General features: G+C 36.7%; 3 protein-coding genes across 3 annotated transcripts; 1 reads left to right on the forward strand and 2 right to left on the reverse strand.

Annotated features, from left to right (window-relative positions):
• Positions 1-2,099: 2,099 nt before the first annotated feature.
• Positions 2,100-39,715, reverse strand: LOC140136118 (centrosomal protein of 192 kDa-like). The gene is made up of 22 exons (XM_072157824.1): positions 39,498-39,715; positions 37,717-37,889; positions 36,929-37,156; positions 34,814-34,945; positions 34,338-34,658; positions 33,233-33,444; positions 30,966-31,139; positions 29,503-29,587; positions 28,627-28,779; positions 28,098-28,275; positions 27,643-27,847; positions 26,630-26,736; positions 23,819-23,981; positions 19,671-19,919; positions 18,077-18,248; positions 14,868-15,072; positions 13,195-13,361; positions 10,813-10,872; positions 9,293-9,381; positions 6,442-6,604; positions 5,825-6,013; positions 2,100-4,225 (listed from the first exon to the last, which is right to left on the reverse strand). Exons 1-22 carry the CDS (start codon positions 39,640-39,642, stop codon positions 4,193-4,195), a joined length of 3,603 nt encoding a protein of 1,200 aa, XP_072013925.1. The 5' UTR covers positions 39,643-39,715; the 3' UTR covers positions 2,100-4,192.
• Positions 39,716-42,037: 2,322 nt separating this feature from the next.
• On the reverse strand, positions 42,038-61,526 carry LOC140136418 (uncharacterized). Its single transcript, XM_072158142.1, has 14 exons — positions 61,504-61,526; positions 60,487-60,699; positions 59,317-59,612; positions 56,695-57,819; positions 55,806-56,099; positions 54,940-55,022; positions 53,909-54,265; positions 53,369-53,491; positions 50,510-50,821; positions 49,144-49,405; positions 45,927-46,181; positions 45,430-45,494; positions 43,671-43,844; positions 42,038-42,493 (listed from the first exon to the last, which is right to left on the reverse strand). Exons 1-14 carry the CDS (start codon positions 61,524-61,526, stop codon positions 42,038-42,040), a joined length of 4,038 nt encoding a protein of 1,345 aa, XP_072014243.1.
• A 27,555-nt stretch (positions 61,527-89,081) lies between these two features.
• Positions 89,082-195,028, forward strand: LOC140136419 (phospholipid-transporting ATPase ABCA3-like). Its single transcript, XM_072158143.1, is given in 45 exon segments — positions 89,082-89,100; positions 91,842-91,917; positions 106,346-106,419; positions 109,681-109,712; positions 111,490-111,618; positions 112,563-112,682; positions 113,788-113,791; positions 121,740-121,895; positions 123,622-123,775; positions 124,718-124,828; positions 125,906-126,049; positions 127,792-127,988; positions 129,588-129,788; positions 130,731-130,851; positions 132,386-132,436; positions 141,443-141,535; positions 143,052-143,333; positions 146,845-146,963; positions 148,092-148,238; positions 149,434-149,523; positions 150,465-150,649; positions 151,272-151,493; positions 152,949-153,019; positions 153,022-153,228; positions 156,080-156,253; positions 157,768-157,856; positions 158,523-158,727; positions 160,180-160,302; positions 165,867-165,983; positions 166,517-166,690; positions 171,646-171,756; positions 172,534-172,700; positions 173,671-173,809; positions 174,672-174,734; positions 175,060-175,149; positions 177,530-177,617; positions 179,389-179,492; positions 180,685-180,714; positions 180,870-181,027; positions 182,162-182,228; positions 182,886-182,989; positions 183,351-183,443; positions 185,098-185,212; positions 187,007-187,132; positions 188,444-195,028. Coding segments are annotated over 44 exon segments (5,433 nt in total). The 5' UTR covers positions 89,082-89,100; positions 91,842-91,860; the 3' UTR covers positions 188,573-195,028.
• Positions 195,029-234,521: the final 39,493 nt, after the last annotated feature.

Consider the following 234,521-nt stretch of genomic DNA (forward strand, 5'->3'; position numbering starts at 1 on the left):
AACGATTCTTTGCACCAATCAGGCCCATTTAACATTTGTTCTCATCATATCAAGAATTCAATGCACCAAGTTGAAGCCCAATCGGAGCCATTTTAACATTTGACCTCGGGTGACCCGAGATTGACCTTTTCATGTTCCCGTCATATTATATTCAAGGCTACTTTGCACCAAGTTTAAGCCCAATCAGAACCATTTTAACATTTGACCTAGGGTGAACTGCGGTTGACATTTTAACATTCCCCTCATATCAAGAATTCTTTGCGCCAAGATTCAGCCCAATCGGACCCATTTTAACATTTGACCTTGGGTGAACTGCGGTTGACATTTTAACATTCCCCTCATATCAAGAATTCTTTGCGCCAAGATTCAGCCCAATCGGACCCATTTTAACATTTGACCTAAGGTGAACTGCGGTTGACATTTTAACATTCCCCTCATATCAAGAATTCTTTGCGCCAAGTTTAAGCCCAATCGGGCCCATTTTAACATTTGACCTCGGGTTGTCTTTTCACATTCTCCTCATATCAAGAATACTTTGTACCAAGGTTAAGCCTAATCGGACTCATTTCAACATTTCACCTCGGTGTCCCGAGGTTGACTTTTTCATGTTCCCCTCGTCGAGAATACTTTGCACCAAGTTTAAGCCCAATCGTACCCATTTTAACATTTGACCTTGGATGACCTCAGGTTGACTTTTTCATGTTCCCCTCATATCAAGGATGATATGCACCATCTTACATTTCCCCTCTGGTGAAGTTTCAGCCTAATTATGCCCATTTTAACATTTGACCTTGGGTGACCTGAGATCGACTTTTTCATGTTTCCCCTCATATCCAGATTATTTTGCACCAAGTTTCAGCCCAAGTGTGCCCATTTTGACATTTGACCCTTGACCTCAGGTTGCCCTTTTCATGTTCCCCTCATATCAAGGATTCTTTGCAACATGTTGTAGCCAATTCAGGCCCATTTTAACATTTGACCTCAGGTGGCCTGACTTTACAGTGGTCTATTAAACCTCGTAACAAAATACACTGTACAAATGCATTTGCTTTAAACATTTTTCAAATCTTTTATTTTTCAATTTCATTATTTTATTTTATTTCATATATGCTTTTCTTAATAAATAAATAAATAATAAATGATCTCTTTTATACAAAATAAACGAAAGTATTTATCAAAATAACTACATACTGAACAGGTACAATACATGTGAGTTTGGCGTGGTGGGTGGGTATTATCATTATTTTATATGAACACATAGAATCTCTTGATGTAAAGAGTGTCAAAATGAAACACCTCTATCCCTGTCGAAGTGATGATGTAACAGTATTAATTACCATAGCAATAGAGGAATACAATTTTTGATCGCCCTGCACTACAACGTTCATGCGGTACCTATGCATTGAACCATAGATGTCAAAGAAACGCTAATCACTCGCACCAGTCTCTTTGAAAAGAGACATACACAGGAGGTCAGCGTAATCTGCTTGTAGTAATCTATTCAAAATTGTATTCCTCTACAGTCAGTACACGGTCACGCTCAGCACGTGATTTGACCTTCATTTGTTTTCCATGGAGGCAGGTTTTGAATTAGATCGAAAAGGGGCTACACATAATTGCATTATATCGTTTGCCAAAATACCAAATAGGTTGAAATTTAAACTTATATTTCGGTAGATTAAGGACCACTGCATCCATATATCATATTGTTATTCTCAAAATTATAGCATTTAATGGCGAGTTTTGACTTCCAAAAGTGACAACATGGAGAAATAGCCAATCTGCCGGATGTGATTTTTTACAATTTGGGTTTGTTCTTGAATTTGTGATGTTATTAATGTTAATGATATCTTGTATTTTTGAGACATTTTTCAAGGTACTTCCTATTCTCAACATTGTCAATGATATTTTTAAAGGCCATTATCTCAATTTCCAATTTTAAAATACCATAACTTACAAAATCAATATCTTCGCTTAGGAATGTCCAATTTCATCGGGGGAAAAACGTCATTGTGGAGCAAAATATCTCTTTATTTAAGATATGTAAAAACCTCAAAATTGATAACCTGCCCAAAAGTGGCTCCTTTTGACATGACACGTCACATATAACTGTATGTTTATTTCAACCAGTCTAATATTAGGAGAACAAAAAATACAATTTCTTTGGAAGCGCCTTTTTAGCCAACTTCAAAAACCCTGTGATTGCATGGACAACAATTTAGAGCAGTTGTGCATGACCCGAGTATTGACGTCTATTGCTATGGTAGTTAATCCGATTATTACATAACTTTGACAGCATATAAAATGTCACATATCTCAAGAACCACAATACATTAAGCAATTTTTGAAAGTGCATGTACCCATTTAAATCTTCAAGGTGTAACTTTCTTTAATCCCCAAATCCAGACAATGAAAATTGATTTTTTTTTTTGAGTTGAACAACCATGACTACACAACTTTTTTATCATCATAATGAATTTCTGGAGCTTTAAAATCAATATATGTGATACGATCTGGTCCATGGGGGCCAGAGGCATTTTTGAAAATTGAGTTGCTGTAATTATTACATTACACATACAGTTGGCTATCATTTACTGAAAACAACAAAGGTCTAGCATACTTAGTTTTTATGTTCTTATGTAATTTATTGTTTTTTACTCCATATTTTTACCTTTATCTCAGTTTCAAATTTGCCGCCTTTGGCCCCCATGGACCAGATCGTGTCACATATAATACTTGAAAATGGAAAAAGAACAAAGTATTGACCAACTCCAGAAAACGATGCGGGCGGGAACGAGAATCCAAAAACAAATATTATTATCGCCTTATATCACTCGTACATAAATATTTAGACAGTTCATTGGATGATTGCCAGTCAATATTTTACTATCGATTACACCCTTGAAAATATTACCATCAAGCAAGCGTTTGATAAGTTTTACCATCCCAACTGCGCTCATGACCCTTTTAAAAATTAGCCTTTTAGCGTATTGTACATAGCATTGACTAATAAAGATATAGAGAGGGAAAGAAACAAACCATTCTCACAGTCAACCTGACACACGACTTGTGAAATATTTCCACTTAAACCTGACAGATTCATAAACTTACACATATATTTGAAGAGTTCAGATGCAATTTTTCTTGATATATAGATAGGCAAATATAACTCGTCAATCCTACAAAACCAGACATAAGTCACTAATTTTGAAAATTGAGTTTTTGATGTCATCATTTAGTATAGGTCTTTAGCTTTCATTTGATACCAAAATTATGTTTCTGGGACATGTGGTCCTCATTCTACGGTCTTTCAACAGGAAGGGTGTAAGCGACACATAAAAAAACGGCAAATGCAAGAAATTGGCTTTAAAGTTGTAAAATGACATGTTAAGGATTTGTTTTGGCTCAGAAAATGCTACATTTGGGTGCTTTAGACGAAAAAGAATATTTTGTTTTCAATGGTAGGTCACATATAAAGGACATAATGAGAAAATGTTGCTGTTTTTGATCATAGTTTCTGAAATTTCTATTGTATTTTTACAGTAGGATATCAGTTAAAAGCTAGCATTACAGGGCAGATGTTGGTGTCCTTAACACAGAAAGTTTGAAAATGACTATGATAATATCGCCTTTTGATCTGGAATCTTCATTTATTTTGCACTCAGATTCAACTTGAATTAACACAAAAAAAAACCAACAAAAAGAAAAGTTTGTTCCTTTACATTGAAAAAGTAGTGAGAGCTGGAGGGAAATGCAGTGTATTTCTGCTGTTTTGGTTAGTCTGAGCACCCCAGTGAAATGCCCTTAGATTATTAAACTCCAGATGGGAAAGTCCCATCTGAGGATTTTGAGAATTCAGCTGACGCCGGTCAAGTGTTTGAACCTGGAGAACTCGATCATTTGAGCATACACGGACCTTGTTAGTGTTTACGCACAAGCTCCCTTTTGTGTATGCTTGCGCTATTTTTGCTATTAATTTGAGTTCGCTAACGCACCACCATTTATTGTCAACCCCCATGGGCGAAGGCCCTGCCTTCTGCGGTATGGAAGCACCAATATTATCTATAGGGTACCAGCTGATCCATCCTTCAGCTTTCCTTTTGCATAAGGTATGGATCCTTCCTCTTCTGTCTTCTTGCATAGTCAAGATGATGTTGATTGCTCTACCATCTAATATCTTATTTATCTTAAATCAAATTTTAACTTCTCTAATATCTTCATTTGCCTGCAATTTAAAAATGAGAAAGAAACAAATATATTAATGACAAAGTTTATATTCCACAAATTTGGATAGTAAAGGAAAAGGCAGGAGTGCCCATCTCTCTTTCGAAGCGACTTGGGCCAAACTCCTCCATAAAATGTTGATGCGGAGGAATTGCCACACCTCCTCCACATTGAGTCTGTTACCTTCTCAGCATTGAATCAAGCCAGTACCCATTTGTTGTACACCTGGGTGGGGAGAGGCAAAGGGAGCCTGCCAAACACAACAGGTTGACACAGGGGTTCAAAACCCACAACACAATGGGCCTATAAAAGACATGATCTTAATCTTCCACAGGGAGTGCAAATTTCAAATGGAGTTACCTGAATGGATGACTCCCGGCATGACTCCATTTGAAATCTACACCCCTTGTGTAGAAGATTAAGGGCATGTCATCCATAAGGGGTACATGATTTCAACTGGAATAGTCAATTTTATGAGTTGACAAACATGTCATATCATATCAAGTTTCAAATGAAGTACACATATTGTAAACAAGTAAGTTGCATTCACAATACTTGTGCATTTCATTGTGTTATTCAATATGGTTCATAATAATGGATAGCGGTTAGGTTCAGATGGCCATGAGTATCTTCGTTAGGTAGGCTTGATACATGGTTTGGTGTGGGTATGGGCCTTGAAATTAAGACATCCCATCATAGGATAGCGGTTAGGTTCAAATGGCCATGAGTATCTTCATTCGGTAGGCTTGATACATGGTTTTGAAATAAGACACATCCCATCATGCCAATTTGCAAAGTGACAATTACAGACATAATATTTCTTGTTTTATCGTGTCAATGTGGTTCATAAAAACAGAAGATCAGTTTGATTCAAGTTCTTCCTATACTGTACATCAAAGACCATGGACAAGGCAAAATATTGCAAACATTATTATCAAAAGTGTTTTGTTGTTCAGACACACATGTAATGTACATCCAGTGTGGAGCCTGGGGCACATGAATTATGCCAACCAAGCTTCAAAACCCTACCCCACTTCTAAGGGGAACTTTTACTCAAAAACTGACCAATTTTGCTCATTGGGGGTGCTTTTTTCTCAAAACATGGACTCATGTCAAAGGATTTTCACATGAGACCAAATTTTAACCCAAAGTGGACTACCATCCCTTTGTATAGCTGCAATAGACTACAGATAATGTCAAGATGCAAAAGTTGGGGAGTACTATGTCCAGGGTATGCCTTGGTCAACTTGCATGGTAAAAGGATGCAACATGTAGAGACAATAAGAGGAACATACATTCTTTTATATATGCCATAACCATCATGATCAAATTTAAAAAATAATTTATATGAAAAACACTACAACAACCGATCGTTTTCAAAATATTTTTGACAAACATTAAAATAATATATTTTGTCAATGTTAGAATGTTTTGCAGGAAGTTTTCAAAAATGTTTTCTGAATGTTAGTAAACATTTTATACCCTTTAAATAACTTTCTGTAAAACAGTGTGTGTTTGCTGGGTCACCCCTACTTTAACACCTACAAAGAGGAGCAGCTGGTGACTAGATAGCCACTGCTAACCTGGCTTAATTGCTTACCTTTTCCTGGCATTCCCCACACAGTTTTGCTTCACGGCGATGTCCAACACACTCTATGACAAAAGTTCCCTCGTATTTCCCTGGCTGGCTTGGTTTGAAGGTTATTGGCAAGCTGGTGAAATGACGAGCCTTTAAACTGTGTTTGGAATGTTTTATATGAAAGGGCGGGTTCGGAGCACGGAAATGCACCTAATTTAAGGGAAAAAAAGATAATTAAAAATAATTCATTCAGTTTCCAACATACTGATCTAAATGTCCAAAAAAACAGTCAAATACTGGAGGAAAAAACCCAGGAAAAAGTGTGTAAAACCTGTTAAAAAATAAGTAATTGGATTTGGGCAACAAAATAACAGGTATTCCTGTTTAAACAGGAAAATTGTCATGCTTGAAAAGCTTTTGCGTCATGTAAAAGTAATAAAGTTCAAAAGTTTAGCTCTTTCAGAAAGAGGATAAATAATACTTTCACAATTATTGTACAAATCACCGAACTTGGGAACAATTTTTCTGTAACATCTCACCCATCATTTTCAATGGTTGACCATAAACTATATATAAACAAGTATCGTAATTTGCCATCAAAAACACCATTATTTTCTGACTTAATCTGTGTCTCTTACCTCTTGAGTATGTAGGCTGCTATTACTAATCACCAGCTTCTGCACCTGTGACGTGCAAGGTTCAATTATATCAAACTCCAACACATCCTTCTTCAGCGAGATGGGATTCATCTGAAAGTCTGGGGTATTCTTCTTTTTTGGAATGAGTGAAATTTCCTCTAAACTGTAAAAGTAAATAAAAAATCCCAAATGCATAAAAAGTGATACTTATTTCCTTCAACAATCAATAGTCTCTAACATATCTTGCTTGTGAAAACGACGTGTTTAAGAAGCACGCCTATGGCTTGGGAGTGATAAGTCCAAACTGGTAAACATTGTTTTCTTATTTACCTTTATTTTTCTATATCAAATAAACACAAATAAAAACAACTGCTTAGCATCCCATACATTTCACCTGCATGTCATGTTTTTCAAGATGGAAAAAATACAACACTAGATGGACCGCGGTTCTCGGATGTCGCGGTTTTTGACGCAAAGCGTCGACCGTGATGCCTCCACCAAAGGGAGTGATGTGGCACGTACTCACAAGTTGATACAAAGCTGGGTGACCCGGATGACCCCAAAATGACCTTCCAAATATTTGGCTCTAAATGTTGACTGTACCCACCAAGTTTCATGTACGTATGAAAAATACAAAAAAATCCACAAAGCCTACATGGTTATCCTACACCAATGACACACCAATCTCTGAGAAACAGACCAAAAGTGTCAAACCCACCATTCCCAATTCTTGAATATATTTAAGTTACCAATTACATTTTCAAACTACGAGATGACTTATTAACAATTCTTGGAATGTGTTCATTTACTGAGTATTGGTTTAAAAATAATACAATGCAAATGTAAGATAATTATGTATGTAACTTATGATATATTCATCATCATCATCATCAGTCGGCTGCGGAGCAGGCAACTACAGTTTGTCCACTTTGAAGTACAAAGTAAAGTACGCAGGTAATTACAGTTTCGGCGTGCCGTAATGTCAAAAGGAATTAACACGCTGCTAAGCGCACACAAATGCATCAGCGTCTTAATAATGTGATGCACAATACGCTTACGCAAAATGTGCGTACCTTACTTTGCACTTCAAAGTGGACACACTTTACAAGATTTCTTCAACTATTGCTGGACATACTGTAAGTACAGCGTGCTCGGCCGTCCTGGTTCCTCTTCCCATGTGATGGAATATAAAGGGCATATTCTTTCACAGGCTCGTCGTCTTCAAGACGCAGTATATGGCAGAGAAATGTGTGTTGATGAGTCTTGACTCTGGCAACGAGTGGAGTGGTGTTGGTCAGATTGTAGATGGTTTCATTTGGAATCCGATCCACAAGCTTGATGTTTAACATGACTCTGTAGCAAGATGTTGCATTGATCTTGTTTTCCATGTCCTTGGTGATTACCCATGACTCGCACCCGTACAGAATGACAGTAACACAAGTTGTCTTAAACAGCTTGATTTTTGTTTCGATTGGCAGGGATGGGCTTCTCCAAAGGCGTTCCAGTTTCCAGAAAGTTGCCCAGGCTAGTGATTTCTTCTCTTTAGGTCTCCAACACTAGAGCCCATCTTAGAACCCAAGTACTTGAAATCTGTGACATGATTGATGGTACTACCATACACTTAAAGTGCTGGCTGGGCGTTACAGTTTGCAGTAATATATTCTGTCTTAGGTGCGCTGATGACAAGGCCTAGATCTGCTGCTGCAGTTGCAGTTCTAGTAAGCTGTGACTGGGCCTGGTACATGGAAGATTCCAACAGGGCAATATCATCAGCACAATCCAGGTCATTATACCTGCTTGACCGACGTGGGTAGGTAACAATTCCAGCATCAATTCCAGAAGTTGATTTCTTCAGAAGGATAATGAATAGGAATGGTGCTAACACATCACCCTGAAGCACTCCAGCTGTTACTTGAAAAGGCTCTGAGATACTTCCATCTACCATAACGGCACTATTGGCGTCCTTGTAGAGCACCTGGATGGCATTGACCACAACCTTTGGTATTCCATAATACCGCAGCACTGAAAACAACTAAAAATGCTTGTGTGTTGAAGACTGTACTGAGCTTTGGTGTCAAACTATGTCACATGGAAACTACCCAAGTACAATTATTACTTTTAAGAAAATGTAGGCCATAATTTATTCAAAATAAAAGTTGGATCAGAAACTTTTTTGTTTCACAGAAATGCTGTTAACACTTGTGCCATATTCATTTATGCCTACAAAAATATTGCACAAAAATTTGATCACTTCAGGTTAGTCGAAGCAGTGTATGAGATATAGCACTGTTTGTGCTCAAATATTAAGAAAAATAAAGCCAACTATATACAATACATATGGAAATATAAATGTGACCAGTGGCTTCCTTGACTCATTTCCTATAAGATCAAAAATAAACTATATTATATAAGCAAAATTACCATAACTGGAAAAATATGGCCTGAAGGCTTCAACTCACCTTAAAAGGGCATTTAAGTGATCCACAGCCTCATCCCCCACTTTTCTCAAAAAAAAGTTGAGATTTTTATATCACTGGAAACCTCTGGCTACATAATGTTTATGTACAAAATATTTCTTGCAGATTAATTCGTTTAGCAAAGATATCGTGAAATTTGAATTTCGTTCTGGTGCACCAGAACGAAATTACAACGCATTGTCTATGGAGCAGTGTAATACACATAATCATGCATAACTCGTGAAGCATAAAATCGGAATCAACTGAAATTTTGGGAATAGGTTTTTTCGTGGATATCTAATGAAAAATGACATAAATAGAGGATGCTAGGATCACGAAATACTCCTTTAATTGAAGAAAAAACTGATTCTGGGAAAAACAAATATCTGACCTACCTAGGAGGGTTTTTGTACGCTTCCCCCAAAAGTTCGATCCTGGTTCCATGAATAGATGGATTCAAGCTGGATTGCGAAAGACCATGGCTCTGTAAGTTGAAAGACAAGATTAATTAAGTATATTACTAAGGTATTCATGAGATCAGTAACATACTTCATAAGTGAACAAGACTGTTATTTCCTAAAGTATGTCCCGATTCCTTATTTGTTATGTGCCCCAAAAATATTCCATAATATTTATCAAAAGTTATATAGTTTGTCATCAGACATAAGTTTTCACTTGTTCTGATATTTATCTTCATTTGTTTGTACATAGAATATTCTACAAATTCAATGGAAAATGCAAATCAATAAAGTGAACAAGAAATTCAAATTCAGTTATATGTAGTAATTTCAGAAAGATTAAGAAGTGGCGCTATTACAGTAACCATCTATATTAATTATTCTGATTGGCTTGTAGTGATGTACTGAGCATTTAGGAATGATGTAATGTGCTGTTATATATAAGGCCTGGAGAATAATTAAACAACAGCAGCAGATTAGAGTTATAACAAGAAACTTGTGGTGGTACAAAAGTTACCGTAATTGTGTGAAGTCTTCAAACTTCGGTTCATGGTTGTTGCGTGTTGGAAAGAAGAATATACGCCAAAGGCGGTAGTGAAAGCCAATAGTGCTCAATTGTCTCGTCGACTGTGGTATATTGCTGGACTAACATAGTGTGTTATGTGATTGCCAAGTGGAGCAGATAGCTTGCTCAAGAGATCTCCGACAGAGGAGCTTACAATCAACATAGAAGACCATTTGGAAAACACTAGCATAGCAGGTAGGATAGTGAAAACATAGTCGTCAGGACTTGGACTGAGACTGTGGTAGACTAAGGTTTCCCTTGGGTAAACAGGATCTTGGACAATAGGTGACCCCACTTGAAATCTACAATCCCTGTGTGGGAGATTAATATTATATCTTCCATAGAGGGTGTATGGATTTCAACTGGAACAGCCCATTAGTTTCATTCATAGGACTTTGTTAAACTTTAGGTTTGTTCCCTAACACCCCCTGTCTGTCTGTTACGCTTAAATTACCCTGTCTAAAAAGGATATTTGGAAAGACAAATAAGTGAACAATGGACTCACATCACATTTAACGTTCCAACAGGAGCTCTCTCCCACCCTTTTTGGAACAGCGCTGTTTGGGAACCCCTACCTATGAATAAGCAACTCAGTGATCCCATCCACATCAGTGGGCTAATAATAAGTGGTTTGCTGTGAACCATCCACTGACTGGCCCTTGTGGTTGTCTTTTATAGTGCCTAGATGCCTACATGTATATAAGTTCTTGACTTGTGTCACTCCTTATGGGCTATTGTTCACTCTAGCATTTTATTAAAAAAACATCAAATTTGTTCTGTTCTGTTCATAGTACTTTTCAACACTTTATACAAAGCCAAGCAAGCAGGAAAGTGTTTGTGTGCTGTGCCTTAGTTGAGTTGATGATTAATTAATCAATTTCATGCAACTTACCTCCAGGTCCCAAAACTGTGAGTAGCTTCCCTCATCTCTTGGAATGAAGGTAAGAATAACCTGTGACAAAGAGAAATAAAAAATATTGAAAACCTAAGACTTGCTTGATTAAATGTAACATATCTTTTTCTGTGCCCTAAAATGTTATATGACTAAGGCGCACAGGCAAATAAAGAATTGTTTGGTTGTCCTAGACTGACTTAAAGACCCTACTTCTTGAGCCGACCAAAAACATTTTTATTTTGCATTTTTTTTACCCTTACTTACCATTATATTGCCGTATAAATTGCCACCTAATTATGAGGTGCTTATGTGACCCTGAACATGTGTTTTATTAATCAGTCTTGCAGTAACCACATTGAGAGATATTTTGAAGTGTAGAATTTTAAAAATTAATAAATAATAATTATTTACTGTCTTTCTCACTTGAATTCTGCTTATTTTAGAAAAACACCAAATGATAGTTGTTACATATGACAGCATCCCTTGCTGTCAGACCTATAGCTTTATGAGGAATTCTTATTAAGTTTCATCGGCAGTTACATTTTTAGACGTAAAAAAAAATCAAAAATTTTAACAAATCTGATCGACCAACCCGGTCTTCCACAGGGTACTTGAGGACAACCAAACAATTTTGTGGGGGGGGGGGGCCTAATTGTAGTTGCATCTACTGACAATAGTAGCAACTTCCAACTATGACCTCACCAAATACATGTGAGTAAGAACCAGTCTGTACATATGTGACCCATTCTGACAAAACCAGGAACATGTCGCATTTTTGATATTTCGTGATTTGAATATAAATGTAAGCACTCAACAATAAGCTTCAAAATGATACCAAAATTATATACATAGCATAAATACTTTTCAAGATATGGAGTATTTTGTAAATGATACCTTGATATTTTTGCCGAACTGCTATTCTGATTAATGGGCCAATTTGTTTCCTGCCTTACACAGGATTGAACAGGGATCATCATAGTTCAACTGTCAATAGAGTGTATGCAATACATCAACCGGAACGGTATAACAATTGAAATGGCAGCCATGTTGGAGGACAGTTCTAAGATAGCTTAAGATGACAGAGGGACAGGTCTCTAGATCGATTCCACAACCATTCATACCTATCATCTGTTTTATTGTAGTATCATGCGAATTGCCCTGCAGGTACCTTATGGAGGACAAAATTTTATTTAAATGAGGATGACTCAGTCATGAGTGACATCATATTGCATACCCTCTATTATTGAGTAAATTAACCTCTTTTTAATAAATACTTTCAAGAATTTGAAAGTCCACTCAGTCCCAAGGTCAAATACCATGAGATTAAGAATTCCAAAATTTGACTTTTTTTAATGGTAATGTCACCTTTAAAGGCCTATAAATAAAAAAACATGCCTGGCGAATTGTTCTGGCTTTTGTTGGGAGCTGGTCACATATGGTGTGCATACTCCCTACAACCCCTAGATATTATAGTCTATGCTAAATGGGAAAGACATTCACAATTTGTCATTTTCTTTTGTTTAGGCCTGAAAAAAAAGTTTGCATTGCCCTTTTAGCTCCAAAGTCAGAGTTGGTAATTTCTTTTTTGTCCTAATATTTTGCCACATACAATATCAGTTGAAAACAAAATACATTTTTGTATGATGGTAAACAATGGTTTATTATGCTTGTTTTTAATATATCAGAGTTATGTGGTATGAATTACAAACAGGCAAAACAATTTGCAAATTTTATTATATGAAAAAAAAGCAACCCTATTTGTTCAGATTTTAGGGTCGGTTAAAAAGTGCGATAGAAATTTTTTTAGGCCTTGTGAACAAGATGTATTCCAATCAACTTAAAATAACTCTCTAACTCTTAAATGCAACTAATGGGCAATATTTGACAATCCTTGACCCCCCCCCCCCCAACCTAAAATAGCTATTTTGGATCTAAAAAGTGGTTGTGTGTCTAGAACTTCTTTTCAACTGTCCTTTGGGTGACATCCAATACCAAATATAAATCTACAAAATTCAATTCTTCACACTACTCAAAGAATTTATACGAGGCACAGTGGCTATTCAGAACATACGTAGGCTTACAGGAGGTTCCCCTTCCTAAAAGAAAGTACCATCACCTTTGACATTCTACTTCTCCCCTTCATCGTTTAGGATATGTGTTAATTATCCCACACACATTATGTTGGATCACCAATAAGCTATATTCAAGTTGAAATCCATACACCCCCTAAGAAAGACATGACCTTAATCTTTCACACAGTGGTGTAGATTTCAAATTGAATCGCCCATTCAGGTAAGTGCATTTAAAATGCACACCCCGCTGTGTGGCAGGCCATGTCTTCCATATAGGGGGAATAACCCCTTTCCAAACTAATCATACCTTGATCTTTTGCTCTGGGCCCAAGCTTCCTGATTGTCTTGCAAAACGAAATACTGAGTAGGTAGTCCTGAACACCTCCTCGTCTTGCTTGACGTAGGCAGGTGCAAAGGAAGACAAGCACCATTTCATCTCTTCATTGGTTGTATTCTGGAATTCCAATGATGCCTCTGTAAAGGAAATTAAAATTTACATTTGACACTGAGATAAAACACAGTAGGCTTGTTCAGACGATCGCTTGTAAAGTCGCTTGTAACTACATTCAAATGTAAACTTGTATGTAGTGCCCGTCTAAACGCACTCGCATACTGTAGCTACATGCAAGTTACAAGTGACAATTTTACATGTAAGATATCTTACATGTAGCGAGTAACATTCAAATGTAAGGCCAGTGTGAACAAGACTTGCATGTTAGCTCGCTTGTAAGCATGACCTTGATGACCCAATCCTATTCTGATTGTGCATAATCATGGCATAATTTACCAGTGAAGGTCACTCTTACAAGTGAGTTCGCTTACAAGTAAGTCCCGTGTGGACACACACTCGCTTGTAGCATAATTTAATTGCTGGCTCGCTTGTAAATAACATTCAAATGTAGGCTACCGTCTAAACACACCTAGTAACACTCAATAAAGTTTTATATTTCCTGGAAAAGGTTCAGTTGGGTTTTTTTTTATTAACTTTCTTAGCTGTAAAAACCTTGGCTGTGTTTGTGATTGTTTCTATCAAAAATAATAAACAAAGACACAAAGTGGCTCAGTCCTTTTTAAGATGTCAGAAATATACATGGTGTTATGTTGGTGAAAAAATGTATTCCCTATCTTAAAATAGTATTTTTGAGCAATAGAATTTATGTATGAGTGATATAAAACAAATATTAACTGTCTTAAATTCGTGTAATGGTCGAAATATAATCACTCGGTGAAAGATGTATGTATAATCCATCTTTCTTTCACCTTGTGAATTCAGGGGTAGCGCTAGAACTAAACACTCGAGTGTCCGCAGGGACCCCCGAACTTGCAAAAAATTAAAAAGTAGGGGGTCCGGAGTAGAGTTTGGTGAGTCCCAGTTGCACAAATGCAACATAAATAGTATATCTGCAATATAGCGCTAGATTGAAAAACTGGGGGTCTGCAGGGACCCCTGAACTTGCAGAAAATTTAAAAACAGGGGGTCCCAACTCTATTTTGGTGGGTCCGGGACCCCAAAAAGCAACTTAGCGCTACCACAAATGCAGCATAAATAGTATATCTGCAATATAGCGCTAGATTGAAAAACTGGGGGTCTGCAGGGACCCCTGAACTTGCAGAAAATTTAAAAACAGGGGGTCCCAACTCTATTTTGGTGGGTCCGGGACCCCAAAAAGCAACTTAGCGCTACCCTTGCTTGTGATTATATTTTGACCATCACACTCATAGACAATTAATATTTGTATACTACATACCACATCCAACAATACCCAAATTTGTCAGATTTTTCATGGAATATTCCAGTTGAAATACATACACCCCATGGAAGACATGACCTTAATCTCCCATATAGAGGGTGTAAATTACAGGTAACTCCATTTGAAATTCACACTCCCTGTGTGGAAGATTAAGGTAATGTCTTCCACAGGGAGTGTATGTTTTTTAGCTGGAATAGCCCATGTGCTTTTCATCTCATACATTCCTTACCTGAGGTAGTCTCTACTTTTGTTCTAGGGAATTTGATGTGTTTAGATTTGACCCGTACTGCTCCTCCCTGACTCGGCTCTTTCACTTCCTTGGTCACATAAGGCGTTACTGAATCCAACTGCTGCTGTAATGCCTGTGGGCTTCTAGCTGCTGGATGGATAGAGGTGTCAAGGACAACATCCTGGCGAATTTGCACGCCAACTTCCTGCAATAACAATTAATAATGATGTCACTCATATTCAATCCCTGTATAAAAATTTAAGTCACTTCACGGCAGTTTGATTGACAGTTGCTATTAGTGTGGTACACCTAGTAACTCTTACTAGTCGTTTAGCCTAAAATTTACGTACATGTGCACGACAACGTTGTGCGTACTCCGGCAAAAATACAGCTTATTTAGCCAAAGTTGACATAGGGGCATCGGTTATAATATTTTCCTTGCATATTAAGCTAACTCCTCAGCTACTTGATTTTTCACAATATGATAGGAATGGAAAGAAACGACCCATTGTTTTTTGTTTTTCGCCATTTAATTTTTTTGAAACGATGACATAAACATGCATCACCTCTTCCACAGGTGAACCTCACATGCATGAAGGCACATTAAAGTGTGTGACTGACTTCATTTGCGCAAATGTGTGGCTTATCCTATAGTCTATTATTACTTGAGAATCCTTGGTTAACACCATTGGTCAATGGTCATCTGTGACTGCAGGTATTTTACACTAGCTTCCAGAGAAGTATGGCACCTTCTTGTTCTGATTATATGCGCGTGCCCTGTAATTGAGCGACATACACCGGGCTTGATAAGTGCTGCGCATGCTCTGCACTGATTGCTTCTTTGACACATATTCGGCCAATCATATTACCGTCTGCTGTTATGATTATCAGACGATTGAATTAGCCAATCAGAACCCCTCTTCCGTGTTTACGCTGTGTACACTCTCAAAATGTAAACAAATACCGTTTCTTTCTGCTGACAAGAGTATAGCAATTGCCAATAAATAATCTTGGAGCTTTAGGAAAATGTTAGGTTAGACTATGCCATAGTCGAATTTTATTAAAAATATGTTATTATTAGTCATGATGAACCCATTTCGTTGAACTCAAAATTATACTGATGTTTATTAAAATTAAAGTATTCAATAGTAAAATGGTCATAAAGAGTTAAACATATCAGGCGATTAGTGACAATAAAAGTAATTGAATGCAACATTATCTTGCATAATTATAATGGCTCACTTTAATACTGAACAATTCTGATTTTGGAATCTACCAGTTTATTGATAGCGAACCCGAAAACTCGACTATGAACTTTGAATTGTAAGCAGAACTTTACACCCTGGACTTTGCTCTCTAAAAACACACTGTCAAGCATACTTGTTTATCAGTCCATTAACCACAAGTACTAAGCATGGACGCGCTAGATGTTTGATTAGAGATTAACTTTCGGCGTCAACACAAAAGCGCCGCAAATACCACAGACAGTTGTTTACGGTGTAGTTAATGGTAATGGCGCGGGCCCAGGCGATTTAAACCATAGCGAGGTATGGGCGACCAATCACAAGGCAGATCCATTTAAAGATGCATTACATCATGGACAATTTTAGTTAGGCCAGAAATTGGCCTAACTCTCCATAGAGTCCCGTGTTAAAAATCTTAACCTCAAGGCAATGTCAGTAGTCCACTTGGGAAGCTAACAAACAGAGGGAGTAGGGTGACTGATCAGATGTGAAAATCTATCAATTGTGCACACATTAATTAAATCTTTTAAGCTTAAATACAATATCCAGAGTATGCACAATGGGCAAGTGGACGGGGTAGTCTAATGTTAGGTGGGCATTAGACCTCGGCTAATGACTGAAATAGGAATGAAAATAACATACTATTATTGATCTTGTCAAAGCCATACACGTACACAAATAATTTTTGCAAAGTGTATCCACTCAATCGATAACTTGAATTTTGCAGTTCTTTTTTTTTTTTTTTTTTTTGCCTCCACCTTGATGCGCATCATTTTACCCAGTGCAATTTCACTTGACCCCAAAATGACCTTCACATTATTTGCTTCGCTACGGTGGTCGTTCCCACCAAATCTCAAGAACCTGCAGCAGTCTATGGCGATTAAATAATAATAATAATAATAATATTTTATTCTTATAAAGTGCATTATATTAAAATCTCAAGGCGCTGAACAAGTTACAAGCATAAAATACATGAACACAATAAAAGATATTTTGAATATACAATAATAAAAATATGTTCTAGCATTTAAATTGACCCCAAAATGACCTTGACATTTTTGTCTTGTTTCAGGGGTCGTTCCCACAAAATTTCATGGACCTTGCGACAATCTATGGCGATTTGATCCCGTATTACCCCTAAATGACCTTGACATTTTTGTCTCCCTACGATGGTCGCTCCCATCAAATTTCATGAACTTGCAACAATATATGGTGATTTGACCCAGGAAGACCCCACAATGACCTTGCGATTATGCATATTTTGCACTGAAAATCTCAGGCTGTGCTACTCCCACCAAGTCACATCACTGTAACCCATACGGATCTCCAGATAATCTGTGCACAATGTTATAAGCTTGATATGCATAAATTATTCAAATTAGGTATTTAATTATCATATTTTGCGCCAAAAACCTACTGAAATTTGGAGACCGCCAATTGCCACCCCTCCACCAAATGGCATCACTATACACCTTACCAGTTCCGAGTAATAGCACTCGCAACCTCAGACGGACGGTCGGTCGGTCCACCAGGAAACATAATACCTCCAGTGGAGGAATAATAACACCTCAACAACCAAAAAGTTACTTCATTTTGGGGTAAAGCAATTTAATATTAAGCCAAATACAAATAGGTTAGTATCAAGGGAAAATTGAAAAAAAGGCAAAAGCATTTTTTTTACAAAAGAATTTTTTTTTTAATTATATTTCTGGGCCACTTTTTTTTCTAAAATGTTTTCTCTATGTCAAAACAAAATGGAAAAATCAATCATTTAACATAAAAATATTTTGCACCATGTCTCCTGAGGAAAACATTTGTTGGCCATGGCTAAATTAAATATTGGGCAACTCAACTTATTTGAGGCAGGGACACATTTTTTAAACAGAGTAATGTTTTTGGCATCTTTGAATACTACAATACTATATACTGATGATGAATAATCATCAGTGGGTTACAGTAACTTGCCTTTTGTTTCCCATCACATCTGACTTGCAGATGTCCACTCCATGGAAGCTCTAACCCTTTAGAAAGAATGGAACGTCTCGGACTGACAAGCACTTGTATGTTGCTCTTGGGTTCTATCACTCCATACTGAGGGGAGACAGATAGAACACCACCCGGCCAAGTAATTTCAAATCTGAAAAAGGAAAAAATCAAAAACAATCAATCAATGAAGACTATATGTGACACGATCAAGGGAAATGAGTCGGATGTCGCTAATATTGATTTTGAGATACTAGCAAAGAAAGTGTTAAAATTCTTTTGATTTATATTGTTTTAATTTCACAAAGAAAAGTCATATCAACATGGGGTTTACAGTTTCTGAAAGCTCTAAATGTCCTCTTTAGAAACATGTGTAAAACTCATTTTCGACCAGGGCCGACATGTGACTCATTCCCCTTGATCATGTCACATATATATTTGAACTTTGGAATATGATGACACCAACATCATTTACCAATAGTACCAATCAATTATCAATCTGGTTTATCAATAGATAACTTAACCCCCAACTCGAAGAGGGGGAGGGGCAATTTGGCTGTTAAAAAATGAGGTCTACAGAAATCAAGTGAAAATTGCACAAGATATTGAAGAAGACAAAAAACTTATTATTATCCATATTTGAACACTTCTCATCAAATAACGTTAAGCGGCCAGATCAATCTCTCAGCCGGCTATGTTGACCAGATTGAGTGCAATCAGGGACTGTGTGTGAAGGGACTGGAAACGGCTTCCACCCATTGTACCATGCGAGCGAGTTGCTGGTTTACAAATTATCCTCAGTTGAGCAAGCATGCATAATACGTTGATCGATAGACCCTAGTACGAACCCAAGCAGTTACAACACAGCGCATGGCTTGTCTTGTACATTGCAAAATGAGCCTACATGTTTGCCTACAATGATAGACTCTAGAAATGCCAACATAAATCATCAAAGAATGTTATTTTAAGATTTATTTCAGTATCAACAGAAAACGTACGGTGTACACATTCCAGAAAAATGTAAATTTGTTTGTTCTAGCATTCTGTATCTCCACAAAATTATCACATTTTGTTTCCAAAATCCTATGTAAATGATTCTCAATGCTACACAGAAATCATGTTCTACAAAGGATAGACATTTTACACAATTTGATATAACTTTGATATAATATTTGAATATTCTGATGTGTGTTTGGTATTTTGTAGGGCAACATGAGTAAATAATAAGAAATCAAACATCACGCCCTCGGCGCAACTTTCGCATGTAATCGAAGGTCATAAAAGATAATCTGATAACAATAGCTTGACAATAGCTATCAAAATCCGTTTCCAGTCCCTTCATACACGGTCCCTGGTGCAATGTACCTTTTCTATGCCTTTTTTATGTATTTACATGAATCTACGTTTAATAATCTTGGTTTGTGGGTGTTTTGAAGTGTGTGTTTGGGGTGTGTGTGGGTGGTGTTGGGGTGTCGGTATGTGGGGGGTGTATGTGGGTAGGGGGGTATGTGAGTGGGTGGGGGTGTGGGTGTATCAATGCATTAAAAGTAGTAATTGCATGACAGCTCTCACATACCTTAATTTCCTGTTGGTATAGTTAATGATAAGAACAGGTGGTTTGCTATCACTTCTACTTCCATTGGCAACATGCGGTGCTTCTAATATCAGCCTCTCTGGTACAATGTTCCACGTCTGTGAGCCATCTGGTTCCATCTCTACTGCTGCTCTTAGTGGTGATGGAGCACCAATAGGGTGAATACTCAAAGGAGTTGGGTGTTGTGGGTTATCTCTGACAGGTGGGGTGTATGGAACACTCTGGCCTTTGCTGTGAAGAATAATAAAGAGAATTTATATTAAAGGTGGATTTCGTGATCCACAGCCTGATCCACCCACTTTTATGCCAGCTGTATCACATACTGACGCATGTGAGTAAATCAGGTCAATTCATTAGGGACGGATATTGAGATTTCACAAAAAATATATATTCTAATCCAGTTTCAGTCTTCAGTCTCCTGATTGCTAAGGGGAATATCAGAGTGTTGTTAAGTCTCATTCTGAACTTGTGTACATTGCTATAAGTGTGTTTTAATGCCTTATATTCACAAATTAAAAAGAACACGCAAACATTACTTATGTCCGACAAACCGGGGTGGAGGCATAAATCTGAATTTGGAGTTAGGTTATTTTTGCATCAGTCAATTTAAATAGAGCTACGTTAATATGGAAACATTCACTTGTACATTTGTAGTTATGTTTGCAAGCCTAAATATCAAATTATTTGCATAAACTATTACTTACCATCACTACAGCATTGGAATGCTATTGCCTGCCAGGCATTTCCTTTTTCTGGGCATCTTTATAGTACCTTACTTTTCCATGTCATATAAAAATGGGTACGCTTGTACCGCACTAATAACATTTTCTTTCAGTTCGTTATCAGCCATTTTGGAACTATCCAGGCGTATTTGACAACTGGGCAGGTTAATTTTCATTGGGGATTTTTGAAATCATTGTTCGTTGAACAATATTCAGGTGACCTCGAGCCTTATACATACATACATACATACATGTACACTGGGCTTTTATATTGCGCCATTTCATTTAGACCACAGCGCATAATAATACAACAACAACATAATATTTACAAGCAAAAACAATTATCAACAATCTGAGTGAAAAAATTACTATTGAAAGAGATGTGTTTTGAGACCTTTTTTAAAACTGTGTAATGAGCAGTGTTTGATTTACCTGGAATAGCGTAGCATTTGCGTAGCAAAATGCTACTCACAATTTTGGAATTGCTACTCAAATCTGAAAGTTAGTAGCAGTTTTTGCTACACAAAAAAAATATACGAAAATTGATCATTTGTCTACAAACTTGCAAGAGAGAAAAAGATGATAGATACATTTATGGCAGGAATTCCCCTGAAAGTAGGAATGTTTTGGCGATGGTATTTAAGGTATACAAAAAATCCACAAAATATGGTGAAAACAATTGCTACTCACAATTTTGGAATTGCTATTCAAATCTGAAAGTGAGTAGCAGCTTTTGCTACACAAAAAAATAGATGAAAATCGAACACTGGTAATGAGCTGGAAGTTCGGTTACTGATGGGTAATTTATTCCATAAAAACCTGGTGCTGCGAACGAAAAACATTTATCAGCGGCGGAGTTGAGAGATTTGTGAGAAAATGTGGGCTCTGTGAGACGTGTGATATCTGATGATGAGCGAAGTCCAGGGCGAGATTGACTGTACAATGTGAGACAAGATGATAAATAATCGGTGCCAGTCCATTCAAGCTTTTGAAAACATAGAGCAATATTTTGAAAATGATACGGTCCTTTACGGAAGCCAGTGAAGTTTTTGCAAATATGGTGTGGCATGATCATGTTTTCTAGCACAAAAAATTAATTTGGCAGCCCAATTTTGAAGTCTTTGTATTCTGTTAATCTGAGAGATGTTTATTCCAAGCAAAAGAGCCTTTCATATAAATCAATAGTATCTCGCTATCAGGTGCGCGATATTTAATCTGATTCAACTTGGCGTGTCATCATATCTTATTTGTTGCCGTACATGTATATATATTGACGTCACAAAAAGTATTCGGCAACGAATATTCACCTTCGAATATACATACTGAACCGAGTGTCACTGTGCATCCATACCTATAGCATCACAACCCATTGCAATATTGCACAGGTAAATCAGAAACATGTGTTTGTGGACTTAAGGCAGCTGTGTACTCTAGACATTGTTTCTTTCGCAATATTGATGAGTTTTTTGATATGTTTGTACTTTGTTATGTTTTTTATAAATACAAGGAATGAAAATCCAAATTTGTAAACTCCAACTGCAATAAAGGATTTTATTTCACTATTCCACTCGTGTTTGAAATTGAAAAGGAAAGAAAATCTTTGTTGAACCAGCAGGGTACACGCGCGCAACAACGCATTGCGTTGCGTATCGCACAATTTGTTAACGCACAAATACGCTACACATACGCGACGCTTATCTTATTCACGTAATATAAGGTACAAAAACGAAAACTGCCGCATTCTCCTGTGAGATTCGATGAAAGTGCAAAATGTGACCACTTTAAACTTCAACGGCCATTATTTCAATGTTCATTTTCTCGGTAAAATGACGATTTAAGTACACGATAACTCAATAAATACAGCATCTATAGGTAAGCAAATATGATCATCGTAAAAAGCATGATCGACTCAAGAAATGGTTTTCTGATTTTTTTATATTTTGGTCTATTTCGATTTTAGGCATCATTTTGTGCAAATAGGCATTTATGAATTTAAAAAAGTTCAATTTGATGCCTTATATGGTCAATATCTAAAAAAATAAGGCCAATATCAAAAAAAAAAAAAAAACGTTTTTGGAATGGAGCCTAAAGATTGAGCTAAAAACAAAATAAAATATTTTGGAAAGAGTGTTTTTTGTTATGATGTACCTAACAAATATTGCCAAAACTCACTTTTTGTGATTTTCTTCATGATTGTTGTTTTTACCCCAAATCTGTATTTATATTAAGATTTATTGATGTCTTTCCTTCATAAAAATGTATACTTTTATATGTCTTGCACGAATAATTACAAAGTTATTGCACTTTTACTACATGCATGTCTGAGAGTACACAGCCTCCTTAACATGGTTTGGAAACAAGCTCTTCATATAGGGAAAAAACTTGAAAGTAAGAAGAAAATTGATGTAATTTATGCGTGAAATCAATCAAAGAGTGTTTTGACGCCATGAACTTTAACGGTTAGTGTGAGCTGAGTAATTTCAAATTGACCGGGCTTGTGCATAGTGCTAATCCCCTTAGCAACAGGAAGACTGGTTTCCCAGCAAAAAAAAGAATAAAACTGAAACCACATATCACTCCCTAATTATCCCCTGCTGATCCATAGAACTGTCAAGATGATGTGAAAACTGTAACAACAGGTTCCATAATAACAATGTTATATTAACATATTTCTATCTATTGGTTTATCCACTGTTGTTTATCATTGGGGTGGGCTTGGCTGGCTGTGGGGATTGAAATTACCCATTATTGGTTTTACATATCCTTTTCATAGCAAAATCCCAACTATAGAGGCCTTGCATGTGACGTATCATCCCGTAAATATGGCGGACTGCTCAAATGCATTCAACAAAAGCATGATTGCAATCTACTGTGACAGTTTGTCCCACACACATAACCCTGCACTACGATCAAATAGGTTGATGATAACGTTTGATTGAATGGACTGCACTCCGCCATAACTACGGTGAAGGACACCGGTACAAATCCTTTGTTTGGAGCCAATCGATAGTTTGATGCAGGGCCTCTATACACTAACTTTGGCAATCTAATACATGGTGTGAGACGTATGATTTTAAAACATTTAAAAAAAAACCTTTCAAATGTCTATTTTTAATAGACACATGAATTGCTACACATTGATGGCAGGCTATATAATCTATGTCAAAAACAATTCACCTACGCAACGTCTTCACGATGCTCACTTCCTTTATCAATTTGTGAATGATTCCACCCGATTTTTCACTTCCGTAGAATAGCTTTTCTATTTAAAAAATCTACCATTATTAGGCCAATTATCTTTGGCTTACTCAGCCTATAAATAATCTTATATTATTTACATTTTCAACAACAACAACAAAAGACAATTTCCAACAACAACAACAGACAATTTTTGATCAACATTCTAACCTCATTTTTCCTGTCGTTGCCATGGGGGTTGTTATGTCTGTTAGTGTTAGATCTGCCAGAGTCTCTGATCCGCCGAGTGGACTGCCCACCAGAGTGACCATCATACGAGACATGCAAGAGTAGAAGAGCTGTTGGTCATTTGGTCTCAACGGAAGATCACACTCTGAAGTAGAAGACATAATAAAAACTCTTGATTTGATATGGATGGAAAATTACAAGGGAATCTTTTATCATTTGGTACATCTATACACGCAAGCACTTTGAGGTCTACATGCTGCTTGAAGGTTAATAAAAATCCAAACCAAACAAGAGTACATCGTAAGTCACTTGATTACTTGTACAAGAGGGTTTTTTTTTACTTTTTAAACACTTTCAATGCACAGTAGTGACCAACTTGTATATATTCCATTGACTTTTTGTGTAAACATAATAATAATAATAATAATAAGTCTTTATTTTCCACATCATCTACATTAACAACAACATTAAACAACAAGCAAGAATATATAAAAAACACGAAAAGACAAAAAAAAAAAAAGACGAGTAAAATGACATGGAGGAGATGATCAAAAGGCCATGAAGGCCAGAAGTGATCATCCCCTAAGACATAATATAAACAAACATGATTTAAATAATGTTTATGTCACCACAATGAATATAACATCATTGTAATGACATAAGCATTAATGTATAAATATAGAATTAGCATACAAAATTTGTAGATAAATTAAGACATTAATCGCTCTAAAGAAGCATGTACATGAAATTACAACCAAGTTTGATTCAATAAATATTTCTTAAATTGATTTCTGAAAGTTTTAACATTCATAGTATTTTTTAATTCGAGAGGAAGGTCATTCCAAAGGGAAGGCCCTGATGTCCTGACACCTTTACTCGCAAAGTTTGTTTTTCTTTTCTGAATATCATAATCATCGTTTTTCCTAGTTTTGTGGCTATGAATTTCATGTCTTTTACAAAAGTATTCCTTAAATATGTTTGGCAAGTCATCATTAATATGTTTGTACATAAGTACACCAAGTTCCAATTGATAAGATTCATATACATTCAATATATTAAGATCAATGAATAATGGTCTGCTATGGTGCCTAAAACTAGTTTTACATATGAAGAGCTTTGTTGCAAAACCCCTTACATCCACTTTTGACTTTTTGAGAAAAACAGCTTTTTTTAATTGTGCAAGTATTACTGGTTCGATTTGATTCAATTTGGGTTTGGATAAAGTGTTGATGAATAGAAACTAAAAGAATAAGTTTGGTACAATTTTGAAGCCTTCCTATTTATTTTATTATATCTTTTATATCGTGCCTTTTGTGGATGTAAGGGCTTTTGCAACAAAACAAATTTACCCCTTTTCTAGAAACCACCTTTGCAATCATATTTGAGCCCATTTGTTTGCACTACTTTATGTAACTTGACTAATGCTTTCAAAATCAAAAAGAAAAATCGAAATATCTCATTTACTTTTTTAATTATGAATTTTAATTAAATTAGGAAAATGGCATTTTTGAGTATTTCGAAGCTACACCTTTTGTTAATTAAAATGATTTTTTCAAAAATAGTGACCCAAAAACAGTTCCCTTTGGTTTTAATAGGTAAAGAACATTCCATGCTACTAGTATACATCAACAAATTAAAACAAAACAATTCTATATTCATTTTATGTTCAGATTTCGGAAATTCCTAAGATTTCCCAAACGGAAATATACCATATCTCCAGAAGGGAAAGTGGTATGAAGGTCAAACAACCACCAAAATGTGTATTTTTACCCACACTATAATGTCATGTCAATAACTCAATTTCAGCCGAAAGTGGATGTAAGGGGTTTTGAAACAAAGCTCTTCATATATTCCTAACAGCACGTTTTTGAAGTTTAAAAATTCGATCCAAAAACGTGCTGTTAGGAAAACGTACAGATAATGTTACAAATACATGTAAAGTTTGTTGGAATTTCAATATTATTACCACTCTACATTGTTAAGGGGGTACTACACCCCTGTCCAATTTTGTGCCTATTTTTGCATTTTTCTCAAAAATTATAGCGCATTGGTGACAAGTAAGATATGTATATTATAGGGGCAAGGACTACAACTACTGCACTGGAAATTTTATTTCGGCACAGACAGCAGTTGTGGAGTTGCAGTCAAAAATTAGGGAAAACCAGTATTTGATCAATAAATCAATAACTACTTGCCTTGAGTTGCTGAATTTTCAGAGCAATAGTTGTAGTCCTTGCCCCTCAATATGCATATCTTAATTGTCACCAATGCGCTATAATTTTTGAGAAAAATGCAAAAATAGGCACAGAATTGGCCAGGGGTGTAGTACCCCCTTAAAGATCTTAGATGAATATCTAATAGGAATACACCCCAAATGATATTTTCCTCAAACACAATAAGCCAATCAGGCTACAAACCATCATACCCATTACCCAAGATCAATTAATTTGTTACAATAATAGTGTACGGTGAGCATGGTGGCTTATATAGGTTCAGTGATCGCATCCATAATCATAGGGTCGCTGGTTCCATACATATCGCAGCCACCGTGTTTAGGCAAGGCACTTAATCCTGTTTGCCCCCAAGTTGCTTCAAAAGAGAGATGTGCACACCAACCAGTAAACACAGGCATGAAGTTACTTTAATAGTGTACATTTCACCTTTAACCACCTGGTCTTCTATGAGGAATACACCTCAAATGGTATTTTCTTGAAACACAATACCCTATTCAGCTTACAAACCATCGTACCCAGAACCAATTGATTTGTTTAACAGCAGAAATGAACATCTTACCTTCCGCAACCTGGTTTTCTCCCAGGAATACATCCTCAAATGAAACTCCTCTGAGTGGATCATCTGATGGTAACGGCACCTTGATGCTGTCATTCTTCTGTAGAGACCTACAGGAAAGAATACTAGAATGAAATGATCTCAGAGAAGATATTTGACACTTCCCAAAATACATTTTTAGTTTCAGTTTGTGCTTGTAGGATATCCGGTTCAACCTTGGTTTTTACAGAGTATGTTCTGATGTCGCAAATTATGCTACTTTATTGACTATAACCACTTCTATAAGCCAGTCAATCAAACATGAAACAGGCATTTTTTACAGGGAGCCTGTGCAAAGAAATGTGTCATTTGATTACATGTTACAAAGGATCCTGGGAAGGGTAATATATCTTCTCTGATATGATCTATGAAGCACCAAAACTAAAATTTAAATCCACAGGGCCTTGGTAAACTTATAAAAAAAATAGTTCAGCAGCATAAATTTTGTGTGATTTTAGTTCTGAACAGTTTGGTGGTATTACAGTTTTGTCACTGATCACCATATACGGCCAAAATCAATCCATGATGCATCAAGTAACAATTAAGGGTGCATCTTTAAAGTGACAAAGACAAGAATATCAAAGTATACATTATTGGAAAGGTAATGATAAAAGCAATTCCTCTATATAGTCAAAATTTTGAAAAAATATTTTTGAATAAAAGTCCAAAAAGTAGATTTTTCCCCATCAACATTTTTGAACTATCATAATTAGTGACGGTTACACTTCTAAATGATCAAAAGTACACATTATCATTCTAAATTCTAAGATCTATTTATTTATTTCTCCAATTGTGGAATGTAAGTGCGCATGTTCCTCATAACCAAGCGCTGTTGATTCAAACATAACAAACCACACGGCTGGTTGCAAAAGAGCCAATCACCCAACAAATTTCCTTCATGCATGTGACATACATAATATGCCTAAAATAAGCAGGCCTCTCTCAAACCCCTTTTACAAACATGGTTGCAAACATACTTCTTGTAGTGTTGACGAAATATCTCATCACCATAGAAGAAACCAACAACAGCAATAACGCTGGATCGATCCATGCAAGCAGCCGCGTTGCGGTCCGACATGAGGTAGCGGAGAGTCAGCTTGCAACTCTGTTTGGAATTGAGTACAAACTTGCTTGGTTCCACACTCAATCGACTGATGGGAAGTTTAAACCGAGCCCGTAGATCTGGAATAAAGGATTCAAGCAAATAGATCATATTAACACTAAATAGAAAGAAATTCTAAACATCTGTGCTACAAAATCTTGTACAATCACCAAAGCACTTTCACCAGCTCAAATGGATCTGCAGCAGATGTTATTACTCTGAAATTCTTTTGTTGCTAGTGATGTTCTTGAAATACCAGAACCATCTTCTTGTATAACGTCATCAATACCTGTGACGTCATGATTAGAGAACATATATGTTATAACTTACCCTTTAAGCCCAAGACCTTGACAAAAGCTGCTCGAGGGCCTGAATTTCGGACTTTCAGTGTGTAGATAAATTCTCTACCAGCAGTGACTGGGCCTGCACTAATTGTGTAAGTATCACCGATGCTATCAACATCTTCAGCCAGGAGTTTACTGACACCACCATAGCCACTGAGAGGAACCTGTTTGTGGTATGAAAAACCAACATGTATCCAAGATAACTTTAGTCTTTGTGGATAATTTTAGATTATTTCACTTCTATTGAAGCAAAAATAAGTCAAAGGTACACATTATTATCATTGCAAAAAGCAAGTTTTGCACAACAGAAAGTGTGCGTGGTTGGAAGTGCATGCTTACTTTTCTTCTTTGGAACATGAGAAAGTGCACGATTCTTTACACTGTATTTGTGGTAGTAAAAAATCCCCTCATATCACTGGTTTCAAAAGATGCTTCCCAATTCTGTATTTTGTCCGGGTTTCGATAAGCTGACCATTACATCTATGATGGTCAAGTTAAGCATAAAAAAACCTTACCGAATATTTGATACCAGTTCCAGACTGCTTGATAGTCAGTGTGGCTTGGCATGTTGAGACTTGTGTTGGAGCAAACAGCAGGTGCACTGGAAGGTCTGTAGATGGGTTGAGAATGATTGGGCTGTTCTCACCACTGCTAAAATGGCTCTGAAGCTGAAACACAAAACATAATATAATAATTACAAGGATCGGACAGTGAAAATTCTCTGTGAAATCCCCAATGTTAGTACAGCAATCTGCACATATTTAAGCTGACATGCCGTGGCGCCAGTGTTTACTCTCTCTCAAAATTGGGTGCGCCAAATGGACCCTTTTATTCCAAATTGGCCCTCAAATTGACGAACTGTAATAAAGAATCCTTGTACACCAAATCTAATTTTCAGTGGGCCAAAAACGAGACATATTATGGCCTCTATTGTAAACATTGTGGTGCACATATTGCAAACTTGGCATAGCATGAGTGTAGCATGTTAATAAGCCTACCAGCATAAATGTGCAATACTTGTAATAACAAATTTACTTTTGATCATAGTTTCACAAATTTACCTTGAACCCACTTTAATCACAATAAATAATCAAAAGCAGGCGTGAATTCAAACACTGTGTGTCAGTATTCAATACTATGGTATTTCTGCCCTTACAAGTAAAAATGTGCTATTCCAGTTGCAATCCGTACAACACCTATAGAAGCCATGACCAAAATCATCCATACAGGGAGTGTGAATTCTAAATGGAGTTACCTGAATGGGTGACTCCATTTGAAATTTACACCCCCTGTGTGGAAAATTATGGTAATGTCTTCCATAGGGGGTGATGTGTATTTCAACTGGAATAGCCCATTTTCAACTTATGAACACAGAGTTTCTTTCTACCAACCTGAAATTCCTCATCACCTCGGATGGAGACCCGCAGCTTCAAAGGGTGCTCTTTGGAACTGTTTCGCAACACTACTTTTTGTTGTCTGAAACAAACAACAAATGCTTTAACATGAGTTCACTCTAATCCATGTGTTAATTTGCATGTGGAAGTATATCAAAAGGGGTGTAAAATATGCTTTTTCGCTTTTTTATAATTTGCTCAAAAACTGCGCATTCTACATAAATCTAAATACACCTTTATGATATTACAGTGAATTATAAACAGCCAAGATATTGCTCAATACTGGATAGTAAAACATGTATTATAATACACAAGACATGTGATATAGTTCTTTATAGCGTGGCGTTATCATGCTCTAAGGCGATCGTCGGATAAATAAGAACAGAGCTGCAAACGTTGAGATCAGGGAGATTTTTTCATTTAATGTTGAATATACTTTTAGCACGCATGGTGAGCACCTTGGCGCAAATCCTTAACAGGTGGGGTTCAAGGGCCCGCCTAGATCTTTTGGAAGATGAATAAGTTTAGGAGGGATAAGTGCCCAAAGTAGCTAATTTTGTACACATTTATTACGGTATCTCAAATAAATATCTGTGTAAATCATCAAAAAAGTATGTACACTTTGACCATATGTATTGACCATACATGGTCCTTTGCTGTGATAATCATCCTTGTACTTCTGCAAGTATTTTGGCTTTTTTTTTCTCAGGTGGTCTGGTCAATGATGTCCGTATGTGTTGCCCGCTACTGCCCCACTGAAGGGCAAGGTACCCAGACAGTAGTATTCTGTAGTACCCGGTGATGTTAGGGTTAATGTTATTGAAAAGGGCAGGAAAGCCACTATATATCCAAGATTTGAGGGACACCAAGGCCAAGACTTAAATGGCGGCAGATGCCAAGGCCTTCGTAGCCTCCCCGAATTCCGAGGCTTGCCAAATGGTGATCATAATCATCACAGTCTTAACTATTTGATGCCAACTAAACGACTACCCAAACAACTTTTGTGGTGCAAACTACTTCGTGAGCAGAGTGTAATACCATCATAAGTGCAGTAGCTGCCATTTGCAACATTTCAATAAATGTACTTACTTTTGATCAATAACACATGAAGAACCCCAACCACATGTAAAGGTGATATGGGTTAGCTATAAGGAAAGTAATACAGATCAACAATTTACAATGAGGTGATTGTGCTGCATGGCAGCTATAACATTCTACGGCACTATGCCCATGAATTGCAATCCACTGTCTTCCATTTTGCTTCCTCAAGAGTGATGTCAGTACTCTGTCCAAGTCAGTTTGTGTGTGTACAGATGTACCGCCTTTGATCGCAGGAGTAAACATGCCAGTTCTTTGAGTCAACACGCACAATTTATATACTACGCACACTGCAGCACGCACTCTCTTGAGGAAGTGGAATGCACTATAGTAAAGTAATTTTGTCCAGATCCCAAACTTACAACGCTCTCCCTAACGGCACACCACCCCATGCAATAAACTGCTTATTGCATAAAAGGATGGGCTGTTGTTCTTTCGCTGTCGCTGTAGCTGATTCTGCTCCCCTCGCTGTAGCCTCTCCTCGTAGCACCACCTCATATTTAGCCCCATCTGGTTTTATTTGCATTATTAGCATGCTGTGAAAAGATAAAACAAAATATTATTCAAGTTGAAATCTTTCGTATTGCATAAAGGTTTGGGTGACATATTTTACTACCACTATTGTTACGTTCTAAGGCTGTAGTGTATTTTGGGAAATATCATTGATTATCACAGTACTGGTACAGCGAGGTATATTTGTACGGTAAAACGACGGGAAGAACCGCGGTTCATTTTTATTTAGGGTTAGGTTTAGGGTTAGGGTTTAGGGTTAGGGTTAGGGTTAGGGTTAGGGTTAGGGTTAGGGTTAGGGTTGCAGGGAAGAACCACGGTTCATTTTTATTTAGGGTTAGGTTTAGGGTTAGGGTTTAGGGTTAGGGTTAGGGTTAGGGTTAGAAACAAGCTAGAATCTCCCGAGTGTAAGAGACGAGTTTCAGCCTCTTACACACTATTGCAATTTCGCTCCTATACCTTTGCATTGGGAAGAACCGCGGTTCTTCCATGCAAAATGGTCGTATTTTATAGTTCGTACAGCTGGTCCCTGTGTGAGTGGTCAAGCTTTTGTGCTCCTACAGCAAGTTTTTACATGATACATTACGTCGTTGGGCAGGAAAAACCTCATATGTAAATTCAAAGGTGAAATGCAAAACCTCATATGTAAAAAGTGGACCCCAGTACTAAAACCTCATATGTGACCATCCAGCACAACTGAGCCCGGATGTTGCCAGTGCCACTATTGAGATATGCTCCATTGAACTTAACAATAAACAGTAGGAAACAAAGGATTTATTGACTGTTTTATTGATTTTTCACTACTTAAATGTCAAGTACTATAGACATGATATACATCATTTTAAAGCTAATTTCAAGCAGAATATTTTGATTGAATATCTCAAAAATGATGATTGGCGACTTCAGAGCTCAGTTGTGCTGGATGGTCACATATGTGTATTTTTTGGTCACCTCAATTTCAAGCAGAAATCACAGCGAATCAAACAGTAGTCTATTTCAAAAAGATTTCGCCTCTGCATAACTAAAACTACAAAAAGACTGCTCTTTTTGCGTAATAAACTGAACTGTTTTTAACCTATTGCTCATATTTTGTGTCTATTGTAAATTTCAACATGAATTTGCTACATATGAGATTTTGTCATTGGCCCCTTTTTACTACATATGAGGTTTTGATTTTAGAGGTCAAATGCACATATGTGCACATCCACATCAAAACGATGCACTTGTCGGCTGCTACATGTGTCTCATTTTACAAAATAGCTAGGATTAAATACCATACTCATCTCAAGTGTAGGTCACCTCAAATCATACCAAAGTCACTTGATTTAGGAATACAGAGATCATATTCCTAAACCATGTGAACTGGGGATGATTTGAAGTGACCACCACTTAAGATGAAGCTGATATTTACTCCTAGCTATTATGTGAAATGAGACACATCGTTTTGATATGGATGTACACATATGAGGTTTTTCCTGCCCAGCGACATTTTTAGCTGAACATATTTTCAGTCAGGGCTATTTTAGTAAGCCGGGGGAAGCCGGAATCCTGAAAATACTTTTTGTTCATGCACTTAGATATAGTTTTACTTATTTTCTTTTTAGTCCAGATATGCAACCCCTGAAAAAGTGCCCCCTTGGGCTACCTTGAAGAGCTTGAAAGTGCTTGATTGCAAAAACTGAATCAACTACAAATCGGTAGTGACATAGGCATGCATTTTGTTGGTCACGGTATCGAATCACACAAGCTAGCTTATTTTTCTGCAGAGCGTATAGACACACGCACAACAGTGCTGAAGAATCTACCAAACTTGAAGTGAAATGAAGTGCAGCTGTAGTATATTTAAAGACAAAAAAATTAATGAGGAAATGTTAAATGCTGTGGGGGGAGGTGGAAAGAATAATTGAACTGGTCACATAATGAGGACATCTGTACTTATGCGAGACATGGTAGAAGGAAGAATGGAAGGGAAGTCCATCGGATAATGAAATAGGTCTGTAACTAAATATCTGAATAGAACAAATGACCAACTCCTCTGAAAAAATTTCAACTTTGAGGAAGGATGTGTTTCCCTAGTACTGGTTTCTGATAAAGATTTCAAAAAGAGAAAGAAAATTACCTTTCTACAACAGAGGGCGCTTCTTTGGGTGTATACTTCACTAATACATCACTCTCTTGACCAGGATCTAGTTGTAAATCTTCAGGTAGGATGGAAAACAACTCTGAAGCTCTAGTGACTTGCAGGCCAATGTCCAAGCGGATGGTTCCGGCATTCTTCAACGGAAGGTTGCGACTCACTGTGCGGCCAACGGTTGAAGAAAATGATACAGCCTAAAATCAAATTGATCATATAAATAAAAAATTATTAAATTGATCATATAAATGAATTATAGCAATAATCAGTAATAATCAGTAATTTATCCAACTTCAAATATCTGGGACCAATAATGACCTCTAGTGCCAGTGACCCAACCAGGCAGAAAGCACTTGCTTGGACCACTTTTTGGAAGTTGGGGCACTTTTGGAGAAGTGTTTTTACATTGGCTGTGAATTCTGCATTCGCCATCTACTTAGACAAGAAATTGTTTGTCAAAAGCAAGAAACAGATGGAAAATATGGAGTAATTTTAATTATATTACAGGGTACCTAACAATAATTTATTGTTTAAACCAATCATATAAATAGAACATTAAACTTTAATTTTCATATCTCACAGAAACATCAAAGATTATAATTATAATAAAGGAATCACCTTTAATTATCTTTCATTGATATTTCACTTAAAAATGTATCTATAAAGTTCAACCTTTCAAAGCATACCCATGCCCCCACACACCCTCACACAAAATCATCCCTACTTGTAAGGAAAAGGACATCAAATTTGAACCTGTAATGTACTGTCCAATCATGGCCGTTCATTCCTGAAGTCAATCGCCATACCAAGGACATACAACTTATACACATGAAATTGTGCTATTTGACCGAGACATGTCCTACACCCCTACATGAGGTCAGGTCTTAATAGCATTTTTACACTTTTTGCAACCTCTTGCACCAAACTGTGAACATCCTCGATTCTATGTGTGCCCATGGTTGCATTCAATATATCAATTTTGAGATGCTTACAAACACACCCCTACACACAAACACCCCTACACACCATGACTTCTATAGCACCCTGAACATAGCAATTCCACTTTGTCATGCTGTACACGTTAATATACCTGCATTGATGTAGGTGCATGTAATCTAGCAATTCCCGAAACTGCCTTAAGATCAAGTGAAGCAAGTGTCATAGTTTGACGACCTGGTACATCAAGTTCTGCTTCCAATTTGGCCGAGTACGAATCCGGCGGTGTTGACGTATCAGATAACTTTCGGCGCGTGTTGTCAGGTGGTACTTTGAAATGCACCCACACTGTAGTGCTTGGTGAGGTGTCACTGCCATCCCGCTTGCCTTCAAGCTTAATGTGAGTTGGGCGAGTTGAGGAGGCACCCCATTCCTCGGCTTCCGCAGTTAGAGAAAAGTAGTGCCTTGATGAGCTCTATCAAAGTGAAAAACAGAAAAGATTTTTATGATTAAAACTCTCATTTGAGAAGCAGATAATATGCTATTTTTATACAGATGTCAGTGACTTGCCAAAAAATTCTGAAAATAATACAGACAATTGCGAGCCGTAGGGAACTTTGAATAACTTACTGATCTTAGTAGCAATCTAACCGGTACTGTTGAGCGCCCTCTGTTGACAATGTGAATCCGCTTTGATCGTGATATTCCCGTTCCCATCTCTCCAAAGTCTAGCGTGGCAGATCCAGATAGCTCTGCATCAAACTGAAGACAAAAAAACATTCAGTTGAATTTTTATTTGGTATAAATTTATTTTACAATGAACTGCTGTTTTGTTAATGCAATTTGCAAACAATTTAATATGGAAATTGACAGAAAACTGCAGTTATATTTACAACAGTTAAAAGCTCTAATATTTTCAGAGTCAAGGGGTATGAACTAGGGTCAAATGGTGCAACAGAAACTGAAGAATACTTTCTGTCAAGCGGCTGTTCTGTACAAGATACACCACCAAATGACCAACAATTATATATAGGCCGATTTGATCACAAATTATATATCATGTCTAACGCATTAAACATGCAAATAACCTGCTCTGAAAGTGTTAATTGCCTGCCTCTGTGTCTACTGTTAGTACCATAATATGCTTACTTCAACAGCCTTGCTTGAGCAAAATTACGAACATACTTTTATCTTAATTTTGATGCCCAATTTTGTCTTTATCAGACTAAGACTGCTTTTGCATGCCATTTGTCTGCATCAGTAGCACATATATGTTTGAGCCAAAAATGCAGAAATTCTGAAATGTCAAGGATTTTAAGGCGTTCTGATTCAGCAATTCACTGATTATCCCTACCTCTAAATCAGGCGTGAAACCAAAACTAGCTGACGATATCAGCTGCCCAGTCTTACCTCCACGTTAGGCCAATCACGGATTATCCCTACCTCTAAATCAGGCGTGAAACCAAAACTAGCTGACGATCTCAGCTGCCCAGTCTTACCTCCACGTTAGGCCAATCACTGATTATCCCTACCTCTGAATCAGGCGTGAAACCAAAACTAGCTGACGATATCAGCTGCCCAGTCTTACCTCCACGGTAGGCAAATCACTGATTATCCCTACCTCTAAATCAGGCGTGAAACCAAAACTAGCTGACGATATCAGCTGCCCAGTCTTACCTCCACGGTAGGCAAATCACTGATTATCCCTACCTCTAAATCAGGCGTGAAACCAAAACTAGCTGACGATATCAGCTGCCCAGTCTTACCTCCACGTTAGGCCAATCACTGATTATCCCTACCTCTAAATCAGGCGTGAAACCAAAACTAGCTGACGATATCAGCTGCCCAGTCTTACCTCCACGGTAGGCAAATCACTGATTATCCCTACCCCTAAATCAGGCGTGAAACCAAAACTAGCTGACGATATCAGCTGCCCAGTCTTACCTCCACGTTAGGCAAATCACTGATTATCCCTACCTCTAAATCAGGCGTGAAACCAAAACTAGCTGACGATATCAGCTGCCCAGTCTTACCTCCACGTTAGGCAAATCACTGATTATCCCTACCTCTAAATCAGGCGTGAAACCAAAACTAGCTGACGATATCAGCTGCCCAGTCTTACCTCCACGTTAGGCAAATCACTGATTATCCCTACCTCTAAATCAGGCGTGAAACCAAAACTAGCTGACGATATCAGCTGCCCAGTCTTACCTCCACGTTAGGCCAATCACTGATTATCCCTACCTCTAAATCAGGCGTGAAACCAAAACTAGCTGACGATATCAGCTGCCCAGTCTTACCTCCACGTTAGGCCAATCACTGATTATCCCTACCCCTGAATCAGGCGTGAAACCAAAACTAGCTGACGATATCAGCTGCCCAGTCTTACCTCCACGGTAGGCAAATCACTGATTATCCCTACCCCTAAATCAGGTGTGAAACCAAAACTAGCTGACGATATCAGCTGCCCAGTCTTACCTCCACGTTAGGCAAATCACTGATTATCCCTACCTCTAAATCAGGCGTGAAACCAAAACTAGCTGACGATATCAGCTGCCCAGTCTTACCTCCACGGTAGGCAAATCACTGATTATCCCTACCCCTAAATCAGGCGTGAAACCAAAACTAGCTGACGATATCAGCTGCCCAGTCTTACCTCCACGTTAGGCAAATCACTGATTATCCCTACCTCTAAATCAGGCATGAAACCAAAACTAGCTGACTATATCAGCTGCCCAGTCTTACCTCCACGTTAGGTCTTTCGGCGAACGCTGTGAGTAGCACCATTTGGGGTGCTGCAAGTGGAATCATTCTGGCACCAGTTTCAGCAACCACTGGACTGCAACCCACTTGCAGGTGAGCTTGGTATAAACCAGGTTGATGAGGGGCAAATAAGATCTTCATTTCGTCAGCATTGTGAGGGCTTAGTATGGTGCGGTTCTTGATGATGAACACTGGTGGGTTGTTAGATATCTGTTGGAAATTACACAAGCAAAATTGTTTTTCAATGAGTGTACATTTACTGAACTCAGCTCTTCTCTTTTAGCTGTGATGGGGACAATTTCCAGAGTGTACTGTAACCACCTACTGACTGGGTTATGCAGTTGTTAGACTGACGCCACCATTTGTTAATGTTCTGTGTTGACGACTGAGAAACTTATGTTAAAAAGTGTCGGACTTAACACCAGAATTACTTATGTGTTAAAAAGTGTCGGACTTAACACCAGAATTACTTATGTGTTAAAAAGTGTCGGACTTAACACCAGAATTACTTATGTGTTAAAAAGTGTCGGACTTAACACCAGAATTACTTATGTGTTAAAAAGTGTCGGACTTATCACCAGAATTACTTATGTGTTAAATAGTGTCGGACTTAACACCAGAAACTTAATTATGTGTTAAAAAGTGTCGGACTTAACACCAGAAACTTCTGTGCAGGTAGCACAAATACACCATACCCACTTCTAAATGAGTATGATGTGTTAAAATCAAAATTCATTCAAACATGGCTAACCCCAGAATAGAAATCTCACCTCTTCCCCATTAGATGTGACGGACACAATCTCCAGAGTACACTGCAGCCATCTACTGCCAGAGTTATGTAGTGGTAGCAGGGATTGTGAAGCAATGCCTAAACAGCAGACATGTTTAAATCGCAGATGATCTGGTACCATTAGCACTGGATGATGACCTGGGACTGCTGCTCCTACATGGGTTTAATGTTAGAAACAAATTTCATATAAAGTTTATTGTCATCTTTGTTAGGTTATGGAGCCAAATATCACTGAAAACCTAAAGTGTCTATAATTCAGCAAAACGTCTAAATTGGTTTGGCAGTAACATTGATTAACTACTGTATACAGGGTGTACAACTTCTAAGTTCCCAAATTGTGGGATAGGCTTTTACGTGGCGCTCTCTATTTTCAAACAACCAATCACAGAGCCGCTAATCTGTACCACGTCCGCAATTAAGTGATATAAACGCTCATCGTGCACACAATCAATCAATTGGTCCATGAGTGGCCAAACGGTTCCTGGTAAGCCGTATACTTCTATTACAGTATATGCAGTCTACATGTTCTCTGTTGACAAGGGGCAGTCTTCATTGAACAGCTCTTCCTCAGAGCGAACAAACCTTTAATTCAGCAGAAATGCGAGGTCTGCTTGTTTTCTGTTGACAAGGGCAGTCTTCAGTGAACGGCTCTTTTCAGAGCCACCAAAACTTACAAAATCAGCAGATAGGCGAGATCTGCTTGTTTCTGTTGACAAGGGGCAGTCTTCAGCAAACGGCTCTTTTCAGAGCCACCAAAACTTACAAATTCAGCAGATAGGCGAGATCTGCTTGTTTCTGTAGACAAGGGGCAGTCTTCAGCAAAGCGGCTCTTTTCAGAGCCACCAAAACCTTTATATTAGCAGATAGGCGAGATCTGCTAGTTCTCTGTAGACAAGGGGCAGTCTTCATTGAACGGCTCTTTTCAGAGCCACCAAAACTTACAAAATCAGCAGATAGGCGAGATCTGCTAGTCTCTGTCGACACGGGGCAGTCTTCAGCAAACGGCTCTTTTCAGAGTCATCAGTAGACAAGGGGCGGTCTACATGTCTCATTCTTAGGTACTTTGTCCTGAAGAAGTCAGAGCTACTCCTGACGAAAGCTTGACAGTTCTAAACTTGTCCGACGGCGAACCCCCTAAAAATTCTAAGTTCCCCCTAAATACTCTTAAAAATAAATAAAAAAATATTTGACGAAATACAAACTTATAAACGACTTGTGTAGCCTTATTAGTTTTACACCTATGGCACAAATTATAGCATCACACGTCATTGTGTTCTGTCACAATGGTTCATTATGTAAAAAAGAGGCCATTTTAAACTGTTGTTAATCCGTGATGAATCCACACTTTGCCAGTAGCGTATACGTGAACGCAAGTTAATGGAAGTGCGTATACGCGCTAAAAAGCGTCAGAAATTTGCCATACCTGGAACTTGTGTGCGCTACATGTTGTTTTCAATATTTTGGAGGAAGCAGCTAAATATTGCCCTTTTATTCTGTAGTTCTTTTGCTGCTATCAACAGGAAAGCATCACTCTTCTCGTATGTTTAGTGGCAAACAGGTTATTCCTCATGAAATAATTGTGTGAATTAGACAATCTTTAGCTTGTTTTCGTTGTTGAAAGGGATTCAATCATGTTTCACCGTTGCTCATCATTGATCAACAACTAGCGTCTGGCACGTCTGCATGGTTTACTTCGCTACTCTCGCGAAGTGAACCACTCAGACGATGCGGACGCAAAATATTCCATCAAGTTCAACTCACCCAGTTGTAAATGAGACGGTGCCGGAATCATGCCTGTGGCAGCCAACCCTTGAGCAGCTGCAGATGGCTGTGGAAGAGATGGAATCATGCCTGTGGCAGCCAACCCTTGAGCAGCTGCAGATGGCTGTGGAAGAGTTTGAATCATGCCTGTGGCAGCCAATCCTTGAGAAGCTGCAGATGGCTGAGGAAGAGACTGAAAGCTTGGTAGAGATTGCACAAAATTAGGGCTCGGTAGGTAGGTTGAAGATGGTGGTGAACCATACTAGATGGTGCTGGTGGGATGAAATGAGCTGCTGAGGGAAGTTGGGGAGGCTGAGGTTGAATGTGTGGGTAGTTGTAATAAGGTGCTGCTGTACTGGACATAACACTAGCTGCTAGTGTATCAAACAAAGCGTGTGCGCCATGTGTAGCAGCAGCTGGGAGATGAATATGTCCTTCATGTCCTATATGAGAGGAAGCAGCTAATCCATGTGTACTTAGACTCGATGCCGGTCTAGAGTAGACTATTGGCCTGTCGTTGAGATATTGACTAACTTGCGACGTGGTCATCAGCGACTGGCTGGTTAGAAGCGCCGGTATGGTAGACGGTGGATTGACGGCAAAATGTGGACCGTTGGAGAAAGCTTGGAATGAAGATACTGGCGGTTGAGTTAATGAAGACAGTGGTTGGATTAAGTTTCTATTGATCCGTACTTGATCGGTATCCAGTTCTTTGTCATTTAAAGGTATGTCAGTTGCTTTCCTTGGTGTAGAGGTGCTTCGACCATGTGCAAGTGGTAAACCTTCTTCCTCAACACCAACAGCAAATGATGATTCTATGTTGCTCTTTGTGGGGGTCTTCTCTGTGGCACTGGTGTCAAACAAGAACTTATTACTAGTGGTTGGAGTGTCTTCCGGAGACGGTGTTGGAGACGAAACTGATGCATCTGATTCGGAAGATGATGTTGTCATCATCTCATCAATTGCTTGTTTGATAGCTTCCACATGTCTCACATATTTTGTGTTTGGATTCTCATCTTCTTCACCTTTTGGTATGCTCCTGCTTGGCAGCACACTCCCTTTATGAAGAGAACGAGTTCTATCATACTTGGTATTCAGATTCTCCTCTCCATTACTATATCTAGTATTCAGGGAGGACAATCTATCTTTAGCATGAGAATGATGAGTTCTGGAATATTTACTAATTTCATTTTGGTCTTCATCTTTTGATTTCCTACTTCTGCGTGACATGCTGTCTTTGGGACCATCTTTAGATCCACTATATTCTGAAGATAATGCATCTTTTGAAGCAGAAGGTCTAGTAAACTTTGCAATTTCATTGTCCACAGCATCTTTATTTCTGGTCTTATCTAATGACATGTCTTTATTAAGAGTAGTTCTTGAATATTTTTTGTTCATTCTTTTGTGTCCATCATTTCTGCTGTATCTAGTCTTCTCTGACACATTGTCTTCAGGTGGTAAATGATGAGACCCAACATATTTAGAATTTGGCATGTCCTCTCCTTCCGTATGTCTACTCTTTCCTACAGGCATACTCTCTTTCGACACAAAACTATGCCCTCGTTCATGATTAGATTTCCTATCCTTGTGTTTATCTTTATGTCTACTTTCCCCAGATGACACACTGTCTTTAGACACAGAATGATGATTTTGAGGATACCTAGAGTTTGGATGTTCCTGGCCATCTGTAGGTCTACTCTTCCCAGGTGAGAAGCTTCCTCTAGGAAGAGAAGGAAGCTTAATATTCATACTCTCCTGTGTATCTACAGGTCTATTTCTCCTGGGTGACAAGCTTTCTCTTGGAAGAGAATGAGCTTGTGACAATTTAGAGTTTATACTTTCCTCCCCATCTGTAGATCTGCTCTCCACAGGTGACAAGCTTTCTTTAGGAAGCGAAGGAAGTGTTCTTCTATGAGATTTCAATTCTGGTAGTACTCATCTCATTAGGATTATTGTAGGTTTCGCTCTCCATGTCAATTCTCTCATTTGATGATCCTGTTTTTTTACTGTTATCTCCAACATTTGTATAACCTGATTGTGGCACTCTATGCTGCAGTCCAGCACCATTGTCTGATGGCTTGGATGGAACAAGTGACAGATCAAGATCATATTCAGTTACATCTGCCTGTTTTGGAAACTTCTGTCCAGGATGCTTCCTTGGTACGTCCCCAATGGGTAACTTGCTTCTAGTTCCACTATGATTGTCATCATGATATTCTAGTTCATTTCTTTGCAATTTCTTTGTATTATTCACATCTGATTGGAGTCTCTCTCTGTGCATTCTTTCTCCATCACCTTCCTCATTGTTAGGTCTCCTTCCCTCCGTTCTCCCATCCACTTCCCACTTGTTCCGTCCAGTACTGGCGCTCGCTTGCGCTTCAGTTTCCACTCTTCCTTGTGGTATTCTTGATGCATTTTTCGCCTTCTTACTCAATTTATTCGAAAAACTCATTATCATTGTTGCAAGATCTTCTGCATTTGTTGTAGACGAGGCATCAGCTATTGCTGTTGCAATTGTACTGATTTGCAATGGTGGCGTTTTAGTGCCCGAGCCAGATCTGTTCGCCGGCATCGGCAACAAGATCAACTACTCGCTGGTGTACTAGTTTAGAGCGACCATGATGTAGGTTCACTTCCTGCTCTTCAAGGGTATTAGAATCACATGTCCTACTTGCTGTTTCACCCAAATATTGCTTTTCATTGTGCAACTGTCCAATTTGACCTTGAGAAACAACATCAGGCACAAAATCACTTTCTCGTCCAGAAATTTGTGGGCGAGGGCTTCTCTGATGATCCACCGATCCCTGGTAGTGTTTCGAATTGAAATTGGCTGAATCATCAATATGGTTGTCAACTGTGTATTCCCCCACACCGGAGTACCTCTCTGATGTCGATGGGGCACTGTTTGATGGCGGCGAATCAATCTCTGACTGGCTATATATAGCAACAGGAGGGTTATATGGTGGGCTGACAATCTCTCCTTCACCAAAGTTGGGCTGCAAGATAGACAAATATAGAAACAATAATGTGGTCAGATTGTGTGACTGTATTGAAAAAGCAGATTTCATGCACTGAATGGACAAAGAGAATCATCATAATATTCTCCTGAAAGAAAACAATTATTTAAGTATTTCATCAAGGATATCATCTCTATTTAATTTGTTCAAATCTTGGCAAATGTACACAGTATTGACTTCTTGAAGTATTAAAGTGGTTTGAAAAAAAAACCCATTTTTTCAAACTAGATTGTCAAATCTAGTCTAATTTGATTAGATATAGGTAAGGGGTGTGTAATAATTATGAACCCTGGGTGGGGGTAATTTTTATTATTTTTTTTATTATTATCTTTTGGGGAGGGGCAATAAATAGTTCTCTCACATATGAGGTGGGCTTATACCTGCATCTGGGTTTATACCCATGTGCAATACTGTAATCATATGAGGTGGGCTTATACCTGCATCTGGGTTTATACCCATGTGCAATACTGTAATTATATGAGGTGGGCTTATACCTGCATCTGGGTATATACCCATTTTATTACATACAGGGTGTCCCAAAAAAGATTACACAAACAAAATGAACTGCAATTTGCAATGGGGTACAAAAAGAAATGTATTTTTTCCAGGTATTATTAATTCACCCTTCCCGTAAGTGTCTGTAAAGTTTCAACTCCGTATCATAAATGCAAATTTACTTATAGGGGTGTCAAGAGTGACTAACAATTAAAATATTGCAAGTTGCATACAAATATTTTTCTCTAATACTTTTTATTTTTTTCTTACATGGTTGAACTCATTGCACAAAAGAAACGCATTGACAAATTGATCAATATTGCACATCTGAATTTAAACTCTCAAAATAAACTCAAGTTTTATTCTCTATTCATCAAAATAAAATATTGCATCCGCAATGCTATGACAGGGCCTACACCAATGCCCTGCCAAATGCCCAGTGGTAATGAACCTTGCGTTGCATTATGTCACATACACAGCTTGCTCAGGTATGTGTGGAATGCGGGCTAAGTTTTCAAGTTGCAAGCTTGCCATTCACAGGGGTACTAGAAGAGTGTACATAAAAAGGAAATCTATATTTGCTAGCATTAACTTACAATTATTTTCAATAGTTGTACATGTAATCCTTTTTTGTGACACCCTGTTTATCTAGACAACTCACCCTCTCATCTGTTCCTTCACCAGACAGGGACCCCAATGCCTCAGTTCTTCTGCTCATAAACGCTCCTAGTGATATTCTACTGAATGAATCATCTCCTGTACCATCTAGGTGATATGTGCTTGGCATAGACCAGGTGGAGAAATCAACATCTACAGGTGGCGACATGTTATCCTCCTGTGAAGGAAACAAGCAATGACTATCCATTTTATTGGCAGAAACTAGAAAAACACTTAATTCAAATATGAAACTTACACCTCATTGCAGTTTTCATTTTAGTCTAGCAACAAGACCAATCTTTAAACAGGTAACAAAATTTAATCAAAATTTAATCAAAATTATAAAAACACCAACAATTTTTTTTCCAGTTATAATGCTACCCATTCACCGGGTCTTCATCAGACTGTGTTGAGACTCAACTGGTAACATGATGGTAATTGGCAAATAAGATTTTTCATTGCTGGGTCTGAGGTGTGAGATAACAGGAAATGAAGTCCTTCTTACTTCTTGAGTGATGGTCATTCTCTTATTTCCCAGATGGCTTCTTTCACTCCCCTCCCCTCTTAAACCACCTTTCCTCTTTGTCAAGGATTGTCCTTGGGATTGAACTGGTGGCCTGAGAGTTTGGAGTGAATATTGGAGTCAGAGTCCTGGTTCTCATAGCAGCTTCCAATACGGTGTTGACTAAAGTGCACCATAATTGATTGTTTAGTTTTGCCTACATCAAGACTGAATTAGATTAATTCAGAGTATATAAGACTGTACACAAGGTTGCCCTGTGACCCAACTTTGAACAATATTCGTCGCCAATTACCATCCTGTGACAAAAACCTCAATGAGGTCTCTGCATAGTCTTAATGGGCCAGTGAACGAGTACCAACATAAATGAACATTGTTGGAGAGTCCAGAATTTGATTAAATTTACATAGTTAAATACTAGTGGATGACATTCATAATTGACCAATTTTTGTTAGCACTTAGCAGGCAAGTTAATTAAAACTTCAGAGTTCTATAATATAGTGACTATTTCTGCACATGACAGAGAAACATGTTTCATTCAACTTAGCTTAATATTACCTTGAAAATGTGTATGTCTAGAGACCTACACAATTATAGGCCTATGGTTTAAACCACACCCATTTAGAGCTGCTTCCTGCCTTGTATTGCCTTGATATCTTTATTTGATGTGCACAGTAAGAAATGTTTTTATAACAGGACCAGGATCTGCCACTGACTTTGGGCGGGCAGTGTTGGTTAAGCGCAGGGGGGGGTCAGATGTGACATTGCCATTTTTAACCTAGCCAGTAGATTAACACATAATCATGAAATCTTCACAAACAATTCTAAATGTGTTATGTGTTGCTAAAGCAAAATCATGTTATATTAAAACCGTTGGGGTTCGACAAAGTACCCCACTGTATGTTTTTCAATTTATAGCTGCTAACCGTCTATTTTGAACAGGCTATCAGCCTTGTATGTCATGTGTCGCGTGTCCTATACCACCTGGTTAAGTGCTTTGGTCCCAGCAACCCTCTCTCTCCAGCTGCATTGTTGTTGGCACCTCAGATCTTTACCAATTTTGGTTTTTAAATTTCAGGACACAAACACAATTAATACACAGACTGACGTTATGCACATGATCGTGTTTTCTACTGCACCATGCCATGTCCTGTTGTACACATACACCCTGCTAAGACATTCAGTCCTGGTCACCAACACCCAACAGAACTATTAACAATTATGATAGTGGTTTTAAAATTACCTTATCAAACTTGTGCTCCTCTTCAAACTGTTTTTCATCTTGATCCAATGCTGCTGTCCCAATATCTTTAAAAAAAAGAATAAAAATACATCCACAATTTAATACACGACATCAAAAGATTCAATCAGAGGTTAGGTTAAGTAACCCCCATCACACGGCAACTTTTTCGCTGGCTCACAGATTTGTCTCATTTTACATTAATGAACAAGCATTCTTTCCATTTATACCCTCCACCATGATATGTAAAATATAAAGGAAAAAGTGGAAAATGGGCCACCTGAGTAATTCAGAAAGACCTATACCTAAGGAGCTTCCCCTGGCCCCTGTTTGCTATTATCAACAATACAATTACCTTAAATAATTTCTTTTATAACTAATATAACTCTTGGTATTGTTATGCAAATATGACTGGCTATGTGTATTGCAGTCCAACATAGTATGAGGCAAATACAATTTTAAACAAATCTGTGTATTTCTTGTTAAACAATTTGCCTTACCGGCCGACATAAATTCCTCATCCCCAAAGTCCACATTTCCCATGAAATCTTCGTCAACAACCTGCTGTTGATCGCTGTTTGCATCAAACGGATTACTGAATCGATTTTGACTGCTGCTAACATCAAAAGGATTGCTGAATTTTTGCTGGTTGCTGCTTGCATCAAATGGATTGCTGAATCGTTGCTGGTTGCTGCTTAAATCAAAAGGATTACTGAATCCCTGTTGATTGCCGGCATCAAATGGATTCTGCAAATCTGTGGGTTGTTTTTTTCATAAATGGAAAGAAAATACAGATTAGAAACCATAAAATGAAGAACTTCCTGCTCCTGCTATTAAGGAATTTCATTACATCTCAATGCCGTTGTTAAAATCTTGATGTGTCTTACACCCTTTCCTGAAAATTACTACATCTATCCCAAGCATCACTATTATATGAACAAACATATGTATTTTGCTATATTGCTTACATGTGACTCGCTCTGACAAAACTAGGAACAAGTCGCATTTATGACATTTCATGATTTGAAAAAAAAATGACAGTAAGCTTTAAAATGATACCAAAATTATATCAATAACATCAATACTTTTCAAGATATGTATAATTTTTGTACAGTCCAACCTCTCTTATCCGGACCTCTTTTATATGGATCTCTCTGTTATCTGGATGTGAAATCTTCACATGGAAATATGTTTTTGATGATTTACCAAAGGTAATTTCATGCTCTGAATACTTAGAATGACATCTAAGTTGCAAAAAGCACTCTAAAGTCATCTTTAGTGTTATTACATCATGTTTAAACAATCTTTTGTTGTCACCATTTCAGTACTTGGGACAGTCAATGCAGAATTACATGTAATTCACTTATCCGGATTTTTCACTTATCCAGACAATGCTTGGTCCCATCATGGCCGGATAAGAGAGGTTGGACTGTAAATGATATCTTGATAGTTTTGCCAAATTGTTATTCTGAGTAATGGGCCAATTAGTTTTGTGCCTTACACAGGATTGAATATTTAGGGATTATCATAGTTCAACTGTTTATTATTGATTAAATAAACCTCTTTTTAATAAGTACTTTCAAGGTCCACTTAGTCCCGCAGTCAAATACCATGAAATTAAGACTTCCTAATTTTTTTTTATGGGAACGTCATCTTTAAAGGCCTAAAACTCAAAAACATGCCTGGGTTAGGGTTAGGATTCCAATCATGGAATTTAGTCTTGGGACATTTTAGGACCATGCACAAAAATTGATCCCCCTTCCCCCGTAACAATGTTGATCAGGGTCTTATCATCAGACTCTGTCTTGGACTCTGCAACATTGATTGGTGGGGGAAGGGGAGGGATATAGCTTACAAGTGGGTTGGAGCTACATGTTGAACATTATTTGAAAAACATCCATCAAAATTACTGTGGCTGGGGATGGAAACAAGTAAAATTGACCATGTGTGATGTGTCCCAACACAATATTTCGATGATTGTGGTCACATATGATCTCTCTCTTATAATTTCTACCCTCTCCAAAAAGGCTCTGTTAATCAGATTATTCATATTTTCTTTCCTCGTCATATATGTGCCATATTTTAAAGTAGATTTGTCCTAAATCACAAAATTGCCCAAACAAGTTAAAAAATTAAATATTTTAACAACATAATAAAAGATGTGAAGTGTAATATTCCAAGATACAGCTGTTCTTGAGGGAAGTTTTCAGAAATAAACATGCGATTCTCTATAGAGTGTATGCAATAAACCAACCGGAACAGTATAATAATAGAAATGGCAGCCATGTTGGAGGACAGTTCTAAGATAGCTAAAGATGACAGAGGGACAGGTCTCTATATCGATTCCACTATTCATACCTATCACCTGTTTTGGTCATGTTTTTTATGTTGGGCACCAGTTGCGATGCATGTGTATTTTTCAAACAAATCACATGCTTTTACAGGTTTGATACTATAACTTCAAAAGTTTACATTAGAACCTAATAAAAGTATATATATTCTGAGAGCATATACTCAGACGATTTCAGAAACGATACAATGGGAGTCATTATACAGGGTGACCCATATAATATACAGGGTGTAACAAGCAAAATAAGGATGAAAATATTAATTCAGTTAGGGGTGTCACCCCTCGACGTGCATTGATAATGTAAAGTTTTGACACATGTTTAATATAGTTCACTTAATTGCCCACCCAGGCATGTGGAACTTTTAGCGGTCAAGTACTTCAATTATGTAGATACAGGGTGGTCAAAAATCTATCAATATTTATATGAATTTCTTCAAAACACCCCTTATCTGGCAGTGGAGATGCAAATGTTCATGATTGAGGTATCTAACTAGATGTAAAATAAGCTCAACAATCCAGTTTTGAAAGTTAAAAGAGAATTCGACAAAGCGTTTTCGTAAAAATTGACTTTTTGGATCAAAATTGAGCATGAGGGCGCTCTTTCAGATTTGTCACAAACTTTCTATGTTTTACTAGTTTTTAGTTTACTGAAGTAAAGAGGATCACAACCAAGGTCTGCTTAAGAAATTTGAGCCATTTATCATGTTTCGTTTGTCCGTGGCACCCTTTTGAATGTTGCCTACATTAAATCCCTATTCAAATACATAAAGGTCAACGAACTTTATTAATGAAGAAACAAGTAATTGGTAATTTTTAATTGTCTAATTAACAAATACTGAGGCAATGAATACTAAACATGATATCACTTGGCTGAGATCAAGTACAGAAACAAGTAGAAATCCATTGTACAGCATTGTGATTCTCCGCCACATGATCACCATTGTACAGCATTGTGATCCTCCGCCACATGATCCTCCGCCACATGAGCCACCCCTGACTAATTAGACTTAATGAGTTACAGTAATTAGTACAAATGAAAATCATTAATTTTTGTTTCAGAAATTGAAAGACCAATGTCTAAGGAAAAAAATAGTACTAAACAAGCTCATAATAAATATCAAATAAACAAGCTACATGCATGTAAACATGTTTTGATAAGTAAGAATGCAACAAAGCCACCCTTTTTAGGTGCCCAGTATAAAAAACATGACCTTTTATTATAAGTATTATCATGCGAATTGCCCCATGGTACCTTATGGAGGACAGAATTTTATTTACACGAGGATGACTCTTGTCATGTGTGACTGCGTATTGAATACTCTCTATACAGTGAACCAGACTCGAGACTAAAATTTTGTCAAACTGACCTGTTCTGCTTTGCTGCTGTGAAGCGCCCTCTGTACTCTCCCTCTGCCCAGTATTGCCGTAGTACGCACCCAGCCCCTCTCTGTCGCTACTGAGTCTATCACTGCTGTGTTCACTACTAAACGATTCACGTACCAGCTCAGAGAACTCGCCCTCTCCAAAGGAGAGATTGTGGCTGAAGTTGAAGTCTTGATCATTCGGAGGATACTGATCGTCGGCTTCATTGCCGAATGATGAGGCTCGGGCAAAGTCAGGTGTAGGATTCTGTATGGGAGGAAATATGAAATATCAAGGAGACCACATTTACAGTTCTCTAAACTATAATATTTCTACCAGTTCACCTTAAAGATTTCATTTTGAAAATATATTGTGGTTGAATATATCAATACAGGAATAAGAATTCATGTAGATGATTTTTATTTTGTTTAGGTTTAACAACCTTGGATAACCCACAAAAGCCTCTTATGAAGGTTGGGACAGTCAGGGTTAACACCATACTCTTATCGAAGCTGACTGCATGCTACATATACAGGTATGGCTCTTCTATACATGGGACCGACAGCTTATCATCCACTCCAAAGGACAGAATTCTCAGAGATGCCCGTGACTTGATCACAAACATACAAATTTTGAAAATAATATAGACAATTGCGAGCCATATGGTCCAAGGACTCTCCAAATCCAAAAGAATTTATATGCAAGCAAGTTTCCATTGCCGGGAATTGAACCCAGGACCTCATGCCTCAGAAGCGAGAATTCTAAGCACTGAGCCACGTTCTCCTGAATAACATGCCCGTCTCATGAAATAAAATGGTTTAAATACCGAGTGACATACTAAATGATAATCGGATGTAAATGGCAAAAACACTGCATACTGTAATCAATTTCAGTTCCCAAAACTGTCTTCCCATATTAGCAATCTATGTAAAACTCTCAACTTACACATCCGTAACTTATGGCGCATACGATGTTTTCTCAGCCAGGATGCGTGTCATCATGCCGTCAGAGCACTTGAATTAATCTCTTGAACATAATAATCACTCTGCTCAGCGGCTCAAAAATGCCATTAAGAAAATAAACTGTCAGTATTTATCTGCTTCAGTAAAGCACAATGTCAGCTCACATGATCTCTTTTATTCAATTACATTGGGCTATTACAGTTGACATCTATTTATACATCCCCTATGGAAGACAAAACCATCATCTTCAACACAGGCAAAGTGAACTTCAAATGGGGTTACCTGAATGGATGACTCCATTTGAAAGCTACACCCGCTTGAGTAGGAGATTAAAGGTCATATCTTCCATCAGGGTGTATAGATTTCAACTGGAATAGCCAATTCAGCAATCAATCACAAAGATTCTTACCTTAGAGACCACACCCATCATGCCACTACTAGGTGTCAACGTCCTTTCCAATGATTCATTAGATCCACCCACCGCTCCTGGAGTTCTCGTCAAGTCTACTGTCCTATTGTTGCCATCGTCCATATCCTCCTGAAAACCACTGATTTGCGAGATGTGAAAACTGCTGGCATTGAGCATCCAGTTCTGCCCACCTGATGATGAGGCTGTGGCATTATGGGAAGAATTTGTGCCCCCTCTGTCTGCTCCATGGGAGCTGGGTGCCAGAAACTGACTCATGCTGGCGGGATCTGACGCTTGAGTTTCATTCAATGACTACCAAGAAATAATGAAATTGAAATATGCATGGTGACATGAATATTCATAAACATTGGCCTCTGTTATTATATTATGTGTTAAATCAACTTAAGGACAGGGTAAGGGGAGACCAACACATTCGTCCTGGCCCGAATTTGAGATTCTTGATATTTATAAACACTAACTGTACATAAATACATGCCTATCACTTGTTAAAAGAGACATTAAGAGAGAATTTTTCTAGTGCAATGACGTAATGGTTATTTGTGCTCAATTGTCGTCAGCCTTCATTGTATTACTGGAACAATTGTAGTGCCCGGGAAATTGGAATAGCACATGTTGAGGGACGGCTGTTTTTATTCATTTTTATGGCCAATATGAGTTTGTTTAAAAAAAAATCATGTGATTTGTGCTTGATAATTATTTTTCTAATATATAAGGCAAAATGTTGTGATTGCCGGAGACTTCCTTTAACTTATTTCACATGCAACAAAGAATTTTATATCAAACAAAATACTAAAAATGCCAGTATCCGATGCGGTATTTGACTATGTGCATTCAACAACTCTTCTATACCTTTGTACAGGAGCCAAGAGTTGTTAATCGGTGATGAATCCAAAGTCAAGAAGCATATACGCGAACGCATGGTTACGTGTACGTGTGAGCGGTTAAAATTCGTCATGCCTGGAACTTATGCGTAACCACTTTCTTATGTTGGAAGTAGTAGCTAATAAACATTACCGCCTCAGTTTTATTGCTGATATCAACAGAGAAATCACTGATCTTCTTGTAAGGTTGAGTGGCAATGACAACCAGACATTCCAAATGAAAGAATTATGTGATTAGACAAACTTTAGAGTGTTTTTGTTGTTGAAAGGGATTGATTGTTGAAAGGGATTGATTGGACAATGTCCGCGTGTTGGACCGCGAAAATGACTGGTACAGTAGGGGAGTGCGCGAAGCCATTCACATCAAGAGACGAGACTGCAACCTGAACAGGGACCAGGGCAGGCACATCATCCCTCTCAGCTATGACAACATCATCAAGTCATGTGACCCGAGAAACACCAGCGGTCATGTGACGACCACGGAATAAACCAGTGGCTCCGAAGGCTTGTGGATGCAAGCCGCAGGCTACCACAGCTCTGAACATTTAGTCGTGAGACGTAAGTTAAACTTTCTTATACTATGGATTGAATCATTTTTTACCGTTGTTCATCACCGATTAACAACTCGCATCCGCCGTGTCTGCATGGGAAATAAACCATGCAGACGACATAATAGCGCAGACACTGTGAAGTAGTATTAAAATACAACATGGTTAGATGGGAAATAGGGCAAATTATATACCTCATATATAGATTCCTGTCATCTGATTGGTTAAAAGTGCAGTCATTGAATTAGCTATGCCCTCCTTTTTAAGAATTACGTAAAAACTGAACTATTCCCCGGGCAATAGTCTTTTAAAAAGACTATTCCCCGGGAATAGTTATTTTCACATCATCGGCGCACGCGATGGCGTGTTCGCATTACGCGCGCGATGGGGTGTTCGCATTACGCACGCGGTGCTAACGTGATGCCTGCCAGTTGCGGTGACGCGATCGGTTCATAACAAAAAACTTTCTTTGTAAATTTTACCATGGCCTATGAACAATAAAATAGGCCTTTTAACCAATCAGATGACAAAAATCTATATTAATTGGTATATAAAACAAATATTGACTGCTTTATTCGGGACATGGTTAAGATTATAGGCCAGCGGTGATATCAAAACCATGCTATGACCCTCGGCTGCGTCTCGGGTCATAGCATGGTTTTGAGATCACCTTGGGCCTATAATATTAACAATGCCCCTCATAGCAGTCAATATTTGTATACTATTTTCCATGAGGTACTGGCTATGGGCCCAAACTATCACACTGTGTAATAGGTCGTGTCATTACTGTTTGACCAATAGAGTGCCATGATTTGCTCATGAATATTTATGTGCAATAATAAAAACTTCCACACCCCTACTACCACATAGTGTCGCTGTTCTTTTAGCCGGTGCAAGTTGCTACAGTGACCATTCTGAATAAAGCTGAAATAAAGTCGCCAATTTGGCAATAATTATTCCAAGTTTGTTGTTGGATTTTACCTTTCTAAATATAATGAAGCACTAAAGATGCAATGAGGGAGGCAAAGAAGATTAGAAATGACGTAATTGAAATGTATTTTTAAATTATACACCATTATTTTAAGCTTATACTACAATTTGTTTGAGTCTTAAATTTTGTCGCAATATGATCGATATTGTGGCAAACTTTACCGCAATATTTTGACATGAAAAACCCTGGCGATGCCCACCCTTACTTACAGGTCATTTCTACTTTGTTTTATGTTAAATTTAAGAGTCAGGGAGTGTCTGAGACTCTAACATGCGAGCGCCACTTGGGCGAAAATAGGTTTCACTCATCAAAATTATTTTGCCTTGCCACGGACGCACTTGCACGGTTTCTAAGGGCCAAACGGCGCCCAGCACCTGCTTAAAATCAACCTTGGTGGGCAGGTATCCAGTCATCTCACCTGGTCAAAATCTGAGCCAGACAGAGTACGTTGCCATGTCCGTTCTACACTTGCGAACCGTACTTGACGAGTGACAGGTTCACTGACGATGCCATCTCCTACCGGTTGGCTTCTTGACTGGCCCTGAGGGTGTACAAATAGAAATTGGACATTATTATTAGTTTAATTCTGTTCCTTGAAGAAAAATGAAGTCACCCTTTCTCTTCCTATATAGACCAGTGGAAGAATTATGGAATTTAGCGCTGGCAGATTTTAAATGTAATCGCCCAATATCAATATCACCAAAAATTTGAAATGCCTTGATTCAAAGTTCTCTCAATACAATCCAACAGAAATGTTGATATTTCCTGTGCAGTTTTCACATTTTCCTTGTCATCCTACACACTTTGCTCATTTTCTTGCTACAATCTACTACTTCCCGATGATATGCCTCCCCAAATACTAGAAAGCACGGATATGGAATGGCTAAATCGGTTGAATTTGGTTGGAATACCTGAAAGGGGGTGTTGTTTTCAAATGGAACACAAAGATCTCTCTCACCTCCACATCTCTTCCTTCATTAGCAGACACGCCCTGAACACTCATCACCATTCCCAAGCCTCGGTGGATATCGAATGACGGCACTGTTACCGTACTCCCGCTTTCACCATCACTCATACCATCTCCACCCCCACCTCCATCTCCGGGCACCGGAGACATGACTTCTCCTTCCGCTGACTGTCGTACGTTGAGGCCCTCTCTGTGCGATGGAAATGGGATGTCCTCATTTTCATCTGAGCTTCCTCCTTCTAGACCTGGGCGAGATAACCGCCCTCCCTCGCTGCTCTCACCACTGTCGCCCACACAGAGGCGCTCCACTGGTCGCAGAAGGTATGCTGGTGCTTGTTTAGCATTTTGCTATAAAGGTGATTAAAGATAAAGTATTTACTTTCTTTTAGATTAACATGACTGGATTTGATGCATGTCTTTACAATTATAATTGTTAAACATATATTTGTGTTAAAACATTCTAAAATGCATTGTACAGAACTATCTTTACAGTATCTGATGTTTGAGCACTGCCTGAACCATTGTAAGTGAAATCTCCCCCACAAAACCCCTTGCATCATTCCGCAACGCGATAAGGATTCATGGATTGCAATTAAGGATTTTTTTAAATTTACTATAAAATAAAAACGGTGAAGATTATTTCTTGATAGATGGTGATAGTTGTTATGTTACATCCTGTGTCTAACATCCAGTGCCAAATTTTACTTCCAAGAATTTTAGATTAGCAGAATGTTGATATATTGTTAATTTCAGAATGTGACCTTGCAACAAAAATTATCGGCTAAAACTTGACCTACCTTGACCTAATTTTTGAATAAATATTGATATTTATCAGCTTACATAATTAGCCAAGTATATAAAACACAATTTACTCAAATTTGATTTGAACTGTTCATATGAAAATTTTAATTGTAAATTGACCTCAAATTATCTAGATGACCATGAATACCACCCAAAAAAAGTAGCCTGAGTTTCTGACCATGGCCCACCTATCCTGAGAATATACCGTACTCTAGTTCTACCTTTCTCACAGCTGCAAGTTCATCCTCCGTGTCGATTTCACTGCTTTCAACAGAGTCTATTCCTGTTGCTTTGCCTCGTGCCTCTGAAAGTCAAATAACAAATATCTTGCATGACCAAGATTGGACAACTTTTTTGTGTGTATTCTCCATAAATAAGTTTTAACTACCTGTATTTACCCATTCACACTTTCCGTACCGTGAAAAGTCCAACGTATGCAAAATCTTAAAAACGTACGCCTTCTTTAATACATGTATATCAAGCATGAGAAAAAAAAAATCTGGAAAAGCATGTAAAATTGGACAAAAACGCCTGAAAATGGGCTTAGTTAAAAGAAATAAAATTGCGGTAATTTTGACTGGTTCTAGCTTTGACTGGAAATTCTCATGCCTGATATATTCAATGATTTGACAGAAAAATGTGATGTTTTCATCTGGTAGCAATTGACCATGAAAATATACCCTTCTTATTACAAGAATGAACCATAGAATTATGGCCGTAGCTAGTGGGACACAAGTCAGTGGTAATAGCATTTACTAGAGACAAATTTTGGTCTGAACCCCCATCCCCTTTTTTAGATACTAGAACATCCTGGCAAAAAAAAAATGTGGGTCAACAATTCAATACAATTGAAAGGCAGCAAAATGCTTAAAGAAAACCCTACTCTTCCCATATCTCTGTCTCGTCATATTCGGTTGGCATCCCTTTAATTTAGTAGACTATGAGCACTATTGGGTTTTGCCTGGCTTTGGCCAAATGTTAAACAAAGAATTGTGCAAAAAGCACTGGTTCTGATATCTATTTAACAGTGGGCTGTAATTTGATAAGTTGACATTTCAGTTCTTACAATGCACCTCTACTGACTTACCTGGTCTAAAATTTTGGTTTCTATCCTCCTCTGTACTATCCCCATCATCAAATTGGATCGACACGGCGCTAACTCGCGAGTGGAGCCTACTCGGGTCATCAGGACACTCCTCCCCCAGAATGCCCTCTTGTGAGCCCATCCAACTAAGCCTACTGGGGCTTGGTGGGACTGGGCTGCGTCCTGTAGGTGTGGGTGGGAACTCTTCACCGCCGTCCCCACTACCGGGTCGTTGAGTTTGATCACTATGATTGAAGAACATGGAGTCTAATTTGTCCATACTGCTTTGCAACGAACCTGTATATATAATAAATTAGGCATATCTAATTTGGTCCTGTAGCACTATCGGTGCCCCAATAGGTACCAATAGCTCTTTCTATTGTACCCTATTGTATAGTGCTTTAGTTTATTATTGAAATGAAAAATGGTAACACTATGCAAATGTTTGATTATTATGCTTGGTACAATTTATTACATCACCAGAGTGTGATAGAAAGAGTCGTCGTACCTAACCAGGCACTAAATCGGACCAAATTAGATGTGGTGCCTTTGAGGAAGAACAACAACTATTTTACTGTGTTTTTTTTGTATGTTTTCATGGGGACACCAATGAAGAAGAACCAAAGTAGTGTTGGTCATGGAGAGCCAAATAATGTAACTTTGATTCAAAGTGTGTTGTTTTTGCATTCTGCATATGTACCAAAAATGTGGTCCAAGTGCTGCATGCGCAACCCTTTGTAAAGCTCAAACTAATTTATTTTTTTAAAATTATATTGCCAGTTGATGCTTTCTAAAGGATTGGGATTTAGCTATGTTTCATTTTGCAAAACAGGATAAGACTTTTTTTTAATCCAAAAAATCTCAAACTTAATCCACCTTGTATCATACTCACTGGGGCCACTATCTGCCAACCGCTGATGCCTATATCCACCAGTAACATGACGTCGAGGCAAACTCTTGCGCTCATCCTCTCTGTTAGCAACCTCCTCGTCTGATGCATCATATCCATCAAATCCATCTTCAACCAACTTTCTCCTGCCTTCTGACATCTTCGACCCTTCAAAATGTTGAGGTCTTCCATTTGGTTTCCTGGTAGGCAATATAGGCTCAGCAACATCTTTTCTGGTCTGCCTCTGACTGACATAATCTTCATCGTTGCCGATGCCATTTGGTTCTCTGAATTTTGAGATTCTGTGGTCAGATGAGCGTCCACTTTTGGAGGCCCTTCCTTCCTGGTTATTCTGGACATGTCCATCACTGACAGGATCTCTGGACTTCGTATATCTGCGGTCAAGTGATCCTGCAGAATTTGAAGCTCTTTTGCTTTGATCATTTTTCATATCTTCATTGCCAATTATATCTCTTGATTTTCGATATCTACCATCAGAAAACTTTGCAGAACTTGAAAGCCTTTCTTGGTTATCCACGATATCTTCACCATTAATCAGATCTCTTGACCTTTGAACTCTGCGGTGTGATAAATTTGTAAAATTTGACAATCTTTTTCCTTGATCAGTTCTAACACTTTCATCGCCAATCGGATCTCTGGATCTTGAGCCAACGGAACTTGAAACATTCCTCTCCTTATCTTTTTCACAAAACGGGACTCTTGACTTAGAACTTGTGTGATGAAAAGATCCTGCGAAATTGAGCATACTGTCATTTCTGCTATCATCCTGAATATTTGGCTGCTCCATATGCACACCATTGCCAGGCTTCCTCTCTAAGACATCAACAATATCCTTTTGTCTTCTAATGTCCTGTCTGTTCCTGTCCTGTCTTTGTCTTGCTTTCTCCTGCACCTCTTCCTTGCCATTTCCATTCTTCACAAGTACTTCCATAGCCTTTCTGACTCCCACAGAGTCGTCTTCGTCTGTCTCACCCTCTGGGAAGTTGTCCTCAATATCCGATATGTCCCCCATTGTGGCATCCAGTTCTTTGTTGTTGTCCCCTGCATTTGGATTGTTGATGTCTCTGAGAAGGTTGCTGTCTACACGTATCAAACTTGATGACATATCTGTATCAAAGCACAGAACAACAAAATACTTTTAAAAGTTAAGTCGGATGTAACACTACAAATGGATTATTCCAGTTAAAGCCATACACCCATTATGGAAGATATGACCTTAATCTCCCACACAGGGGGTGTGAAATGAACCCAGTGGGGCCACTGGTCATTGACAGAGAGGTACGTATCATGTGTGATCAAAGATTCATGATCAGGCACTGTGTACATATGTATCATAAATAGGGTATCTAAAACAAGGAAGTTTAAGAAAGCGGGTATGCCTTGCACATAAATCACAGTGTTTAGGGTCCTTGGAGACAAATTGAGCATGGCATAAAGGTTTGAAGTTACACTTTCAAACTTGTGTTGTTTTCTCAGTTATTATGTAGGGTTTAGGGTCAATAAAATGACTGATTTAAAAATAATGTCAGTACTTGTTTTGGGCAGGAAATTGCACTTTCATGATATGGGAAACACAATTAAGGTCATGTCTTCCATAGGGGTGTACGGATTTCAGCTCACTGCTTTTAAGTACTTACATTTGTACCTTTAAAGCATCAAGAGATAGTGGTAATTCTGTTTTATGGATCACACCATCTTGCAAAATTCACACAGTTCAAATCATTCCCTTGCACACTTAAAGCTAAGACCATTGGACATTTCAAAAATGTTGCAATTTTACTTATAAAAAAGCATGTTTAAGGGGGTAACTACACCCCTCGATAAATTTGTGACTATTTTTTGCATTTTTCTCAAAAAATAATAACACACTGGTAACAAAAGTTATGTATATTATTGGGGCAAGGAATCCAATTACTACACTGAAATTTCTGTGACTCAAGACAAGCGGTTCAGTATATATGATAGGAAATGAGGTACATCCTAGCGGTACCTTATTTTTTATCATAAATAACGAAGCGCTTGTCTTGGGTCACTGATATTCCAGTGTAGTAATTGGATTCCTTGCCCCAATAATATACATAACTTTGTTACCACTGTGTTATTAGTTTTGAGAAAAATGCAAAAATAGACACAAATTTATCGAGGGTGTAGTACCCCTTAAGTCTGATCCAATATTTCAAGAAATTGTCAATACCCCTGGGTTTGTACATTGCAATACTCATAGTCAATGCAGTGTTTAAGTCTGTGGCTAACAAGACTGTTTTGAATGCTTCAAGTAGCCAATTTTATACCTTGTACAAATTAATAACCACTTTGTTTTGTTGTTAAAAACAACATCACTTTTCTGATCAATTTGAAAATTTTTCACACTAATTTCAGAGTTTTGGGATTTAACCATTTCACAAAATTTAGCAAAATTTTTCAAAATTCAGGTATTTCTATTGTTTGAAATTCCAATCAGACCTGGAATGACCATGACTCTTATTAGTTGTAATTCTACTTAATCTTTAATGGGATTGTGTATTTTCAATGGAATAGCCAATAATTGCCCATAAACCAAGCTTTAATTTGATACTGCTCAAAATAAACAAACGCCCTACTCACCCATATCATCATCTTGCAGTATACCCAATGATGATACCTCACTAATCTCCGTTCCTATGCTCATCAAACTATCTCTTGTATCCAGCGGTCTATCGCCATTTAACCCCATCCACTCTTGTGATCCAAGCATCCCACCTCCTATGGACAGTGAGGTTCTGCTGGGAACAGGATTCGGCAATGCCGCCGCCTTCTCATTGTTGGAAGATGAGCGATTTGTTGAGAGCTGACTGGTGGAGTAGTCGACCTTTTCAAGCATTTCTGACACGTTGTGTGCGCGTAGAAAGTCCTGTACATCACTGAAAATACATTCAAATGATAAAGGATGTTAATATTGATGAAAATAACTTCTAAAAGAAACATGTGAAAGCACATCAGATATCTAAAAGAAACTTCTAAAAATAAAAGAAACATGGAAGCACCATCGGATATAAATGACTGCCACAGTGATATCCAAATAAAAGCTAAACTAATTCAGCTATTGCTGAAAATAACTAGTCACTAGTAATAAAATTGCATTTGCAAAAACATGGAATGGGCAAAGAGAACATTATTTGAATGTTCCAATACAGCTGAAGCAACATTAATGCTCTGTATGTTAGCCATAGGCTTCAACATAAAAAGTTTTGAGATATTTTCTCAAAATATCAAGAGCTATCTTAAGGGCTCGGATAGCGACGTTTTCACATATTTTTTGTGGGACCTGAAAGCACATCAGATATCGATTTGCATTCTGAATACGAGGAATATCTTTCTGATATCAAATAAGAATGATTTTTTGAAATTCACAATATAATATAACAAATGATTAAAATTTGATATTTTTGATATTTAACCATATTCTATTACACCCATCAATTTCAGAGTTTTTTCCCGCAGAGTTCTGGAAGCTATACACATAAGAACTCAGAAACCGAGACTGAATCGTGACAAAGGACTCGAAATAGACCCAATTTGGGACAACCTACTGATGCCCAGGGGGCGCCGCTACATCAGTAACATCCTATGACGTCATTCTGTCAATCATATGACGTCATCAGTGAAGGTTATCCCGATCGTAGACAAGATACCATCACAGCATCACCATCTGCTGAAGACGCTAGTCGAACTAGTGAAAACGTTCCAGGTGAGCGAAAAATAGTGTAGTGTTGAAGTTAAACTCTTAAATCTTACCTTGTATTTTCACTGTCAAACTCAAAAGCAAATGTTCTTGTCCCTTTCTTCTTAGTTTCTGCCTCTTTCATTGGCTGCTGTGTGGAAGATGAAGGACTATGCACTGGACTCAGATTGAAGTGAGTCTTCTTGGATGGTTTCCTCTTTTCAGCTTGTTCAAAGGCATCTTGTGCGCCATACAAAGAACCACGTAATTCTGGATTATTAGTGATTCTAGAAAATAAAAAATTAACCAAAACCAGAGCAAGTCCTTGAAATATTCCAAAGACATTGGGATTCAGAAATATGTAATGACACAAAACTATACAGCACATCAGGCCACCATACTATCACAATCCAAGTTTGATATAAAATTGGACGGATCAAGTGTGATACTTGAATTTATCGGTCGACTTTGTCTCGCATGCTATTTGAAAACTCTAGCGAGATCAATAAATTCAGGTATCATGCGAAAGTATCCGTCCAATGACATGATTTTTTAGTAAAAAACATGATTTTTGGTCAAAACATGATTTTGCTTGAAAATGTGATTTCTTTTCAAAAATGTATTTGGTCAAATGTGTGATTTTTGGTCAAAAATGTGATTTTTGGTCAAAAATGTGTATTTGGTCAAAAATGTGATTTTTGGTCAAAAATGTGATTTTTGGTCAACCAATTTTTTAAAACATTGACCCTTTTGGAGATACTGAATCTTATGATGAGAGGAATACATTGGTGTATAACCAGCTTTGACAATTGACCACCTGCATAAATGCCAATTTTGGATACAAATTAGGCATCTTTCCCCTACAGGGATTTCTTACAACTTTTTTAGTATCAAGTTACAGACTAACAAGCAGGCATGATAATGGAAAATTTGAAAACTGCCTGAAAAAGTGTTTGAATTCAGCTTTATAAGGCTCAAAACAGGCTGGAAAAAAAATAAAATGTGTAAATTTGGACAACAAAACTGCCTGAATTCAGGCAACAGCCTGAAAATTCTCATGCCTGAAGGCCCATATCTTTCAATATTCTTACCTTTGGAAATCAGAGGCATACATTCGACAGGGGTTAAATAAGGTTTGGCAGGGATATCCCCTAAGCTCCTGGGTTTGCTTGCCAGACAGGTTCACTTTTGTCTCCTTTATTATTTGCGATAGTGAATCTAGTGATGTATTATTCTTACCTTTTGTTTTCTTCAGGATTCTTTGTAACTGGTCTCGCTACCGTAGATGCAGCTATCGGCGACCCTGGCGATGACCGGAATGTCAAGTTATCTAATGACGACGATTTCCAACCATTGTCCATACATGTAGCAAGGACTGATTCATCATTATGACTCATTTTGACATGTATCTGAAATGTAAAGATTGTATCATAGAGCAAAAACATTACAAATATAAACAGAGAATTAATCCAGAGGTACGCATGCTATTTTGCATTCCATGAGCGTACCTCTTTCATTTTAAAATGTCAACATTTGTGTGTCTACATCATTACACCAATCAAATCTATGGGTTGGGTGACTTAACTACCAGACACTTTCCTGCTATGAGCGTCGTAAGTTGCGGAAGCTAAACACAACGTTTCATCAAAGGGAAGTCAACGTCACTCTTCAAGTATGATTACCAGATAGCAATCCCTTTACTCAAGCATTCTACATTCTTCAATCCTCTTATACTACTATCCCATTCAAAAATACTTGAATATTGTTTTACCTGGTAAAAATTATCACATGTGTCCCAAAAAATTGCTCATTTCAGGCTTTCAGGACATGTTATTACGCAGGGTTTCTAATACTCATTAAGTTAATCTCGAGAAATTATGACAGGATTTGTCTAGAATCGGGATTAGATAAGATAAATATACAATACACATTAATTTTCTGTACCATTTTTAAAACGAATGGACTAGAAGACCTGTCAAGGTGTTGCTATAATTACAAGCTGTTTGTGCAACGCTACAAATCTTTGTCACCCAATGTAACTCGGTTAATTGCGAATTGGTCTGATGATGTCAGCTCATATCCGTGCCATAACAAACCTCATTGTCGTAGCCGAGAGAGCAAGCGTGAGAGCTGGACACTTTTCGTGTTCTGGATACTTTTTGTCATTAAATATATTGGCGATGTTATCGACGTCGCCAATTAGTCTCGACCCCACTTGTGCAACGTGGCTGTATCGCGAACACGACTTGACGACAGAAACCGGCTGTAAATGAGGTGGGTCATCTCGTGACTTGCATTGTTTCACCACCACCGATCACACTCGTCAGACGTAGGGGGATTGGCGATCTTTTCTTTTAGACCACCCGAGCTATATAAGGTTAAAATTACGAATTTATCAAATTAAACTTTCGCATCAAGGTTAAACATGTTCTTAGCTATACAAACATACCTTTTATTTGGTCGAACAAGCTTTATTTTGTTCCAAAATCCATGTTTTTATCGCAATTTTTGACGTAAAAGAGCTGAATGCAAAACCGGTGATGCAAACTCCAAAACTTTCGCGTAGCACAGGCGCTTGATGTACGCTCGTTTTGACGGTGATTTACGCTCGCGTATCAAGCGTTTTCAAGCGCGTTTGACAGTTTTTTACTGTGTGACGCAATTCTGCATTTATTCAAGATGGCGAATTTATCGAAAAACACAATGTATTTTTATTTACAAAATTACTTCATTTCTTTGCCACTATCCACTGATCTGATCATCTTTTTATGTGACGGAAGTGATGCTGATTTTATGAAGGTATGTTTCTTGCTTTTCCGATAATTTTTAAATTGTTTTTTGAGGCAAAACTTTCCTAGCAAAATGGCCGTTTTCACTTGTTTTCAAAAAGTTGTTTTAACCTTGTTTTTTACCCCATAATTTCCCTCATGCTCATTTATCGAAGCCCTGCCCTCCTTCCACTACATTAAACCTTGACTTCAAAGTGTTTGGCAACTGTTTAACCTTGATGCAAAAATAAACCTTGATGTAAAAGTAATAATTTAGTCCCTATATAGTGAGGGTGGTCTAAACTAAAGATCGCCGGGGGATTGACCTTTTCGGTAAATCCCATAACCCTTTGCGAGTACACCTAAGAACTCGTCATTTTGCGTCACGCCGCTCTGCGCTGATGCGCACATCGTTTATCGAACATCGTTACTGCGCATTGCAAGTCGGCGTGACGTAAAATGACGAGTTCTCAGGTGTACTCGCAATGGGTTATGGGATTTACCGAAAAGGTCAATTTATTTTTGGAAATTATTGGAAAAGTATCAGAAATTCCAAGTTTAATTTACTTGGATACATTGAATAAGATAACTATGATTTGGAGAGTACCAATTTCATATAAATTGACTGAATTAAAAAAAAAAATGTTGAAATGTTTGAGCTGAGCAAAACGTTAAGCATGGAGGTAGGCCTATATAAATAAATGGAGAATGATCGCCAGAATTCTAATCTCCTAAGTGGAGATTATCCCGTTACCTCTATTCAATGAGCCACCAAACTTGAATGACCAGCCACTTGAGCCAAGCTATTGATCTCCACGATGGTTATGCGACTCTGCCATGGCTCATTAATTGTCACTCCCAAAATTTCCTCATAGGAATTGACCCTACATTGACCTATACCGGAAGGCTTGTAAAAGAGACTGTATAATGACGTCAGCTAGTCAATTAGCTGTTCGAAGTCGCCAGTTTTGATAGCTTATAGTTTCAATGTATGATTGTGCGAAAACCCGATGAAATTTGGATGTTCTGTTCTCAAGTTACGAAACTGTTTTCTACACTAGTTGTGCCGTAACTTGACAAATATACTTAGTTTTCTTGTTCATATAATAACCCTTATTGAACTAAATCTCACTGAATCTCACTATGAAAATCGCTGCTCGTGCACGCATTGCACGTGACTTGATGACGCAATCAGCCTAAGCCATATATGCCCAGGGAATCGTTGGCGGGCCAACGTCACCTGTGTGGCTACACGCTGGGGATCTTCTGCGTGGCATGCGAGGGGTCCGAGGTTGAATCCCGGGGTGCAAAGTGACTTCTTTCTTCATCTTCTCTCCTTTTTCGTTTCTTCTTTCCCTTCCGATAAAAAAAATCCCTTGTGTTCAGTTAGGGTTATGTAGCGTGTTTTTCCTAGATATAGGCCAAAATAACCCTTACTGAACTAAATCTCACTGAATCTCACTATGAAAATCGCTGCTCGTGCACGCATTGCACGTGACTTGATGACGCAATCAGCCTAAGCCGTCTATGCCCAGGGAATCGTTTGGCCGCGCCAACGTCCCCTGTGTGGCTACACGCTGGGGATCTTCTGCGTGGCATGCGAGGGGTCCGAGGTTCGAATCCGGGGTGCAAAGTGACTTCTTTCTTCATCTTCTCTCCTTTTTCGTTTCTTCTTTCCCTTCCGATAGCAAAAATCCCTTGTGTTCAGTTAGGGTTATGCTTTTAAGGGGGTCTGAGGGAGTTCAAATATAGTGCAAATAAAAGCAAAACGTTTTTACCTTCCGATTGTGAAAAAATTATGTTGGGCCAATTTGGGCCATTTGAGTTACGAGCAGCGTTCGAATTAAGAAATTTTTTGAAGTTGTCCACCGGACATCCTCAACAAATGTTTTGGTTGTCCGAAAATATTTTTGGTTGTCCGAAACTTTAATCATAGACTCTTGAAGACATGCTTTTATGAACTTTTGAGCTTAAGTTGCAAGTTAACACAGTACACAGCTTAACAGTACACAGCCGCCAATATTAAGTATTCACACATTGCACACTCTCCGCAAACTCACCTTGTTGTAATAAAATATCAAATATATTTGTCCAAGCCAGCTATTTATGCAATGCATTTTATATGAAGCTTACTCGGTAACAGCGGTGCACATTTTTATGGTTGTCCTTCGGACAACTGCCAACAGTATTTTTGGTTGTCCGACATTCATTTTGGTTGTCCCGGACAACAGGACAACCACTTATTTCGAACACTGGTTACGAGCGAGCAAAATTTACCGGAAGTACTTCGGAATTCAGGTAAAAGTGACAATGAATCTTTTCATCATCATTAAACTTCTCATTTTATAATAAATAATTATCAGTATTTAGGCCTAAATGATTATTAATATTATTAGGGGCCATCATTTTCTTTGGAGAGGGGTTCCAAATAGGGGGGTCATAACTTTTTGGAAAGAAAAATAGGGGGTCATACAAAATGTAGCCTAATTTAATTTTTCACGAATCATGACCAAAATGTAGGGAGTCATAATATGACCACAGATAGGGCCTATATAGGCCTACAGATAGGGTGTAATTTTATTCAAAAAGACTGATTTCAATGCAATTTTTTGACGAAAATGACATTTTGATATCAAATTTTCTGAAACATGAGCACTTTCCAATAAACATTATATTAAGTAACTGCATTTAGCACCCCATTGAAATAAATGACCAGTGAAACAGACTAAAACAGTCAATGTAATCAGCTTAGCATGCATACAAATGCAATCAATATTCCCTGAAATTGCCTATTCAACAATAATTGGTCATAACCAACGTAGTACAAAAGATGCTTGGCTAGATCATTCTCCATTTATTTATATACCTCCATGCGTTAAGTGTGTAAATCCCATTGACACACAAAATGGCACAAGCCAGTCTCAGTGACAGCACTTGTATGTACAAACGGCGTACACGAGACTGGCAAGCCAGTCTAATTAAATGTGGATGGCAATGTTTACATTATTCTAACTTGACAGGCCCCTTAATACAAGGGAAATACTCTACAAACTACGCCTTTTCCAATTCTCAAGTGTCTCAAGAGCCTTACCTCTTCATTGATTTTCAAAATAACAACTGCTTTCGGTTGTTATTTCTCTAACTAATCACTGCTCACGTCACGTCGAATTGAAAATAACTCCCAAGTCGGTCGCCATGTTTTTGTATACCCGCCGATCGAAATCTCGACATTTCACGTTTCAAAATTAAGGGCGTAGACCACCAAATATTTTCTCCATTGAAAAGCACGTAAAAATGTTAGCATCTTTCATCGGGGCATCTTTCACTTAAAATCAGTAGGCCTACATGCCAACCTCACGAAGAACATGGCACAGTGTCAACAGCCAATGTTATAAATATAAACTTAATACTCCGTTGGTGAGCGACGGGCGATTGGTATTTCACCGAACGCAAGAAAAGGAGGCCTACCGCATCTGATTGGCTAGAAATCGATCACTTGGTCACTTGGTCACTCAGAGGTGTAGGCCTATTACAAACTCAATGGAGACATGTATTCAATTCGATTGAAATCGATATTCTATTATTGACGCAGATAAAGAAAGTCGATAATGTACATTGTATTATAGATACAGCACCTGGATTTTACACGGGTTCCTTTGTATAATTCATTTCTCAAATAGTTGTATATATCATAATTTTTACTTTGGATTTCAAAATCTTTACTTATAAAATGCAGTAAAAGATATCCACAGCAAACAGCAAGGCCCCGCTAATTAGTGTAGGCCTATTGCTTTTCGAGTTATTGTACGGTACTGGAAACAGGCCTAATAGTAACACCATATGTGGTAGGCCTACTGATCAGTGCGCAAATCGTAGAATAGAAACTAAGCGGCAGGCTCTATGGTATCTCATATCATGTAAATGGTATGCTTAGCCTGAGTCGCTCGGCCTATCTCGAACAAAATCGCCATGCGTATAGCTAGCTTTTGAAAAACGAGAGGATTCGCCGTACTATCACGGCAATTTTTGACACGAAGATAGGGATGATGACGCAGTGCATGGTCCCTAAAGACTCCACATTTGGTGTAATGCGCCCTTAATTAAAAAAAAGCTCTGCAATGGATTACCAACGAAAAATCACAAAAAAATCTTACACCAATTTTTTTGTGCAACTTAAAACTAGTGGCAAATGGTGGTCATAGACCACAAACCTAGCTGGGGCATGTTGGTGTTTTGGAGGTATCTGACCCCTGAAAGATGTTCCAAAAATGTTCCCCTGGTCATGAGGTTTGTTGTCACCGAGTTTGAGTCCCGTACTCCTTACAAATGTCCAGAAAATATTATAAGATTTGACTCCAGATAACCGTAGTCAGTAAGTTTGTTGTCACGGAGTTTGAGCCCCGTACCCCTAATGCTGGTTTCATACTACCCTGCCGCTTGTCGCTGAGCGGCGTGGCGCACGCGTATTGCAGACAAACGGACACAATCAAGGCTTGTCATTGGTTGAAACGCCCTGCCGCTTGCCGCAGCGGCAAGCGGCAGGAAAGTATGCTGGAGGCTTTAGGCTACAGATGTCCAGAAAATGCATTTCAAAAATTTGACCTCTGCATGACCATTGACCCGACCATTGCAAAATGTTCCCCTGGTCATGAGATTTGTTGTCACTGTGTTTGAGCCCCATACCCCTTACAGATATCCAGAAAATGAAATAATAAGATTTGACACCAGTTAACCTTTGACCTGACCCCTGCAAAGTGTTTCAAAATGTTCCTCTGATCACTAAGTTTGTTGTCACCAAGTTTGAGCCACGTACCTCCTTACAGTTGTCCAGGAAACGCATTTCTAAAATTTGACCTCTGAAATGTTCCCCAGATCATTAAGTTTGTTACCACCAAGTTTGAGCCCCGTAACCCTTACAGATGTCCAGGAAATGCATTTCTAAAATTTGACCTCTGCACGTAATTTTTAAAGTTTGTTGACAGAAGAAGAAAGAAAGAACTAATAGTGGCAAATGGTGGTCATAGAGCACAAACCTAGCTGGGGCGTGTTGGTGTTGTGGAGGTAGCTGACCCCTGCAAAATGTTCCAAAAATATTCCCCTGGTCATCAAGTTTGTTGTCACCGAGTTTGAGCCCCGTGCCCTTACAAATATCCAGAAAAACATTTCTAAGATTTGACCTCTGCATGACCTTTGATCTGACCCCTGCAAAATGTTCCCCTGGTCATTAGATTTGTTGTCACTGAGTTTGAGCCACATACTCCTTACAGATATCCAGAAAATTAAATTATAAGATTTGACCCAGATAACCTTTGACCTGACCCCAGCAAAGTGTTCCAAAATGTTCCCCAGATCATTAAGTTTGTTGTCACCAAGTTTGAGCCCAGTACCCCTTACAGATGTCCAGGAAAAACATTTCAAAAATTTGACCTCTGCATGACCTTTGACCTGACCCCTGCAAATTGTTCCTCAGGACATGAGATTTGTTGTCACCGAGTTTGAGCCCCATACCCCTTACAGATGTCCAGATAATGCAATTATAAGATTTTACCGCCTTAATGACCTTTGACCCCAATTCTGTATGCAAGTTTTAGGTGTGTGGTATATATAGCCAATGCATATATGCAAATTACATCATTGTACTATATAATATGTGGCAGAAGAAGCATTTTGAAGGTATTTGGTTAAAAACCGAAAATGCCCCCTTAATGACCTTTGACCCCAATTCTGTTTAGACCCTATGGGCACTGGATATAGCCGATACATATGTGCAAGTGACGTAATTGTAGGGTGTAACATGTAGGAGGAGAAGCAATTTGAAGTTATTGCCAGAAAGAAGAAGAACTAGTGGCAAATGGTGGTCATAGACCACAAACCTAGCTGGGGCGTGTTGGTGTTGTGGAGGTATCTGACCCCTGCAAAATGTTCCAAGAATGTCCCCCTGGTCATGAGCTTTACTGTCACCGAGTTTGAGTCCCGTATTCCTTACAGATGTCCAGAAAATGCAATTTTGATATTTTACCCCAGATGACCTTTGACCTGACCCCTGCAAAATGTTCCAAATATGCTCCCCTGGTCATCAAGTTTGTTGTCACAAAGTTTGAGCCCCATACCCCTTACAGATGTCCAGAAAATACATTTATAAGATTTGACCTCTGCATGACCTTTGACCTGACCACTGCAAAATGTTCCCCTGATTATGAGATATGTTGTCACAGAGTTTGGGCCCCATAACCCTTACAGATATCCAGAAAATGAAATTATAAAATTTGACCCCAGATAACCTTTGACCTGACTCCTGCAAAGTGTTCCAAAATGTCCCCCTGATCATTAAGTTTCTTGTCACCAAGTCTGAGCCCCGTACCCCTTACAGATGTCCAGGAAATTAATTTCTAAAATTTGACCTCTGCATGACCTTTGACCTGACCCGTGCAAATTGTTCCCCTGGTTATGAGATTTGTTGTCACCGAGTTTGAGCCCCATACCCCTTACAGATGTCCAGATAATGCAATTGTAAGATTTTGCCCTTTAATGACCTTTGACCCCAATTCTGTATGCAAGTTCTAGGCGTGGGGTATAGCCGATGCATATATGCAAATGACGTCATTGTACTATATAATATGTGGCAGAAGAAGCATTTTGAAGGTATTTGGTTAAATACAGGAAATGCCCCCTTAATGACCATTTACCCCAATTCTGTTTAGACCCTATGGGCGCTGGATATAGCCAATACATATGTGCAAGTTACGTAATTGTAGAGTGTAACATGTAGGAGGAGAAGCATTTTCAAATTTATTGCCAGAAAGAAGAAAGAACTAGTGGCAAATAGGGCCGGCGTCGGCACCGTTTTTTGATGTCGACATGTCGACATATTTCGTATCTTGACGTCGACAGTGTGTCGACAAACATTTGGGTTCCGAAAAAATACCAGGACTTTTTTTTTCATGATTTTAGGAATATTTTAAAAATTTTAACCTAAAAATATCTAGAAACACCAGCGGCAATTTCAGCAAAAAACAAGATGGCCGTTTTCATAGCGAGCACATAGCGATAAAGTGTACAATTTATACCGGAAAACAAGGCAAAATACTGTCAAAAGTATGACCCCTGAAGGCAAATAACAAGAAAAGTTGGCGAAATAGTAGGTAAAAGATAAGATTTGGCATTGCATTTTGTTGAAAATACATTGGAAATGGCCAATATTTTGAGTGAAAATGAGCTTGCCTGACGAAGTTTTACTGGGCCATTGCCTGAGCACTGTGTCGCCATGGACGAAGTTCTGTCGATATGTTGACATAATTCACTTTGTCGACAGGATTCCGACAGAGGACCTGTCGACGCCGGCCTTAGTGGCAAATGGTGGTCATAGACCACAAACCTAGCTGGGGTATGTTGGTGTTTTGGAGGTATCTGACCCCTGCAAAAAAATGTTCCAAAAATGTTCTCCTGGTTATGAGGTTTGTTGTCACTGAGTTTACAGATGTCCAGGAAATGCAATTTTAAGATTTGACCCCAGATGACCTTTGACCTGACCCCTGCAGAATGTTCAAAATATTTTCTTCTGGTCATCAAGTTTGTTGTCACCAAGTTTGAGCACTGTACCCCTTACAGATGTCCAGAATATACTTTTCTAAGATTTGACCTCTGCATGACCTTTGACCTGACCCCTCCAAAATGTTCCCCTGGTCATGAGATTTGTTGTCAATGAGATTGAACTCCATACCCCTTGCAGATATTCAGAAAATGAAATTATAAGATTTGACCCCAGGTAACCTTTGACCTGACCTCTGCAAAGTGTTCCAAAATGTTCCCCAGATCATTAAGTTTGTTGTCACCAAGTTTGAGCCCTGTACCCCTTACAGATGTCCAGGAAATGCATTTCTAAAATTTGACCTCTACATGACCTTTGACCCGACCCCTGCAAAATGTTCCCCTGGTCATGAGATTTGTTGTCACCGAGTTTGAGCACCATACCCCTTACAGATGTCCAGATAATGCAATTGTAAGATTTTACCCCCTCATGACCTTTGACCCCAATTCTGTATGCAAGTTATAGGCGTGTGGTATAGCCGATGCATATATGTAAATGACATCATTGTACTATATAATATGTGGCAGAAGAAGCATTTTGAAGATATTTGGTTAAATACCGGAAATGCCCCCTTAATGACCTTTGACCCCAATTCTGTTTAGACACTATGGGCACTGGATATAGCCAATACATATGTGCAAGTTACGTAATTGTAGGGTGTAACATGTAGGAGTAGAAGCATTTTGAAATTATTGCCAGAAAGAAGAAGAAGAAGAAAGAAAGATCCGATAGCAAAACAGTACCTAGCTCGGGGGTTGAAATCCCCCCAGCTAGGTAAGAAAGAAAGAAGAATCGGATAGAAAAACAGGACCTAGCTCGGGGGGTTGTAAACCCCTAGTACAAGGAACTTATACGATGTCCTCATTCACAAACTGATACTATCTGTCCATTGGCGAGCGGTCCGAATTTTGAGCCATAAGTTTACGTGGTGAACTAGTAAACCCCCCAGCTAGGTAAAGAGTGAGACGAAACAGATGGAGGCGAGAATAGTATAGTACGTCCCCTTTCGTTATGGTTTGGGAATGAGTGTCGGGAGCAGGATGAGAAAGTGACATACGGAAGTAGGATTTGTCAGAGGAAATCACACCTTTTGGGGTAAACTCCTGCTCTGTGATTGGTTGATTCAGACATTAGGGGTCAAATTTGGCGTGAAACGAAGGTATATAGAATATCTGAACTTACTCCCAGTTTGGGAATGGGAGTTTGGAATGTGCATTGTAATTAATGAATTTGTTTCATATGTTGAGATATTGCTGCAGGGTATACATATACTATATTGTAGGCCTACTTATTCATGGATAAGTATACCTTAAGGGTAGACGAGGTATTTGGTCGAAGCAACCTAAAAATCGATTTTCATTATCTATATCAATATATTATTGAAAATTAACGCCTTGATGTTTTGCAAAAGTTCATTCTACAAATCATATACTTGCAAACTTGCTTAATTTATTGTTGTTAATGAGTTATGTACGTTTTACAAAAGTGTTGTTGTTTCAGTCCTCTTTACAACGTACCTCAAGAACCGCAGCACCTATAAAAGTGTATCTGTGATATTTTAATTCTTCTACACGCTCGCTATGAATTGAGCAATGCAGTTTTTGCCAAAGCTCACTACCATTCGTAAGATGCTGTGAACTACCAAATCACAACATTTTAAAATAATTAATAACCTTAAGAAAGACCAGAGATAGACACTTGAGTGGTATGGTTTAAAGTTATAACGTTTTATTAAATTTTCATACGGTACATTTTATACATACATGCATTGAAGCAACATACAGTACATGCGTAAAGTAGGCTATACTCGATTTATTTACATTTTTTATAGAGTATATTTCATGCAGTATATACATTTTATACAAGTATTTACATGTTGGTAGGTTATAATACCAAACTAATGTGACATGCAGTTGAATAACATAATCATTACAAGTTATAAGTTGGTCAATGCGGTAACTAGATTTGTGCATATTTTCCACCATTGGAACTTGGAAGTTAGATAAATAAAGACAACTTCTTTGACCTAATTGAAGTTATGTGCCTGTTAGTGCGTCAGTCTGTAGTAACGTTCCAGGGTATGATAAGCCGAAGTGCTTTGTATCAGAAGGAGATCCTCAAGAGCTGGTCGATTCTATGATGATTGTACAAATCTTCATGATCAGTTCGATGGTGTGCTAGAAACGCTATCAGAAAGAATCAAGACACTTCAGCCTGAGTCAGATGAAAGGGATGATGGTATTAAAGCAATGAGAGCCTACCTAGAAAAGTTGAAAAGTGAACTTACAGCCTACATGAAGGAAATGCCTGTTCTAGGGTTCAACAGTGGTAACTCGTCGGCAGAGTGCTACACTATCGTAAGTGACATTTTTGGCCAAAATGAGATTTTTACGAATTATGGAAGGCCATATAAAAACACACATTTTAAACCAGGTTTTAAGTTTCAAAATTGCTTAATTATTTTTTAATTAATAAAATAAAATAAAATAGGCAAGACTATGTATGTGCCACTTACGATAGTCTTGCACGCTAATTTTGTTTTTCATTTGCTGCAAGACCATCGTATGTGCCAACAATCACAACAAATCACGGAATGCTACACCATCGTAAGTGCAAAACAGTCTCTAACACATCACTGGAAGTGACGCTGACGGCTGTATGCATTGTCATCATGCCGGCTAAGTTCATAGCTCCCATGAGATATCATTACGGCAAAATGTGTCTTGCTAATGTAAATATTATGTGCCAAAATAAATTAACATTTGTTTAGAAACATAAAATGATAAAATATTGGACATTTGAGCCGATATAACGCATATCCTAATTTAGCCATGAATGCTACACTATCGTATGTGGCACATACGATAGTGTTGCACTCTACACTTATTTTATTTTAGTGCAACACTATCGTATGTAGCACATACGATAGTGTTGCACTCTATACACATTTCTATTTGAGTGCAACACTATCGTTTGTGGCACTTACGATAGTGTTGCACTAAAATATCAGTAAATAATTCATCGATCTATTAATTTTAACACCATTTATATAGTTTATATTATTAAAATCAAATTGCTTTACATTCCGATGTCATTTTATGGCTACTTGGAAACAAGCGGCTACGCAAAACACAAATATGCTCCTCCTGTAAAACTGTCCAAACTGCACTTACGATAGTGTAGCACTCTGCCGACGAACTATGATGTCAACCTCATCAAGCCTTACCTCTTCAAGTTCTTAAAGGCGCACGAAGATGTGAAGTTTCAAGTCAAACGAAACAATACATACATGTGTATAAAAACGGAACACTTGCGTTTCATGGATATCAGCTGCAGGAACTTTTTAGCCCCAAATTTTTCTTATGATTCCTTATTATTCCTTTTTGAAGGCCTATGACTGCACCCTGATGAACGGGTTCTTCCCCTACGAATGGCTGGATGCTCTCAGCAATCTTGAAGTCACTTCACTGCCACCCTACCGTGCATTTTACAGCTCACTCAAGAATGATGATTACGAGTACTGTCAGAGTGTATGGGAAGACAACAGCATGACAACGATGCGAGACTTCCTTATTTGGTACAATAACAGAGATGTCGAGCCATTCATCGAGGCATTAGAAAAGATGACTAATTTCTACAGAGATTGTGGGATTGATGCTTTCAAGGATGGTCTTTCAGTTCCTGGACTTACAATGAAATACCTATTCAAAACTAGCCCTGAAGCAAAGTTTGCACTCTTCAATGAGAAGAACAAGGATCTACATCGGATATTCAAAGAGAACTTAGTAGGAGGACCATCAATAGTATTCCATCGCTATCATGAAGCTGGTAAGACAAAGATTCGCGGTGGAAAGCCTTGCAAGAAAGTGGTAGGTTACGATGCAAATGCACTGTACCTATCAGGCATTATGGAACCAATGCCAACAGGTGACTACACTCGCAGACTCGAAGATACCAACTTCAAAAAAGAGCGCAAGTCAACATCTAGAATAGCCTTAGAATGGTTAGAATGGGAATCTCATCGACATCGCATCACATCAGGCATAATGGAAACGGTATCGAGAAGAGGGCCGGGTTGGACCACGCAGATTGCCATAGATGGTTTTTGCAAAGAAACTAATCAGGTGTTTGAGTTTGCCGGATGTTGGTACCATGGGCATGATTGCTTCTTGACAAAGGGATGTAAAACCAATGAGATAAACGGAAAATCCATGACAGAGCTGTACCATGCAGGAGACTCTTGAAAAGCGACAATACATAGAGGAGCTTGGGTACTAAATACACAGGCATGTGGGAATGTGAATTTCATGCACAGAAACGTACAGATACAGCCACGAAGCAATTTCTTCAAGCTCGACAGTCTCCACTTGACAGCTTTTCACAGATCACTCCTCAGGCAATTCAAACAGTCCTTGATGGTGAACTTTTCGGTTGTGTCGAATGTGACATCAGGGTTCCACCGCACCTACATAATATCTTTTCAGAGATGACTCCCATCTTTAAGAACACCTCCATCTCCCGTCATGACATTGGTTCCACCATGCAACAATTTGCAGAGGAAAACAACTTCTTGGCAAAACATACGAGAAGTCTGATAGGTACGTAGCATGTTTGCTAACAAAATTCTGTTGAGTAGGCCCTACTCCACTCTTGAAATGGTACTTGGCCCATGGATTAGAGGTAACCCACATCTATCAAGTTCTTGAATATACACCCAAAGCGTGTTTTAAGACATTTGGGGAGGCCGTCTCGGATGCTCGTAGGGGTGGTGACAAGGATCCGAACAAAGCAATCATAGCCGATACCATGAAGCTAATGGGAAATTCTTCATATGGAAAGACAATCACAAACAAAGAACATCACACGAATGTCAGATTATGTAATGACACTGAAGCAACAAAGTACATCAACGAGTCACTGTTTCGTGATCTTGACGAAGTCAAAATATGAAGTCAAAATGGCCAAGAAGACCATCAAAGAGGACTTACCAGTACAAATTGGCTTTTTCGTTTATCAGTATGCTAAGCTACGAATTTCACGCCAAATTTGACCCCTAATGTCTGAATCAACCAATCACAGAGCAGAATTTTACCCCAAAAGGTGTGATTTCCTGTGACAAATCCTACTTCCGTAAGGCCACTTTCTCATCCTGCTCCCGACACTCATTCCCAAACCCTAACGAAAGGGAACGTACTATACTACTGGCGAGGGGATAACGGAGAAGAAGATGATTAAAATTAATTAAACAAAACGACTGATTAATCTTTCATAAATTAAGGATTTACCTCTAACTTTTTTCAAAGGACGGGTAAATCAGGATAAGCTGTCCCGACTCCGCTCCTGACGGGCACAAAAGTTGCCTTTTATCACGAGCTTTCCACAACTCGGCATGTTACTCCGAGGTCATAGGCGTAGATCCCGGGGATGGGGAGATTTATCCCCAATATTTTGCCAGACTTGTACCCGAGTCCAGCTTGTCCGAGTCCGAGCCGAGTCCATTTGAATCCGAGTCCGAGCCAAGTCCGAGTCCTTTGTGTCCGAGTCCGGACTCGAGTCCAAGTCCGGGGTGCTGAGTCCGAGCCAAGTCCGAGTCCAACAAAAATAAGACGCGAGTCCGGACTCGGTCAGCGTCCATGCCCGGAGGTGGGGGGGTCATTCAACTTTAATGTGACATGTATCTGCCTACTGGCATTGCTTAGTAGGAGCCACAGCAGCGAGGGGCGGGAAGCTGTGAGCTTACATAATAGTACAAGGTTGAAAACAGGTCGGCCATAGACACGCACACTATACAGCCCCATTCCCCAACTGGTGTAAGAGTTTAATGGGGTCACCAAACTTTCATTCACGCAACTCGGTGCAAGGTCAGTCAGACCAAGTATTTATGCAGACATGGCATGGGAATTTAAATTCATTATATACAGACATTAATAATTAGTCCAAAACAGAAATGTTTTGTAGACTCATAACCGGAGCGATCTTACCTTTCCGATGTTGATTAAGATACTTCTTGCATCGATCCCGAGATGCGGAAAAACCAATAGTCATTTTGTCCCACATAAATGAATAAATAACAAAAAACCCGATCCCCGGTGGACTCACCCATTTGGTGACGTCACACCAGATAATCATCCCTTATCCGACTTGGGATCCCCTACTCGGACCAAACTTGTAGGGGGTGGCCGGGGTCCGGGAATAATCAACATCGGAAAGGTAAGATCGCTCCGGTTATGAGTCTACAAAACATTTCTGTTTTGGACTAGACTCAGTACACCGGACGATCTTACCGTTTCCGATGTTGATTAAGATACTTCTTGCATCAACATCTGAAAGATCGATCTAGCAAGTAACCGACGGATGGAGGTACAAGATTGGTCAGTATCTGATCAGGGATCGGGAGCGGGTAACGATGGTTTTCGTGAGGTCAGAAATATTTTCCCCCAACGGTCGGGAAACAAAAAAGACCACGCGATCACAGACATAAACCTCCTTACTTATTAAGTTCGGTGGTTAAGAATAGAAGCACTGGTTCTTACCATGCTGAGTATTCTGTATAGTCTGAAAACCTGGTACCCGTACACCACCGTATTATGATCGCCCGAACAATGTCCTGGTAAACCTCCCGCCCCGTCTCTGATTACTAACGTAAACGGAAGTATATCGAAGAGAAGGGCAAAGGTGGCTTCCGGGACACCGCCTGCTAGATCTCCTCAAGGGACAACCGAACGGTATGCCCAAGATGATGAGATTGCTCGTGTCGAGTGGGCCGTGGGACGCGAAACCTTCGCGATCGCCCGGACTCCACCAACACCTGGACCAGCCATTGCGACAGCGGCTGGACCGAAAGGCTCAGTAAGGGTGATGAAATGCGGTCGTGAGTCCCTCGCAAGGCTTGTGTTCGGAAGAAATAGTGCTGCAGCACCTGGGGATGGAGAGGGACGAATGTCGGTATGCACCGCGCCCGTTCGTAGTCACGAGAACAGAGCGCCGAAACAGTGTCGCTCCAGTGTTTGTGGACACGGAAGCCAACTTCGAGACCGCGTGCAACTCAGCACCGCCGTCCCGAAGCCAACGCCAAACCGGAAAGCCATCTTGAGAGTTACGTATATAAGCGTCGCTTTTGACGGAGGCTCAAAAGGGTGACCCTTAAAGTAATCTAAGACTGTGTTGGGATCCCTTAGGAGGGTCACTTTCCTTTTCGGCGGACACTCGTTGAACATACCGTCGAGGCGTAGACTGAGGAAACCATCGGCTTTGATAGTCGACCCGTCTCGAAACCTCGGTGAATGGAGAGGATAGCTGACTTATAGCTGGCCCCAGTGGCCCGCTGAAGTCTTGCTTGAAACTTTTCCGTCAGAAACTCCGGAACTAGCAGCACAGGGGCTCTAGCGGGAGAGCTATTTATCTCATCGCACCAAGCGTAGTATGGAGCCAGACGATGGCTATACGTACGGAGGATAGACTTCCGTCTAGCCCCGGCTATGAGAAAAACAGCTTCTGATGAAAAGTATCCCTCCGCTGCGCGTCCCCTGGTAAGGGCCATGCAGCTAACTGCAGGTGCTCTAGTGATAGACTGGGTACCTCCCCTCCGGGCATCCGGAGTAGATCTGGTACCTCGGGGAGTGCCCGCGGCATTGCCGTTAACAGAATGACAATGCAGTCTTCCCACCCGATCTTGGCCACCACCCTCGTGAGTAGTGAGATCGGGGGGAGTGCATAAGCTGTCATCCCTCCCCAGTCTATGGACAGAGCGACCACGGTGAATGCTTGGGGGTCGGCGACCCTTGAGCAGTACACCGGCAGTGGATGATTGCGATGAGATGCGAACAGATCTATCGAGGGGTGGTACATCCCCTTGAAGATCGTCTGAGCGACCTGCGGAGCAAGGGACCATTCTGTTGGTCCCGACACCCTTCCTCGTGACAGATCGTGTGCGAGGATGCTGGTGACGCCCGCGATGTGTATCGCTCTCATCGTAATCTGCCTGAACTTGCACCACCCTCTCAGGTGCAGTGCGTGCAGGCACAATCGTGGTGGCCTGGAGTCCCCTTGTCTGTTGAGGTAGGCTACCACGGTTGTGTTGTCCGTCTGGACAACGATATGTGATCCCACGATCACCTCCTCGTTAGCGAAGGAGGTTGATGTGAAACTCTGTCTCTGTGGCCAACATAGGCCCGAGACGGAGTCTCCGTGGATGTGGATCCCCCCAGCCCCGTTTTGACGCTATGGTCGTCACTACGTGACATACCGGGGGTGCAGGAAAACCTGACACCCTGGGTCAAATTGGGCTGATGGGTCCACCACCAGAGTTCCTCTCGTGCGATCTCCGACAACGGAACCGCGAGGGATATTGGGTGACGACTGGGCCTGCAAGCAGGCTAGAAGGTGCAGTTGGGTAAGCCTAACGTAGAAACGAAACGGCAGTACGGTACGAGGTCTACCATACTGGCCATTAGGCCTACCACCTTCATCCATGCCACAGCGGGTATTGCCCGAAAACTCGGCCAAGAGTCGGGCACACCGCACCATGTTCGTCACCCACTCGGGTGAGGGCACCGCGATCCCCTCCGTGAGGGTGATCTGGGTCCCTACAAATAGTGGTGTCTGCGTCGGAACCATGCTGGACTTTTTGAGCTGATCAAAAAATCCAAGGTTCCGCACCCTACGGACTATCAACCCCACGAGACCCGTAGTCTCGAGTGGAGTGCGTCCGTATATAAGCCAATACGTCCCGGTATCAACTGATGTTGACACCCCTGCGCTTCAGGTACGCTGCCACCGCTCTGACCAAGAGTGTAAACACCCTGGGAGAGATGGACAGGCCGGATGGCCGGTATCAAAACTGTTAATTTTGATCCTGTACCTAGAAGCGCAGATACCTCCGATCTTGAGAGGCGATTGGCATATGCAGATATGCGTCCGAGAGATCTAGCGATGCTGTTCCCATACCCCTGATGGGGCAGGCTAGCACCGAGGCGAGAGTCCCCACCCTGAACCTCTTGGGCCTGAAGAGCTTGTTCAACAGCCTGCGGTTCCGGATGGGACTCCCCTCGCCGGTCTTCCTCGGAGCCAATGGCTCCAAGATCACCCGTAGAACGGGGGGTAGACCGGGACAATCGCCCGCTTCGTGAGAAGCTGTGTGATCCCTGTCAGTAGTGCCCAACGCTGGGGGCCGTCTGACGGCACTACTGTGGACCTCTGAAATGTGCAGACGAATGTGGGGAGACTGGGTTGCCAGTCTGTAACCCCCACTCACCACTGACCATACCCAGGCGCCCAAAGAGATGGTTTCCCATCTCTGGGCGAAAGCCATAAGCGGTCGTCCACTGGGAGATCCCCCTGTGGAAAAAATCCAATGCATGGACCGTCGACCGCCGTGCCCCCAGGAATGCTCCGCCTAGCTTCCCTTGGAAGAGCGCTTGCTCTTCTTCGGGGCTTGCCAGCTGTTCCTGTGCTACCCTTGCGCCTCCCAGAAATGGGCGCTGCAGAGGTAGTGGGCTCGGGTACTGTTGGTGGTGCACGGCCTGCTGAAGTCGGAGCTCCTACCCATGGTAAGGGCAGTCCCCGACTTCTTCAGAGTGCTCCGTTGGTAGCTTCTTTGCACGGTCCTCCACCGTAGCGCAAAAGCATCCAAAGAGAATAGGACCCTGCCTTTCCATCGCGTTGAGCGATTGGAGTGGCAGGCCCCCACCCCCCGGCGCTGATTGGACACCCTATGGGCTAGGCCCATGGAGCTCTCGTTGAGGCTAGCTGTTAGCTACCGCTAATAGGCTCACCTCGCTTGACAACATATGGGTCCCTCTCGGATCCCCTCAGGTAGGTCCCGTGGTCCTCCCGCGTTACACGCAGAGGAAGCGTGCAAGCACGCGGCGTCATAGCTCTACTGAGCTCAACAGCCCCACGATATCTACCCTTGAGGTTTGCCGGGAATGAGAGTGCAGGCATCCCCTGTGAGGAAGCAGCAGCTGAGCATCCTACTGAAAGGATCCCTGGTCCTCTTCCATGGACTCCCCTTAGGGGGTGTCCGGAGGAAGATCAGTGCTGTTGCTCCCCTCGCGGGGCAGCGGGGGAAGGAGATTGTAGTGATGTCGTCAGACTCACTACCGGACTCAGCTTCCGACTCCTTTCCCTCGCCCACAGTATCCGTATCATGCTCCGATGATGACGGTAACTGGGGACGGGCATCAGAAAGCGGGTAAGAAGGCATAACCACCGTCCCGCAAGACCCTGAGGTACCCGCCATGGCACCACTGGGTCTGCATGCTCTCGCAGCCGTCGTCCTGGCGCTAGCAGCACGGGGCCTACCCTGATCAAGATCTGGGTTAGCCCCACGCCGGCTGGCCTGGTCAACAGCTGATGGTACTGCTTGGCCATCGCTAGGCGACACTTGCCACGGTGCTAGACCGTGGAAGAAAACACCCTGCGGCGGGTACCACGGGGCATACCCAGCCGGCAGCTGACCCTTGAAAGGATCCGCCACCAGGGTAACCCCATGGTACTGCAGTACCAGCACCGCCTCCCCCCCCCCTTGTTGCCACACAGACTGTGGCGACTAAGGCGGGTGCTGCGGTACCGGTGCGGTATCAGCGTGGGTACCCGTGAGGGTTCCCGGCTGTGTACCGCTGTATGCGTGGTTCCAGCGTAGGTGCCCGTGAGGGCTCCCGGCTGTGTACCACTGTACCCATGTCTCACTGCGTTCCCCGCAAGGGGATCAAGCCGTGCGTATGGGTACCCCGCTATACCGGCTGTCCCTTGGCTAGAGGGAGCTTGCCTAGTACCACGGGTAGCTGAGCGTGCATACCCCCGATCAATCACCTCGCCACCTGAATAGGCAGCGTCAATCAATGGAGCCATGCTCTGTTGATTTGACAGTGATCGATCAAGAGAGGGTAATTGACCCATTGACGATAATGGATCACCCACGCTCCGCTGGCTCTCGAGGACATAAGTGGGTTGTTGATCAGCCAGGCTGTTCAAGCTACCTACCCTACCCTCTAGAGCTTCGCCCAAGGTCGCTGTGTGTGGCAGACCACTCACGGCAGCTATGGGCGGGTGCATAGCGGCTACCACTGAAGTCAAGCCGTAGCTCGTCTGTGTAGCTGCCACCGAATGCACCTGGGTCGCTGTCCCGTGAGAGACTGCGAGCCCAACCCCTGAATAATCGCCAGCCAGTCCCTGTGGACAGCCAGCAGCTATTCTAGGGCCCAGGGTATCACTCGGCGGTCCCGCCATGGAACGCTGCCGTGTGACAACCCCAGTTGGTTCTGCTAAGACTACACCCACAGCGTTAGCCGCGGTATCGTCTCTGCTGAACCCATGTACGCTCTCATTCGACCCTTGCGGGGAACGAAAGGTGTGCTGCGTGCTGTGGATCAACCCAGGCAAGCCCGGGGTTCCACCGTGGATCAACCCAGGCAAGCCCGGGGTTCCACTTGGCACGCTGCGTGCTATGGATCAACCCAGGCAAGCCCAGGGTTCCATTGGCACGCTGCATGCTAGGGTTCGACCCAGGCAAGCCCGGGGTACCCTTGCATGCCACCCGTCGCTGGCTACTACTGTGGCTGTTTGAGCCCGTAGATATGCCTGCAACAGACGGGTGTCCTTCTGTTAAAATCCGTGAGGATTTTTGCTAAAGGACTGGTATCCTCCTGCTACAAACCTGCTAAGGTTTTCGCTGGTGGTTACCGCTCTGCTGCCTGCTTTCGCTGGCTGCTGAGCCTTTGGACGCGCTAGCAGTTCCAAAAGAAACCGCCTGCTTGTCCGGGGACCGGAGCCCCCTTAAGCAGACCTGCCATGACCCATAGGGGCTGTCACAGCAGAATCTACCGTATCGACCTTACCAGTGCCCTTGGTAGATTTCTTCTTCGTCTTATGGCGATGACGGAGTCTATCCAAATCGTCAAGCTGGAACTCGGTAGAGTCCTAAGCAAAAGAAAGATATCTAGAAGATCGTGAGCACTCCCCGAGGGTGAAACAGAGCGGGTGTGGGTCCCATTCCGTCTCCAAGGAAGGGTAAGCCCGACAGGGCCGAGGCGTAGCGAGGAGAAAAGGGAGGGGGGATGCTACACCCCCCCCCAACACGCGACTCAAGCCCAGTAAGCAAACCTGAGCACGGAGGCTGGTCGCTAACGTTAGTGGTAAAGTAAGGACAGGCTAACTTTATTACTAAAATGTCAGACGGGTCCCTACCAAGCCCCACCGTATGAATATCTGATTAACTCGTCTTATCGGACGGTAATGAAGACATAACGATAGAGTAATCACCCTAACATAGCAACAATAACCTACCGTACATGAAATACAATGTGCATGTACAAACATCTATTGTAACTTACAGGCTGCAATGGTTGTTTTACGTGGGAAACAAAATGAATGGCGCCAACGAGCGGCCATTTTGAATTGCTCGTGTGTCCCGTATACAAACGGAGGCACGATATGTAGCTAAGTTTTGGATTGTTTTTTGTCACTTTTTCGCCAGAAAATGTCGTCAAAACTATCCTCAGCCGAACAATACCGGTTTGGTTTTACCTAAGGTGTGAAACTACAACCGTATATCTCGCCTTGGTCGAGAAATTGATACACAGTGCTATGAACAATCGATAGGCACGTCTGTGTCAGTCGGAGACCAAGGAGGATAAGGGATGATTATCTGGTGTGACGTCACCAAATGGGTGAGTCCACCTGGGGATCGGGGTTTTTTTGTTATTTATTCATTTATGTGGGACAAAATGACTATTGGTTTTTTCCGCATCTCGGGATCGATGCAAGAAGTATCTTAATCAACATCGGAAACGGTAAGATCGTCCGGTGTACTGAGTCTTGTTATTTTTATATGATACAATATTTCAGCTTTAATATATTCTGACAACACAATACATGGGAGTGAGAGTTAATTATTATTGTTTATGAAAGTTGAAAGTTAAAATGTCCCTGTGGTTGTCGTCACTCGTTCGATTGCTCGGACAGTCATGATCAGTATACTGACATGGCGACTACTACATATTAAGAAGTCAGCTTGCATAAATTACCTTTTACTCTGTCTGTCCTGAGCTTTTCTTCACTGATATTTGCTCATAATTAAATATTCCAATATTATTAGCTATTATTGACCATGCAACATCCCACTGTATCTGCCATGGCCCATGCATGTCTGCTGACCGGGGTCTGCTGAAGTAAACAATACCGTATGGACAGCCTCGCTTCGAACACTTGTCAATTGTCATGCAAGGCCTTCTGTCGAAGGTGAACATTTTACATCCATAGATTCACAACTTGGAAACATTTCCTGATGTCAGATCAAAGTATTTTTATCCTGAATTTCCTTAGTGTACAAAAATGTAGGCCATCACATCAGGTTTTATGATCATGATGATCGAAAGTGCAATATCTAAAAATAGCCTGACATCATCTTCCAAGCACTGTATACTTGTAGTCTCACTTGCGCACATGTGTGGATCCGTCTCTTACACAGATTATTTAGCGTCAGAAAGTTGGTTGGTTTTCAAAATTCTACCAAAAATGTTGAATTGTGAATGATTAAAAGAAGCGTTTGGGGATCTGAAAGGTCTAAACAAGTCATTGCCAGGTGCTACGTCATCTCATTAAAAAACATTTCTACCCGCGCCTGGTGGTATTTATAGGAATATAGTGCTTGATGATTTTATACAGTATTTCAATGGGCCTGGTTCCCGGCAGCATGCACTTATGTAAGCTTACGTAACTTCACAGCTTCACGCCCCTCGCTGCTGTGGTAGGAGCCTATTTGTATAAAAATGGGTCATTTGGTATTACAAAATGAAAAAGGGGTAATTAATTGGGTATAAAATTTTGAAAGAAGGGGGTCATTTGGTATAACATTTTGAAAAAATGGGTCATTATTTCGAAAAAAATGGAGTAAAATTTTATATTTTGTTTCTAATTTGAAAATTTACACTACAAATTTGCTGAAAACAAAGAAAATTTCAAAGTTTCTGCATAATTTTATGGCATTTTGATGATAAAATTGTAGAAAAAGAAGGTCATTGGTCAAAGGTCACTTACTACACCACACCACTCTACACATCCACCCTAAGCCCATCACCCACCCCACCTTACCCCACACACTGGGTGTGGACGAATGTGTCTCCCTTATTCTGGTAAAAATAAAGTGCACTATGTGTATAGACGAATCCAAATCCACGCATTCCTACACCTGACTAGCAGCCTTTAGTTGGGTAGCCGTCGGCTACAATGCACCCAAAATGTGAAATGATTCTGCCTTGGCGGAAATTTTAAACTGCATTCCATCACCCGTTTTACACCTTCCGCGAAAACACAGGTAGACCGTGAAAGGAATGATTAAAGTTTACAAGCTTCTACATGGTCTATTCGCTGTTGAAGTGACATAATAATCGGATTAACTACACGCGGCATCTATGCATTGATGTACTTGCGAACAAAAGGACTATGTATGAATAGATGCGACGGAATTACCTGCGGAATTATCATTATTAGCTATTATTCTATTAACCCTCCTCGTCCTTGCATCTTCTCTAGGTGTTAGGCGGTTTTATCATTGCACAATTGGACGCTCAAAACACCAGGTTGGTGCTAGCGGCTACCCAAAGATGTCCGACCAAATCCTGACCATGACTTGGCTCGTTGGATTCGTCTATATCACACCAACTAAAAATTCTGTGAACAGTGCAGCACAGCGTAAAAACAATGCATGTGCAATCACACGACTCTTCGTCATACATAAATTCTCCCAGCCACATTTCCCTAACATAATATGAAATTAAAAAAAAAAAGGAAAATTAGTTCGGCAGAGGTGGGCTCGAACCCACGCTGCACTGCACCGCTATCATGTATAGGCCTACAGTACCGACATATCACCAGCGTCTTAGACCGCTCGGCCACATGACTTGTTGGTGTCATCGTGAAAATTTTAACATAATCGCAACTTCATTACTTCAACATACCATGTGACAAGCAAAGACAGAAAATGTACCATATTTTGGACTTTTATCTGCTTAAAACTTTAAATGTGTATTATAATGGAGCTACCATTATTAATATTGTTGAATTCTCAAGCGCATACAGACAATTAATACGAGGGGCTTAAGATACATACACGGTACATAAATTGATTTTGATTTCGGCCACATGCTCTGCTCGGTTGCGAGGTATGGAGCCGGCCCAGTCAGCCTACCATTATTTTTTCTTGCATGTAAGACGGTCTGAATTTTAGCAATTTATAGGAAAAGTTTCTTTCAGATATTAAAAGATTAGATTCCCGCATAAAAACTATATATTTTTCTACTCTTTGTAATACCAACAACCTACTCGTGTTAATAATGGTACAGTCTGAACGGATGGTAAATGGTAGCAAGGTCGTTCGGTTAAGTTGCTGTTGAACCTGGTATATCATGGAAGGTCGCAGTTAACCCAAATTAATAGACGTTCGTGGGACAAAGGTCGCGCTTATGCGCCGCACAGTAGAAAGATTGATCTTTAGTCGGGACCTACGTAAAATTTACATAAAATTTTCACCATCAATTCAGTGTTAATTTTGACTAAATTCAGAAAATATTTTGGCGTAGGCCTATATAAAATTGCAATAAAATTCTCTGCCTCCTAAACCACATAAATTTTAGCACGATTGGGTCCCGGGGGGGGGGGGGCACTCAACTTAAATTTTGGTAGGGGTGTGCGGCGCGGAGCGCCGAACTTTGGGAACTGAGAACTGATTTTCGGGCAAAATAGGGGCTTGAAGAACTGAAATTTGGGCCAAATTATTGGCTGTTGAGCTAAAAATTTCCAAATTTTTTCCAAATTTGAGCTTAAAGAGCTGCAATTGTCAGAGTTTGAGGCTCAAAGAACTGGATTAGATTTAAATGTGGGGCTTAAGGAACTGCCGGAGAGCCTGAAAAAGGGACCCTTGACCGCCGCACATACCCGTACCACCTTAACATGTGAGTGCCCCCCCCCCGGATCACGAATCGTTATATATGATGTTCAGTTAATATTCATATATTCTTTTATACATAGGATGTTTTAACACAAAAATATTTCATTGAAAACCCTCCCACTTGGCGATTTCAAAAAGGTAACCACGCTTCCCTAGAATGTGCAATACATTAGCATTAAAAATGTTCTTATTTTAGCAGCATTCTAGAAACACTTGGCGTAAGGCGATCACTGCTGTACACACTGTCATGACTGTGCAATGTTGCTTGTGGGAAAAGAAGCATGTTGACACATGGACGTATAATAGAGCACGAAGTGCGATGGACTTGCAACTCCGTTCTTCGATGTGAGGTCAGCGATCGTCACGCTTGCAACATGTGGACGTAGAATAGATGGCAGCAGCATTTTTCTTTAATTAGCATATTCGTGACGTCATGTTAATGTAAGTCTCCACAGCACTACGCATATTTGTTTTAGTACTATCGTGGTGGCAGCAGCATTTTTCTTCACTTTTCTAAAATGGCGGCGCCCAGGGTTTAATTACAAATTCTTCAATTTATCAATATTTCATGAAAATTTACCAAACAAACGGATACAGTCATGACAGGTAATATTTAAAGTACATGTATAAATGGTCATAGTTATAAAAGAAAGAATATAAGAAACATAAACAAATGAATTGTAGCAATATTCAATATTAATGGCAGCGGCCGTTACTTATCAATGGCGCTGGCGGGTAATACACGGGGGAAGCCGACGGTGTCGCCACCTTTTTGCATTGCGCTGGTATACGAGTTGCAACGGCCTGGTTGACAGAAGAAAGAAGAAATCAGTCAAAAACAATCTATAGCCGGCGAACAAAAAATGACAGCGCCATCGCTCATTCATACTACATTTTTTATATAGAGGTCGCTGTGGCGATTGCCTGGGATTTATGGGCGCATTACACCAAATCACTGCGCGAAGGTTAAAAGTATATGGCTACCCTGGGGGGCACTCAGCTATATTGGTGTACACATGCGTGAACAACGGTTTTAAAAACACCCCCTAAACAGGTTCTACTGGTTTTGTTTTTTTGGGGGGGCTTTGGTGGTGCGAGCCACCGGGAAAAAAACAGGAGGCAGGCAAAACGAAGGGGCGGCGGAAGAAGTAGGGGAGGCGGAAAACGAAGGGGCGGCAAAAAGAAATAGTAAATTAAAAAGGGCAGAAAAATTTGGAAATAGTATAAAAAATTGTGAAAAAATTGTACTCTACATCAAAATGTGTTGCTGGCTTTTAGGGCGCTAGCGGCTACAATCCTTTTTTTTTTTTTTCAACCTTTTCGGGCAGTTGAGGAAGGGGCGGCAAAATTGAATTTTCTTCAGCCCCGGGGTAGGAGCGGCCATGGTACGCCACTGAATGTGGTGTCCTTATAGGGATCATGTTCTTCGTGAGGTTGGCATGTTCTGATTTAAATGAAAGATGCTAACCTATTAATGACTATTTTATAAAATAGATATGAAATAATACAAATCGATTTCACAAGAAAAGTAGGCCCTGTCCGAATTACAGCTAACGGAACAAGTTTGCTAATCAACTAGCGGCTACAATCCTTTTTTTTTTTGGTCAACCTTTTCGGGCAGTTGAGGAAGGGGCGGCAAAATTGAATTTTCTTCAGCCCCGGGGTAGGAGCGGCCATGGTACGCCACTGAATGTGGTGTCCTTATAGGGATCATGTTCTTCGTGAGGTTGGCATGTTCTGATTTAAATGAAAGATGCTAACCTATTAATGACTATTTTATAAAATAGATATGAAATAATACAAATCGATTTCACAAGAAAAGTAGGCCCTGTCCGAATTACAGCTAACGGAACAAGTTTGCTAGTTTTGGCGTTGAAATAGCGACATCGCTTTTCAACATTTTTTAATAAAAAACTGAATCTATAAAGTTCCCCAAAATAGGAGCTTAAATGAAATTTCAGTCCTGACGTTAAAAAGAGAAAATATTGTCACGCCTGGTAGAAAACGCCACTTTAATAAAAAAAGTTGATTTTTACGTGCTTTTCAATGGAGAAGTTATTTGGTGGTCTACGCCCTTATCAGGGCTGGATTACATAATCCATGTAATCGAGGGCGTAAACAAGGAAAAAAGGTCGTGCGACATTCCATTTTAATGCAGTGACAGTCAGTGACAGCACAACGGAAGCAATCCATGTGACTGTCACAGACTCACATGATAGCGTTGTAAAGGATGGTCAACAGGAGGATGAAGATGCCTTGGTGACCAATTTAATTTTCACGAAGACTGAGAGAAGGATATTATCCTGGATATCATCATACGGGATATCACTCAGTACACATCATTCATTGGTCTCTCAATGCTCTCTTGATTTGGATTCCTAATTTAGTAAGCTTAATTTTTGTTTGTACCGTAACAGTTTGAAAATAGTGTTGTATGTGCAGCCAGAGAAGATGAGAAGAAATTATCTTCTCTGGTGCAGCGCGGTAGGCTAATGAAATGAAATGATTAGTTTCCCGTCACATTTTTTTCAGTGAAATATAGAGGTCATGATTTCATTATTCATTATTTTTGGAAAATTTCATTAATTGTCAAAACTTTCATTTACATGATTTATATATGGCTATATTCAATATAATAAATATAAATTATAATTAGGTATGCCAGGTGAATTTAAATTTGCCATCAAACTGCATCATTTTATATAGAGTGTGAAAAATTAATATTTTTTAAATTTAGGGGGTCATTCACCCCCGATCGGGGGTTAACGCTATCCCTGCACCTGACCCAAATATATCTTGGATACAGCTAAGCTTCACTGCACAGTCGCATCAGAAATGCTAGCGTTGACCAGGGGTAAACCGATATCGATCACTCCACCGCTTTGCCCAAGCGGCAGCATCGCTAGGAGTTCGATTCAAGTCAACTCTGGAGTGGTGTCGCTCTGACGTATGAGATCATGATTCATGATACGATTTTTGGCGATGCTGAGTGACAACATTTGCTTTCATAGTCATGCAAGCGGCATGATGAAGCTTCATGCTGCTCAGCCGCAAGTTGGCTATCCACATTTAGCGGTTAGTGTTTTTTGATAGCCACATTTAGCGGTTAGTGGTTTTTTGGATAGCCACATTTAGCGGTTAGTGGTTTTTTTGCCCCGTAACCAGCCCCATACCTCATCCAGCTATTATACTTATCAAAATACGAGTTTCAATATTCTTTGGGGACAAATATTTATTACATTTGATAGTTGAACCCCATAGTTTATAGCTATGGTGCAAAAACCGCTGTAGGTTTGAAAATGGCCATGCGTCGTGAACTCGCCGACTTTGCATCACACCTTGATTTTTCTGTCATGATGCACCTTTTTGGTATAAATTGTCATATCTGGAAATCTATACACCCTATGATAGTAAAAGTATACATTTTGGAAAGCTATTGGTCCAAGGAATCTAAAAATGGAATCAGAATTAGTGTAGGGTATATGTGAAAAGAAGTAATGTAAAAAATGCAAGCCCATTTTATAATTTTGATGAAGCTTACTTGGGGTACTGGTTTTCATTCATGTGTACCCTACATCAATTCTTAATGCAGTTTTGAAAAGTTCAGACCATTAGCTTTCTGATGATATAGGGCTTTATGATAGTAAACCAATGTGTATTTCAGAAAATGGCCGGTGGAATTTTATACCGATTCAACCCATCAGTCTAGTACATTTTGAAAAATATTTTCTTAGGGTAACACCCTACACTAATTTCAAGTGCATTTTTGGATTCCTTGAGCCAAGAGCTTTCCAAAAATGTATACTTTTGCTATCCTAGGGGGTATACTTTTAAAAATACAGCGATGGTAATCTCTAGCAGTATATTGCGCTTGAAATTTGGGTTTACTGTGTAGAGAATAGGGATGAATTTGTATGTCATGTGACTTACCTGTGACTAACAGTCCTCTAGCTCATTTTCTTTTAAGAAAGTTAAGGTATTTAAATCTTTACATGGACAATTAAGCTATCTTTTGATACCAAATTTATAGTAATAAGGACACATTTGAAATGCATAATGAACAATTTTACAATAATATTGTGTGCACTTAAAATACAAACTACCCATAGAGTTTGTACATGAGTGCACCGCTGCCACATGCACCGCTGCCACCACCACCCCTGACTTGGTCAATTGGATTGGGTGCCATTCTGCCAATGTTCAAGATATCTTAATGAAACTGTCCATAGTTACTAATCAATATCTTAGCCTTCATTTGATACCAAATTTACTGTCATAGCTATATTTCTTCCAAAGATACACTCAAAAAACAAAATGATCACAGTGAAAAGTGTGACGCCACCACCCTTTTTGGGTGTTGAGGTCAAAACACATGGCCAAAGAGGTTGCTATTTTGTATTTATTCCAAATTATAACAATTGAATGTAAAATGAAATGAAGCTCTGACACACGTATACATGTACATGTGCTAGGCTTTGAAAGATTTGCATCATCAGGGCATATTGCGGACCAGATGCCTGAACGGTTTTGGTATTATTATTGAAAGGGTGATATTCGATCCCCTTACCCAAGTTATCGTGCCCCCAGGCTCTGGGTTCGGTAGATTTTGAAAGCAAAATTATGAATTTATCTTTTCTTATCTTGGCTCTTCTTTTATGTCCAAAACTCTTGTATTTGTTGTTTGATGTTGCCATTTTTGACAACTTCTAACTTTCGGTAATAAGCCCAAAATGAATCAATAAAATTGTGTATGAGATTGGTTAAACAAAGTTTACCAGTTTACTATACCGATCCTGATGAATCTGTTCAATCGTGTATGAGATATTTAGCCATGATGGCAACAATTTATAACATAATTGGCCACTTCTGAAGTGTGCATTTATGTCGATATTTTCCGAATTAAGTTAACTTGTGAAGATAGAGTGTGTTTTTAATATATATGTTTACTCTACGTACATGTATCAGTTTGCTTTTTTACTGGCAGATATAGTGCATGTACAATTTGAAAATCTTTCTGCAGTTTTGAGCATTTTAATAGTTTGCAGTGTACATTGTACATGTATAGTTATTTTATTTATTTTCAAAACTATATACCAGCATTTTCAAATCAATTGTTTTCTTTTACAGATCGAGTTAAGAAAATATAATGGGGTGGAGACTTAGACAGTTTAAGCTACTTCTGTGGAAGAATTTTGTTCTCCAGGTAAGTTTGGATGTAAACCATATTAATTTCGTATGGCCCACAGGTTTAACTTGAAAACACCATTTTTCCTGAGGACCGCTAATATGGTAGCCAGACGTGGTCTAATTCTGATATAATATTGGATGGCTGAGCGTGATACCATAACATATCGGATGAGTCATAAAAATATCGTACGAGCCAACGGCGAGTTCGATATTTGTATGACGAATTCTAATAACTCCTAATAACCCTGAAAGCATAATAATGCATAAAACCGGGCCATGTTATTTCTATAGATCTGCTGCGCATTCAAATTGCATTGTATTGCATCGTAATTTCATTTGTGTCCATGCTAATTATGTTTACACAACATAAACTCACATGTTTTCAAGCAAATTTGCCGATAATAGGTGATCAAAAGCGATCGGAATGTTACAAAAGTACAGATCGCATTCAGCTTACTTCATATGAGATGATCTTGGAAAAATACAGCATAATTTGTCATGGTGCTTGCCGAATGCCATGCAGTAAAATACTAAAATGTTGCGGCAATTCATGATTGACAACTAAAAATCGGCATGCAGTTCGTATCCTCCGCTGTCAATTTCTTAACCACTCACTAGTCCTCACAAAAGCATTGTGTTGAGGCAAATTGCAATAAGTACAATGAAATAATGAGTAGGGCGGGCTCCGGGGCAGGTTTCTTCTTCGTCTTACGTAACAATATTGTTCTCCAAAAAAAACCGGAAGCTTGTTGTCTGGCGCTCTAGCTGAAATACAGCAAGATAATGTAAGATAGTAAATGTAAACCTGTATTTTAGCTATCTCGAGCTAATGGTAGCCCTTGGAGGTACTATGTAATTATGTAACATTTTGTTTTAACTCAGTCCTTCCAAAGACGGTCCAACACATTAAGGCACCTCCGACAAAACCTCCCTTTATCATATTTTCAGGAATTTTTTTTTAAATCCCCGCAAGGTCCAAAACCCAGGCGGGTGGTGGACAAACAAATAATTAATTTTAAGTGGCCTTGCCCAGCATAACAATACATTGTACAACTGGAATAGCCAAATTTACCACTACATATGAATCTATATCAATGTTTTATTTATATATATTTAATTAATCATTACAAATATTATGCCAAAAATCACCACATGTATATCAAGTTAAAAAAAATAACAAAATTTATTTTAAAAGATCATTTATTAGGCTTCATTAAAAATAAAATATGTTTCTCATCCCCTACCTATTTCTTTTTTGAGGTCACTTCAATTTTATTTTTATAATCAGTTATAACTTTTGAAAAAAATATGTCTAGGAAATTTAGATGCTTTCTATAGCCTTGCTAATAAACAAGAAACACTTTTGGAAGGGTTTGGGATTATTAGAGGGGCCTACATTTTGTAGCTACCATGACAATAAAATTTAAAAAAAGGCCACCTCCTTTTTTCAGGCAGTATGTGTGTGCAAAATACAGGGCCAAATATTTTTTTTATAAAACCCAGACGAGAAACATATCTTTATTTGTATTCAGCTTTAGAGAAATTTATTTTAGCAAACATACACTATGCTTTACGTGTTGAATGAGGAAATGAATAATGAAAATAAATCTGTCCATATAATACCTTATGTACTATTCCTGGAACATGTGGACTTACTACCTGTACTTTCATAAGCACATCTATTGTGTGTGTTAAATCATGCATCGTTGTATCTGTGTGAATTTGACTTTGTGAGCTCAACTGAAATTGAATTATTGTTTTCATACAGTCCAGGTAGCTATCATGGAATTTTAAGTGTGTATATTGGCCAACTAAAATCATTACAAAAGAGATTTAGGATCCAAAATGGGGCATCTATTATGATAATGATCAAATTGGATGCATTACGCCCAATATTATTTGGTCTTCCTATGAATTTTTAATTGTTGGACTCGACTACGTCTCGTCCAATATTTTAAAACTAATAGCTCGACCAATAAATACGGGCTCAATCGATCCAATTTTATATCAAATTTTAATTTTGTTTATTTTTTATTTTTCATTCAAAATGTTGAAATAATATTACCGTATTCATTCCATTAACTGCCCAGGGCGCTTAACAAAGTCATTTTGGGTGGGCACTTATATTTTATATTGTTTACATAATATACAATGTAAAAAATGGCCCAGAATATGGACTTTGTGTGTAGAGCCCTGTGTTTGATACACAAGTAGTTGCATGCATGGATTCTGTGTAATAATGCTGGGTGGGTGTTTATAGGGGCATGGGCGATTAATGGAATGTATACGGTAGTAATAACTGCCGAGAAGTGTTCCTGTCCATTTTCAGCTGAAATAACAACAATGTAAACATGGTAGAGTGAAAGCACAAAATCCCACTGGTTATTTTGGCCATTTAACATGCAGTTCTATGGGAGGATTTAAAGTCATAAATTTCATGAATTTATGACTTTATGTCGAACTTTGCTCTGTTGACCTACAAAGATAACAAATTTGGCCGGTGTAAGTTGGGACATGTGTAAATATTACAAATATGCAAAAAAATCAGGTTTGAAAAAAATTAACCAATTTCATAATAAAAGATCATACATCATGGCTTTTAAAACAATCTGTTTCCAATAAAAGAGTTGTATGGCTCCAGCGGTTTTAATATGAAAAACATGTAAAGCAATATTACCCATAGTAAGTATATAGGTGATGGTTTACCACTTTTTCCTAGTTTTTGTTCACACCATTTTTAAAAATGAAACACATCTCGGGGGCTAAATTGTACAGTTGTAAAATGAGAAAAATATAAGCTTTCTTCTGACACCAAAATGTTAGTTTTTGGGCTCCACACATGTGGGGTTTACATTACATGTATGTTATCATCCAAATGGTTGCTTAGTTGTTTCTTTAGTTTGGCTGTCTGTCTGCCTGTTTGTTTCTTTGTTTAGCTGTCTGGGCAGAAGCAAATTCATTAATACACTGAGCAGCTCCAACACAATAAACGATCAACTTCATTATTATGTTTTCAGGGTTATTAGGAGTTAAGAAAACCTAATAATGATAATATTGGATGGCTTATTTCGCATGATACCATAACATATCGGATTCGTCATACAAATATCGAACTCGCCGTTGGCTCGTCCGATATTGCATCTTTTATTTGTATTTACAAACCTTTGTTATATACACACCTTTGTGTGGGGGCCACCTTAATAACGAACTGTGTAATTTGAAATGAGGAAAAATGGGGGATATATGTGACTGATGGGCTGTCGATCTGGTCAATTGATGTACATCTATTCTCTGTCGAAGTAATCGGATTAACTATACCATAGCAATAGGTTTAAACAATTTTTGAATATATTGCGCTGCACTATTCACGTGGTACCTCTGCATTGAACCATAGATGTCAAAGAGCAGGGATAAAGACCTGGATTGTAATTCTATAGAATATTCATATCATAGCATTGTATTCAATCTATGATTGCAGACATACACAGGTGATGAGTGCATTCAGTGCAACCTGCTTGTAGTGCAGGGCGATATATTCAAAAATTGTTTGAACCTATTGCTATAGTACCGGTAGTACATCTGATTATTGCATCACTTGTAGCGTGTTTCTATTGAGCATCCGGAATTTTTCCAGTGAAATTGTTAACCGGGTAATAGCGGAGAATGACGGCTAACGGTCAATTTCTATTGGGGACTGTTATCCGGAAAATGCAAGCAGCCGTGGCCCGATTGTCACACTTCGTGACTTTGCCGGAGAAAGGTCATCTCAGGTCATTGCAAGTCTTGTTGGTTGACGATGGCGATCGTAACTTGTTCACTTTTAATGGGAATTTTAACATGTTATTTCTACCTTCAAATGAATCTTGGAAGATAAATCCGCCTATGCTACACCGAAAAGATTAGCCTAGCCTACAAATTACAAAACATGTTGTATTATTGAAGTTGTATGCGGGAATGCCCGGGCTTAATATCGCCTACACACACTCTACACCGCGCTGCAATCACTGAACATGCTGAAATCTTCTCGGGCCCCTTAGGCCTATTCCTTCAGCTGTCCACACGAAAAGAGGATTTTCAGCCATGATTTCTGATATATTAATAATCTATACCTTAATTTATGCCTCTTTTAACAATGTTTAAAATATATTTTACTCTGCATGAAAGTTGCAAACACATACAGCTGATGAAATGGTAAACAAAACAGAACACACGTTGCGATCATGTGACCGTGTCGATTTTCGGTTTCTCTCCTGTAAGCGCAGTCTGTCGGAACGATGTCAGTTTACATTGGCGTTATCCAGATCATTTCTCCGCCATTATCCTACTAAAAGTAGGATAAATTCCCCGGAAAACTCTCGCCGCTATTATCCGGAGAATAGCGGAGAAGGTCAGTTTCTATTGGGCACAGTTAATCTCTTAACCGGTTTTTATCCGGATAATGGCCCCAATAGAAACACGCTATTGGAGAGTGAATACACAATTATTCAGTTTTATGCAAGTGAGGTAATGTATAAAGCACAGCTAGATTGCTCATAGAATCATTCAGATAGAAGGTGCACATTGATGATAAAATTGAGGTACATTTGAAATGACCAAAAAAATTAAACATTGCCACAAAAATTGTACCTCATTAAAATCAGAATCAGAATACTACAAGTTTATTATCATACATATTTGTGATTTGAAAGTTACTTTCCAATCCATTACTATTACTATCAGATATTGTGTGGTAGATATCAGGATTATCTGGTTTATTATATTTGTTTTCCAGCTTTTGTTATCTGTGTATTTACAATTGATACTGTTTACTCATCACTATACAGATAACTTTATCACAAGTTATTAAACAAGTATAAGGCACGCGTGGTTGTTGTAGTGGCTCTGATCGGAGTAGTGTAACGGGACCGAGCTTGCCCCTATACTTTTGTAAGCGACTGATGGAGAAGACTAGTCTTATAAACATACAAGTGGTAGCGTAGTATCAAAGACTAGAATTCTCCCCAAGATATGTTAAACCAGTGATGCAAGAAAGGAGTAGGCTAACAGGTAAAAATGAGACTTGACAATTCTGTTTTATATTTGCTTCTTTTGTTAAATCTTGTATTGTTATTTTGCTTTCATATTTGTCTTATCACATCACAATTCATAAAATACAAGTAAACACTGGTAAATACACAATCTCTGTTGTTGATCATGACGATATTTCCTTATTTATCTCTTTTACATCCAAATAAATTACTAATAAATGCTGCCGAAAAGTATATACTATCTGCTTGAATAATCGAGAAGCATAAAAATACAATTTAATCAACAGAATCTCTCATACACATGACATAGTCATAGGCTAGGCCAAGGCCTACTTCAGAGTAACCATGCCTATACACCAAATACGAGCTTGCCATGCCGTAATGCACAAAACACAGTGCCTTTTCATTGGACTTTGGGGATATTTCACGCCCAAGCTTGTGTCCAAGCTGCAATTGGACTTTGGGGATATTTCACCAAGCTTGTGTCCAAGCTGCAATTGGACTTTGGGGATATTTCACGCCCAAGCTTGTGTCCAAGCTGCATGCAGTGTTTTGAGCCTAGCCTAGATCAAAGTCCGGCTGTTGCATGGCCCTTGCATGCACGGGTGGGAAGGAGCCCACCCGACAAAATGAAATTTCTTGCGTCGTACATGGCCTTTTATACTCTCCTGAACGCGTTCATGGAACCTTTTGGCGGCTGCGTTCAAAGCGTAAGCTCCGTTACTATGGATATCGCGCAGTCACTCCGTGTCAGGCGCTCAATTTCGAACGCCGTTACAGAAATTTAATAACTAGAACAACTGTAAGTTTTTAAATCAGAAATTAAACTGATGACCCCATTTTTGACCATGTAAAACATAAAAATATTCAAAAATATCTTAAAATTCTACATCCTTAAACAATTACATCTTAAATAATCCAAAGTTTGATCAACAAAAGTCGTTTTTAAAGAAATTTACAATTTTTAGGAAAACTTGTTTACGTACATCAGACGACTGATGGCCGGGGAATTTCAAAATGACAAATCCAAAATTCTGTAAACACACAAGAAAAACCTGAATTTTGTCCTGAATATGTACTCTCAGACGGTATGTAATACCTTATTTTGTTCCTGGCAAAATTATTTACACAATATTATAAGATCTCTGTACAATATAAGCTAATATAGCGGAAATAGTGAAATTTGAGGCCAATTTCACACGCACGATACGGCACGATATGACAAATTTTCTCTGCCGTATTTTCAACACTCGACATCTCTCGGACGACCGGACTGGTCATCAAATACAAATATTTACAAAAATATACCTTGTGCAGAGCCCTGCAATCATTTTTAAATGTATAATAACTATCAAAAACTACCACGAACACGTGAGCATCGTGACTTTTCTCTAAATATGAATTTGACAAGAGCTAAATTTTCGTATTTCTGCAATAGACAAACACACAGGAGGTAAGCTTAAAAACAGGCCAAAAATCTGAAATCGCATTTTGGCTCTCCGTTTCAGTAGTAGGGTGAACAATGGTTGGAGCAAGTTTATTGAAGTTATGCCACCCTTGCTTTGGATGATTTAATTACTCTTGCTAAATAGCAGGAGTATCTAGGTATGAGTATTTATTTGGTCGGAGTAGCTGTAGCTGACTGTGTGAATGATGTTACCCTGGGCATAAATTGGGGAGGTTGCCCCTCTCCTTGACTCTGGGATGAAAGACTTGAAAATGGAGAAAAATAATGAAAAACAAACATTTTGTAATTTCCACTTTTCAAAATTCACACATTTTTAACAGAGATTAAATCAGCCAGCATCCTATAAATTTTTCGTAATATTTTTCAATTTTCTTTCAAATTAACTGTGAATGATCCTAGCACTTAAGAATAGGTCCAGTGGAGCGTGGCCGAGCGGTTAAGGCATTGGAATGTGATATCCAAGGGTCCCGAGTTCGAAATCTGAGTGGGTCCACTTGAGCTCGACTGGCTCTTTGTGTCCTTGAGCAAGCCACTTTAGTCTACTTGCTTAGTGCTTCGGATATCGGATCGTATCGGATATATCGGCCGATATTGCAACATCAATATCGGATATTGGATCGGTAGACAAATGCCATATCGGTTGAGCCCTAATTTTTATCCACATGAAAATACAAATTTGATTTTATTAAAGATGCCTATAAAGAATTTTTATGAAATGATGTTTATATAATATATCATAAATTTTGATATTGGCAAACAAAATTATACTGGTTTCTTTTCAGTTTGAAGGGCTTTTACTATGCAAATTAGCTCATTTACATGGTACCATTTTTAGAATTTTGCTATCTACTGCTGATAGCTATGACAAAATTACAGTTAACTAATTTTATGATTTGCCATTTCAATCTCTTTTAAAAATAAGAACAAGCAAGCATGAAGATAATAATAAGTATTAGCCCTACAATAATATGAAGGATAAAAAGAGGAAAAATAATAATCAAAACAAAGGCAACAAACGGATTCGAACCTGTGATTCCAATAGCCTATAGAACACAAGTCAGTGACTTTACCACTGAGCTAAGAAGTGAATGAATATGTATCCATTTCTAATGTATTAATGTTAATTTAAAATTGTGCAATGCATATTTCCTGTGATGTGGGGTGGGGGTACTCAATGTACTTAGAAATAGTTATATACCGGTAATGAAGAAAACACTTAAACATGTTAAATGTCAGGTTACATGTATATCAAGTTTATAAAACATTTTAATTCCATTCAGGAACATTTTTGAAAACCTGATGTAAAGCATTCTAACATAATATTATTAAGTGATTACAGAATATGTTGCTAAATGTTTCCCCAAATAGATTTGTGCACTAAAAACAGGTGATTTAATTGTCATTCAAACACAATCTACATGTATCTGCCATTTCTATTATTATGCCATTCTGGTTTGGTTGGTTTATTCGATAGGGGTCTATATATAATAGTGCAAATAATAGTGTACCAACCTAATATATCTATGTCCTAGCCTCATAGTAGCATTTAAGGTGGTACGAAAGGCAAAATCAAGTTCCTCTGATTGAGATTAAAATAGACTTGTTGCAGAGAGATATGCAAAATAATCTTAATTCTAAAATTTGAGCCATATCGGACAAACGGTTTTTGAGATATTGCTGTTGAAAGATTCTTTGTATTCTATTGTTTTTGCCAATATATTGATGAAGTTAATGAAGAAAATTGGCAAAATGTGCTCATTAATATTAATTTTGCCAATATTTTCCCAATATTTTATGAATAAACCTTCATACTACTTTTACCTTTAAAATTTTGACCTGAAACTTTGCCAATGTGTCTCTATGACCTAAACCTTTAATATGTGATTTTCCCGCAAAGCTAATTTGCATATTTGCATAATTAATTAGCCTTAAGTATAATGCTAATTAATTATGCAAATATGCAAATTAGATGGGCGGGAAAATCACATGGTAATGTTTTAGGCCATAGAAACACATTGGCAAAGTTTCATGTCAAAATCATATAAAATAAAAAGTAGTATGAAGGTTTATTCATAAGATATTGGTATAATATTGGCAAATATGAATATTCATGAGCACATTTTGCCAATTTTCCTCATTAACTTCATCAATATATTGGCAAAAACAATAGAATACAAAGAAACTAAAAACATGCATATCTTGACAACCGTATGTCCATTTCCTTCAAACAAAAACTATTTTGCTCAGTGTATTTAGCTTAACTTATTCAATCTATTCAAATGGTTCTAAATTCAGTTTCTGTTTTCCAGAAACATCGTTTCGAACCCCCTTAAACATCAGTTACCCAATACCCATTGCACAGATGGAGTTGAGGTTGATGGCCTAATGGTCAACACAAACAAGAAATTGATGTAATCTTTATTTAAATTTTGTCAATGAAACCGATGAAATTATGTTAGGTCTATTTGAGACATTTCAGGTCAATTTTCTACCACGCCACGGGTCATATGTGCATTAAATAAACATTACAAATGTTTAGAGTTCCGCATAGTTCATAGGTCATGAGTTCGAATCCTCTGTTGATCTATTTAAAAAAATATTATTTTTACTTTTCCTCTCCTCTCGTACGATATGTATCCCTCTTTACACAAAATGTCCAACAGAAATGATAGCAATATGTTCTGTTTGATTTCTTTGTTTTTTTAGGTAGCATAATAATGTACTGCACTAAAATAGCATGCTGAATATATTTAGTATTTTATCCTTTGTCCACGACCTTCAATAAGTTGTTGAAGACGACTTTTTGTGGATGCAATTACGACCATGTAAATGTAGTGGGGGACACAATTTAGGGTTTATTATGAACACAATGCACCGATGTAGCGGTGGACACAATTCAGGGTTTCTTATGAATAGTACATGTATATGAACATAGAGATAAGGTATTTTATACCCAAAGATTGATATAAAATACCATCTCATGTGAGGAAGAGACTCTATTCACCAGTCTGTTTAAGCCCCTCCCTAAACCCTTCTGACTGTACATACTTTTTAAAACAATACACGTGTACAGGGAATTGACTAAGTGCATTTAAATTGAACATCAAAAGAACATGTAACAATAAGAAGTAAAAAATACAGAAAATAAAACAATCATGAAATTGCTGAAATTGAAAATCAAAAGAACCTATGTACACTTTATACTCAAGTCCTTTATTGTGCTATCTTCAGTAGACAGCATGTAATAATCATATTTGGTGTTATTTGACATCTTAATAGTTAACAGTACACATAGGCTGTAGGGTGTAAATGATATGAAAAAAGCTATATTCAGTATAGAGTACATGAACAGGGTAAGAGTATGTGAAAATTTCATGTGAATCAGACATTCCGTTCTAAAGATATAACGAAAATGTAATTTCAGATGATTTTTTTTACATCTCATCCAGACAATTCTGGCGTACATTTGTTGCCACACCAGCAAGTGCTGGTGTTAAAATCAAATTGCCAACACTAAATATGTGACAGTGCCGCATTATCAGTGTATAATAGTTGCAAATGCATGCAGATTAAATTTACACTCTTCCCTTCCCCACCCCCCATTTTTCAATGTTGGGAGACTGAAATGTAGACATGATGACGATGATGTCCAAATCAACATTGCAATAGGGGAGCGGGGAAGGATGTTGGCCAATAATGCTCTGGTGTAGCAACATTTTTCGCCAGGATTGTAGTAAACCGCTGTGCAGTGTTTTGTAATTCTCATGACCCTGCAACCAGAGGGGTTGCAGATAGTATATGACTATATTATATCATAGATCGTCAAAAAACGAGCTGATTTTTATGCTGCAAATAGAAATTTATTTCCCATAATACATATAGGTCATCAATTGACCTAATTAATAATAATAAATCAATCAATCAATTAATTACAATTGTTATCCGTTTACTCATCACATCAAGAGATTTTTGGCAGACCATTTTGAGAATTCACCACCCCGGGAGGTACACATAATTATTGCACAGCCCTTAATTAACATCAATCCCTAAATCAATTCAACAGACATTTTTCTCAGAAACATTAAAAAGTCACACCACATCTTTAATCATGTTTATGGCTTTTAGATTAGGTTTAAATGTCATCTTGGGAGTGGTACCAATTATATCACAAGCATATCTTGTACACCCTTCAGATGTATGTACAGTGAGATATACATATGAATAAGGTCATTAGGGCATCATAACCATGGCAACCTATACATCATGATTGATTGAGATGCAACTGGTAACACTTAATTTAGAGTCTTTTCCCCCTTCCAGATTTTTTTCCTTGAAGCTTTATGCCAAAACCCAATTTATAGAAATTTGAAAAATTGAAATTTCTAGCAATATTTAGATACAGTGACAGATCAATGTAAAAATGCTATTAACAATAAATCCATGTACATATAAATCATGGTGTGTATCATAATGCTAGCCATGAACATTGGGTTTACATGGATGCTACACAACTTCTAAAATAATCAATTGTGCCATTGCCTAGCATAAAATGTGACACAAAAGATGTGATGTAAAATACAGCTAGTTTCATTTAAAGGAAGGTGACATGATATGGAAAATCAAATTCTGTAAAAATTATGTATATTAACATAAAATGTTGTCCCTTTCAAACATTCATGCAAAAAGAACACATAAATGTTCCTTGTAAATGTGACTAATTCCTTACGGAATTACTGACATTTATACAGTGTGATACTGGTAGTCTACACTATTTTTATTTAATTCATGTGATAAATTGATATAAAATGAGAGATCCTGTTTTTCTCATTTTAAACATATTGAAATTAGGAGTTCCAAATCAGTGTATGTTCCGAAGATATCATCAAAATAAAAAATTCCTTTAAAAAGGAAATGGGCGTACCAAAGAAAGTGCGCATGATGTAGGGTATTATAAATGTTTGACATAAGTATTGGAAATAATAGTAGGAATGAGTGAACTGGGATAAACAAGCAAGCACGTGTAGTATTTTATGATTTTTGAAAGGGTTTTTAAGTGTGATTAAAACACATTTTTTTGTATATTGCAAACACACCCCTGTTTGTAAGTACATGTATCTGCACATAAGGACCCCATTTTGCATAGGCCTACTATATGAAAATGGGGATACAAATTGATAAAGATACCTTGAATCATGGTAGACCTATCTTACCAACACCCAACAACATGCTATGCAATTGTGATTTGTATTGAACCCCAACGTGGAGTTGTAAATGTATACATTATTTGCGCTGTCTTTGTTTAAGCGTGGATGTCTACGGTTGCAGGTGTGTCTAAGTTTGCATAGGCTTAGGAACCGAGGAAGGGACTTGTGGGGGCTTAGCCCCCTCAATAATTTTGGTCTAGGGGCTCAGGGCTACAAAAAGAAGAAAAGTTATGTAAGAATCCATAGGCCTACATATTATAGGCCTGCCTATAATATACTGCAGATGATAAGTTTTAATTATGCATGTAATCATGACAATTATTGCATTTAATTACTGTACAACACATATTGTAAGTTTGATACATAAGACAACATTTTTACAATGTTGTGCACATAATATTTGACGGGTTTTTTTTTTTTTTTTTGCACGGTCCTTATCTGAGAGGCTGGGACAAAATTAGTGTCTGATACTGCTGATTATGTCGGATAACCTGTCTGCCGCCCTCAAACAGTGGTACTTTCATTGGGCGAAAACGTGGACAAAAATCTGGCAATTGCACTGCCCGTTGTCATGGTTGTACTGTGCAAATATTACGGCCATAATATTTCTCTGCAAGGTCCGGTATGGGTCAACAGTGATTCTAGTATTTCCAATAATTATTACTTCTATCAAAAGATCACTGTGAGGTACGTGTCTAGCTTGTATGTAATGGATCGTTAATGTTATAGTGAGTAATTAGTATACAAATACTCCATCGGAACTGCATCGCACAATATCACTTGCGTCGTTTCAGACTACAAAAATTGTGACGAAAGTTTCATCTCATACTAAACGCCATTAAAGACCAAAAGTGACAATATAATGAGTGCGTACTCGCTGTGGCGAGTACGCCCAAAAACTGCATGTTGAATTAGGTACATGTATATCACAGTTAAGACTAATTCGCCAGGCTTTTGATGATTTCTCCGGAAATATTCCGATTTGAAATGCCTAATTTCAATATGTTAATGAGAAAAATATGAGCTTTCACCTGATACCAAAATCTCTATTTTGATGGGGTAAAGTGGGGGATGAGGCTGTCAATAAGTTAATAAAAACACAGGGTTTTTTTAGGTTTGTCAAATTCGACAGTTATATCATGCATGTTTATGTCTGCACTGCATGTCTTCAGATCTCTTACTGTCAAATTACTGTAAAGAAAGTGGTAAAACATGTGATTTTCATGTTGCTTTGATTTTAATTGACTTCGCGCAACTGCATTTTTTATACTCGGCTAGCAAAAGTAGCCACTGATTCCTTATTATAATTTTTTGCAGAATTCCTTTTACAAATTTAAAACATTATACTGTAGACTAACCATCCAACATGTATTATTTTCCACAACACTTCCTTTTAAATTGCACACGCTTGACGATGCGCGCATCTACGCAATGGTTAAAGCTAAAAGGAGCCTTGCAACAGATTATAATAGTCATGTACACCATGGATGTTACAGTTATGGGAGGACAATATGTTGCATGCGATTCAGCTGTCAACTATAGCATTTTAACCAAATACTTAAAATCTTCATGTAGTTGCATTTTTCAAACTGTATACTTTATTTTGATACACCCTGTATATTGATGTGATGATGGAAGTATCTGTTATAATGTAGATTAGTGTACTTCCATGACGTGATTTGCTTTACATTAGAAAATTGGATACATCCTTATTGTTACCATAGAAACCATTGCTGACTTATACAATTTTGTACAAATTCAGACGTCAGGACATAATTTACATATATATACCGTACCTATGTATCAACTACGTAAACCAGATCATTACTTGTAACATTTTAAAGATTCAGGAAAAGCTCCCCCCCCCCATCAAGGACCCTATTAGAAATAAGTTTATTATTTATGACTTTCATGGGTGATCCTGTTTTAAAACTACATTTTGTTTGGAATTTTATTTTTAAATGCATTTTTTATAATGTACTATATTGAAAAAAAGATATGTATAAAATTTTGTGCAATATTGTTATCTTTTTAAATGTTGATAATTTGAACCCCCACAACCCCACATTTCACACCCCATACTAATAACGACCTTTAAACAAGGACCTATACTTTTTTGTATTTAAAACCTTGGACCTTGCTCATTCAAAGCTGAGTTCCAATCCATGGACCCACTTGAATTTTTACTATCCAACTGAGACCTGCACCCTTCCCCCGCCAAACGAGACTGCATTTTTATGTTGTTTGCAAAAATTACATTTTTGCACTATTTTACTTTTATAACTACCATACTACAAAACTGTGGATATTCCCCTATTCTGAGTGCATCCTCATTTGTGTCAGTGAAAAATCAAGTCCTCATTTGGAGGTGATTACCATAATCTATGGTGATTACCCACACACCCCTACACATTAAATTTATATGTGACACGATCAAGAGAAATGAGTCGGATGTCGCCAATATTGATTTTTAGATATTAGTTACAAGTTTACAACTTTAACGTCTTCAGTTGTGCGTACTGCAAGTGCAAACAAGTATTACGCACTAGTACAGGCACAACAGGCTGTATACGCGCACCTCTACAAGCATGTTGCACGTTACCAATACTAATTGTGATGATCTAGAGTCGTCTTTGGCATGCTAGATGAGTAGACGACGCCCAAAATTGTGCAATTGTCCAATTAGATTATGTGTTTATGAACTAGACCACTCCCACTAACTAAGAATTTTGTGGTTTTTTTCAGTTTCGACGCCCAATAGGGACAACATTTGAAGTTTTGCTTCCATTTTTTTGTGCTTGTCTTCTACTAGTAGCAAGGTAAGGAATTCATATTGTGTACAAATTTAAGGCACATCTGTTTGAGAGAGAACAAGTTAAAGAGAAAAAGAGATATGGAGCAGGGATGCAAGGGACACATGCATGGAGCTACAAATGTAGAGAGAGAGAGAGAAAGTGTGGGGGAGAGCAAGAAAGATTTATACTTTCATATCACATAATTAACTGCCCCAATACAATCTGATGGTATATCTCTAATTTGAATTAAATGAGCTACAATGTATAATTGGACAATTTGTTAGCCCATGTGTAACTAGTTTATAAAAGTGCAAGATGAATTTCTGTATTGTAAATATTGTCAATTTTATAGTCTGGGTATAAGCTTGCTTTTCGTACTTCCGATGTCCATATAAACCCATCGATATACCGAAAGTCAAAATTTTCGGCCAAATTTAACACAAATTTTCTTACCAATCTTAGTAATTTAAGTTTTCACAACTTTTCCCCAAAATTTGGGGTAAATTTCAAAAAAATTTGGTTAATACAGTGAGGCAAAATTGGGCTATTTTCAGGAAAAAAATTGAGAAAATGTTGATAAAAAAAGACCCATCCATATACCAAAATTGGTCTAAAAAAGTGGTAATTGATATACCGAAAGGCCGAAAATGCTACCCATGTTTGCGGTGCAGGGACTCCATGTATGGTCATTTGTTCTGAGTACCGTGACCCCCATGGCTTTTTATATGCTCCAGTTGTCGGACTGCTGCCCATATTCGTCAACTCTTTGGGTTGGCGACTAAGAATGCTACGTGGAAAAAATGTGACGGACTTTGCAACAGAATTCTTGTGGCATAGAGCATGTGCAGTTGTGTCCAAATTGACCCTTTGACCGAGTTTGTTGTTTTTAGAACTTCAAAGCGATCTTGTCACAACGACGAGTACAACGATGTCTGCTGGTCAGTCGCGCTATGGCGCACAACCAAAGTCGCAGCGAATATTTTCAGAAGTCCATCACGATATGAAACTGTAAGTTATTCAGTCGTCACTACGAAGCATAACACAAGTACATGTGCAGTGTAGACGATTGATGGAGTTAGTCTACATGTACTCCGGTTGGACAGTTGGAGGTGTTTGGGAAATATACAAATGTATGTGCCATAGACTTGTCTAAACATCGTTTATAGACTGATGTACAATAGGATACCTAAAGTAAACATTACGTGAGCAGACTATTTGATCAAGTACATAACTACAGTATAACATCTATTTATACCAATTCAATTGCTAGGGTTGCCAACAGATTTCAGCCCAAACCGAAATGTGGGTCAAATCATTGAAAGTCGCCCAATTTTTCTCCTAGCCATTAGTTTGTATGGGACATAAAACTAGCTAAAGTTGCAGGTGCCAATGCCAAAAATTCACCCAATTTTTTTTCTTAAAGCCATAATGTACAATTTCCATGACATTTTTATTTTGTCATTCTTTACTCAAAATGCTGAGTAACTGTCAGCAGGAAAAGTTGTCCAAAAATGTCCATTTTTATAAGCCAAACTAGATATAAACAAAGTATAAGTGAAAGAAACCGCACTGGCTATATTAAGTATTTTGACCGTTTAAGGTGGAGTTCTATATGGGGACTTTTAAATGTCCAAATAAACATAAGGTCAAAATTGCCCTGCTGACATGACAAACACAGCAAATTTGACTGATTCCATTCAGGTGTAAGTTGGAACATGTGTAAACAATACAAATATGCCAAAATATCAGATTTGAAAAACAAATTACCAACTTCATATTATAAGATCATACATTATGGCTTTAACTCTTGGTTTCTATGGGACAGGAAATTGTTGAAACTTCAAAAGTTGCCCAGTTGGGCTACCAAATTGCGGGTTTGGCAACCCTGCCCATAGCTGTGATCATAAAAGGCTGATATAGATCAATAGTCTATATATTGAAGGTGTGTGACATCATTACATTGTCAGTTTAATAATGGATTCATTTTAAAATCAATTATTTTAGTTATATCTGTGTTACGATCACAAGACATATGACACATATCTTTGAACTGTCAATTAGCGTGTTTCTATTGAGTCCCCTGCATTTTACCGGTAAAACTGTTCGCCGTCAAATAGCGGTGAAAGGCGGATAACGGTCAGTTTCCATTGCACGTTGTTTACCGGTAAACACTTTCGATGAACAGCGTCAATTGACACACCTTTAAAGTTTGCGGTGAAAGGTCGTGCACTGGGGTCAATCCCGGCCAATCGCAAAGCATTGTGGATTTTAATATTGTAGTATTTTCTTAATTGTTTGGCTAAAAATGAGGTAGCAAACATCATGAACATGAGAAAAGAAGACTGAAGAATAATGTTTTTTTATTAGCGTTTTCATTCGTTCTCGTACATCAAATTACGCCATTGGGAAATCCCCTCAGTGATATCGGCGTGAGTACTCAGTATTGTTGCTTGGCATAAAAAAATAGGTCTTGGAATTTCATCTTTCACAGTTTAATTTCAGTTAATTCTTTTTAGCGAATAGTAACATCGACAACATAATATTAAATTCATGAAATCTTTCTAATTTTCTGAAGCACACACCGTGGATCCGAGTTGATTTCTATTTTTTTTCGCATGCACAGCTGGATTCATCCGCTGATGTTGTTGTTGTTGTTTTATTTCATGGCTTTTACTAGGGTCATAAATCATAACTCATGTTAAATATTTAGCATAATATGTATAATGCAGGGATAATGCATTATGAATATTTCTTCCATTTACTTAATTTATAGCAAGTGAGTCAAATATTTGTATGTGATTAGGTCTAAGAATTGTTGCGAACGGACTGGTATAAGCTACGAGCTCATGATGAGGCAGAGGTCAATTTCGCGAATCAACTTCCGTTTTCTTCCCTGTATGCGCATTCAATCGGAGCGGAGTGAGTTTCTATTGAGCGTTTATCGGTAAGCGCCCCCGCTATTTTCCTTCCTCAAGAAGGAAAGCGTTACCGGTAAAAACTTCGCCCCTGTTTACCGGTAAATAGCGGGGAAGGTCAGTTTCTATTGAGCAGAAATAATCCCTTTACGGTCTTTTTACCGGTAAACGGTCCCAATAGAAACACGCCTAATGTGATCGATCCTGCAACGGAATTTTGGTGGATGCAATCAGTTGCCTGTCATATCTTATTGCCTTGGGTAGTTTTCCTGATTTGTTAAAAAAAATTGAAATATACTAAATAAATAAGCATGTAAGGCCTTCATATTATTTGTGTTCAATTATCATATTTTGTCACTTTTTCTTTCAGAGTTTTAATAGATGTCGATAATAAATGTTATAGTAAGTATTATCTTTAAAGTTGTTAGCCCGGTTGTTAGTGTTTAATTAGGTTTAAAGAAGGCCAGACAGGGATGAAATTTTCAAAAAAGTCTCCCAAATGTTTGGCTTAACCATTGTCCTGTAAGACAGGAAAAGACAACAACAGCCCTCGAATTAACCCACGGCACCCATGGCATTTTGCCGTGGGTGCCCACCCCCACTGCCGTAATGCCCTCAAAATATGCCCTTTACCCAAGGCAGTCACTTGCCATGCCCTCTAATGAAGTTGCCGTCGGTGCCCCAGCCCTGCCCCTTCATTATAAAATCATCTATCTATGTTTGTGTGTGTTTTCTTCACTTTTGAGAAATTGCCTTGGTGCCCTTCTCAAATTTTCAACAGTTGCCATGATGCCCTCTTGAAATATTACAAACTGCCGTGCTGCCTTGCCTTTTCGGTGAAAATCCAAGGCAATTTTCAACTTGCCCTAAAAAAGTTGCCGTACCCCTTCAGATCCTTAATTCGAGGGCTGGACAACAAATTCCTATGACGATCCAATTTCCTTGTAACTATTGGCTTTTATGGGAGCGGAAACAATCAAAAAATGAATTGGGCTACTCAATGTACAAATCTACACGTACATGTAGAGGTAGCAGTGGTAAAGGATTCTCAAGTAGCCCAATTTTCAAGCTTTCAAAACAGTGCTCAATACCGGATATTTGGGCGGATTTATCTGACAGAAAAGCAATTGACTGAAAAACTTACTTAGAAGTTACAGACCGATCAATAAGTGGTCACATAACCCATTGGAATGGCAATTTGGAGCTTGACTCAAACACTGTAAAAATTGCGTCAAAATATTGCCACAGCCTAACACTGGTAAAAGTAGCCCAATTTTAGGCAAGTAGCGGCATGCTTTTTTGAGGAGCCTCAAACCCTTAAAATATTTCAGTTTTTTGAGCAGTTGGGAAAGGCATTACAGCCTTGAAGCTATAATATATGATTTCCATCCAATTTTAATTTGATTATTCTTCAAATGTTCTTTACTGAAAATGCTGAAATAGTATCAGTAATAACTGTCAGGACGTGCAGGAAAAGGTTACTGTCCATTTTAAGCCGAAATAATTAGGCAAAGTGAAAAAAACACCCAACTATTTTCATGGAGTTCCAACGGTGGGGGAGTTTTAATGTGTGAATATGAAATTATGTCAAAATTGCTCTGTTGACCTGACAAACACAATAAATTTAGCTAAATCCATTTGGGTGTAAGGGGTGGTGCAATAATTATGTGTACCCGGGTGGTGAATTCTCAAAATGGTCTGCCAAAAATCGCCCCCCCCTTTGGCCGTGCCAAAAATCTTTGCCCCCCCTTCGATGTGCCAAAAAATCTTTGCCCCCCTTTGACGCGTGCCTTAAATTGTCTTATCATATAATGCGAGCGCATCGAGCAGGACATTTTGCATATTTGAACGTGTTTGTAACGTTTTCCTATGCCTTTTAGGGCGTAATATAGAAACGGTGCCCAAAATATCTGCCAAAATTGCTTGCCCCCCTTTCGACCTGCCAAAAATCGCTTAACCCCCCCCTTTCGACCTGCCAAAAATGCTTGCCCCACCTTTTGGCCTGCCAAAAATCTTTGCCCCTATAATTCACCACCCGGGGTACACATAATTATTGCACCACCCCTAAGTTGTCATATAATGTGTAAACATGTGTTTTGCCAAAAAATCAGATTTGAAAAAAGAAGAAAATTTTTACCAATTTCATATTATAACATACTTTACTCCTATACCTTTTCAGCAACGTTTACACCGGGATTTGTGGACGAGACTGCATCATTTGATGATTTTGACCCAGAAGTAATACAATCATGTATTGTCAATCAAACAGACTGTCCTGGCCTTACTTATTTCCCACAAAACAACTTCAGTAAGTATAATGATTTTTAGGTGTGTGGTCCAAATCTAACATGTGTGGTACGTTCTACGGAGCCCATCACCAACACATTCTAATTGCAAGTTTTGAAAGAAGCTGCTTCAACAGTTTTGTCAATTTTACTGTGAAATTTGCTTTAAAATGAGTACAAATGGCAGTTGCTATGGAAACTGCCTTTATCTTTGAATTCTTCTAAATACAATGTAGCTTAAAATTATAAAGAAGCCAAGTTTCCACGGTGACCTTTTTGTCAGACCTATGGTTAAGAGGTCATAGGTCAAAAAAGGTAGACATTTCAAATTGCCTCTATGGAGCTCAAACTTAGTGGGTGAGTGGACCTTGGACTAACAAACAAAAGTTTCTACTGTGACTTTTTTGTCAGACCTACGGTTAAGAGATCATAGGTCAAAAAACGAAACAATTTCAAATTGCTCATATAATGGAGCTCAAACTTTGTGGGTGGGTGTAACTTTGGCCAAGGAAGCTCAGGATTGCGTTTGTTAGGTCATCCATGGTCAAAGGTTAGGTCAAATTTCAAATTGAGGTCAAATTGCAAAAAGCTGCAATTGAGCTCAGCTGTGAAGAAAGTGATCCTAGCCAAAGGACACACCCTGATTTTGAGATCTGCAAAAGCCAATAACCATGTATCCGCCTAGTATCAATAATATGAAGTGTACACAAACTAGCTTTGTAACACACAAAGTTCCTATAAAATATGAAAAAGGGTAATTTTGGGGCAAAATGCCCCAAATCACTAAAACATGCAATTTATGCCCACTTGTGAATTTCAAGAGGTCAAAAACTATAGGTCACAGAAAAATGTTGTGGTTGACCTTTGTGAGCCATACATCGTTACATGGTGCATGATCACTGTAAACTCTATAACTGAAACAATTCCTGTAACATTGAATATTGAAAACGTCTCACTTTATTTTCAGCTCGAGCGCTTATACAGGTAGCAGCATCACAGATCCCTATTGGTGTATCAGACACTGTGTTTGCTTCAGAAGATGAAATGGCCAAGACGGCATCAGAAAACCAGAACGAATATTATGGAGGTAAAGATTATTAGTTATTAGGTTCAGTGTCGGTATGGTATGGGAAATTATTGTGTGCAAAGTGTCATAAGATTGGGAAGTGACTGCTCTATATAAAAGTAGGAAAGCTATGGAAGCTGCCATTGTGTAGGCCTGGAATGCTACTGCGATTTACCTGTGAATCACCCATGATGCTCACGCTTTCAAAGGCTGAAATTGTCATTTGCTCCATCCACTGTTAGACAGTTTTGAGCCTGCTATACGTGAATTTTTTCAAATATTGAAAAGATACTTTATTTGTGAATTTTTAATGTTTCTAGCGCATGTACAATCAACATGAACTTACCGGTAATTTGATTAAATACATAAAACTTACCAAGATCCATCCAAGAATATAAAGAAAATATTGTTTCATTGAAGAGAAATTGCTTAAAATTACAATCATAACATGTCCTGCTACGCAGAACTCATCGTCAAGCTCACGGTCATTGACACTGGGAACATGTTTTTGTACCCAATGATTATCGTGATCTCAGCACCCCAGCTACGTGATCTCAGTACCCCAGCACCCCAATGCCAGCTCCCATACATGCGTCAAATTTTCGCGACGGCTTCTTTTTCAGGCTCTGTAGCGTGTGCAAATTTGCTGGTGCGCTGTTTCACAGTTAGTGCCCTGGTCATACAGTGCAAGTTGTCCTTAGATTTAAGGTAAAAACATTCCAGAAGTCCTTATTTCATGCATACAAAAATTAATTAAAAATTAAGCGCAGTGATTTATTAATTTAGTACGCTACAAACAAGCATAATCCACAGGCCTCTGCACACTTTACATCAGTCAATAATGATATTAGAATTATGGACCTGTGCACAGTTTTGATCTGATTTTTGGTTTGTTTGGGCTCCTACCCCATCAGACTCCAAACAGGGACTGTCATTCTTCCAAGAAATGATGTCCTCTACATCAAAGAGTTAGAGATAAAGACCAGTTAAAAAGCACAAGCCTTCCAATATAAGATGATGTGGTGTACTCCTATTGAAAAAAAAATCCCCTCTGCCCTCTATTGGGTGGAATAAAATTTAAGAGTCCATGGTTTTGTGTAACCCATCTTATCTCTTTACTTTGTAGCAAGGTATGTTTCTGCCACTCAGGGGAGTTCAGACCAATTTTATGCCCATTTCGCACTAGCAATCCTGGTGTGTGACAAAATTGACCCCCACACACAGCCCTATTTCAGGGATGTGAGAGTTCCTTTGTTGAACATAGTTGGATACAGAATCGCTTGAAGCAGACCCTTTGGTTAAGAGCCTGTGGAAGTGTAGTAGTAGTAGTAATAAATCTTTATTTATTCAGGGTTACACAGTTCAGTAATACAATACTGGTCTCCCATGAGACCCTGATTAATTAAAATTATACAAACAAAAATTAAATATAAACATTTCATAATATTGGATAAAATTCAACACAGCAATAGCAAAAATCAAACAATTTAAATATAATTACTTGATTGCAGTTGATTTAAAAGTATTGACACTCATATTTGACAGGTTGCATCTAACATCAGTTGGAAGCTTATTCCAAAAGGTACAAGGTGTCCCATAAAAATGTTACATGTAGAAAATGAACCGCATTTTGTGATGGTAGAACAAAACAATGTCATTTTTTCAGATATTATTTCTTCATCCTTCTTGTAACTGTTTGCTAAGTTTCAATTCCATATCTTAAAAACAACTTAACTTATGAGCACAAGATGACATGGGTGTCAAAAGTGGCTAACCATCAAAATATCGCAAAAACAAAACAAAAACAAGCACACTTTCGCTTTCAGATTTTTTCTTTATTCCATTTTATGTTTCTCTTATTTTTCATTGTTGAACTTATTTCACAAAAGAAACATGTTGAAAAAATAAACATTGTACACTGAAGTTAAATCAGTTTTAGAGCTTCTTGACTCTTGGTGGTAACAAAGAAAGGAAGATGGTCATTAGAGAAGAACACATTTATGGTGATAGCAGTTCTGTACGCTGTATCTCCTGTCATCAACTTAGTGAAATGAATAACAATCTTTTGCATTTAGGCCTTGCTTGGATTTTGTTGACTTGAAATCGCTACTGTTTGTTTTACATTTTTGACTGAACGCTTGAAATAAAACTGAACAAGTTTTATTCTTTGTTTTATCAGAATAAAATACTGCATTTGCCATGCTATGGCTGGGCCTACTCAAATTCCCCGCCAAGTGCACAGTGGCTGTAACGGTGGTATAATGAACCTCGTGCTGCATTATGTTACGTAAAAAGCGTGGTCAGGAATGCTTGGAATGCGGGCTAAATACGTAGGTTATGAACTTGACATTTATAGGAGTACTAGTAGAGGGTACAAAGATTATGTCATGAAAAGGATATTTATATTTGTTAACATTAACTTAGATTATTTTCAAAAATCTACATGTAACCTTTTTTTGGGACACCCGGTACTACCTCTATAAAGAAACGTACGTTTCCCTTGTATGATTTGCCAGGCTGGAATTACATGTGAATTTGATGATTGGCTACGGGTATTTTTGGCATGAGTGAAGGAAGTGAAAATAAATTTAGATGACAAGTAAGATGGCGCATCATGTTTAAGACATTTAAAAAGAAGCTGATTTGTCCATCTTTTGTAAAGTTTATCCCAATTAAGTGGGAATGGCGATCGCTAGCAATAGTGGTAAATTTCCGCATTTTTAATCCAAGGTCAATCACATCCCTGCTACTTAAATCACATGAGGACATCTATACCCCTTGATTTTAAACCTCAAAACCAAGGACACACTTAATTGCCACACTGTGAACTTTTATACACCGGTTTGACATTTCATAAGAAACTAAAGACAGGGATTATACCCATCCATAACCGAGCCCTTTTTTAATGGTCTTAAATCCATATTGAAATTTGTCGCCCTATATTGAGTAGGGTATAAGCCATGGACATCCTTTGTTTGTGTCCGCTCTTACTGAGCTTTTATTCATGAATTTGTGAAAACAGAGGCACAGACACCCATACAAACTGTGATTGCTTCAGGAAACCAGATTGAATGTACTCCCATAATACCTCACCTCCTAACACTTATGAAGTTGCAGAAGTAGATTTTGCTTGAACTTGCATGGTCCTATCAGGACCCAAATGTTTTTCTGCATGGAATGACCATGTAAACAAACCGATTTACTGATAGGGCAGGTGTCACTTTGTCCATATGGAACACAGTGGTATTGTTAAGGTGGTATTGGAGGCATTATGGAAATGCACTAAGCATGTTTTAAACAGATTAATTGAGTAGAGCAAAGCACAACTATCAATAAGCCTTTTGTTTGAAGCAAATCGGACATATGGTTTTCAAAATATGTCAATTTATATTTTCTTTATATCTTATTGTTTTTATCAATAATCAATAAAGTTAATGAGCTAAAATGGCTGGAGAAGCTCATTAACATATAATTTTGCCAATATTTTGCTAAAATCCATGCATAAATGTTCAGGGTACTTTTATTTTGCATACTTTTGCCCTTAACCTTGGTCAATGTGTTTTTTATATGTTCTAATGTATTATATAGTGAAGAGGCCCCCTAATTTGCATATTTGCATAATTAATTAGCATTTATGCAAATTAGCTCATTAATTATGCAAATATGCAAATTAGGGGGCGGCTTCACTATATAATACATTAGAACCTATTAGAAACACTTTGACCAAGTTTCAGGGCAAAATTATGCAAAATAAAAGTACTATGAACATTTATGCATGGATTTTTAGCAAAATATTGGCAAAAATTACATATTAATGAGCCTTTACAGTCATTTTAGCTCATTAACTACATTGATTATTGATAAAAACAATAAGATACAAAGAAAATATAAATTGATGTATTATGAAAACCGTATGTCCGTTTTGCTTCAAACAAAAGGCATACCGATCAGTGTACTTTGCCCTACTCAAAAAATTTGTCTATTGAAAACATGCTCAGATCATTTCTTGATTTCCAGAAATATCATCCAAAACCACCTTAACCAGCTAGAAAATGCAGTTTTATACAACAAGTTAGTCATGCACAACTGAATCTGAATCCTAACTACTTACATAAGCTTCTTAGGGTTAAGGTGGTTATGGAGGCATTATAAAAGTGCTCTAAGCATGATTTAAACAGATTAATTGAGTAGAGCAAAGTACACTGATCAATATGCCTTTTGTTTGGAGTCAATCGGACATACGGTTTTCAAAATATATCAATTTATATTTTCTTTGTATCTTATTGTTTTTATCAATAATCAATAAAGTTAATGAGCTAAAATGACTCATTAAAATTAGCTCAATTAGCTCCAATTATGCAAATATGTAAATTAGAGGGCGGCTTCACTATATAATACATTAGAACATAATAGAAACACTTGACCAAGTTTCAGGGCAAAAGTATGCAAAATAAAAGTACCCTGAACATTTATGCATTGATTTTTAGCAAAATATTGGCAAAATTACATATTAATGAGCCTTTCCAGTCCTTTTAGCTCATTAACTATATTGATTATTGACAAAAACAATAGGATACAAAGAAATTATAAATTGAAGTATTATGGAAACCGTATACCCGATTTGCTCCAAACAAAAGGCATATTGATCAGTGTACTTTATCCTACTCAATTAATCTGTTTAAAACATGCTCAAAGCATTTTCTAATTTCTAGAAAATGCATCCAATACCACCTTAACTGCCAAAGTCTGCCATACTAAGCATAATTGTGCATCGGCCATTGGCTTGAGATTCACTGCACCAAATCAAATCAAAGTCGGTTTATTTCCAAATTCACAACATAAAATAACAAGTTACAATTTATTCGAGTGAATACGTGTTGGTTATTCAAACAGCAAAATACAACACAAAATTATTGAAAACTAACCTCAATATTTCGACGTGTGATACACGTCCTCATCAGGAGAACTCCAAAGATGTTGTGAAGGAGTTGACTTTACGGTTGACCTTAGATTACCTAAGGTCTGATCACTGAAGTGTACAGTGTCGAGATCTCGAGGCCCTGGTCACGGTTGAGTTGCAGCATGTGTCTTCTGATTTGTATGGCTTCCCTCACTAAGCGTGGGTACTCTCTGTTTTCTCTGTCAAGACATTGTCCCAATCTATGGAATGGTGTGAGTCTGTACAGTGTTCTATGACTGCCGAGGAGGTCCTGCTAGGGACAGTAGATTGTGTTCTTTTTTAAACCATTGCCCCAGTTGGCGGCCAGTTTGTCCAATATATGATTTTGGACTGTCAGTACAGCTGATTTGATACACACAACCAGCTTGTTTTTCCAGCGGGATTGGATCCTTTGGTGAAACATTTATTTTCATCAAAGTGTTGTGGGGTTTAAAGGATGTTGATACCATGTACGACTTTAAAATGCGTTGCAGTTTCTGCAACAGTCCATCAATGAAAGGAAGGGTGATGTAAGTTTTGCTCTTTTGGCTAGGAGGAGCAGGTTTGGAGACTTCTGTGCCAAGCTCCAGGGGGCCTTTTCTGACTGTTGGCCAAGTCAAACGCCTATTGGTGATAACCACAGTTGCCTAGAGCACCCTTAATGTGATCTATTACTTTAGTCGTTCCTTCTTGATCAGTTACAGTTTCTAAGCAAAAATATTTTCATCATCTTGCCTTGAAATTTGGTCAAAGTGTTTCTAATGTTTTCTAATTTATTATTTTGTTTACCCACCCTCTAATTTGCACAATCAGTAATCTCATTTGGCGTTTAATTAGCACTAATTTAGCACAAATTTGTGCTAATTTAGCGGTAACTTTACACTAATTTAGCTCTAATTTGGACTAAATTATTCAATTAATTATACAAATATGCAAATTAGAAGTGATATTAGAAACATTTTGACCAAATTTCAAGGCAAAATTCTGAACAAATAAAAGTAGTTGCTGTTTGAAAATGTGATTTTGAAGAAACTGCTCAGAACAGTTACAATTACAAAAAATTAATACTGCAAAAATATCTTTGTTATTGAGCAAAACAAAATGCAGTATTGTTGTGGTGAAGATATATAGAATCCAAAAAAGAAGCAGATTCATTAATTATTCTACACAATGGTTTTTATCCCATCCCATTTTTAAAGCGTCTACTTCTGGTGATTTACATTCCGTATTCACCATAAAAGTGATGATGTAATAGGATTAAATACCATAGCAATAGGTTAAACAATTTGTTAATATATCACACTAGTATCATATAGTACGTTCATGAATTTGAACCATATCATAGCATGGTGTGATCAATACCTCTTGAATTGTCTAATATTGCTAAATGTACAGACATTGGACCAGGTGAATTTTGCTATGCCCCACTAAATTCACTCTCAATTTAAAACAAAAGCCCTGAACAACACATACTTAGACAGTCAATATCATGCTACATACCACCTTTAAAAACACATTTTAGATATCACTTCTAGTCAAAAACAATTTATTTATAATTGTAACTTTTTTTTGTAAAAGGTAGATATAAATAAAAAAAATAATAAGGTTATCTTTTAGATAGCTACATTACAATATATTGAATATCAGATACTATATCATCTTTCTTTGTTATCGAGCCTGTAAGTCATTGTGTAGAAAATTTCCTCTTTGAGACAATCATGTTGCTATGGTAACCCTTCCAGCATTGCAGATGTCACAACAATTATTTTTTTTATTGAATAGAAAGTCGTCTGAACAATTTTTTTTCTCTCATGGACATGTGGAGATAATTTTTTGTCATGTTCTTATTGCAAACTATGGATTCTTCTAAGTAAAGACAGTTTAATCAAAATTTTGGACTCAATAACGATCATCAGGTCTTTATCAGACTGAATTTTGATTTTAACTTTTTTTTAAATACCTTTTAAAATACTACTGGATATCTCAGAACATAAATAATCTTGTTGTAAGAATTCTTCTGTTCCTATGTTTTGTAATTTTCTACCCCCATTCCCGAGTTATGTAGTTACTCTGATTTCGGAGTGTCTGTGCCCGGCGCAGAAACTTTCCGCTGCAGAATAAGAGTGTGCCCGCCGCAGAATCAGAGTTTCAGTTTCAGTTTATTTATTTACCATATAAACAACTCAATGAAAAGATAGATAATCCATAAGATACCACAGGGCAATTCGCATGATAATACAATAAAACAGGTGATACATGTAGGTATGAATGGTTGTGGAATCTCTCTGTCATCTTAAGGATGGGGTATGGACGTTTGGACAGTATTTTTTGTGGGACATGAGAGCACATCAGGCATATCGAATTGCATTATGAATACGAAGAATGTCCTTCTGATATCAAATCATTTTGATTTTATGAAATTCGCGATATAATACGCATTTTATGGCAAATGATTAAAAAATGATATTTTTGATATTTAACAGTCCTTGAAGTAAACTTTATAAATCTAGTGATATGTACTTAACGTGTATGTAGCTGGGAAGAAAAGCCGACGATCAATTGAAAATTTTGACCTCTCGTATTGAAGATATGGAATTTTTTCCCAAAAACACCCAAAAAAAATTAGGTCTTTTTGGGAAAAAATGTATATCAAGAATATGAAAGGTCAAAATTTTCAATTGATCGTCGGCTTTTCATCCCAGCTACATACACTTTCAGTACATATCATTAGGTTTATAAAGTTTACTTCGAGGACTGTTAAATATCCAAAATTTAAAAATATCAAAATTTAATAATTTGTCATAAACTTTGTATTATATCGCTAATTTCAAAAAATCAAAATTATTTGATATCAGTAGGACATTCCTCGTATTCAAATTGCAATTCGATAGGTCTGGTGTACTCTCAGCTCCAACAAAAAATATGTGAAAACGTCGCTAAACGTTAATATCCCATTCCTTAAGCTATCGTAGAAATGTCCTCCAACATGGTTGCCATTTCAATTGTTATACTGTTCTTTTTGGTGTATTGTATACACTCTATACCGGAGATCAGGAGTCCTGTAAAATTGTATTGCCTGTTGCCCAACACATTAACATGAACGGACACACACAAACTTTGTGGGAGGTGCATTTCCGACCAGATTTTACAGTTGTGCGTTCAATTGGACCTTAGCGCTTTTGAAGGCTAGCGGGAGCCCTGGTAGCTGTAACGTAACGTGCCGTATTATCTGTACTAAACGCTCCCCTCTATAATAACCCCCCTCCAATTTTTCAATGAAAAATTGACAAAAATGCAAACATTTCCATGCCATGGGTAAGCTTAAAACTTGCATCAGTCATGTCAGTGATGATCACTAAATTGCTCGGACAAAACCTATTATCACTTGAACTTCTATCTATTTTATTGCCTAATTATGGTAGAATCCCAAATTTCATCAGATTCTTGCTTGATGATGCACTTACAGGTGTAATATTGTTGTATTTACCACGAAAATGTCAGTTTCCATAGTCTTAAATCCCTTTCTACAGAAGCACCATCGGGAAATTGAACCTGATTTTTAATTTTTCTTCCACTGGAAATTCACTTAGTATATAGGCCTAAATGCCCTGTTTGGAAGAATGCAATGCCCCTGGCGTTTATTACAGACAATATGTGACCATCCAGCACAACTGAGCCCTGAAGTCGCCAATCATCATTTTTGAGATATTCAACCAAAATATTCTGCTTGAAATTAGCTTTAAAATGATGTATATCATGTCTATAGTACTTGACATTTAAGTAGTGAAAATCAATAAAACAGTCAATAAATCCTTTGTTTCCTATTGTTTATTGTTAAGTTCAATGGAGCATATCTCAATAGTGGCACTGGCGACATCCGGGCTCAGTTGTGGAGGATGGTCACATATGGTATTCTTATGCCATTTCAAATATAGAAACACCATCTGGAAATCCAAAGACGGCCATGGTTGTTGGGTGTCCACTGTTACGTTTGCAGCTATTTAATATCATTGATTTTAAATCTTATTCTCATCTGTTGCAGTTTAACTTGTCCCTTTTTTTGGGTGTATGTGTGTGGGTTGAGTGAAGCATGCTTACTTCAAATTCATTGTTCTCCTTACTTTATTTTCCCCTAACAGCGGTTGTGTTCCACCTACCAGAGGGTGTCAACTACTGAATCTTTCCCCTAACATTAGTTACTCAATACGCCTGCCTCATGACCTCTCGGAGCGGGACTCATGGGAAACAGCAAGGGTTTATCCAGAATTTCAGGCGCCTGGTCCAGAACTATATACGTAAGATATGAGAATGTTGTTGTAGTTGATGTTGTTGTTGTTGTTGTTGAGAATGTTGTTGTAGTTGTTGTTGTTGTTGTTGTTGTTGTTGTTGTTGTTGTTGTTGTTGTTGTTGTTGTTGTTGTTGTTGTGGTAAGATTACTCTTGTCTACAGAGCTACAATCAACATGTAAAACTGCTGGGATACTTGTAAACACAGTTCAATGACCCTCCCCACTCCCCTTATATCAAGGGCCACAATATTAAAATGCCCTACATGTTTGCTCCAACCATCGAGCTACTAATAGAAGGAGATTCCACAGAAAAATCCTAATCCACTCAATAGGGTTAAGCCGATTACGCTATTCAACGCGAGTCATCACTTGAATGGATTTAATCAGTGCAGTCCCTCAAACACGGCCTTTGATGTTTATGATCGTTATGCGACAATATCGATCATCTATTTTAAAATTTAATTTAAACTGACCCCCAGGTGACCCGTGCCGAAATGGATGGTATTAGTGCCCTTTTACATCGGTTGCGTGATCTTTGATTGCGTCATTTTGTTTACGAGTTCAAGCTGATTTACTAGCAAAACCCTGATCGAATTCCCTCATTTCCTTCCAAAGTTACGGTGAATTTATGTATTTTTTCTGATCGTGATTAGTAATACTGACGGGTGTCTGCGGGACTTTTAAACCAGTGGAAATGTTTTTGAAAGGTTTTCCAAGACTGGCAATGTTGTTTCTACGATCCGCCAAGCTTGGCCATAAGAAATGTTGGTGTTATAAAATTACCGGAAGTAAATTGTTTTCCTTTGTTTATGGTCACGGCCACAATGCTTTGTGGGTAAAAATGACGTCATTCTGCTTAGAAGTCGCGATAACGGTGGTTCATAACCGGCCAAGCTCAATAGATAAGAAGCTTAGCAAATTGATAGTGCACCATTCATTCCTGATTGCTCAGTATCGACTCATAACGATCATAGTACAAAGGGAACTGGGTTTGTGGATTCTCCTATTAATAGCTCGATGCTTCAACATTGCTTGGTGGGGGCAGGAGGGGGTACAAAATAGGTCGGAATCTATACAATTAAAATATCTTATGGTGAACTTCACATGGACTGTTTTATTTAGCCATGTACATAAAATATGTACAAGTGTGAGAGGGAATATTGCACTTGATTGTAGCCTGATCGAGATAGAGTTAATGAAAATTGATGTGTAACTGATCATTGAGGTAGAACCAAAGAGTACTGACTCCACCAAGCTGCTACTTCACAAGCAAAGTAAACCATGCAGAGTTGTTAAACGGTGGTGAACAATGATGAAACATGATTGAATCCATTTCAACAACGAAAACAAGGATTGTCTATAATTCACATGATTATTTCATAAGGAATGTCAGTTAGGCATTGCTAATTAACATTACAAGAAGATTGATGATTTCTCTGTTGATATCAACAATAAAACTAAAAAAATGGCAATGTTTAGTCACTTTCCTCAAAATAATGAATTCAACATAAGCGTGTTTATGCACATGTTCCAATTTTACACTATCATGCGTAATTTGTATGTGTGTTTTCGTTAACTTCCTGGCTCACATATAGGCTACTGTAAAATATGGATTCATCACCGATTAACAACTGTTGGCTCCTGTACAAAGGTATAGGAAGAGTTGTTGAATTATCATCTTTTAACCATATCTCACAAGTCTCTTGTTTTTTTTTATTTTGTGCACCTTTTAGTTTTTACAAAGCTCGTTTCTTAGGCATCCAGCATGCCGTTGATACCAGCATAGCCCTGATGCAGGTGGCAAAATCTATTGGATGGGACGACTGGGAAGATGTAGGCGAGAGTCCTGCAGCCTTACAGGCATTCAGTTTAGAAGTATCGTTACAGGTAGGACTGCAACTAAAAGCCATATTGTAACATATTTGCTGAAGAGGACACCCTCAATGTTTTTAAAAATTCTGATTTTACAATTGTAATGTAATGTAGTAAAGTAATATACTCTAAAAAATCAAGGCTGTAGCTGCTGTAGTTGTGAAAAAATCTGTGATTTAAAAAAAAACCAATGGAGTATGTTGTTTAATTATGAAAGTGTACAAGATGCCCATGATACTGTGCATGCATGGCGTGTGGGAAGGTAATAACATCAAAAGGACCAAACTCAGTCATGATCAATAGATTGACACACATTGGCGACATATGCACTGGTATTAAATTGTGATTTTCTTTTGTTTTGCCTAATTAAAAGGAGACATATCTGACTGTGAAAACTAACATTTTGTGGAAAAGAAATACAAATCTATTTATTATGGAAATGTTACAACATAGGTTTAATACAATCACAAAAAAGAAAGTTGCACTACTTTGAGGGTCAATAACTTTGAGCACAGTTAACTTAAGGGGGTACTACACCCCTGCCCAATTGTGCGCCTATTTTTGCATTTTTCTCAAAATTTATAGCGCATTGGTGACAAGTAAGATATGTATATTACAGGGGCAAGGACTACAATTACTGCACTGTAAATTTTATTTCAACACAGACAATAGTTGTGGAGAAATGAGGGAAAACCAATATTTGATCAATAAATCAATTACTAATTGCCTTGAGTTGCTGAATTTTCAGTGCAGTAGTTGTAGTCCTTGCCCCTATAATATACATATCTTACTTGTCACCAATGCGCTATAATTTTTGAGAAAATGCAAAAATAGGCACAAAATTGGCCAGGGGTGTAGTACCACCTTAATGCAATAAAATTGACATAAAAGTGTGGACAATTTTATTAGCTGTGGTAATCTGTCAATGTAAACATTTTTCTCCTCTCTTCCCAATAGCAACTTCCATTCCCAGCCTATACACTGGATATATTTCTGCTGACCCTCGATTTCCTGTTACCGTTTCTGCTGACTTTAGCTTTTATCTACACAGCCGGCACCATTACCAGGGTAAGTTACATACACAAAAATGAGTTTTCTAATAGGAGTGATATATACAAGTTATACAAGTTTATTTCAGCAATATGAAGCACATTATGGGCTCTTCTAGTTGAAATCCATACACCCCTGTGAAGACATGGCCTTAATCTCCCACACAGGAGTGTGAATTTCAAATGGAGTTACCTGAATGGGTGACTCCATTTGAAATTTACACCCCCTGTGTAGAATAGTAAGAGCTTGTCTTCCATAGGGGGTGTATGGATTTCAAATGGAATAGCCCAATGTTACAAGCAATACATGATGGGTGCTAGAGGCTGTGCAGCTTATTAGAGCCATGGACCCTTTACAATGAGAACAAATCAGTTACAACATGGCATTATAGACGAATCCAAATTCACGCATTCCTATACCTTAATGGCTGCCAAAGTTGGGTCCCCGTCGGCTCAATCTCACATAAAATGTGAAATAATGCGCCTTGGAGGGTATTTTAAACTGCATTCTATCACCTGTGTTACACGTAGACAAAAGAATAATGACAGAATACAACACAAAGGAATCTAACATCGAATAATTTTAAGCGGCTTTAATCCACCCAATTGGGCAGTCACTACACCAGTGTGGTGCATGCGGGGACCCGTCATGGCCGACCAAATCCTGACCATGACTTGGCTCGTTGGATTCGTCTTTATACTATATACAAATTTATGCAAAAGAATGTACAATTGAAAACCATGCAAAGACAACACAGAGACAAGACAAGGCAAGTCAGCATAGCTGGTGCAAAACAAAAAAGGATATTACTGAACATGTTCATCAGGACTGTTATTGAAAATAGTAAGTGCTGTTTTATTGGACTAGAACTATGAAATTTGTCTCAAAAGAAGGATATGTGAGCAAAACTTGTAATCAGAGATCAGAGAGTGAGGCTAGAAGAAGTAAATGTGAAAGAAGAATGAGAGAAAGGAATGAAAAGGAAACTGCAGAAGTTTAAAGAAGAAACAACTTAAGATGAGAGCTACCGTTTTCCTGAAAAGCTGAAAAAGGTCCAATAATTTAATGAATATGACTTTATCACTTCCTTTTCAGGAGTTGTGTTTGGAGAAAGAGCTACGTCTCAAGGAGAGTATGAAGATGATGGGTTTATCCAATTGGGTACATTGGTTAGCCTGGTTTGTCAAGAACTTCCTATTTCTTTGCATTACCACAATACTAATTGTCATACTGTGTAAGGTAAGTAGATATTTGGTGTATTATGTGCTTAGTTAACGCCATATTGTAACATTTGCCAAAGAGGACGCCCTCAAGTTTTGTCTACATTTTGATTTTTTACACAATTGTAATGTACTTTGGTACACTAACATACCCTGCAAAAATCAAGGCTTTAGATGTTGTAGTTGTGACAAAATCCGAAATTTTGAATAAAACAACTGAATATGTTAATTATTACGATCGAAATTTTAGTCAAATGAGTATGCGATTCCATATAACACTGTACTTAAACTGAGAGCGGGAAGGTTATAATGCATCAAGGAAGGACCAAACTCGGTCACAATAGACAGAATGATGCCCTTTGGAGACACATGCACCAATATTAAATAGGCTTTTCTTCTGTTGGGGTCAAAATTGAAAAAGGACATATCTAACAATGAAAACTAACATGTTGTGGAAAAAGAAATGCAAATCTATTTTTATGGAAATATTACAACATGGCTTTAACTGTCAAAATGTTGAAAAGTTTCGACTACAAAGACCATCCATATCAAATATTCTTTGGGGATTATTTATAGTTACCCCTTTGAAATGCCTTACCCGTGATGCTGTAATGGGCTATACAAAGCAATCAACACACTGCCGCCTGTCCAAAGCTGGGGGAAGTTGCATTGGACTGAGTGAACTGACAACAGAATGTAGGGCTAACATCTTCAAGACTTAAAAATGCTGATGTAGATGAAGCCACAACCCAGGAAATTAATAGTTGGCACACCTGCACTAAACAATGGACATGCGTGCCCTATTAAAATTGGGGAGGCGAGGGAAACATGCATGCAATATATGTGAAGTACAGACTCCCCCCTATATCTCACCCTTCCCCACTCCCCATCATTCAATGTTGGAGGGTCTCACGGACCTGTTGACAACATGGCTTGGTCCAACATTGAATTGGGGGAGCGGGGGCAGAGATATACCAAAAGACAGGCAAACTGTGCCAACCTTTTTTTCCTGGATTGCAGGTAGAGGCCACACCTGGCCATGGTTTTCAATCTCATGTACAAGTGATATAAAACAAATATTCATAACCTCATTAATATACGCGAAGCCTGTAATCCAATCAAAAGAAATTGATTGCCTGACCGCGCACTAATTGCGAGGTCATTAATAACTCACAATGACTCCGGACGCGCAACAATGACTTCTGCGCGCACGTGCGTGTATAAGCCACGCGTTATGGCAACGCACATGCCTACACGATGCCATCGCGCTTCTGTGATTGGTAGCTCTTGTTGTCGGCGCGAATGTTATATTCGCCTGGTTGATTTTTTTGTAGGGTAGGTTACAACAATGATTAAAACTGGTTATATTTAACAGCGTTTTATGGCATAAAATAACATAAAATGCTATTTTGATTTGTTCAAAATATTAGATACGACGGTATCTAATATGGACGGTATTTTTCCTCGGGAGCTACCGCTCCCTCGGAAAAATACCTCAGCCCAAAACAAAACCCTCCGATTTCACACAATGACCTCAAAATAGATGGTGCGCAGTTATTATTGTCTAATTAACCATCTTAAATTTGTGTAATGGTGAATATAATCACTTGATGAAACACTCAGTAAAAGATGTAGTGTTCCATTCCACTCACCAGAATCCATCTTTTACCAACTGTTACACCAGATACAGTTAATATTGTAGACTTTAACCATGTTTATGAGATAAAGGCATGACTCCTCATTTCTTTGTCATCCATACAGGTTGGAAGAATCTTTCAGTATACTGATGGCTTTCTGCTCTTCATCTTCTTCATGCTATGGATGATCTCAACCATTGCGTGGTGTTTTGCCGTCAGTGTGTTCTTCTCAAGAGCCAGGCTGGGCTTCATATTTGGCTTGACATTGTGGTATCTCAACTACTTGCCAGTACAGTTCTTACCCTATAGTGAAACAAGCAGGTAAGACTGTTGATATTAAAAAAAGCTTAGGAAAGACTTTTGAATAACCATGCCTGGGAAGAATGTGGAATCCGGGAGGATCCTCCTAGGAATTGGGACCAACCCCACCCAAAAAAAAACCTATTTGGATTTTTCAAATTAGGGTAAGTTGGATGAGGACAATCAAACAATTTTTGCTCTAATAGTTCAGAATTATGCGCACCTTTTGAGATTATGGGGCTAGCACTTGTGTCAGATCTCGTAGTCTATGTCTTTTTGTTTTTACTTGTCTGGACCGTTTATTTACTAGATTATGTATAGTCTTGTTCAAGATGGTCTATTATACTATATGGGTCAGCGGATCTCCCCAGCTTATATTTTCAAAGACTACTTGTGATCAAGGGGGGATGAGCGGCGAAGCCAAGTCATGATCGAGGGGTCAAGCAGAGAAGGATGATCTCCCTGATTGGCGCTGTCAGTTTTCTCGGGTCAATTTTACCAGGGATATTGTCTCATATCCCTGGTTTTCAACAAACTGCACTTGGTTGGTGTAGTTGACCATCTTGTTGAAGTTGTAGTTCATTTATATGTAAATGAGGCAATACATGGATTGCGTAAACACATACAACAAACTGACGAGCACATGAGCTTTGTTATTGGCGTATACATGTATGATTGGATGACTACTCATAAATATTCATGTTTAGCTATCAACATCTCATTATTTTCTATATTTGGTATTCACACCCTGCAAAGATTTTTGGATTCACAGAAATTTTAGACAGGTCATCAAAAAAGCGCAGTGATTTATAGTGCGCTACGCACAGGCACAACGCCTAGACGTTGATCCACAAGCCTCAGCACACTTTACAGGTTGTAACTGACCACTACGGCCCACATCATTCCATAAACCATTTAACAGCATTTCAGGGACTTTGCTGCTTCAAGAGCGCACACCCTAGACATTCCACAAATAACCTTCGAACCAGGATCAGCTCCCGAGTTCCGTCACGGGTTACAACGAGACAAATTAGCAGTGAGTTCCTTGTCCAGGGGGATTTCAAGCTAACTCATCAAGACTGTATCTAGGACCCATGTCTGTGGAAGGTCATTACCGCCATAATGTCATAACTTGTGTACAGCACCACACAGTAATATACAGTATGTGGCTTCATACAGGCTTGAGTCAAGACTAGATTATGTAATTGTTGTCTTAGTTATTTTTCTTTCTACTCTGATGTTGTAAAATTAGATGTGTTACAAGCTTCATTTGTGACCTATCACATCCAAAGAATGAAGTTGTTGATTTCTACATATTTCTGCTGTCATGAGATCTAGCTAATTGTTTTTGAATTTCAATCATAAGCCCAAAAGAGAAGTGAAGTAATGTTTTTTTTAAAAGAAATGGGAGGAAATATTAAAAAGTTGTATTTTATCAGTTTCAAGTGAAGCAATACATCTTAGTTTTGATAAGCATCAAATTTGGGCATGGATGAAGGTGTCTCCCCTTATTCTGCCCTTAAGTGAGCTTTTGGCACAAAGACTTAAAAAAAAACTGTTTTGACTGATCTTGACGGCATGTGACTTTAACATTTATCTTTGTTTTCAAATTACTTACAGCTCTACTAAAACAGCTGCTTCTTTGTTACACAACACTTGCTTTGGAATCGGGGTACAACTGCTGAGTCGGTTTGAATCCATGGAAGTAGGCCTGCAATGGCATAATGTCGGAAAGAGTCCATCAGTAGATGATGTGTTTACTATGTCAACTGTTTTTGGAATGTTTATATGCGATACCATCATATATTTCATTATTACCTGGTAAGATCAATTTATCAGGCTCTTTTTGTATCGCCTGAACTTGTTCAGAAAGAGACGATGCAGTCACTATTTCAGTCTGTATGTATGTGTATATGGATGTGCTAAATTTGATTTAAGTTATGCAAAAATAGGTACCATTCCAAAAGTATCACCAGTCATGAAGTCAAAAACAACTGGTGCATCTGATATTTCCGGATCCAACCAGGAGCTTTATAGGGCCCCTGTGGGCAAGGCTCAAGTTGGAATCCATGGTGCAAAAACTGCTGCATGGTTTTAGCTGTTTAAATGAGTTTGAAGGGATGTTCCTGCTAACAAATTATCTGTTGCTTACACTCATGTGGTAAATTTGTAACTATTTTTGCATTTTTCTCAAAAAATAATAACACACTGGTAACAAAAGTTATGTATATTATTGGGGCAAGGTATCCAATTACTACACTGAAATTTCAGTGACTCAAGACAAGCGGTTCAGTATATATGATCGGAAATGAGGTACATCCTAGTGGTACCTTATTTCTTATCATAAATAACGAACCGCTTGTCTTGGGTCACTGATATTCCAGTGTAGTAATTGGATTCTTGCCCCTATAATATACATAACTTTTGTTACCACTGTGTTATTAGTTTTGAGAAAAATGCAAAATAGACACAAATTTATCGAGGTGTAGTACCCCTTAAGACTGTTCAAAATAATAAAATGGCACCATGTATTGTGCTTGTGATCTTTTCTGCGAGAATGCTTTTTGTTTAAACCCCATGTGCACTGCTGGCTGAATTATCAGCCTCTAAAAATTATTCTGATGGTTACAAAGAGGGCTATGCTCCGATGAATACACCATGCAATTAACCAATTAGGGGCATTATATGAAAGACAGTAGTTCCCATGGGATTAATAGGAAAATAGCTCAGATGAGTGTTAAATGCATGTGTGATTATTTGTAGGTATGTCGAAGCTGTGTTCCCTGGTTCATTTGGTATTGCCAAGCCATTCTATTTCCCATTCACAAGGACCTACTGGTGTGGTGCCAAGTATACAGGTGATGTTACTCCTGACGGCAGCCAGGTATGTACAAATTAGCCAAATATCTTGTAGATTATTCGTCCAGTAGGTCAAGCAGAGTACATATTGTCAACTCTCTTCACGCGGGTGTCGACTGCAGACGACAAGTTTCTTTTTTTTTTTTTTTTCAAAAAATTTCAGATATGTACATTTTTATGACCATATTTGGAATCAGCATGAAAAATGCATTAAAATGAGTACAAACAAGCCTAGTATTGGTTCAGTAGTTCTTAAGATAGCTCTTGATATTTTGTGAAAATATTTCAAAACTTGAACTTTTTCCATTGAAGTGCATGGCTAGCATGCAGAGCATTAAAGGAACATCCAGGAGTTTTGAGTCAAAACATTTTTTTCTGCAAATTATTTTTTTTTTTGTTACCCTACGCAGAAATCATTTTGGCATGTCACATGAATCATATTGCCGTTGTAGTGCCATCAATTACGACATCCTGCTGGGATCACAATTATATTATAGGCCTACATTGTTTTGGTGTTGCAACTATTTAATTTATGCTTATGTGTTATCTAGCATCAAAGAGACCTTGCAACAACATTTATTTTAAACATAAAATAGCCCAAACCTGATCACAGACCAACATACCCTCATTATTTGAGTAGTGTGTAAGACAGGATGAAAAAAGTCATTAGATCCAATATTGGTGTTTTGTCAAAATAAACAAATAAGTTGTTTATACTTTCATTTGGTATCAGAATCAGGTGCAATTGCTTTTAAAATACATGTAATTGAGGTGCAAAATGTAAACAAGTATAAGAAAAGGTACATTTTCAAGAAATTTGTATCAAAAAGAGTTCTATGGCTCACTGTAGTTTCCATCAGAGATAGAGTCAAAAATGTCGCATCTGACATCAGGGAAAAGGCCGCCCGCCATGATTGGTAGCTGACCTGTGCAGTACAGCTATTCTGTCTGATTGGCAAGATATCAGATGCAATATATATTCCAAGTTTATCTCTGCCAGAAACTATATGCAGACCTCTTAACCCTAACACGCCCAAGTACTACAAAATACTACTTGATATGCAGTGTTCGTGCGTGCATCCCACGTGGTGTGTTGAAGCAATCACCCTAAGTGATAGGCACAGTTTCGCTGGTCAGCGAAGCCCAAGACCCGTGACAAAGTGTCGCCAACCATCTGCTTGGCATGCGAGGGGTCTTGGGTTCGAATCCCACCTAGAGCAAACAACTTCTTTCTTTCTTTTCTCTTTTATTCCTTCCTTCTTTCCCTTCCCGTTGCCAAAAAGCCCCAAGTAGATTAGGGTTATTTCCCACAGTCCTTGTATTGGGCTATTCCAGTTGAATTCCATACATCCTATATGGAAGACATGACCTTAATATCCCACACAGGGGGTATAGATTTCAAATGGAGTAATTCACACTCCCTATGTGGAAGGTTAAGGTCATGTCTTCCATAGGGGTGTATGGATTTCAACTGGAATAGCCTGTTGTCATAAATTAAGTTTAAGAGCTTTTTGTAAATATAAGTTTGTAACAAGTTAACTTACTATTCATGCAATCAGTGGAATGCTAGATCAAATAGCAATGACAGGCAACCAGTTGATCCAAATAAGGTTTGAAAACATGCTTATTTCTTGCTTCGTAGGGGACTATTTCCACTTGACCAACATCTTGATACACGCATGGGGAAAAATTCAGGGTATCAGTGTTTTGCGTGAAATGCACCCAAAACTAGCTAATAGGTGCTTGTGTAGACGCTTCATGGCCTGACAGTTATAGTGTAATTTGTCACACACAATTGTTTTTCAAGGACACGAATATCTCCTAAGTTTTTCCCCATAACTGCACGTGGTGGTATAGGAAGTCCTGTATTCTGTGGACTGTTCTCATAACTATTATTATACCTGAATACTTGGGCAAAGTTCTTTGTACAACATACATGTGTATAAACGTATCTGGTATGCTTTTTTCCCCCCGTGACATGACTTAGTGCTGGGAATGCATTCTGGTTTTCGTGCCATTGTGCTGTGTCAATTAAATACAGATGGTATTTAGGCCACAAAAAAACAAACATTTTACTGGCCCGACCGACCAAGATTTTGTGTTTCTGGAGATTTTAAAATTAGCTGTTTTGGGGCCAAAATTAATTGATTTTGATTGAAAAGTTTTGAAAAGAATTGAGAACATTTTCAAAATATGTTTGCAAAAAAATCATCACATTTTTGCTAAATTTTCAAGCTTTTTGCAATATTTTTTTAGTATCATTTTAGCCTTCAGAAAAAAAAAATCCTGACCGACCAACCCTATTTGAAAAGTCCATGCATCCATAAAACGGGGGGTTTTTCAACGCCTTAGCAATAGATAAAAAAACAAAACAACCAACAGGCCATCAGGGGTATTTTGAGACACTTTTTCTCGCAAATTGAATATCTCTAGACTAAAGATTTATGTATTATGGATTTGTTAATACACATGAATGTTGTAGGGGATTACAACTTGTTTCATGTACTTATTGGGTGCCAAATGTGGAATTAGACAATTTTACATGCAATTTCCTTATTATGCAAAGTGGTTCTGTGTAAAGTAATTTCTTCTCTTCTTGAGTGGTATTGGGTGCGTCATCATCTCTTTCTTAACAAACACATTATTTGTATATTTTTTAGCTGTGATTATTATCTGTTTCGGGTCCAGTGACACTTCATGCATATCTTCCTGGATAAGATATGTTCACAGGAGGGCATGTGATGATAAGGCAAAAAAATAAATATGTTTGGTTGCCCTCCGTGACCGAAAAACAACAACAACAAAAATCTGTCGCTCTTTTTGTTTTATTTTTTTAATTTTAACACTTTTGAATGTTACTAGTTACTATTACCTTAAAAATCAACTTAAAAATAGGCTACTGGCCTTATTTCAGGCCATCACATGCGTACTGTAGCCCATTAACATTAAATATCACCACACCAGGCTACACTTTCTGTCCTGAACCAGTCCATCGCCATACCCAAGAAATAGGAAATGGTGAACCAAATGGGGTTTCTGTGCAATTTGAGGTCACAGTGTCAATAGATTTGAGACCGCATTGGCCTACTAACTGTTATTATAAAGTGAGTCCTGTTTAATCCTGACTAGGTGAACCAGTACTCATTTTTTCCCTAATATTGAGTCCTGGTAGAAAACATCTTATTTTCTATTTTCACCCTTGATCAGGTGATCAATAGCTTTAGTATGCTGTAAGATGGGATTTCACTTTCCATACATGGTGGAAATGCCCATGAAGTACCTACCCTCCAGATTATTGGAAGGGCAACCAAACATTTTTTTTTGGCATATACCTATCACTACAAAATTATATTTTTGTAAGCAAAATGCTAACACATATTACAATACATCCAAAGGTGCAAAGAAATGAATGAGGTATCACTGGAGCTGGAATAGATAATATATACAATGTAATAGTTCATTCAATCAGTATGTCTATCTGTTAGCTTGTTTGTTAGTATACTCTGGTCAGGCTAGGTAAACAGTCATAAATCTTTGCCTTATTGATAGAAGTGAGAATCCTGTTGTGAATACCCAACCACAAATCCTCATACACCCCCCTTGAAGCACTGACCAATTAACAGTTACCCTTTGACATACAAGGCAAGTGCAACACATCTGATTTATCATATAAAAGTGCCAGAGATTATAAACTCAAGCTGTGAATCTGACCAAGTTAGCAATCAGTGGTTTTGCTCATTTTTGTTTAGATATACAGTAAACAGAGTATAACAAGTTTACTTTACAAGTGACTAACTTTGGAATTTAGAGTGCTCAAACCCATTACAGGTGAGCTATAGAAACAAATTCAAAGTATAGACCTCTGGCAAGGCAACCGTTACTTAAAGTTTCACGGAATACCCTCACTTACGATCATTGGGTATACCGCTCATCAGACGGATAATTTGTCATGATTTCGAATTTACAGCAATGTTTATACGAGTATATACATTCTGTGGTGTCAAATTCATGACAAACCAAGCCAACCAGAACAGTCTCTACTCCAAAAGTAGTCGAGAGTGCTCAACCACTAAAAATAGTGGGGGCGTATTATAACAAGTTTACTTTACAAGTGACTAACTTTGGAATTTAGAGTGCTCATACATACATACATATACAAGCAAACAAGTGCAACTTTCCATAGCTAACAGTAACAACGATCAATTTTCATGAAATTTGGATTTGTGTGATGTTGGTAGTTTATTTGGTACAAGTACGTATATAGTATTGCTCCTGCTGTGGGTCGTCATCAAATGTGCAAATTAAGTCACTTATTTGCATAATAGTAAAAATGGTTACTTTTCATTGCAAACAATGACCATTTCCATCAAACTTGGTATGTAGATAGTGTCTGGGGCAAGTATTTCTCATGCTATGTGTCGCTGCTTCCGAGATTATCGTGCTTGTTTCATTCTTGCTTTCTGCAATTGTGACAAAAAATGTAAAATAAGAAGTGTGCGATTTTGACCTGTCCAAATTCTAAGCTTTGCATAGGATAGATTAAGGGCATTATGCTATTAAAAATCATTCTTTTTACATGTATAGTATAATTTCTTAAGTTCTTAAAGTTGGCAAATAAACCTGGAGTTCTTTAGGGCCTCCACACTTTCCCTGCTATATGTGTTTGCACCCTCTTGTGTTTGCCTTAGGAATTGGTCTGAGTGCTGCCATCTTGCATGTAACATTTGAGTGCCAAGTCCCTGGGAAATCCAGGTTTTTTGTACCTCTTCTCATAAGTTTAATCTTTATAGTAGAGCTAGTGCATAGTTGTCATCCTGAAAGAATTGAATTGGTCCTCACTTCAGGAAAGAAGGAAGTGCCATCGGCTTACCTGCTTTTATAAGATCCTGAATGGCCACCTGGAGATTAAGCACTCCGACCACATCAAGCCCAAAACAACCAGACCCAGAAGAGGACACTCACAGCAATTCCAGCAGCAACACACAAACACAGATGCTAATGCAAACTCATTCTTCATCCAAAACACCAGGGAATGAAACAAACTCCTTCATACCACAGTAGACCAGCCTTCACCATTGACCTTCAAAACAGCTCTCAAATCCGACCCTGCAATTCACATCAATTAGACCACTCTCTCCAACCTCCAGTTAAAACTCTTTTTGGAGTATTTAGGAGGAAGCACTACCAAGTACCACCAAATAAGATTCTTCAAGAAAATAAGTTTTGTGTATCTTGTGAGTTATTGCCACTCTACATATAAGGGCTAAAATAAGGATGAATTGATGGTATCAATAAATATGGACTTTGGTACATATGTAGGAGTGATCCAAGTTTGCTGCTACTATACAAGTGGTATCATTCAACATGCAAACAACTTGCAGAGTATACAGTATGTATGATTTGGTAGATGGGATGCTGATACATGTATTTAATAATGAGATTCAGTTAGCCTAGTATGTGCATATTGCAAACTCATATTGTCAAAAGTGTGCTGAAGAATAGTACCAATGATTTTAATGGTAGTCACTGTGATGTCCTTTGATAAACTTAAACTCCGGACAGCCATTCATAATTAATCATGCATTTATTTTTTGTAGACTTAAAAATAACAATAAAAGAAGAAAATGCAAATTTGCCATCAAAATGACATGACAGTCTTGACAACACTACTCAAAATTACCCTCTTTTTGGTTATGGCAGGGAAAGTGAAGAGTAGCCTGAGTGAGCAAGCATATAATATATTCTGTAGTAAATCGATGGAATATGAAGGTGATTGTTGAGGTATTTATATGCTTGATAGAATAAGACTTTGACCAGCTGGTATTCTATGATTCTGTTATTTCAGTCAGTCCACATATAGTGAGTGAAATCAAACTATTGTGTTTCGAAGGTGGAGGAGACTATTAAATCTGTAGTTGACAAACATGCATGCGTTAAAAATTGATGTATCTTAGGTCAAGCACTCGACCCAACATTGCTCTCACTCTCCTGGTTTTGGATTGGTAACTGATTACTTCATATTTCCATAGGGAGGGCGAGTTAGCGCAGTGGTAATTCTCTCGCTTGCACCACTGAGGTCCCGGGTTCAAGCCCCGGCGCGGCCCAAGGACTCATGTGCACTTGGTTTATCCCGATCCATGCTCGCTCTACTTGAGGTTTTCTCCGGGATCTCCGGTTTCCTCCTGCTTTCAAAATTGGTGATTAGTTGTTTCGTTTTCAAAAACTTCCTTCACCCAATGGAATTTGGGGAGCTGCAGAAAATGGGTGTATTGTTACAATCTAAGTGCGGATAGGTTTGCGCGGGTTCGGCTGCAACTAGCCTAGTTGATGCGATCTGATTGTGATGATTCACCACATAGCGAAATTACAGCGCTTTGAATCCTCTGGAAAAAGCGCTATATAAATTCCGAAATTTATTTATTTATTTATTATATGTAGTTCGTTATTAAAAGTAGAACCCATTTATGTACATTTATCTGTAGCAGGTGATGAGTCCGTATACATGCACCTGTTTGGTTGTGCCTACATCAATGAGAGCACAATGATTAGAGAATAAGATATTATTTTAAGCCGCTGTCGTGCATATATATCTCATATAACACTGGCAACATTATTTTGCCTCATTGTTTTACGCCAAAAATAATGGTATATCTGAGACAATAGATGCACAACAGCGGCTAAAAACAATTATGCCTTTATTTTCATTCTTAAACACTTCATACCAAATTTTAATTAAATCAAATCCTACAATTGTGTAGGGCTTAGAATCAATCAGTCCCACTGCTACCGATTGGTTCAAATAGCATGTACGCATATCGTGTTGATGCCATTGTACTGAAGCGTGTTATATGGTGTCATATAACAAAGATAAGAACCAAGAAGATTGCTGCAACTTTCTCAAGTGTTTAACAATTGTTTAAAAAATTTATATATCATATCAATGCTGAACCCAATGATGAATATATCATACACACAAGGTCATCCTGAAGTAATTTAGTATGATATTCTAAGATTTTACAATGCTCCATCTGTTTAACGTAACAAAAACTGTGGAAGCAGCAAGTTTCTGCTTCAAATTCAATTATTAGCCCTGCATAATTCTTCTGTAATACACATAGTATGTATTGGGCTGTCCACACTATTTTGTACAGTGTAGTGGTATGATAAATATATCTCTTGTCTGTATTTCATATACTTGAAACCCTGAGGAAGAAGAACAAGTACCCCTAAGTGAGGTATTGTATTCAGAAGATTTTTCTATTTGGCTGCATAGCCTGCATGGCATATTGATAATGACAACATTTTATGACATATTGCCTATGTGAATAACATCAGCCATTTGACTGTTATAATCCAATTTTGCTTGCCTTAACATATTCATAATTGTACTATCTGCCTTTTTTTGTTGCCATTATTCTGTTCTGAACTTGTATTTTTAATGCACAATATCTTAATAACATGTATTGGAAAAGGTATTTGTATGATTGATGGATTGATTGATTGATCCATGAGAAAAAATTCATTGCCCAAAGTTATAGAAGATACATCCTACTAATGAAATGGTGAAAACCAGACCATGTTGGCATCTTTTTTGTCATTTTTTTGTTTCCTCCACTGGCACTGGTTATTTGCTATGTAAATAGCAATGCAATTAATATGAACTGATGAGTTAGCGCTTCTCATGTTAATTATTGCAGTTTGTGAGAGCCCATTATAAAGGGTGTCCCAAAAGATGTGGCATGTAATAGTGCAACATATTTTGAGACAGCCTGTATAACCTGTGTGAAGACAACATCTTTTAAAGAGATATAATAAACTGAAGAAGTAAGACTATAGGGAACAACTGAAAAGCAAGTAAACATAACTACACTACAGGATTCTACGTCAGCTACCAGACCCTTGTGGCCCGGGTCACCGGCTACAACTTGCACATACCTTGTGGTATAGGCACTGCTAAGGTACTCGGAGTACCAACACCGGTACTCGCCTGTCAGGTACTCCACAGCTGGGTACTCTGGCAAGTTGACCTTTTTAGCTTTTGGTGATTGGGAGATGGTGTAGGTACTCGGCTACGGAGGTATCTACAGTATGGTGGCCAGCGCTGGTACTTTGATGTAGTACCAACGTCTGTCACCATGGGCTAGGGAGCTCGGAGGTAACAGTGGTAATAACTGTGAAGTACATATTCCATTGCAGCAGAGGTACACCATCGCCAGGAATCCTGTAGTGTAGTTTTGTTTTATAATTGACCCCACAGAATTAGAGAAGGAGAACCGTGACTCGACCGCCATCTTGATACAGACATGGAGCAAAAATTGGGGCTCTCGGTAGATAGAACCCACAGTTACAATGAATCCCACATTCAATAGATCAGGATTTTTCAAGGTCACTCTTGGACTCATAAAAACTGCTACTTTTATCATTTTTATAACTCAATTGTCAGATCATTCTGACTTCTTGAAGATAAAGTGTTGAGAATAATGCAACCCAATCATGTACATAATTCCATTTGCACCAATTTCAGCATGTTTTAAAAACAAATTAATAGACTTGTTCTACTAATCTGTATATTTATTAATCTATTGAGCAATTTATGCAATTTATCAAAGCTAGTTGCTTAGATTTAATAATGTACAGTGCATAACAACATCTTAATTAGCTGCAATTTATATCATGCCACTTTTCTGCTTAGTCATTGCAATTGTATGTTTTCTGTTTGTTTGATTCTTACTAATAATAGGACCCGAATGAGTTGTTACAAAAGGTAATATTTTGTTATTACTGTGTGGTATACATATGTATATTCTGTACAATCACAAAGTGTTTTACAAGTGATACAGTAACAATTTGTGCTTTAGGCGATGAAAAAAAGAAACCTGTGTTATGTGTGGATGGACTCAAGTAGTCAGGATTTTGTTTAATTTTTTTTTCTGGAGGCTAAAATGACCCTAAAATATTACCAAAGGCTTGAAAAAGTGGCAAAAAATTTATATTTTTTATAAACATACTTTGAAAATGTTCTGAATTTTTCAAAAAATTTCTGTCAAAATCAGTAAATGTTGGTCCCAAAACAGCTGAATTTACACAAAAAGTGCAAAATCTGGGTGAGTCGTGCCCGTAAATCTGGGTGGTAGTTTTTTTGTGGCCTTACAGTGTGAATCAAACTGATCTGTCTCCAACTCAAATCAGTAAATATATCAGAAATGTGGAGACTCATATTATGTTTTGTCCATTATATGTGAAGTTTTATGAATGTATCTATTTCAGTTTGTCAATCAAAATTATTTGAAAAGACACAAATCATCTTGCTTCATCCTGTATTTAGTGCCATTGTACCTTGAAATCAGAGTAACATTGTTTTTCCATGCTTCCATCAAAATCTCAGACATTTATGTTTTAAATTAAAGTCTGGATTTGTCAGGAGTTTGCCATTCAACACTGAATAACATAATTTGTTTCTTCATATCATTAATATTTCAATCGTGAGTCTTTAATGTGAGTAACCCAATTTCTACAGGAATATGACTAGCATAAAAATATTGTGTCCTCATGCCTTTGTAATGAATGTTTTTATTATAAATTTGATGTAATTTAAGCCCTAGGTTATATACATGACATATCCACTACGTAGTCATTTTGTTTTGTATTTTGGTCATATGTTAAAGCCACTATTACCCATGCTTGTTTTTATCATCACTGGAATTGCCTTGATAATGGAGCAATCTAAGGATGACACAAAAAGTAACTTGGCCATTACAAATGCGTCTGTAGCTTCAGAACTATTTATTCTTATTCATATTAATTGAACATAGAAAGACAGGTGGTTTATGCATTTATACCATATATGCCAGTTTCATTCAATATTGACAACTCAGCAGTATTTTAAAGAAAAACCCTGAATTTTAAAATTTGCAGTTAAATTTGATACTGCATACTTTGTTTGACTTATAAAGGACAAGAGTCTTGTAGACTCATATCATAGTGGATTGATTACAGGGTAATAAATGCATGCCACTTGTTGAGAGAGAAAATGCACAAGTGCTGAGATGTTGATGCCTCCAATGCACAAGCCCCACAGGGGGAGTTCATTGGATGCATCAACATTCAGTGCATCTGTATTATTGTGTCAGATCTCTTGAGCAACAAGGAATCCCTCTCCATTTAAGTTCCTATTTGTTACATATGTCAACTGATAATGTTCTCCATATGTGACACGATCAAGGGAAATGAGGCGGATGTCGCTAATATTGATTTTGAGATATTGGCAAAGAAAGTGTTAAAATTCTTTTGTTTTCTATTGTTTTCAGCGATTGATAAATTGACTTAACTTCGCAAAGAGAAGTCATATCAACATGGGGTTTTCAGTTTCTGAAATCTCTAAATGTCCTCTTTAGAGACATGTAAAACTCAATTTCGACCAGGGTCGACATGTGACCCATTCCTCTTGATCATGTCACATATGAGCAGTTGTTTTAACTACTTAATGCTGTGTTTGTCACCCATTTCTTTACATAAGGAGAGAATGTGCATGGTCTATTTAATTTGGTACTGCTGACACAAGTAGATTGAATATAATAACTCATTTGTTTGCAAATTGTATCTTATTAATTTGTCAGATAAGTATGAATATGGACCCAGCCAACCATGAAAGGGAGCCATCAGATCTGCAAGTTGGAATTGATATCCAGAGACTTACCAAGGTTTACAAGGTAGGGCTCAGCGTTCTAAATAGGGCCGGTCAGCCGGCCATTGGCCTGTAACTTTTTGGCCGGGCCGGTAACTTTCCTGACTGGCAGTCTAGTTGCCGGCCAGGCTGGCCGGTAACTTTTTAAAGCTCAAAGTTTTAGTTTTTAAACATGATTCGTGAATAATGCATCGTCTATCTGTCATTATTTCTTAAATCACCTATGAAGCACAGTATAAAATAAATTTAATAGTTTCAATCCGAAAAAATTCAGTCCCGACTACTGATCTTGCCAGAAACATTTCAACGGTTCAACCACCGCTTCTACCAGCCTAAGTTTTATTCTGTGCATTTTATATTAGTACCAACATATTTCGTCATAGTAACGAGATGCCCATTTTGAACAGCCTGATTCGGACTCTACAGTCTCTGACATCAGTAATATGGATCATAATTTAATTATGTTAGAAGTTTACAGTGGAGGGGCGTACTTGAATTACATTTTGACTTCTACCCGTATTTAGGGATTTCTTAACTTTAAAAAAATGGCTGATTCAACTGTTTTTGACCATCTTATTTCTCAAATCTGGACCCATGTTTGATTTTTTAAACCTAAAAAATGGATGATTAAATAGTTTTGACAAAATTTTCTCAAATCATGACCCTGCATGTTTAGGGATTTTTTTCTCAAATCGAGACCCATGTTTAAGTTCAGACTCCCAACCTACATGTCCCTAAAGTACCTATTCAGAATTATAACTATACAATTCATTTCACGAATAATTCCTTGGTTTAAAACGTCACTACCCAGCAAACACAAAACGTTTTCGATCATCATTTGCAAAAGGTTAGAATAGGTTGCCAGAAAATGTTTAAATGTCGGGTTATATAAAGGGTATATGAAGGGTATAAAACCTTTTCATAACATTCATAAACATTTTTTGATCAATTGTTTGCAGAAAATATTTTCAATAACATTTTAAAAACATTTTAAAAATATTTTTGTAGTGTGTTTTCATACAAAACTTTATATAACCCGACATTTATTGTTATTAAAACGTTTTTACCAAAACCCAAAATATAACCTGTTTAAAACGTTTCAAAACGTTTTGTGTTTGTTGTGTACTGAACTTGCTGTAACCTGCCAGAAATATGTTGATATGTGTCCCAGCTTGTAATTTCCTGTTTCAAAGCTGTAAAAAGTTTTGGCCGGTAACTTTTCACCCGGGCCTGTAACTTTTCAGAGTTACAGGGCCGGCTGGCCTGTAACTTTTTGAGGCATATTTCGAACACTAGTAGGGCTGGTATATTGTGTTACCTAGGATCAAGTTATTAGGTGTAGATATCTGTAAACCGCCTACATGTAGAAATAAAAGAAGATAATTTGGCAGCAAATCAGGTGTTCTACCATATCATCTGTTCAGTCCTATGATAGATCTTATGTATAATGTTATAATTAAGAAATATATACTGATTTTATATTGTCAAGTTTTGTATTTCATTAATATTACATTTATGAGTAACCAATGGTGTTATTTCAGAGTGCTGTTGGACACAAGCTAGCTGTGGATGACCTAAGCCTCAAGATGTACAAAGGTCAAATCACATCTCTTCTGGGTCACAATGGTGCCGGCAAGACAACCACTATGTCCATCCTGACTGGTCTCTTCCCACCAACTGGAGGAGCTGCTTCAGTGAATGGGTATAGCATTTTGAATGATATGGAGAAAGTGAGACAGAGTCTGGGAATATGCCCTCAGCACAATGTATTATGGGATAGGTTGACTGTCAAGGAACATCTTATGTTCTTTATTCGGCTCAAGGTAAGTGCGGTGTATATGTATATGTACATTTTGGGTATTATCAAGGGCATTATTGTACCAATTTTCAAGAAAGGTGACAAGAAAGATCTTAATAACTATAGAGGTATTACTTTAACATCATGCGTGTCAAAGATCTTTAATCGCATTGTATCTAAAGCTATATCGAATTTTCTAGAAGATCATAACGCTCTTTCAGAAATTCAGGGTGGGTTCAGGAAGGATCACAGGTGTGAAGAACACGTCTTCACACTAAAGAGTATTGCTGCGACGAGATTGGCTGAAAACAAGTCAACCTTCCTGGCCTTCCTTGATTTCCGAAAGGCGTTTGATACGGTATGGAGAGATGGTCTTCTCTCCATCGCTTGGAAATTAGGCATAAGAGGCAATATTTGGAAACTCATTGATAGTATGTATACTGATGTTCAAGCCAAAGTAACTTTTGGGGATATTGATACAGACTTTTTGACATAGAAGACGGCGTGAAACAGGGCTGTGTGCTTTCCCCAATTTTATTTTGCGCCTACATAAATGAGTTTGCTAAACTTTTAAAAGATTGTAATTTAGGGTGTGCGTGTTCTGCGATGTAGAAATAGGGTGTTTGTTCTGGGCAGACGATATTGTATTAATTGCCAATGATGCAAATGAACTTCAAAAAATGCTGGGACGTCGCCTTCGTCTTTCTCAAGCACCTGGCGGCTTGGTTTTAATTATGACAAATCAAACGTTATGATCATAGGTAAAGAATCCAATAGGAAGGACAGAAACATGATTTGGAAGTTAGGAGATAGTACCATTTCTACCTGCGATTCATATAAATATCTTGGTGTTCACATAAACAACAATTTGTCTGATCATACACATGTTTCGGAAGTCATTAAAAAGGGTAATCGAATTATTGGGTATATTAAGTCAATTCTTGATGGTCAAGATGATTTTAATAGAGTGTATTATGGGGATATTCTATGGCGCTCTCTAGCCCTTCCGTATTAATTATGCTAGCGCAGTGTGGATTTGCAATGTAGCGGATGCCAAACGTATTGAAAATCTTCAAACACAAATGGCGCGATCAATCCTGAAGGCTTCTCGTATAATACCCCTATCGCCGCTCTTTACGGGACTTAGGCTGGGAATCAATTGCTTCTATTCAAGATCGCATCAAGGTAAATTTCTATGCGCGCCTTAAGTGTATGGACATGCACCGATGGCCAAAATTACTGTTCAATACATTATTAAGTCTTGATTGTAATATCGATCACATTAGATTTAAATGGCTGTCTTCTGTCCGATCCGCTCTAAATAAATGCGATCTAGGCCATCTTTTTGGGTATGATTCCACGGCAAATCCACACTGGGCAAAAACGTGTTTTAAAGAAGCTAACAAACAAATGTACGAAAGTGCACTTGGTATGATAACGCTAAAGCTAAATCTTCTCTTAATGACTATGTTTTGTATAAGAAAGAATTGAGACTGGAGAAGTATCTTTTGGAAAAACTGATTTCGAGGAGCAAGTTTCAAATTTAAGGCACGGTCTAACACTCTACCCCTAAATGGTAGAATTCATTCCTGGAATGTAGGTATGGACGAAAATTGTCCCATGTGTAAAAATGATAAAGAAGATATTCACCATTTCCTCTTTACATGCACCGCCTTGAATGCTATTCGTTCTGAAGAATTCTCCGAGCTCGAGCGTACTCTTTCGGAACAGAACTTAGAAATGTTCTGGCAAATCTTTATGGCGGGGGACTTAGATGTGAAACTGTGCCTTATGTTGGGAACCTCATGGGACCGTGAGAATGTACAAGTCAACAATTGTTTTGATATGTTTTGTAAAAGTTACTTAAAACGTGCATGGTCCTTGAGATCCTCTGTCTTGAAAGATATTTAATGTCCATTAATTGTCATGTCATATACCAGTATATAATATAATTGTATTTTTTTCATTATTCTATATTATGTTTTATTTTGCTGCTAAGGACCCATTTCAAGTCAACTTGGGTTCAGACAGGCAATTTCTTTTCCTTTAATTTTTGTACTAAGGCCATAATTTTGCATGTAGGCCTATATTCCATTGTATTATAATTCTGTTTCTTATTTATATATAATGTATATTTGTTGTTTTTGAACGCACCGCTGGTTAGGCGTGTGCCACTGATACAAAAGTGTATGTTCCAATAAATAAATAAATAAATAAATAAATAAATAAATAAATAAATATCACAGTATTATTACAATCTCAAGTCCATTCATAAAAGAAAGAAGATTGGAAGTGAATTGTCAATTTAAAAAATTTAAAATTTGGTTTCAATTTCCTGATGGTGATCCTGTAGAAAGGAGGGATTTACGATTAAACTAATGCTATTTCCAAAATTCCATGGTGCCACCCACGGAAATCAAGTGGAAAACATTTTTGTGGTAAATACAACAAAATAACACCCGTAAGTGCATCATCAAGCAAGAATCTGGTGAAATTCTACCATAATTAGGCAATGAAATGGATGGAAGTTTGAGTCAAAATAGGTTTTGTCCATGCAATTTTGCGATCAGTCACTGGCAAGTTTTAAGCTTACTCACACATTTTGACATGGAAATGTTTGCATTTTTGTCAATTTTTCATGGAAATTTTGGAGGGGGTGTTTATTAGAGGGGGAGCGTTTATTACAAACAATACAGTAGGCCTATATGTTTTCTGACATGACAAATTCCACTGAACAACTTTAAAAAATCTAAACGGTCGCTTAAAAATGGCAGATTTTATGCATTTTTGCGGTCATTTTGAAACTTCAAGGTCAAGGCAACCATTTAGATTTTTTAAGTTGTTAAGTTGAATTTGTCATGTCAGAAAATATATAACTAGACACCAAATTCTGTAAAATTGGGCAATCTTAACCATTTTAGTAAAAATGAACCTAGCCGAAAGTATGTTGACCCATAGCTTTGTAACCAAAGGTTGCAAATAGGGCAAATTATTACCTTTTTGAATTCTTATGACCAGGGGAATAATTTGGTATACTTTTTAAAAGAATTGGAATAATTTTTAATTTTGACCCCTGTTTGACCTTAATTGACCCCTGTCAAAAATGCCTGACACTTAGAAGAGGGCAGCCCAAGCCAAAATTTGTACAGCTCTCAGGCGAGGGTGATACTCCTCAACTAATACCTATCACCCCCAAATCATACCTAACAACTAATAGTACCACTTAGTAGGGTTTATTATCGGCAGAACATATTGCATGCACAAACAAGTGACACTTTAAAATCAACATTTTTAATTGATCAGCTGCTGACATGAATTTGATCCAGTTTGAAAACATTTCATGTGGAGAGGTTATATGACATGTAGGGGAAGAAAAACACTCAGCCAAATGAATTGTAATACAGCATTGCAAGTTTGTATGCGCCAAATATAATTTTCACTGGGCAAAAATTGCGACAAACAGCCTCTGAGTAAACACTGGTGGTCACCAGTTTTGCCAATTTTTAATCTTGCATTATTTATTTCTGTATTTCTAGGGTAAATCTGGTGAAGAAGCCAAACAAGAAGTGACTGCCATGATAGAAGATCTACAGCTGGTTGATAAGACCAATGACCAATCTTCTAAACTCTCAGGAGGAATGAAAAGAAAATTGAGGTATGTACAGATGATGGAAGTGAGCTATTCCATTTGAAATATAATATCCTGTTTGGAAGACATGTACACAGGGAGTGTGAATATCAGTTGGGCTACATACACAACACAAATACAAAAGCATCTCTTAAAACATAAATAAGCCTAATACAAGTCAGTTTAAACTTTTGGAAAAAGCCTAATACAAGATTCTTTGATAACTTTGTTTGTCCGTGGGTACCTGAGAAAGATAATAATATATATATATATTTACTTTGTTTTTACATTACTTAGTTTAGCACTTTGAACCTTGGATGTCTTTCCAATCCCAAAATTATATCTTTGTAACATAGATGTATTCAACTCTTTATATTTCCATTTAACCACATCTCCTTTCAAATAGAATTTAACATTCCCAGAACATGTAATCAATTTTGTTCTCTTAAAGAAGAACTAGCTTTAAATAACTATTGCTTGGAATAATTAGATGAAGGATTTTTTATTAAAAATATCTCATTCTTTCTTCAGTGGTAATTTGAAAAGGTAATGTCCAAAAATATTGCCAATTTAGATTACCCAGATGATTAAACAAGTAATTCTGATTAGTTGGTTTTGTGGATTGTGACATGTTAAATTGTTTAGATACATCACGAGTTGTTAATTTCTTTACCTCTAATGTAATGTTTTTTCAATGCTTTTAAGTTTTTGAATATCTGTATTAGAGAGTTTCTATATTTTTAGTTTCCATTCCTTGGTAAACTTTTTAACACCGTAATATGTTACAAAATTGATATGTCGTCCATACTTTTTACAAAGTTTTGTATGAATAAAATGAACCTTTATCATCTAATATGTCTTTAATCTTTGTCATACTTAGTCTTGTACGAGCTATATCAATTAAGAAACTTGTTTACATCTTTTGAAAACAACTTATTATAACTAAGTGGCATATGCAATACATCTTCCAATTTGATTGTTTCTTTGTTATTACATTCTTTAAAACATTGCAAGCTTATATATGTCTGTTGTAGGAGGCAGTTTGGTTGTCACTGTGACAGTTCATTCAAATGTTTAGAATCTGTTGCCAACATGTGATATTGTTGTAATACTGAATATGTTATAACATTTGTATTTTATTTATTTGTTGTACAGTTGCGCTATTGCATTGGTAGGAGGCTCTGAGATTGTCATCCTTGATGAACCCACATCAGGTATGGACCCATATGCTAGGCGAGCCACCTGGGATTTACTGCTGAAATACAAGGCTGGCAAAACTATGGTTCTCACTACACACTTCATGTAAGTATTCCAACTGATATCAGCACATGTAGTGAAATTTCACACTCAAGCTAAAGATGGGAATTCAGGCATTGAAGCCATATTGTAACATTTGCTGAGGAGGACACCCTCATGTATATCAATTTTGACATACTTTAGTAAACTAACATAAACATGGACTTATTATTTTTCACAATCCTTAATCTTAAAATCCTGTCCATCAAATTAAAATGAACCAAAATTGCACACAGGATTACAGTATTACCAAGCAGTTGCTCAACTGACATGGACATGGAAAACAAGATCGGACATGGATCTTGTAAAAGAAAGGACATGGAAAACAAGTTCAATGCCCTTTGCAACATCTTGCTACAGAGTCATGTTAAACATCAAGCGTGTGGATCGGATCCCAAATGAAACCATCTACAATCTGACCAACACTACTCCACTGGTTGCCAGAGTCAAGATTCATCAACTCAAATTTCTCGGCCATATACTGCGTCTTGAAGATGACGAGCCTGTGAAGAATACCGTAAAACCCCGTCTACAAGCATATAGTGTGCTTCTGATGAAAGGTACATTAATCCAGTCGCCATTATGGAGTTTGAGCAAATAAATTACGGATCCAAGCGTATACAAACAAGTATTATTTTAAGACCGATCTATTGTATTGGTATATTAACGCTTGCTTCAAATTAATTAAGCTTTTATAAAAAACACTATATATGCTTGTAGACGGGGTTTTACGGTATGCCCTTTATATTCCACCACATGGGAAGAGGAAACCGGACGGCCGCGGACACTGTACTTACAGTATGTACAGCACCTCCTGGGAGATACTGAAGGGATGCTGCAGCCAAACAAAATTGTTTCGCTTGCCCAAGATCGCAACAGTTGAAGAAAGCTTGTAGTCGCCTGCTCCGCAGCCGACTGATGATGATGATGCTCAACTGACACAAAAGCAAAATGCACTGACATGGAACAGCTTCCTGGACCACATTTCACAGCCCAATAACTGGTACCCAGCACAGGAAATCTGTGAGATTGCATACAAAATCCTTGCACAGATGATAATTTCCAAAATATAAGTGGAATAGTGTGGAATAAGAACTGTTTCCTGAAGAAAGCGTTTGAATGGTGAAAGCAGCACCATTTTGGAAATTATCATTTGTACATGGATTTTTTATTTATCAACTATTTCTGTTTTTATCTGTAGGGATGAAGCTGATTTGCTTGGAGATCGTATCGCCATCATGGCCAATGGACAACTGCTATGCAGTGGAAGCTCTCTCTTTCTCAAAAACAGGTATTGTTTTCAATCTCAAGTTTGGCAACTTGATGAAAAATAGTAAAGAAAAAATATATCAATTCTGTTCCTCTGGACTTGTGTGATGGCTACTGCATCAGGTCTCAATCCAAGATGCATCTTCAGGCTGAATGGTCTGGCAGAAATCTGTTGACTAAATATGAAATAGGAAGATTCAAGCCAGGTATACCAACTTGGTGTGAGGAACAAGACAAAGACAAGATAAGAACTATAATGTAGTATTTAAACCACATGGTGTACACTGATATTGCACTAGTAAAAACTCCAAAACCACAGGGATTACAGACAAAAGTAAACAAAAATATGACCTACATTTTGAGCAGATAAACTGCACTGTTGGAAGTTTTGCACTCAGAAGCAAAATAATCTTTTGTGTTTGATATGCTGCATTCATGCTCAGAGAATCCACTGTTGGAGCTTCTGCACTTGGAAGCAAAATAATATTATATAAGTGGTGGATCATTTCTGGGCTTGGGTGCAAAGAAGCCGTAGTCGCTGCTATAGTGCACGTTAGTAACCAATGGTTACTGGTTCAAGCCTGGGCACATACGCCAGTTCCGAATTATGATATGCCATAAGTTTTGTGGTGTGATCATTTTGATCAGTGGTTCATAACAAACAAAGCGTGAGCCAGTTGACCAAGCAACGGTCATATTCTAACGTACACAACACCAGCGAATTAGTAGCGGTGGATCATTGCTGTGCTTCACTGTCGTATATGCTGTACTCGGAAACAAAATAATCTATTTCCTTATATATATATATAGCAGTGGATCGTTTCTGCGCTCAGAAGCAGACGCTGCACAGTTTCGTTGGGACTTCTACGCACGGGCACAGTTTGCTAATTTACTAATCTCCATTTTAAATGTTTGATAAGTCATCAAAAAAGACTTTGTTTTCTTTCCTTTGTTTTCCTCAAGGTTTGGAGAAGGTTACCATTTGACTCTGGTAAAGAACCCCAAGTGTGATGTATCTATGGTAACAGATCTGATCAAGAAATATGTGCCCAATGCAGAGCTTGAAAACACTGCAGCAGCAGAGGTAGACTACATCTTGCCCAGAGAGAGTACCCCGTCATTCAAGCCACTCTTCACTGAAATGGAAGGTTAGTTTGAGAAGAGATTGAACTTGGTTGCCATGGGGATATGGTAATTGAAGAGTAGGCATGGATTCATAATTATAGGTTCAAAATTGCATATTACTTGTTGGCAATTTAGAAATTTGATGTGAATCTAACACCCATGATGTTATACAGAGAGCAAAAAAGGTACTTGTGACACATTGAGGTTTACAATTGGTTGACTACTTATATTGCATCTACATGTACACTTCATATTTGATGCAATTGAACCCTTCAAATGGTTAATTATAGTCTAATTTACTCTTTAATCATTAATATATTATAATACTGATTTAATGAAGCTGATCTGCCATCTTTGTTTTGATGTGGGCAGTATTTTTTTTAATTTAAATTTAAATTTTGGACCATGTGGGGTAAATAGGTGAATTGTGCTAATCCTAAATTTACGATAATCAAGGATTCTTGCAAAATTGTACAATCTAAATGGATAGCCATACACTATCACCAAGGAGGAAGAATTGATCCTATGAGATGTTTTAAACACTACATGGTTTGCAAATGGACTTTCTTTAAAAAAATTGCAAACAAACAAAAACTTTAAATGTGCAATCAAAACAACTTCTAATAACTGAAATATTTCCAACAGGCAATCGTGACACTCTGGGTGTGGACAGCTTTGGTGTGTCCATCACAACTCTGGAAGAAGTCTTCATGAAAGCAGGAGAGCTTGCAGAAAGCAAAGAACAAGAAGCAGCTAATGGCATGGCATCAGCTAATGATGCTAAGAGAGGATCCAGAGATGATCTGGTCATCAATGATGATATGGAAGCTAGTAGGAGAGCGCAAGGAAGTGAAATACACCCTGACCGTAAGTATTTATTTATAAAAAGTTATAATCTTTCTGTGTACCACTAGTTCCAAGTGGTGTACTGTGTCCCCTGAGATAGGCCGACTGCGGGCTTGCTGCCGCTGACATGGCTCCAGCATTCTGCGCTGTCGATAAATGAGTGTCACGACCCCTGCAGAGCTAGTTCTATTTTTCCTCAGTCATGATGATTGCCATGTAGAGTGTGTGTGAAACCAGTGGTAGCAAAATCAAACTTTTATGTTGTAATACGCTCTGCAAATTAATTTTCACAAATGAATACCTAAGTGCAAGAAGGGCCCAACTCCATTTTACAAAAATGAGTTAATCATACTGTTGCCATTGCAACATATATCATTTCACATTTATGTTATAATGTATGTTCATGTACTAGTAATAAAAAAAAACAAAAGAAAAAAAACAGTCGTCTCTTAAAACTTTTTTCCAGATATTGTGCTTTTTGTTAATATTTCAAAAAAAGTCTTGATGGAGTTTGGCCCTTCTTCCACTCAGGTATACAATTGAATGGTTCATTCTAGAATTATAACCATTTATAAATTATACCTCTTTTTGAATCCATTCCATGAGTCAAACATACATTATATATAGAATAACCATTACAATAGACACCTAATGCTTAGTGCTTGGTACTTCAAATACAGATCATTGATTGATATTTGAATCCGTGTAAAGAATTGAAAAATAGGTATTTTCAAAAAATACTTATATTGCAAGAACCAAACAGTCAATTTTCAGCATTCAACAAGTATAATGAAAGCTGTTTTACTGTGCAATTAGGGATTCAATCATGTTTCACCGTTGTTCATCACCGTTTAACAACGATGCGGCCGCGTCGTCTGCGTGGTTTACTTCGCTCGGTAAGTAAACCACGCAGACGCGCCGGACGCAAGTTGTTAAACGGTGATGAACAACGGTGAAACATGATTGAATCCCTTTCAACAACAAAAAGAAGCTAAAGATCGTATAATTCACGATTATTTCACGGGAAATGTCAGTTAATCATTGTCACTGAGCCTTACAAAAACTTCGATGATTTCTCTGTGAATATCATCAATAAAACTACAGAATAAAACGGCAAAATTTAGCCGCTATCTGAAAATACTGAATTCAACTTGTAAGCTTGCATACGCACAAAGGTTCCAGGCATGACGAATTTTCTACGCGCTCTCGCGTAACGCGTAGTCTCGCTTTCGCGTTCAGCGTATACGCTACAGTAAAAGTGTGGATTCATCACGAATTAACAACGGTTGGCTCCTGTACAAAGGTATAGGAGGAGTTGTTGAATTGCATATTCATGATGGCCATGTTTGGGCCATTCGCGCATTAAGAAAGTTTCTCTTATAGTACAGCTCTTTTCTGATCTGATAGTACAGCTCTTTCAAGGACACCCTGTAAGCACATTTTCAAGCATCATACCCATTTTTGTTTATGCCACAGAGCTTATAGGAGGAATCCAACTAAAACTCTACCAATTCTGGGCTGTTTTCCTGAAGCGTTTTCTGTGCACATTCTTGTAGACAAGAAGCTCCTTATCACTCAGTTTGGTCTGCCTCTGCTTTTCGTTCTCCTCGGCCTCATCTTCCTGAAGACCACCACTAGCTATCCTGATGACCCAGAGCGGATTCTAACATTAGCAAACTTGTCATCGGTTTCTGAAAATGGACTTAAAGCTTTCCATGCTGACTTAAGAACATCATCAGGAGATGATATATTTGAGGTGAGATATTTTTCCAGTTATCTTCTTAATGAATTCTTTTATTTCTTCAGTATATCTTTAAAATACCAGAAAAAGAATAGTACTGAAGATTGTACTTGTCAAAATCTGAACACAGTGACTGAAAATGTACTTGGATCTGAATCATTTTCTCAAACTTGTTAGTTTATTAAAGTATGCAAATGTTTTGCCACTTAATAAATGTTGAATATGGAAAAGTATATAATATATACATCAATTTGTCAAATAATCACAAATTGAGTCCACAATCCTTAGAAAATCTTTGAATGTCCCTTTAAGGCGAATGGGATGGCAAGAGCTACATTTGCCAGTTTGAGAAATTTGCGATATAAACATAGTCAATTGCGACAGAATTTTACAATGTACACCACAAATGTGCGAAGCAATTTTCACTTACAAACTTCAAAGTTAACACACAATAAACTAAACAGTTACATATATTTTATAACGAAATGGTATCATGGTACTAAGGCAGGCCAAGACACACCTAAATAAAACTTGTCGCTGATCCCTGATTGATCGAGCAACCCCATGGTAACAAACGAGCCGACCATCCATGAGCTGACCGTCAAATTGGAACAGTGCTGATTCGTGCTATTCCTCACACAGCTTCACAGATGATTTCATCTCTTAATCTCCAAACATGTGAATTCTATGAAACAACTTTGCACAACCCACCAATCACATTCGAATTCCCAGGTGTTCCCCAGTACATCATATGCATAAATTATTATAATATCGATGGTCTGATTAGCTGATCCATTCACAGGGCAGCGTAGTGTCCAAGCGAAATTACGATATAAAAATCGGCTGTTGTGGTGGAAGGTTTGTAAAAATATTAAGCCACATGATTTGGGGTCAATATCGAGTTTTATTTTGTATTCTAAGATGTAAAATAATGCTGAAAAAATTACACAATATATGCAAGCTTTTACACATGAAATCTGGCAGATTTTTGACATCGATTGAAAATGGAATCGCCCAAAGTTTGATTGGGGTTGTCCAACTGCTTTGTCAGGATAAATATTTTGGTCCTATTTGAGCTCCCTGAAATGCCTTGGGACTTCAAAACAAAATAAAACATATTTTATATGAGAAGAAACCGTCGGAGGGTTCAACAGACACACAAATGTCAGTGAAATTTGCCAGATTTCGACTAGACCATGTTTAATTCGTAATTACGTCCTTATTTTAAGCAATGGATGCATCTTGATGTGGAAATAAGATTAACAGTTTGGTAATAACCTTGAATATACTTACAAAATTCAAAAAACTGTGCATATGACTTATTTGATTTTAACTTATGAACCAATTAATACAACTTGAACCAACAAGTGCTCGCCCTATCGAATGGAACAACCTATGGAAAGGGTAAATATGAAGGCTATCCTGCACATGATAGCCTGTACTATCTGCAATTAGATATTGATTAATTTTTTTCAATCCTTCTTTGCTCATAACTTTTGATGTTGAAGTCACAGCTAGGTACAAAATGAAAACAGCTTTAAGGGCTGGGGTATGAACGTTTGGACAGTATTTATTTTGGGACATTAGAGCACATCAGACATATCGAATTGCATTCTGAATACGAAGAAAGTCATTCTGATATCAAATAATTTTGATTTTTGAAATTGAATTTAATACACATTTTATGGCAAATCATTAAAATTGATATTTTGATATTTAACAGTACTTGAAGTAAACTTTATAAATCTGATGATTTATACTTAATGTATGTAGGTGGGATGAAAAGCCGACGATCAATTGAAAATTTTGACCTTTCATTATTGAAGATATGGATTTTTTTCCTAAAACACCAAAAAAATTAGGCCTTTTTGGGAAAAAATCCATATCTTCAATATGAAAGGTCAAAATTTTCAATTGACCGTCGGCATTTCCTCCCTGCTACATACACTTTAAGAATATATCATTAGATTTATATAATTTACCGAGGACTGTTATATATCAAAAATTTTAAAATATCAATTTTTATAATTTGTCATAAAATTTGTATTATATTGTGATTTTCAAAAATGAAAATTATTTGATATCAGAAAGACATGCTTCAGTATTCAGAATGCAATCGATAGGTCTGAGGTGCTCTCATGTCCCACAAAAAAATACTTTCGAAACACAATAAACGCTCATTTTAGATCCCTTAAAGATAATTTTCCAGGTTTTTTTTGTCTACAAAACTCAAAAATTAAAAATGTCACCATGTGAAGGGTTTTTACAGATCACATCACATATAGACACACATTCCTACACCTCAATGGCAGACATAGCTGGGCCCCCGTTGGCTCCATCTCACCTAAAATGTGAAATGATGCGGCCTTGGAGGGTATTTTTAACTGCATTCTGTCACCCGTGTTACACATACATCATCATTTTATTTCATTCAAATTAACATACAAAATATATATAAAAGACACAAAATTTGAATGAGGAGATGCTCAAAAGGCCCAAAGGCCTGAAGCGAGCACCCCCTTCATACATAGACAAAAGAATGATGACAGTTTACAACACAAAAGAATCTAACATCAAATTTTAAGCAGCTTTAATCCACCCAATTGGGCAGTCACAACACCAGTTTGGAGCTGCGGAGACCCAGTAATGGCTGACCAAATCCTGACCATGACTTGGCTCGTTGGATTCGACTATAAAGCTGAAGTTTTTTATTTTCATCCTATATTTTCCTTGATTTACTTCTAGTTTTCTTTGTCTTTTGTTCAGTTTTTTGTTGTAGTGCCTTGAGCGCTCTTAATTGTGAATATGTGCCTTGTCACTATTATTATTATTATTATTGTTATTATTATTATATTGTATATACCAGTATTTGCAGAGTCATCTAGACATATATGATATGGAATCTACTGATATCTCATCACCTGTGCTAAATTTGAACACTTCCAATGAAGGTGATTTGATATTGGGTCAACCTAAGACCAGCGATTCACAGTGCTGTGAATACACCAACATCGTACTCAATGATGAGTGTGCAGACTCGGTGAGTAGCCAAGTTATCACATACTTATTACATGTCCTCAGCTGTAGTATGTCACCCATTTTATTTCATGTTTTTCCAACATTTAGCCCCATGGGCACTCTGCTGAATTATCTGCCTCTAAGAAGTATTTTGATTGGTTAAAAAGAGGGCTGAAGGGCATTAAGCTTAAAATTACTAAAAAGATCTAAAATCACTATTTTGATTGGTTGTATCATGTAATTATAATAAATTCACATTTAGAATAGCCTACCAGGAGTAGTTGGAGACATATCTGACAATGGCACAGCATCCTACAAGAGCAGAATGCATAAGCATCTTATTTCTTGTGTCTGATGCTTTACTGTACCCCTTCACTCCTATGCTGTGTAGGTATACGCAGAAAATGGTACATACTTACAATCCACATACAAACTAGGAAAGCATACTTTCAATGTACAGCTGGTTTTTTTCACAACAAATGACTTACTCACCAATGTCTTCTGTGGCCGAACTTGATTATTTCAAGTCCTACTGCATTATAGTCCACTTAAAATATCAATTTGGTTGAAATTTGTTGCCAAAAACTGTGTTTAAATGTGTTTATTCCACCACATAAATTCTTGTGATCAAACTTCCCACCATTAGAATGTGCTATCTCCAGCATGTAGCCCTTTACACATAGCATGTAACCTCATCTCTGCTTATAGAAGCTGTTACAGGCATGTGTATACAGCATGGTTACAGATAGGAGCACATTCAGGCTTGGTTAAAGTCTATCTTGTTATGATATGTTTGGTAAATTGGCCAATTAGGTCAAGACATGTCATCAATTTAACCTTGGCATGAGAAAGAGTTGCCACTCATGCTTAAAATCCACCACATTATGGTGGATTAAAGAAAAGCTTAATCTATTATGTACAGCTGTGTGTGGTCAAAAGAGTATACTTCATGACTTCTAATATTATTTGCCCCAACACATGTGTCTGGCACTTAACACTTTGGGTGGAATATTTGGAAACAGGTATTTATTTTTTTTAGTCCACAAAATGTAAACATGGAGACATGTACAATTACAGAATTTGACTTACTGGAAATAGGTTTTTGCTGAACAAAAGTAAGTAAACATTAGGGATCATATTTTTCAAAAATGGATTACAGGGTTTCAGTGTATTTTGAAAATGATGGGTTTGTGTGAATTTTTATAACTGGTGCAGTTATCATGTTTTGAAATATACACTCTTTGACAGCTCTCTCCGTGCCTGTTTGAATGCCTGGTAATACCATGTATACATGAGACCAGGTATACTGTGTAGGCCCATATGGTTTTCTTTTAAAGTGCCTAGGTTCCTATATAAGTTCTTGATCTGTGTCACTCCTCATGGGCTATTAATCACTCCAGCATTTTATAAAAAAAATTAAAAAAACAAAAAAATCAAATGACAGAAATATTTTTATGTGTAATATAATTTCTAATAAGTTTTTAATATTGGTTTAAATTCATTCACATAAGTGTAACTTTCTCTGCTTTTCTTTAGCTTTACAATGATGGTCTTGGTAGTGATGTGTGTGATGAAGTGGAGACCTTTGGCTACTACAATTGCTATGATTGCTTGATAAATGACGGGTAAGTTATCATGCCTTCCCATGATGCAATGCTGAAATTGTGGTAAATCACATCAAATAAAGATGTTGGTATCTGGTTAAAGCTTATTATTATAATCGTAACTCTTTCAATGTTAGGCCTTATTTAGGCGTTCGTCGGTACTGTGTGTACCTACAGTCCGTATTAACAAAATTGGCCAAAATCTGTGATGTGCGTCTTCCTTTGTTTCAGTCCAAAATCTTCACACATTTAAGCATTAATTTTGCAAATGTTCACATACTTTTGTCTCGGTAGGCCTCTGAAAGCGAAAGTGGGGTCACTGATGTAGCATTATATTGCTTGAGAGGAACACTGTTTTTTTGTCAGTATATTCACAATTTGCACCACCCAGCCCCTGGAAATCTGGCTATGCCATAAGTATGGTATATGCTATAATGTGTTAAAAGTTAAGGTTTTATTTCAAACTCTAATTGTGACCCGCAGGTCAAATTGCTAGAATTTATATACATTAACACACCTAAACAGAAACAATGCAATTTGAAGGCAGCCGCTTAATCAGCGCCAATACTGCAACATCGAAACAAACAGCTATACAAACATCCATCCCCACCGTACCCCACACCTATGTTTGTCATCCTGTGACATTGTTATGTATAATATTAAAATAGATTTAATTCTTTTTCTCAGTGACAATTGTCCAATGGGTGCTAATGCCAGTTGGCTATCAGACCCCCTCACCTATTTCCAGTCTTACCTCCTCAATGAGAGCAACCCAACTACGTTCTTTGAGGAGCATGTAGCAGCTTTTACCTTGTCCGATGGTGAACCCCTGGTCATCACACCAATGATAATAATACCAAGGACAGAAGTCAGGGCTTGGTATAGTAATGAGGTAAGTATTTTGTTGACCTCAGTAAACTTTGTAACCTTTGACCTTGAACTAGTCTCTTCTGAGTGAATTCTTTTGATTTGAGGAGCATATGTGGCAGCTTTTACCCTGTCCGATGGTGAACCTCTGGTCATGACACCAATGTTAATATTACCAAGGACAGAAGTCAGGGCCTGGTATAGTAATGATTCTGAGGACATCATAATGCATGGTAATACCTGGATGTTATCACACAATCGTTGGTAGTTGCTTGCTGATCCTGGCTGTGATGGTTTATTGTGGCGTGTACAGGGGGTACACTGAGCTGCAAGTCCCTTATTGTGTATACTAGCAGATCACCCGTCTTTCGCGGTTCGTAATTGCATAGAGTTTGGACTTTATAAAGTTTTACTTGAAATCTTTGCACATTGTGGCTATGAAGATGAAATTCAGTACTGAAGAAATGAGGGGAAAAATCCCCTCCCGTTAAGAATAAAAGTCCCCGTACAATTGCACAGCGACTAAAAATGTGACTAAAATAAGACAACTGTAAAATCTCCTCCCTGTATGACTAACAGTAGGCCTATTCTACTGCAGGACTACATTGACCATAACAACGACCTCCTCCACTGGTAGGAGTATACAGTAAAACAAATTTGCCCTGTTGGACTACTTTTATCCTCATACTTGTAGGACAACACAGTAAAAAAGAGAAAAAACTCCTCCGGCCCCCTATGGGATTACATGTTAACGCATGTCCCCCAGTAGGACTTCATTAAATAATATCTCCCCTGGTAGGACTACACATTACAGCAACAACAAAAAGACCCCTCATATGGTCTATGAATAAACATGGAATCACCCCATCATTGTCATCATTATGTAAATAAGATAACAGCCACTATAATAAGCTCAAGATGTTGGCCAACCATAAAATGGAATAAACAATACTGATTACAAGTGAGCACCTGTGTATAATGATATGAGTGACCGGATATCAGACAAAAATATTGACCCGCAAGTCCAAATACTGCAACCTTATTGGAGGTGATTAGTCTGAAAGGCCCTGTCAGTGCTTTTGCAACTAATTAACTTAATTTGACCCCCTTAACATAAAAAACCCAAAATTTGATGTTTTATTAAAGTGCGCACAACCTTGTTCTTTGCATCACAAAAGTCCATTTTCAAAATAATGTAAACCGTAAAAGTTTTTAGCCTCACCAATTCTGGCCATATTAGTGGTCAGTGAATTACCTGTTTAGTGTGATGAGACTTGTGGGTTTATGCCTGTCATATGTAGCGCACTAGAAATCACTGCATATTTTAAATAGTTTTTTCAAGCAAGATAAAATCAATACCACATAATAAAATCAATCATCAATCAAAATCATAAACTATAAATCACATCACACATGGATTTTCCCTGCAATAATCAAATAGAGATCAACTTGTAAAATATCCTATGTTTAATTGCAGGCTTTTCACACATCAGCCGAGGTACTGAATGCATTGGGTAATATTCTCCTGCAGTATCTAACCAATGACTCGTACACCATTACTACCAGCAATCATCCGCTACCAAACAGCGCCACCACACAGGTAAACTATTGGTTTGGATTTGACCTAGAGGGAAACCAAATTCTCCATTTGCCTATTACCCATAATACATCTTGATTTTAACTTCTAAATACATCACACATAATAATGGCAGGCAAGAAATGCCACTAATTTGTATCGTTACGGGTAAAAATTGCAGCTTATTTTAGCTAATGTCAACATGTAGTCATCTGCAGAGATATTTTCCTAACATATTGAACTTAACACCCCAGAGGAAAGTGTAATTTTTATTCATTTTCAGCACACAGATTTTGATAAATTGACAAGATCAGCATCAATCTCTTACACAAGACATACCAGACTCTTGATTGCACAGTGAGTTATGTGTGACATATCTAGAAGTTAAAACCAAGAGGCATTATGGGCAGTTGGCATATTGTCAATTATCCTGTATTTGGTAGCCATGTTGGGCTACTTTTGAAAATTTTCACCTTGAATCTTTACCATTTCCAGTCCTATCAAAACCAGTGGTTAAAGCCATAATTTATGATGTCCGTCAAATTTTAATTTTTTTTATTTCCCAAAATGCTTTTGCCAAGTAAAATAAATAACATGTCTATCGTCCGTACTTTCTCAAAATTTGGTGAGGGAGACCCTTGTTATTTGTTAATGTGTTACAAATTAACTATTCATTTCTCTGTAAAATTGCAATTGCAAAGGCTTTGTTAACACGTCATAAAAAATGGGGAGGCCCATAATATTTTTGTTATTTTCCCAAAGCTCTACCCCTAGCTTGAAGAAAGTGTTTGCAATGTGTTTATAAATGATAACCAAGAATGTCTTAACATCTTTTCATCACAACAATTTTAGAAACAATGTAAGGGGGCAAATAAGAAAAATAACCAAAATATTTGAAATCAGTGAGGTAGGACGATATACATGTTTTTTATTTTACTTGGCCTTAAGGGGGTACTACACCCATCACATTTTTTTGTGGGTTTTTTGCATTTTGTGAAAAAAAGAAAAAAAAAAATTGGTCAAAGTGGTATGCATAATGAAGGGGCAAATCTTCTCGTTCTATTGGTGGTATTGATAATAATGTAGCTTACATGCTTTTAATTGTACAAGCCAAAGAGAGGTACATGATGACCCCATCACAATTTTGATCATATTTGCAATTTCATAACTGCTAGCCTGAATCGACCTACATACACTTATTTATCATCAATGGCAGACCCTAATAGTACCAAAATATTTTTTATTTTGGAAATGCATTAATTATGCACAGCTTTGAAAACACAAATATGCATCAATTTCATGTTATCAATGAAATTAAACTTTCCCCCTTCCAGTTGACAATGATATGCAAAATTTGTGTTCGCAAGGCAGCACATTTGTTTCAGGTTTGATAAGGTTGAAATTAAAGAACAGTCAAAACAGTCAATTTTCAGTATTAGGTGAATTTTTGCTCAGTTTTCTGAGAAAATAGAAAGCTTACAAAATACGATTTATAATGTGAATCGGTATGTTCACAATGGTAAAACCTCAAAATTAAAGTGTTGGACACACCCTAAAACTTCATGTGTAATAACGGTTTCGTCACTTACCTGTAGCGGGTGTGTATTCCTTCCATTTTGAGAAAATGATGTGTAAAAGCTTGTAAAATCTGTGAAAATCACTGCTCGCTTCGAAGACAAGCGAAGCCGACGAAATTACATGACGCCATATTTTTATAATTGGTTTTGACCTTTGACTAAGGTTGAGCGGTACTCGATATCGCGGATTCTCTGATAACGGTACGCATACGATACCGTACTTTACAGACATGAAAGAATAGGCCTAAAGAATTATTTAATGGAACGTATTGAAAAAAATATTAGAAAATTGAAAACAAATAATTGTGTTAATAATGTTTTAAACTTAAATTGTCAACAGAAAGAGTCAGCTGATCATCAGGTTTTATGTTTTTTTTTAACAAGAGTGGAAACAAAGGAACCCGAAGAATGTGCAAAGTTATTGACTTCGACTAGCATCTTAAATTTAAACTCTGAGTCAAAAATAAGCTTTGTTTCATTAATTAAAAAGAAAGTTGTAAAGTTGTTGTAGGCCTATCTTGTTGGTTTAAGTGAAGTTTGCTACTGGTTTTATTATTACCTGTGTTGCGATTCTGAAATCCCACAAAGAGTAAGTAAGTTCGTTATTAAATGTGGTAGGCCTCGCCTCAGTACCCCCCTCCCCTCCCGGTCCCAACATACACATTGACTCAATTAAGGCGCGGATTCAGGTGGCTGACGGACCCACCCCCCCCCAAAAAAAAATAAAGAGAAGAGAAGGGGAAAAAAAAAAAAAAAGAGAAGAGAAAATGGAGGAAAGGAGGAGAGAAACTAAATTGCACGTAATTGAGTAGGCCCATGTGTAAATAACCGCACAGTCGGGACGATTGGAAGTAGGTCCTATATAGGCCTGCGATTATTTTAGGCATTGCTTGAAGGCGGGTCCTCGTCCTAAAAGCATGTGAAAATTACTGCGGGTCCGCCGATATGCAGGGCCCCTCACATTTTGCCACCAATGTCAGTATTAAGACGGACTCCATACCGACTTCATCGATTTATGCATGCTTTAGTAATTGCCAATCTCAAGTTTTGCAAATTGAGTTCGGGCCCTTTTTTCTGTTAAAAGCAATTGATTCAAATAGTAGTGTAAAAACAATGCACCGAATGGCTTCAATTCGACCTTCATTTTGCAAATTTTTCAAACTTCTCAGGGGGGAACATCCCCCTCAGACTCCCATTGCGTAGTGGATAAACATATGATCATTTTCGCTCTTCTTCCAACATTTGCCAATTTAAGCCCTATGTTAACACAATAATTTATAAGGGTATAGGCTTACAGCGAAAACTTGTCCAAGGAAGGTTTCATGGACTATCATTTAACAAATTTGCGGCTTTTTCAAACTAAACTTTTACACATGCACTTGTACCAAAATGGTCCACCAAAACACTTCAATTTTCTTCATTTTACACTCCCCATGCGTAATCGATATACAAGTGGCCATTTTCGCTTCTTCTTTCGCCGATTTATGTTTAAAACAATTTATAGGCCTACGACAATAGGGAAACTTGTCCAAGAAAGGCTTCATGAACTGCACATTTCACAAATTTTCGGCCGCCAAACCTAAAATTTTACACTAAATAGTGCCAAAATTGTCCACCAAATCGCTTCAATTAAATCTTCATTTTGTTTCTTACTTCTGAGGGGGGAACATCCTCCCTCCGACAACCTCCTGCATCGCACAAGCGCGCTCCGCGGCCATTTTTTTAAATTTTATTTTATTTTTTCTAAAATTACGCCCCCACCCCCCTGACTGCTCTAGATCGACAATTGGTATCGCCCATCCCTATGGAGATTGACATCACATACCAGGCGGTGATGGAAGCGATATCGCCAATTTTGAGGTCACCATTAGATTAACACATAATCATGAAATCGTCACAAACAATTCTAAATTTGTTATGTGGTGTCAAAGCAAAATTATCTTACTCTAAAGCCGTCTGGGTACGACAAAGTACCCTACTGCAAGTATGATAATTTTCTATTTGTAATTGCTAACCGTGTATTTTGAATGGGGCTGTCAGTGTATCTTCGCCAGCCTCAGACGTCACGTGTTGCACTTCCTCGCCGCCTGTCACAGGCGTAAAAAGTGGATATAAGCGTCCTTACAACCAACCAATCAACTTTAAGACAAATGGGTGAAATAGGACACTTTTACGAAGTTGTTTCATAATTATTTTTATTTCACATGATCCGTGCATATATCGCCTAGCTATAAATGAAAAATATTTTTTAGACCAATCAAACCAATATATGGGTGTAGTACGGCCTTAAATATTGTTAATATTAACTGCCAGGAAGGGTTTCTGTCTATTTTAAGCCAAAATAATGAGGTAAAGTGAAAGAAACCCTACTTGTTATTTTGGCCGTTTAACATGAAGTTCTATGGGGGGACTTATTGTCTGAATTATGATATTATGTTCACCTGCAGACACATCAAATTTGGCTGATTCCATTTAGCTGTAAGTTGGGACATGTGTAAACATTACAAATGTAACAAAAAACAGGTTTGAAATTTTGTTACTAATTTCATATTATAAGATCATACATTATGGCTTTAAGAGAAACATTTTTTGACTTTTCAAGGTTTACAAAAAGAAATTAATTTTTTAGTAATACTGACCTGCGATTTGGGCTGACTTTGAATATCCAAGTAAGTCATCAGTCACAAAAATATTAATCTTATTCTTCCAAGACAAAATAAATAAAATACTGCCGATATGACACATGTTTTGATTGATATTATTTAATTGCCAAGTCTTGGCCCTTTGGCCAAATTAAACTGACCTCAAAAAGAAACTTGTAATTTTTAACAAGGTCACATCTTAAAATATCAAAATGAACCAAAATTTCAGACAGGATTACTTCAATACTAAACATATGTCAGTAACCAAACAGTTGTCCAACAGCAAAATGCACTGACATGGAACAGCTTCCTGGACCACATTCACAGCCCAATAATGGCACACAGCCCAATAATGGCACCCAGCACAAGAAATCTGTAAGAATGTGAACAAGACCCTTAAACAGATGATAATTTCAAAAGAGTAAGTGGAATAGTGTAGAATGGGGCTGCTTTCTGCTTTTCAGTCTTGTTCTGTCTTGTTCCACACTATTCCAATTATTCACAGATTTCTTGTGCTGGGTGCCAATTATTGGGCTGTGAATGTGGCCCAGGAAGCTGTTCCATGTCAGTGAATTTTGCTGTTGTGTCAGTTGGACAACTGCTTGGTTACTGACATGTCTTAAGAGTAGAATATTGGAGTAATCCTGTGTGTGATTTTGGATCATGTTCATTTTGATGAACAGGATTTTAAGATATGACCTTGTGAGGTTTCTTTTTGAGCGCAGTTTACAATATAAAAATGCACATGAGAACAATAAGTGATTCAAATATTTACACAATATTGCACTGGATATAAAACACACAAAAATATACATTGTGAAATGACATTCAGAAAATTGAGTATAAAAGTCATAAAAAGAATATTCATGAAATGTTGCACTTTTAAGGTGTATAAAATGAAATGAATAATATGCAGAGTGATGCAAAGGAAAGGCAAAAATTATTTATTAAGAACATCAACAAAAAAGACAAGGGACTCTTTCTAAAACATTAAGTCCTGGTCTGCGATAGGGCTTATTTTAAAAGTTTGGTGTAGATTTCAAATGGAGTCACTCATTCAAATAACCCCATTTGAAATTTACACCCTCTGTGTGCGAGATTAACTCTCTTCACGCGGGTGTCGACTGCAGACGACATGTTTAAAAAAAAAATTCAAAAATTCAAAAATGTCAGAAATGTAAATTTTCATGACCATAAGATAGCTCTTGATATTTTGAGAAAATATTTCAAAACTTTTTCAGTTGAAGCACATGGCTAGCATGCAGAGCATTAAGGTCATAAAAAGGATATATGGATCTCAACTGGAAAATTCAATTTTGTTGAGACACTCAGTGATACTAATTTCTACACATATTTGTTTATATTTTAGTCCGAGAATGCTGGTGCTGATCCTGATGTATTTACTCTGGCATTGTTGGTCCTCTTTGGTCTGGCATTCCTTTGTGCCAGTTTCATACCATTTGTTGTGGCAGAAAAAGAATGCAAGGTAAGCTACATGACCATAAAATGCAACATATTTTGAAATAAAAACAGTTAATGGATTGTTTTGGTAAGTTGGGCTGATAAAGAACTTGTATTAATGCATATTAAATAATGAACATTTTGGATTTTGTTGTACATATAATCCTTCCTGCAGGGGTGTCTATTCGTCCCTAATTTGAATGAATAAATTTACCCATCTATTGAGAAAGATAGTAAAAAAATTGTACACATATGATAAAAAAGCAAAATCAATGAATTGATACAGATATGTTGCCAATTCATAGTCAATTGGTGAAAATCGCTTAGATTCAATGTTGTGCAATACTAGTAGGTCTCCCAAATTTTGATTGGGTCAAATTGGATGAGGGGAAGAATTATGGTAGGATCAAGAAATAATTTTGATTTTCTGGGAGAAAAGACACCCCTGATTATCCTTGTATACATTGTTGGATTTTTTTCAATAACCAATTTATTTTGTCTTTCTAGATGTTCAATTTTACTTTTAAAAACACTCAAGCCATTTTTTCCCCTTTTTAGGCCAAGCATCTTCAGATGGTCAGCGGTCTTGATCCATTGACCTATTGGTTGGCCAACTTTGCCTGGGATATGGTCAATTACTTGGTCATATACATCATCCTCATCATTCTCTTTGCAGCATTCAATTTAGATGCATTTGCCAAAGAAAATCTTGGCACAACTGCTATACTTCTGGTAGGTATAATGTTCTTTGCTTGTACCATTGGGTTTGTTAACAGTCACTTTTGCTAAGATTGTATTATATTTAGGGTGTGTGTGATACAATTAAGTGGGTCATTGATTTTTTCAATAAAAAATATGTTGATAGCATGTTACCTCAAGATGCTATAGCCAAATTTGTAGCATCCTGACAATTTTGGTTTGTCAGACAAAAAATCCTGAAATTTTGGACCAAAAAGCCTCATGATATGATTAACACATCACAATGCATGGAAAATTGTGAACCAACATTATCCCAATAAAAGTAAAACAAGTTTTGAAACCTTTAGTTTGTCTTATAACAGAATCATGTGACAGCCTTTTTAAGATTCAAATTGAACTTTGACCTTTCTTGAATTCTTGCGCCAACTATATCCCAGTTATTTTTCAAGTGATAATTGTTTGTGAGCATCGAAATAAACTAAACATGAAGTAAACGAACTGACATTTTGCTGCACAAAACCAAGTGAATTTTACTCACTGTAATATTTCCTCCTTCACATCGCAGGACTTCATCAGGTATGACTGATCTGGTCATCTGATCCACTTGAGACTGGTATACCTTAAACAGAGAGGAGGGCGCATACTTCCTAAGCCACATTTACGACTCACTTTTAAAGACTGGAAATGAGTCTTAGCAACACCGGAAACCAGTCTCAAGTGGATCAGATGACCAGATCAGTCATACCTGATGAAGTCCTCCGATGTGAAGGACGAAATATTGTATTGAGTAAAAATTCACTTGGTTTTTCAAGCAAAATGTCAGTTTGTTTATTTAACCAACAAACCTGATTAACTTATTTAATGGAATAAACATGAAGTAATTTTGTTGGGATATTGTTGGGACATAAATGTACAAGAACTTGAAAAGTGCATGTTACTCCATACATATTTAGACCATGCACCAGATACAGCTTTTACAAGCGTGAAAGTCTTGCCGTTTTAAAATATAAGGACGTTTTGTGCATAATTTTGACATTTTTATACTAAAACGTCGATTTCTCAGAGTTCATTTTTAACAATATTGTACGAGTTTTGTGAAAAAAAAAAAAAAAAAATATGCAAGCAAAAGGTAAACCTTTTGCACTATCGTTTAGAGCACATCAGAGTCTAGGGAAGGTTTTCTCATTTTTTCAAAATATTTGTTTTGAACAAAAATATTTTTTTTGGGTTTTGGAGTGTCCCTGGACCTAGACCTAGATGCTAGGATCATTCATGGTTGACCTAAAAAAAAAAAAAATTTCAAGATATTTTGTATTTTTTTTATTAAAATTGATAATAAATTTGTATTCATGTCATACTCTATTAAGGGCTGGGGTATGAGCGTTTGGACAGTATTTATTTTGGGACATCAGAGCACATCAGACATATCGAATTGCATTCTGAATACGAAGAATGTCATTCTGATATCAAATAATTTTGATTTTTTGAAATTCGCAATTTAATACACATTTTATGGCAAATCATTAAAATTGATATTTTTGATATTTAACAGTACTTGAAGTAAACTTTATAAATCTGATGATTTATACTTAAAGTGTATGTAGTTGGGATGAAAAGCCGACGATCAATTGAAAATTTTGACCTTTCGTATTGAAGATATGGATTTTTTTCCCAAAACACCAAAAAAAAAATTAGGTCTTTTGGGAAAAAAATCCATATCTTCAATATGAAAGGTCAAAATTTTCAATTGACCGTCGGCTTTTCCTCCCTGCTACATACACTTTAAGAATATATCATTAGATTTATATAATTTACCGAGGACTGTTATATATCAAAATTTGAAAAATATCAAATTTTTATAATTTGTCATAAAATTTGTATTATATTGTGATTTTCAAAAATGAAAATTATTTGATATCAGAAAGACATGCTTCGTATTCAATGCAATTCGATAGGTCCGAGGTGCTCTCATGTCCCACAAAAAAATACTGTCGAAACACAATAAACGCTCATTTTAGATCCCTTAATGATTTCAAAATGCATTGAATTTGAATGCATTTTGAAATCATTAATAGAGTATGACATGAAAACAAAGTATCAATTTTCATATTAAAAATACAAAATATCTTTTTTTTTTAGGTCAACCATGAATGATCCTAGCATCTACAATGCTGGCCATAAGTGTTGGGACGGTTTGATAGGGTAATGTAAATAAGCCCCCCACTCCCCCGATCAATGTTGAATTCGACTTTTTTGGTCACACGAGCCTTGTGGCACCCAACATTGATTGGTGGGGAAGGGGAGGGTTGAGGTGTTAGGAAAGTGTTTAGGCTTGACACCAAAGAAACCTCCACTTTATCACGTTAATAATAACGGAAATAAGGTCATACTATAGTGTACGTTTTCCATAAGTGTCCCAACACATTTTGGCCATGGTTGTATTTGAAAAGTTGAAAAAAAATCATCTAATTTCAGTTTTTTGCTTATAACTCAAAAAGTAAATATGATATTGACACCAAATTTGGAGCAGTTAGAGATCTTATCATGTGGCTTTACCAAAAAATTTTTGGATGGCTACATTTGAAATTTAGGGACTGGTCACTTAAAATGTCTAAAAGCGATATTTTGGCCCTGTCTAAGTTCACTATTCGTCACTTTAACTGTCAAAAACTTGGGTTTTAAAATGGAAAATTATTGTTTCCACCAATTAAAATGTTACATTACAGCTATAGAAGAAAATAAAAGTTATCACAACATCTCGTGATCAAAAAACAAATAAAGGAATCGAACCCATGCACACTTGTTTTCCCAATTTACGCAGTCTACCACAAATGAAGCAACAAAATACAGAAAAAAAAGAAGGGCGGACATTGGCAAAATTAATAGAGCAGCGAATATGATATGATGAAGGATATTGTAAAATAATAACAAAAAAGAAAAGAAAAAGATATATAAATAAATTCAGGGGCTCGAACCCGTGTCCACTGTGCCTGTGGCAGATGCCGTATCCATTGCACCACAGAGCTGTATTACTTTAACAGGCTTAAACTGTAATATAATGCTATTCAAGATGCATGTATATAAATATACGCTCTACAGACGATAAACAGTCAAACAAATCACACTTTTACGGCATTTGTTTCATTAACTGAATATTTATCATATAGCAGGTGTTGGCTGACATTTGTGCTCCACATATATTTCAGTTTTGGGCGGGTAAAATGATTTTGGGACAAAAAGCGAGCGATATACACGTTTGTAAAAGAAAAAGAAAGTAATATTATATTAAAATTCTTTACTCTTTAAAGGCGTGTATACCGTCGATTTTGTCCCGTAGTCATTTATCCGGACAAAACTGAACTAAATGTGAGCACAATGTCAGCCAACACCTGCTATATGATAAATATTCAGTTAATGAAACAAATGCAAAAATGTATTTTTTGGACTGTATATCGTGTGTAGAGCGATATTTATATACATGCATGTTGAATAGCATTATATTATAGTTTAAGCCTGTTAGTTACACAGCTCTGTGGCGCAATGGATACGTGCATCTGCCACAGGCGAGTGGACACGGGTTCGAGCCCTGAATTTATTTAGATTTTCTTTTTCTTTTTTTTTGTTATTATTTTACAATATCCTTCATCATATTATATTCGTCGTTCTATTAAGTTTTGCCAATGTCCTTCCTTCTTTTTTTTCTGTATTTCTACCTATATTTTACTTTCTATACTTACTATAAGTTTCTTTGAAAGCGCTTTAATAAATTTCAGTCATAAAATGTAATTTAAGCCTACTCCTGCCGACTATGATTATATTTACACGATATACGTTGCAAATACCACATACGCTTTTTGATGCAAACGATGAAAATGATTAAAGTTTTGTTTTTTTCTTCTAAAAATTAGCTTTTTTTTAAATTTTAAGTATTTTTTTTTTTTTTTTATTTTTTTAGAAGACTTCAATCAATTCCTGTCAACAAATATCATTTATTTCTGGTGATTAAATCACTACTCTTTCAAAATAAAAGCGTCATTTTACATAAAATACGTAGTTGGCATAGGCTAATAATGTTCAGAACGCACTGTAAAATACATGATATTGCGTATAAAAGCGTGACCGTATCCCTAAATCACATGAGGAAAATGCAATAATTTTTATATAAGTGAAAAGATAAATAGTTTCTCCGTTTTCATGTAAAATTTGATGAAAATCCAAGCTATGGTTGAGGAGATATGGGCCAAAACACACATTTTAAAATTAGATTTTTGTACCTTAGAGACAATGCTGGCCATAAGTGTTGGGACGGTTTGATAGGGTAATGTAAATAAGCCCCCCACTCCCCCGATCAATGTTGAATTCGACTTTTTTTTGTTTTACGAGCCTTGTGGCACTCAACATTGATTGGTGTGGAAGGGGGGGAGGGTTGGGGTGTTAGGAAGGTGTTTAGGCTTGACATCAAAGAAACCTCCACTTTATCACGTTAATAATAACGGAAATAAGGTCATACTATAGTGTACGTTTTCCATAAGTGTCCCAACACATTTTGGCCATGGTTGTAAAATTTTGTTTTTGTTTTTTTTGTTGAAATTCGAGTATAATCCCACCCCCCAATTGTGAAAAATTTTCACATAAAAAGCGGGTGGGACTATACTCGGACCAATCTGATAATTTTTTTTTACTTGAACGGATTTTTTTTAAGTTGTCACAAAAAATTGAGGCAAAAAGTGCATTTTTGTGATTTGTTCAAAACTTGAGATTTTGAACAAATCTGACGCCACCATGGGATTCCTTGACTCATTTCCTTTCCAAAAATGTATAGTTTTATATACTTTGGACATACAATTCAAAAATAATGATGCTCGAAAAGACCCGTGTTCTCTCCCATTACTCTGCCCTTAATATCATGAAAGATCATATTGGTTGAACAAAATCCTCGTAACTCAAAAACTAATGATTATCTTGAATTTATGCTATTTATGTTTCAGATCTTGTTTGGTTGGGCAGCGATCCCATTTGTGTACCTACTTTCAACGATGTTCAAGACGCCAGTCACAGCTTACGCCATAGTGACAACAGTGTTATCGATCCTTGGAATGGTTAGTTTGTCTGTCTGTATGTCAACAGGGAGTAAAAAAATAGTGCACTTCCATCCTTTTTTGGCAAAGGCCTAAGCTCTAAACATTGATTAATGTCTAAACATATAAGCATGACAAATGTTTGCACATGTAGGTCTTGATATGCCTAATTGGCACCACACATCAGGCACTGGTCACAAACAACTGCATACACCAAGTTTGCTGGGTGCATTATGAAATAATCCAGGTACACGTTCCCCTCCCTTAGCGATGCAAAATGATAATATATCTGAATAACTCGCTCAGGTACATATGGGCTTGGTTATTAAGTGCAAGTGAATCCTCATTGTGACAATCAGATACAGGCAGCCAGTGGAGACATTTGAGAAGTCAGAATCTTCTCTCTACCAACACCAAAAATCACACAGGCGGCAGAATTCTGAAGACTCGGTAATCTGACTAAGCCACAGATGAGAGATAAACAGACTGTGTACACTCAGTCAAAATCTCAACATCACCCGATAATGAGGGCCGATTGTTCCATGAAATGCGACGGGCGAGACTGCTACGCATTACCGCGTATTTTCACGATCTATCGCGTAATTGCGAAAGCACGCATTGCTCTATCGCGTATACGCGAAGGCACGCAAGAACTCACATCATACAGTACACTGGGACTTTGACTGTTTGTACACGGTGTGTATCTCTCTTGTCTGTGGACTAAGCTCTTCATGTATTCAGTCTCTTACTGACACACACCTTCTGGCTCACATATTGATGCATATTGTTTATTCACAGGGTACACTTATCACTGTGTTTGTGTTGGAAATAATAGGCGACTATGATGAAGAATCCAAGATATGTGACTATGTCTTCAGTCTCTTACCCACACACTGCTTATCTCGCTCACTCATGGTGATGTCATCGAATGATGCAACTAGGGAATTCTGCACTGACTCAAATGTGTAAGTGATACAACTTAATTAATCAGAAATTATAAATCTAATCAACTGGACTCACTTTCGTACTAGCCCAAAGGTTCATTAGTCCGAATACTCAATTATTTACTTATAAACCTTAATCCGTACCCTAACCCGAATCCTAAACGTCACCCTAACCTATAACCTAATCCTAACCCTAAACATAAACATACCCCTGACTCTAATTGTAACTCTGACCTAAACCCTATCACTAACCCTAAACCTAATGACCATTTGACTAATTTTCTGTTCCCAGAGTGGCTATAGTATTATAGCACTATATCCTGGGTGCTGACTTGCATGTAGGGCTAGAAACATGATCTAATCCTGATTCCAGAAAAATACAGCACTAATTTTTTGGAATTACCCTGTTTGCCAAATAAAACATAGCTAAATCCTAATTCTGTAGTTAATTCAGGCAATAAAAGTACAATTTTTTTTTTTGGTGCAATTTGAGGAACAATGAGCCAAAAACATGCAATTTTGCATGTTTCATACAATTGTTGTCACAAAATTCTGAGGCACAAGTATAAGCCTTTAAAATCTTGAGTATAGGCTAAGAGTTAACTCATACAATTAATATTTTGAAACTTGAAATTACATTTTTTTAAATAGACTTGGTGATTTATTAAAGCATTATTTACAACATTGTTTCATGCAGGCCAGCCAAAGCCGACCTACACTCATTGCCAGTTAGAACTAACTAAAGGATTAGGATTTAGCTATGTTTCATTTGGCAAACCAGGCAAAAATTAGTGCTGTATTTTTCTGGAATAGGGAGTAATAACCATCAAAGGTCATGCAGGATCATTAAATGTAATTTTAATAAACTTACTTACATATTGGTGGAAATATGTGTATACATGCCTTGTGCCTTGTGCTTCTTATTGCCAAATGTGGTAAAGATACAGCCATATTGCATTATAACAAATGAATTTTTCCTTGACTTCTTTAGGAATGAAATGATTTGCAATTATGCCAACATAACATATTTTGAAAATAACCTGGCTTGGGACAGTCCAGGCATTGGCAAGTACTGTTTGTATCTTGGACTGGAAGGATTTATCTATTTCTTGCTGACCGTTCTTATCGAGGTAAGTTTAAAGGATGAGCAGATAGTTTAATTGAGGCGTATTGGACAAATTTGGTTTTGGCAGATATGTCTTGGCAGTATTGCAAAATATATTTTCAAGAGGATTTTTATGGAAACACCAAAAATGTATGAGCATCTTTTATATTCAACCAATCAATTTCTGGCAATTTGACCTTTTTATTCAACTATGCATCCGCTGTGTCAAAGAGCAACGTGGTATGTGAACAATCATACCACACCATATGCTTATCGAACACACTGTCACCAGTGTGTGATTGTTTGTGGTGTTTTTGTTTGTGCCACACGCGATATCTTTCTGAACTAATTTCCAAAGATTTCTGATCAGCTGCTGAAAAGGTCATTAGTTCTCTTTTCTCGGACCATATTTTAGATGAGCCTGCAGAATGCTATTAGCATTATCATCTATCTTTGGGACTGAAAAGAATTCTGTAAACACATGGTATATTATGATAAATAACAGTCAATATTCTATTCCATATCACTATAAGAGAAAACATTAGGCATGTACATTTTTCATAAATATAGACACATGCTCTTGTCTCAATTCCTATTTTAAGTAGGCTTGAGCCTTAAGTGGATTCAACTTATTTTATATTTGCTTTAATAAGAATTTAACTAAGTTGTTTAAGTTCCCCACAGGTAACTCTGGGAGCTGACCTGTGCTGTGATAGTTCATTATTATTGTAGGCTAATAAGGGTTTAGTAATGCTTCTACATATGTATTTAGAGAGGCTTCAGTTGTGATCATGCATAATACAACAAATTTCTGCTTGTTCTTCCTACTTCAGGCCTATTCATACATTAGTGGATAATTGCTTTGTTTGTTTCTTTGTTTTTACTAGGTGAACTTTTTCATCCCATCATTTTCCAAGGCTACACTGAAGCAGCATGATGGACGTCAAGAGGTAGGCTTTTAAGTTTCATTAAAATATCCTGCATTTAAATGGATACAAAAATTCATGGCAGTTCATTAGGATATTGTCATTTAATATTTTTGCCCTTAATTATTACCACTATTATTAGTGTTAGTTTAGGTTTTGTATTTCTCACAACAATGAGTTTTGCTTCATAGTGAGAACTTATTTTTTACTCTTGGGTACACTTTTGGTATATTCTGAGCCATTAACATCAGATGCTGTCAGTTGGCTCAGGAGAGAGTTGTACACTATCGGTAAGTGGTGCCTACCACCATCTCTATTGATTGTTTCAATTTTTATTTTTTTTATTTAGGATGAAGATGTAGCTCAGGAGAGGAAGAAAATTGAGACACTTATACCGACTCAAGGGGAATATGCCGTCATCCTCAAAAACCTATCTAAGGTAATATACCAGCCCTCGAATTAACCCACGGCACGGACGGCATATTGCCGTGGGTGCCCACCCCCATTGCCGTATAATGCCCTCAAAATATGTCCTTTACCGACGGCAGTCACTTACAGTGCCCTTTAATGAAGTTGCCGTGGGTGCCCTAGCCGGCCAGCCCTGCCCCTTCATTATAAAATCATTAACAAGTTCTGGTTAAAACCCCGAAAAATTGTGGAAAAATAAAATCGAAAATCTTGAACACGATCGCTATTTTGAGCATCGTAACCCAGCTATCAATCAATAGTTTGTTGTGAATTAATATTCATTACCCCTACGTAATCTTACATATTCAGCCAATCACATCGGCTTTTATACATTATCTGGTTGCTAGAAATCTGACTTCATTTTCCTGATTGGTCAGAGAAATACCTTCATCTTACTATCGACCAATCAGAAACGCTGTTAGTAACTAGGCTTCCTTGTGTCGTGAACAATATCCGAGCGCTGGGCAAATCAATTGATCCTTTGATTAGCAAACATTGACTTCCCATTGCAAAACGATGGCGATACCCTTCCGGTATCGTCTTATCTTGTACATGTGAGCCCATCTCTAGATATGACTCTAGATATAGTTTTTATCCCGGCGAATTTGATCAAAAGTATTACCAAAGTTACAGCTGTTTCACCGCTGTTTTGAGTCAGTTTTGCAGCTTAGAACTAGGGATCGCAAAATTTAAGTATTTTTAACATTTTGATTTTTGACTGCTTTGTATTATTTAAGCAGGTTTTTGAGCAATCAGGTTAGTTTTAGTGTAAAGTTGAGAGTCAAATTTTACTTTGGTGTCGAATTCAGCTGACAGCAATGCATCGATTCGCTTTTTAAAAATTGCCTTGGTGCCCTTCTCAAATTTTCAATAGTTGCCATGATGCCCTTTTGAAATATTACAAATTGCCGTGCTGCCTTGCCTTTTCAGTGAAAATCCAACGCAATTATCAACTTGCCCTAAAAAAGTTGCTGTGCCCCTTCAGATCCTTAATTCGAGGGCTGTAATATACTATAGCATGCAGTGGTAAGATTATTCATCAGTACCAGACTGCTAATCCTGATTATCATGTAAAAAGAATGAGGTCATGCCTGAATCACACAATGTTATGCAGCTTGATAGGTGAATGAGGGGCTGATGTGATGATAATGTGATTCAATTAGCCAATCACAACCCCACTTCTCTGTATTTACACTGTAAACTGCGGCAAATAGGCAGACTGCTGAAGGACCTTGACAAATATTATAAACTCACATACTTCCCATTCTCTGGCATGGGAGAGGGAGAGAGATACGGTGAGAGGGATGGATAGAGAAAAGAAAGATTATAATAATAATATATATTATATATCCTTCTCTGTGACATTTCCCGACCGGTCCCGGAGCACTTCACTACCAGTGACCACACCTTGGATGATGTGGAAGTGACAGCACTTACTCAAGTTTCAAATAAAAAGGACCGCAAGTTGATGGAACAACGAATCATTTTCCAACTTGGGACACTCAAACCCAACGGCATGAATCTACAATTTAATGTATTCAATATAAATAAATGTGACTCTTAATTTCATCCATCATGCCGATCAGTAGTCCAGGAGTTGCGATCTGTGTACCTGTTTTCGTTTTTCGGTAATTCCTGCGTTTTTATGGTATGTGCACAACATGCGCTCGCTTTTCACACGCACACGCTTCACGCAACAATCTTTTCTTTGGTTGTTTTCAGGTATGCGGATCGCAGCTCACACTTGATAAAGGCCTAGGGCCGAAATATTGTGATTAAATCTGTGGATTAATTTCCCAGAAAATTAAAATGGTTTGTTCCAAAACTCTTATTTAATGGATCTACTATATATATATATAAAACATAAAATTTAGGTTTATTTCGCAACCATCGGTTTCACGGCGATCATCAGGCACAAATGACCTGTTTTTGCATGGAAGAGTGGAATTAGCTTTGGGCGGCCGTGACGCACAATATCGTGAACACTCATGGAACTGAACAAGCCATACTGTCCTCCTATAAGTAGGGATAACAACAGAACTCAGCAAATGACATTTTTAGTCCTGCTGCACACTGAATTGATGATCATATTATGGCCAACATAAATAACATCCCACACACTTTTCTTACATTATTTCTTGCTGTTTGATGGAAATTCTGGCTAGTTTGTGCCTAAACGGTGAATTTGGAGCAGCATATTTTCTCATACTTCCCACGACTGACACCATTTTGAGGAATGCACAGCCCATCTTAATAAATGTCATTAAATGGCATATGTGCTGTATTTATCTTAGAAATGACGTCATAGCCTATTTAAATAAATGGCACTATTTTGTTTGTTAATATTACAGATTTACAGAGGCAAGCCAACCCCAGCTGTGGACCAGCTTTGTCTAGCTATACCCAAAGGAGAATGTTTTGGATTACTAGGTGTAAATGGTCAGTAAAAGGCATCTAAATTGTTTAGTTTTGTATTTTCCAATATTTCTACATTGGTCGGGGGTACCTAAAAACTGTATTTTGTATGGTTTGTTACAATAAGAAATGATCATTTTTTGTTATAATAAAAAGTAAAAATGCCAATTCATTTATAAAAATTTGAATTTTCAAATATCAGAATGTGCATACTGAAGTTAGTGTTGTGATGTGTCTTTACTGGTTCAGTCATTGAGATTCTGTTGATAACCATAATTTGATTAGATAGGAAAGCTATGTTATCAAAGATTTCGACTAAACCAATATGTCAAACCTTTTGGGAAAATAAATTCAAAAATATGAAATTCAATTGGAGCAAAATTTGGAAAAATATTCTGGCAACAAAAGAACCTAGGCTAATGACATTGAATTGGAAAATAACCAGTAATATTTATGCAACAAAAGTCTTTCTTAACAAAATAGGAAAAGAACAAAGTAATGTATGTGAAATTTGTAACGAAGTAGATTATATTGAACACTTTTTTTTGGTTGCAAAAAAATAAAAAGATATGGAGCGAAGTGGACAAAATAATTTTGCAACACTACAATGTTAAAATTAAAACCACACAAGCAGATGTTATCTTTGGTTACTACCATGCAGGAAAATGTAACACTACAATCAATAAAATAATAAGTGTTAGTAAACTGTCAATTAGTAAATATCGTTACGGGAAATATCCCGATTTGATCAGTCTATTACATTCTGAATTAAGAATCAGAAAGCTTATGTAGTAAAAATTGTAGAAATTAGCAAAGTCAGAAATTAGTTAAGTGAGAACAAATGAGTTATGTAAATATATAATGTGATGAAATCAACGAAGCAAATAAAAAAAAAGATAAAAAAAAATAATTTGATTAGATAATCATGGCCTCTATTGGTGTCTTTACAGCCGACAGAAGGAAAAGAACTGTGATCAGGGCTGTAAATTGATGCAACTTAACTCACTTCACTATGAACCACAACAATCCTGTCTCCAATAGCAAAGTTCAATAACCCCATTCAACAATTCAAGGCTCAAAAGTTGACCCCAAGTTATAGGTTTTTGTACCAGATACATTCATAATTAGGTTATAATTTAAATGTGTGCAATATTGGGGGTTAAAGAACTGTTACTTGAAAGATGCACATGTTTGAGACCCTAGTGTTTGTTGTGAACCATGGAGGGATAGCTATGCAGAAGGCCCTTGGATAGGATATATAATTAAAGACAGAGATAAAAAGAATTTATCGGCGTCTGATGTCACTGTCAATTACGATCCTTGATTGGTTTACACAGGTTAATCAGCAGCGTATTAAGGAAGACCGATCTATCTGGTGCTGATCGGAGAAAAGGAATAGCAGCAAATGGTGAAAAATTACGTACTTTTACAAGGCAAAAAGCAGCTTTTCTAGGCATTTGTGGACATGGTGCATTTGGTTATGAAAGTTTCCTACTATAAAGACCTAACTTTTGAGATGGTTTGCATGTCGAAATGTGCAAAATTAACAATAAGGCGCCCGGTTATAAATCCGCGTTCAGCAGGTCGATCATCACGACACTTGTAAACAAACCGTGCTCGAGTTTGATTGACAGATGACGTCAGACGCGATAAATTATCTTTATCTTTGTCTTTCATTATAGTACTGCAGCTATTCCAAAATGAGTGGGTCCAGGTGAATAGATTTAATTCAACCATCAGTTCCACACTGTAACAATACTCCATGTTTCAATCTAAATGATTTTTCTTCTGTTAGGTGCTGGTAAGACTACAACATTTAATATGTTGACTGGTGACCAGGCCATCTCTGCTGGTACTGCCTACATGGAAGGATTTGACATACAGAAAGATAGACGCAAGGTATTTTATGCCCCTATCATACCAGTGATCAAGAGATTAAGGGCTATTCCTGTTGAAATCCAACCCCACCTTATGGAAGACATGACCTTAATCTTCCACACAGAGGGTGTGAATTTCAAATGGGGTTACCTGAATCGGTGACTCCATTTCAAATCTACACTCTCCTGTGTGGGAGATAAAAGAGGTTTAGATTTCATCTGGAATAGCCCAAATCGCTGGGGATCAAGTGCCAATATGGATTGTGCAAATGCAACCAAGAATGCAGTTATGAACAAAATAGCATACTAGCAACCTTATATCGATATATTAGTTAGTCACTCCATGACAGTCACTGGAAAAGATGAATGTCATATAAAAATGCTACTTGGTAGTAACTACACAGTATGACCTCTATATGACACCTTTTTGTCTTGATTTCTTTATGATATGCAAATACTGCGGAACTGCTTCATTTTGCAAGGTATTTGAATATATCACAATTTTTGGATGGAGCCTAATTCTGTGAATTTCAAAAAGTTTGCATTTTGATAAGTTTAGGAGTAACATTGAATTTCTTTATTCTCAGAGTTAAATATTATTCACAAAATTACATAATTTGTCTGTATTCACAAGATTGGCTTGATTTAGAATGGTTGTGTTTAAAAGTATGAGTCATATTTTAAAAGGACATCTGTTAACACTATCCACATGGGCGTTGACTGTATAGACGACAAGTTCCAAATTTGCTTTGCAAATGCAAACGTTTCAGAATAGTGGGTATACAATACAACATCACTCATGACAGAGTCATTTTCATTTGAATAAAATTGTGTCCTCTCTAAAAAGAGGCCTCCACTAGGAATTTCCCATGATAACACAATGAAACAGGTGGTAGTTATAATTATGAATGGTTGTTGAATCGATCTAGAGGCCTGTCCCTCTGTCATTTTAGAACTGTCCTCAAATATGGCCGCCATTACAATTGTTATACCATTCCAGTTGCTTTATTGAATAGGGTCTATTGTACATTTACATGTCCATATTTAGAATCAGCGTGGGAAAATGCATTAAAATGAGTACAAACAAGCCCAATATTGGTTCAGTGGTTCTTGAGATAGCTCTTGATATTTTGAGAAGATATTAAAAAACTTTTTATGTTGAAGCCTATTGGCAGCACATTAACAACAACTTTCACTACTATTTTACATTTCAGGTCCAGCAACGAATTGGATACTGCCCTCAGGTAAGACCAGCTTAAATAATTGTGTATTAATGTGTTTGTGTATGGGGGGATTTATAGACTAAATCCTGAACCTAAAACTCATCTTAATCTTTAAACCTAACCTAACCATTATCCTAATTCCTAAATTGTCTTTTCTTGGTTTTTCTCTATTTTAGTTTGATGCATTGGTGGAGAAGCTAACAGGGCGTGAGATGTTGCAGCTGTTTGCTAGACTGCGTGGAATACCTAGAAATGAAATGGAGCGTATTGTCAAAGCTACTATTACTCATCTCAACCTGGACAAATGGGCGGATAAATTGTGTGGAACCTACAGGTGAGTGTCGGATGAACAGGTCTTACAACTTTTAATTTGTAAGTGCCCTCACCCCCGGGGGGGGGGTACTCAGTACAAATGACCATACGGGGACATGCCGCAAACATGGGTAGCATTTTCAGCCTTCTGGTATATCAATGACCCCTTTTTCAAAGCCTATTTTGGTATATGAATGGGTCCTTTTTTCAAAATTTTCTCAATTTTTTCGGAAAACAGCCCATTTTTCCTTAATCTAGCCAAAATTTTCAAAATTTTCCCAAAATTTTGGGAAAATTTGTAAAAACCAAGACAATTTTGGGTAAATTCGGCCGAAAATTTTGACTTTTGGTATATAAATGGGTCCAAATTTCTTGAAAAATTGGTATATTTATGGGTCTACTTCCAAAATTTCAGCCGCACGTCCCTACCAAAACCAAACTTGGGTACCCCCCCCCCCCCCGGGCCTCACCCTCTCTGCTTGTATTGGGGTCCTCAATTCTGAGCAGACAAATGGAAATATTTCATGTAAAACACAGGCCTGTGAGATCTCAGTTTTTAGCCGAAATTTCACTTTTTTAATTTTTATGACCAAATTCAATTTCCGCTTTTTTAAAACAATTATAACAATAACATCAAAAATCAAAATAGTGTCTGTGTACTTCTGATACCATTACATGTCACAATAAAATGACTGAGAAATGAAATTAAGGATGCTTGAAACGCAGGCCATAACATCATTGTGATGTTGTGTAGCGAAGGTCACACATTCTGTGATTCCTTGTCCGTACTCATTGTGTAATATGTTAGTTTAGAACTGCGCCCATCGGAATGATGTTAAATGGTGCTCTGGTGCCTGTGTGCCAATACTTGCTTGTCCATAAGAGATTTTTTATCCAAACCATCCATCGGAAGTGTGACACATGATTTCATAAAAATCATGTGGAAAGATAAATCATGGCTACCATAATTCATAATTTTGTAGAGCGACGCTCACATTTATGCAATGAAATACAAGTTTCAATTATTTCCGGTGAAATATGCACAAATGTAACATTGAATTTGTAGTTTTGGTAGGTAAATTTTCCTTTTTTTTAAACCCCACTCACAGGCCTGAAAACACCAACTGTAATATTCTTTTATTATTTCTTTATCCAGTGGGGGCAACAAGCGTAAGCTAAACACAGCAGCAGCCTTGGTAGGAGATCCGCCTATAGTATTCCTGGTGAGTATTCAGTCTATATAATATTTACTGCTAGCATATTCTCAGTGTCAGTTGTCAGTAACACCGGTCATTATTACTGTGAATTTGTAATTTAAATACTCTTTTACTTGTTGAGAGAAATAATTAACAAATTAATGTGCATAGGTGCCAAAATATATTTTCTTCAGCACCAAGTGCAGTTTTCAATCTAATCAATACACAAAAAAGAGGAAATACCACATAATTTTTGGGAGTTATATAACAAAATTGTTCTGAATCTGAACAGGGGAAATGGCTTATTCCAGGTTAAATCCTATCACCGTTTATGCAAGACATGACCTTAAACTCCCACACAGGGAGTGTGAATTTCAAATGGGTTACCTGAATGGGCGACTACATTTGAAATCTATACGCCCAGTGTGGGAGATTAAGGTCTTGTCTTACATAGGGTGTATGGATTTCAAATGGAATAGTCCATTATAAGTGCATTCACCTCCAGGGAGACTTAGTCAATCCTTGTGGGCAGTTAACTGTGCTTGGTGTACTGTGGGAGTCTAATTTATTGTACACTTTTAATAGCTTTCAGTACATGAATGTTTTGAACATATTTTCTGATTGGCTGGTTGGTTCTGTACGTGTATTATTATAACACACATGGATTTTTATTTTGCCTTATAGGATGAGCCCACTTCAGGCATGGATCCCAAGGCTAGACGACATCTATGGGATGCCCTAACATCAGTCATGAAAGGAGGGCGCTCTATTGTATTAACATCACACAGGTACAGTTTATTGTTAGGTTTTTGTTTACTTATTTTTTGTTGTTGATTGTTGTTACAAAAAAAGAACAGTTTACCCACCCAATGTGGTACACTGTGCTAATCAGTTGTAATCCATACACCCCCTTGGAAGACATTACCTTAATCTCCAGGGTGTGTAAATTTTAAATGGGCTTACCTGAATGGGTGACTCCATTTAAAATCTACACCGGGTGTATGGATTTCAACTGGAATAGCCCAATTAAAATTTCTGACAATGAAATTAACAAGTGCCAGCACAAGCTACCAATAAAAAATATATGAGGATAATATCTTTATATTTAACAAGTTTTAAAACTTTTTTCTTCCCTTTGATCATATCCAGTATGGAGGAGTGTGAAGCCTTATGCACCAGGCTGGCTATCATGGTGAATGGTCAATTCAAGTGCTTAGGTAGTACACAGCATCTGAAGAGCATGTAAGTATATGGCATGTAAACAAATTGGTGCTCCATAATGCTACATGTTGACAATAAATGGAAACAAATGCGCATTGATTTATAGTGTGCTGGGCATAGGGTTAACTCTAACTGAACCCATGGGTGTTTTTTGCTGTCTGAAAGGAAAGAACAAACGAAAAAGGAGAGAAGATGAACAAAGAAGTCACTTGGTTCCCAAGATTCAACCCTCCGACCCTTCACATGCCACATTCAAGATCACAGGCCTATAGACCTTTTTCTCAGACGTCACCAATCAATCGATATTGGGGTCCAGCATTCGAGTCATCAGCATCCAAACGCAAATACCGCGCCGGCGCGCGCGATCAACTTTGCGCCATGCTAGGCGTCCTGCGCGGAATTGCCAGCTCGCAGTACGCGTTTAGTTCGCCACGGTGTAAAAAGTAAACAAAATTGTGAAACAAAACAAAGATTGAATTTTAAATAGCATCATTTTATGGCATCAAAACAAACTGGAACAAAGGTAACTAGTATACAGTTCCCATTTAAACAAATATTTTATGGAAGCTGAAGTGAGAAATGACAAAACAAAGGAGAAAATACGCAGTATTGGTGTTTTTACACCATGGACACGTGAGAAACGCACATGTTGTTGGTTTACATCTCGGACCCCAATATCGATTAGGTGACGTCATCAGAAAAAGGTCTATACCCATGGAGGTTTCGCTGGCCTGGCCAGCGATTCCCTGGGTATATATGACTGAGGCTGATTGCATCATCGCATCACATGGCATGCACAGTGCTTTTCGTAGTGAGATTCAGTTCGGTTTAGCCTCGGAACATTTTGCAGGGATTCACTGACCAATGTGGCCTAAGACATAACATTTAGCAACAATAAGGGACTTGCAGCTCAGTGTACACCCTATACATACCACAATAAACCATCACAGCCAGAATCAGTTCCCTGAGTTTTCATATGGGTAACTGGACAATAAGCAGTTAATTGTGGGATAGGCTTTATGACGGGAATTCATAACAATTAGTGGGTTTTTTAGCGGGTTCGCCGTCGGACAAGTTAAGAACTGTCTTTTTTCAAGCTTTCGTCAGGAGTAGCTCTGACTTCTTCAGGACAAAGTACCTAAGAATGTGACATGTAGACTGCCCCTTGTCTACTGATGACTCTGAAAAGAGTCGTTCACTGAAGACTGCCCCTTGTCAACAGAGAACAAGCAGATCTCGCCTATCTGCTAATATAAAGGTTTTGGTGGCTCTGAAAAGAGCCGTTCACTGAAGACTGCCCTTGTCTACATAGCAGATCTCGCCTATCTGCTAATATAAAGGTTTTGGTGGCTCTGAAAAGAGCCGTTCACTGAAGACTGCCCCTTGTCTACAGAGAACTAGCAGATCTCGCCTATCTGCTAATATAAAGGTTTTGGTGGCTCTGAAAAGAGCCGTTTGCTGACAGTTCTAAACTTGTCCGACGGTGAACCCGCTATAAAAAAAACCCCACTAATAATAAGCAGTTAGTTCCAGAGGAAGTTCAATTTGGCTCAATTTTTCAATTGAAATCTGAAATTAGTCTTATATCATTGAGAGTTAAAATTATAATGCCCAATTGTGATGTTATAAACATCTTTTTATCTTCTCTTGTTCATTTTCTGTTTACTCTATTTAGGTATGGCAAAGGTTACACAATGATTATCAAGACCACTGACTTTGCAGATATTGAACCCATCAAACAATTTGTGATGAATTTATTTGAAGGAGCAGAATTAATGGAACAACATCAGGTATAAACAACATTTGTTTCAGTTCTCTTTTAAAAGGGCATTTCGTGATCCACAGCCTCATCCCCCCACTTTTCTCAAAAAAAGTTGAGATTTTTATATCCAGTGTTCGAAATTAGGAAAAATAAATGGTTGTCCCACGGACAACCAGATTACAATTTCTGGTTGTCCGTCTAAGTTTTTGGTTGTCCGTAGGCCTACAAATGTGACTTTTGGCTAGATTTATGGTTGTCCGCGGACAACCGAATCCGTATTTTTGGTTGTCCGGCAACTTTTTTAGTTGTCCCGGGCAACCGGACAACCAAAATTTCGAACGCTGTTTATATCACTGGAAACCTCTGGCTACATAATGTTTATGTACAAAATATTTCTTGCAGATTAATTCGTTTAGCCAAGATACCGTGAAATTTGAATTTCGTTCTGGTGCACCAGAACGAAATTACAACGTATTGTCTATGGAGCAGTGTAATGCACATAATCATGCATAACTTGCAAACGCAATATCGGAATCAACTGACATTTTGGGAATATGCTTTTTCGTGGATATGTACTGAAAAATGTCATAAAAAGAGGATGCTAGGATCACGAAATACTCCTTTAAGCAAAAGCGAAAAGCCTGAAAATTAATGTACCACAAAAATGTCCACTTTTACAGTAGACTGAAGAGGGTAAGTTTAAAGTTGCTAAGAGATCTAAAAGCTCTATTGGGCTATTCCAGTTGAAATCCACACTACCCCTGTGGAAGATTTTGGAAATATCTTCCACATAGGGAGTATGTTTCTCAAATGTAACTGAGCAGGGTTAATCATTTTGAAACTCATACTCCCTCTGTATTATAGCTTTACCTATATCTTCCACAACTGGAGTGAGTATTTCAAATGGAAGTTACTCAACTGTCTATTCTATTCAAAACTTACACTCCCTCTGTGGAAGACTTCAGCTAAATCTTCCACAGGGGTAGTGTGGATTTTATATGGAATAGCCCATTTTGATTGGTTACTCAGATGATTACATAATGTAATGAATGAATCAGGAGCTCTATAAGACATAGTAAGCATTGGGTTTAGTGATACCTACAAGGTTACAGAAGAAGTGTAAGGACACAACATGGTTCAATATAGCTCATTCAGGGGGAATAACAGATTGCTTCCATATTTATTCCACCATGCAGACAGCACATTTTGATCTAAGGGTGCTTGCATGTTTGTGACACTTATGCAAATTATCATTTGATATCAGACCTTCTTCACACAAAAATGCCAGAGGTTCAGGTAAGGATTCAAGAATCAAATTTTCGCTCATCATAATAATAATAATAATTGTTGAGCAAGATCAATGAACTACACGCCCATGTAAGACTGTACATGGTACATACACCTTATTCACTGAATGCAGGTGTTTGTGTGGATTGAAGTGGTCCATGCTGGCTCAACACATGTAGGAGTGTATAGTTGTTTGCTTAGTTTCCACGCTGGCTATTGGTAAAGTTTTTTAGCTTGGGGTTGTGTTTGCAAGCTGACATCAAGGCCTTTAAACAGAAAGAAGCAAAACGGTGACACTGAAGGCCAGTTGCAGTAACGTAGGGCAAATAGCTCAAATGTAATATAATTATAGTGCAATTGCTATGTAAAAACATTATTTTATGCATGTGGTTTGAGAAAATGAAAAAAAAAAACAGAAAAGGGCGAATTTATAAAACAAAAAATTTTACAACATGGGGAAATGGAGGCTTTAGTGTATAGCCAAAACATCTCACAAAAATTTTATCAACTTTTAAATTATTTCTGTCTTTCACAGGGTATGCTGCATTATCAGGTCAGTAATGAGTCTCTGAGCTGGTCGTATATATTTGGCACACTGGAAGACAACAGGGAAACCCTAAAAATAACAGACTATAGCGTCAGTCAAACATCATTGGAACAGGTAAGTGCACATTTATATCTCACATTTGTTTACATTATATATAACTAAACATGTTGTTAGTAAATGGGCAGCATGTGACAACTTTTATTCTATATTGGTAGGCAGTCAGTGTGGTTTACCTTTAACAAGCAAAATTTTGTTGGTTCCTGAGAAATGAAAATGTACTTACATTCAATCAGACTTAAAAATTTCAAGTTGATTTTGGTGATCTTTTGGTGTTTGTATTTGTTTCTGCATCAACATGACAGAAAATTGTCAAAAATTTACTTTTTACACAGCCGTGACTAACGTCACGGCTGTGTCTTTTTTCTTACAGGTTCTTCTTTCTTTCTTTCTTTCTTCTTCTTCTTTCTTCTGTCAATCTTTACATTTGCTCTAGCACTCACATGCTTACATCGATTTTGACCTAACTTGGTCACAATGATCATTGACCGTGCCCCTACATGTCACATGAAACTCGTGGGGTCAAAGGTCACGCAGGGGTCATAGGGGTCAAAAACGTGATTTCAACTAAAAATGCATCTTCTCCCACAACTTACGTATGAAAGCGCGCCACTTGCACACATGAATTGTTATTAACCAGTGTCTATGTGGTGTACACAGATTTGGGTCAAAGGTCATTAAGGGGTCACTTCCGGTATAAAACGAAATACCTTATATAGCACAGAGACGGTACATTCACACATGAATTGATGTTACTCAGTGTATACGTGGTATTTTTTTATTTGGGGTAAAAGGTCATTAAGGGGTCACTTCGGTCTGAGACAAAAAACCTTCAAAATGCCCGTCTGCTTAAAAAAAATAACATGGCAAAGTTATGCCACGTGCACACATACATTGACATTAGCCAATGTCTATGGGGTTTTCATATATTTTGGGGTCAAAGGTCATTAAGAGGTCACAACACGGCTGTGTTCGTGGTCTTAGACCACAGCTAAGTCTAGTTTTATGTTTTGATCAGTTTTTATATCTTTAAGCTAGGTATAAGATTTGTTCATTGTGTATTTTCTATCTCACACTGAGGTCTACCATTAAAACAAATCTGTTGCCCAATTTTCAGTTATATTACTCCAGTGAACATAAACATGTATAACAATGCCCAATAGGAGAGTACAGGTGGTGCTTAACCACTTTTTGTCACATTTTTTAGTGGCACCGTTTAAACAAAACATATCTCAGGCCTTAAATTTGACTAGGGTAATGAGGAAAAATATGAGCCTTCTGATGATTCCAAAATCTGTTTTGGGGAATGAGGCTGTCAATCTGGTCACACACATTAATATTTTTTTTATTCTTTTTATTATTACCTAGGTGTTTATCAACTTTGCTAAACATCAACATGACGATTCAGATGCTAAGAAAGGGAAGAGCAGCAAGAAGAAATCTGAAGTAGCATTTGCACAGAGAGCCTCCCTGAGACAAAGCACTGCTGAGGCATAGGCATTGACATCATTGGGCGGCTATGTCTACAGGTGCATGTGGAATACCTTACATGCAACTTATGTATATACACTGTAATGGGTATTATAACAGTGAGAATCTTCAAGTGTTGTTGTTTTTCTTGTGTCAAAATATACATCGGACATTATTGTACATCACTAATTTATGTATTAATGGTGTATGTTTCACAGACTGATAATAATTATAATAACTGGGTAACTTTTCATGTACATAAAGAAAAAAGTTGTAAAATGTTTATTTTAAGTGTGGAAGTGTGTCAAAGTTCTTCTAAGGACAGTAGTATAGTGGAACATTTTTGCTTGCTTTTCTGCAGAGATTTTCCACTGTAAGGAGTAGGTTTGATCTTCAGAGTTTTGTTGTCATGGCTTATTTTTACCACCATACATGACAAAAGCAAGCAAAACATTGAAATATTGAAATATACACGGGTTCAAATAATCATGATAACCACTTAACACAAACTTTGTATGCATTTTACTGTGCCTATATGTAATGCTACAGTCAGGGTTTTATTTTTTAAAGAGTATACTCACGTTTGTTCTTCATTGGGCCATTCTAGTTGAAATCCATACTCCCATTGGAAGACAGGACCTTAATCTCCCACACAGGGAGTGTAGATTTCAAATGGAGTCATCCATTCAGGTAAACCGCATTTGAAATTCACACTCCCTGTGTTGAATATTAAGGTGATGTCTTCAACATGGGGTATGTATGGATTTTAACTGGAATAGCCCTTTTCTCAACTTAACTAGTTTTAAGAAGAGAAAAGAACGAAATCACTATGCATCAATAAGTGATATTTTGTATCTTTCTCAATGTTTTTAAAATAATGACGGGCTTGAGGACATGCTCAGATGAAACAAAATGAGTGATCATTGGCATATATTTTTTAGTTTGTTTGTTGAAAACCAAAACTTAAGTTGCATTCCAGATGATATTTGTAATACACAATCTATGTAGCCTTCTGTTATGTATGGCTGAAATGTGTACAGTATATTACAGTGTGAAATATATTGTTGACTAGCTTATGCAGTACTGTTTTTGTTAGTTGTGTTTTTAAGTACAATAATCATATTTGGCATGTATGTGTGTATTGTGTTAATATTATTATTATAATTCAATAATTTGCTATAATATCTAATCTGATGTACCATATTCATTCCATTAGGCATCCAGGATGCTTAAGTGAGTCATTTTACATGGGTGGTTATTTTTTACACTATTTTTATAATAACATACATGTATAAAAATGACAAAAAAACAATGATCCATTTTATTTTATTTTATTATATTGGTGACTTCAAATGCAAAGGATGCATTTTATGGTGTTCCTACATGTAAATGTAAGGAGGGATGTTCTCCATGGTATGTAATATGTTATCGGTAAGCTTAACCAAAAAAATAGTATCATAATCTGCAAGTTAAAATATCATGAGTGGGAATTATTGGGACATGGGCTCTTAATGGAACAGATATAGTAATTGGTTGATAAAAATGCTTAAATAATCATGTGATGAATTTATCACATGATTGCAAGTGGTGAAGCAAGTTTGTGTTAGTCTTTACAGGGTTTAAATGGTTTGCTAGAAAATGACACCGATCAGATGAGATTGTAATAACCTAAAATTGTGTGCATAATATATCAATTTGTTCTGTTATTGTTTATTCTAGGTCACTTTTGCACTGTCACTGATGAGTAACACTTCAAGGGTTTAGTTCAAGAAAGCCCTAGTATCTGCAATTGCTGCTAGGTGCCATATTTTTATATGTGTATATTACAGAATGCAGAAATTCAAATATCTATGGGGTTGCTGATATGGCTTTCTGGAGCTAAACACTTGACTTTAGGGCGCTCCGTTGATGCTGTTTTTGACTGGTTCACCTTGATATACTATTCCTTTAAGTGCCTGTAGTTTTTATCAGTACTCAATGGACTAATGTTTCCTGGTCACCCATTATATTAGGGAGCAGACCAAAATATTGATGACATCTTATAAAATAGGCTAGTTTCGCTAGGAGGAAGGAAGTCAAAAAGTGGGATTATGTTTGTAAAATGAAGTCTTATTTATTGATACAGAATATGGTTAGTTTCCGGTATTGAAGGAGGGTCAGCTTTCTAACAAAACTATAAATAATTCAAGTCATTTTAGCCCTGGTGTAATCACATACAACACTATCCAAAGGCATGCATGCACGCACCGTTCATAGCTGTTTTATTTGTAGGATGTCATTGATCTTTGGATTTGTTCCTTTAACTACACTACTATGATGAATTGAAGTAGTCTTTATAGTTCTTATAAACTTGTATAATAGACATGTCAGTAAATCTTAAACAAGATATGTGTCAACATTTCCCAACTAATAAGTTGTGTTTAAACCATAAAGCTTGCCTAATAGAGGAGGGTGTGTGTGATTGATGTTTAAAGTCCATTTGGCTTCCTTGAGAGAGTGATGTCAATGTGCATAGTATTAAATCACATGCACGCCACGCAGTATTAAATCATGTACGTTGACTCAAAGAACTGACGTGATTACATGCACAAAGGTGGTTCATCTGTACACATGCAAAGTAACAATGTACTGACATCACTTTCTCAAGGAAGCCAAATGGACTAAATAGGTTACATTTCAAAACATGGTACAGAGATTTTGACAAGTAGTTAATATATTTGGTTATGTTGCAATTAAGTGCCTATTAATAATAAAGCCATGTCTTATTATGAGTATGCATTCAACAAAGTGCATTGTGACTATGTGCATGAGAGATAACCCAATCTCCTCCATTGAAGCTCATGTGAATGAACTGACTTTTAGGGAATTTTACTTTTCATCATGATTAATAACATTGGCAGTTCTTTGGTTCTTTTGGAATTTGGCTTAAACTTTTCTTTCATTCATGGCAGTTTTAACTAGACTCAACCAGTTTTAATTTGTTCTAGACCTAGACTTATGCAATACATCAAATAATATGCAAACACAAGTATAAAACATTTTTTTACAAATTGCCTAGTTGACCTCATAGAAATATTGTTAGTTTTAGGCTGGTTCATCTCCCATGCATGTACTATGTTGCATGCACACTCATTAATAACAAAGGGCTTATTGTGTACATATATTGATGTTGGGAACTGGGGGAAAGATATTTCTAAATATTTTAAGAATTAATAAATCTGGGAAGCGTATTTATAGCATTAAACAAAATGATCAGGACTTGACACAGTATCTTTCAGTGAGAAAATGGTAATTAAAAGTAGTTATAATATGTTTTCTTATGTAATGAAAACTTTTCATCTTGGGTTATTCTGTGATTATGGAATATGATACCTGTGTGCAGAGATTTCTTACTAAGTACTCAAAATATTGCTTCAAACTGGATGGCAAGTTGCAATTTTGTGGAGCAAAATTGAAAGTTGTGGTACATGCAATTTTTTTGTATCAATATATTTGTGGCTATATTTGTATGCAATTTTGCACCACATTTGACTTCACTGACGTATGTGCGCTTCTTGGAAGTCTATTTTGCACATGAATGGTAAGGACAAAAAATAATCTTTTGTCTCAAAGCTATTCTGAATTTGAAAATCTGATGTGATATGTATATTTTTTTACCATTGAATTGCCATAATAGGCATTTCAACACATATCTAAATGCCTTAAAATCCGATGATAGTTTGATACAGAGACTATCATAGTTTGATACAGAGACTCTCATATGAGCTAGTGTTTGTAATGCATCAGAATAGAAAGAGGTTCCTGCACAGGTATTTTACGAATGCTTGCATTTCTTTTTCGAAAAAATACTGTTAAATTTCATCTGGAATTAAAAAAATAAAGAAAATACAGTTGCGAATAATAATTAAGGTGTAGGCTATAATTTAACCAATGCACAAGAGCTCTGAGACAACAGATTTTTTTGGCTTAACATAGAATTCTAAAGATAAACGTATCAAGTCCTGTTGTAAATTTTTCATTTGAATATTTATTTCTTTTCAGTTTGGTTATTGTAGCTATGGTTTACTCTGATTTTTCATGAAGATTATTCTTGGTGCTTTGTGCTAATATGTGTAAAACATATCAATATTGGAAACATGTTACTTATTTTTGTTGTAGCTTATTAGGTATATATTGTAATACATGTTTAGTGAATTTATTTTAGGTGTACATAAAGGATTTTAAATAAACATATACATATAATAGAGTTACATGTATGTAAATGCACATGATGGTTCAGAGATGCCACTGAGGTCTTGATAAATAAAAAGGAAATCAGTAAATGTTTGATAACTAAAAAAGAATCTGACCACAGCAAGCAGCAAAGGTGCAAATTCTTTAACACCTTAGGGCCCCTGGTGGGGTCCAGCTGGTGTGTTTTGAGGCTCTCTATATAGAACTAAAAATATCCAATTTCAGACACTTGTATTGGGACATAATGACATACAGGTATAATATTGACCCTTGGAAGGTTCCTCATGAATATCATATCATGTCAAAGCAGATGGTGCAAGGATTATTTTTTTTTGCTTTTTTTTTTTCGGAGTATTTATGGAACCTGTGGACCTATTCTGAAGTTCTAGGACCTTCATAGTTAATTTGAAAAAAAATTACAATTTGTTATCTTTAGTGTGCAAAAGTATAATTTGTGTTTAGCTCATTCCTCAAAAATACACTGGGTTTTCTATGTATTTCTACTATATGATAGGGGAATGATGTAAACACAAATTATAGTTTAGCACACTAAAGATAACAAATTGTGAATTTTTCAGAATTTTTTTAACTTTTGTTTCAAATTAACTATGAAGATCCAAAAACATCAAAATAGGCCGATGGTTGTCTAAATCCACTGAAAAAAATAGAAATATTGCCAAAAATATTTTTAAACCATTTTTTGCAGGAAATTGTATATTTTGGCAATATCCCTAGGTTAGAGCAAGATTCTTGGTTGGGGTAAAGGTTACTTGGGCTAAGGTTAAGTTACAGTTAAGGTTTGGAGGATGGGGGTATAATTTGGTTCACCTCAAGTTTGGTAGTGATGTCAATGCTTTTTCGCGGTTGCGCCGTAAGCGTGACAACAAACCGCCTCTGTACACATGCGTGTTCACTCATCATGTTTAGCTTTCCGCGCACGATTCGATACTGTGGCAAGCAAAATATGACATACATTACTACCAAACTTGAGGTGAACCAAATTATAGGGTCAATAAAGGCTATCAGTATGACCAAAATGGGGGGAAGTTGGGAGAAATGTTTAATTTTTTTTTTACAAAATTAACAACAACAAAACAGAAATTTTGGACACATTTACAAAAAATACCAAAATTGCAGTATAAATACAGAAAGGTGGCATCTCTGGATGGTTATATGTGAGAGTGAATGCTCGCTTTCATGCCTTATAAGGTTGCAGAAGTTGTAAATTTGATAAACTGAAACGTTAGGACCAAATTGTTTACAAACTTATCAACTGCTATCATGGAAGGAAAGTCTTTTGGTAAGAATAATTCACAAAGTAACAAGAAAATATATGCTTTTCAATGCCATTTTTTAAATATCAATGTTGTTGCTAAAGTAGAAATTCCAATTTGAATGAATACATCTGCCAACAGCAATATGCTTACACTGTGTAATGCACGCCCGCGTAAGCGTAATGCAGAAGTGAATCCAACTATACCAAGACACTCGTGATGGGTTAGTATTTTCAGCAAGTAGCCAAGGTCATGCATTTGTGTTGTATTTTGAAATACAGTCACAGTCGGATCACATACAGCTGTTGGCAGTTGTGTTTATTGAAATGAAATTTTTACTGTAGTTTATTGATACTGGGGAGTACTCAAATAGGGCTACTCTAGTTGAAATCCATACACCCCATGGAAGACTGGATCTTAATCTCACACACCATGGGGTGTAGATTCAAATGGAGTCATATATTCAGGTAACCCCATTACAAATTCACACTCCCTGTGTGGAAGATTAAGATCATGTCTTCCATAGGGAGTGTATGGATTTCAACTGGATGAGCCCATTGAATCAAACCAAGCAGGCTCCTGTGACAGAGCAGTGTTCTCCTTGTCACTTGCATGCTCTAGTTCCTACACCAAAATAAATTATTATTATGTTTAAAGTAGGTAATGATGAATCCAATGGACGAATATTAATCATCTGCCCGATCAAATTATTAAACAATCATGCATTCTTAAACACTTGAAAATGTTCTTACAATCTTATTGGTTCCTACCCGTGTGATATGACACGATATCACACACCTTGGCGCGTGTGTGTCGACGTGATACTAGTACGCACTATTTGAACCAATCAGAGGCGCATAGCAACGACATGACTGATCGATTCTAAGCCCTAGGTAATTCCTTGTAAAATGTAGGATTTAATTTGATTAAAATTTGGTATGCCAATGATTAATATATTTATTTGAATTAAATTGTTTAGAATGAGAATAAAGTATTGTTTTTAGCAGCTGTCGTGCATCTATCGTCTCATATAACACGCGACATCACTATTTTTTAGCGTAAAACAGCTCGGCTTCACCTCGTTGTTTTACTTAAAATAATGATGTTGCCCATGTTATATGAGACAATAGATGCACATCCAGTGGCTAAAAACAATACCTTTATTCTCTAATTATAGTGGTCTGGAAGAGTGTGTCACATAACGAAGGAGTGTGTCACATATACAGAACCTTCGAAAGAATGCGTAAACCCAAAGTGTACGGTGTCACATGTAGTTAGAATTTCCTGAAGGGGTGTGTCATCTCAAAGTGTGTCATATAATATTTAGAGCCTTTTGAAAGGGTGTTGCATATAATTGGAATTTTCTGAAGTAGTATGACAACCCAAAGTGAGTCACATGGTGGGCAGACTTGTTGAATTGTTGCAGCATTATTCAGTGGTATGTAAGCCACTATTCCTGTACATTGGACAAAGTTTTTATCAATATCTCTCTACACATGGAAAGGGGGAATCTATGTTTTAAACATAGATTCATGTAATTGAGTACATGAGGATTGCAGGTATTCGATACAATTATCCAAGAGCGATTTGCATTAAGAATAGATTATTATTGTTTCCCAAATATTGTTGTTTTTCATCATCATAATGTCCTCTTTTTAATTTTGGTTCAAACAAATGGGGTAAAATAGAGAAAATCGCTATTTCATTCCAGTGCCTATATTGTCCACTCTTAATTTTACTGCAATGAAAGCATTTCAGTTGGTATTACAAATCAAGAAAAAATAAGGGCACCGCTGTCAGCAAATCACACATGGCTTAAACAGAGCAGTTATCATGGGATGGTCTATATTCTTCACACACCATTGTAAATATAAATTTCTTTGGGTAAATGTTGAAAATTCAAACTCTCCTGTGTGTGGCTTGTCCTGCTATTAAGCAGTCCTTATGGCATCTGCTAATAAGCAGTCCTTATGGCATCTGCTATTAAGCAGTCCTTATGGCATCTGCTATTAAGCAGTCCTTATGGCATCTGCTATTAAGCAGTCCTTATGGCATCTGCTATTAAGCAGTCCTTATGGCATCTGCTATTAAGCAGTCCTTATGGCATCTGCTATTAAGCAGTCCTTATGGCATCTGCTATTAAGCAGTCCTTATGGCATCTGCTATTAAGCAGTCCTTATGGCATCTGCTATTAAGCAGTCCTTATGGCATCTGCTATTAAGCAGTCCTTATGGCATCTGCTATTAAGCAGTCCTTATGGCATCTGCTATTAAGCAGTCCTTATGGCATCTGCTATTAAGCAGTCCTTATGGCATCTGCTATTAAGCAGTCCTTATGGCATCTGCTAATAAGCAGTCCTTATGGCATCTGCTATTAAGCAGTCCTTATGGCATCTGCTAATAAGCAGTCCTTATGGCATCTGCTATTAAGCAGTCCTTATGGCATCTGCATTGCAATAAGTGCAAACTTCAACCTGTAGTGTCTTTCATACAAATTTTATTTCATATATCTCTGTTATATATTAACAGTGTATTTATAATAATAAACAACATGTATTTGTATTATTAAATTGTATGTATAGTTCACCACATGTTAACAATATGTATATTTTGACAAATATTTCACTGTAAATGTGTTGTAAGTAAAATATTTTTATCTGGTAATTTGGTTGTGTTTATTGATTATTATTGTACATGTAGTTGATAATGGAAAGCCAAGTACTCTCTGCCCTACCACAACAAAAGGTCACAACTTACTATATATCTTTATCCCCCTGGCTTTAGCCATGAGGGGGATATTGTGATAGTGTATTCCTTCTGTATGTATGTGTATGTTCCATTTTGGTTAGGTTTTGCCTTCCGCCTATTTTCTCGAACACTAGGGGTCGCACAGCATCAACTTGGTGGGTGGGTGCATATTGACCCGAGCTAGAACCGGTTTCTAATGGTTAGTGGGTCAAGGTCACTGAGGTCATCCAGGGGTCATCTGAGGCCAAATTAGTAAAAACTGTCGTATGGGCATGAAACTTGGTGGGTAGGCCTACAGTCAACATTTAAAGCCAAATTTTTGGGAGGTCATTTCGAGGTCACCAGGGGTCATCTGAGGTCAAATTAGTAAAACTGTCGGATGGGCATGAAACTTGGTGGGTACAGTCAACATTTAAGGTTTTTCCGTCGTCACCGATTCGACTTGACTATTGGCGCCTGTTTTCAACGCGTGCATACTCCAGCGTCGTGCTTTCGGCGTTGCGTTGTAGACATCGCAGAGAACGATGCGTGTTGTGCGTGTCAATGCTATTTTTGCGCACCGGCGATAACTAGGGCCACAAAATAAAGAAAACGATGTTTGCTGAGGGCAATAAAAAGTGGCCGCTTCTAATATATTAAATACAACATGTACAAACCAAATGCCAGCGTGCTTCCACTGATAACGGACCTGGACCCCCTCCCCAAAGTAGGCCTACGACAGTAGTGTCCAACAGATGGTATGAAGTTATATGCCTACCGATACAGAATCAGGGTGTGTTTTTTTAACATTAGGCCTAAACGAGTGTTGGTTAAATTGGTTAATACGTTTTAATAATATTTTGGCCTAAATGTTGGGTAAGCACTATATTATAGGCCTATATTAAAGGTTAAATGTTAGTAGAACGTTTCATAATGAAACACACTACAACAAAATTAAAAACATGTTGTGAAAATGTTATTGTAGACCTATATTATTTTGGCAACATTGTTCCAACTTAGAATATGTTTTGCAGCAATTGTTCAATGTTTTTGATTGTTATTTTAAAAGTCTATAATCCAACATTTAAATGTTTAAAGCATTTTGTGTTATTGGGTAAAGACCTACTACATGCACTGAATTCATAATGCATGCGATATAGACAATAAATGCTCGCTAAGCGCGCGAAAATTTGCACTTTTGGGGCTAAAATGGGCAAAGATAAATCCCCATCCCCCCGGATCTACGCCTATGAAAATGATCATTGGCCAAACGTTTTTCTACAGCTATAGGAAACCCAGTGTTTAACTTCGCTTTAATTGAACTGCAACCATTGATGATATGAATCCACCTCGAGATAATTCCATAGGCCTATAGTTTTTGTGACCAAAAAAGTTTTCCTCTCGGTAAACGGGACTAAGCATGCTAAGTAGGCCTATGCCTATAATGATTGTAGGCCTATTATAGTCAAACAATTCCGCCCATTGTGTCAAACGCTTCGCTGTAACATGTTTAATAAATCCTCTTTTTGGTCATTCGAGTCAGGTGGTCATTAGACTTCTCCGTAGTCCACTTGCCCATTTTGCATACTCTGGCTATTACATTTAAGCATAAAACTCTGATTTATATTGATTTGTGTGCAACTGATAGATTTTCACATGTGTATCTGATCTTTTCAGTCACCGCACTCCCTCTGTTTGTTAGCTTCCCAAGTGGGGATTTTCGTGGTTCGCTATCAATAAACTGGTAGATTCCAAAATCAGAATTGTTCAGTATTAAAGTGAGCCATTATAATTATGCAAGATAATGTTGCATTCAATTACTTTTATTGTCACTAATCATCTGATATTCTTAATTCTTTATGACCATTTTACTATTGAATACTTTAATTTTAATAAACATCAGTATAATTTTGAGTTCAACGAAATGGGTTCATCATGACTAATAATAACATATTTTTATGGCGTAGTCTAGGTGATCATAAAGCTGAAAATTCCTCACTTTGTGTAACTTGATAACTCTTTGCAGAATGGTAGTCTTTCGTACACCCGTTTATGACCAAAATACACCAAATTAGAATTAGGCTAAGGATTTTAAGGCTTCATTAAGTCTTTTATAGTCGACATCATTATAATTGTTCCTATTTAATATGGACACTTCTTAGCCTAAGTAGTATCTTAGGTAACTTTTTATTTATAGTGAAAACTTTCCTGCGTAAACAGACAATTCCTTTTTTGTGGCCATATGCGTAAACGAACGCTGATCCGGCATCAGATCGCGAGTGTATACCAGCGCGTTGGTACGCACCAAAATATCCATCTACGCAATTAACTACACATGGTGTCGCAGAAAAAAAAATGCTTTTTTGACCTATTTTGGTCAATTTACGCGAAAACAAGGTCCGGTACCCCCAATTTTTTTTGCGCGATTTTACAGAGCTTTTTCTTTTTCATAACATATATAAAATTAAAAAAATTTTGTCTCGACAATTTTTTTATGCAACGCAAAAGGTGGTATATTTTGGACAAATTGCTGATTTTGCCATTGAAGTGTACAGAGATTTTTGGAAATGTACACCTCTTTTAAAACGGCGGTAGCTCAAAATTGAGGTCCGGCACCTCTGTGTTTTTTACTGATTTATTATCTACACATATTAATGTACAAAATATGTCAATTAAAAAAATTTCGTCGATAGGTTAAGGGCTGGGGTATGAACGTTTGGACGGTATTTATTTTGGGACATTAGAGCACATCAGACATATCGAATTGCATTCTGAATACGAAGAATGTCATTTTGATATCAAATAATTTTGATTTTTGAAATTCGCAATTTAATACACATTTTATGGCAAATCATTAAAATTGATATTTTTGATATTTAACAGTACTTGAAGTGAACTTTATAAATCTGATGATTTATACTTAAAGTGTATGTAGGTGGGATGAAAAGCCGACTATCTATTGCAAATTTTGACCTTTCGTATTGAAGATATGGATTTTTTTTCCCAAAACACCAAAAAAAAATTAGGTCTTTTTGGGTAAAAAATCTATTTCTTCAATATGAAAGGTCAAAATTTTCAATTGACTGTCGGCTTTTCCTCCCTGCTACATACACTTTAAGAATATATCATTAGATTTATATAATTCACTTCGAGGACTGTTATATATCAAAATTTGAAAAATATCAAATTTTTATAATTTGTCATAAAATTTGTATTATATTGTGATTTTCAAAAATGAAAATTATTTGATATCAGAAAGACATGGTTCGTATTCAGAATGCAATTCGATAGGTCTGAGGTGCTCTCATGTCGTACAAAAAATACTGTCGAAACGCAATAAACGCTAATTTTAGATCCCTTAAGTTACGACGGTAAAACCTTAAAGCCAAATTTTTGGAAGGTCATTTCGGGGTCACCAGGGGTCATCATCATCATCATGCGGAGCAGGCGACTACAAGCTTTCTCCAACTAATGCGATCTTGAGCAAGCGAAACAATTTTGTTTGGCTGCAGCATCCCTTCAGTATCTCCCAGGAGGTGCTTGACATACTGTAAGTACAGTGTGCGCGGCCGTCCCGGTTTCCTCTTCCCATGTGGTGGAATATAAAGCGCATATTCTTTCACAGGCTCGCCATCTTCAAGACGCAGTATATGGCCGAGAAATTTGAGTTGATGAATCTTGACTCTGGCAACCAGTGGAGTGGTGTTGGTCAGGTTGTAGATGGTTTCATTTGGAATCAGATCCACACGCTTGATGTTTAACATGACTCTGTATCAAGATGTTGCAAATGCCATGTCCTTGGTAATTACCCATGACTCGCACCCGTACAGAAAGACAGTAACACACGTTGTCTGAAACAGCTTGATTTTTGTTTCGATTGGCAGGGACGGGCTTCTCCAAAGGCGTTCCAGTTTCCAGAAAGCTGCCCAGGCTAGTGCTTTTCTTCTTTTAGGTCTCCAACACTAGAGCCCATCTTGGAACCCAAATACTTGAAGTCTGTGACATGGTTGATGGTACTACCATAGACTTCAAGTGCTGGTTGGGCGTTACAGTTTGCAGTCATATATTCTGTCTTAGGTGCGCTGATGACAAGGCCTAGATCTGCTGCTGCAGTTGCAGTCCTAGTAAGCTGTGACTGGGCCCGGTCTATGGAAGATTCCAGCAGGGCAATATCATCAGCAAAATCCAGGTCATTCAGCATCTTGGCAGGATACCTGCTTGACCGACGTGGGTAGGTAACAATTCCAGCGTCAATTCCAGAAGTTGATTTCATCAGAAGGTAGTCTACCAGGATAATGAACAGGAATGGTGCCAACACATCACCCTGAAGCACTCCAGTTGTTACTTGAAAGGCTCTGAGATACTGCCATCTACCATATAACGGCACTATTGGAGTCTTTGTAGAGCACCTGGATGGCATTGACCACAACCTTTGGTATTCCATAATGTCGCAGCACTGAAAACATGACGGACCTGTTGATGGAGTCGAAGGCTTTTTTGAAGTCCACAAAAGTGACTGTTAAGGGAAGTTGGTACTCCTTGAAGCCTTCCATGATCCTCCTCAAAATGTGTATTTGCTGAGCACAGCTGCGACCCGATCTAAAGCCATCCTGGTTGCTTCTCAGTAAAGGATCAATGTGGGGTCGGATCCTGTTCAGAAGGATCTTGTACACTTTTGCGGCAATGGACATAAGCGAAATACCACGGTAGTTTGTCATGAGAGAAAGGTCACCTTTCTTTGGTAGAGGAATGATTACATTCGTAACCCATTGATGTGGCGGTGTCAGCGTTGAGAATACTTCCATACAGAATTCGAGAATCATATCAATCATGCTATCCCTCCTCCATGAAGTGCTTCTGCAGTTATAGCACAGTCCAATCCTGCTGCCTTGTTGGTCTTCATGGCTGCTATTGCTTTGACTACTTCTTCACGAGTTGGGGGCTCAGTGATGATAGGAAGATCTTCAACAGCTGGTGCAGGAAGTTCTGAAGCTGCTGTGCCACTGTCGTTGTTAAGGACACCTTATTTCGCCTAAATCGTGTTTAAATTGCATTTTACGTTATTTTGCCATTTTGAAATAAGTGATTGCACAAATTTTAATTTTTTTCTTATCAATGTGTTCTACATCATAAGTTCTAATATGGAAACAAAAAAAATTTGTAATATGTTTCCACATTTTGGCGAAAAATTCAAGCATACCTTTTTTTGCCTAAATCGTGTTAAAATTGCATTTACGTTATTTCGCCATTTTGAAATAAGTGATTGCAAAATTTTTAATTTGTTTTCTTGTCAATGTGTTCTACATCATAAGTTCTACTGGGAAAACACAAAAAAATTGGAATTTGTTTCCTCATTTTTGAACACATTAACTGAAAAAAGAAAAATTCAAGCATACCCTATTTCGCCTAATTCGTGTTCAAATTGCATGTTACGTTATTTCGCCATTTTGAAAGAAGTGATTGCAAAATTGTATTTTTTTTTTTTCTTGTAAATGTATTCTACATCATACGTTCTACTGGGGAAACACAAAAAATCGGAATTTGTTTCCACATTTTGGCGAAAAATTCAACCATACCTTATTTCGCCTAAATCGTGTTTAAATTACATTTTACTTTATTTCGCCATTTTGAAATAAGGGATTTCAAAACTTTTAATTTTTTTTTCTTGACAATGTGTTCTACATCATAAGTTCTACTGGGGAAACACAAAAAATTGGAATTTCTTTCCACATTTTTGCTAAAAATTCAAGCATACCCTATTTCGCCTAATTCGTGGTCAAATTGCATTTTACGTTATTTCGCCATTTTGAAGTAACTGATTGCAAAAATTTTAATTTTTTTCTTGTCAATGTGTTCTACATCATAAGTTCTACTGGGGAAACACAAAAAAAATTGAATTTGTTTACACATTTTTGCTAAAAATTCAAGCATACCCTATTTCGCCTAATTCGTGTTCAAATTGCATTTTACGTTATTTCGCCATTTTGAAGTGAGTGCAAAAATTTTAATTTTTTTTCTTGTCAATGTGTTCTACATCATAAGTTCTACTGGGGAAACACAAAAAATTGGAATTTGTTTCCACATTTTTGCTAAAAATTCAAGCATACCCTATTTCGCCTAATTCGTGTTCAAATTGCATTTTACGTTATTTCGTCATTTTGAAGTAACTGATTGCAATTTTTTTTTTCTTGTCAATGTTCTATATCATAAGTTCTACTCGGAAAACACAAAAAATTGAATTTGTTTCACATTTTTGCTAAAAATTCAAGCATACCCTATTTCGCCTAATTCGTGTTCAAATTGCATTTTACGTTATTTCGCCAATTTGAAATACTTTTTACAAAAATTTTAATTTTTTTCTTGTCAATGTGTTCTACATCATAAGTTCTACTGGGGAAACACAAAAAAAATGGAATTTTTTTGCACATTTTGACTAAAATTTCAAGCATACACTATTTCGCCTAATTCGTGTTCAAATTGCATTTTACGTTATTTCGCCATTTTGAAATAAGTTTTTGCAAAAATTTTAATTTTTTTCTTGTCAATGTGTTGTACATCATAAGTTCTACTGGGAAAACACAAAAAATTGGAAAATTTGTTTCACATTTTTGCTAAAAATTCAAGCATACCCTATTTCTCCTAATTCGTGTTCAAATTGCATTTTACGTTATTTCGCCATTTTGAAATAAATTTTTGCAAAAATTTTAATTTTTTTCTAGTTAATGTGTTCTACATCATAAGTTCTACTGGGGAAACACAAAAAATTGGAAAATTGTTGCACATTTTTGCTAAAAAGTTCAAATTGCATTTTACGTTATTTCGCCATAAATTTTCGCAAAAATTTTAATTTTTTTCTTTTAATGTGTTCTACATCATAAGTTCTACTGGGGAAACACAAAAAATTGGAAATTTTTTCCTCATTTTTGCTAAAATTTCAAGCATACCCTATTTCGACTAATTCGTGTTCAAATTGCATTTTACGTTATTTCGCAATTTTGAAATAAGTTTTTGCAAAAATTTTAATTTTTTTATTGTCAATGTGTTCTACATCATAAGTTCTACTGGGGAAACACAAAAAATTGGAATTTGTTTCCACATTTTGCTAAAATTCAAGCATACCCTATTTCGCCTAATTCGTATTCAAATTGCATTTTACGTTATTTCGTCATTTTGAAATAAGTGATTGCAAATTTTTTTTTTTTTCTTGTCAATGTGTTCTATATCATAAGTTCTACTCGGAAAACACAAAAAATTGGAATTTGTTTCCACATTTTTGCTAAAAATTCAAGCATACCCTATTTCGCCTAATTCGTGTTCAAATTGCATTTTACGTTATTTCGCCAATTTGAAATACGTTTTTACAAAAATTTTAATTTTTTCTTGTCAATGTGTTCTACATCATAAGTTCTACTGGGGGGAAACACAAAAAATGGAATTTTTTGCACATTTTGACTAAAATTTCAAGCATACACTATTTCGCCTAATTCGTGTTCAAATTGCATTTTACGTTATTTCGCCATTTTGAAATAAATTTTTGCAAAAATTTCAATTTTTTTTCTTGTTAATGTGTTCAGCATCATAAGTTCTACTGGGGAAACACACAAAAATTGGAAAATTTTTGCACATTTTTGCTAAAAATTCAAGCATACCCTATTTCGCCTAATTCGTGTTTAAATTACATTTTACTTTATTTCGCCATTTTGAAATAAGTGATTTCAAAACTTTTAATTTTTTTTCTTGACAATGTGTTCTACATCATAAGTTCTACTGGGGAAACACAAAAAAATTGAAAATTTTTGCACATTTTTGCTAAAAATTCAAGCATACCCTATTTCGCCTAATTCGTGTTTAAATTGCATTTTACTTTATTTCGCCATTTTGAAATAAGTGATTTCAAAACTTTTAATTTTTTTTCTTCTCAATGTGTTCTACATCATAAGTTCTACTGGGGAAACACACAAAAAATGGAATTTGTTTCCACATTTTTTGCTAAAAATTCAAGTATACCCTATTTCGCCTAATTCGTGTTCAAATTGCATTTTACGTTATTTCGCCATTTTGAAAATAGTGATTGCAAAATTTTAATTTTTTTTCTTGTCAATGTGTTCTACATCATAAGTTCTACTGGGAAATACAAAAAAATGAAAAATTTTTTCACATTTTTGCCAAAAATTCAAGCATACCCTATTTCGCCTAATTCGTGTTCAAATTGCATTTTACGTTATTTCGCCACTTTGAAGTAACTGATTGCAAAAAAATTAATTTTTTTTCTTGTCAATGTGTTCTACATCATAAGTTCTACTGGGGAAACACAAAAAAATTGGAATTTGTTTAGCACATTTTTGCTAAAAATTCAAGCATACCCTATTTCGCCTAATTCGTATTCAAATTGCATTTTACGTTATTTCGTCATTTTGAAATAACTGATTGCATTTTAATTTTTTTTTTGTCAATGTGTTCTATATCATAAGTTCTACTCGGAAAACACAAAAAAATTGGAATTTGTTTCCACATTTTTGCTAAAAATTCAAGCATACCCTATTTCGCCTAATTCGTGTTCAAATTGCATTTTACGTTATTTCGCCATTTTGAAATAAATTTTTGCAAAATTTTAATTTTTTTCTAGTTAATGTGTTCTACATCATAAGTTCTACTGGGGAAACACAAAAAAATTGGAAAATAGTTACACATTTTTGCTAAAAAGTTCAAATTGCATTTTACGTTATTTCGCCATAAAATTTCACAAAAATTTTAATTTTTTCTTTTTAATGTGTTCTACATCATAAGTTCTACTGGGAAAACACAAAAAAATTGGAATTTTTTTGCACATTTTTGCTAAAAATTCAAGCATACCCTATTTCGACTAATTCGTGTTCAAATTGCATTTTACGTCATTTCGCCATTTTGAAATAAGTTTTTGCAAAATTTTAATTTTTTTTCTAGTTAATGTGTTCTACATCATAAGTTCTACTGGGGAAACACAAAAAATTGGAAAATAGTTACACATTTTTGCTAAAAAGTTCAAATTGCATTTTACGTTATTTCGCCATAAATTTTCACAAAAATTTTAATTTTTTTCTTTTTAATGTGTTCTACATCATAAGTTCTACTGGGAAAACAAAAAAATTGGAATTTGTTTCCACATTTTTGCTAAAATTCAAGCATTTTGAAAATAGTGATTGCAAAAATTTTAATTTTTTTTCTTGTCAATGTGTTCTACATCATAAGTTCTACTGGGGAAAGACAAAAAAATTGGAATTTGTTTCCACATTTTTGCCAAAAATTCAAGCATACCCTATTTCGCCTAATTCGTGTTCAAATTGCATTTTACGTTATTTCGCCACTTTGAAGTAACTGATTGCAAAAAAATTAATTTTTTTTCTTGTCAATGTGTTCTACATCATAAGTTCTACTGGGGAAACACAAAAAAATTTGAATTTGTTTCCACATTTTTGCTAAAAATTCAAGCATACCCTATTTCGCCTAATTCGTATTCAAATTGCATTTTACGTTATTTCGTCATTTTGAAGTAACTGATTGCAAAAATTTTTTTTTTTTCTTGTCAATGTGTTCTATATCATAAGTTCTACTGGGGAAACACAAAAAAATTGGAATTTGTTTCCACATTTTTGCTAAAAATTCAAGCATACCCTATTTCGCCTAATTCGTGTTCAAATTGCATTTTACGTTATTTCGCCACTTTGAAGTAACTGATTGCAAAAAATTAATTTTTTTTCTTGTCAATGTGTTCTATATTATAAGTTCTACTGGGGAAACACAAAAAAAATTGAATTTGTTTCCACATTTTTGTTAAAAATTCAAGCATACCCTATTTCGCCTAATTCGTATTCAAATTGCATTTTACGTTATTTCGTCATTTTGAAGTAACTGATTGCAAAATTTTTTTTTCTTGTCAATGTGTTCTATATCATAAGTTCTACTCGGAAAACACAAAAAATTGGAATTTGTTTCCACATTTTTGCTAAAAATTCAAGCATACCCTATTTCGCCTAATTCGTGTTCAAATTGCATTTTACGTTATTTCGCCAATTTGAAATACGTTTTTACAAAAATTTTAATTTTTTTCTTGTCAATGTGTTCTGCATCATAAGTTCTACTGGGGAAACACAAAAAATTGGAATTTGTATGCACATTTTTGCTAAAAATTCAAGCATACCCTATTTCGCCTAATTCGTGTTCAAATTGCATTTTACGTTATTTCGCCATTTTGAAATAAGTTTTTGCAAAAATTTTAATTTTTTATTGTCAATGTGTTCTACATCATAAGTTCTACTGGGAAAACACAAAAAATGGAATTCTTATGCACATTTTTGCTAAAAATTCAAGCACAACCCTATTTCGCCTAATTCGTGTTCAAATTGCATTTTACGTTATTTCGCCATTTTGAAATAAATTTTTGCAAAAATTTTAATTTTTTTTCTTGTTAATGTGTTCTACATCATAAGTTCTACTGGGGAAACACAAAAAAATTGGAAAATTTTTGCACATTTTTGCTACAAATTCAAGCATACCCTATTTCGCCTAATTCGTGTTCAAATTGCATATTACGTTATTTCGCCATTTTGAAATAAATTTTCACAAAAATTTTAATTTTTTTCTTTTTAATGTGTTCTACATCATAAGTTCTACTGGGGAAAACAAAAAAATTGGAAAATTTTTGCACATTTTGCTAAAAATTCAAGCATACCCTATTTCGACTAATTCGTGTTCAAATTGCATTTTACGTTATTTCGCCATTTTGAAATAAGTTTTTGCAAAAATTTTAATTTTCTTCTTGTCAATGTGTTCTACGTCATAAGTTCTACTGGGGAAACACAAAAAAATTGGAATTCTTATGCACATTTTTGCTAAAAATTCAAGCATACCCTATTTCGCCTAATTCGTGTTCAAATTGCATTTTACGTTATTTCGCCATTTTGAAATAAATTTTTGCAAAACTTTTAATTTTTTTCTTGTTAATGTGTTCTACATCATAAGTTCTACTGGGGAAACACAAAAAATTGAAAAATTTTTGCAAAGTTTTGCTAAAAATTCAAGCATACCCTATTTCGCCTAATTCGTGTTCAAATTGCATTATACGTTATTTCGCCATTTTGAAATAAATTTTTGCAAAAATTTTAATTTTTTCTTGTTAATGTGTTCTACATCATAAGTTCTACTGGGGAAACACAAAAAAATTGGAAAATTTTTGCACATTTTTGCTAAAATTCAAGCATACCCTATTTCGCCTAATTCGTGTTCAAATTGCATTTTACGTTATTTCTCCATTTTGAAATATGTTTTTGCAAAAATTTTAATTTTTTTCTTGTTAATGTGTTCTACGTCATAAGTTCTACTGGGGAAACACAAAAAAATTGGAAAATTTTTGTACATTTTTGCTAAAAATTCAAGCATACCCTATTTCGCCTAATTCGTGTTCAAATTGCATTTTGCGTTATTTCGCCATTTTGAAATAAGTTTTTGCCAAAATTTTAATTTTTTTTCTTGTCAATGTGTTGTACATCATAAGTTCTACTGGGGAAACACAAAAAATTATAATTCTTATGCACATTTTTGCTAAAAATTCAAGCATACCCTATTTCGCCTAATTCGTGTTCAAATTGCATTTTACGTTATTTCGCCATTTTGAAATAAGTTTTTGCAAAAATTTTAATTTTTTTATTGTCAATGTGTTCTACATCATAAGTTCTACTGGGAAAACACAAAAAAATGGAATTCTTATGCACATTTTTGCTAAAAATTCAAGCACAACCCTATTTCGCCTAATTCGTGTTCAAATTGCATTTTACGTTATTTCGCCATTTTGAAATAAATTTTCGCAAAAATTTTAATTTTTTTTCTTTTTAATGTGTTCTACATCATAAGTTCTACTGGGAAAACACAAAAAATTGGAATTTTTTGCACATTTTGCTAAAAATTCAAGCATACCCTATTTCGACTAATTCGTGTTCAAATTGCATTTTACGTTATTTCGCCATTTTGAAATAAGTTTTTGCAAAAATTTTAATTTTCTTCTTGTCAATGTGTTCTACGTCATAAGTTCTACTGGGGAAACACAAAAAAATTGGAATTCTTATGCACATTTTTGCTAAAAATTCAAGCATACCCTATTTCGCCTAATTCGTGTTCAAATTGCATTTTACGTTATTTCGCCATTTTGAAATAAGTTTTTGCAAAAATTTTAATTTTTTTTATTGTCAATGTGTTCTACATCATAAGTTCTACTGGGAAAACACAAAAAAATTGGAATTCTTATGCACATTTTTGCTAAAAATTCAAGCACAACCCTATTTCGCCTAATTCGTGTTCAAATTGCATTTTACGTTATTTCGCCATTTTGAAATAAATTTTTGCAAAAATTTTAATTTTTTTTTCTTGTTAATGTGTTCTACATCATAAGTTCTACTGGGGAAACACAAAAAAATTGGAAAATTTTTGCACATTTTTGCTACAAATTCAAGCATACCCTATTTCGCCTAATTCGTGTTCAAATTGCATTTTACGTTATTTCGCCATTTTGAAATAAGTTTTTGCAAAAAATTTTTTTTCTTGTTAATGTGTTCTACGTCTATGGCAAGCCAAGGGGTCCAAAAGCGTGGAACTGCTACGCGTAGCTTCTTTCTCGTTACGTGCAGCTTATTAACCAATCAGATTCGCGGTTTTAAACACGTGGAGCTGATGTAAACATCCTCTCTCACAAATATTACGTTGTTAATTTTTGTAAATGAAAATATCTGTAGTATATCAGCAAAAAATGGTATAGGTGCTATTAAAGTAATATCTGAACAGAATGATGATTGTTCTATATTTTGGGGGCTATCATTTTCTTCGGAAGGGGATCCCAAATATAGGGGTCATACTTTTTGGAAAGAAAAATAAGGGGACGGGGTCATAAATTGATAATGACAAAATGTAGGAGTCACAAGATGACTACAGATAGTGTGTTTATTGTATTCAAAAAAGACTGATTTCAATAGAATTTTAGCCTGTCTAGGGGGTAAGGTGTATCGGTGGTGGGAGTCGGGGGTCATAACATTTTGATGCCGAAATAGTGAGGGCCGCAATTTTATTGACGCCGACTTTTTGTAAATTTAGGAACCCCCCGTTCCGAAAAAAATGACCCATTTTACTCTCTCCATATTTACACAGTGGCATGTGATATCGCTTTCCCTGCAATATCTTTACACAGCGCTTTACATCAGTAGTAGTTGTTGTTTGACCTTCATATCCCCTGCACCGCTAATACAGCCCGAGTATAAAGTTACTTGCTATTAAACACGGTGTAAACTTGGAAACACTAAATAAATATGCTTTGTGTCATTTTAGCCAGGCATTAGCAACATGTTCTCTTGACACGTGCTGTGATTTGGCCTCCTTTACCCGTTCGTTATCTATGCTAATTCCGTAAATTAATTACAAGATAATAATTGTGAAAGAGGATACCTATAACTATACTACGCGCAGCTAACGACCCAACCACGTGATTAAATTGGACTATTTTGATTGGTCAAACAGCTGCTCGTAACGAGAAAGAAGCTACGCGTAGCTGTTCCACGCTTTTGGACCCCTTGGCTTGCCATATACGTCATAAGTTCTACTGGGGAAACACAAAAAAATTGGAATTCTTATGCACATTTTTGCTACAAATTCAAGCACAACCCTATTTCGCCTAATTCGTGTTCAAATTGCATTTTACGTTATTTCGCCATTTTGAAATAAATTTTTGCAAAAATTTTATTTTTTTTCTTGTTAATGTGTTCTACATCATAAGTTCTACTGGGGAAACACAAAAAAATTGGAAAATTTTTGCACATTTTTGCTAAAAATTCAAGCATACCCTATTTCGCCTAATTCGTGTTCAAATTGAATTTTACGTTATTTCGCCATTTTGAAATAAATTTTTGCAAAAATATCAATTTTTTTCCTTGTTAATGTGTTCTACATCATAAGTTCTACTGGGGAAACACAAAAAATTGGAAAATTTTTGCACATTTTTGCTAAAAATTCAAGCATACCCTATTTCGCCTAATTCGTGTTCGAATTGCATTTTACGTTATTTCGACATTTTGAAATAAATTTTTGCAAAAATTTCAATTTTTTTTCTTGTTAATGTGTTCAGCATCATAAGATCTACTGGGGAAACACAAAAAAATTGGAAAATTTTTGCACATTTTTGCTAAAAATTCAAGCATACCCTATTTCGCCTAATTCGTGTTCGAATTGCATTTTACGTTATTTCGACATTTTGAAATAAATTTTTGCAAAAATTTCAATTTTTTTTTCTTGTTAATGTGTTCTACATCATAAGTTCTACTGGGGAAACACAATAAAATTGGAAAATGTCTGCACATCTTTGCTAAAAATTCAAGCATACCCTATTTCTCCTAATTCGTGTTCAAATTGCATTTTACGTTATTTCTCCATTTTGAAATAAGTTTTTGCAAAAATTTAAATTTTTTTTCTTGTTAATGTGTTCTACGTCATTAGTTCTACTGGGGAAACACAAAAATTGGAAAATTGTTGCACATTTTTGCTAAAAATTCAAGCATACCCTATTTTGCCTAATTCGTGTTCAAATTGCATTTTACGTTATTTCGCCATTTTGAAATAAGTTTTTTGCAAAACATTTAATTTTTTTCTTGTCAATGTGTTCTACATCATAAGTTCTACTGGGGAAACACAAAAAAATTGGAATTCTTTTGCACATTTTTGCTACAAATTCAAGCATACCCTATTTCGCCTAATTCGTGTTCAAATTGCATTTTACGTTATTTCGCCATTTTGAAATAAGTTTTTGCAAAAATTTTAATTTTTTTCTTGTCAATGTGTTCTACGTCATAAGTTCTACTGGGGAAATTTTTGCTACAAATTCAAGCATACCCTATTTCGCCTAATTCGTGTTCAAATTGCATTTTACGTGATTTCGCCATTTTGAAATAAGTTTTTGCAAAAATTTTATTTTTTTTTCTTGTCAATGTGTTCTACATCATAAGTTCTACTGGGGAAACACAAAAAAATTGGAATTTTTTGCACATTTTTGCTACAAATTCAAGCATACCCTATTTCGCCTAATTCGTGTTCAAATTGCATTTTACGTTATTTCTCCATTTTGAAATAAGTTTTTGCAAAAATTTAAATTTTTTTCTTGTTAATGTGTTCTACGTCATTAGTTCTACTGGGGAAACACACAAAAATTGGAAAATTGTTGCACATTTTTGCTAAAAATTCAAGCATACCCTATTTCGCCTAATTCGTGTTCAAATTGAATTTTACGTTATTTCGCCATTTTGAAATAAATTTTTGCAAAAATTTTAATTTTTTTTCTTGTTAATGTGTTCTACATCATAAGTTCTACTGGGGAAACACAAACAAATTGGAAAATTTTTGCACATTTTTGCTAAAAATGCAAGCATACCCTATTTCGCCTAATTCGTGTTCAAATTGAATTTTACGTTATTTCGCCATTTTGAAATAAATTTTTGCAAAAATTTTAATTTTTTTTCTTGTCAATGTGTTCTACATCATACGTTCTACTGGGAAAACACAAAAAAATTATAATTCTTATGCACATTTTTGCTAAAAATTCAAGCATACCCTATTTCGCCTAATTCGTGTTCAAATTGCATTTTACGTTATTTCGCCATTTTGAAATAAGTTTTTGCAAAATTTTAATTTTTTTTCTTGTCAATGTGTTCTACATCATAAGTTCTACTGGGAAAACACAAAAAAAATTGGAATTCTTATGCACATTTTCCCTAAAAATTCAAGCATACCCTATTTCGCCTAATTCGTGTTCAAATTGCATTTTACGTTATTTCGCCATTTTGAAATAAATTTTTGCAAAAATTTTAATTTTTTTATTGTCAATGTGTTCTACATCATAAGTTCTACTGGGAAAACACAAAAAAATTGGAATTTTTTGCACATTTTTGCTAAAAATTCAAGCATACCCTATTTCGCCTAATTCGTGTTCAAATTGCATTTTACGTTATTTCGCCATTTTGAAATAAGTTTTTGCAAAAATTTTAAATTTTTTTTTCTTGTCAATTTTTGCTAAAAATTCAAGCATACCCTATTTCGCCTAATTCGTGTTCAAATTGCATTTTACGTTATTTCGCCATTTTGAAATAAATTTTTGCAAAAATTTGAATTTTTTTCTTGTTAATGTGTTCTACATCATAAGTTCTACTGGGGAAACACAAAAAAATTGGAATTTTTTGCACATTTTTCCTAAAAATTCAAGCATACCCTATTTCGCCTAATTCGTGTTCAACTTGCATTTTACGTTATTTCGCCATTTTGAAATAAATTTTTTGCAAAAATTTTAATTTTTTTTCTTGTTAATGTGTTCTACATCATAAGTTCTATTGGGGAAACACAAAAAAATTGGAAAATTTTTGCACATTTTTGCTAAAAATTCAAGCATACCCTATTTCGCCTAATGTTCAAATTGAATTTTACGTTATTTCGCCATTTTGAAATAAGTTTTTGCAAAAATTTTAGTTTTTTTCTTGTTAATGTGTTCTACATCATAAGTTCTACTGGGAAAACACAAAAAATTGGAATTTTTTGCACATTTTTGCTAAAAATTCAAGCATACCCTATTTCGCCTAATTCGTGTTCAAATTGCATTTTACGTTATTTCGCCATTTTGAAATAAGTTTTTGCAAAAATTTTAATTTTTTTCTTGTCAATGTTTTTTTTCTTGTCAATTTTTGCTAAAAATTCCAGCATACCCTATTTCGCCTAATTCGTGTTCAAATTGCATTTTACGTTATTTCGCCATTTTGAAATAAATTTTTGCAAAAATTTTAATTTTTTTTCTTGTCATTGGTTAGTTAAATATACACAAAGACCAGATGGAAAATGTCTTGTGCTTTCACCAGCGAGATCATCAGTTGATTGCCACCTGTCTTGGGGAGTTTCGGCCCTCTTATAATCAAGACTCCCTCGAGGTGGGGGGCCGGCAGTGAAAGAAACACCACCTCCCGCTGGTGAGCTACTAAATAAAACTAAAACTCTGCTTCTCAGAAAATGAAACCGGCACAGGCCAGCTAACCAAAATAGAAGATCAAGCACCAGTTAGCACCCATACTATGTCAGCATGACAAAGCAAGACGCTTTGCCCATATGGGGATACGCCATCACCGTCAAAAGGGGGATCTGTGTATATGTACCCCCAGATGACCAAACTAGTCTGTAGTAAGCAGACGGGATAAGGTGCCTCTAACCCTACCATGCAGCTGGAATCACTTAACCCTAGCTAACTGGAGTTGATATGAAGGAATGAGAACAAGTAAAAGATATGGCTAGCTGGTCTGCCTGCTCTGGCTGAGGATACTGATGATGTACTTCACTTCCAGATTATCTACTCCTCTGAATGTACTTGGACCACACCCACGACGATCCTGATTCTGCAGCCTCTGACGCTGCCCTGCTAACTGACTTTAGCTCTCTCCTGTTGAAGCCCAAATCTCGCAGCCACTTCTGCAAAGAGTGTGAAACAAAACCACGGCAGCCGACTTCGAAGGGGTAGCAAGAAGCCTTCCAACCTCTATCCTTGCATTCTGCTCTCAATTCTGAATACTTGGTCAATTTTCTCTCATGAGCTTCATCAATGTTGTCTTCCCATGGAACAGTCAGCTCTCCAATGATCACTTCTTTTTCCAGCCTCTGACCATATGACAATATCTGGACGGAGTGTGGTGATCAATATCTCTTTGAAATCCTCCTTTGCCATCCAGATCAGCTCTAATACACCAGTCATCTGCTGAAGAAAGGATGCTCGATCTTGAACTGGAACTATATGACCTGGACTGAGAGCCCTCCTTCACAAATGATATGTAACGCTTGGTATTGGTTGGAGCTTGTGAAACATTATTTTGATCAACTTGCAGCTTGACTGCCTCCACTAACACTCCGAGGACGTTATTGTGCCTCCAGGTGTACATACCACTCGCAAGAGCAGGTGTACATGCACTCAGAATATGCTGCAAAGTTCCCTTCTTTCCACACGCAATGCAACAATCCGTCTTGTCCTCATACCAGACGCTCAGGTTGGCTGGTGTTGGTAATAGGTCATATGTTGACCTGCACAGAAATGAGATGCGAAGAGGTTCCATCTGCCAGAGCACGCTCCAAGACATGTTGCGTTGTTCAACATTCTCCCACCGTGTCCAAGCGCCTTGCTTAGCTTGACCTACTGCTGTAGCCAGTCTTTTCTCCTCTTCTGCCTCTCGGATCTCCTGCGAAACCAGCTTGCGACGTTCCTTGTCAGAAGAAGATGACCACCATTTGTGCGTAGTCCAACCAAGCCCCTGACGGCCTAGCTGGGTAGCGCCAACCATCTCCTTGTGCTTCAGTCTTGATTCTGCCTCCTCAACTGCCAAGTTCGCTGTCCACTTTCTCCCTGACCTAACATCCGGCTGGGTGTTCTTGATTACCGGGTCCTTTGAGTCTCTCAGGGTCATAAATGATCTTGCCTTGGCCACCTTGAACTCTTCAACAAGGGAACGCACTGGAAAAGTCAACTTGGTCCGGCTGCTATGGATTGCGATGTTTGTTAAGCTGCGTGGAGCTCCAAGCCACTTTTTGACAAAGTTGTTGATCTTCCGCTCCATTGCCTCTACATGGGTTATTGCTACCTCATAGACTGTGAGTGGCCACATAATCCGTGGCATGAGACCATATTGCAAGCACCACAGCTTCAACTTCCCAGGCAAGCCGCACTGATCAATGGCTTCAAGACCTTCGTTGACTTGCCGTGCTGTCTCCTTGACTCTTCTTGTATCCTTCAGATCCTCTGTGTACCAGCGCCCGAGACTATTCACTGGTTGTTCCTGAATAGTTGGGATTTCCTCTCCACAAAGGGTGAAGTGAAAGTCTGTCAACTTTCCTCGTCTGAGTACAAGACTCCTTGACTTCTTGGTCTTAAACTTCATCCTACCCCACTCCATCAACTGTTCAAGCTTACATAGAATTGCTTCAACTGCCTCTGTACTTGGATTAAGGAGAGTAAGGTCATCCATGAAAGCTCGTATTGGTGGTAATTCCTCTGCACCTCCCAATTCTACACCTGGTCCTGCTTTTTCCGCAGCTCTAATGACGACTTCCATTGCTAGTACAAACAGGATTGGAGAAATTGCACAGCCCATTGGTATTCCAACTTCCAGCCTCTGCCACGTGGTTGTGTACTGTGTTGTTGAAAACCGCATACGGAAATCACTGTAATACTGCATGATGAAGCTTCTCACCTTCTCAGGAATCCACATGAATTCCATGGCAAACTCAATCAGTGCATGTGGAACAGAACCATAAGCATTTGCCAGATCGAGCCATACAACACTCAGATCCTTTCTCATCTTCTTCGATTCCTGTATGGTATGCCATATCATACTGGTGTGTTCTAGGCACCCTGGGAACCCTGGTATTCCAGCCTTTTGCACAGATGTATTGACGAAACCGTTCTCAAGCACAAATGATGAAATTCTCTCTGCTAGGATTCCAAACATGATCTTTCCTTCGACATTCAGCAGCGAAATAGGACGGAACTGGCTCAATGTATTAGAGCATTCCTCCTTTGGGATGTTTACGCCTTCCGCTGTACTCCATGACAGAGGGACCACATCCTGCCTCCATACAACTCTCAGCAACCGCCACAGGAATTTCCTTAGCTCACCACACTTCTTATAGACTTTGTATGGAACTCCATTTGGGCCAGGTGCAGAAGCCGATCTAGCTTTGTTGACGAACTTCTCAACTTCAGCAAGTTTTGGTTGCGCAAGTTCAAACTGCACGCCTGGTTGAGTTGGCTTCACTAAACCTGCGATGTTAGGCATTGGTACCTGACGTTGCTGGTCCGAATAGGTTTCCTTCAAATGGTCCTCTAGCTCTTCCTGTGGGACACTAAGCTCTCCACTCTTGCTTTGCTCGAAGAGCTTCTTCGTAAAATGGTGAGGGTTCATGAAGAAAGATCTCCTGGACTGTTCTCTTTTCTTCCTCTTCTTCCTTTGTGATTCTGCACGCCGGAGTGACATGAGTTTGGTTCTTGCTTGCTCACGGAGTTGTGCCAGTCCTGGTTTTTCTTCTGGCCCAGCTTTATTCCATTGATGCTTAAGTGCTCGTAACTCCTTCCTCAGCCTACTGATCTCCTTTTGGCGCCTGTTCGGTGTTGGTTCAGGACGCTGCTGCCGCGATTCCACTGTTCCAAATCTCACCTTTCCAAAGTCATAAATCAGATCGCCCATCACTTCTAACTTCCTCTTTGATGTTCCTTTCAGAGTATTTTCCAGCATCATGCTGATATCTTCATCAAATTCACGCCAAGCTTTCTCATCTGCCATTGTTGGCCGCTTGACCTTCTTCTTCCTCTCAACCACTTCCTCGCTACTTCCTTGCGGGGGATCTACCTGGGTACTGTGGTCTGAAACCTGACCTTGGTTATCTCTCGTCTGACCTGGAGACTGTTGACTTCCTCCAGAGCGATCCGCTTCGGATAGCAAATTATCTGTGCTTGATGAAGGTGAAGAACTCTCCTCTGCTGCTTCAGAAACAGCATAACACTTCATTCTTGCTTGGTGAATTCGTATGCCTCTGACGCTGCTAAATATTCTGCCACACCAACAGATGGGACACTCAGAAACGCTAGTTCGTGGTCGAAGCCGTTTCCGGTAGTTATCCTTGTTGTCCGTCCCTTCGGGTCTATCATCCTCCCCTCCTCTCGGAAGACCCTGGGGGTATGGTTCCTTATAGTTACTACAAGCAATATGAAATGGGTGCTCTGATTATCAGAGCTGGTGCCCGAACCGCCAATCCGGCACCCCTGTTACTAGTCTTTCCTAGTTGTCCGCTGTCTTTCCAAGCTGTCACCAGTCTATTCCTGGTTTGCCAGCCAGACTATTCCTGACAGTCACTGGTGTCCAGAAAAAACAAGTTAAATATACACAAAGACCAGATGGAAAATGTCTTGTGCTTTCACCAGCGAGATCATCAGTTGATTGCCACCTGTCTTGGGGAGTTTCGGCCCTCTTATAATCAAGACTCCCTCGAGGTGGGGGGCCGGCAGTGAAAGAAACACCACCTCCCGCTGGTGAGCTACTAAATAAAACTAAAACTCTGCTTAATAAAACTAAAACTCTGCTTCTGTTTTTTTTTCTTGTCAATTTTTGCTAAAAATTCAAGCATACCCTATTTCGCCTAATTCGTGTTCAAATTGCATTTTACGTTATTTCGCCATTTTGAAATAAATTTTTGCAAAAATTTTAATTTTTTTTCTTGTTAATGTGTTCTACGTCATAAGTTCTACTGGGAAAACACAAAAAAATTGGAAAATTTTTGCACATTTTTCCTAAAAATTCAAGCATACCCTATTTCGCCTAATTCGTGTTCAAATTGCATTTTACGTTATTTCGCCATTTTGAAATAAATTTTTGCAAAATTTTATTTTTTTTCTTGTTAATGTGTTCTACATCATAAGTTCTATTGGGGAAACACAAAAAATTATGAAAATTTTATGCACATTTTTGCTAAAAATTCAAGCATACCCTATTTCGCCTAATTCGTGTTCAAATTGAATTTTACGTTATTTCGCCATTTTGAAATAAGTTTTTGCAAAAATTTTAATATATTTTCTTGTCAATGTGTTCTACATCATAAGTTCTACTGGGAAAACACAAAAAATTGGAAGTTTTTGCACATTTTGCTCAAAATTCAAGCATACCCTATTTCGCCTAATTCGTGTTCAAATTGCATTTTACGTCATTTCGCCATTTTGAAATAAGTTTTTGCAAAAATTTTAATTTTTTTCTTGTCAATGTTTTTTTTCTTGTCAATTTTGCTAAAAATTCAAGCATACCCTATTTCGCCTAATTCGTGTTCAAATTGCATTTTACGTTATTTCGCCATTTTGAAATAAATTTTTGCAAACATTTTAATTTTTTTTCTTGTTAATGTGTTCTACATCATAAGTTCTACTGGGGAAACACAAAAAAATTGGAATTCTTTTGCACATTTTTGCTAAAAATTCAAGCATACCCTATTTCGCCTAATTCGTGTTCAAATTGAATTTTACGTTATTTCGCCATTTTGAAATAAGTTTTTGCAAAAATTTTAATTTTTTTTCTTGTCAATGTGTTCTACATCATAAGTTCTACTGGGGAAACACAAAAAAATATAATTCTTTTGCACATTTTTTGCTAAAAATTCAAGCATACCCTATTTTGCCTAATTCGTGTTCAAATTGCATTTTACGTTATTTCGCCATTTTGAAATAAGTTTTTGCAAAAATTTTAATTTTTTTTCTTGTCAATGTGTTGTACACCATAAGTTCTACTGGGGAAACACAAAAAAATTGGAATTCTTTTGCACATTTTTGCTAAAAATTCATGCATACCCTATTTCGCCTAATTCGTGTTCAAATTGCATTTTACGTTATTTCGACATTTTGAAATAAATTTTTGCAAAAATTTCATTTTTTTTCTTGTTAATGTGTTCAGCATCATAAGTTCTACTGGGGAAACACAAAAAAAATTGGAAAATTTTAGCACATTTTGCTAAAAATTCAAGCATACCCTATTTTGCCTAATTCGTGTTCAAATTGCATTTTACGTTATTTCGCCATTTTGAAATAAATTTTTGCAAAAATTTTAATTTTTTTTTCCTTGTCAATGTGTTCTACATCATAAGTTTTGAAATAAATTTTTGCAAAAATTTCAATTTTTTTTCTTGTTAATGTGTTCTACATCATAAGTTCTACTGGGGAAACACAAACAAATTGGAATTTGTTTGCAAATTTTTGCTAAAAATTCAAGCATACCCTATTTCGCCTAATTCGTGTTCAAATTGCATTTTACGTTATTTCGCCATTTTGAAATAAATTTTTGCAAAAATTTTAATTTTTTTTTTTCTTGTCAATGTTTTCTACATCATAAGTTCTACTGGGGAGACACAAAAAAATGGAAAATTTTTGCACATTTTTGCTAAAAATTAAGCATAATTCGTATTCAAATTGCATTTTACGTTATTTCGCCAACTTTTTCTCTTGTTAATGTGTTCTACATCATAAGTTCTACTGGGGAAACACAAAAAATTATAATTCTTATGCACATTTTTGCTAAAAATTCAAGCATACCCTATTTCGCCTAATTCGTGTTCAAATTGCATTTTACGTTATTTCGCCATTTTGAAATAAATTTTTGCCAAAATTTTAATTTTTTTTCTTGTTAATGTGTTCTACATCATAAGTTCTACTGGGGAAACACAAAAAATTGTAAATTTTTTGCACATTTTTGCTAAAAATTAAAGCATAATTCGTGTTCAAATTGCATTTTACGTTATTTCGCCATTTTGAAATAAATTTTTGCAAAAATTTTAATTTTGTTCTTGTTAATGTGTTCTACATCATAAGTTCTACTGGGGAAACACAAAAAAATTGGAAAATTTTGGCACATTTTTGCTAAAAATTCAAGCATACCCTATTTCGCCTAATTCGTGTTCAAATTGCATTTTACGTTATTTCGCCATTTTGAAATAAATTTTTGCAAAAATTTCAATTTTTTTTTCTTGTTAATGTGTTCTACATCATAAGTTCTACTGGGGAAACACAAAAAATTGGAATTTGTTTGCAAATTTTTGCTAAAATTCAAGCATACCCTATTTCGCCAAATTCGTGTTCAAATTGCATTTTACGTTATTTCGCCATTTTGAAATAAATTTTTGCAAAAATTTTAATTTTTTTTTTTTGTTAATGTGTTCTACATCATAAGTTCTACTGGGGAGACACAAAAAAAATGGAAAATTTTTGCACATTTTTGCTAAAAATTAAAGCATAATTCGTATTCAAATTGCATGTTACGTTATTTCGCCATTTTGAAATAATTTTTGCAAAAATTTTAATTTTTTCTTGTTAATGTGTTCTACATCATAAGTTCTACTGGGGAAACACAAAAAAATAGGAAAATTTTGCACATTTTTGCTAAAAATTCAAGCATACCCTATTTCGCCTAATTCGTGTTCAAATTGCATTTTACGTTATTTCGCCGTTTTGAAATAAATTTTTGCCAAAATTTTATTTTTTTTTTCTTGTTAATGTGTTCTACATCATAAGTTCTACTGGGGAAACACAAAAAATTGGAAAATTTTTGCACATTTTTGCTAAAAATTCAAGCATACCCTATTTCGCCTAATTCGTGTTCAAATTGCATTTTACGTTATTTCGCCATTTTGAAATAAATTTTTTGCAAAAATTTCAATTTTTTTTCTTGTCAATGTGTTCTACATCATAAGTTCTACTGGGGAGACACAAAAAAATGGAAAATTTTTGCACATTTTTTGCTAAAAATTAAAGCATAATTCAATATAATATCTGAAGAAAGTCGAGTAGGGAACATTTTACGTTATTTCGCCATTTTGAAAAAAATTTTTTCTTGTTAATGTGTTCTACATCATAAGTTCTACTGGGGAAACACAAAAAATAGGAAATTTTTATGCACATTTTTGCTAAAAATTCAAGCATACCCTATTTCGCCTAATTCGTGTTCAAATTGCATTTTACGTTATTTCGCCATTTTGAAATAAATTTTTGCCAAAATTTTAATTTTTTTCTTGTTAATGTGTTCTACATCATAAGTTCTACTGGGGAAACACAAAAAAAATGGAAGTTTTTTACACATTTTTGCTAAAAATTAAAGCATAATTCGTGTTCAAATTGCATTTTACGTTATTTCGCCATTTTGAAATAAATTTTTGCAAAAATTTTAATTTTGTTCTTGTTAATGTGTTCTACATCATAAGTTCTACTGGGGAAACACAAAAAATTGGAAAATTTTGGCACATTTTTGCTAAAAATTCAAGCATACCCTATTTCGCCTAATTCGTGTTCAAATTGCATTTTACGTTATTTCGCCATTTTGAAATAAATTTTTGCAAAAATTTCAATTTTTTTTTTCTTTTTAATGTGTTCTACATCATAAGTTCTACTGGGAAAACACAAAAAAAATGGAAAATTTTTGCAAATTTTTGCTAAAAATTCAAGCATACCCTATTTCGCCTAATTCGTGTTCAAATTGCATTTTACGTTATTTCGCCATTTTGAAATAAATTTTTGCAAAAATTTTAATTTTTTTTCCTTGTTAATGTGTTCTACATCATAAGTTCTACTGGGGAGACACAAAAAAATGGAAAATTTTTGCACATTTTTGCTAAAAATTAAAGCATAATTCGTATTCAAATTGCATTTTACGTTATTTCGCCATTTTGAAATTAGTTTTTGCAAAAATTTTAATTTTTTTCTTGTTAATGTGTCACACAAAAAAATTATAATTCTTATGCACATTTTTGCTAAAAATTCAAGCATACCCTATTTCGCCTAATTCGTGTTCAAATTGCATTTTACGTTATTTCGCCATTTTGAAATAAATTTTTGCCAAAATTTTATTTTTTTTCTTGTTAATGTGTTCTACATCATAAGTTCTACTGGGGAAACACAAAAAATTGGAAAATTTTTGCACATTTTTGCTAAAAATTCAAGCATACCCTATTTCGCCTAATTCGTGTTCAAATTGCATTTTACGTTATTTCGCCATTTTGAAATAAATTTTTGCAAAAATTTTAATTTTTTTTTTCTTGTCAATGTGTTCTACATCATAAGTTCTACTGGGGAGACACAAAAAAATGGAAAATTTTTGCACATTTTTGCTAAAAATTAAAGCATAATTCGTATTCAAATTGCATTTTACGTTATTTCGCCATTTTGAAAATAATTTTTTTCTTGTTAATGTGTTCTACATCATAAGTTCTACTGGGGAAACACAAAAAAATTATAATTCTTATGCACATTTTTGCTAAAAATTCAAGCATACCCTATTTCGCCTAATTCGTGTTCAAATTGCATTTCACGTAATTTCGCCATTTTGAAATAAATTTTTGCCAAAATTTTAATTTTTTTTCTTGTTAATGTGTTCTACATCATAAGTTCTACTGGGGAAACACAAAAAAATTGGAAAATTTTTGCACATTTTTGCTAAAAATTAAAGCCTAATTCGTGTTCAAATTGCATTTTACGTTATTTCGCCATTTTGAAATAAATTTGTGCAAAAATTTCAATTTTTGTTCTTGTTAATGTGTTCTACATCATAAGTTCTACTGGGGAAACACAAAAAAATTGGAAAATTTTGGCACATTTTTGCTAAAAATTCAAGCATACCCTATTTCGCCTAATTCGTGTTCAAATTGCATTTTACGTTATTTCGCCATTTTGAAATAAATTTTTGCAAAAATTTCAATTTTTTTTCTTGTTAATGTGTTCTACATCATAAGTTCTACTGGGGAAACACAAAAAATTGAAAATTTTGCAAATTTTTGCTAAAAATTCAAGCATACCCTATTTCGCCTAATTCGTGTTCAAATTGCATTTTACGTTATTTCGCCATTTTGAAATAAATTTTTGCAAAAATTTTAATTTTTTTTTTCTTGTCAATGTGTTCTACATCATAAGTTCTACTGGGGAGACACAAAAAAATTGGAAAATTTTTGCACATTTTTGCTAAAAATTAAAGCATAATTCGTATTCAAATTGCATTTTACGTTATTTCGCCATTTTGAAAATAATTTTTGCAAAAATTTTAATTTTTTTCTTGTTAATGTGTTCTACATCATAAGTTCTACTGGGGAAACACAAAAAATTATAATTCTTATGCACATTTTTGCTAAAAATTCAAGCATACCCTATTTCGCCTAATTCGTGTTCAAATTGCATTTTACGTTATTTCGCCATTTTGAAATAAATTTTTGCCAAAATTTTAATTTTTTTTCTTGTTAATGTGTTCTACATCATAAGTTCTACTGGGGAAACACAAAAAAAATTGGAAAATTTTTGCACATTTTTGCTAAAAATTCAAGCATACCCTATTTCGCCTAATTCGTGTTCAAATTGCATTTTACGTTATTTCGCCATTTTGAAATAAATTTTTGCAAAAATTTTAATTTTTTTTCTTGTCAATGTGTTTCTACATCATAAGTTCTACTGGGGAGACACAAAAAAATTGGAAAATTTTGCACATTTTTGCTAAAAATTAAAGCATAATTCGTGTTCAAATTGCATTTTACGTTATTTCGCCATTTTGAAATAAATTTTTGCAAAAATTTTAATTTTGTTCTTGTTAATGTGTTCTACATCATAAGTTCTACTGGGGAAACACAAAAAATTGGAAAATTTTGGCACATTTTTGCTAAAAATTCAAGCATACCCTATTTCGCCGAATTCGTGTTCAAATTGCATTTTACGTTATTTCGCCATTTTGAAATAAATTTTTGCAAAAATTTTAATTTTTTTTTTCTTGTCAATGTGTTCTACATCATAAGTTCTACTGGGGAGACACAAAAAAATGGAAAATTTTTGCACAATTTTGCTAAAAATTAAAGCATAATTCGTATTCAAATTGCATTTTACGTTATTTCGCCATTTTGAAAATAATTTTTGCAAAATTTTAATTTTTTTTCTTGTTAATGTGTTCTACATCATAAGTTCTACTGGGGAAACACAAAAAATAGGAAAATTTTATGCACATTTTTGCTAAAAATTCAAGCATACCCTATTTCGCCTAATTCGTGTTCAAATTGCATTTTACGTTATTTCGCCATTTTGAAATAAATTTTTGCCAAAATTTCAATTTTTTTTTTCTTGTTAATGTGTTCTACATCATAAGTTCTACTGGGGAAACACAAAAAATTGGAAAATTTTTGCACATTTTGCTAAAAATTCAAGCATACCCTATTTCGCCTAATTCGTGTTCAAATTGCATTTTACGTTATTTCGCCATTTTGAAATAAATTTTTGCAAAAATTTTAATTTTTTTTTTCTTGTCAATGTGTTCTACATCATAAGTTCTACTGGGGAGACACAAAAAAAAATGGAAAATTTTTGCACATTTTTGCTAAAAATTAAAGCATTTCGCCTAATTCGTGTTCAAATTGCATTTTACGTTATTTCGCCATTTTGAAATAAATTTTTGCAAAATTTTAATTTTGTTCTTGTTAATGTGTTCTACATCATAAGTTCTACTGGGGAAACACAAAAAATTGGAAATTTTTGCAAATTTTTGCTAAAAATTCAAGCATACCCTATTTCGCCTAATTCGTGTTCAAATTGCATTTTACGTTATTTCGCCATTTTGAAATAAATTTTTGCAAAAATTTTAATTTTTTTTCTTGTTAATGTGTTCTACATCATAAGTTCTACTGGGGAAACACAAAAAAAATGGACAATTTTTGCACATTTTTGCTAAAAATTAAAGCCTAATTCGTGTTCAAATTGCATTTTACGTTATTTCGCCATTTTGAAATTAATTTTTGCAAAAATTTTAATTTTTTTTTTCTTGTTAATGTGTTCTACATCATAAGTTCTACTGGGGAAACACAAAAAATTGGAAAATTTTTGCACATTTTTGCTAAAAATTCAAGCATACCCTATTTCGCCTAATTCGTGTTCAAATTGCATTTTACGTTATTTCGCCATTTTGAAATAAATTTTTGCCAAAATTTCAATTTTTTTTTCTTGTTAATGTGTTCTACATCATAAGTTCTACTGGGGAAACACAAAAAAATTGGAATTTCTTTGCTAATTTTTGCTAAAAATTCAAGCATACCCTATTTCGCCTAATTCGTGTTCAAATTGCATTTTACGTTATTTCGCCATTTTGAAATAAATTTTTGCAAAAATTTTAATTTTTTTTTCTTGTCAATGTGTTCTACATCATAAGTTCTACTGGGGAGACACAAACAAATGGAAAATTTTTGCACATTTTTGCTAAAAATTCAAGCATACCCTATTTCGCATAATTCGTGTTCAAATTGCATTTTACGTTATTTCGCCATTTTGAAATAAATTTTTGCAAAAATTTTAATTTTGTTCTTGTTAATGTGTTCTACATCATAAGTTCTACTGGGGAAACACAAAAAATTGGAAAATTTTGGCACATTTTTGCTAAAAATTCAAGCATACCCTATTTTTCCTAATTCGTGTTCAATATTGCATTATACGTCATTTCGCCATTTTGAAATAAATTTTTGCAAAAATTTCAATTTTTTTTCTTGTTAATGTGTTCTACATCATAAGTTCTACTGGGGAAACACAAAAAATTGGAATTTGTTTGCAAATTTTGCTAAAATTCAAGCATACCCTATTTCGCCTAATTCGTGTTCAAATTGCATTTTACGTTATTTCGCCATTTTGAAATAAATTTTTGCAAAAATTTTAATTTTTTTTTCTTGTTAATGTGTTCTACATCATAAGTTCTACTGGGGAGACACAAAAAAAATGGAAAATTTTTTGCACATTTTTGCTAAAAATTAAAGCATAATTCGTAATTCGTGTTCAAATTGCATTTTACGTTATTTCGCCATTTTGAAAATAATTTTTGCAAAAATTTTAATTTTTTTCTTGTTAATGTGTTCTACATCATAAGTTCTACTGGGGAAACACAAAAAATTATAATTCTTATGCACATTTTTGCTAAAAATTCAAGCATACCCTATTTCGCCTAATTCGTGTTCAAATTGCATTTTACGTTATTTCGCCATTTTGAAATAAATTTTTTGCCAAAATTTTAATTTTTTTTTTTTTCTTGTTAATGTGTTCTACATCATAAGTTCTACTGGGGAAAGAAAAAAAAATTGGAAAATTTTTGCACATTTTTGCTAAAAATTCAAGCATACCCTATTTCGCCTAATTCGTGTTCAAATTGCATTTTACGTTATTTCGCCATTTTGAAATAAATTTTTGCAAAATTTTAATTTTGTTCTTGTTAATGTGTTCTACATCATAAGTTCTACTGGGGAAACACAAAAAAATTGGAAAATTTTGGCACATTTTTGCTAAAAATTCAAGCATACCCTATTTCGCCTAATTCGTGTTCAAATTGCATTTTACGTTATTTCGCCATTTTGAAATAAATTTTTGCAAAAATTTTAATTTTTTTTCTTGTTAATGTGTTCTACATCATAAGTTCTACTGGGGAAACACAACAAAATTGGAAAATTTTTGCACATTTTTGCTAAAAATTCAAGCATACCCTATTTCGCCTAATTCGTGTTCAAATTGCATTTTACGTTATTTCGCCATTTTGAAATAAATTTTTGCAAAATTTAATTTTTTTTTCTTTTTAATGTGTTCTACATCATAAGTTCTACTGGGGAAACACAAAAAATTGGAAAATTTTTGCACATTTTTGCTAAAAATTAAAGCATAATTCGTGTTCAAATTGCATTTTACGTTATTTCGCCATTTTGAAATTAGTGATTGCAAGAATTTTAATTTTTTTTCTTGTTAATGTGTTCTACATCATAAGTTCTACTGGGGAAACACAAAAAAATTGGAAAATTTATGCACATTTTTGCTAAAAATTCAAGCATACCCTATTTCGCCTAATTCGTGTTCAAATTGCATTTTACGTTATTTCGCCATTTTGAAATAAATTTTTGCCAAAATTTTAATTTTTTTTCTTGTTAATGTGTTCTACATCATAAGTTCTACTGGGGAAACACAAAAATTGGAAAATTTTGCACATTTTTGCTAAAAATTCAAGCATACCCTATTTCGCCTAATTCGTGTTCAAATTGCATTTTACGTTATTTCGCCATTTTGAAATAAATTTTTGCAAAAATTTTAATTTTGTTCTTGTTAATGTGTTCTACATCATAAGTTCTACTGGGGAAACACAAAAAATTGGAAAATTTTGGCACATTTTTGCTAAAAATTCAAGCATACCCTATTTCGCCTAATTCGTGTTCAAATTGCATTTTACGTTATTTCGCCATTTTGAAATAAAATTTTGCAAAAATTTTAATTTTTTTTCTTGTTAATGTGTTCTACATCATAAGTTCTACTGGGGAAACACAAAAATTGGAAAATGTTTGCACATTTTTGCTAAAAATTCAAGCATACCCTATTTCGCCTAATTCGTGTCCAAATTGCATTTTACGTTATTTCGCCATTATGAAATAAGTTTTTGCAAAAATTTTAATTTTTTTTCTTGTCAATGTGTTGTACACCATAAGTTCTACTGGGGAAACACAAAAAAATTGGAATTCTTTTGCACATTTTTGCTAAAAATTCAAGCATACCCTATTTCGCCAAATTCGTGTTCAAATTGCATTTTACGTTATTTCGCCATTTTGAAATAAATTTTTGCAAAATTTCAACTTTTTTTCTTGTTAATGTGTTCTACATCATAAGTTCTACTGGGGAAACACAAAAATTGGAATTCTTTTGCACATTTTTGCTAAAAATTCAAGCATACCCTATTTCGCCTAATTCGTGTTCAAATTGCATTTTACGTTATTTCGCCATTTTGAAATAAGTTTTTGCAAAAATTTTAATTTTTTTTCTTGTCAATGTGTTGTACACCATAAGTTCTACTGGGGAAACATAAAAAATTGGAAAATTTTGGCACATTTTTGCTAAAAATTCAAGCATACCCTATTTCGCCTAATTCGTGTTCAAATTGCATTTTACGTTATGTCGCCATTTTGAAATAAATTTTTGCAAAAATTTCAATTTTTTTTCTTGTTAATGTGTTCTACATCATAAGTTCTACTGGGGAAACACAAAAAATTGGAAAATTTTTGCACATTTTGCTAAAAATTCAAGCATACCCTATTTCGCCTAATTCGTGTTCAAATTGCATTTTACGTTATTTCGCCATTTTGAAATAAGTTTTTGCAAAAATTTTAATTTTTTTTCTTGTCAATGTGTTGTACACCATAAGTTCTACTGGGGAAACACAAAAAAATTGGAATTCTTTTGCACATTTTTGCTAAAAATTCATGCATACCCTATTTCGCCTAATTCGTATTCAAATTGCATTTTACGTTATTTCGGACATTTTGAAATAAATTTTTGCAAAAATTTCAATTTTTTTTCTTGTTAATGTGTTCAGCATCATAAGTTCTACTGGGGAAACACAAAAAAATTGGAAAATTTTTGCACATTTTTGCTAAAAATTCAAGCATACCCTATTTCGCCTAATTCGTGTTCAAATTGCATTTTACGTTATTTCGCCATTTTGAAATGAATTTTGGAAAATTTCAATTTTTTTTCTTGTTAATGTGTTCAGCATCATAAGTTCTACTGGGGAAACACAAAAAATTGGAAAATTTTTGCACATTTTTGCTAAAAATTCAAGCATACCCTATTTCGCCTAATTCGTGTTCAAATTGCATTTTACGTTATTTCGCCATTTTGAAATAAGTTTTTGCAAAAATTTTAATTTTTTTTCTTGTCAATGTGTTGTACACCATAAGTTCTACTGGGGAAACACAAAAAAATTGGAATTCTTTTGCACATTTTTGCTAAAAATTCATGCATACCCTATTTCGCCTAATTCGTGTTCAAATTGCATTTTACGTTATTTCGACATTTTGAAATAAATTTTTGCAAAAATTTAAATTTTTTTCCTTGTTAATGTGTTCAGCATCATAAGTTCTACTGGGGAAACACAAAAAATTGGAAAATTTTTGCATATTTTTGCTAAAAATTCAAGCATACCCTATTTCGCCTAATTCGTGTTCAAATTGCATTTTACGTTATTTCGCCATTTTGAAATAAATTTTTGCAAAAATTTTAATTTTTTTTCTTGTTAATGTGTTCTACATCATAAGTTCTACTGGGGAAACACAAAAAATTGGAAAATTTTTGCACATTTTTGCTAAAAATTCAAGCATACCCTATTTCGCATAATTCGTGTTCAAATTGCATTTTACGTTATTTCGCCATTTTGAAATAAATTTTTGCAACAATTTTAACTTTTTTTCTTATTAATGTGTTCTACATCATAAGTTCTACTGGGGAAACACAAAAAAATTGGAAAATTTTTGCACATTTTTGCTAAAAATTCAAGCATACCCTATTTCGCCTAATTCGTGTTCAAATTGCATTTTACGTTATTTCGCCATTTTGAAATAAATTTTTGCAAAAATTTTAATTTTTTTCTTGTTAATGTGTTCTACATCATAAGTTCTACTGGGGAAACACAAAAAAATTGGAAAATTTTTGCACATTTTTGCTAAAAATTCAAGCATACCCTATTTCGCCTAATTCGTGTTCAAATTGCATTTTACGTTATTTTGCCATTTTGAAATAAGTTTTTGCAAAAATTTTAATTTTTTTTCTTGTCAATGTGTTGTACACCATAAGTTCTACTGGGGAAACACAAAAAATTTGAAAATTTTTGCACATTTTTGCTAAAAATTTAAGCATACCCTATTTCGCCTAATTCGTGTTCAAATTGCATTTTACGTTATTTCGCCATTTTGAAATAAGTTTTTGCAAAAATTTTAATTTTTTTTCTTGTTAATGTGTTCAGCATCATAAGTTCTACTGGGGAAAACACAAAAAAATTGGAAAATTTTTGCACATTTTTGCTAAAAATTCAAGCATACCCTATTTCGCCTAATTCGTGTTCAAATAGCATTTTACGTTATTTCGCCATTTTGAAATGAATTTTTGCAAAAATTTCAATTTTTTTTTCTTGTTAATGTAGCATCATAAGTTCTACTGGGGAAACACAAAAAAATTGGAATTCTTTTGCACATTTTTGCTAAAAATTCATGCATACCCTATTTCGCCTAATTCGTGTTCAAATTGCATTTTACGTTATTTCGACATTTTGAAATAAATTTTTGCAAAAATTTCAATTTTTTTTCTTGTTAATGTGTTCAGCATCATAAGTTCTACTGGGGAAACACAAAAAAATTGAAAAATTTTTGCACATTTTGCTAAAAATTCAAGCATACCCTATTTCGCCTAATTCGTGTTCAAATTGCATTATACGTCATTTCGCCATTTTGAAATAAATTTTTGCAAAAATTTTAATTTTTTTCTTGTTAATGTGTTCTACATTATAAGTTCTACTGGGGAAACACAAAAAAATTGGAAAATTTTTGCACATTTTTGCTAAAAATTCAAGCATACCCTATTTCGCATAATTCGTGTTCAAATTGCATTTTACGTTATTTCGCCATTTTGAAATAAATTTTTGCAAAATTTTAATTTTTTTTCTTATTAATGTGTTCTACATCATAAGTTCTACTGGGGAAACACAAAAAAAATTGGAAAATTTTTGCACATTTTTGCTAAAAATTCAAGCATACCCTATTTCGCCTAATTCGTGTTCAAATTGCATTTTACGTTATTTCGCCATTTTGAAATAAATTTTTGCAAAAATTTTAATTTTTTTTCTTGTTAATGTGTTCTACATCATAAGTTCTACTGGGGAAACACAAAAAAATTCGAAAATTTTTGCACATTTTGCTAAAAATTCAAGCATACCCTATTTCGCCTAATTCGTGTTCAAATTGCATTTTACGTTATTTCGCCATTTTGAAATAAGTTTTTGCAAAAATTTTAATTTTTTTCTTGTCAATGTGTTCTACATCATAAGTTCTACTGGGGAAACAAAAAAAAATTGGAAAATTTTTGCACATTTTTGCTAAAAATTTAAGCATACCCTATTTCGCCTAATTCGTGTTCAAATTGCATTTTACGTTATTTCGCCATTTTGAAATAAATTTTTGCAAAAATTTTAATTTTTTTTTCTTGTTAATGTGTTCTACATCATAAGTTCTACTGGGGAAACACAAAAAATTGGAAAATTTTTGCACATTTTGCTAAAATTCAAGCATACCCTATTTCGCATAATTCGTGTTCAAATTGCATTTTACGTTATTTCGCCATTTTGAAATAAATTTTTGCAAAAAATTTTAACTTTTTTTTCTTATTAATGTGTTCTACATCATAAGTTCTACTGGGAATCACAAAAAATTGGAAAATTTTTGCACATTTTTGCTAAAAATTCAAGCATACCCTATTTCGCCTAATTCGTGTTCAAATTGCATTTTACGTTATTTCGCCATTTTGAAATAAATTTTTGCAAAAATTTTAATTTTTTTTCTTGTTAATGTGTTCTACATCATAAGTTCTACTGGGGAAACACAAAAAAATTGGAAAATTTTTGCAAATTTTTGCTAAAAATTCAAGCATACCCTATTTCGCCTAATTCGTGTTCAAATTGCATTTTACGTTATTTCGCCATTTTGAAATAAATTTTTGCAAAAAATTTAATTTTTTTCTTGTTAATGTGTTCTACATTATAAGTTCTACTGGGGAAACACAAAAAAATTGGAAAATTTTTGCACATTTTTGCTAAAAATTCAAGCATACCCTATTTCGCATAATTCGTGTTCAAATTGCATTTTACGTTATTTCGCCATTTTGAAATAAATTTTTGCAAAAATTTTAATTTTTTTTTCTTGTTAATGTGTTCAGCATCATAAGTTCTACTGGGGAAACACAAAAAAATTGGAAAATTTTTGCACATTTTTGCTAAAAATTCATGCATACCCTATTTCGCCTAATTCGTGTTCAAATTGCATTTTACGTTATTTCGACATTTTGAAATAAGTTTTTGCAAAAATTTTAATTTTTTTTCTTGTTAATGTGTTCTACATCATAAGTTCTACTGGGGAAACACAAAAAATTGGAAAATTTTTGCACATTTTTGCTAAAATTCAAGCATACCCTATTTCGCCTAATTCGTGTTCAAATTGCATTTTACGTTATTTCGCCATTTTGAAATAAGTTTTTGCAAAAATTTTAATTTTTTTTCTTGTTAATGTGTTCTACATCATAAGTTCTACTGGGGAAACACAAAAAAATTGGAAAATGTTTGCACATTTTTGCTAAAAATTCAAGCATACCCTATTTCGCCTAATTCGTGTTCGAATTGCATTTTACGTTATTTCGACATTTTGAAATAAATTTTTGCAAAAATTTCAATTTTTTTCTTGTTAATGTGTTCTACATCATAAGATCTACTGGGGAAACACAAAAAAATTGGAAAATTTTTGCACATTTTTGCTAAAATTCAAGCATACCCTATTTCGCCTAATTCGTGTTCAAATTGCATTTTACGTTATTTCGCCATTTTGAAATAAATTTTTGCAAAAATTTTAATTTTTTTCTTGTTAATGTGTTCTACATCATAAGTTCTACTGGGGAAACACAAAAAAATTCGAAAATTTTTGCAAATTTTTGCTAAAAATTCAAGCATACCCTATTTCGCCTAATTCGTGTTCAAATTGCATTTTACGTTATTTCGCCATTTTGAAATAAATTTTTGCAAAAATTTTAATTTTTTTTTCTTGTTAATGTGTTCTACATCATAAGTTCTACTGGGGAAACACAAAAAAATTGGAAAATTTTTGCACATTTTTGCTAAAAATTCAAGCATACCCTATTTCGCCTAATTCGTGTTCAAATTGCATTTTACGTTATTTCGCCATTTTGAAATAAGTTTTTGCAAAAATTTTAATTTTTTTTCTTGTTAATGTGTTCTACATCATAAGTTCTTACTGGGGAAACAAAAAAATTGGAAAATTTTTGCACATTTTTGCTAAAAATTTAAGCATACCCTATTTCGCCTAATTCGTGTTCAAATTGCATTTTACGTTATTTCGCCATTTTGAAATAAATTTTTGCAAAAATTTTAATTTTTTTTCTTGTTAATGTGTTCTACATCATAAGTTCTACTGGGGAAACACAAAAAAATTGGAAAATTTTTGCACATTTTTGCTAAAAATTCAAGCATACCCTATTTCGCATAATTCGTGTTCAAATTGCATTTTACGTTATTTCGCCATTTTGAAATAAATTTTTGCAACAATTTTAATTTTTTTTCTTATTAATGTGTTCTACATCATAAGTTCTACTGGGGAAACACAAAAAATTGGAAAATTTTTGCACATTTTTGCTAAAAATTCAAGCATACCCTATTTCGCCTGATGCTTGATTAAGTTGCAATGTAGGGCATTGGGCCATTTTGAAATAAATTTTTGCAAAAATTTTAATTTTTTTCTTGTTAATGTGTTCTACATCATAAGTTCTACTGGGAAACACAAAAAATTGGAAAATTTTTGCACATTTTTGCTAAAAATTCAAGCATACCCTATTTCGCCTAATTCGTGTTCAAATTGCATTTTACGTTATTTTGCCATTTTGAAATAAGTTTTTGCAAAAATTTTAATTTTTTTTCTTGTCAATGTGTTGTACACCATAAGTTCTACTGGGGAAACACAAAAAATTTGAAAATTTTTGCACATTTTTGCTAAAAATTTAAGCATACCCTATTTCGCCTAATTCGTGTTCAAATTGCATTTTACGTTATTTCGCCATTTTGAAATAAGTTTTTGCAAAAATTTTAATTTTTTTTCTTGTCAATGTGTTGTACACCATAAGTTCTACTGGGGAAACACAAAAAAATTGGAAAATTTTTGCACATTTTTGCTAAAAATTTAAGCATACCCTATTTCGCCTAATTCGTGTTCAAATTGCATTTTACGTTATTTCGCCATTTTGAAATAAATTTTTGCAAAAATTTTAATTTTTTTCTTGTTAATGTGTTCTACATCATAAGTTCTACTGGGGAAACACAAAAAAATTGGAAAATTTTTGCACATTTTTGCTAAAAATTCAAGCATACCCTATTTCGCATAATTCGTGTTCAAATTGCATTTACGTTATTTCGCCATTTTGAAATAAATTTTTGCAACAATTTTAACTTTTTTTCTTATTAATGTGTTCTACATCATAAGTTCTACTGGGGAAACACAAAAAAATTGGAAAATTTTTTGCACATTTTTGCTAAAATTCAAGCATACCCTATTTTTTTTTTA

The sequence above is a fragment of the Amphiura filiformis genome, chromosome 16 (genome assembly GCF_039555335.1).
Source record: "Amphiura filiformis chromosome 16, Afil_fr2py, whole genome shotgun sequence".
Lineage (NCBI taxonomy): Eukaryota > Metazoa > Echinodermata > Ophiuroidea > Amphilepidida > Amphiuridae > Amphiura > Amphiura filiformis.

What these genes read in the sequence shown, in the direction of transcription:
- LOC140136118 (XM_072157824.1), bottom strand. Translation starts at nt 39,642, where the DNA reads ATGATTCAAACTCTTCCACAGCCATCTGCAGCTGCTCAAGGGTTGGCT. An exon ending in ACCGTCTCATTTACAACTGG is followed by an intron (nt 37,890 to 39,497) that starts GTGAGTTGAACT and finishes AAACCCATGTAG; the next exon opens with GAGCAGCAGTCCCAGGTCAT. An exon ending in TATACCAACAGGAAATTAAG is followed by an intron (nt 18,249 to 19,670) that starts GTATGTGAGAGC and finishes TTCCTTTTTCAG; the next exon opens with ATTTGAAATTACTTGGCCGG.
- LOC140136418 (XM_072158142.1), bottom strand. Translation starts at nt 61,526, where the DNA reads ATGTATGCCTCTGATTTCCAAAG. An exon ending in AAACCAAAATTTTAGACCAG is followed by an intron (nt 55,023 to 55,805) that starts GTAAGTCAGTAG and finishes TTTGACTTTCAG; the next exon opens with AGGCACGAGGCAAAGCAACA. An exon ending in ATGAAGGAAGAGATGTGGAG is followed by an intron (nt 53,492 to 53,908) that starts GTGAGAGAGATC and finishes GTACACCCTCAG; the next exon opens with GGCCAGTCAAGAAGCCAACC.